General features: G+C 43.4%; 1 protein-coding gene, 2 non-coding genes and 1 pseudogene across 14 annotated transcripts; 3 read left to right on the top strand and 1 right to left on the bottom strand.

Annotated features, from left to right (window-relative positions):
- Positions 1-21,740: 21,740 nt before the first annotated feature.
- On the top strand, positions 21,741-21,822 carry Mir30d (microRNA 30d). The gene has a single exon (NR_029718.1). It is a non-coding gene; the product is annotated as a microRNA 30d (primary transcript).
- A 3,697-nt stretch (positions 21,823-25,519) lies between these two features.
- On the top strand, positions 25,520-25,615 carry Mir30b (microRNA 30b). The gene has a single exon (NR_029534.1). It is a non-coding gene; the product is annotated as a microRNA 30b (primary transcript).
- Positions 52,699-53,247, bottom strand: Gm10240 (predicted gene 10240; annotated as a pseudogene).
- On the top strand, positions 104,108-279,316 carry Zfat (zinc finger and AT hook domain containing). 12 transcript variants are annotated; one of them, XR_001781547.2, is made up of 17 exons: positions 104,108-104,362; positions 138,087-138,263; positions 150,186-150,437; positions 175,794-175,979; positions 178,459-178,609; positions 181,872-183,313; positions 184,087-184,319; positions 192,807-192,894; positions 194,166-194,315; positions 197,104-197,277; positions 216,439-216,527; positions 223,191-223,241; positions 243,956-244,094; positions 252,468-252,553; positions 257,951-258,074; positions 261,429-261,559; positions 278,469-279,264. XR_001781547.2 is itself a non-coding variant. In XM_006521124.4 (16 exons), exons 1-16 carry the CDS (start codon positions 104,188-104,190, stop codon positions 278,706-278,708), a joined length of 3,849 nt encoding a protein of 1,282 aa, XP_006521187.2. In that variant the 5' UTR covers positions 104,108-104,187; the 3' UTR covers positions 278,709-279,316. The 12 variants fall into 12 exon arrangements, 6 of the variants coding, with proteins under 6 accessions (XP_006521187.2, XP_006521188.2, NP_941046.1 ...); XR_001781548.2 differs by lacking the exon at positions 184,087-184,319; XM_006521124.4 differs by lacking the exon at positions 223,191-223,241 and having other exon boundaries at positions 150,186-150,416; positions 252,468-252,586; positions 278,469-279,316.
- Positions 279,317-288,358: the final 9,042 nt, after the last annotated feature.

The following is a 288,358-nucleotide window of genomic DNA, read 5'->3' as shown; positions in this document are numbered from 1 at the left end:
CCCCCTCCCCGGCCGCGACGGGCGCGCGACGGGCGCGAGGCGCGCGCGGGCGGGCGGGCGGGAGGTGGACTCAGCCGGGCGGGCGGGCGGGCGGGCGACGGGCGGCGGCCTCTCGTCGCGCGTCTCCGGCCTCGCGCGGTCGGTCGGCGAGAGCGGCCAGGTGAGTGCGACGGGCGCTGGGCGCGTGCGGTGCGGGGCGAGGCGCGGCCTGGGAGGCGCGGCTGACAGGCGCTCGGCCGGCGGGGGGCGGCGCCGCCCCTCGGGCTCGGCAGCGGCTCGGCCCCGCGGCCCTGGGGCAGGTGGGCCCCCGGGCGGCCGCAGCCGGGAGTCGCCGAGGCCACGGGAAGGGCTCGGGACACTTCGGAAACTCCGGCCCGCGGCGAGCTGCCCTCCCGTCCGGGCCGGCGAAGTGCATTTCCCCGCCAAAGTCGCGCGGAGCCAGGACCGGCGCTGGGGGGCTGAGGGCTGAGGGGCCGCAGCTCGGGGCCGGACCGGGTCGCAGACCCACGGACCCCGCCTTTGGGGGACCTGGCACGCCCGCTGGTCGTTGCCATGCCAGTGCCCAGTGTTTGTTGCTTGTGGTTATTTCAGGACGAATGGTTACCAAAAAGTTACTTGGAAGAGAGGGAACTGCTTGAATTGTCATGAGTTCTTTTCCTGTGTGTGCAGGAAATAGGTTAATCTCTCCCTCTCGCACGCCGGCCGACAACTGATTCTTGCCGGTTGCACTTTAAAAAATAAATGCAAACGCTCCGAAATGCGGTAGCGTCTGGGTGAAGTTTCAGGTGTCAGGCTCCACGTTTCACGGGAAGAAACGAGAAGACACCGGAGTACTTGATAGGCTCCGGCACCCCCAGCTTTGGGGCTGGTCCGAGCAGAGTTTAGTTTTGGCTGGCAAGGTTAAGTAATCACGTTGACCCAGTGCCACCCATCAGTGCACAGCTTCCCTCAGAGGAACTCGGGACTCTTCCAACCCAGGTCTTTTCGGACTGTCAGTCGCTAATCCGGACCTTCCTTTCTTCATGGATACATGTTTTGTTTTGTTTTGTTTTTTCTTTCTTTTTAGTTTTAGCAGGATCATAATGCGCGCATGGATCCTGCCTCCTTCTCAGACATTAAAGTGATTTTCCTACATGAACGGCTCTCCAGGAGATGACTTTGAGAATACCAGGCACGCACTCGGACCTGGTGTGCCTTTATTTGGGAGTTTGGAAATTTCCAGTGTAGTGTGTTCAGATTGATAAGAGATGCCTCACCCCCCCCCCCCCAGTAAAAACCAGTCTAAACAGGTGCCAGGTGTATATTAAACTTTAGAAGACTCCCCGGTTTGTGAAAGGTGTAGTGGGTTATAGTGAAGGAACAGCCAGAAGGACACCCTTCTGTAAATTTGATGTAAGTTAGAAGGCTTAGTAAATTCAAGTTTTGATTCTCACCCTGAGCATTTCTGATATATGAGTGCTTTTCCTTTTAATTCTGAATATATGATTGTCACTTTCAAAAAGTTCTCTCAGTGGAGAACCCTCACTCTGAAATTGAGTCCCTGTGGTGTGGCATGAAGCCCAGCCCTGGAGGTTCTCGGAGAAGGAAGGGAAGGTTAGTAGGCCATCTTGTTACTTGTTCCTCAGCAGTCAGTGTTGTACCTCCTCCTAATCTTGCTTCCACTGGCCCTTACAGACAAGGATCTGCATACTATCCTGTAGTTGGGTGATTAGTTGTCACAACCTCCAAACAGTTCCTGTAACATATAAGGAATTTTGTTTGTTTGGTTTTCCTGACTCTTCATAAAGGGAACTAAAGATAGAGGCAGTGGCCCTTATTCAACATAACCCCCTGGTATAGGCTCATTGACCTTGCTGACTTCACAGAAGTCACGTGTTTATGGAACTCAACAGTTCTTGGACCTTTTACTCCAGGTGATGAGGACCCATGGGGAAGAAACTTGAGATAATAATGTCTCCATTTTCCAAAGTCATTTTATTTGAGTGTTTATTGTGAACAATGCCAAAAATAAAGTGACTTTTTTATGAAGTACATTTCTGCTTATACTTTAAAACCACTTAATTATGTTTCAAATTTGCTGGTGTTGCTTGCATATTCTACTATATAAGAACAGTTGGTTAGGGGCTAACAGTTTTCCGAGCTTGCTTGAGGGGAAATAGGAAAACAGTAATGCTGCAGTGAGGTAGAGGGGGAGAGGAAAGCAGCTGTCCTCCACTTTAAGAAATTGGATATTTTAAAGTTTAAGGTTACAAAACAAGTTAAGTAGTTGTTAGTTCAATGAGAATTTTACAGAGCAGGGTACCTTCAAGTCTGCTTAAATAGTACTTAGTAAATGTTGTTTGACTTATGAAATTTGTTTGTTGGACAATTTAGTAAGAGAATTCTGGCATCTCCATGGCTTATGAATGTTTCCTTGAATATGGCTATCACACATTACCTGGGGACAGAGTTGAATTCATTGTCCATATTTTCATGCATCAATTAATGAGTGGAAAGTTTGTCATCTGATTTAAGCTGTACCATTTAAGGAGTCACATTGAAACGTAGTTCAAATTGTTTCACTATTCAGTCAAGTTTTACCATAGATTTGACAAGAATCCCACTCTAGGTAGTTAGTGGTGTCTCAAAATCACCTTGTGGCAAGATTCTCACTAGGAGGTAGTCCTGCAGCAGAGGCCAACAATCGGTTATACCCAGACATGAGTAAAGTCAAAATAGATTTGGTCTAGGTCCACACACAGTAAAAATGTAACCTTGAAATTTCCCCTGGGTGCACTCTCTTCAGAACTAGAAGCTAGATTTTCCTAAGTAATTTTTAAATTTTGAAGAGAACATTTTTCCTTCTTTCTTTCTTTTTTTCATCAGATTGGTGCCTTAAATTGGTTACTAGAATGGCAAAAGTCTGGTGCAATAGCATGGCGACTTTAATTCTGATACTGTTTTGCTTGTTTATGTAAAAAAAAATTAAAACTAATCTGACAAGAATTTGACTTACAAGCCGGGCAATGGTGGCCCACGCCTTTGATCCTAGCACTTGGGAGGCAGAGGCAGGCGGATTTCTGACTTTAAGGCCAGCCTGGTCTACAGAGTGAGTTCTAGGACAGCCAGGGCTACACGGAGAAACCCTGTCTCGAAGGAAAAAAATAAAAGAATTTGACCTACAGATACAGATCAGCTTAGCCTTTATATTGGGAAAAGAAGCAAGAGGAGGAAATAGCCATAAATGTCCCGGGAGAAAACTAATGCAGATCCATTCTTTACACTGCATGCTTGCCCTGGGTGTGATACCTCATCACCCTGCAATCTCAAGAACCCTTAATAGAAGGGAACTGAAGGGGAAACTAAGCATAGGCACGTGCTAAAAATAAAAATGCCCTAAGAGCACTTAGCATTTTATTTCTGTAAGTGCATCAGGAAGTGAATTATTTTAATACAACTTCAGGATACTGGGCACAGCTTTATTCCTTTTAGCAGATTTGAATATTATAAAGATTAACGAAACAGCTTGTATGATATAGAATTGATTTATGTATGTACACAGATTGTTAATTTCTCAGTTAAAAAATTGACTAAAATGAAGATTGAAAAATAGGTGGTATTAAAAGAAATGTTTTTCTTTTTTTAATCTCAAGGGACTATCTTAAAGGATTATTAATTTCAGAACATGAGGTAAAATATTACATTAGATTTATGATTAGTGAGAACATTTCTTTTTAGATAAAGTCAATAAAGTAGGAATATTACTTCATTTAAAAAATGTTTATGCCAGGATGTGTGAGAATAGCAGTAATAATTAGAAATTTTAATTGGAAATTAAGACTGATTTATCATCTCAATTGAATCATTTAATTCAGTGTCACTTTTTAAATGTCACATAATTTTTCAGTTTCCCAGTGTTGTTTTCTGGAAAATGTAATCAAAGGTTCAAAACAGTGCATGTAAATTCAAGTTGAATAACACTTGCTAAGCATAAAATGTTTCATTCAAACCTGTGGGGCCAAACTACTCTATGGACCTTTTCAGTTTATTTATAACCTGCAGAAATCTAACAGTTAAGAGGTGTTGCTATAAGTATTGTGGAAATTGTGTTTTCTTTCTTCTAAAAGTTTTCTTTCACTATTAAATATTTATGTTTCCAAACTCCATTCATCAAGTGATCATCCTGTCTGTAAGAACAGTAGAATGTTCATTTGAAAAGAGCAACTGTCGTTTTTATTTTCTCCCAGCCATTCCTTCTGGAAAATGGTTTCAAATTTAATTAATATAGTTTATTCAGATGATACTCTAAATTGAATGGTTACTGTGGTTCTATAAACTAGGGGAAAATACATATTTATATTCATATAAATTTTGTCTATGGACTTTTCAAAGGACCCCTAAAATCTTGAGCTTAAGGAGATAGAGGTTGTTCTCTGAAACCTAATTGAATATTTAGATTAGTATGTGAAGCTGGGACCACTTTGTTTTGACTTTACATGTGAGGGATGGTTGTATTTTGGTTCTATGATACTATTTTCAAAATATGTTTTTAGTTTGATTCATAAACAGAAACTTTTCTAAAAGAACACATTATTTTCTTCTTAATGGTTATGTTGATCCTCAGACTTTTATATTTAAAAAGAAGTAGAAAGAGTAATGTATTAAACCTAAGCCTAAATGGCTAATTCATTGGAACATGTGAAATGAATTGTTTTTGTTATAATATAGTTCTCTTTTTCAAATAAATTTTGTTTTGTTTTGGTTTTTGGTTTTGTTTTGGTTTTTCGAGACATGGTTTCTCTGTATAGCCTTGGATGTCCTGGAACTCACTTTGTAGACCAGGTTGGCCTTGAACTCAGAAATCTGCCTGCCTCTGCCTCCCAAGTGCTGGAATTAAAGGCGTGCGCCACCACGCCTGGCTTTCAAATAAATTTATAATGAAATTATTATAATGTAATACTATAATGAAAAATTTTAAAATACTTTTGATAATGTTTTTGATTAAGGTGTGTGTATGCAAACTCAGAAATTTGAGTAATACTTGTTAGACTTCCTAATTATAAAATGTCTAATAAAACCTGTAAGCCAATCTAATATATAGAATTTTGTAGATTCTTTATAATCACAGAAAAGGAACAGTTTACAGATTATATTGTGGTGCAATATAATAATATTGTAAGTATTACTCAAATGATGTACTGAAGGATTTAATTTATGCCTTGTGTATCTCTGTCTCCTTTCAGTAGCTGTGATAGAAGCCATTGGTCACATACACTGAAATAATTTTTCTATAAATATTTTATCTAGAGGAAAAAATTCTGCCTGTAGGTTTGTTTTGTAATTCTTAGTATATGTTAAATGGTGCTTTTTAATGTTTGGTTTTAGCCTATTGTTTTCTTACCCTGTACTCTATAGTACATTCTCCAGTCTTAATGACTGCATTCCTATTTCGATTAGTGTTTTTTTTTTAAGATTAATTTATTTATTTTATATGAGTACACTGTAGCTGTCTTCAGACACTCCAGAAGAGGACATCAGATCCCATTGCACCTGGTTGTCAGCCATCATGTGGTTGCTGGGATTTGAACTCAGGACCTTCAGAAGAGCAGTCGGTGCTCTTAAGAGCCATCTTACCAGCCCTTGATTAGTTTTTAGTATGGAAGTTTGCATGAGGTTTCATTTGAAAGTTGGATTGTGCTTTCTAGAAATGATAACCACTGTAGTTCTGAAGTTTGATCTTACCACTCTACTGTTAACGCATCATGATAATGTGGCTTTATTTATTGTTGTTGCTTGCACTGCTAATAAGACTTTTCTTTATCCAGCTCCTGATTCATTTTTCATCTCTTAATTACTTTCATTACCTTTCCATGTAAACTCTGAATTCTAGTCCTGTATAAATTGTTTTCTGCTCTCTGACTGGAAAAAGGTACTTCTGCCTTTGCACATCAAATCACCACCATCCAGTTAGCCAGACTATTTGATCCTTTAGAACTTTGGTGATATCTCCAGAAAAATACTTGATACATTATTTTATAACTATGACCTGGGAAGAGCAGAAACCATCCAGTTTACCTTGTTTCTATATTGCATGGTGTTCATTCAGTATTCATATAGCTACTGAGTGATTGTATTCAGAATTTGAGAGATAGCAGAACTGCTTTAATGTATACTCGTGTGAATAAAACATCCATTCTGTGGAAAGGAACTAGCAAGTGTCAGGCATTATGCTAAACATAAAAAATGGTACTTAGGAGTACTTACAAAGAATAATAAAGCTTAGAGATTCATTGTTGGGAAACAATAGATTAGATACTAGAGGTTTCTGAGATGTCCTAGAGTTAGTCATCTTATCCTAAAATTTGATTGTGAAAGCACTTTAATAATTCTATACCATTTTGGCTGCCTGTGAAATAGTTTTTCATAAGTGATTAAAGTTAACAGACTCAAAAGGGAATTCAAGTGTCAAAGTATATAATATCCACACTCATAAAGGTTAAAAATGGGCCTGAAGCTATCCATCTAAATTCGTTTCCCCCTGCCTGTTATTAGCTATGTGATATGGCAAACTATTTGATCATTCTCTGCTTCCCTTTCCTCACTTGTAAAATGAAGATGAGTATTACTTGTGAAGAATATGTATGAATTAATACATGTTAAGCACTTAGAAGAATATGTGATATCATGAATACTCCATACAAGATATCATTTTAAAGAAGTACCCAGTCTCAGATTTTACTTTCCTCAGTCGGTTTTTCACAATCAGTTGCAGTCTGAAAATATTAAACTGATAATTTCAGAAATAGTGCATAGGTTTTCATGCCATTCTGTAGCATGATAAAATCTTACACTGTCCCAAGAAGGTGTGACTCATTCTTTTATCCAGGCAATGTATCTGTGCTGTATCTGCTACCTACTACAGTGCAGGCTGTCTCATCACCTATCTAGTATTGCAGTGTGTTTAGCCAGGCACTATTACTTTCTCCATATTGTGTAGTCATTGTGTGATTTCCTATCACATGCTAAGAAAAGTACAGTACAAGAAGATTTATGTGAGACTACCTTAACAAATATTTTATTACAGAATGTCACTATAAGTATCTTACTAGTTTTTATCCTTAATCTTTGCTGTCCCTAATCTGTAAATTAAACATTATCGCTGGGCGTGGTGGCGCACACCTTTAATCCCAGCACTTGGGAGGCAGAGGCAGGTGGATTTCTGAGTTCGAGGCCAGCCTGGTCTACAAAGTGAGTTCCAGGACAGCCAGGGCTACAGAGAAACCCTGTCTCGAAAAACAAAAACAAAAACAAAAACAAAAAACATTATCATCAGTATGTATGCATAGAGGATAGCATAGTATATGTAAGATTCAGTATTTTTTAATGCAGGTATCCATCCACTCAGAGTCTTGGGACATACTCTCTGAAAATAAGTTATATGTGTGAAGGCTCGTTACCCTGTCTTTAAACAGACCCTTGTTTTGGCATATCCACAGCATAGCTCTTTACTGACTCATTTCTCTTCTCTTTAGTGGACTAGAGACTATTCCTGTTAGATGGATTGGCGTGGGAGATTTGAAACTATGTTGTCTTCTCTATCCTGACCTATATGATTCTTCATTGAACCCACAGAGAAGGTGGGAAAAAGGAGTGAGCCTAGGAATATGGTGACAAGTTATTTTGTTAATTAATGTTTTTCTTATATTTTGATCATATTTCCTCCTGTTTCCCCATTCCTCTCAGATCTTACCACCTCCCTACCTACCTAAGTTCATGTTCTTTTTCTTATTGTCAAAGCAAAAGAAAAAAAATTAAAACAGATAAGCTGGAAGAAAGTTAATAATAAAGAATAACAAAATAAAAGTGCACACAAAACAAAACCATGGAGTCATTTTGCTTTGGTCAACTACTGCTGGACAGTCTATCACTTGAATGTGATTGACATACACAGTGATACTCCTTGGGGAAAACTGATTTTCTCTTTCCCGACAGGTGCCAATTACATTGTGTTCACTTCCCCTTCTCAGTTCTGGGATTTTGCACTGACAAGTTCTTTAACAAGCCTGAGTGTGTACAACCTAAGTCCTAAACTTAGTACTTAATAGAGGGTAAGTAGATAGGTATTAAGCTTTTCAAATTTTCCTTTGTTTGTCTTGGCTTGGAGTTGTATTTGTTTCAGAAGCACATTCAGTTTTATAAATGAGTAAAATGGGTTTTGGAACAACAAAACTTTTTAAAGTATTTATACCTGCAGAGGAAAAAAAAAGACAGATAGGGCTTTAATAATTTATCAGGACTGCATTCCATGATATCCTGATAAATATTCACATTTTGGATACAAACTAAAAACAGTGTTTAGCATTTTTTTTGTGATAGCTGAATGTGTTGAAAACGGGCTGGGATGTAAAAGTACCCCTAGGTACTTTACATTGCATTGTTCATGACCTACCAGGGATTCTAGTATATAGAACATATATAGGAGTTTGCACACTGAGACTGGGACTAGAAAGTGCTGGAATTTGAATAGTATAAAAACACAAAAATATCAGTGAGTGACAACTTTTTAATGACAGTGACATTCTATGTAATAGTTTATCACAAAAAATTTAATGCTTATGCAAATTGGTCACTACATTAATATTGTCTTGTAATATATATATATATATGTATATGTATATGCATGCTGTAGCTGTCTTCAGACACACACTAGAAGAGGGCATCAGATCCCATCATAGATGGTTGAGAGCCACCATGTGGTTGCTGGGATTTGAACTCAGGACCTCTGGAAGAGCAGTCAGTGCTCTTAACCACTGAGCCATCTCTCCAGCCCCTTGAACATATTTTTAATGTTAGCATTTTTTTCTCAGTGGCCACTTTGAACCTGTTCTTTCAGTCATTAGATCGTATTAAGGGAAAAAACACTTGTAGAATGAATGCAGTTTTGACTAAGCCCATTTCCTCTGTAAAATCCAAGACACTGAGTTTGTGTTTAGTGTTATATATCCTTAAAATTTCATGCCACTTCTATAGTATGCCTGTGCATGTTTATAAGGCCAGACAGCTCTGTGGTTACTTTGTAAGCCCAGTTCTTATTCCTCACTGCTGCTGTTCTTGTTTGTGTTTAATTGGGAAACACCCATACCATTGAAAAATTTTGCAGTGCCTCAAATGGTTGGTTACATAGGAAAGTGCCTTAGGTTTATAAGACCCAACCAGGGTTTAGACTCTTTAGTAGCAGTTCTATGCCTTCATCTACCTTCCTTTTAGGGTTTCTCAGTGTTAATCTTTGCATCTCGTTGAGAATTGATTCCCTTCTAAGTTTCACTTACTCATCTTTAACAAACTGGAACTATGTGCTTGAAACTTACTCTTCTATACAGTAAATCTTAGAGAGTATTTGAAGATGAATATGTCCTACTTGAGTCTTTTTTTTCCAAACTAAGTTGGAGATATCCACAATTTTCAAGCCACATGGTTTACAGACATCCACATTTCTGAACTCATAACAAAGTCTTTTTGTTACTGAACCTCTTAAAATATAGAGGTCAAAACTGAACTGACTACTTTAGATGTGGTCTGACTTATCACAGAATACAATGAAGCTATTATCTGGCTCTTGTACTTGTGTGAATGCAGCTTGAAATTTGCATTACATTTTTGGCAGCAGTATTACCCTTTGATCATATTGAGCTTATGGTCAACTAAAGCGTTGCCTCTTTGTCATGTGAGCTACTTTAATGTTTCTCTATTTTACTTGCCAGGTAATCCTTTGAAAGTGTAGGATATTTTATAGATCATTATTATAAACATCTACCCATATTTATCAAGCTTCCTCAGATTTGACTGTAAAGACATCAACTGTCTTTGTAAAAATTAGCACATTGTCTATGGTGGTTTTCACATGCTGGTATTGCTTTTGTAATCTTAATAAATCAGAAGAGAAAAATTACTTTCTATCAGGTCAGCCTTTGGTAGTTACAGTATATTATCATAGTCTGTTTGATTTTGGGTCTCAGTCTCCTCTCATCACTGATCACTCATGCAGTATAAATTTAGTTCAGCCATAAAATGGGAAAGGGACTGGAAAATCTGGTGTACTGGTAGACAACACAAATTGCCCTTATTTTGGTGTCTGTGGCCACATTCAAGCACATGTTTTCTAACTTGTGTTTCTGCCAGTGGCCCTTGCCCACTTTGTCATGGAACCATAATGCTTTATCTAAGATTTAAACATTGAATGTTGCAATAGAGCGAAAAACCAGTCCTTACCAGACAAAAGTTATTAGAGAAATTAATATTTGTGTTCAAAGGTACCATGATTTTGGAGTCATTTATTGCTGTAGTATGATTAGAGCCTGAATAGTGTGGTAATAATATCATTTAAGATGCAAGAGGACCATAAGTAAGACTTAGGGTCTAAAACCAGTAAGCAGTTTTTGGAAGATGTCTTCAGTTTTCATGGGTTGTTGGGAATTAAGGAAAAGGAGTACATATTATGAAAAGGTCTTTAAATTAGAGGACCTTTCTTGACTGCAGCCTTGCTTCAGGTATGAATAACTTAAGTATGTTTTGAAGCCTGGGTCTTCAGTGAGTCAACAACTCACTGTCAAAACCTCTTACTACCTAAAAATCATTAAATATGTTTATTATTCAAAACAACTTTTAAAAGCAAATTTGCTTTTTAATGTTTTAAATTTTATTTTTTTGCAATGTGTGTGTTTGCCTACCTGCGTGCATGTGTATGTGTGTGTATCACATGCATGTAGTTCCTGTAGAGGCCAGAGATGCCATGGGGTACCCTGGGATTAGAGTTACAGACAGTTGTGAAATACAGTGTGGGTGCTAAGAATCAAACCGTGGTCCTCTGGGAGAGCAGCAAAGGACTCTTAACTGCTGAGCCATCTCTCTAGCCCTTCAGAACAAGTATTTAACAGGGTGTATTAATACAAATAGTTATTAAAAGCCTCCATCACAAACCTGATGGTCAGAATTCACTAAATAAAGTAGGAATCTATCCAGTTGAACTATTTGTACAATATGTCTATAAAATGTGAAGTCCTATTCTATCCATTATACTCTTGATATTCAAGTTTTCCATTGTGTTTGTTCATACTTTATTTTACATTTGATCTTTCAAGGACAAACTAGGTTGGAATTCTGTAAAGAATCTGTTTCCTTACCCTGAGAAGTAAGGAAGAAAATAGTTGGCTAGAGTTCAGAAGAGGTTGTTTTTTGTTTAGGTTTTGTGGGAGGCGGGGTGATTTTGTTTATTTCTTTTGGTGGGATGGGTGAGACAAAGTCTCCAGGTCTCACTATGTAGTCTTGGCTGGCCTGGAACTTGCTATTTAGACTAGGCTGACCTTGAACTAATAGAGATTTACCTGTCTCTGTCCCCTGAGTACTGATATTCTGAGATTAAAGATGTATGCCACTACTACAATGCCTGTTTTTTTTTTTTTTTAGGAGAGTTTTTAAAAAGTCTTTGAAACAATGACATGAAATTTTATGTTACTATACATTGTACTGGCCTCTAACATTCACCACATTATCAAAAGGAATCATAACCCCCTGGGAGGCTACCATTCCTGTCAAAGAGTGAGCCTAAAACCACACAAAAGGGCATGGAAAGCTTGTGTGTTTAAGGACAGTCAGGAATGAAAAGAAACTAGGAAGCCTAAGACCAGGGAAAATATAATACCAAGAAGAGCAAGTTCCTTGTTAGGCATTTTGTTGTGTTTTATTTTAATCTGGAAATTCTCAGCACTTCTTTATTAATTCTTAGAAATGATCATATCTACACATGTCATTAGTGTCATAAAATTTTTTTTCTTGATCTTCATGGAGTGTGAATGAGATGTCCCTAATATGTTCAAGCAGACCCTTGGTCCACAGTTGGTGGTGATGTTAGGGAGGCTTATATGTGGCCTTGAGGAAGGAATTATGCCACTGGGGACAGACTTTAAGGATTAAAAGCCTCCTGCTGCTAAGGTTTAAGTGTATCAAGATTCCTTCTACCACTTCTGGTGCTTGCTGCCACTCTTGCCATCTTTGATGGTAATGGACTCTTAACCCTCTGGAACTTTAAGCCCAAAATAAGCCCTATCTTCTAAGAGATGCTTTGGTTGTGGTGTTTTTTGATAGTACAAAAAGTAATAATTCATAACTATGATCTAAAAAAAATCCATTTTTATAATCTTTCTATCTTGGGCTTTAATTTTGTTTGCTTTTTTCTTAATTTTTCTACTTTATCCCTTCGTATTTATCTTTCTACATTTAAGACTCTTTTTTGTGTTTAAAAAGACTGACTCAAGAGTGAGGAACAGTTCTGTAAGTCATCTGCTAATAAACATGGCCAAAGGAGCTGATAAGTAATTTGATTTTCTTAATACTTGTGGCAAGTTTGGGTTGTTTTGTTTTGTCTTTCTTTTTGTCCTATTGTTTGTTGGTTTTATTTTAAGATAGGGTCTCATTCCATATCCCAAGCTGTTTTGGAACTCATTCTATACCCTAGACTGACGTCAAATTCACAGCAGTCTATTCATTTAGCTTCCTAAATGCTAAGATTACCCACAGGACACACCACATACATCTTCTGGTCTGTTTTTCTTTAAACAAATTTATTAGCATTTAAACATTATAAAATAAGCTGCAAGAATTGAAAAGTGTAACATTTGATACACTTTGACATGTTTATACCCATGAAACCACCGGCAGAATCAAGGTCCTGAACATATCCCGCCCCCACAGGCCTCATTTAAATCCTTGCCTATTTCCCAGGCAACCATTTTTTGTTTTCTTTCACTTTGCATTTATTTGTATGTCTTAGCATAAGGTACACACACTTCTCTTGCACTAAATTCTTTATGCACCATAACTATTTTGAGATTTATTCATGCTGTATTTCTTCATGTATCAATGGTTGCTCTTTTATTGCTAAGTAGTGTTTTGTTGTGGATATAGTAATAGTTTGTGTATTCAGTCACCTGCTGAGACTTGTGGGTTTTCTAATTGTTGACTTTCAAAAGTAGGCTTATGTGAGCATCCATGAATGTGTTTTTATATGAACATTTGCTTTGGAGTAAAATGGCTAACTCATTTGATAAATATAAGTTTAACTCATGAATATTTAGTGTCTTTTCATATTTATTTTTATATATTTTATGATGCATCTGTTTAAATTATTTATCTATGTTTTTAAATTTGGATTGTTCCCTTAAGTTTTAAAGATTCTTCATATGTTCTAATTAATCGTTCATTAGATTTCACACTTACAGATATTTTTGTTAGTCTGCCCTTTATCGCTTCATACTCATTCTGCTCACCTCCTTCTCTGTGTGTATAATAACTTTGTGCACACATACACATACACACAGAGGAGATACATACATTGGTCAATGCATATGCCAGAAGTGAGCATCAATCATCTGGAGCTACAGGTATAACTTTTAAGCTGTCCAAGGAAGTTGCTGGGAACTGAACTCCAGTGATCTGAAAGAGTAGTACTTGCTTTTAACCACAGAACCATATCTCTGTTCTCTTATTTCTTGGCAGATACTGTCTCTAGTAGAGTTCATAAATCTAGTTATCAATTTACGATTCGGTGGATTATGTTTTTAGTGTTAAATCCACATTTTTTTTTTTTTTGCCCTAGTACAAGATAACATGTTTTAGGCTTGTATGTCGGCTAGTGATACATTTTGGGGGTAAATTTTGTATATAAAAAATGGCATAAAGGTATTGTTATAGTACCATTTATCATTTGTTGGAAATCATTCTTGTTTACATGAAATTGCCTTTACGTATTTGTCAACAATCCATTGTCTATGTATACTATGTATAGTATATATTTAGTTCTGTTTTCAAATTCTGTTCTGTCCCGTTAAGTGTTTGCTATACTGCATGGTTGTGCAGTATTAGTATTAAATGTAAATATAATGAGTGTTAGCATCATACAATGTTAGCTCTTTAGTACTTTTTCCAAACTGTTCTTGCTAGTCTGTATTCTTTACATTTGATGAATTTTAGAATGAGTTGTCAGGTTTTTGTTTTGTTTTTGTTTTTCTTATTGGAGAGTGAGACATGGAGACTCATGCCTATAATCCTACTACTGAGGAGGCTTAAGATAGAGGAACAAGTAGTTGGAAGCTAGCCTGGGCTACATAGCAAATTCTAGACAAGACTGAAGTGAAACTCTGTTCCAATGGGAAAATAAAAAGCCTATTGAGATTTTGAGTAGGACTCCACCAGCTCTATAGATGAGTGTGAAAGGAATCACACCTTAAACATAGTGAGTCTTCTGACTCGTGAACTCCGTATAACACTCTGTTTTTGACTATCTTAAGTTTTCTTAGCTCCTTTTAATATTCTCTTTTCATCCTATGAGGATTATACTCATTGTTTTTAACATATATTCTTTAAAAAAATAAAAGGCTTCTTTTAAAAAAGAACCAGATGCTATTTAACCTTTTTCCTCGCTTATTGGGCCTGTCTGACAGAAATGACAAGTTTATTGTTTTAAGAATCGAGGCTTGTTTGAGTTATCGTTCCTGTTATTTTTTTCAATGTAAGATTATGATAATATTTAAATAGTCTACAAATTTACAAGATAGGTATTTTGGAACTTAAAGCCTAGCAGATACTTGGCTGAATTGATTATGCTATTACCTAAAAGGGAAATGAAAAATGTTGAAAAAAGTGTCTAAGTTCATACTTTAAGTATTACCTTTATTCCATCCTTTTACGTCAATTAAGTCACGTAACTATTTTTGAGTGCCAGTTTCTTGTAGGTAAAGTAAAATAATGCCCATTTATGAAGTCACAGTAAAGCAGATTGTGACGTAATTTTACAAGGGGCGTAGAATAGTTATATAGATCCAGTTCCTATTTTATTTGTTGTTTCAGTCAACAATGCTTTACACTGTGTACCTATTACTTTCCCAGATTATGAGATGATAGGAGTCAAAAACATCAGGCAAGCATCCTACTTTCATCAAGCTTTTATGCTAGCATGCATGAGAGAGGCATAAGAAAACTTGGGATGATGTAGACTGCGTCATTTTTGAATCGGAGAGGGAGTTGTGGGAAAGAATGATTAAGATCTGCCATGCAGCTGTGGGGACACGAAGGCGGAATCTGGAACATGTTTAGACTTTTTTTTTAATTTTTCATTTTTCTCTCCCTTATATGTTTCTACCATAGGTTTCTCCATATAGAGTCCATAGGTTATAATTTCTTTTTTTTTAAATTTCATTTTCCATTTCTTATATGTTTCTGCCATATACTACCATACAGTACCTTTAGATCTTGGTGCATGTGACAGGGGTGTGTCTCCCCTGGGAAATCCTCGATCCCAATAGGATCGCAGCTAAAAATTAAATCGGAAATGAAACTGAAAATCAAAATTTGGCCAAAAATAAAATGAAAAATAATCTTTTTGTCAAAAATAAAATTGTAAATCAAAATCTGGTGTAAAAAAAAGTTATCAGGGTAGGAGTCCACTTGATTGTGCATCATTAGGGCTGAGAGTAGGTAAAATGTAAGTAGAAACCTCAATATTTAAAGGAGTCCTTCCTGCATGGCAGCTGGTGTGTAATGCTCACTTCTATAGTAGGGAAACTAAGCAAACTGAAAGAATTGAGAAAAAAAGCCTAAAGATACTTATAAAGTTTCTTAGAGGCATCACTTAAGCTACAGTGAGAGGAAAAGATTGCATTCTTAATGCTGAGGAAATGGAAATGTCATGGTCAATAGATGTTGCAGTGTACTGCCAGGGACTTTTGGAAATGGGAACCTAGCAGTGAGATATCAGCAAGCTCATAGAATTCAGTAGAGTGAAATACTAGTGGTCCAGGAAGCATTAGAGCAGTGGTTCTGACCTTTGGATTTGAACGACCCTCTCACAAAGGCCGCACATCAGCTATCCTGAATATCAGATATTTATTTACATTATGATTCGTACCAGTAGCAAAATTACAGTTAATAAAGTAGCAATGAAGATAATTTTATGGTTGGGGCTCACCACAGCTGAGGAACTGTATTAAAAGGTCACAGCATTAGGAATATTGAGAACCACTACATTACAGCATAAGACTAATTTTCCCTGATCCAAAAAGCCCAGCAAGACTCTAAAAAGTCCAAGTCTTGGCTATCTAAAGATAAGACATCATTTCTTAAATTTACAATGGCTTGTTGCATACTTGTGTTTTCTGAAGCAGATTTGTAGCTTTTCTTAGGAAGTTCAACTAGCTAAATAATTAAGAGTATAGTTTTGGTTTTATATGTCACAGTTACTAACCATGTAAAGATCCATTATTAGTAATGATTCCATTATAGAATCTTGAAATCACTGAGCAGAATGGCCCTTAAAAATTAGTCTTTCTCTTACAGAAAATTATAATCCAAAGAAAATGAATGGTACACATTACATAAATATTGACAAAAACACAGACTTGGTTTTGAGTATCTTAGCTATCAGGTGAAGATATTCTTGAGGAAAATATGAAAGTGGGCACATCAATTTGCTGTGTCTGCTGCATTCTTCAGTGTCGGTCATCTGTTTCTCACCTATACTGTTTATGCTTATCTTTGGACTAAAAATAGTAGATTAAGTCAGCCGCTTAAGTAATGTCAAAACAGACAAGTAAATGACTGCAATGCACATTAAATAATGTGACAAAGGCAAGCTTAGATTGTTGTAGTTGGATGTGGTAAGCATTTCTGTTCAGTAGCTTTAAGTTTAAGGTCTGTTCCCATATAGACCTGGGTGGGCTTAGACCATTTCTTCAGTGATATAGTACATTGCCTTGGCTATTTATACTTTACTGTCTAGCCTCCCTGCCATACCCCATGGCTAAACACTGTAGTTTGAAGCCCATGTGTCAAGCCTGGTGGGCTAATCTGTATCTAAACAATGATACTTGTCTGAACAGCCACCGTAATGGCAGCATTTATTATTTTACATAAAAACCCAGTTAGAAGATAGCAGATGTAGCTCATAACTCATAGCACCCAAAAAGCTATGTGTTTCAACCTCAACACACACACACAGGGCAAGGGTGAGATGACATGGGGCAGGATTGGCTCTACTATTAAATTATACCCCGTCGTCTTTATTCTTTTAAACAGGGTCTCATGAAGTTGCCCAGCCTGGCTTTGAACTCCTCTTGCCCCATCCTCCCAAGTACCTAGGATTACAGGCCCATGCCAAAAGACCAAGCTAATTCTTGGTTTTTTAAATAATTTCAAAAGGTAACATAGGGACAGTGATCTTTTTGCTTGTTAATTTGTGCATTTTAACTTTATGGCATGCCTAACCCTGAAAAAAACTAGCACATGAAATGAAGTTCATTGTTGGTTTCTAGTCAGAATCTTAAAGACAGCAGAAATTCAGAAAACAACATAAGGGAGTGCTGCTGCAATTAGGGAGGGACCATAGCCTCCTTCTAAGCCTGTGTCTTTCAAGAGCTTAGAATTTTCTATAAAACTTAAACATTAGCTCTTGACCTGGTGTGTTTTATTTTAGCTCTTAAGTCTGTTTTGTAAAGTTTTAATCAAAAGGAAAGATACTTCCTGTCTTCCATACAAAGAATGTTCACATTTGTATTTTTTAGAGCCCATTTCCGTACTCCAGAGTCTGCCTTTTTTGAAATAATATCTTTTATCTACAAAAGACTTTCTGAATTTAAGTATCCATAAGACCAAAATCTGTAAATATGGCATACATTGTTGAGAATATTAGTTGATTCCTGACAACTATATTACATCTGCACAAAATATTAATGACAGCCATTTTTGACAGTCTAATATGGCAGGTGATCTGACATTATCCTTCCCTGGGGTCATGTGAGGATAAAGCTGTTATTCATCTTTCTCTTTCTCTTTCTCTTTTAGGAAGAAGAGAGCTAGAGTTTTAGAATTTTAACTGAGAAAATTAGACTCAAGTTACTAGTCTAAAATATGATGAACACAAATTATATGACTGTCACTCCCTTATTTCATGTGGAAAAGGTGTGGAACGGTGGATGTACTTTCTACAAAGGGTAAATAAGGTAGACAAAGGGAAGACTTGATGTTTAAGGCACCTCCTTCCATACTACACTTGAAAGTGCCAGGTTGTAGAAGAGCTCTGTGCAATAACTAATCATCCTTCTCAGTTAACAGTACAGGTGGCACAGCGGTGGTACAGGAACAGACTCTGGAACCAGGCTCTGTGGGCGGGCTCTGCACAGGTGCCTTTTATTTACAAAAATAGGATGATGCAATTCCTGTCATAGTGTTGGGGATTGAGCAAGTTAATGTATATGAACCAGTAAGTATACAAAGAGTACAGATTATTACTCTTTTTTTTTAATGGATACATGTCTGTTATTTTTCAAGTTGCTGGTTGTAGTGATGTTTTTGTAAACAATTTGACATTTGAACTAGATCTTGAAAGACTTTTAAAAAGTGAAATACAAACAATTCAAAATTATAAGAGCCACATGAATAAAGTAAAGGATGATTTTTATTTCCATTTATTTTATACTGGCCATTTACCTGCCATTGAGCTTTACATTATGTTAGTCATTTCTGGCAATAACTCAGTAAGATAGGTACCTTAAGGGATTTTACAAATGGTAAAAGAGTCACAGAAAAATAGTCATTTTCCCAAAGTCCCAAAGTTAAATGTTCGGCCTAGTTCTGTCAAATTGTAAAGCTCGGGTGGATTCTTAATTACTATCTATAGAGCACTGCCTTCTGAGAACAGACTTTCAGAAGATCGCCCCGAGAGTCTCTGGTTGTGGCTTTGGTAGTCATTTTAGGAAGCCAAGAGAGACATACAACACAGGCCTGTCTTTTCTGAGAACATTGTTGTTCTGCAATTCTGTCAGCTAAGAGTGCTTGTGTATGAACTGGAGTAAGCGTGCTTTGGTTATTGAAGCTTGTACTATTTTCCTTGCTAGAAATGATACAAATTTCCCATTGATATACTGATTGACACCATAGACTTCCCAGTTACCCCTTGTATTGCTGGAAATGGTTCTCTGTGAGTGCCCTTTGCAGCTCCTACATCAAAGAGATGTCTACAGTTGTAGTCCCAGTCTTCAAGCATCATGCTATCATTTAGTGAAGTTTGTTTAAAATGTACTTAGGATAGTCTTCATTTTGCTGCTATTTATTCCTTACTTGTCACGTCTTCTTGTTTTGAAACTACTGGTGAATTGATGATCACTTAGATTTTTTTTTTTTCCCCATCCAAACACCATCCTGGCCTTAACAGAACTTAAAAAAAAAAAAAAAAAAAAAAAAAAAAGCCCCTTCTCCTCTCCTCTTCTAGTAAGTACAGTTATTTCTCTTCCATCCAGTGCCTTACAGCCCTTTCTTTAATGTCATTATTTCTCATAATTCTGAAGTTGAGAAGTTGTGACTCAAAGACCAGTATCTGGTAAAACTTCACAGTGTATCCTCTGATGGCAGAGTAAAGAACAGAGGTGCAGAGAGGTAGTGGGCAGCATATAGTGGGGAGATGGGATGGATTTATACTGTATCAAGGATCCTTCTCCACATAATTCACCCATTTCCTATGTGTTAGCATTACTCTGTTCATTAAGGAAAGACCCTGTAGTTATTTGTCACCCCTTATAGACCTCACCATTATTACCTCTAGCGGTTTTCAAACACATTAACTTTGAGAGGCATATAGAAACCATAACAGTTTCTTATAACAATTGTTTTGGGCTGGAGAGATGGCTCAGCAGTTAAAAGCACTGACTGCTCTTCCAGAGTCTTGAGTTCAAATCCCAGCAACCACATGGTGTCTCACAACCATCTGTAATGAGATCTGATGCCCTCTTCTGGGGTGTCTGAAGACAGCTACAGTGTACTTACATATAATAAATAAATAAATCTTTAAAAAACAAACATAAAACAATGGTGTTGAAAATATCTTCATTATGGATTGTTACATGTTAGTTCTATTAAGGTATCTAAATTATTTTCTACATTGTACAAGAGAAGTTGTGGCAAATGTGGTATAGTATATATCTATGTGAGCATTTTGACAAATTGACTTTATGAAAACCTACAGTTTGATGCACAGCAATACTGTTCCACTAAACATTTTTGTTTGGACATGCATGCCTGTATGTTTTTCTATTTTTGCAAAGTATTGGTAAATGGAAAAGTAACGTGCTACTACTTCTGACATTAAGAAGAGTAATGCACTGTTAGTCAGAGGAGCCCAAGGCCCCCAAGCAATACACCCAGTCACCACTGCTGTTGGTTACCTGCCAGAAATGCTGAAGATACCACATGCCTTGGTCATAGGACTTAGAGAAAATAGTTTGGAACTTGGCTGGAAACTTATTGCTGGCTAGCCTCCATAGTGCTGGGAGGTACTACACAGGCTGATGGGAGAAGCTTATCAACATTCATACTCAGCTATGAATCCTGTGTACAACAGTAGCAGCTAACTAGGGAAAATGAGCCTACTTATGTAATAGTGGCAAATCTGTTATGGGAGTAATCAATTGCTTTCTGATTGGATTTGGTTGATGCCTATTGTATAGGAGGCAATTCACATACAGTTCTGTAAACCTGGTCAAAAGATTTTTGTTGGAAGGTCCTACTGGGACAGTTACTGCTGTTGTGCTAAATGAACATGAGATGCAGCAAAATGTCTTCTAAATAACTGTTTATTTACATAAAATGGTGCTACTATAATAAGCTTTGGTCAGATAAACTTCTTTCAGCATTTTATAAAGATGGCATTGCGACAAAAATCCCTTCATAACTCTAAAGAAAAGATTATCTGGCAAACTCTTCTTAATTGTTTATAAAATATAAACTAAAGACAAAGGGAAAAGTTGTTTAAAGAAAGTTGTAATAATGTACTTGGGTACACCAGTACACCAATGTTACAGGGCATTTTCAGTGGTTAGAATCTTTTACTTTGTAGTATGTATTTAGGAAGTTTGTAATGTTTTAGATTTGCATTAGCTTGTTGAATGTTTATTCTTGTGTGGTGTAGATGCTTGTGTATGACTGTATTTCTTAGAAATCACTGGCTTTTTGTAAACTTAATTGCTTCAATAGACTTTAATTTTTTAAGTTAATTTATATGTCTCAGATTAAAGTTAATCTATAAAGTACAAATTTACTATTATCACTTAATCTTTCTTTTCTCTTTCAGGAAACTAATAGAAGAAACAAAAGCAAAATGTTTCGGTGTTGTTTTGTAAGCAAAGCCAAGGCGGGTATTGTTCCTCTTCTTACCCACTTAGTTCATTTCCATGGCCCACATTCCTAACCTAGTTCAGCTAAGGATAGGGAGGAAGATATTAGAATCTTTCTCAGCATAGAGTTACTGCCAGCAAAACTTGTGTCTAAATTAAGACAGTTTGGTTAATGAGAAACTTCAATTCTAATAGTACTATCACTTAGGACTGTCTGGGAAAACTGAGATGTATGGTCAATCTACTTTTTAGATTGTTATTTATTATTAATTTTGAAATTCTGGATTTGTGGAGAAGAAAGAAAACATATACATCTGGTAGAAAAATGTGTCCATGTGGAGTAACATAGAAAAGTTTGTATTGAATCTTTTCTAATTAGATAATTCAAGAGACATTACTATCTTCCCTTATTAACTAGTATTGTTTACTTTATTGTTTGTCTTTTCCCCCCAAGATGTCACAGTTGTCATTCAGCTCCGCAGTTGTGAAAGTCGGTAGCGGAAGCAATGACTGACCATTTGCTCTGTTCCTTTGTAGCTTGCTGTCAGAAAGTCTGTGTCTGTAAACATCCCCGACTGGAAGCTGTAAGCCACAGCCAAGCTTTCAGTCAGATGTTTGCTGCTACTGGCTCTTCGAATGCATCTTTTGGACAATCTGGCCTAAGGATTGGAGCTGAGGATGCTGAGAAATGCCTGGGATGCATCAGAAATCTTGAGGAGCATTCATTTACTGCTTGCTTCTGCTGGCAGCTTCTAATGTTGGGAGCTGACTAAACATGCTTCTTCTGGCCTTAGAGGATCTGTCTAAAACAAGTTTTAATACTGTTTTTGCCGTGTCAGTACAAGTTTATCCTTTATACCTTTTTCAAATAGGCTAGAGTTTAACTTCCTAACAATCCTGAAAACCAACTTTCTTCCCTATAAACTCTGTAGGTTATTCATGTCTACCACCCACCCAGCAGTCTACAACCTAGGAATTTCAGGTTTCCCTGTACTTAATTTGTATGTAAATGTTTGCTTCCTCCTCCTGTGATGAAACTAATCTTAATCAGAGCGTTCTTCTCAGTCTGGAAATCCCAAACCACTAGACCTCTTCACAACATCTGCTAATGGTTCTGTATGCCCTTGTGGATTAAACTAAGCTACCTGATAGCTTTAGGTTATTGCTTGGCTCCCAGCTGCCTTGGGAGTAGTTGTATTGTTTTCCATTTTTATTTCTCTCCACAATACTAAATAATCTAGGCTTTCTATCATAGACAAAAATTATTGTGAACCAGTGTAATTTCATAACTTACTGAGGTTTTTGATTGATTGGGTTTGGTTTTTGGTTTTGGTTGTTTTTTTTTTTTTTTTTAACTTTTACAATGTTTTCTCACTTACATTTTTCTTTGGGTTACTATTAGCTTTATTTCTTAAGACGTTTGTTTGCTTGTTTGTTTGTTTATTTGTTTGTTTGAGAGAGGGTTTCACTGTGTAGCTCTAGTTGGCCTGTAACTCCTAGAGATCCACCAGCTTTCTAGAGATCCACCAGCTTTCTGCCCGCTTAATGCTGGCATTAAAGGTACACACCACTATACCCAGCAGACATTATTTTCGTTACTATTAAGCTGAGTTAGGTTCAGTTTAGACTTAAAACAGAAGATACAGTTCCTGCCAATCTGATTTCTTATATGCTTCTCCTGGATTAGATTGTAGCCTTTCTGGAGACATGGATATTATGTCTTTATAATTCTGCGTTTTATACCATATGTATAAAATGTGTATATTGATATACAGTACTCTAATAATGATTTTATTCTAATAGTATATTTCCATTTACTTGTTTATTGGTGCTGGAGTTTGAACCTAGTGTTCTTGAACATGCTAAGCAAGCGACCTACTGCTGAGTTGCATTTCCAGTTTTTATTATGGATCCATTTAAGTACTACTTTGTTAGAAAGGTAGTGTGCAAGACTAATTTAAGAGAAGAGCTTGGTTGATCATTTTTGGACAGAGATATTGCTAGGAGCCCATAAAGTTCTCTGTGCCAAGGTAGAGTGTGATGTGTCTTCTGTTAATAGAATTATTTTGTTTGGCCAGGTGGCATTGGTTATTTTCCATAAAACCTTGATGTGTAAGTTAAAATTCAATGGCATGGATAAAAACTACATGGTTTACTTATTTAAAAATTATTTGAAGTGTTTTTTTAAATGGTAAGTCAAATCTAAGCTAAAAGAGGAGGAGTCATTATGCACAAAGCTACCATCCTCTGCTTACCTAGTCTAGTTATCCCTGGATGCTTCAGGGTTAATGCTAGTCTAGTGTGAAACATTTGTTGTGTATTATTCTGCCCTAATGAAAGAAAATCAGAGACCATGTCCGCTTGCGTCCTCAATGTTCTTGGTTCTATGTATTTAAGTACAGCCTTTTCGTCATCTGCAGATGACTTATTTATGTTTTAACTTAAAAACACCACAAACTTCATGTTGGCCTGCACCATTGACAGTTGAATGTTGAGCCATGAAAATTGGGTTGTCTTTCTTTTCCAATAAACTTAAAACAGATTGTTTTCTTGGCCTTTAACTTAGGTTTTCAGGAGAAAATGTGTAAATTTTGGTACAGTTTTAAAAATCTCAGAAATTTATTTACTATTGTATGTTTGTTTATTTTGGTCCAACGAATACTAAATGTCGAGGTAGTTCTCAGCCATTGTACAAATGATATTATTCCTCAGTGTATGATTTAGGAGTTAATTTTTAAGCAGACAACTATAAGTATATAAAGTCTGAGTTAATACATTCTACAAATCTATTTCAGAAATATTCATAGAAAAAAGATACATTTTGGTTGAGTCCTCATTGTCTCCATGGTCTCAAGTCTCTCTCTGCACAACAATAGTCTTGGTGTAGTTGAGAAAGGACCATAAACCTCTAACCCAGAACATATTCACTGTTGCATTAGCAGGGTCCAACTTGGATTTTGTTACAACTGCATTCATTGGATTACTGTTCTGATATTTATTGTGCATGCTAAGTTTTTGAAAAACAGGTTTAGTTTTATTTCCTGAGTTTATGCACCTTTTAAACTTATTCTGTCTTAGATTGTTTGCCTAGGCTGGTTGGCGAGGGTGAACTGTAAGGTACAGGTTTTGAGCTTGTCAACTTTTGTCAGTAGTACATTATGCACACCCTGATTATTGGACAGTCACTGCTGCCAGTGCTTTAGCTTCCCAATGTACTTAGGAAAAACAGCTTTCAAATACTACTGTGCATCACAATTACAGTGAGCTTACTAAAACACAGACTGCAGGACCCCAAAAAGAGTTCCATCCCTAGTAAGTCTGGGATAGAGCTTAGGAATCTGCTTTATTTCCTAAGTTTCTATTGTTGCTCTAGAACTAAAATCCAGAGCACTCAAATTATAGGTGTGTGTCACCATGCCAAACCCTAAAGTTTGATTGCAAAAAAGGACTGGCCCACCCCAAAGAATTAAATGTGTCTACAAAAAACAGCAGGAAATCAGACAAGCAAACTGTAATTGTAGTGAAAACAGGAAAAAGCAACATGTTTAAAGGGGAGAAAGGAGTTGGAGGTGGGGATAGATTAGTTTTGAGAATGCTGCTCCAGGAAAACAGGAGATTCCTGAGGTGATGGCGTATCTTTGAAATGCCAGGAAGTTTTAGTTTGCTGACAGTGTTATATGTAATTTTATTTCCTAATTTAAGGACTTCTTCCCTGATGAAAGTATTCCAAGAGTAACTTTTAATGTTTAGTAAAGGAATTTGGTGATTTTTTTTTTTAATTAAATCAGGAACACAGAAAGGGGTAGATGTCCTTGTGCTACCCCTTGCTACCATGTTTTAAATAATGGCCCATGGTAGAGATATGGGAAAGCCATGCCTGTGGTGCAAGGACCTGGGTGTTAAGGAAGAATAGGGGATTGGTACACCGTATTGCCCATCAAATGGGCTCCTATAAATGGAGGTGCAGTTGTTTAGAGAGAGGGAAAGGGTGGAGAAAGTTGAATGCTGTCAGAACAGTAAGTTGCCTTTAGGTGGGAAAAGCTATAGAATTCCTGTGTTCTTGCCATACGTGTGTGTGTGTGTGTGTGTGTGTGTGTGAGAGAGAGAGAGAGAGAGAGAGAGAGAGAGAGAGAGAGCATGAAAGAGAGAACGATAAATGTTTGCTGTTTCTGTGGATTCTATACTTACTCTGAAGATATCTTTCAAGTTGATTTTGTCCTCATGTAGATCACTGTGCCTAATTTTTTTTTCAACAGATTCTGCAAAATTGTCTGAGCCTCAAGTAAAAAACCAAGTATAAACATAGTAAAGAGTTCTCAAGTCTCTCTCTAAGCCAAGTTTCAGTTCATGTAAACATCCTACACTCAGCTGTCATACATGCGTTGGCTGGGATGTGGATGTTTACGTCAGCTGTCTTGGAGTATCCACCAGTTAACATATTGATACATGACTTAAGTGGCATTACAGGAGTATATCACCATGCCCAGCTAAAGGGCACTTATTATAAATACTGTTTATATTTAGGTTTTCAGTAAATACTTGCTGTACTATTTAAAATAGATACTTGTTTATCTTAATATAGATGATACCAATATTTTGATTCAGAAGTAGTGTAAATCTTACATATCACTGTAATTTGTTGCTAAATAGCCTTAAGCCTAGCTTCAGGTTCTATAATAATTAAGGAAAGTATTAATTTTCCTGGTCTCCACTTCTTTGTCAGCTGAATTGCATTGTCATAGTACCTGACAGGATTGTTGATGAAGTGAGTCGATGTCAGTTGAATGTTCTTGACATACGGTAGTTATCATTATTGTTACTATTTTAAGATTTTTTAATCCATTACCCTTTTCACAGACCTGATTGGTCTAACTGCTACTTTTATATTTGTACCAGGCAGACAGGTTGATCAATGTAATAGAATTGAAGACTCAGAAATAAAACCACACACTTATGGACACTTGATATTTGAAAAAGAAGCCAAAAAATATACAGTGGAAAAAAGAAAGCATCTTCAATAAATGGTACTGGTCTAACTGGCAGTTAGTATGTAGAAAAATGAAAATAGATCCATATTTGTCACCTGGCACAAAGCTCAAGTCCAAGTGGATCAAGGACCTCAACATAAAACCAGATTCACTGACTCTAATAGAAAAGAAAGTGGGAAAGAGCCTCAAGCTCATTGGCACTGGGCTGGGGAGGTGGGGGTGGGTATTTCCTAAATAGAACTCCAATGGCTCAGACTCTAAGATCAAGAATTAATAAATGGAACGTCATGAAACTTCTCAGCTTCTGTAAGGCAAAGGATGTAGTCAGTTAATCAAATTGGCAACCTATAGATTGAGGAAAAAAATCTTCACTAACACCACATCCCATAGAGGCCTAATATCCAAAATATAGAAAGAACTCAAGAAGCAAAAACCCAAACAACCGAATCAAAAAATGGGGTATAGAGAGAGCTAAACAGAGAATTCACAACAGAAAAATCTCGAATGGCCAAGAAGTACTTTTAAAAATGTTCAAAGTCCTTAGTCATCAGGGAAATGCAAATCAAATGACCCTGAGATTATTTACACTAATCATAATGGCTAAGACCAAAAACTCAGGTGACAGCTCATGTTGGCAAGGATGTGGAGAAAGAGGAACAATCCTCCATTGCTGGTGGAATTGCAAACTGGTACAACCATTTTGAATATCAATCTGGAGGTTTCTCAGAAAATTGGAAATAGATCTTTCTGAATACCCAGCTATACCACTCTTGGGCTTATACCCAAAAGGTGCCCCACTATACCACATGGGCACTTGCTCCACTATGTTCATAGCAACCTTATCTGTGATAGCTAGAAGCTGGAAACAACCCAGATGCACCACAACTGAAGAATGGATACAGAAAATGTGGGTCATTTACACAATTGAATATTATTTAGCTATTAGCAAGGACATCATGAGTTTTGCAGGTAAATGTATAGAACTAGAAAATACTCTGACTGAGAGAACCTAGACCCCAAAGGACATGCATGATATGTACTCACTAATAAGTGGATATTAGCCAAAAAAAAGTACAGAATACCCAGAATACAATCCATAGAGAAGGTTAACAAGCAGAAGGGCCCATGAGGACACTCACTTGGGAGGGAGAAGAAAGCCATCAAGGGAAGCAAAGGGAGGGAGGAGGGATCTGGGGAGGGGAGGGGAAAGGGGGAACATGATCAGATATAGGGGTGGTAGAAACAGGAGAGAAGCCCTGAGGGCCAGCAGAATAAATGGAGATATGCAACCTTGAGGGGGGGAGTGGGGGGGGGAACCCTCTAGAAAGTAGCAGAGACCTGGGAGGTGAGATACTCTCAGAACTTAAAAGGAGGGACCTTAGATGAAATGTCCAACAGTGGGGAGAGGGAACTTGTAGAGTCTACCTCTAGTAGAAAGACAGGGCATCAAGTGAAGGGATGGGGTTGCCATCTCACAGTCAAAAACTCTGACCCAGAATTCTTCCTGTCTAAAAGAACTGCAGGGACAAAAATGGAGAAGAGACTGAGTGAAAGGTGGTCCAGTGACCAGCCCAACTTGGGCTCCACCTCAAGGCGAGGTTCCAAGACCTGACACTATTACTGATGCTATGGTGTGCTCACAGACAAGAGCCTAGCATGGCTGTCCTCTGAGGCCCAAGAAGCAGCTGATTGAGACAGAAGCAAATACTTACCCAACCAATGGACTGTGATTGAATTAGGGAAAGGCTGGAAGAAGCTGAGGAGGGCGACTCCATAGGAAGACAGCAGTCTCAATTAACCCAGACCCCTGAGATCTCTCAGACACTGAGCCACCAATAAGGCAGCATACAGTAGCTGGTCTGAGGCCCCCCCAACCCATAAAGCAGTCGGGCCTCAGTGGGAGAAGACTGGCCTAACCTGGAGAGACTTGAGGCTCCAAGAAGTGGGGAAGCCTAATAGGGAGTGGGGTGGGGGTGTGGAGGAGTTGAGGGGAGGGACATCCTCTTGGAGTTGGGAGAGGAGTAGGATGAGGAACTGTGGCAGGGTAGACCTGGAGGTGGGTAGCACCTGGACTGTAAAGAAGTAAAAGTAACCTTGCAAATTCAGTATTTAGCAAATTAATAAAGAAAAAACCTCAAGTGTCTCGTTTATTTGAACTTTGTCAGATGCTTACATTGTTTTAAAATTTATGTGTACTTTAACAAATTATAAAGGATCCCAAAGAGATGCAACCTCTGAGTAGCTTTATAAAGTATCAAATTAAGTGTATGTAGGAATTGACCATTCAATTCACCTTTTAACTTTAATGGAACTTCTTTCATATATCAGAGATGAAAAAATCGCACACCTGTGGTTTATACTACCAAATGACACTATATGGTGTAGTCTTCACCCTGTTGTTTTCTTCTTTATTCTCTTGCTTAATGATCATATAGTTATGGCTTAACATCATATACTTACTTATATTTATGCATATGTGTGTGTGTGTGTGTGTGTGTGTATATATATATATATATATATATATATATATATATATATATATATATATATATATTCTTGATGTGGACTACCAGCTTGGCCTCATGTTAAAAGGCCATGCATTCAAGGATACTTGTATCCAAATTAAAAGTTTACTCTTGTTTGAATGCAGTGAAATATTCTGGATATACTAAGCTGATACCCACATTCTTACAAACAAGTACAATATTCTTTTTTGTTTTGTTTTTTTCGAGACGGTTTCTCTGTGTAGCCCTGGCTGTCCTAGAACTCACGTTGTAGACCAGGCTGGCCTCGAACTCAGAAATCCACCTGCCTCTGCCTCCCAAGTGCTGGGATTAATGTTGTGCCCGGCCCAACATTCTATCAAAGCATAAAAAATTTTTTTTCTAATGAAAATGTTTATCAATCCTGTGTTAGAAAATTTGAATAAATGTTAAAATACTTCCATTTCTTCATTGTTTACTATATTGCAGTTGTAGAGAACATAATGCAAAATTGAATTCCACCAATAATTTTAAGATGTGCTGTGCAGTTCAGTTTGAAGATTTGGTATCTCATGATTATTTGCTGAATATTTTGACAAACGTGTACAGTTTCTTCCCTTTGTGTTTTGTCTTTCCCATTCAGTTCTATGGTAGTAATTTCTCCTGTAGATTTCAGTAAGGTAATCTGTGATATGTAAAAATAACCTTTTAGTTGTATTTCTAGTGTTTTAAAATGGTCTTTTTTTCACTGATAAATCTGAAATCATTTACATAGTAAAATAGTATGCAAAAGTATAAGAGCAACTGTGCGACCTTTTCATTGCTAAAAACTTCATGTTGAAAGCTTTGTTTTGAATAAAAATTATTTTAAAGTCTCACACTAAAATGAAAAAAGTTTAATAGTTTTTAATTCTTCATAAAGCTGCTATTCATGATGAATCCAAAAGCAGTTTCATATTTAAGATTTTTCTATGTGTATAAATTAGCTTATTTTCATGTGGCCCATAATATTTCTTAATATCATGTTAAAGAACTATTCTCAACAGTATTTGTATAATCTAATACAAATTACATGTGAAGCTGTTTATAACTCTGCTGAGAATCAGCTTCTTAGCTGGAGAACCTGTTTGGTTGCTTGCCTATTCTGGAGATTGTCCATGTACAGTCATAACTGCCTGCAAAGTTCTTTCTTGAGTTCTTATTTCAGAATGGTCGTTTGAAGACTCTTCAGCATTTGTCCTTCCTACCTGAAAGTATTTGGGCTGCTTTGCTTTTTAAAGTAGCTTGAGAAAGTTCTATTATTACTTCATCTCTATACAGATCATAAGAACTTATAATTCCTCTGGGTGAAGATAAATTAGTACTTTTGTAAGGAAACTTTTGTTCTTTTTGTTTGGGGAGTGTTTTTTTCCTTCGGAAAGTGAAATTCATAAACATCTACAATTGCCTTTATTTAACCCACTCACTTGGTGATTGTGAGAAGCTTTCCTCCTCAGAGGTCCTCAACCTGTGAGTCTCTGCTCTTTTGGGTGGATATATTCGACCCTTTCACAGGGGTAGCATATCAGAAATCTTGCATATCATATATTTACATAATGATGCTTAACAGTAGCAAAATTATAGCTATCAGGTAATGAAAATTTTATGGTTGGGGGTTACCACAACATCAGAAATTGTATTAGGGTCACAGCATTAGGAAGATTGAGAACCACTACACTAGAGGATCTGAAAATTTTTGTTTTAGGAGTCTCAATTTATATTTAATAAGTACTGATTTACAATTACCTTCTGTGTGGTCAATAATACTCAGATGTATAAATATTTGTAGTTCATACCATAGTATTGGCCAAAATACTGAGTTACTGGCAGTTACAAATATGATTTGATGAATGAGTTCTAAATACCATCATCTTCAGATACCTTTCTCCAAATTAGACATTTTACAGCTAATAAGTGACCACTCTGTGTTGCCAAATCTGGTATAGTGTCATGATTACATGATCAGAAGTCCTTAAAAGGCTAATAAGCAGAGAACATAGAAAATAGTATTAGAGCAACCTAAAACATAAAGAGAAATATACTTGTACACATACATATTTATTGAGATAAGGACAATCTTTGTGCATCATAATAATGATACCTAAAGTAGAAACAGTTGTTAAGAATGATTGTTTCCTGTTCATTTGTATTCCCAAACTGATTTATAAATGTTTTCTCAGAATGCTTTTCTCTCTTTCATCCCATTTGCATCACAAATAAATGAACTGATAGATGTTAAAAGTAAAGGTCCTGTTGAGCAAGATGTTGAGTGAAATGAAAGGAATATTATTAGCCACCTAGGAAAAGGCGATACTTCCATGCAACACCTCATTACCACATGTGTGTGGTAGTTTCTGCCAGCAGTCAAATTCTTACCAGAAGATTTTGCAGTGGATACTAGCTAGGTATTTTCCCAGTATCACTCAACTTTACTGTCTACCTAATGATAGCTTTAGATCCTATAGACTGTAGGTTAAGGACCACTAAACTGTCCCCACATCAGATGGTGATTGTAAGCATTTATATGACCTGTACTTCTGATAAAACAGTTGTAAACTAGGGATGAGCATTCTCACAAACTATCCTCATCTGATTAATATGCCAAATGGTTTTGCAGGACTCAGAGTAAAGTTTTACATTTGTTCATCATTTATAACAAACTTGTAAAAGCTGTAGCAGATGAAGAGCCCAGCTTGAAGAATATGAATGTTGGGTATGTTGTAAAGGACAGAGAACTACCAGTTTTGCTACCCTCCAGGAGCCTTGACATGTGGAGCCATGGGGAGCTCATCCAAACCCTGTGCTACCGAGTTTCTAGAGACTTCCTTACCCAGGACTTCATTGACCGCATCATTGGCCACTGATCTTGTAAGTGGTCTTGTAAGTTGCTGAATAGGCTGAAAATTTATAATCATATCTTAGACCTTCTGGTGGCCGTGCCCATCCTAAGGCTATCTAGACGCTCTCTGGGCACCAGTTATCTTTTTAGCATCAGTACAGAGAGATCCCAAGGGTTTTAGAAGCTTTGTCAGGAAAAAGGTATGATGACCAAATACTTCAATGTTAAAAACATACACTTGGTAATTAGACCTGGTAAAATCCCAGTCCTAATGTGGTCTAACCTGGGTTCCATAGCTTGATATCTGGGTGATCTTGAACAAATTGTTCAACCTCTCTATTTCAGTTTTTAAAAAAAAGAAACCAGAGAAGCTATCAAATTGTTATGAAGTCTAAATATTAGATAAGAGAACTAAGTGAAGAAACCACACAGTATTGGCAACGTAGGTACTCAGTAAATACCATTTTTATTAGGTATTTTATTCATTTACATTTCAGATGCTATCCCGAAAGTCCCCTATACCCTCCCCGCTCCCCAATCCACCCACTCCTGCTTCCTGGCCCTGGCATTCCCCTGTACTGGGGCATATAATCTATGCAAGGGCTTCTCCCAATGATGACCAACTAGGCCATCTTCTGCTACGTATGCAGCTAGAGACACAAGCTCTGAGAGTACTAGTTAGTTCATATTGTTGTTCCTCCTATAGGGTTGCAGACCCCTTCAGCTCCTTGGGTACTTTCTCTAGCTCTTCTATTTGGGGGCCCTGTGTTCCATCTTATAGATGACTGTGAGCATCTACTTCTGTATTTGCCAGGTACTGGCATAGCCTCACAAGAGACAGCTATATCAGGGTCCTGTCAGCAAAATCTTGCTGGCATGTGCAATAGTATCTAAATTTGGTGGCTGTTTATGGGATGGATCCCCGGGTGGGACAGTCTCTGGATGGTCCTTCTTTCTGACTCTGCTCCAAACTTTGTAACTCCTTCCATGGGTATTTTGTTCCCCATTCTAAGGAGGAACGAAGTATCCACACTTTGGTCTTCTTGAGTTTCATGTGTTTTGCAAATTTTATCTCGGGTATTCTAAGTTTTTGGGCTAATATCCACTTATCAGTGAGTGCATATCATGTGAGTTCTTTTGTGGTTGGGTTACCTCACTCAGGATGATATCCTCCAGATCCATCCATTTGCCTAGGAATTTCATAAATTCATTGTTTTTACTAGCTGAGTAGTACTCCATTGTGTAGATGTACCACATTTTCTGTAGCCATTCCTCCGTTGAGGGACATCTGGGTTCTTTCCAGCTTCTGCCTATTATAAATAAGGCTGCTATGAACATAGTGGAGCATATGTCCTTATTACAAGTTGGAACATCTTCTGGGTATATGCCCAGGAAAGGTATTGCTGGATCTACCAGTAGTACTATGTCCAGTTTTCTGAGGAACCGCCAAACTGATTTCCAGAGTGGTTGTACAAGCTTGCAATCTCTCCAGCAATGGAGGAGTGTTCTTCTTTCACAACATCCTCACCAGTATCTGCTGTCACCTGAATTTTTGATCTTAGCCATTGTGACTGGTGTGAGGTGGAATCTCAGTGTTGTTTTGATTTGCATTTCCCTGATGATTAAAGATGTTGACCATTTTTTCAGGTGCTTCTCAGCCATTCGGTATTCCTCAGTTGAGAATTCTTTGTTTAGCTCTGTACCCCAATCTTTAATGGGGTTATTTGATTTTCTGGAGTCCACCTTCTTGAGTTCTTTGTATATATTAGATATTAGTCCACCATCAGATTTAGGATTGGTAAAGATCCTTTCCCAATCTGTTGGTGGCTTTTTTGTCTTATTGACAGTGTCTTTTGCCTTACAGAAGCTTTGCAGTTTTATAAGGTCCCATTTGTCAATTCTCGATCTTACAGCACAAGCCTTTGCTATTCTGTTCAGGAATTTTTCCCCTGTGCCCATATCTTTGAGGGTTTTCCCCACTTTCTCCTCTATAAGTTTCATTGTCACTGGTTTTATGTTGAGTCCTTTGATCCACTTAGACTTGAGCTTTGTACAAGGAGATAAGAATGGATCAATTCGCATTCTTCTACATAGTAACCACCAGTTGTGCCAGCACCATTTGTTGAAAATGCTATCTTTTTTTCCACTGGATGGTTTTAGCTCCCTTGTCAAAGATCAAGTGACCATAGGTGTGTGGATTTATTTCTGGGTCTTCAGTTCTATTCCATTGATCTACTTGTCTGTCACCGTACCAGTATCATGCAGTTTTTATCACAATTGCTCTGTAGTACAGCTTAATGTCAGGCATAGTGATTCCACCAGAGGTTCTTTTATTGTTGTGAATAGTTTTTGCTATCCTAGGTTTTTTATTTTTCCAGATGAATTTGCTGATTGCCCTTTCTAACTCGGTGAAGAATTGAGTTGAAATTTTGATGGGGATTGCATTGAATCTGTAGATTGCTTTTGGCAAGATAGCCATTTTTACTATATTAATGCCTGTGGCGTGGAGAGTTCTCTGGGGACTGTAGGACCGTCCGCCGAGTTCGTGCTGAAGGTGGCACAGGCCTGGTGCCTATTGAAACGAACCCCAGCCACTGGTCAGGCGTGTTTCCTGTGTCCCTGTTCCTGCTGTCCCAAGCCCCTCTGGGTTGTTTTGGAATAGATGTTACATTCCACTCCCCAGTGATTCCCAAGATCCTGGGTGTGCTAGGGCACCTGCTATGTGGAGAGACCTCTGGGGACCTTGGGACCATCCACCAAGTTTGTGCTCAAGGTCAGTAAATACCATTTTTGTCTCCAGTGGACTTTCTCACTATCTGTCTCCAAACTGAATGTATTTTAAACAGTCCAAAAAGTGCTAACTGAATCTTTAAAGTTTGTTTTTTAAATTGCTTTTAATTGGTGATCCTTAGAATTTCAAAAAAAATATAGGTAACTATAATACTGTTAGTTTCAAACTGAGCAAAAAATATCAGTGGTATGTTTAGTTGTGTGTAAAATATGATTATGAGCATATCAGGTAGCTCAGAGCAGTTCCAAAGACTGACATCCAATTTACCAGAGTGCCCAGATACCACAATGTGGACCAGGCCATATTGGGATTTTGGAACAGGAAATAGGAAAGTTAGATATACTGTGGAGAGACCGAAGCTGGTTATGTTAGAGAAATCTTTGTTAAGTCATGTTGGGTGTCCTGGGATTTGAATTAATCCCTTGTGTTTATTTCCATGTATAACAGGTTGCATTTAAGGAACAGTATTTATAGAAGTTGGCCTACCTGTTTTACTAGTTAAATTGTTCCAGAACACTGTCTATAAACCATGTTTATAGTAAATATCATATTTTAAATATTAGCTAATTATGTTAAATTGTGTATCTCTGTACTGCATTGTTCAATGACTAAACCAGTATGTGATTCAAAATAGCTTTTAGTGTTAGTACTAGTGGATTTGACAGACTTAGAGACACAAACAAGAAGAGAGTAACAGTTTTGGGACCAGGCAGTCATTCAACAGAGAGGATTTGGGTACACTAAATTAAATCTCTTGTCTGCACTGTGTGACCTTTACAAAACTGTAAACGTATCTGACCTTGTGTTCCATGTATGTAAATGAAAGTATTGTTTTTCCTCTCCCCCTCCCCCCTCCCCGTGGCTCTATTCAGTTACTCTATGTGTGTTTATGAGTGTCAGTAAGCATATTATTCAGCAGGGCAAGTTTGTGGTTAAATCTTGGAAGAGTTACTTGTCTCTTTAAATGTAATGATCATTAGATTATATAAACCAGGTAAATCATTAAACACTCAGGAAAGGCCCCATTAAGAATTCAGCTTATATCTTGAGTCTTTGATTTAGACTCCCTAGGTAAAGTTAGTCTTTTCGTTGTACCATGAGTATGTCTATATTCATTAATGCTAATTTGCTGTTAATATGTCTATCTACACACTAATGGCCAACATTGAGGTACTCTCCCTCCCTCTCTCCCTTCTTTCCTTTCTTCCTTTCTATATGTATTAGTATTTTGCCTGCATATATGTCTGTACCATACTACTGTCTGGTGCTCAGGAAGGCCTGAAAAGAGGGTACCCCCTGGAACTGTTACAAGTTTTCAAGTTACAGATGGTTGTTAGTCACATGGAGTTCAGGGAATTGGGTCCTAGTCCTCTGGAAGAGCACCCAGTACTCTTAAGCACTGAGCCATTTCTCCAGCTCCCTGTTCCCTTTCCTGATAAAAGATAATACAGAAAAAAAGGTGATGAGTAATTTTCTTTAAAAAAGAAAAAGAATGTTCTTGATCAATTTATGACCACTGCCCTCCATCATACTATTTTCAGTGTTACAAAAAAAAGTGCTAATGAAGAAAACTGTCTACTACATATGAATTAAAGTGCTCTTATCTGAAACTGTATGAAGGCAGCATAATGAGACCATAAAAATGTCAATATTGGGATTAAAAGCTATTTTAAAAGGGTATGAGTTCATAGTATGGCCTGCTGTTTTGTGACCATGTGATAGTCAAACCATGTTACCTCTTTGATCTACAAAGTAGATCATTTGATAGGAATGATTCACACGAGATAATACTCATATAATATTAACTCTGTGCCTGAAGAATAGAAGATGTTCGAATATTTCTTGTATGGACTTTGTTTCATTTAATGTATTAAACTGAGAAAAATGTGTTTTATCACATACACCACTTTGCTTACTATCACAAGTAGTTATTAAATTATTTGGTATTCGTGTGTATATGTTGAAAACACCTAAAATACAAGCTGATAATTAACTAAGTCATTTTTCTTCCATTATGTTGTTGGTGCAAGGAAAAGAACAGCTGTTGATTGTACACAAATGGTATATCTGAAAATTAAGTTTAGGTAATCACATAAGACAGAAGTGCTCGCTCGGTGCCTCTGCATCACCAAAAACTTGAGAAATGCTCAGAAAACCTTGGAAGCCATCAGAGTCTTCTCTGATTTCTTTTTCTTTATGAGATGTGGAGAAACAATGACTCCTGACACAAAATCAACCACTAGATGCCTTTTAATTCGTTGTTGTGAAATATACACATTTATTATAGGCATTTTGTTCAAAGGGCCTCTTAGTTACTATTTTCAAGCAACTTTTTTTTTCTTTTTCTTTTTTTTCTTTCTTTTTTTTTTTTTTCTTTTTTTTTTTTGAGACAGGGTTTCTCTGTGCAGCACTGGCTGTCCTGGAAATCACTTTGTAGACCAGGCTGGCCTAGAACTCAGAAATCTGCCTGCCTCTGCCTCCCGAGTACTGGGATTAAAGGCATGCGCCACCATGCCCGGCTTTTCAAGCAACTTTTTAAAATCCTCTATACATGTGATTCCTACACACTTCACACCCTTTTACTAAATAGACATTTTCTTCCAACCTTGTTTTGTATTTTCATTCTGACTTGTTTTCCCAATTATCAGCTATTGATTAGGCTACCAAATCCCCAAATATTAGCTTAAACAGGGCATATTTATTCTTTAAACTCTGACATAGAGTTACTAAGCTAGTTTTGTGGCTCTTATATTTTTATTAAAGAGAGATCATGATAGTAATGACCAAAGCACTAGCACTTTGTAGCCAGTGTTCAGGAATGGTCAACGAAATGAACAGATTGTCCTTCCAGTGCAATTTCCTAGCTCCAGATCCAGATGTTAGACAAGTAGGTACACAACCATTTACAAAGAAAGGGAAATCCCTTCTTCCAGAGGTTAAAACACACCCACATTTCCCCCCCCCCCCCACACACACACACAAACAGTACTGACTCTGGAGCATGATGATATGCAGCTATGACCCTTGCCAATGGTCTCTGGGAGTTTAAGCACAAGAGCTGGGGTGTGGTATGATCCAAGAAAAATGGATTGACCAAGCTAAAGCCATGGAAGATATAGCCTCATAAAGAGAATGAATAGAGTTCTACAGTCCAGGAGAACTTTAAAACTTAGGAAACATCAAGTCACTTTCTGATTAACAGGGCTCTATAATATGCCACATATATGGGATGTTTAATTATATTCATGATACTTAATTGAAAAAATGTTATATACTGTATCTTGTCTTTCCTGGGTACCTTGTAGTCCCCTTTTCTAGTTTAAGGTACCTTTCTGTAGTAATAAACTATACTGGCAGTGTAACCATATATCCAATTTCTATGAGCCACTGACCTGGACAGTGATCTTGAGAGAACTAATAGAACTATATAAACTACTTAACTATTTGAGGAGCAATAGAGATCATATGTGACCTGCAGGGCTTAAAATATCTGCTATCTGGTTTTTGTAGGAGTTTGAACACTTGGCTTCTAGTTGGTGATTTGTTTGGGAAGGTTATAAAATCTTTAGGAGAAGATAGAGCTATGTTGGAAGAAGTGGGTCACTAGGAGTGGTCTAAAGATGTTATAGCCCTTCCCACTTCCTGCTCACTCTCAGCTTCCTGACTTGATGCAGTGTAACTTGCTGCTGTCTCAGGCTCCTGCCACCTTGACTTCCCTACCATGATGTACCCTCTAGCTTTGAGCTAAATAAAACCTTAAATTGTTTTGTTTAGGTAGTTTTTCACAACAACAAGAAAACAAAGTTTTCTTTTTCTCTAAATCAGGAAGTATCAGGGCTGGCCTGATAGCTTAATGGGTTAAACCTGTTTATTGACTCTAAGGACATGGGTCTTGTAGTTCAAACACTCAGAAAGATGGAAGAGAGGACCAACACCATGACTTAATGGGTTAGACTGTTCGTTTTACCATGCTGAAGACCTGAGTTCTAACCTTCAACCTTCAAACAAACATTAAGGTGGAAGGAGAGAACCAATGGCACAGAGATGTCTTCTAATCCCAGTGGTCCACGTCATTTACATATGCACACAAACACACAGAGTTGAAAATACATCCGAAGATGAAAGAAGTGAGAACACCTTGAAACAAAAAGGTTAGTATTTAAATGTAGATAAGTCATCTTCGATTAGAAGTTATAAGGATTGTGCTAAAACCCTCAGCTTCTGAAACTAGTTTTAAGGCTAAAAACAGGTCTTGGTTAGTGACTTGCCCAAGGTCATGTGTAATTCTTATCTTCATTGAAGACACCTTCCTACCAGAAGTACTTTAGTACTGATAGCTTAGTTACTTGACTGCAGAAACATCGAAGTTGATCTTTGGAATGGAAAAAAAAAATGAGTACAGCATAGAACCACAGAGGGTAAATATAGAATAAGGGACTAGAGGCTACAGATCTCATTAGGAAAGGGAAGTAGAACAGGTAATTATGGGTGGATGGGGGTCTAGAATAGAGGAGAGGGAGAGGAGAAGGTTGAAAAAGAATCTGGGTGAGGGTTATTATGGAAACAACACAGAAGCTTCCTAAAATATATGCATGCATGAAGGTGATCTAAATAAAATAGCCAAATAATGACCAATTAATTATCTCTTCTCACCAAATGAAGTTCCCAGTACCAGGATTGGGTTACATCTAGTTGAGTTGCTAACTAAAGGGATCCCATTGGACTCCCTAAACAATCTGGGCTATTGCCAGGACAACAGGTTGTTTTCTGCAAACTGATAGCAAGGCCCCATTACTGAAGATAACACTTATATAATTCATTGAACATAGAGACAGCAAGCTGAAGTTTACACTGAGCATTCACCCCTAAGTCTAGTATCTTTGGTACCGGATGGTACTGTGCATACTACCAAAAGAGAAACAGAAATACCACATAACAAACGCTTTAGTCTACAATAGTGTACTGCTTGCACTATGCAAGGGCAGTTTTGACAAAAAGCTTGTGGGAATTCCCAAGTATCTGATTTGATTTTCAGCCCACTCCACAGGATGAACTATACTTGATAGTGCTGGGTGACCAAGAACCAGAGATTTAATAGCCCAGGGACCTAGAGTAAAACCAAATACTATTAAAAACAAAAATAGTGATAAAATGACTCCTAATGACATTCTTCGATATCCAAAGGTAAGTGTCTTGCTTAACCATCATCAGAGAAGCCTCCTCCTGCAGCAGATGGAAACAAACACAGTCCTACAGCCAAAGACTGCAGAGAATGAAAAACTTTGGAAAACTAGCACTAAATGGCATGTCTGTCAAAAACCTCTCCCTCAGAGCTCAGGGGGTCCCTGCAGAAGAGGTGGGAAGAGTTTAAGAACCAGAGTGGATGGAGGATACCAAGAAAACAAGGCCCTCTAAATCAACCTAGCAATCCTCATGGTAATTCTCAGAGACTGGAGCAGAATACACAGGGCTTGCATGGGTCTAGACCAGTCGTCTTGAGTATATATTATGAATTCCAGTTTAGTGTTTTTATGGGCTTCCTCAGTATGCAAACAAGTGGGTCTCAGTCTTGTGCCTTCTCTTGGGCTGTTTTCTGTTTGCCTTGTCCAACTCCAATGTGATAGTTTTTATTTTGTCTCACTTTATTTCTTTATATTAACTCTTAAAATCCATCTTTGTAGTGAGATAGGAGTTCATCTAAATAGGGGATGGGAAGAAAGGAGGAACTGGGAATCTATTTTCAATAAAAGGTAAATTAAGGATAGATTAAGCTATACATTCAAGAGATGTGAAGACACTACCTAAATAGGGGAAAAGGAAATTTACTTTCTAGGAATACTACAGTTTTTCTACTAGTAGTAAAGAACTTAATTCCCTTTATTTTGGCAGCAAGCCATTACATTCACCCCAAATTTACAAGAAAAAAATCCTGATTTGTATTTGTGTGTGTGTGTGTGTGTGTGTGTGTGTGTGTGTGTGTGTGTTAACAGATAAACCCAAGTTTAGTGTCCACTTGTAATTGAAAAACTTTTAAGGGCACTAAATTTTTATTATAAGTGTCTTTTTTTGTTTGTTTGTTTTGTTTTTTTAGGTTTTTTGGTTTGGTTTGGTTTGGTTTGGTTGTGGTTTGTTGTTGTTGTTGTTGTTGTTGTTATTTATTTATTTATTTATTTATTTATTTATTTGAGACAGGGTTTCTCTGTATAGCCCTAGCCGTCCTAGAACTCACTTTGTAGACCAGGCTGGCCTCAAACTCAGAAACCCGCCTGCGAGTGCTGAGATTAAAGGCGTGCACCACCACGCCCAGCTTTATTATAAGTGTCTTAAGTAATCAAGAAAATGCTTTGTAAATTATAATTAGCTCAGCTTTCTAGAATACAAAGCTTAATAATTCTGGGAGTTAGTAAGGAAACCAAATGGGAGGCAGCATCCCAATACTAACAACATCTCACCTTTATAAATGTGCTGACCCTGGCAACATTTGATCCCAGGGCTAGAAATAGGAGTTGTTGATTGGAGAAATTACTGACACAAATTACAAGAGTGAAGATACATGGAAATGACTGACGATTATTCCAGAGCCTACTTGAAGGTTGGCATAATGTTCATTACATAATATCCTTAATTTTATAAATATGCCACACAGGAAAATGGCACATTCTATAGATAGCAACTGATACTTTTAAAGCCTTTTTATTCTATTAGGTAGCATGAGGTAGCAGGAAGCTGGGGTTTGAAACACTGGGATGGAATTCAGAGGACTTGGACTTTGTTCCTCTTAATCTGATTCCAGATTGTATAATTTAATGTGAGTGTTACATCCAGTGCCCACACTATTTTAGGTTTTAGCATAGACTGAAATGCTTTCAGGAACTCACAGTTGTACAGGACAGGTTTTATTTTCAAGTAACCTGTGAAATGTTCTCACAGAAGGTTTTGTTTGCTTGTTTGTTGATCCTCTGATGTGGCCTTAAAAACTTTTTTCTAATTATTTATATTTGTAAATTTCTTCTTTGGGTGGTGATCTCCAAAGAAAAATAAATCACACCTTTGTCTAAATTTCCCAAATAAGAAGAAGCAGATTCAGTGACAGAAGACTCATTTATGAACTAAGACTTGTTGTACTGGGAGTGAGGCCACAGGCCTCTCATCCCAGCTCTCTGGAGGTGGAGGCAAGTGGATCTCTCTGAGTTTCTGACCAGCCAAGGTTCCATATTGTGACCCTATCTCAAAAATAAACTAAAAAATAAGGCATTTGTAACTTTGATTTTCTTGTCTTTAATAATACCTTTATAAAAGTTATGCATAATTACTATCCACCATGTGTGTAGCCTCCTATAATTATCAGAGTCAGCAAGAGGTCTAAATCCACATAAATGTGCAGTCCATACTGCCATTACCTGCTTGGCCGTTTTGCAGCATTTTAAACTCAGATTTGAGCATTTCCACAGCTATCCCCACTACTCCTGCAGAGACTCCATCCCGTGGTAAACGAATCAAGACTTTTTCACACAGTCTGTTGAGTGTTCATTTCGGGAGTAGGTTCAGAGTCCTCAGTGTAGTTCACACAATTATCTGGCCAATAGTTTCCAAATATCTTTGTAATGGCTTCTGTTCTTTAAAGTTTTCAGTACTGGGATTATAACATATTGATGTAGTGTGTGATTACAATGCATTCATGAAACCCTCAGATTCCTTTAGCCATACCATGAAATTTAAATTTAACAATTTATAAAAGCACCACTTTGCCAAAGCCCAATAAATACAGCACATAAATATAAATACATCAACTAACTGTTTCCCTTAGTCTCCCTTGCAGCATCTGAAGAACACTAGATAACCACGGCAGGAACCCACCTTCTGGTATCTATCTCTGAAACAAACTCATCATACTCAAACCTTCCAAAGCATCCTGCTTGTAACCCTCTGTCTCCAAGTTTACTATTTTTCCGTAGTGAATTCCCTACTTTCTTATTAGTCTTGACAGCTTGCATGGTTATCCACTCTCAGCTCCAAGTGTGACCTACTCAATCTTGAATCCTTTCACTCAGTTCAAGACAGAAATCATGAAGAGGCAATAGCAGCCCAAATGAGGCTTTATTGGGGGTATATGCGGGAACACGATGGAGCCAATACCCAGGTAAGGTTTTCCAGGTACTGGTTCCTGGTAGCCTTGAGGAGAAAGGTCATGGAACCAATAGGCAGGCTCCCACTTTCTCATGACCTTAGAGTGTCTGCAGGTCTTGTCCTGTGTTCCTCACACTAAGAGTTGCATGCAGTATGGTAATATGAGTATTCATGTTGAGTTTGGCTACACGCTCACCAGTGAGGTCATGATCCTGTCAAGTTCAGACATTGGATATGTCTGGGGTTAGGAAGGGTTATAGAAAAATCTGAGGGAGAGTAAAACATGTGCTCCTGAACCTGGTCGTTACAGAAGACATTTTTTTATTAGATATTTTCTTTATATACATTTCAAATGCTATCCCGAAAGTTCCCCATACCCTCCCCTTGCCTTGCTCCCACTTCTTGGCCCTGGCATTCCCCTGTATTGGGGCATATAAAGTTTGCAATACCAAGGGGCCTCTCTTCCCAGTGATGGCTGACTAGGCCATCTTCTGCTACATATGCAGCTAGAGATACGAACTCTGGGGGTACTGGTTAGTTCATATTGTTGTTCCACCTCTAGGGTTGCAGACCCCTTCAGCTCCTTGGGTGCTTTCTCTAGCTTCTCCATTGGGGGCCCTGTGTTCCATCTTATAGATGACTGTGAGCATCCACTTCACAAGACAGCTATAAGAGGGTCCCTTCATCAAAATCTTTCTGGCATATGCAATCATATCTGGGTTTGGTGGCCGATTATGGGATGGATCCTCGGATGGGGTATTCTCTGGAGAAGACATTTTTTAATGGCATTTGCCTTAGGTAGGAAAGGATGAGGAATCAGGGCTATCCTTACTGTTACTGATTGGATGGCATTTAATTGTTCCTGCTAAAAATCCTCTTCTAAAAATCTACTCTGATGCTTTTGCCTGAGTTCCTGTGCATTCATTCCTCTATGTTCACTAAACTGTGTGTGTCACAGTAACTCTGTAACACTAATTGTGTTATGTTTGGAATACATTTTAATTGATGTTTTACTTCTAAGATCAAGCATGTGGTTTGTAATAGGGAAGGGTGGATAGGTGGGTGGGTGGTGGGTGGATGGATAGAAGGATGGATGGATGGATGGATGGATGGATGGATGGATGGATGGATGGATGGATTTCTTGGCCAAGTGAATGGCACAGTACATTGATCTAACCAAATAGGGACTGACAAGAGTCAGTTCCTGACAAGAAAGTCCTTTTCATCTGGGCAGTGGTGTGCACACCTTTAATCCCAGCACTTGGGAGGCAGAGTCAGGCAGATTTCTATGTTCAAGGCAAGCCTGTTCTACAGAGTGAGTTCTAGGACAGCCAGGACTACACAGAGAAACCCTGTCTTCAAAAAACAAAAAACAAAACACACACAAAAAAGTCCTTTTTATATTGCCAGCTTATTTTGATTTTGCCTATGTGTGAAGAATAGATCCAGCACACTTCCCAGAATACAGTCATAACAGAGCTGCCCTTAAGGAGTGGTCTAGTATGAGTCATAGCCTTCTTCCCATATCTGGAGCCATATATTTATAGATAATGCAGTGGGGTTTTTTATTTGTTAAACTGCAAAAAATAAATGGTTTTATGAAGGCCAAACAAAAGACTAATGGAGAAGGCTTTAATAATTAATTTTAAAGAGACTTACAGAAGACAGCTCAGCTATGAAGTTTTAGAAACATTTTTTTTTCCAGACAGGGTTTCTCAGTATAGCCCTGGCTGTCCTGGAACTCACTCTGTAGACCAGGTTGGCTTTGAACTCAGAAATCCACCTGCCTCTGCCTCCCAAGTGCTGGGATTAAAGGTGTGTACCACCACTGCCCAGCTGGAAACATTTATGTTATGAGTAGAAGATGTAGCCTGTTGGGTTGTTTGGGGATCCACTGAGGATGGTGTAAGGGCAACCTCACTACTCTTGTCCACTGTTGCTCTTTTAAATAGATCACCATATGTTTGAAAAGAGAGTGCTATTCATTTGAGAGCTACAAGATATGAGAGTCAACTAAGAGGTTACCATGTTATTTATTGCATAACACACTTTTCGAAATCACTCTTAAACAATGTTTAGTTTCTGTTTCCCCTCATTAGCACATTATTGTTCCCAAATACTGATTACAGACCAATGTCAAAAATGCTGCTGGGTCTGTACATTTTCCTTTCTTTAGGTAATTCTATTGATGGGTCTTAGTGAATCCCCACAAAAAAAGTAGGGACACAAAATTTAAAACCCTAACAATTCCTCTACAAAAGAGAAAACAGAACTTGTATTTATTGAATACCTACTATATCCAAAACACCATTATTCGCTTTTTTCATAAAGTGGCTTAGGAAATCTTCATAATTACCATTTTATAGAGGAAGTCTTGAGAGGTTAAGCAGTCTTCCCACCCACACAACATGTGGCACTGCTAAGGATCATTCCAGGTACATGTGACTTTAAGCCTCCGTTCTTTCAATAATATTACTAAGTTTCAAAGACCATATTGTGAGAAATCTTGCTGACAAAGCTAAGTCTATCACAAGATGCAAAGAGAAGCACTCTAAGATGTTAATTTCCTCTCTAGCTTCCTTGTTCATTCTCCCTTGGAGGCAATAAGGAAAATTCTATCCCCTGCTGACCCCTCCATTGTTGTATTCAATGCCCAGAATTATGTCAATTAAATAAGATCATTTGCATTGGTATAGGAATTTCAGACTTCACAAAGAATTTGCAACATTGTGTTTCTTCTCCATTTGATTAAAATTAAAATCCATTTAGGTTAGTGACTTACCCAAAGTCACATAGCTAATTAATAGGAAAGGACTTTCAACTAAATCTAGAATCTGCTGACCACACATACCCAGTGTATCGACAAGTGAGAATGTGGGCTTTGTTTGCTAAGGATGGGAAAGGATTTCATCCTTTCATATGCTGCTGCTTTTCTTCTCATGAGTAAAGCTCATCTCTCCAAGGCATAAAATGTATAAGGTGTTCACAGTCATCTCCATATCCTCTGGTAATTATCTGAATGTGAAGATGTCAATCTTCACCTTGAACTATTCCACAAATGAGCACTGGGGTGGGGGGGGGAGTATAAGAAAGTGGTTAGAGCACCATTATTCATTCTCAATTATATGAAGGCTGGCCTCAGCACAGTATAGGAAGGCAGATTAGAAATCCAGCCGAGATGGGGGTGGAGGTTCATCAGCTACCTAGGCTCAGCTGTTTTCTAGAAGATTCCAGAGTAGGAAGGAAAAAATGTAGCAGTATATAAGTATTTTTTTCTTATTTTACTCTACAAACTTTGAGCAGAAAGAAGGGTGACTTTCAGATGATTTGCCCATACTCAACCAGATGAAATGGGAAAGCAGGAAGAACATCTGATTTGGTTGCACAAGCTGCAATCAGACTGTCTACATGTTTGAGTTTCATTTTTCATCTAAATCTGTCACTGTAGAACCACAGCACCCTGTTCAGTGATTTAAAACAGGATAGGAGGGCAGAGGAACTTGATTCTGAGTAAGAACATGGGAAACATGAAGTATCAGCAGCAAAGAGAGAAGGCTTGCTGAAACATTTGACATTACCACTCATGAAAATACATTTAAGCATATGGCTTTCAGTGTTGGAGCTTTTGCTATTTCAAGTAGTGCTGAAAATGGCAGAGACAGTTGAATCTTAAAACCTAGCATCCATCATCTTTCTTCCAGATTATTGATTCTTTCCTGTCTGTATGTTGCCTTTAATATGAACATGTGTTCTTGGTGTACAGGACTTTTCTGAATGTAAAGAGTCATTCCATAATCTAATTATTTTTCCACATTTATAAGCATTGGAGAAAATAGTCACAGGTTGTTTTTTTTTTTTTTTCCTCTTGAGTACTCAAATACTTCGTCATTTGGATCAATCTTCCCATTTAGAAAGAAAAAAAATGGATGGGAAATATTCTGTGGTATCTAATGAAAGGTGGAAATTGAGGACGGTAGTAAGCTCAGCAATTGCTGGTGCCTCTTCTGTCTTGGTAGTATTTGCAAAGCTAAAGATAACTGTCACTTCTTTTTTTTAAATTTAATTTAATTTTTAAAATTGTTTTATTTATTTACAATCCTAACCCTAACTTTTTCGTAGGAGTCCCCAACCTCAGTGCAATGGTTGGCTGTGAGTATCTGCATCTGTCTCAGCCAAGTGCTGGTAGAGCTTCTCAGAGGACAGTCATGCTAGGTTCCTGTCTGCAGGCCAAACATGGCATAAGTAATACTATCAAGATTTGCCTGCCCATTGGACTGTTCCCAAGTTGGATTGGTCACTGGATGGCCTTTCCTTTCATCTCTGCTCCATTTTTGTCCCTGCATTTCTTTTAGACAGGATCTATTCTGGGTCAAAAATTTTAAAGGTAGGTTGGTGACCCCATCCCTCCACTGGGGCCCTGTCTGTCTACTGGAAGTGGTCTCTTCTGGTTCCATCTCCCCACTGTTGGGCATTTCGGCTAAGGTCATCCCCATTAACTTCTTGGAGCCTCTGCCATTCCAGGTCTCTGGGACTTTCTAGAGATACACACACACACTTCCTACAGCTGCATGTTCCTATTTATTCTCCTGGACCTCTGATCTTCTTCCTGTCTCCACCCATATCTGATCCTGCACCCTATTCTCCCCTCCCCTCTCCCACCAAGGTCCCTCTTCCCTTTTCCCTCCCTCCTGATTATTTTGTTCCTGCTTGTAAGTGGGATTGAAGCATCCTCACTTGGGCCTACCTTCTTGTTAAACTTCTTACTGTCTGTGGGTTATATCATGGGTATACTCTACTTTTTGGCTAATATCTACTTATCAGTGAGTACATACCATGCATGTTGTTTTGGGTCTGGGTTGCCTCACACATGATCATATCTTCTAGTTCCATCCATTTTCCTGAAAAGTTCATGATGTCCTTGTTTTTAATAGCTGGATAGTATTCTATTGTATAAACAGAATACTAATTTTTGTATCCATTCTTGGGTTGAGAGACATCTGGGTTGTTTTCAGCTTCTGACTATCACAGATAAAGCCACTATGAGCATAGTGGAACATGTTCCTCTATGGTATGGTCGGGCATCTTTTGGGTATATACGCAATAGTGGTATCTTCAGGATAGAGTCTTCAGGCAGATCTATTTCCAACTTTCTGAGGAACCTCCAGATTGATTTCCAGAGTGGTTGTACCAGTTTGCAATCCCACTACTAATGGAGGAGTATTCCTTTTCCTCCACATCTTTGACAACATGTGCTGTCACCTGAGCTTTTGATCTTAGCCATTATGATTGGTGTAAGGTGGAATCTCAGGGTTATTTTGATTTACATTTCCCTGATGACTAAGGATGTTGAACCTTTCTTTAAGTGCTTCTTGGCCATTCAAGATTCCTCTGTTGAGAATTCTCCAATTCGTTCTGTTTAGATACGTGCATTGAATCCCTGACCTTTCCAAGACTTTTAACATCAAAGGGTGTTGGATTTTGTCAAAGATCTTTTCAGCATCTGAGATGATCGTGTGTTTTTTGTCTTCAGTTTGTTTATCTAGTGGATTACATCAATGGATTTTTGTATATTGGACCATCCCTGCATCTCTAGGATGAAGCCTACTTGATCATGGTATGTTTTGATGTGTTCTTGGATTTGGTTTACCAGATTTTCATTAAGCATTTTTTTTTGTGTGTGTGTCAATGTTCATTAGCAAAGTTGGTCTGAAATTCTCTTTCATTCTTGAGTATTTGTGTGGTTTAGGTATCAGGGTGACTGTGGCCTCACAGAATGAGTTTGGTGATATTCCTTTTGTGTCTATTTTGTGGAATTATTTGTGGAGTATTGGTATTAGCTCTTCTTTGAAAGTCTAGTAGAAATCTGAACTAAAACTATTGAGCCCTGGGCTTTTTTTTTTTTTTTTTTTTTTTTTTTTTTTTTTTTTTTTTTTTTTGGTTGGGAGACTTTTAATGATTGATTCTATTTCCTTAGGGGTTATGGGGCTATTTAAATAGTTTACCTGATCTTGATACCTGATATGGTAAGTGGTATCTGTCTAGAAAATTATCTATTTTGTTAGCATTTTCCAGTTTTGTGGAGTACAGGCTTTTGAGGTAAGACCAAATGATGTTTTGAATTTCCTCAGTTTCTGTTGTCATGTCTCCCTTTTCTCTTCTGATTTTGCTAATTTGGATATTTATTGTATCTGTGCCTTTCAGTTAGGCTAAGGGTTTGTCTATCTTGTTGATTTTCTCAAAGAACCAGTTCTTGGTTGTGTTGATTCTTTGTGTTCCCTTTGTTTCTAATTGATTGATTTTAGCCCTGAGTTTGACTATTTTCATCAGTCTACTTCTCTTGGGTGTGGTTGCTTCTTTGTGATTTAGAGCTTTCAGGTGTGCTATTAAGTTGCTAGTATGAGAATTCTCCAATTTCATTATGAAGTCACTTACTAATATGAATTTTCCACTTAGTAATGCTTTCATTGTGTCTCTTAAATTTGTGTATGTTGTGCCTTCATTTTCATTGAATTCTAGAAAGTCTTTAATTTCTTTATCTCTTCCCTGCCCAAGTAATCATTAAGAGTTGTTCATTTTCCATAAGTATGTGGCTTTCTGCAAATCATGGTAGTCTGATGACATGCAAGTGGTTATTTCAATCTTCCTGTATCTATTGAGACTTCCTTTGTACCCTATTATATGGCCAGTTTTAGAGACCATTCTGTGAAGTACAGAGAAGAAGGTATTCTTTGTTTGGGGGTGAAAGGCTCTGTAGATATGTTATATCCATTTGGTTGATTACATCTGTTAGTTTCATTGTTTCTCTGTTTAGTTTCTGTTTTGATGACCTGTCCATTGGTGAGAGTGGGGTTTTGAAGTCCCCCACTATTATTGTGCACGGTTAAATGTGTGATTTGAGTTTTAGTAGTTTCTTTTTTGTTGTTTTTGTTTGGTTGGTTTGGTTTGGTTTTACATATGTGGGGGCCTTTGCATTTGGGGGATAGATGTTCAGAATTGAGGTGTCATCTTAGTGAGTTTTTCCTTTGATGAGTATGAAGTGTCCTTTCCCATCTCTTTTGATTACTTTTCATTAAAAGTGTATTTTATTGGATATTAGAATGGCTACTCCAGCTTGTTTCTTGGGTCCATTTACTTGGAAAACCTTTTTCTAGCCATTTATTCTGACAATGTTTTTATCACTGAGGTATGTTTCTTGTATGCAACAGAATAATGGCTCCTATTTACATATCCAGTCTGCTAACATGTGTCATTTTCTTGGTGAATTGAGAAATGTTAATGACCAATGATTATAGTTCTTCTTATTTTGATGGTGGTGGTGGTATTATGTATATGTTATTCTCTTCTTTTGTTTTTTCTGTAAGATGATTAATTTATGTTTTTGTAGGTGAAATTACCCTCCTTGTGTTGAAGTTTTCCTTCTAGTAGCCTCTCTAGGGCTGAATTACTAGTAAGATATCATTTAAATTTGGTTTTGTCGAGGAGTAGCTTGATTTCTCCATCTCGTTGATTGGATGTTTTGCTGGGTATAGTACTCTGGGTTGGTACCTGTGGATCTTAGGGTCTTTAAGACATCTGTCTTGGATCTTCTGACTTTTAGAGTCTCTGTTGAGAAGTCAGGTATAATTCTGATAGGTCTGCCTTTATATGTTACTAGGTTGTCCCCCCCCCCCTTTGGAAGCTTTTAATATTTTTCCTTTGTTCTGTACATTTAGTGGTTTGATTATAATGTAGTAGAAGGATTTTCATTTCTAGTCCAATCTATTTGGTGTTCTGTAAGCTTCTTGTACATTGCTAGACATCTCTTTCTTTAGGTTAACGAAGTTTTATTCTATGTTATTTTTGTTGATATTTTCTGGCCACATTGAACTGTGAATCTTTGTACTCTTTTATTCTTATTATTCTTAGGTTTGGCCTTTCCATAGTGTCCCAAATTTATTGAATGTTTTGCATTAGAAACTTTTTAGATTTGGCTTTTTTCCCCCATGTATTGATTTCTTGTATGGTATCTTCTACACCTGAGATTCTCTCTTCCATCTCTAGTATTCTGTTGATGATACTTGAGTATATAGTTCCTGTTTTGTTTTGTTTTTTCCCCCTAGGTTTTCCCTCTGTGGGACTGACTGCATTTGTGTGTGTGTGTGTGTGTGTGTGTGTGTGTGTGTGTGTGTGTGTGTGTGTGTGTGTGTTTATTGCTTCTATTTCCATTTTTAGGTCTTGGACTATTTTATTCATTTCTTTCACCTGTTCGATTCTGTTTTTCTGTATTTTTTAAGAGATTTATTTATATTCTCCTTAAAGGTCTCTATAATCTTCATGAGATGAGATTTAGGGACATTGTCTTGCTCTTCAAGTATGTTAGGATATCCAGGGCTTGTTGTAGTAGGGGAGCTGGATTCTGATGCTGCCATATTGCACTGGTTTCTGTTAATTATGTTCTTATACTTGCCTTTTGTCTTCTGGTTGTCCCTTGTGATGGCTGGCCTGGTAGTCCAGGGAAGTATAAAACCTCTGGGAGTAGTTGTCCTGGATAGCTGAAGGTCTCTTAAAGGCAGATGAGCTGTGGACTGGGGTATAGGGTGTAGATCCTTGATTGCAGGTGAAGGTATGGACCTGAAGGAATGGAGCTCTGATAGGGAGGAGTAGAGCTCCAGGCTGTTAGACTTGCTGGGGTCCCAGAAGGCAGGAGTATTGGGGCAGGAGTGTTTCACCTGGGTGCCCCAGGTTGGACCAGACCTCTTGGCAGGCAGGCAGGTAGGCAGAACTGTGGGGTGCAGAATGGTAGGCTGATCCTCAATTGCATGTGCCAGCCTATGCAGGCAAGTATATAGGGTAATGAGAACACTCCTTTATTGCTGGTAGGAGTGCAAACTTATATAACTAAATGGACTTGGAGGAGCTGGCAAGAAGTCTCAGCAGGTAAGAGCACTGACTGCTCTTCCGAAGGTCCTGTGTTCAAATCCAAGCAACCACATGGTGGCTCACAACCACCCGTAATGAGATCCGACATCCTCTCCTAGTGTGTCAGAAGACAGCTACAGTGTACTTTATGTATAATAATAAATAGATCTTAAAAGAGAAAACCAAAACCTAAATGGACTTAGAAATCAATTGACAGTTTCTCAGAAAATTGGGAATAGCTGTACCTCACTTCTGGACATACACTCAAAAGGTGCTCTACCTCCCCACAAGAGCACTTACTCAACTATGTTCATGGTAGCTTTATTTGTAATAGCCAGGAACTAGGAAAAACCTAGATGTCTGTCAACTGATGAATGTATAGAGAAAATGTGGTTCATTTACATAATGGAATACTACTTGACTATTAAAAACAAGGACATAATGAATTTTGCAAGCAAATGGATGAAACTAGAAAATTTGACCCTGAGTGAGGTAACCCGACCCAAAAGGACATGCACAGTATGTATTTACTTATAAGTGGATAGTAGCCGCAAAGTACAGAATAATCATAATCCACAGACTCAAAGAGGCTGAAGAACAAGACACTCCAAGGGAGGATGCTTGAGCCTCACTGAGAAGGGGGAAAGTGAGTGTGATTGACTGACATGTCATTTCACCCAGTATTCCACAAAGATGCCTTTGCTTGGGGAAGGAATGTTTTTATGTAATTTGTTTTTTCTGTCCCAGAGAAAGGAAGATCCAAATCTTCAACAAAGAAACTCCGGGTCATGAGTCAACAAGTTGAGGTATTATTGTCACTTATGTCCTGAGCTGCCCAGGAAATAGGACCTTTTTTATGTTTTAGTTTTTTCTTCTGTCAATACAGTTAACAGTACCTGTCTGACTGACAGTGTTAGCGTTAACAAGGGAACTAAAATGTATGGTAACATTATGGTCTTGTTTAGATATACTTTAAAAAAAATATATTAGATTTATTTATTTTTACTTTATCTCTTTTAAAATGTATTTTTTTCATTGAGAAAATTCATACAATATTTTATCATCACACTTTTCCCCTTCTTCAACTCTTCCCAGATCTCCCTACCCACCCCACTCCAAGCCCTTTCTTTCTCTCCTTTTAGAAAACAGGTCAGCAAAACAACATAAAATAAACAATAAGAAATTCTCTCTCGCATATATTCAGTAGAAAATAGGAAACAAAACTAAAAAATAAAATCCACAAAATCAAAAAGGATAACATATAAGCAAAAGACCAATAAGACAAAAAAGCCCAAACAAAGCAATTATGAAAATAGATAATTTTTTTTTTTTTTTTTTTTTTTGGTGCTGGTATTTTATTTCTTTGTGTACATTAGGCCATGAATTCGTATGGAATGGGCTCCAACAGCTCAGGCTCTTTTCCGTTAGTCCTCACAAAGTGTGCTTCTCTGGGTGGCGCAGGCTGGCGCTTCAGCTGCACCCAGGTGCCCTTCTCTTTGGCTTCCTTTTTCTTCTGGTCGTTCTCCTTCACCCGCTTCAGGAAGCTGTCTCTGCTCTTTGAGTGCTTGATGTGCTCAATCCGCACATTGATCCTCTTGGCCAGAATTTTGCCCTTAACCTGCTTGTTGACAATGATGCCCACGGCATGCTGGGTGACATTGTAGACTCTTCCGGTTTTGCCGTGGTAGCACTTATGGGGCATTCCTTTTTGAACAGTGCCCATTCCCTTGATGTCTACAATATCACCCTTCTTGTAGATTCGCATGTATGTGGCCAAAGGAACAACGCCATGTTTCCTAAAAGGCCTAGAGAACATGTACCGGGTGCCTCTCCTCTTTCCCTTTGTGTTCGTCATTTTGGCGAGTTACTGGAAGATGGCTGCGGCGGTCGAGATAATTTTTTAAATATACTATCTTAATGATATGCTATAGGAGGAACTCAGTTCCCAGACATGTGAAAACTTCACTAGGAATTGTTGAAATAAGAAGAGGAGGGTAGTCCAACATTACAATGTATGTACATAGCAGGGTATGTCTCTGGAATGAAATTCTATGGTATTTAGGAGCGTGAGACCAACTCAGGAGTCAGTCAAGGAAAGCCTCTATTTTCTGATCTAGAATATAAGGCAGGAGGAGTTGAAATGTAAAAACCTAGGAAATAATCCAGTTTTTGATGGAATACATTGGCTCCTGGGTACCTTTTGTGGGTAAGGACATGGCACCTGAAACCAGCCTTTTTGAGTTCAAATCCCAGCTGTGGCGAAATCTCCATATTTTAGTTCTTTCCTCTATAGACTAATAGTGATCTACATCATGGGATCTTTGGAAGATGAAATGGTTTAATTAATAAAATGAGTTATTACAAGTAGCATCAAACATTCATATAACACCTGAATGTTTGCTTGCTTTTGGAGACTAAAGGAGATGCCCAGAACTGGGTTTAGTATATAAAAAGCTAAACAAATGGAATTCTCTGGGAATAGGTATGGACCTGTGGTGAATCATGACAAGCCATGGGGTGATGACAGGAGGAACTTGGTTATCCTTAGAACCCTTTCAAACTTCTCATTTTAGAAATCACTCCCCCCCACCCACCCACCCACCCCCGAGACAGGGTTTCTCTGTATAGCCCTGGTTGTCCTGGAACTCACTTTGTAGACCAGGCTGGCCTCGAACTCAGAAATCACTTTTTAAAAAATGTTGGCCTAGAAGATCCAATACATTCATACCTGTCTACTTTCATGTAGTCTATCCTTATATTTGATCACTTTAGGGGATGCTAAGAACTGATAAGAATACAAAATTATGTTTGACTAATAGTCCTATAGTTGAAATTATTTGATTCTAAAATATTTGAACCAAGTCACATAAGAACTAATTTTATCAAAATCACTGATCTTTGTGTCTAAATTACGAAGTAACTTCTTTATAAACCAGTAGGGCTCATCCTCTGAATTATGACCTGTTTGGGGGGTAAAGGTCAAATGACTGTTTCACAGGGGTCACCTAAGACCATAGGAAAACACAGATATTTACATTACAATTCATAACAGTAGTAAAGTTACAGTTTTGAAGTGTCAATGAAATAATTTATGTGAGGAACTGTTTTAAAGGGTCACAGCATTAGCAAGGTTGAGAAACAATGTGCTAAACAAACCCCAGAGTTGTGACACAGACAGACATAGTCAGGGCCTCTAGTCTGCAAGTAGATGCATACATTAAGAGATCTTTCTGAGTTAAACAATACCTAAAATACCTTGACTGCCATGCGCAGTGGTTATTTTATGTAACTTCTTAATGCTTATCTAAGAGCTGTGCTTACTTTTTTCATTCATACTGTTAGCAACAAGCACCCACCTTTCAGAACAAAACACACCCATGAGGAATTATGAAGTCCAGTATGTTATGAGAAGTTTCTCAAAACTGACCTTTCTTGTTTTCACACTGGACTTGAGTGCTAGCAACCAACAGTTTGTGTGTGTGTGTGTGTATGTGTGTGTGTTTTGTTTGTTTGTTTGTTTGTTTGTTTGTTTTTAAGTAAAACAATTCGAATACAGTCAATGGTGGTGATAAGGACTGGAGAATTCTATAGTTTTAACATTCTAACTCATTTTCATTTAAGTAAAGCATACAGTCTGAAGTAGCTCTGGGGCTGAATCCAATTTCTTCTAGTTTCAAATTGTCTGACTTTGAGCAGGTGGCTAAGCTGCTGGAGCTCTGTTTTTCCATTCGCAAAGCAGAGTTACTGCTGGTGTCTGGTGAACTGGGAAATGTTTAACAATGAGTTGTCAGTGAACAAGAAAACACACATTTAGAGGGTTTGCTGATTTCTACAGTATAATCCCCATTGTGGCATCTCTCAAGCTACCAATGGGATGTCCCTGAACACAGAGCTGTGAAGCAGTGAGTGACAGGAGCATAACACTTCTACCCTTGAGATGCACTGAGCCTTAGTCAGCTCAGGAGACAAGATAATAGTCTAGGAAGCAGTGCATAATGATTACCACATCTGTTCTCCATATGCATTGATATGGTTTGCATGTAAAATGGCCCATTAAAAGCTCACCCATTGAAGACTTCATTCTCACCAGAATAGTGTTGAGAGGGTTGACTGGATCATGAGCACTCTGACCTCATCAGTGGATTAACTGATTGATCAATTCATAGATTGATGAGCTATTGAGAGGTGGTAGAAATTCTGGAGGTGGGGCCTAGATGAAGTAGGTTACTCTGGGCAGCTCCTTGAAGAATCTATTTATTTTCCATGCCAAGAAACAACAGAGCCAAGTGACCATGGGCTGAAACCTCTGATACAGTGAGCTACATCAATGATTTCCTCTTTGCAAATTGTTTATTTCATTTTGTCATAGTGGTGTGAGGCTAGTAGAGTTATTTAGGTTTATTTAATTTTAGTTTTTTTTTTTTAATGGAAGTATATATAATCCTGCTCAAGAAATTCATGCAAATTTAGGTTGGGTCCCTAGAGCTTTGTAACTAGTTCTCACATACTGCTGCCTTTCTCTAGGCCTTGGATTTCCTAAATACTATAGGATACAAACACCACAGAATACAAGATGGGAATATGATCACATGTGCTTTCTGATTCTTCTCCAGGATGACCTTGCCAGTCTGCCTTCCAATTGGTAGTGAGTAGGGAGTCCCACTTCTTCCCTGCTAAACTCAGTGATGGACCAGTAAGGACAAGAGAGGTTAGGCACTGCCATGCATGCACCATTTGAAACAGCAAATGGCATGGAACCCGGACCAAGGACTGGTGGGCAAAGTGAAGAGCAAGGCGAAAGCAGAGCCAGACTTAGAGTACAGTGTTATTTACTCCAGTTCATATGAAACAATATACTTTATTTTAAAAGGAGTATTTAGATAGGAAGATGTTCACCAGTTATAGCTCACTGGTTTCCTGTGGAGGGTGGGGCTGCACTGAGTGAGTAAGCCACTCTCAAACCAAAAAAAAAGTATATCTATTACCAAAAATGTATCTATTATCTTATAGATGTAATATTTATCTTTTTTTTTTTCAGGAAAAATCCAGCCTTTAATCCCAGCACTTGGGAGGCAGAGGCAGGCGGATTTCCGAGTTCAAGGCCAGCCTGGTCTACAAAGTGAGTTCCAGGAGAGCCAGTGCTACACAGAAAAACCCTGTCTCAGGGAAAAACAAACAAACAAAAAACAAACAAACAAACAAAAAAAAAACCAACAACCAAACACCTCCTCCCCCCAAAAATCCAACAGGGCGCCCATATTTGGTGTCCATAATAGTGTGGTGCTTCTAATAATAGGTAATAACATATATTGACTAGCTGACCATTGACAGACTCCTTGATTATAGGCCTCCCACCATGTCTCTTAAGACTACTGAATTGGAAACTTAAGGGTTCATTTGAAAGTTGGTTGGATGATGTTTTGATGGGGCAAACACATGAAGGAATATTTAGCTGAAGTGGACACAGGTGAAAGACGAAGGCAGACTCATGAAGGAACATTTTACTGAAGCAAACATAGGAGAGAAGATGTTCTGCAAAAGCAAGCATGTGAAAGGATATGTGATGAAAGATTCTTTGCTAATGACACCCATGTATTGGTCCACCTTACATTGTGTAGTTTAGCTGCATTTTTCAGGACTCCTTAGAGAGAAACACACTAAAAAACTTCTGGTGGTGTGCTGCAGTTTCTTGCTGCTTCTTTGGACTCCAGCTTATTGGCAGCGTAATGTCAGCTGAGACAGACAGACAGACAGACAGACACACACACACACACACACACACACACACACACACACAATGAAGCAAGATCTGTGGAGGACATGTGATGCTTTGCCAGGACCATCCTCAGTCGGCCCCCCTCAATCCTTGGGAGAAATCAGGGATCCAGTTACAAGTGGACAGGGAGTCGGCGAGAAGGGTGATAAACAGACACGGACACAAGGGAGTGTGCTATCTGAATGTAATTTCTCAATTGGAGCATCAGATTTTTAATACAGAAGAAAATAGGAAGTTAGGTGACACATCAGCAAGGTACAATGAGGTTACCGGATGTTTAATGACTCTTACACAAAACAGAGGAATGCAAACATAAATACTGGCAGGAACTGGGCAATAAAACAACTGAGACAAAATCAGCTCTATCTAAGGTCAGCTATATTCTTAGAAGCCAGGTGTGATGTCTTTACACTCCTGGGGTAAGGGCTTTCACACCCAAGCCATAGTTCTAATTAGGGAGTTCCGTTCTAGGTAACAATCTTATGAATAATGCAATACTCTAAAACCACAGCCCGATCTACTTCCTAAACCATTGTAAATTCCTGTATATGGGAGCAACTTGGCTTTCATTCTAAGTGATAATGTGGGGGGACTTTCTACTACTAAGTAATGTATTCTGCCATACATAACTATAATAAGCATTCTAAACTTACTTTGCTAACCTTGCCCTGAGATTTCTAACTCTATGTAGTAGATAGCAATGCCTGATTTCTTTCACTATCTCTCTTACAATACTAGAGGCAATTCTGAATGCTACTGAATAGGTAACATTCTTACTGAATTCCAAGCCCAGGGTCAGCTCAGGGACTAACTAGGGCATTGGTGAAGGCCAGAAAGCAAGGTTCAATTTTTGCTTAGGTATTTGGCAAGTCATTGCTTGGAGACACCTATAATAAAACAATACTGAAAGAAAGCACACAGATCCATTTGAAAGGACAAGTTTGGAGTATTCGTTATATGGGGTGCGACAGTTCCAGGAGACTAAGTTTCCGTGAACTTTTAGCCTCGGGACTGCGTCCAAGTTTTTAAGCCTGTCACTCGAATCACTACTGGAGTGGATGTAGCAATGCTTGATGTTTAGAGAGAGTATAAAGAGGAATCGATGGACAGTGATGGAGGCTGAACTTGGCTTGCTGATAGAGCTAGCTGTGCAATGCTTGTTGGTCTTGTCTTTGCTGATCTTCTATTCACTGAGAGAGGCACAGGGAGAACTTCTCCTGGCATCCCTCCAGGTCCCTCCTGCTGACTTGTGCTGAGGCTGAGGCCTGACTGTCTCTACTAAGGAGTGCCACTGTGGCTGATTCATGTTTGCTATCCCGACTCTATGGAACTGGACTGCTGGTTTATCCATGAAGTGTTTGTGAGTGGATAGAACTGCCACTGCCTGCTAACCTGTGAACTGAACTGCCTATTTCCAGACAACACAGATGGGAGTTGCTCCAAAGAACCTTTCTAAACAGGTCTACTCACCGCCACCACCCCTAGCTCCCCACCCCAACCCTGCCACACACCCTGTATTCTTTCTTTTCCAGTACCTCTGGTGGGTGGTGGGCTACAAAGGAAGTTGAAGCATTTAAGAACCATCATTAAAAATAAGTTTTGAAAAACGTAAAGTTATAGAGCTCAGCAATCCATTCTTTCTCTCCCATGACTCTAGCCCTGCTCTCAGCCTACCTGTGTGGACCAGAATCGAGGCTCAGCTCCAGCCTTCCTCCCCGAAGCAAGTCCCATGTCCTGGAATGTAGTTTGAGAGTTAGAGGGACATAGTTCTCTGAGACTGGTGTTAGGAGGGAAGGTAAAGACACCAACACTGAGCAGCAATAAGCACAAGCAAATCTTCAGATGCCTACCACACATGTTAGAAGTGAGATTGCTGGCACAGAGCAAGACTAAGAGATTTGTTAAGAACACAAACTCTGTGTACAACCAAGGTGCAATTTTGTCTGACACTGGGTCTCTATGACTCTCAAGGCTGCTCCTTCATTATACCAAGTAGTGAGTGCATGTGCTTGGCCTGGAAACTGCTACCTTCTAACCTTTGTTGCCTCTTCTCTCTCTGAACCTTCAACAAACTTACTACTAAACAAGATCTATCAGAGCAGATTACAACATCATCAAAACTGTGATCAAAACTGTGATCAGCATCTGGTTTTCCTGTTTTTCTTCATCTGATGCAACTAGAAAGAGCTGGCCATGAATGATGTCCTCTCCCAGCTGAGGGTCCCTTCTGATTGGTCCTTCATGCTGCCTCTCCTGCTCTAATGAGTACTCTTTGGCTGGAGCTTTTAGATCATTTAATAGCTCAAGTCCACTTCCTCCTTCCCCTGCTTCTCCCAGTCCTCACTGTTCCCTGCTTCATTATGAAACAAAGACTTCTTTCCACTATATTGACCCAAATATTTTTGTCAGTTTACTTGTGTCACTGAAAACCAGTGTTTATTCAGGCCAACAACAGACAAAGGCTGTGTTGTGGAGCTGTGGCTGTAGCTAGATCACCTTTTATTGGCGTGGATTTTTTTTTAAATGCCAATGTGTTTCAAATATAATACACGATGGCATATCATTTCATTACCCTGACAAATAGACTTATACCTTTAATCCTACTTGCCTCTGTTACTGTGTAACAGTAACTATGTAACTTGGCATTATCTTTATATAGTTGTAAGGCTATAGCTTTACGTTTTGTTTATTCAAAGATTTTGCTGTTCTCTCTGCCATGCACATTTTAGGTTATTCTTTCTTATATTTTTAATTATTTGTACCTATGTGTTGGGGGTATACACACCTAAGTACGGGAACCCATGGAGATCAGAAAAGGGGAACAAAGCCCATAGAGCTGGAGATACATGATACTGCTCAACATGGGCACTGGGAACTGACCTTGGATCTTCTGCCAGCCAGGTACACACTCTTAGCTATTGAGCCATCACTTCAGCCCTTTCCTTACTGTCTACTTGCTTTATAAATGATAAAATGTGTACTGGTCCATCTAACAAACCTTATTTAACAATAATTTGACTAGTCCTCTATGAATTACTTCCAGGCATGGTAAAAATACATTTATATTAAATAACATGCTAAATATAATAATATATAGATACTATGATTATCATAATATAGACAATATCTGTATACACACATCTCTCCTGACTATTAGGATCATTTTCTTAACATGAATTCTCTCAAATAAGATCACTAAAATGAACATCTTAGTAGCTCCCTGTGGCTATCAGTAATCTTGTTTCCACACCATCTTTATCATTTGTGAGATAACATTCATGTTTTCATTGGCAAATATAGGGCCACCCCATGAATAAGCTTTTGACTGTCTCTCCTTTCTAGCTTCTCACTACTTCTCAATTTCCCACTTTTTCAATAATCACTCTCTTTCAATATAGTCATTGGTTTTCAAATGTAGAGTGCCTTTCTTGAACATGAAATTGCTATCCTGAACTGATCTGCTTCCATCTTGGGTTTGGAAGCAATCTTATAGTAAAGACAAACCGTATTCTTTCCTGCTTATGATTAAATCTCTGTTTCTCAAAGATTGGGCTGTGCCCCACCTATAGCCTTAACTACAAATGGTTCTGTACTGTCTGTTTCAGGAAACAGTAATCATGTCTTTGTTTCAAAAAGTTGTTATGATCAACTTGCAACCGTGCCTTTGTTTCAGGAGGTTGTTACCACCATCTTGCAACCATACCTTTGTTTTGAAAGGTTATTATGACCACCCATTGCTATGACTACCTTGATATATTGTGCTTCTGTAATCCCATCTATTTGCCTTCCAACCTCCCATTTGGAAACTCTGTACCCTTCAGGTATAAAAACCTTATCTTCCCCATTCCAAAGCTGACCTCTTGAACCTTGCCTTAGCACAGAGCCAGCCTGTGTACACAAGAATAAAATACTTGCTTTAATTAATTGCTTCCTTTAATTAATTTGGCCATCATCATTTGGGATCTTTCTCCTTGCATCTTTTGGATTAACAGAGGTAGTTAGGGTCAGGCAAGGTCATGGTGGCATATGAAAAAGACACCAGAAAGGTTGTCCTTGCTCATTTGTATGCTCTTTCTCCCTTTTACTGTCCCTGCTCAGTCACCAAGTCTGCTGCACTTCATCATGGTCCTTGTGAAAAAACAAACAAACAAACATGCTATTGTTTATGCTACTCAATCTATGGCATAGTTAGGGCAACTCGGGGTAATTATACAAGCAAGATCCAGCCATCCTAATATTTGTAACATGAATAGATAATTGAATAGCTAATAGATTGATTTACAATTGATTGTGTTTCTGAATTTTTAACTTTCCTTACTTTTCATGATAGCCTTATAAATATGCCCATTATCTAAAATAATAAATGTCTACTGGGACATTTGGAGAACTCAGAATGGTTCAAAAGTGATGGTGAAGTGCGAAGGAAGTCACTGGATAGATGAGCAGACTCTAGAGGCTACAGTGGGAAGGACCTTCTATGCCAAGTTCATGGGCTTGGCCTTTAGCCTACTGAGGCTCCTGTTTGGAAAGTTTCAAGGGTGGGGGAGGAATGCAATCTGACTCACATTCTAGAGATAACTCTGACAGGAATGTGATGGTTGGAAGCAGGACTCCCAGTTAGGAGACTAGCAAACTTGAGGGTCAAGAGAAGGCAGGAATGCAAGGCACAGGCAGGAAGAATGGCAAAGCTAAAAGAGGCCTGAGAGGTTAAGAAAATGGGCAGAGAGAAGAAAAAAACGTCCATAGCCCTTCAACTCATTCAACAATGTACTCCCTGTGAACTGAGCACACTGCAGAGCAGCAGGAATAGATTTGCTCATGTGTAAGAAACTTGTTCTTCTTCACAGTCTATTAAGTAAGATGGATATTTTCAAATTAACTACTGCCATTTCCCACCTCCCATCCCCCAGTGCTGTAGAGGAGATGATGCTCAGAGCTCACTGAGGTCCAAGTGCTGCTAACAGGCAGACCAAGGCTTAGGCACAGGGCTTCTATCCATCTGCCAGGCCTTCCTCAGCTCTCTGGATTCATGGGCATAGCAGGGGTTATCTGGTTACTGTTTGCCAATTTGTTTATCAGAGCAGAGACTCCCATGGAGCAGGCCTACCATCTGTAACTCTGTGTATACAATCTGATAGCTTAATTGCTGTTATATGAATATATCAACAGTAATACTCTTCTTATTTAAATACTTGTTCACAGTCTATAACAATAAACAATAATTTCTCTTATAAGATACCACCATAGGCCGAGGGTATAGCTCAGTGGTAGGTCCATTGTGTAGCACACAAGGCCCTGCATTGCATCCCCAGCTCCATACAAAGTAAACCAACCAACACTATAACTAGCTTAATTAATTTTGTAAGTATGGAAACAAACAGACAGAAAACCAAAGTCTTCAATATACATCTTGGTAGGGATAAATGCTGGATTGTATGTCCTGATTGGTGCCTAGACAGATTGGTTCCTCAATTATTTTTCTTGTTTTTAGACAAGGTCTTGCCATGTAACCCAGGGCAGCTTTGGATTTACAATGTTCCTGTTGAGGGGGGGGATTAGAGTCACATACCATGCTGCCTGGCTGCTTCAACTATCACACCACACAACACCCACATACCTCCTCTAGTCAAGATTTCTACAAAGAACTCAGAGAAGAGAGAATATCCTGCAGGAATTGGACAAAACCATCTCCAACTACACCATCACATTAGTCTTTACCAAAGTGACAGGGTGCTTAAATTCTGGAGAAGCCTGCAGTACTGTGTATTAGAAGTTAGAATTACAGTTTGGATTTGAGAACCTAATTCTGAATTAATCTGTATTCGTTGAGTGCCTCTTGTTTGCATAGGATTCTATGATGTAGCAAATGATACTCCAAAGGAGGAACTAATTTACAACAGAGACCATGGGTCTAACCATCTTTTTGCATTTCACTCTTAGTTTTGATGGAGTATGACAGGGACAGTTTAATATATTTCCACATCTTCTCTACAAATCCTCATCAAATGCTTCAGTGGAAGGAAGAGAAGGAAAGGAGTCTTCAATAGAGCTTCATTTTCCCTATCTATCTATCTATCTATCTATCTATCTATCTATCTATCTATCTATCTATCTATCTATCTATCTACCTACCTACCTACCTACCTATCTATCTATCTATCTATCTATCTATCTATCTATCTATCTATCTATCTAATCTAATCTATCTATTCACTTTACATCCCATTGCAGGCCCCTGCCCAGTCTCCCCCTCACACAGCCACTCTATCACCATCCCTTCTGCTCTGAAAAGAGGGAGCACACACACCCACACCAACCCACACTGCATCAAGTCACTATAGGACTGAGCACATCTTTTCCCACTGAGGCTAGACAAGACAGCCCAGTTAGGGAATAGGATCCACAGGCAAGCAACAGTGTCAGCCCCTACTCAATGGAGCTCCTTTGAATAGAAGTTGACTCAAGCTTTAGAGCATAATAACTGACACTGAACATGAGAGTGTCACTAGTAGTAAGGCTTCATAAAGGGAGGCAGGATGTCACTGAAGAAAAAGAGGTATTGTAAGGATTCAGCTATGTCGCACCTATAGAGTTACACACTCAATGTGTTTTTAAAGCTATGTACTTAATGTATAGGATGAAGTTATGTAAGTAAGAGGAGGTGAGAAGCAAGATGATGAATAATTGGATATGTGATAAAACTAGCCATCTCCATACTTCTGCATGCCTCTCTGGGGGTCATGATATTCTCTAGCCCTGAACTTTGAATAAATGCAGCCTTTTCTGGAAGGAGTTGGTTACTCTCAGAGAACCAAGCTCAGTCTCACCATCTCTGAGCTTTAGACAATGCCCAAGTCTCTTCTAGAGACTCAAGTTTTCAGCTCCTATTGTCTTCCATATCTGGCTCTATTATACCATTTTGATGGCTCTTGCAAATACAGCCCTGTTTCCACGCACAATACTAATTCTTATCTGATCTAAGAGAGACTTACCCTAGCTGAAATGTGACAGATGTATTGTCACATTTGACAGTACCTATGTTCTTGCAGCTAAAGAGTCAAAGTCCAGAGTACCAGCCATGAGTTTCTGATGCTGTCTCTTCATTGGTGTGGGTTTCTGTCTTCATTAATTTTCTTCCATTTTCCCCCAAATACACAACAGTGGCATCTTAATTCTGAACTCCTAAGTGCTCTGGTCCAGCTAAGAACTTCTGCCCTCTGTGTTACTAGCTTCAAGAATCTTCAGAACTTTGCCATTGACTACTTCTGCCCCTGTGGGCAGATTTTTCCATGCCACTTGACCCCAACTGCAGGCTCCTGTTAACATGTGCAACTAAACTAAGTTACAAAATCCTGTCTGGACTCCTGACTAGGACTGTCATTACTCAGCCCTTCTTGCTACTGCTAACCTTTAAGTCTAAAACAGGAAAATATTGAGAAAAGGGTTTTATAAAATGTCAAGAAAAACAATATTTTAAGACCAATTGATGTGATTAGAACAATAATATATTAAAGAAGAAAAAATAACAGCATCTTGGTAATTTTAAAGTGTTAGATGAAACTGGGCATCTAAATCAATTTGTGGCTAGAGAGAAAAGAAAAATCCTTAACTTTATAAAACATATCAACCAAAACACTATAGCAAACCTCTTTTTTTTTTTTACTAAAGAACAATTTCTTTATTGCATATGTTACTTAGCTGCATATTTCAAAGCAACATGTTGCACACAATATATCCTTACAGTTGTTATTCCTCAATTAAAACAGGTATTTTTAAATAATATTTGTTAGTTCTTGAAATTAGAATATAATTACATCATTTCCCTTCTTACCTTTTCTCTCTCTAATTCTTCCCGTGCACACCCTTCCTCAAATTCATGGCCTCTCCTAACGGTACACACACACACACACACACACACACACACACACACACACACAAAACCTGCTCAGGGGTGAGGCCTTGTGAACATTCCTCTTTCCATCTTAGCGGATATGTTGATGTACTTGTTGTTCTAGTCTTGTTTAAGCAGCCATGTTGATGAGATTTCATGGGTATAGTTTCTCTGAGATTTCTAGGAGATGAAATCTCAGCAAAATTCCAGCACCTCTGGCTTTTACAATTTTTCTATCTCCTTTTCTGCAGTGATCTCTGAGCCTTAAGTACAGGAATTATGTTATAGGGGCATCAGGTGGACTGGGCACAACATAATCACTTGTTCTTTGTATTTTGATAAGTTGTGGTTCTCCGTAGTGGTCTCAATATGTTGCAAAGAGAATTTTTTTTTTTTTGCTGGGGTATAATAACTATACTTATCCGTGTATACAACAACAAATATTTAGAATGTGGCTAAGGATTCTGCCTGTTTTATGAATCAGTAGTTTCAGGTTCTTCTCCAAAAGCCATGACTTCAATGGCCTCTGGTAGTTGGCTAGGTATTCATTATCAGGTATGATTTCCCTTTTGGTGGGTGGGCCTTAAGTCCAATTAGAGATCTGTTGGTTACTGGCAAGATATGAGTGATGGCTATTGTTGGTTTTCATCTTGATTGTATCTGGATTAACTAAAACCCCCAAATGGAGAGGTACACCCGTGAGGGATTTTTGCTTAAAGTGGGAAGATTTACCTCTAGTCTGGATCTCTGAAGTAGGAAGACACACCTTTAATCTAGACTCTTGGAGTTGGAAAACCCCACCTCTAATCTGAGCCATGCTTCTTCCAAAAGCCTGTATATGAACATAGAAGAAGAAAGTGCTTGCTCTTTGCTTCTCTGCTCTCACGTCCCTAGCAAATCCATTCCTGCACTGGCATTAGAGCCTGCTTCTCTGGAATTCCAGTGTATATTGAAGACCAGGTGAGACATCCAACCTCACAGACTAAGCAATTAGTGGGTTCTCAGATCTTCTGTTCTTGGGCAGCCATTGTTGAATTAGCTGGTACATAGCCGGTAAATCATTCCAATAAATCCCCTTTCTAAATTTATAGAGAAAAATTCACTTGATAAATTTGTTACTCTAGAGAACCTTGACTAATACAGTATGTGTGCCGTTACTGAACATGTAGTAAAACAAGTATCTTTTAAAAAGAAGTTTTGCTGTGAGCAGGAAAATGAAGAAGCTCTGCCCTTCTGGTCAGGGTGTTGCTGCTCTCCAGGGCAAGCTGACAGAAGACACATGGATTAGAAGGTAGAAGTCCATGGTTCCCAAATGCTACCGTGTATATGTGAAAAACTCTAGAAGAATTTATGATCAAAATATTACTGATAATGTCAATAGCAATGCACCACAAAATCCTAAAATATCTTATTTCAACAAGAAATAATAGTTAACCATATAACTTACAATAATAACATACAAAGTATATTTTTGAAATTATTAGTTACTTAGGAATACATCCATACAAAGACTGACAAGGCTTCTAAAGGTTAAAAAAAAGGTTCAGAATAATTTGACAGACTATCTAAATGAACAGCAATTATACTGTTTTTATGCTTAGAAAAGACAGTATTATAAAAATGTCACCATCTCCTAAATAGTTTCATGTATCTAGCATAATCTCAATCAAAATCTTGATAAATTTTATATTATAGATTGTGATAAACCTGATTTTTAAATAAAAATATGAAGATTAATTTTATCAGATATTAAGACATAATATTAAATTTGTCAAGATGGTGCATCTAAGCAAATTCTCAGCAGAGGTATCAATGATGGAAATTTACCTAATTTATGATGAGGGTGAGGAAGTAAAAGACACCGTTTTCAGTAAGTTACTTATAGCAGACATTTTGGCTCATTCTTCCCTGGGCCCATGTATAAAATAGAGTCTGGGTATATTAAAGACCACTGGGTTATCTTCACACATTCTCACAGTTGTTCTGTGACAAAACTTGATCGGAGAAGCATCGTACATGTCTATTCATCACAGATAGGGAACCCAAGACTGACCAACATACAGCTGACATGTGTTTAACTTGGTGAACTATCAGTTTTACTGGGTTTGCTAAAAGAAATATGGGTGAGGGGCCACTTACAGGAGCAGAAATGACTCAGAGACAGCTTCATCACCAAAGCCCATTCCAGCATGGGTGACAGCTCACAAAAGCTGGGAACCTGGAGCTCACTGCACAGCCTGCAGGCAGCTCAGTCAGTTGGAGCATCTCTTTTCCAGATGCCCTAGTTGGTCTAAACCTCCCCCTCGGCTTATTTTAGGCATCTGTTCTTGTCTCGGAGTCTTCTTTGCAGCTCAAATGGAGACTTCCCAGCTTAACTCCTCTGAGATTTTCTTTGAACTTGGCTTCATTCCTGTCTGAGAGGGACTCTCAGCTTTTATTGTTTATTCTGGCAGAGAGGGGCCTAGTGAATCTGATCAGTTTCAGGGAGTTCCTGAAGCTATTTTGAGGGTGTTGTTGTTGTTGTTGTTGTTGTTGTTGTTGTTTTGATTTTTTTTTATCTTCCAGCTTAAGGAGCTTCTCTGAAGGATGAAATATTTCAGTCTTGGAGGAAACTGTTACAGAACCCAGTGTGACATTTTTAGGGGTGAAAACATTTGGGGCCCTCCCAAAGAGATGTGACTGAGCTCCCTTGCCCCTTCTTCCACATGGCCATATAGGGGCCCTGTCCACAGGAAACAGGTTCCCACCAAACACCAACACTGCTGGCTCCTGGATCCGGATCCTTCAAAGATTTAAACAATACATTTCTGTTACTTATAAATCCCCAGCTCTGAGGTAGTTTATTATAGCAGGTAAGGAAACCAAGACAAAGACTTAATAATTCTAACCTTTTAGAAAGTCATATGAGAGAATTTCTTAGTATTTTTAAATTATTTGTGTGAAAAATACAGTATAAAGGAAAAATGGTAAAGTAGGAAGTATGAAAACTCACCTACGGATCAAAATATAATGCAAAGAGTTTAAGTATAAGACATAAAATAGAAAAACATAATTGTAATGTTTATAATTTTTAAAAGGACCAGTATGCAAAATATATAAAGAATGTTAAAAAAAACAAATGAAAAAATACCAATAAAGCATGATAGAGAAAGGAAAGGTCAAAGGTGAATGCTCCTCACAGAAAGTGATGTCTACAGGGCTCATGGACATATGAAAAGCACTCAGTCTCTTAGTCACTTAGACAATTTAAGTCAGAATCAGATGCAACCATATTCTCAAAGGTTTGGCAAAAAAATCCCAAAGTCCAGCAATATAAAATGTGGGCCAGGCTATAAGTGATTTAGAAATTATGTGGTAATTGATGGTAAGAATGTGAGGCAAGAAAGTCTTTGCTGTGATATCACTGAATACAGGTGGATATTCCATGGACCCTGGAGATAGACTTGTTTATATAGATTAAGAAAAGGGACAAGAATATTGGGAACAACATTTTTAGTAATTACCAAAATCCAGAAATAAGTGAAAGGCTTGGTGTATGGAATATTGGTATGCATCTCTATAAAGTAAGGAGATAAATATTCAGTTCTCTGCAGCAATGTGATGAATTTTACAGTGCTGAGAGGAAGTACATCATAAACACTGTGAAGCACAATGCCATTTCAATAATTCAGGAGCAGATAAAACTGATATGTGTTGCTTAGGAATTCATCCACAGACAATAAGTGTACAAGGAAATTATTACCATAAAAGACACTGGTCACTTCTGGGGGCAGAGAGTGGGGGATAAGAGGGAACTTCACTAGATAGCATGCACATTAATTTAATAACCACAATGTCAAGCTGGACAGATACATTTTATGCATTTATCTGCATAACCCAGTTTAAAATTTAAAGCATTTCTAAAATCTGCCAGAACGCCAGACATTTCTGAGACACAGTGGATATATTGATGATGAAAGAGATAGATCATGTTGATCAGACTTTGGCCATTTATAATAAGAAATCAACTTTGGCTCTCATTATTCATATGTCATTAGCTTTGGACTTCATCAGCACCAAATCCCAGGTGACCATCAGCCAGCATCTTAGAACAGTGTCAATTCATATCTCCTGTGGTCCATGTAGACTTCAATACAATGATAATACCTGCATTATAAATAAGAATAAATCCAAAACAAAATTATGTCATCTCAGAAAATGTGAGGAAAACTTAAGAAAACCAGGTGGTCTAAATTCCATCCTAGACAGTTGGCAGTTCAGGGCCTACTCGAATTTGTTCTTTACAATCTTAGCCTTCACTGATGTCTTTCAAAGCTTGGTGTATCTGGGTATACTTTGAAAATACATGTTCAAGGGCTGAAGAGATGGCTTAGCAGTTTAAAGCACTTGCTGTTCTCTTTAGTTCTGAGCACACACATGGTAGCCCAGCACTATCTGTAATTTCAGTCCAAAGAGGATCTGATGCCTTCTTCTAACCTTCAAGAACACCAGACATGCATATGTTCTACATATCTACATGCAGGTACAATACTCCCACAGTGAAAACAAATCTGAAAGTGTGTGTACTGGCTAGCATTTCATCAACTTGACATAAGCGTGGGAGAAAGGAACCTCAATGGAGAAAATATATACACCAGATTGCTCTGTGGGCAAGCCTGTAATGCATTTGCTTGATTATTGATGGGGGAGGACCCAACCCATTATGGGTGGTGCCACCCCTAGGCAGGTCCTGAACTTCTTAATAAAGAAGGCTGAGCAGGCTACCTAGAAATGCAGTGAGCAGCAGTCCTCCATGACTTCTGCTTCAGTTCCTGCTTTCAGATTCCTGCCTTGATTTCCTACCCTGATGTCCTTCAATGGTGGTTTGTGATATGGAACTGTAAGCTAAAATAAACCCTTTCTGTCCCCAAGTTGCTTTTGCTTGTGGTCTTTTATCACAGCAAGCAAAATCCTAAGACTCAAATTGGTACCAGGAGTAGAGTGTATAAGAAAGCAAGCTGACACCCGTGTACCCCTTACCACCTGCAGTATGTGGGCAAGCTGGCCCAGCCCCCTTGCCTGGACAGTGTTGGAGAGCTGGCCCTGATAGTGTAAGCGTATGAGAGCCAGTCCCACCTTTTTCCATCTCCCTCAAACAAGAGAGCTACCCATGTCCCTTGCCTGGGCAAAGATTTGAGAGCTGGCCTTGGAAGCATGGGCACAGGAAAACTGGCAATCTGAATAATACAGCTGTCACCCAGGCCCAGCTCCAGGGCTTTGAGTGAGCCACCTCAACATTTACTCCATCTATGAACTGCTGGACCACATGAAGAGACCGCTCCCACAGTATCAAAGCCTCACACAGATAACAAGATATCTGAGAGGAATTCTCATGAGGATCCAGTATTGATAGTGTGGCAAAAGCCAAAGGCTTCAAACCAGACCGATGGCTCATTGCAGTGAACATTTGTAAGTAAAGCTGTTTGAGCAAAAGAGTGTACTATGTGACACACTGTGACACACCACAGCTTTCAAAGTAAGATGTTTATTTTTAATTTTTTATGTTATTTCTATATCTTTTAGGGGGAAGGAGGATTCAGGGGCAGAGGGCAAATGTGCAAAGATGGGGAGAAGAGTGGAGTTGGGTTGCATGATATGAAATTCACAAAGAATCAAAAAGAGTTCTAAAAAAAGATTAAAGTGATACTAAATTAAATCTTAAAAAGAATAAAATAAAATAAAAGCAGTAAGCTAAGCCATAAAATTGAGCCATAAAAGCAAGCCAATAAGCAGCACTTCTCCATGACCTCAACTTAAGAGTCTGCCCCCTGATTTCTGCCTTGCTCTGCCCTAGTTTCCCTCAGTGACGGGGAATAATCTGAGAGTTAGAACTGGAAATAAACCCTTTCATCCTAAGTTTGCCACTCCTAGGGTCATGGTATATTATCACAGCAACAGAAACACTAAGCCAGTATGTAAGTTACAATTAATAGTAGTTCAATACTGGTTAGGGTCTGGTTGATTTGGTGTTTTGAACGAATAGAATAGTCTCATGCTTTTAAATCAATTAAAATATGAATATATAACAACACACATAGGATGTTTAAACTCATGTCTTTATTTTATTATACTCTGTATTCATGCACATGTCATGTGTGCATTTGTGTGTGCATGCCTGTGGTGTTTAGAGGACCACTTGCTTTGTAAGCCCTCTCCTTCCATCACATGGGTCCTAGGGATTGAACTCAGGTGGTCAGTCTTGATAGCAAGCACCCTCACCCACTGAGTCATCTCATCATCCCTAAGTCTGGTACTGAAACAAAATACTGAAGTAGCATACAAAGAGAAAGGGTGTCTTATGATTCACAATTTGGGATAACAAACTATAGCTAGTTGGATAGGTAGTAGAGAAAGAAACAAGAAAAAAGCCTGCAATTTCTGTTAGTCCCACTGTGGGTTTTACCATTCCTAGGCTAGCGATCCAGGGTATGCATGAGAGCAGGCTGAGGAAACCTTAAGAAGCAAGCCAGTAAGCAACAGTCCTCCATAGCCTTCCAGACCCTACCTCCAGGTTGCTGCTTGACTTCCTTCTGTCCACTATAAACCTTGAAATACGTGTGGATAAAGAAAGGGACAGCTGGACAAACAGCTGATATATTGTATCACAGACTCTGGCTTAAAAGGATTTAAGTACATTCTAAGATAGGACTGAAACAAAATGAAAAACCATCACAGTAAAAGAAGTTAAAGAAAATTGTAAGACTCACTCTGGCATTAGTGTAGTTGTAAAACACACACAATTTAGCTATTTCCAACAGGAATATGAATCGGCAGTGTGATATGGCCCTTTAAAAGCTAATAGGATTTTAGGTTGCTTACCAAAAGCCTAATGTTCATATCAAGAAAGTGTTGGTTTTGCAGCATTCTGTACCTGTTAAAGATGGTAGGACCCTTCTCAATTTGGGGTATGTCATTAATAAAGGAGTTAGAGACTAAAATCAAGGGTGCTCTGGAGACCATCCTACAAATAGTGCAGGCTGTTGTCATAGATATATATATATATTTTTTATAACTGGAGATCTGTTGCTGAAGATAGCACACACTTTGGACAGAGGACACAGAGAAACAAAGTCGGTTCTGAACAGGAAGGTTCTTTTCTGCAAACTACCTTTCACAGTGCTGACTGGGAGGGTCATCAGTTGTCTTCTCCACCTGTGAACTACAATACCAGCCACAGTGGTGAAATGTGTCCACGGGTGCAACGGTGGCATGAGTGTTAAGGGGGAACCAACCATTTCCTGGTGGGACTTAAGGCTCACAGAAGGAAATGTTTGCCTACTACTGCAGATCTGGTCAAGAACTCAGCTGGAGAGCTCACGTGTCCCTGAGGTGAACCTACTCTAATTTTTCTGCCAAATGGACATAGTTTCAAACTGCCCTCTAAATCTGTGTCTCTATATCCACAGCCTAGAACAACTCTCAGATACCATCAGAGAAGTTTCTTTATGTAATAAGTAGCAGTTAACACAGAAACAACTGATCAAAAGTAACGAGAAAAGGGGCCTTTGGTGTGCTCAGCCACAAACATCTATATCACCTTGCCTCACCCGCCTAGGCTCTGAGACTATCAGGTAAGAAAGGCTAGAAAGATTATAAGGGCCGGTGACCACGGAGGACAAGGAAGTATCTTCTGGACACGACTGGACTATTGGACAAAAGACCTCACAGCAGCTGTGGCCTTCACAAGACCTGAATAATATCAAGCCAGTCAATATTCTAGCATAGAAGGGCCAGGGGCTTTTGAGCATCTCAACTGTTTGAGGAACCATCAGCAAGTGATGGATTTGGGATAAGAGAAAAATCAGTTTTTTTAAGAGTGTGGTGGCAGGTAGGTCCAGTGGGTGGTCCCACACTCATAAGTATATGGACAGGACAAATTAGACTTGGTGGGCAATATTTTTTTAAAGAAACTAGATAAAAGGACACCACATTGAAAGGTGGTAGATAAGTGGCAAGTGAATACAGGAGGCAGGACATTAAGGCGAAGAGGCAAAGACTATGAATATGATCAAAATACTATTCTCATGAAATTTTCAATAAAATACATCATTTAAATAAAAACCACGCTGCAAGTCCAATGGACTGATTTGGAGAACTGGGATGTTGCAAGTCCAGAACTAAATTATTTTGGATTATTTTGCCCTCATAAATATCTATTTAATGTGACCCAACATCCCTCTGATTAGATAAATCCTTTTGGAGGGATTAGGAGCATGTGATTGCGCAGTGTGTTTGTACATGACAAGAAAGGGACTTGAGTGCTGAGGTCGTTAGGCAATCATCCCAGGAGGCACTGGTGATGGAGTAGCAGAGGGAAAGATCAATGAGCAGAGCTTAGTCAAGGAGTGTGACTGAGCACCTAGTCATGTGGGCAACTGGAAGGTACACAAGAAGGATTCTAAGAAATAAGGTGAGCACTCGTCTCAGAGTTCCCCAACCAACTCATAAAGAATCTAAGTCTTGATGCATCCCTGCCACCTGTGGCTGACAACAGCCTTGGAGGGCACACATACTTCTTTTCCAGCCCTCAAGGCATAGTTGTTTCCACTGATACAGCAAACTGCAGGCAAGGACCTGAGTTGTATACAGTTGGATGAACTGAGAGTCTAGAGGTAGAGCTTCTCTGCTAGTTTGCCTTCATCTGTAATGTAGTCCCATCAGACCTTGTATTTCCTTATTATCTCATGCTTGGTGTAGCTGGAGTGTGTTCTTCAAGGATTTATGTGTCTTAGTCAATTTTCCATTACTGTGATAAAATACTTGAGAATACAAGAGAAGGGGGTTTTACTTGGATTCATATCTCAGTCTGATGTTGACTGGCTCATTCCTGTGTATCTGAAGCAAAGCTAGGCTATCATAGTTGGGAGCATGTGGTAGAGTAAAGCTGCTTACCTTACATAACCCAGAAGCACAGAGGCAGAGAGAAAGGACTAAGGATCTTTCAAAAGCACTCCTGTATTGACCTTCGTCCTCTCTACTTAGTCTACATTACCTCACAAAAACATCCCCCAACACACACACACACACACACACACACACACACACATGTATGTATGTATGTATGTATGTATGTATCTGTTGATCAGGTCAAAGTTCATGATCTCACAAGTTCTCCTAAGCCCCATTTCTGAAAGTCTTCAAACCCACAATGCTTTTGGAAGATCTTCCATGTACAACTCAAAATATGCATGGAAATTATGTACTCATTGCATATATTAAGAGAGGGGTGTCACATAGCTGTTTCTTTCAGGTGAGACTACTTGTTTTCTTGAAAGAGAGCAGATCTGTACGGGATGGGATGGAGTAGAATTCCTTTGTGAATGTATGAGGATTCATGGGACTATAATGCCTTAAGAAAGCGTCATGAGATTATCTTCTCCCCTACATTACAATTCCTTTTACATAATCATTTTCTACAGTTGGGAACTGCTGGACCTCAGTCTCTCCTCCTCAGCCTCATGCTAAGGTTTTGTGGGATTCTAGTTTCTAAGACTGGTGACTGGCTCCTGATTTTGCCTGGTGGCCTCCTTAGAATGACCTTCTGAAATAGTCATAACGTGTGTTTGTCAGCGAGTGACTTACATGTAGCCTATTCAATGATTTAGGCATTTTAGATCCTGCTCTGTGCTTTATTTGGCATGATCATGCATTCTGTGAAAAACATGCTCTCCCCTCTTGAGATTGCAGGGTTAGCTTTACTTTGATAGCAATGGCACAATATGCATCTAACCTCCACCAGAGGCACTGTGAGTGATTTATTGATTTCACTTTATAACAACTCCTCTGGTTACCCTAGTTTCTCAGTATTTCATTTCCAGACTCAACGATTAGAGGAAATCCACTGGTAAATAAAAGGGGTAATAAAATCAGAGCAGAGAGAGAGAGAGAGAGAGAGAGAGAGAAAGAGAGAGAGAGAGAGAAAGATTGATTGAGAGGAATACTTGAGAAAAGCCAATCAAATCTCTTATAATAGCTAAAGAATCCACTCTATCGAGGATCAAATCTTTGTTACAGCTTACATAGTAGTTCCGGTAGGTTTTGTTTGTAGTTTGTGAGTGAGTCTTGGTCTGCTAACACAGTTTGACATGCTGCCCACTGCACGGTACTCTTGGCAAATGATACCATGACCCTTTGTGGGAGAGAGTTGTCTGGCAATTGTTCTAATTTAAAGGATTACACATACTTTAGGGCTCAGGGAAAAGCTTGGGAGTCTTTTCCTCAAAAAGCAACACGATTTTTGTACATGATTTTTGATATCCTCACCTATTCCTCAAGCCTTGGTTCAAAATAAAACAGAAATAAACAAAACCCCAAAGCATGCTCTAAAATCTTTGCAATCCTGCCACTAACTCTGAATGATCATAAAGAACCCAATCGTCACATAGGGTATATAAGGCTCAAACGCCAGACAGGCCAGCCTAATCAAACATCAGTAGGAGCAGGTGACAAGCAGACACTCCCCCCCCCCCCCCCACCTCACCCCGTGTGATCTCATGTCTGCCAGGGTGAGCTGAGCACAGAACAAATGGCAGGTGTGTTTCACAGGACCTGGCTGCTGAAGTGCCACTGATTGGGGGACAGAGCAGAGAAGAGGAGGCAGCTCAAAGCTGGCTGATCTGATAAGAGGATTGGGTTACTGGGCTGCCCTCCCCCCTTTCCCGGTGCCTTCCACTGAGCAGCTGCACGCGTTTGTCCTTTCTCAGTTAGAAAATGTCTCTCTGTCCAGGGCAGAGCTGCATGCCAGCACCCTTAAGCTAGCGCTCTTCGGCTGAACACACAGTGTTCTGTCATACTCTGACTATGCCATGCTGTGCCCTCCATGGGGAACATGCCCCTCCCATCAAGGAGGCGGTTGATATGCAAGACTGGGGTCAAGTTAGAGCTCCTTTGAACTGTCAACCTAATTCTGGGGTAGCTTTTGCTGCTCCCTCCTGTGTGGCCTGGCACCATGCCTGCCTGTCTTAGCAGTTTTTTTCCAACCAAGATGAAGGCCAGCTCCCTGCGGTTTTTGGGTACGATTGATTATAAACCTTTGTGGGATGCCAAGAGCTTTGTGACACATAGTTCAGCTTAAAGGAGAACCAAACTACCATAATCCATAATCCCTAACTGCATATTATATACATACTCTTATACCCTCCCCCAACCCCCAGAGAAGTATAGGCCTAACCCATGATCTAGAAACCATTATAGAAAGCTACACCTTGTCAAAATACAGAGAATGGACTGTGCAGTACCCAGCTCCATCTGATCCATCTGTAACATAACCCCTAATACCCAAGGTTCAGGGAGTAGGGCAGAAGAAAGAACAACAACAACAAAAAAATAAGTACGAGTCAGATGATCTGGACAGAAGCTCTAAGGATATCTCCTAAAGAGATGGCCTTGCCACTTGTTTGCCCTGTAGTGTCGTGGGTAAGGGAGAGATACCCACCCAAACACACACACACACACACACACACTTTGCCCCTCATGAACTGGCCATGAGGTCTTAAGAGTGGGAGAGTTGTTTCATCCTGCAGCACTCAGGAGAGTGGGCCCTGCACCCGAGGGGGTCTAAAAACCTTGGGAATGAATTTTTTTCAGTTTCCCAGGAAAATGAACTAGGTTCCTTTGGGGGAAATCCATAAACAATGGGCCATTAGTCAGTGATGACCCTGAACTAGGGAGAATAGCTCCAGAGCTGAGACAGTTCTCAGAACACCTGGCCTGAGGAGATAATGCTGAACTAGTCTTCGATTTTTTCTCAAGGTCCCACCAAATATAATGGAACTAGTATAAACAAAAACCTACTGATGTTGCTGCTACACATCTAGCCAATGGTGTTAGAGGTTACCTAACCCTTCTGGAAAATTCCCCTAGCCCTGCCAGCTCTTTTGGTGGTTGCTATTTTGATGAACGCAACCCCTGCATGTTGGTAATTTCTCAGAATAAACTCTCTTTGCCTTTGCATACTATTTGAATCTGGTATCTATCTTCTGGTATCTTTATGGGCAGCACCATAAAGCTGGCTCTGCTGGAGTGGGTTTAAGTGAGCCAGCTCTGAGGGCATTAGAGTAGGAGCTGGTTCTGCCCCTTGCCCAGTTGCAGCCCTGGAGAGCTCATCCTGGTGGGATGGGTATGGGAGAGTTGGCAAGCTGACCAGCTCAGCTACCACCCAGGCCCAGATCCATGGTTGTGAGTTGGCCCACTCCAACATCTAACCCATCTATTTTGGAGCATTTTTGGAGCACATGAAGGGCCTGAACTACAGATTCAGAACTGCAGGATCTGCATAACCCAGGGCATCAACAAGATATCTGCACGAAATCTCAGAGAGGATCCAGTATTGATAATGTAACAGAAGCCAGAGGCCTCAAACCAGATCAATGACTCATTGCAATGAACATTTCCAAGTATAAAAGTGTGGACAAAGGAGATTTTGTGGGATATACTACAGCTTCCACAAGGAGATTTATTTATTTATTTGTTTGTTTGTTTGTTTGTTTTCTTTTGGTGGGGTGGTGGTAAGGGTGGAGGGTGGGTACAAAGGGGTGAGGAAATGAGTGGTGTTGGGGTGCATGATGTGAAATTCACAAAGAATCAATTAAAAGTTAAATATTAAAAAAAAAAAGAACAGCTTCTAGACGTATCAGGGAAGCTGCATCCATGAAACCTCAATCGTACAGTTACCTAAGCCACATATGAATCATACCTCAATCATACCTAAGCCACATATGAAAAATGACATCAGTTGACATTTCAATGTGGTTGGGAGAAGTTTCCTGATGTCCAACTCTTAAATGAAGAACTATAGGTTCTTAATGGTTGTTGAGAGAAAGAGAGGGGGGGAGGGGGAGAGGGAGAGGGAGAGAGAGAGAGAGAAAGCAAGAGAGAGAGAACCAGTCTTCTCTAGGGGTAAGCTTCCTGATAAGATATTAAACCTCATTCAGTCAGCTCCAAATACATACATACATACATACATACATATACATACATACATACATACATACATACATTCATGAGTCCATGAATTGAGAAGTTAAATAGGGAACATGAGTGGAGTTGGAAGAAGAAGAGGAGGAGGAAGAGGAGGAAAAGAGAAGTTGGAAGAGGAAGAGGAGGAAAAATGATGTAAATTTAGTAATCATTCATAAAGTTCTCAAAAATAAAAAGTTAACCTAAATTTAAAAGGGGCAGAGATGACAGAAGACACTCCAGAGAAGCACCAAAAGTCATGAAAACTTCTTTCCTGCATAAACTCCTTCTGCTCTTCTTCTGCAATTAGGCCAGCAGTTCTCAGTCAAGGCCACAAGTGTTAATGAAAAGGAAAAACAACTGTGAGGCATGACTAAGGGTATTTCTTGAGGGTGTGGCTTATGGTTTAATTTTATATTATTGATATAAGACTCCATGTTTGCATTTAAAGCCCATGGAAGCAGTGTAGGAATTGGGTCAAATCAGATGGACCCGGTCTTAAATGGTAGTATTGTTTCTGCTGACTAGTGATCCTGGCTAAGTTCACAACTTCTTGGCCTCCACTTCTCATCCAAAAGAAGTGGGTATAAATTCCTTCTCGAGCTAGAGAAAGTACCCAAGGAGCTGAAGGGATTTGCAGCCCCATAGGAGGAATAACAATATGAACTAACCATTACCCCCAGAGCTCCCAGGGACTAAACCACAAACCAAAGAGCACACATGGTGGGACTCATGGCCCCGGCTGCATATGTAGCAGAGGACAGCCTAGTCGGCCATCAATGGGAGGAGAGGCCTTTGGTCCTGTGAAGGCTCTATGCCTCAGTGTGGGGGAATGCCAGGGCCAGGAAGTTGAAGTGGGTGGGTTGATGAGCAGGGGGAGTGGGGAGGGGATAGGGGGTTCTCGGAGGGGAAACCAGGAAAGAGGATAACATTTGAAATGTAAATAAAGAAAATATCTAATTAAGAAAAAGGAAATAAAGAGCCTTAACATAAAAAAAATTAAAAAACAAAACAAAACAAAACTTTCTTTTAATTTTCATGAGGAGTGGGTGTTGTGAGTTCCTTGGACCCTGAAGACGCTCATTAGTTATGAATTTTATTACTACAAGAGGCTAAGTTCCATTTGGGTGTTATCTTTGATTTGAGACTAGTCAGTAAACCATTATAAATTCTCAGGCCAGTTCTTTGTCATTGTGTATTTAAAAACTTGTTATTAAACTTGTTTGGTATCTTTTCTTTTCTTTTTTAAAATTAATTTATTTTTTACACTCCATATTTCATTCCCTGCATCTCCATCCACCCTCCCACTGCTCCACATTCCACACCTCCTTCCCACACGTCTCCACGTGGATGCCCCATCCCCCCACCCCACCTGACCTCTAAACTTCCTGGGGCCTCCAGTCTCTTGAGGGTTAGGTGCATCATCTATGAATGAACACAGACCCGGAAGTCCTCTACTGTATGTGTGTTGGGGGCCTCATATCAGCTGGTGTATGCTGTCTGTTTGGCGGTCCAGTGTTTGAGAGATCTCGGGGGTCCAGATTAATTGGGACTGCTGGTCCTCCTACAGGATCGCCCTTCTCCTCAGCTTCTTTCAGCCTTCCCTAATTCAACAACAGGGGTCAGCTGCTTCTGTCCATTGGTTGGGTGACTCTTTCAACTGCTTGTTGGGTCTTTTAGAGGGCAGTCATGATAGGTCCCTTTTTGTGAGTGCTCCATAGCCTCAGTGATAGTGTCAGGTCTTGGGACCTCCCTTTGAGCTGGATCCCACTTTGGGCCTGTCACGGGACCTCCATTTCCATCCCTGCAATTCTTTCAGACATGAACAATTATGAGTCAGAGATGTGACTGTGGGATGGCAACCCTATTCTTCACTTCCCATGCCCTGTCTTCATGCTGGAGGCGGGCTCTGTGAGTTCTATCTCCCTACTGTCAGTCATTTCATCTAAGGTCTGTTCCTTTGATTCCTGAGAGTCTCTTACCTCCCAGGTCTCTAGTGCATTCTGGGGGGTCCCCCCAACTTCCTATTTCCTGAGGTTGCCTATTTTCATTCTTTGTGCTGGCCCTCAGGGCTTCAGTTCTTTTTCCTCACCCAATACCAGATAAGTTTCCCTTCCCTCCCCACACCCTTCCCCCTGCCCCATCCACTTTCCCTCCCAGGTCCCTCCTTCCCTCCCAACTTGTGATTGCTTTCTTCTCTCTCTCAAGTGGGACTGAGGCATCCTTACTTGGGCACTTCAGCTTGTTGAACTTTTTGAGTTCTGTGAACTATATCTTGGGTATTCTGTACTTTTTAATTTTTTTTGGCTAATATCCACTTATTAGTTACTACATACCATGCATGTCCTTTAGGTTCTGAGTTACCCCACTCAGGATAATATTTTCTAGTTCTAACCATTTGCCTGCAAAACTCAGGATGTCCTCATTCTTAATAGCTGAGTAGTATTCCATTGTGTAAATGAACCACATTTTCTGTATCCATTCATCTGTTGTGGGACATCTAGGTTGTTTCCAGCTTCTGGCTATCACAAATAAGGTCACTATGAACATGGTGGAACAGGTGCCCCTGTGGCATGGTGAGACATCTTTTGGTTATATTCCCAAGGGTGGTATTGCTAGGTCTTCAGGTAGATCTATTTCCAATTTTCTGAGGAACCTCCAGATTGATTTCCAGAGTGGTTGTACCAGTTTGCAATCCTATCAGCAATGGAGAAGTGTTCCTCTTTCTCCACATCCTCTCCAACATGAGTTGTCACCTGAGGTTTTGATCTTAGCCATTCTGATTTGTGTATGGTGGAATCTCAGGGTCATTTTGATTTGCATTTCTCTGATCAGTAAGGATGTTGAACATTTCTTTAGGTCCTTTTCAGCCATTGGAGATTCTTCAGTTGTGAATTCTTGGCTTAGTTCTATACCCCATTTTTTGATTGGGTTGTTTGGGTTTTTTGGTGATTAACCTTTTGAGTTCTTTATATATTTTGGATATTAGCCCTCTATCGGATATGGGGATTAGTGAGGATTTTTTCCCCCAATTTGTCTTACTGACTATGTCCTTTGCCTTACAGAAGCTTTCAAGTTTTAAGAGGTCCCATTTATCAATTCTTAATCTTAGAGCATGAGCCATTGACGTTCTCTTTAGGAAATTTCCCCGTGTCAGTGAGTTTAAGGCTCTTTCCCACTCTCTCTTCTATTAGAGTCAGTGTATCTGGTTATAGGTTGAGGTCCTTGATCCACGTGAACTTGAGCTTTATGCAAGGTGACAAATATGGGTCTCTTTTTATTCTTCTACATACAGGCAGCCAGTTAGGCCAGCACAATTTATTGAAGATGCGTTCTTTTTTTTTTTCCCCATTGCATATTTTTGGTGTCTTTGTCAAAGATCAAGTGACCATAAATATGTGGTTTTATTTCTGGGTCTTCAATTCTATCCCATTGATCAACATGTCTGTCTATGTACTGATACCATGCAGTTTTTATCACTATTGCTCTGTAGTAAAGGATGCTGATTCCCCCAGCTGTTCTTTTATTGTTAAGAATTGTTTTTGCTATTGTGGATTTTTCTGCCTTTCCAGATGAATTTGAGAATTGCTCTTTCCACGTCTTTGAAGAAGTGTGTTGGGATTTTGATGGGGATTGCATTGAATGTATAGATTGCCTTTGTTAGGATGGACATGTTTACTATGTTAACTTTGCCAATCCACGAGCATGGGAGGTCTCTCAATTTTCTGACATCTTCTTTGATTTCTTTCTTGAGAGACTTGAAGTTATTGCCATTCAGGTCTTTCACTTGTTTGGTTAGAGTTACCCCAAGATAGTTTATATTATTTGTGGCTATTGTGAAGGGAGTTGTTTCCCCAATTTCTTTCTCAGCCTGTTTATCCTTTGTACAAAGGAAGGCTACTGATTTATTTGAGTTAATTTTATATCCAGCCACTTTGCTGGAGTTGTTTATCAGCTGGAGAACTTCTCTGGTAGAATTTTTGGGGTTGATTATGTATGCTATCCTATCATCTGCAAATAATGATATTTTTATTTCTTCTTTATGGATTTGTATCCCCTTGATCTCTTTTTGTTGTCTTATTGTCCTAGCTAACACTTTGAGTACTATATTGAATAGGTACGGGGAGACTGGGCATCTTTGTCTTGTCCCCGATTTAAGTGGGATTGCTTCAAGTATGTCTCCATTTAATTTGACATTGGCTGTTGGTTTGCAGTAAATTGCTTTTGTTATGTTTAAGTATGGGCCTTGAATTCTTGATCTCTCCAATATTTTTAACATGAAGGGGTGTTTTATTTTGTCAAACGCTTTTTCTGCATCTAAGGAAATGATCATGTGAGTTTTTTCTTTGAGTTTGTTTATATAGTGGATTATGTTAATGGATTTTTGTATATTAAACCAACCTTGCATCCCTGGGATTAGGCCTGCTTGATTGTGATGAATGATGGTTTTAATGTGTTCTTAGATTTGAGTTGCAAGAATTTTATTCAGTATTTTTGTATTGATATTCATAATTGAGATTGGTCTGAAGTTCTTTTTGTGGTTGGGTGCTTGTGTGGTTTAGGTATCAGAGTAATTGTGGCTTCATAGAATGAGTTAGGTAGTGTTCCTTCTGTTTCTATTTTATAGAATAGTTTGAGAAAAATTGGTATCAGGCCTTCTTTAAAGGTCTGGTAGAATTCTGCACTAAATCCATCTGGCTCTGGGCTTTTTTTGGTTGGGAGGTTTTGGGGTCTTTTCTTTTCTCTTCTCTTCTTTTCTTTTCTTTTTTTATTATTAGTAGATATTTTCTTCATTTACACTTCAAATCCTATCCCCAAAACCCCCTGTACCCTCCCCCCATCCTACTCCCCAACCCACCCACTCCCCCTTCCTGGCCCTGGCATTCCCCTGTACTAGGGCATATAATCTTTGCAAGACCAATGACCTCTCATCCCATTGATGGCCAACTAGGCCATCTTCTGCTACATATGCATCTAGAGACACAATCTCGGGGGGGGGGGTGTTACTGGTTAGTTCATATTGTTGTTCCTCCTATAGGGTTGTAGACCCCTTTAGCTCCTTGGGTACTTTCTCTAGCTCCTTCATTGGGGGCCCTGTGTTCCATCCAATTGATGACTATGAGCATCCACTTCTGTATTTGCCAGGCACTGGCATAGCCTCACAAGAGACAGCTATATCAGGGTCCTGTCAGCAAAATCTTGCTGGCATATGCAATAGTGTCTGGGTTTGGGGGTTGTTTATGGGATGGATCCCCGGGTGGGGCAGTCTCTGGATGGTCCTTCCTTCTGTCTCAGCTCCAAACTTTGTCTCTGTAACTCCTTCCATGGGTATTTTGTTCCCCATTCTAAGAAGGAACAAAGTATCCACACTTTGTTCTTCCATCATCTTGAGTTTCATGTGTTTTGCAAATTGTATCTTGGGTATTCTAAATTTCTGGGCTAATATCCACTTATGGAGAAGGTACCATGAGGTGCTGAGAAAAAGGTATATCCTTTTGTTTTAGGATAAAATGTTCTGTAGATATCTGTTAAATCCATTTGTTTCATAACGTCTGTTAGTTTCAATGTGTCTCTGTGTAGTTTCTGTTTCCAGGATCTGTCCATTGATGAGATTGGGGTGTTGAAGTCTCCCACTATTATTGTGTGAGGTGCAATGAGTGCTTTGAGCTTTACTAAAGTTTCTTTAATGAATGTGGATGCCCTTGTATTTGGAGCATAGATACTCAGAATTGAGGGTTCATCTTGGAAGGTTTTTACCTTTGATGAGTATGAAGTGCCCCTCCTTGTCTCTTTTGATAACTTTGGGTTGGAGGTAGATTTTATTTGATATTAGAATGGCTACTCCAACTTGTTTCTTTGGACCATTTGCTTGGAAAATTGTTTTCCAACCTTTTACTCTGAGGTAGTGTCTGACTTTGTTCCTGAGGTGGGTTTCCTGTATGCAGCAAAATGTTTGGTCCTGTTTATGTAGCCAGTCTGTTGTTCTGTCTTTTTATTGGGAAATTGAGTCCATTGATATTAAGAGATATTAAGGAAAAGTAGTTATTGCTTCCTGTTATTTTTGTTGTTAGAGTTGAGATTCTGTTCTTGCAGGTATCTTCTTTTAGGTTTGATTACTTTCTTGCTTTTTCTAGGGCGTAGTTCCCCTCCTTGTGTTGGAGTTTTCCCTTTATTATCCTTTGAAAGGCTGGATTCATGGAAAGATATTGTGTGAATTTAGTTTTGTCATGGAATACTTTGGTTTCTCCATCTATGGTAATTGAGAGTTTTGCTTGGTATAGTAGCCAGGGCTGGCATTTGTGTTCTGTTAGAGTCTGCATGACCTCTGACCAGTCTCTTCTGGCTTTTATAGTCTCTGTTGAGAAGTCTTGTGTAATTCTGATATGTCTATCTTTTTATGTCATTTGGACTTTTTCCTTTGCAGCTTTTAATATTCTTTCTTTGCTCTGTGCATTTAGTGTTTTGATAATTATGTGATGAAAAGATTTTCTTTTCTGATACCTTTTTTTTTTTTTTTTTTTTTTTGGTGTTCTATAGGCTTCTTGTACCTTTATGTTCATCTCTTTCTTTTGGTTGAGAAAGTTTTCTTCTATGATGTTGTTGAAGACATTTTTAGGCCCTTTGAGCTGGGAATCTTAATTCTCCTCTATTTTGATTATTCTTAGATTTGGTTTTTTCATTGTATCCTGAATTTCCTGGATGCTTTGGATTAGAAGTTTTTTTTATGTTTTGAACGTTCTTTGACAGTTGTGTCAATCTCTTTTACCATATCTTCTACACCTAAGATTCTCTCTTCTATCTCTTGCATTCTGTTGGTAATACATCTGTAATTCCCGACATCTTTCCCAGGTTTTACATTTTCAGGTTTGCCTCCATTTGTGTTTTCTTTATTGTTCCTACTTCAACTTTTAGGTCTTGGATTGCTTTATTCAATCCCTTTACCTGTTTACCTGTGTTTTCCTGTATTTCAGTCAGTGAGTTATTGATATCCTTCTTAAAGGACTCAATTATCTTCATGAGATAGGATTTTAGGACAGATTCCTGATTTTCAGGTGTGTTGGTGTATTCAGGGCTTGCTGTGGTGGGAGAACTGGGTTCTGATGATGCCCATGTATTTTGGCTTCTGTTGCTTATGGTCTTGTGCTTACCTTTTGCCCTATGGATATCCCTGGTGTTTGTTGATTTGGGTGACTGTATGGATTCTGCCTCTTTTGTCCCTGGGTTGCTTCAGGTCTCCTGATAGGCCTGAGGCCCTGGCTGTATCCAACCACTTGGGGGGCCTTCCTACTGGGGGCTCTTCACAGGGTCAGAGAAGCTGCTGATCTGTTGCCCTGGTTGCAGTAGGTCTCCTGGGAGGCCTTCAGACAACTCCTCTTAGTGCAGCAGGTCCTCAACTGCTGTGAGTGCAGCAGGTCCTCTAGGATGGGTTAGGATATCGAGTCTTCTTAGGAGCAGACCAACTAGGGGTCTGCCCCAGCAGCAAGAACCAGGTGGAAGGGGTGGAAGGGACAGAAGGGGAGTGGTATTCAGGGTGGCTGGGGTTTTGGTGGGTGGCGGGTCTTGAGTCCACCAGGCTCCCAGCAGCAGCTCTGGGAGTGGGAGGTGGAGGGGGTTTCTTACCAACTGCTCTGAGTGCAGCAGGTCCTCTAGGTCAGGATATAGAGTCTTCAAGGGAGCAGACCAACTAGCAGCATGTTTTATTTTCATGAAGCATGGCTTGCCCTACAGCTTAGACCAGCTATAGACTACACTAGCTTGGAACTCGGTATGTAGCCTGAGCTGGCCTCAAACTCAATCTTTCTACCTAAGCTTCTTAAAGGCTGGGTCTGCAGGTTTACATCACCATGCTCTGCTTTAAAGATCTATTTTAAAGAACTGTAAATCTTTTCATATATACATGAATTGTAATTGTGTACCTTAATGAATATTCACAAAAAGGAACACATTATATATGCCGTCTGCTTTGTAAAGTTTTTCTGCAATAGCTCTGCTCATATATTTCTATATATGTCTGTCTGTAGCTGCTCATGCCCTAAACTGACAGAACTGGGCAGCTGAAATGGAGACGTATGGTATGTGAGGCTCAGAATGCTATGTGGTCCTCACATAGAAAAACCTTGAGTCCTGAGCAGTATTCCATTGTGTGGATATACTTGGTTTTGTTTATCTATTCTACTCTTGGGCAGTCTGTCTCTCCTTTGGGATGCTAGGAGTAGTCAGCTGGAACAACTCATGTATATTCTTGATGAGGCATGCATATGCAATTCTGTGTCTGTTCCTAGGGATGAAATGGGTAGAGCCCAGGGAAGATGAAAGCTAACCTCACTGTAACTTCCTATCTTCATGCTGGCACTACTGTCGTTCCTGGCAGGGGTCAGGGACATTTCCAGTTGCTCCTGTCCTTTCAATACTTGCCATTTTCAGTCTATTATTTTTGTCATTTCCTCTGCTTTCATGTTTATGCTTCCTTTCTTTCCACATGGCTTCTGTTTGTGATTAGACACCTCCAGAAACAGCACTCAAAGCTTCTAGGGGAAACCATTTCTTCTCGGACACGTCTAATCCCTTAGAAAGCTTCTCCCACCCCATACACTAACCTTTCAGATATTTAAAACTCAGTGCTTAATTTCACACTGAATGCCTCAAGATCTGGGAAAAGAACCCCAAGTATTTCTGGCTTCTTCAACATTGCTCAGTTACATACATTCACGCTTCTTTGTCATCCCGGCAGCTGAATAAACTGAGCATTTCTGGGCTTCAGGTCCCTCTCTACAAAGTGAAGGATTTCAGGGCTAAGAACATTAGGGTCATTTAAATTCCATCATTCAGTGTAAATGTTAGCATTAGGGACTCTCGAAGACATGCCCCATCCATCACTAAACAGGAGAACACTGCATCCCTGAAGCATTCCTGGCAGCTCTCTTTGCTGTCCACTGACAATGGAGAATGGAGTCCTTCATTTATAGCTCCTGAGTGACAAGGATATTTCTGCAGCATCCTTTAGCTCAAGATTATCAGCCTGATACAGGTCTCTCTTGTGAGGAGCACTGTTCTGGCAGGAAGTGGGAGGGGAAATGGATTGTGTGCCTGGGGGATGCTGTGGCATCATGGGAGGCTGTAACTGTGCCAAATGCATCTTAAAAAGGCAAGAGTCATGGGAAATGTCGAGGTCAATGAACATCACAGGAGGCCGAAGGCTAAGTGGCCAACTCTGGGAAGAGAGGAGGGGACTTAGCATTTGTCCTGTCTTTGGCCTGGTACATTGCTCCCTTTGGTGATAAGATAGTGCCAGCATCACCCCGAACATTTTCAGGACACACTGCGTCTATATAATATAATTCACACTTTCCTCTGGCACAAGAGTGAGCAGCATGTAAAGACCAGGACACAGGTCTCCAAGTCCAGGTGACAGATGGTCCTCTGATATCTGAATTGGGCAAAAACAGGTCTTATTTAACTGATGCCAATTGTGTCAAAATGCAAACATAGAGTGGATAAAGAAAAATTAATGATTTGAAAAAGGCCTGTAAGCTGTCAAATACCACAATGGGAAAAAAAAGAATAGCTTCAAAGAAAACTCAGCTCCTAAGTGTTGCTCCATGTAAGCCTTAGCGTTGCTCCATGCAGTGGACACTATCATCACATTCTACTGCTAGGAAGTTCAGGGTTCTCTCCAGGCACTCCTGAAAGAATGAGGCCAGTATTCATGCCCAGGCATCCAAACTCCAGAGTCTTTGCCTGGCAACATGGATACCACTGTAGGAGAGATATCAGAAAGCTTCATGTTTCAAGGAGACCAGCACTTGCAGGTCAGAGTCAGGCAGTGGCCAGTTGTCTGTCTCTGTGTTAGAATAGTGAGCTGTGTGAAATCCAGTGGGAACAAATCTAGCCTCCCTCTTTTTCCTGATTTTAGAGACTAGGGAAGGGGTGGGGGTGGGGGGGTCTCAAGGCCATAGGACTTACTGGCAGTGCCACTAACAGAGATACAAATAATCATTCCAGGAGGGAAGGGAGGTTCCTTTAAAGCACTTTGCTGTCATCAGGAGGAGCAAAGGAACTCTAGGCAGGCTGAGCAAGCCTTGAGTCTCCCAAGGTCACACTGCCAAATCAGGGAGGGGAAGTCAAACGTAGTCTTACTACGTAAGTCTGTCTTACCATAGAACACGTGGTTCACTGGACTCTCTTCTTTCTGTTAAACCTTGTGCAGGAAGGGTCTCTCTTGTCTTTCTAGGCACATAGGATCCAAGTAGCTGAGAAGAAGACAATCAATGGTAAAGACAAGACAAGGCGCTGATGACCCCACACTTCAACCATCCTGTAGGGATGTCCATACCGCTGCACTCTCTATTTTCTTGCCCAAAGTAGAACACACAGATTTCCCAGCCACTTAATTCTGGGAGTAGCAAATGAGCATGCTTTGGACAGTGTGTTAGGAGGGGAGTATACTGGGGATTCCCATCTGCTTTCTTTTCTGCCCATCCCTAAAAGAAGGACACACCAAGTCTAACTCACCCTCCGCACAAGCAGAAAGGTAGAAGCTGGAGGGAGCAGAGTTGCCACAGCTAACATGTCCCAGCCTAGCACAGCCAGTAACAGAGTCTCCATTCAACCTGCACTAGAGAGCAAGTTTGGCTGAACTCAACACAGATCATCTGACTCACAGCCAACCGGGAACAACTATGATAACCAGAGAGTTGTTGAAAAACAAGTGTTGGCAGTTCATAGGCAACAACGTTAGTTTTCTGTCTCTTGTGCTGAGAACTTCTAGAACATGTCCAGTTAAATAAATTAGTATTCCGATCTTGGCCATTTCTAAGTTGTCTCACTTTGAGCTGACCAACACAGCTCTTTCACTCAGACTGTTAAGATGTACATTGCATGACCATCTAAATAAGCATTTAAAATTCTCATTACATGTTGATATTTTGGAAGTGTATGTGGGGCACATGTGCACTCTGTGTGGAGGGCAGAGAGCCACTTACAGGAATCAGCTCCCTCTTTTAAGCATGCAGGCCCCAGGGATCGAACTCAGACCATCAGCCTTTGCAGCAAGCACCTTCACCTGCTCAACTGTCTTGTGGTTCATAACCAAATTTTGAAACCAGAAGTTTTTATTTTTAATTTTCCACATGCCCTACATTTGGGTGAGAGCCAAACCTTTCATGCTTGAAAGCTTTTACCACGAGGTCAGGGCATCTCCTGGGTTTGGTTTGGACATGTCTGTGTTTCAGATTGCCACCCTTCACACAGGATTTGTTTGATGGATCTACTTGGGGGGGGGGGATAGTGGTATTTGCTTTTCTTACAGTACAATTCTAAGAACAGTTAAGGATTGTCTTAGACTTTGGCATACAATAATTCTTTTTAATATATTGACAAATTTTCCATATAAAAATATAGTCACAAATTTTACTTCTTCAACTTAAGAAATCCAGAACAAGTATCTGGAAAAAAAGGGGGGGAGGAAGATCAATTATATGAGAGGTGCACTGTACTTTGTATAATTTAAAACATCTCCCCATACACACACTACACACTCTGAGATTATATATATATATATATATCACGCACACACATGTGCAGTGGTCATGCAGGCCAGAAGAGGGTACCAGATCCCTTGGACCTGGAGTTACAGATACTTGTGAGCTACCAAGTTTTCCAAATAGAGCTGGATCCTCTGGAAGGACAGCCAGTGCTTTTAACTGCTCCAGTGCTTTTAACCTCTCCATCAGCTCCCTAGGTGCTTACTGATCCAATAAGCTGATATTCAAGTTTGACCATCACAGGAATTAAAAGAAAGATCTTGAGACTTTCAGGAAAAGGCTATATTCATAGCCTTATACAGTTTTATTGGAAACAGCCACAATCTAGTCATTCACACGTCACCTTTAGTTGCTTCTCCATGGAAGCCTGGAGGATTTTCAGCAGGTACCCTATAGCCTCCAAAATGGAAAATATTTATACTTTCTGGCTTTTCACAGAAAGGAAGATACCTGAGCTTTGAGATCATGAGATAGGTTTAGTTTGCAGCTATAAAGTTAGCTCGTGTTTTTAAAAATAACAATAAGAACAACTTGTTGTAAGGTGGGAGGGTTTGTTGATTTATGGAGTTTTTTTATTTGTTTGTTTGTTTGTGTTTTTGGTTGTTTTGTTTTTAGTTTTGTGGAATTTTAGGTTTATATTTCAAGGTGTGCAAAGTCCAAACGAGGGTATTTTCATAACAGGAGAGGAGCATAGGTCGTCTGACACAGAGGAGAGGAGAAAAAGGCAGCAGGGCCCTTCACTTCAGCCTGCCTCTCACAGAGCCTCTCTACATTCTTCCATTCTGGGCCGGAGAAGCTTTTCTCTGGCCTCAGAGCTCTGCACCAGCCATTTTCTCTGTCTGGGCTAATTTCCACCTAGCTGGCTTTTCCCCATCACTCTGGCTTCAGCTTGAATGCCACCTCCATGGAGAGATGTTTCCAAATCACTCATTCCAAAGAGTCACTTCCTTTTATCCTCCACATATACACTAGTATATATACACATATACACTGCATCCCTGTCAGGATGCAGCTTTTTAGATGAAATTCTCTGTGCCTGTTTAGTGTCGTCCCAGACACCATGAGAGAAGGGCCCTTGTTCATCTCATTGTTCATGGTATCCTCGATGCCTGGCCTGGTCCAGACCCACCATGGGTCTCAAAGGAAAAGATGGTATTAATGGATGAATTGGCTAAGGAATCAATGAAATTAGTGAATTTGGTAATTCCATTAATTAAGTAAAGGAATGAATGAATGGATAATTAACAGCCACTTATTACCGAGTTTTAAGCTTCAAGTCTCTCAGCGCTAGGCCCTGTCTCACAGTGGCACGCTAAAGGTAGAGCTTTCCTGTTCACACAGGATGTAGGGACAAACATCAAACCGGCAGCCATACAAAGCTTTCTTAGCACAAAAGAAGGGCCAAGATGAACTTTAGCTTCTGTCTAGTCATTTGATTAACTTAAAAATTGGTAGAATGTCCATTGTTTGTCAGCCACTGGAACTTGTGTCCTGAGGAAGTTTATAATTCTGGGGGAAAAAAATCACTAAGCAGGTGATGACAATATTTAGGATAATCAGCAATGCATGCCCAGGAAAGAAGGAACAGTACTGAGGAAATGATTAACACACTTGGTTTAGAGCTCGCTCCATCTTGATGCCTCTCAAGGCGTTAGCATCGTGGCTGCCATCACTTTCTAGGGCTAGGCTGGCAGCTTAAGCCCGTGAACATACAAACGTTATTTCACTCACTTGCTGAAGCTCGTGTATTGTGGGTGGAGGCATGAGCTTAATGTATACCAACTTGCAGAGGATTCTTTACCAATCAAGATACACCAGAAGCAATTCCACGACTCCCAGGAAGGGAAGGGAAGAAAGTCAAGTAACAAATAGCTTAAGTCAATTTGGACATCTGGATAGTATGGTGAAAAGACAAAGCAGTCCCTTCTTTTATGTCAAGTTGTTTGTAAACTGTTGGTAGTTAATGAGATTTCTGTAAAAACGTCTCTCTCAAGGTTCCTCACATACGTTCTTTTAGCTGTTACAGCACTTACCTCTGAGCTGGAGCCAGTAGGACACGAATGCATAGGTGCTTCTGATAAGAGGCTTTGACTGTCTACTTCTGTCCCAGGTTCAAATATGCTTTTGTTGGAACTGTCCCTTATGTGTGAAGCATATGAGGTAGTTGATCCCAAAGAGTAACCCCATGGCCCATGGTCCTCCCTGTGCAATTCTGGACAGCCAAGACTTATATATAGATCTGCCTCATCTCAGAGGGAGGCTTTAGAAAGAGGCCAGGGATCTGGAAGACTCACTATCTGAGCATTTGTTCCCTAGTCTGCTTAGCTAAGCATAAGGGCTGCTGGCATGTTGCTTCGAAGCTCTGTGTCTTAGGATGTATTTCTTTCCCTGCAGGCCTAGAGTGAGGGGATATCACAGATGTACTGCACTATCTCCTCTCTGCTTCCTTAAACCCCTAATACATCTTTGCCCAGTCTCTGTATTAACTTCTGCCTAGTTTGCTTGTTTGAGGTGCTACCTGTTGCCTCCTAGAGGTTGAACTGCCAAGGAACTGTGCCAATTAACAACATGGTACAAGGTATATTCAAGGTGCTCTTTGGGGGGAATGGAGTTGAAATGTTGATCCATGGAAGGTTTACCAGTTAGCTATTCAGAATCCACATTATTCTACATTCTAACAAGTAAGATTCATGTCTGTCTTCCAGAGCTTACCTATCAGTTGGCTAGGGGTAAACATAGTTAATATAAGAATGGCTGCCCTAACTAGCAGGCCTGCATTAATCCATAGTTTGAGAGGAAGTCCTAGTCTAGAAGTCAAATACCAGGGAGTCTGTGGGGTTGGTTTTACTCCAAGGCTTCATTTTAGATTGTACTGGCCACCTCATTTCTTGTATTTCCCCCAAGCCTTTTTTTAATGTCTGTGCCCTAAACTTCCTAGAAAGACAAGTCATTCTGAATTAGGCTTCATTTGTTGTAGGCATGGATTCTGGGGATGACACCAAAGAGCCACTGAAATGGTATTGGCCAAGGAAAGTAGCCTTTGAATGTAACTGGGTGATACTTGTATTTCTGCCTCTCTTGAAGACTGCACAAACCTGAGCCCAGTTTTCTCTCTTCTGCTTCTGGATCTTGGACCAGGGTGTTCTATCACTGTAGTACCACTGGGTCCCTTGAGTTAGCTTCCAGCTATCTTCTTAACTCTTCAAGACAGCTGTGCCTTTCTTGATTTTCTCGCTTATGCATAGTTCATTGGCCCACACTCTTCTTTTTAGACTTGTACTGGCTATTTTTGTGTGTCAAAACAGACTGAAATTTTAATGTGTTTAAATTTGTAAAGACTGTGGGACTTTTAAAGTTATTTATGAAATTAATGTGAGATCTTTGGGATGAATAAGAAAGAGGAGGGTTGAGGCTTAATAGTGGTTCAGTGTTTGTGTATCTAGTGAGCCAGGGGTCAGCTTCTTTTGTGTGTAACTTGACCCAAGTTAGAGTCATAAGAGAGAAAGGAAATTCAGTTAAGGAAGTACCTCCATGAGATCCAGCTGTAAGGCATTTTCTCAATTGGTGATTAATGTGAGAAGGCACAGGCCATTGTGGGTGATGCCATCCTTGGGATGGTAGTCCTGAGTTCTATAAGAAAGTAGGCTGAGCAAGCCATGAGAAAGCAAGCCAGTAAGCAGCACACTCCTCCATGGTCTCAGCTACTGCCTCCAGGTTCCAGCCTTGTTTGAGTTCCTGTCCCAACTTCCTCTATTGTTGTACTATGATCTCAAAGTGTAGGTGCTTTCTCCTCAACTTGTTCTTTGGTTATAGTGTTTCATCACAGCAATACAACCCCTTAGACAAGGTTCCATTCTCTTTTGAGCTCTAAGGCTAGTGAAAAACAAAACAAAACAAAGCCAGTTCCCTGTGGCCTGTATTCTTTGAATAGTTTTGACACATGGTAGGCCTTTCACAGATGCTGAAGAAATATATGAACAAGCTAGCTCCCTTTTCATAATGAACTGTTCATCAAAGTTATTCAGTTATCAGGACAATGCATGTTTTTCTTTCTTACACGAAGGTAGCTAACTACTTGTCACTAACTAAGGTACACTATCAACTTCCTGAACCTTCTTGCACTGTGAAGATTCAGATTATCTGGTGAATGGTCACAATGAATGAGCTGGTTCTGTTGTTGGTCGACAGAAGCCACTTGTTAATCAGGAAGACAGGTATGTGAACAGGTACAGATGTAAAAAGTCATGAAAAGGGCCATGAGAGTCACTAAACTGCTCAGAAGTCACAGAACAGGGGACACTTGCTCTGGGGTGATGGTCAGGAGTCCACTGAACAGAAAAGCACTGTGGAAACCTTAAGGGTCTAGCATCTGAGAGGTGTCATGTGAATACAACTTGTCTGGTTTGAGATGAAACCTGTGTGTTCCCTATAAACAACGGAATGGAATGGAACATTCATTTCCTCTAACCTTTGTCTCCCTCTTCTACTCTACTCTGTGAGCTCCTTGGCTAGTCAGGGATTCATGAGAACCATTATGATAGACTGTCTTTCTCCCTCACCCCTTACCTCTGTGGAGGCTGGACAGCATGGTCACTTGCCATGTGTCCAGAGACTGTCCACTCTTCACCAAGCTTTCTTTGAGGTCATTCTCCAAATAGTTAGGTGATACAGGGGGGTGAGAGTATGCCAGAGATTATTGTCCTGAGCCTTGTGTTCTGATAGAGATGAATTTACTGTCACTTGTGACCACCATGTCAACTCTTTGGTCTGTGTGTCACTACCCCACAGTAGTATGCAGGCTGTCAGAGACCAACAATACAGAAAACCCTAGGAATTTGGCCTACATGACCATGATTGATCATTCTATCACATGTCATTTCTCCCTACTTTGGCAGTGGTCCCCTCATACAGCAGCAGCCCCCAGGGCTCCATGTGCTCTATGTGGTCTGAACATTGCACAAATGAATGAAGTGGAACAGTGTTTAACTCTCAGTCTTCTAGAGGACCAGTGCTGCAACTAGAATGTCCAAAGATTCCTTGTGCACCTAGAACCTACATGCATGGGCTTTCTGTAAGCACAGTTAAGTAAGGAGCATTTTTAAGACTTACTTGCACCCTGATTTTCCATTCACCCATGTAGCCTGGAACATACTCACATCTGGTAAGAGCTTGCTGGTTGGCATTCTTCACTGAAATAGAAACGGAGGTAAGAAGCCCATGTGCAGAATTTGATTCCCTACAGTCTTTTGCAGCAGTAGGCAGGTGTGAGCAGCTCTAGAAGGTAGTCTCTTATGCTAAGTGTACAAGTATTAGAGCTCTTGTATAGGCCTAGGAAGCTAGGACTTCTCAGCCCTTGACATCAGGCAGTGTTCAACCTATTATATAGGCCCAAGAAGCCAGGAATCCTCAACCCTCGCCAGGTTTATAGCTCTTTGGACAGGGCTAGTGAGACCGTTGGTTCTGAAGACCGGACAGCTCTCTGTTACTCTTTGGTGACTATCCCCTATATCTCTCTCCTCTGGCTTGTCACATCTTCTTGTCCTGCTTTGGTCTCAGTTCCCTACCTTCTTTAACTGCACTTCTCCCTGCCGTGGTCACTTGGCCTGTTCAGCTGCTTCTCTAGCTGCCAATGTATCAGATGGCTTGCCGTGTTCTCAGCTTGGCCTGCTTACTGCTCAGCTGTTGCTCTTATTATCACACCGCTGCCTTTATTGTTACCAGCATGGCTATACTCCTGAAAACTGGTAGGAAAATGACCACCCGAGAGATGATGGCTTTTATTGCAACACCAGGGAAGGCAGCACTTCTAGCAGTGGACTGCTCAAAAGAGCTTGGACAACTTGCTTGTCCCAGTCCTTGCTCCTAGCACCAGTCGCAGTAGGCCTTTGAGTAAGCAGCCAGGTAGAAATGGGTGTAGGATAATTGGAGCTCACTGAAGTCTCAGACAGGTAAATGCTGCAGTGCACACTATTTCAACCACCCTGGCTGAGCCCATATTCTCAGGAGGCAGACCAATCTTCCTGTAGCTTCCTCAGAGATTCCCAGAAATTCAAGGTGACTGGTGTGGGCCTATGGGTAGACTTGGCTGGGCATATGACTGACAGTCCTTTTGTTTAAAGCAGCTAGACTAGTGCAGGGAAGACAAACAAGTGCCAATCAGGTGGTCAGATTGTTCTGTTTCTTGTCACTTTTGCTTATTTACATAAAGATGAATGGCCATGAGCAGTGCTTAGAATAAGAATTTAAAGAGCTTACCATTCACTTTGACATCGATTTTTAACAGTGCTTAACCCCGCCTGTGCCCGAGAGATGTAGATGGGTGACCTGTCTCCAAGTGGGTCTTTGAAATCTTTCCAGTAGCTGCATGGCTATTTCCATACGGGGCTGATTGTTCATTTAACTTGCTTATATTCCACACAATAATTGCCCTCCAATCTGTTCTCTATTGAGACACCCAAAACAGTGCTGAGTACACACTACAAAATAAATGTCTTATAGTTTTGCTTTCTCCCCTTTCCTTATCTTCAGGCTTCTCTCCTGAAATAAATCTTACCCATCCCTTTCTTCAGCAAGTGTTTACTGGGGCCTTGCTAAGGGCCTGGCATCCCTCCAGGCTCTGGGAGGTCTCCTGTTTTCTTCCTTGTTGCTGGGATCCAGGACCATCCTGTCCCACTTTTCTTTCCATGGCCCACTTACTCCTAAAATTTTTTTAACAATCTTAATTGTTGTTACATTCCCCTAATTAAAACCCAACTGATGAGAGCAAACTGAAAACCTTATAAATCAGAATGTCTTAAACATAGACAGTCGAAGATCCTATTCTAATTAAGTCTAATGCATCTACTCCTACACATGCTTTGGGTATGTTAAGAACACACGTTTTTCCTGTGTTCATATCTAAGCCTATGGGAAGCATTGCCATTGATAGATCCATTCTTTTTTTAATCTCTGAAAAAAAACTCATTTTTGTCCTTTTCCAGAAGTGTACTTATTAGACCCCAAAGAGGATTATCTTCTTCCCAGGTGAATCAAATTCACAGCCTCTGACTGATGGATTCTTAGAACAGAGTCCTCCTAGGTGAAACCTGCTCTGAACTGTGTGTTGGATCCAGGACCTTGTTCTAGTACTGAACTATAGTCCCAGCTACCTTCCCATCCCCCTTTTTCCTTCTGAGACAACTCTTCTGCTACATTGTCCAGGCTAACTGTAAACTTTTGATACATCCCCTCAGCTCCAACTTGACCCAAATGGAAGCTGACATTTGCAGATTGGTTCTACTTCTGACCAAGTTCAACCACTACATTAACAAGATTTAGGTACAAGTTCTCCCAAAGCTCTTGAGGCAGGGGTTGCTCTCTATAGGTAGTAAGGAAAAAGGGCCCATTGTGATAACTCCAAGTTGCTCACACATGTTGCAGTGAGAAGAGAGGAAAGGTAGATTAAGGATTAAAGTAACAGTTTAGAGCACTGAAGAAGGATTGTAGCTGGATAAGAGACAACCAAGCTAAAAAAAGAGGAAGAACAGGGCTCTAGGCCAGTGACAGCAGGATACCCCAAACCCTTAGGAAACACATGCAAGGTGCATCTTAGTGTTTCATTGCTGTGAAGAGAGACCATGACCAAGGCAACCCATATCAAGGTAAACACTGATTTGTGGCTAGCTCATAGTTTCAGAGGTTCAATCCATTATCATCATGGTGGGAAACATGGCAGCATCCAGGCAGATATGGTACTAGATGAGCCAAGAGTTCTACATCTTGATCTGAAGACAGCCAGGAGAAGACTACCTTCTGTAGGCAGCCAGGAAGAGGCGGCTTTCTTTTACAGTGGGTGGACTGTAACTTTAAGTTTTTCAAATCCTATTTTTAATGATGGTTCTCAAATGCTTTAATCTCTCATGTAGCCCACCACCCACCAGAGGTAGTGGAAAAGAAAGGATACGGGGGCAGGGGGGAAGTGGACCTGTGTAGAAAGGTTCTTTGGAGCAACTCCCATCTGTGTTGTCTAGAAATCATCAGTTTAGTTTACAGGTTAGCAGGCAGTAGCAGCTCAATCCACTTGCAAACACTTCACAGATACACCAGCAGTCCAGTTCGGTAGAGTCAGGTTAGCAACAGCGTAACATGACCTAGAAAAGACAGCCAGGCTTCAGCCTTGGCTTGAGTGAGTAGGAAGAACCTGGAGGGACACCAGGAGAAGTTCTCAGCTGTGTCTCTTGGGGAAGCTAAGATCAGCAAAGACTCGAGATCCAGAAGGGTTGCACAGCTAGCTGTAACAGAAAGCCAAGCTCTTTTTCTGCCACTCTGTGGAGTATTATCTCTGTATGTATAATCTCCAAACATCACATGTCCTCCATGTGCTTTGCTTCAGTACAGGTCCTGCATGTACATTCAATCAGTCCAAGTCTGAGGAAGTAGCAAGAAACTGCAACACACCACCAGGAGTTTTTTAGTGCATTTCTCTCTATGGAGTCCCGACAGATACAGCTTAACTATGCATTGTAAGGCAGATCAATACATGTGTGCTGTTAGTAAAGAATCCTTTATCACATGTCCTTTCATATGCTTACTTTAGTTGAACATCCTCTCTCCTGTGTCTGCTTCAGTGAAGCACTCCTTCATGAGTCTGTCTTAGTCTTTTACCTGTGTCCACTTCAGGAAAACACTCCTTCATGTGTTTGCCCTAGTAAAACACCATCCAACACAACTGACTTTCTAAAGAACCCTTAAGTTTCCACTTCTGTGGAGCTTAAGCCTAGGACCTTACAGCCCACACCCACAGTGAAGCACTTCCTCCAACAAGGCCACACCTCCTAACAGTGCCACTCCGCATGGGCCAAGCATATTCAAACCACCACAAGTACTACTGCTTTTTCCCTATATCCTTGTTTTAGTACAGTTAATTGTATCAGACTGAGATATAAGGATGGCTTCTAGCAAGCATGTAGCCACTTCAGAAGAGCTGCAGATCATGCTATATACAAGGAGCTAAATATAAGGTAGACAAGGAAGATGGAACATGCATCTGGTAGCTGGGATAGAGTTAACTCCCTGCCATAAAAAAGCTACAAGGTGACTGCTTAAATGCAAGAAAAGAGAGCTCACTATAATAGTACTTGAGACACCTGCAAAGTTGGCAGAAAGTAACACTGGCTGGTGACTAACAGTTAGCAGACAGGCAAGGTCAAAGATGGAGACAGATATGAACCAAGAAGGGCTCCAACCATTTCTAACTGGTGGGTATGATCAACTGCTTGGCTGGGCCAGAGCAAAAAACACATAAAGAGCACGTGGGCTCTCCACTGATTTAGTCCTTTACAGTTGAAGAGAACTAATAACCACTCAGGAATGACCTCAGTCTCTGTCCAGTGTTTGTTATTGTTCTGTAAAACTTCTAGGCAAGACTGTCAGGGCATCTCAGTGGGAAAGGTGCTTGCTGCTGAATCCAATGGCCTGAGTTTTGAGTTTCTGAATCCACATGGGAGAAGGAGAGAACTTCGGCAAGTGGTCTCCTGCTTTCCACATAACAGGCTTGATGCAGCCCTCCTCCAATGAAATAAATGTAAAATGGAAACAGCCACAGACAAAGTAAATCCAACAGCCTTTTCCCAGACTTGGAAACCCCTCCCACGCTTACAGTTTTTCTCACCTTTCTTAACTGCTCATTTTTTCTTTACATACTTCTACAAGAGCCATTGTCACTAATCTTTGGCAACAACTAATGTGGAGTCACTGTCCAGGGTCAATCTTTGATGACCATCAGTGACCAGGATCTCAGACCCTTGGGACATGCACAGGAAGGCTGAGAAAGGAACTGTAACACTTAAATTACCTGCATCCCCCCCCCACGTCTATGCATGTTATGTCTTGGGTATGTGATGCACTGCTTATGTTTATGTTGTTTATGATAGGCTATGTAGGCTTCAGCAGCAGCAGCACAAAGTAATTAGTAGTGTCACATATTTGATCTCTCAGCTATTCTTGTAACCCATTGACTTGTAACACAAATTGCCTCACTCTCCCCACTGGATTATTTATGGCCCCAACCTGCATCCCCATTTTTTACAGTTCCCAGTTTTTCTGGAAATCCCTTAACAATAATCATAATTACCTAACTACCTGCCTGGATGTATATACATATATGCTTTTGTAGAGAGATACACAGAACTTCAAGAACTAAATTCACACATACCGAACTTACCTATTTGCTAAAACACTTAATTTCTATCTTTTACGTTTGAAATAGCTTAATAATCAAAGTAGCACACACAGTTTTGTCTACAGGACTCTCTCTCTCTCTCTCTCTCTCTCTCTCTCTCTCTCTCTCTCTTTGTGTGTGTGTGTGTACATGTGTGCTGGGGACCAAGTCTAAGACATTATGCATACTAAGCATGTAATCTAACCAGGCACTTACACTGTCAGTTGTAGTTATGCCCTAGTTCTTCTTCCCAGCCCGATGCTCCCAGAAATAAGATTCAGACTCAAAAATACATTTACAAACATCTTGAGCATATAGCTAGACTCTACTCTTGACTAGATCATAACTAAAATAGCCCATTTATTCTAGCCTACATTCTGCCACATGGCTACCTGTGCTCAGGTACCATGTGTCCTTTCTGCACATGCTTACCTGTGCTCAGGTACCATGTGTCCATCATCTCCCTGGCAAATCTCCCCACCTCCTCCTCTCCTGGAATTCTTTCTCCTCCCATGTCCTATCTTCTATTTCCTGCCTAAGCCATAGGCCACAGGCTTTTTAGTTGACAGGTGATGCATCCATACAACCAATACACAAGCTGTTCTCTTTACAGTCAGTCCTAACGTCAAGATGGCTCAGTGAGTAACCAACCTGCTATGCAAGCTGGAGAACCTGAGTTTGGATGCCCCAGCCCTAATGTAAGAAAGTTAGGCTCAACAGTATGTGTGAGAAGTCAGCCCCGAGGGGGTGGAACAAGGCAGATGACAGGATTCTGCTTCAAAAACCAAAACAAAACACCAAGCCAGCCTGATTTTACTTCTGTCCTTGGGGTGGGACTTAAGGAATGAAACCTTGGTCAGTGGTAAGTGCAGTGTGTATGGGGGTAGGACAGAACAAGACAACTTTCTCTGAGATGGTTTTCTGTGAAACAGCTTTTTTATTGAGGGTAACAAGAGCTATATAAACCTTGGGGTTTGGGTAGGTGTTTTCAGGGTGAGTGTGCATTATTGGCTGGTAATGAGGGTCTGGGAATGCTTCATTTGCATGAAGAGAAATGCTGGACATGCCCTTATAGGGAGCTGTGATTTGGTCACCAGGCTACATGTACTATGTCAAGGGAGGCAGAGGTAGGAGTTGCAAAGCTGTAAGGGCCAGAGCAAAAGGAAGACAATCCTATGCCTGGTAGCCTCAAGATGAGATATTCGGGGTTTGGACACAGCTTTCCAGCCCCTGGAAGAGTGAAAGAGGAAGGCACTGCACATTAACCTCTAGCCTTCATATGCAGTGTACAGACATAGGCTCAGGAACCCGCATGCACAATATTCAGGAACTCATGGCTTTCCAGACACCTGGTACTAAAAGATCAACAACTACCAATTATAGTCATGCATTCAGTTTGCAAATCAGCACACACAGAGAAACCTATGTCTTTCTCACTGGCTCCTTTGCCTTTCCTACAGGTCAGGAATTTTTATTGCATCCTGTTTTTGAAGGATGACATAGCTTCCAGCCACCCTGAGTTTCCCTCAGTGCTAAGGCTGGAAACAGGTTCTTTGACATTGGTTATGGCCAATGAAAAACTCAGTACTAACACCTACATACTGGGCACACACAGGTGAATGAAACATGGAGATCTATGAGGAAGTGACTCTGGCTCTTACTGCTACCTAAGGTCACAATCATGTTGATATCAATAGCTTATGCTGTCCTTTTGGACAACATCCCTATTTAGGTTTTTAACATGTTGACTAAAATTGCTTCTTTCTCTCCTTGTCTTTTAATAGTTTTGTGGCTCAAAATCCATGCTAAGGTTATATGTATCCTTTTCTAAGACTGATTTCAATCAGTACTATATAAAATTATGTACATAAACTGTTTTCATATAAATGCATTTACTATTGATATAATTATTTAATATTGCTACAAATATATTTAATTATGCAAGGCCACTAAATTTCTCATATAACTAAATAGCATGTCATGTCCATAGATTTGGACACGGATTCCTCCCTGAGCCCTCTTGATAGGTGGACTACCACTAGTGGGCAAGCTGGGACCGAGCTCCTCTAGGAACCAATAAAGCATGAGAATATTCATTATGAACTTCTCAGTGATTTCCATTTCATTCCATTAGTTCTTCTCTCTTAACTGAAGGCATCTAGAAATGTAAAGATTAAAAATGTCAGTCAGGGCTAAGGAGATGGCTCAGGGGTAAAGCTCTTTTGCCCAAACATGAGGGCCTAAGTTTGGATTCTAGGCACCTTCTAAAAAACGCTAGGTGTGGTGGGCTTGTGATCTTAGTGCTGAGCGAGACAGGAGGATCCTAGGGGTTCATTGGCCAGCCAGGCTAGTCAGACAATGAGTTTCAGGTTCAGCAAGAGGCCCTATCTCAAAACATGAGGTACACAACAATAGAGAAGACTGAAAGCTAGCCTCTGCCTTCTAAGTGCACACTCATGTCCCCATCTGAAAGTGTGAGCCACACAAGAAGGTGAGGAAGCAACTGTGGTGTCTCCATTCACAAAACTGCCTTCCGTCCCTTTCCTTACTAATTTCCTCCTTCTTGGGACCAGCCTGGGAAAAGATATGCAATAAGTCTTTTTTGAAAAAATGAGTAGATTTAAGGAAGGAATAGTGGAGAAAAATCACAGCCACCCCTCACCCCCTCAAGACCACATCTACAGTCAGTTTTTTTTTTTTTCTTCTTCTTCTTCTTAAAAAAAATTTGGCTTTACTGTTTGGGAGCCATTGAGTTTTGAGATATATGTTAACTAGCTTCATTTCCAAAACTGATTTTGGCTACAACATTCAAGAGCAATCGACCCACCTGCTAATCAATCAATAGTATTTCAGTGCTGCTTTTTAAGAAAGGCAGCCCAGCACAAAACCAGTATTGTCAGCAACCAGCACAACTCACATGTCCTGACAGAAAATTAGTGTAAATATTTGGAGTTCTAAAAAGGAAATCACATCAATGCAGCATTCTGGTTAGTTCATTTTCAAATGAAAGATGTTACTGTTCCCCTGCCACGCAGCCCTCCCTGAGGCAGAAGTTAGTGGAGGTGAAGCAACAACTTCCTGATTCTCCTCACATTGTGTCTACCGGCATCTGGTGGGTTGTGGAAAGGTGGGGCCACACACTTCATGGACTGTCTATGTGATCTCAAAAAAGCTACACAACCTTCCTGAACACCTGTCCTTTGCTCACCTGCCCACTGAAATAAAGATGTTTTTAAATATGTACTAAACAGAAGAATGAAGAATTAGACCAGTCATCTTAAGGTTCACTGCCCAAAGGCACGTCAACGTTTCTGGTTTTTGTTTTTAAAAAAGTGAACAAAATGAATGAGCTCATTCAGTCGTTCAGTAGCATTACTATGAAATCTGTGATGGGTAGGCAAAGACTAAAAGACCCAGGGGCCTTTGTGACAGGACCCTCTCTCCGCTCGGCAAACTCAGTCCATGGCAGAAAGGGGTAGCAAACAGTTATGCGCAACTGAATGTGAAGAAGTAATAAACACATGACCTCGACCTGTGGGGGTAAGAGAGAGGAACCTAGAGCTGTCTGAGGAGCACTCCAAGCTAAACACTACAGAAGGACTATACTCAGCATTTCACCAGCACTGTAAAAACAAACCAGGGCTGCCCAGACGCCGGTCATTTCCGTCCTGCTTCTTTTAACATTTTTCTCTTGTTTCTGTATGTGTGGAGTACTTTTTTACAATGGCTAATTTAAAAACCTTTCTAAAAGATAGCTTTACCAGCACAAGTACGACTGTTATTATTATATATATACTTAATTGGCCAACTCTAAAACTCATTCCCAGTTTCGAATGCTAAAAAGCTGACCAAGATAGGTAGGGATAAGGGACTTCGATGTCGGTAGAAATATATTCTATCAAAGTTACGTGGAACAGACGCTTCCTGCAGCGTGCGGAGGGGGCTCTAAGCTCCTAACATAAAAAACGGAAAGGTGGTCACTGAGCTTCCAAAAAAAAAAAAAAAAAAAAAAAAAAAAAAGATGTGCGAGGCACTGTCACTTCCAACCCGGCTCGTCCCGGACCCTGGGAGAGCCTGCCTGGGCCAACTACACCTAGTCAACCCGACCGGCAACTTGGGAAACTGAGCCCCGGAAAAGCTAGTATGCAAAGGGGCGCACTAGCCTGCCCACTCGCAGCCGTCCCCGCACGGAAGAGGATTCAGGACATTCCGGGTCCTGACTCCCACGTCCCAGGATCACAGCGTCCCGCCCCGGGCGTGGCCCAAAACAGCGCGCAGAACGCCGGGACGAGAGGCCGGCACCTAGGGTAGCCGCGAGCATGCGCACTGTGCCTTGCGTGCCGAGGGCGGTTCCCCGCGACCGACGTCGCTACGTAGGCGTCGGATCCCCGGGGAGAGGAGGGCGAAGACTCCATCCGCCATGTTGGATGCCGCAGATTCGCCATAACCTCTCCGGCTCTTTCCCTAAAAAAATCAAAATAAAGAGCGAAGTTTCCTCAGGGTGTCCGACTTTCTCGCTCAGCCCGGGAGGGAGCCGGGAAGAGCCCGAGGCTTTTTTTTTCCTCCGCCGTGGGGGCGTTGCCATGGAGACGCGGACGGCAGGTGAGCGGGGATGGGGGTTGGGGCGCGGCGGGGTGGGGGTGGGGCGCGGCGCCGCGCGGGAAACCGCTCGTGGTGTGCAGTGGGGAGGCCGCGCGCAGACTCGGGCCGGCGGAGGGATCCACGGGCGGGCGGAGCGCCGACGTCGCAGCGTTCTGCGGCCCACGTTTGGAAGCTGGCTTGATCCTGCCGCAGGAAAGAAAAAAAAGGGAGGCGGTGGAGAGCAAGCGAGGGGAGCGCCCTGCGCGCCTGGGGAGCAGTTTCCAGGGCTGTGGGCGGTGCCAGGGCGCCCGCCAGCGGCCATCCGCGGGCGTCTGGCTGCATAGGTGTTCGAGTCCCGTTGCCTGCCGCTGTTTGTGTGAGCTTTGAGTTGGCTTCTTGCTTAGTCAACAGTTTCGTAAAGTAGATGACTTCCCCTTCCCAGTGATCAACCCCGTGTTCTTAGCCAGGACGTGCTTCAAGTCCAGCCTTCTCTAGTGACCTTCAGAGGGAGCGGCCAATGAGAGAGATGGGCTTTATCACGGGTGACCCTGTCCCATGCAAGTAGTCATTTGCCTTCTGTCTTTGGCCCAGTGCTGTAGGGCATTGTCCTCGTGCGCTTGAACGAAGTGGCTCCAGGCCACTTCCTCCAGGCAGCCCTCAGACTGTCTAGCCAGAAGCTGCTTTAGCTGGTCTCATTGGAAGGGTAGACTTTTCACTTAACCCCTGGTGACTCCCCTTAACCTTAAGCTTGTGACCTCTAGCCTGTGATTGACACCAATTTAGACTCTTGGACCCTGACTTCCGAGGGTCGCTGCCAGTGTCTCCTGGTTGTTCTTAGTTGGTCATTCACTGAAGAAGAGAAAAGTTGAGAGCCCAGATTCCTGACAGTGGAGCTTTAAAGAGATCGGACTTCTGGCTTGGAAAACAATGTGAACCATATGTTTGCTTGGCCTTTGTCACTGTCCCCTGGAATTCAGACAGGCTCTTAGTAGGGGTGACCTTCTATTGAATGACTGAGTGAAGGAGCTGCTGATCATTTGTACACGTCACTGTGGTTTCCTGCTGGAGCCTGGGTCCATCCATACAGGGGACAGAAAACTCACGTTCCTGGGGCTTACCTCCACTACTCTCCACCTTTAGCTTTGGAACCTATCACTTGATCTGTGAAATTAGTGTTGGTGCTACAGAGTGGCTATAGGTCAAAGGGACACACAACAAGCCCCAAACAGGTTATCTTTCTGTTTTCCAGCCATGACAAGTGAAGAAGGCTCATAGTTTGAACAAAATGTATTTCTGTCAGCTCGTTTCTGGGAAATTTCCCGTTTTGGTGTTGGAAAGGCGGCTTTGGGTGGTAAACAGGCTGGGTGGTCATTGCCCCAGTTCCAGCTCTGTTCTGTGTGTGTTCCAGCTCTGTTCTGTGTTGGTCTCTTTTTCATGGTATCTTTTGCTTTGGGTGCAAAGGTTTCTGCTTCTTTCTTTTCCCACCTTGTAGTGTACACAACAGCTTCTCAGCTATCGCTGTCTTGAAGGAGAATCTAGTGGCTGCTCAGAGCAGGCCTAGTCAGAGTTGGGTGATTACACTGTTTCTCCTCCTCTCATTTTCTTTTATAGATGTCTCATGCATGCTGCCCCTGAAAACCTCTCTATCAAGATGGGTCAGTTTAATAGAGGGGGATTTAGCCTAATGGTTTGTCCCTTGTCACCTGTTGGGGTTGTTAAGCTTTCAGCGTGTCAAACTTTCCAGGGGCAGGTACTCCCTTCAGAGGCAGTCTCTCACTGTTCACAGCTTTGCTGGAGAGAGCCGCTCCTGAGAGACTCTGAGAGCTCCTGAGAGCTCCTGAGGCAGGGGCTGTGACCCTTGTGCTTGAGGCCCATGTGTTGTGCCTCTACCTTGCTCACACTGGTGGCACTCCAGATGGTTTTCATAACAACACACTGTCACCATGCATTTGCTTTGGGAAGTGTGTGTGGATGGAAAGGTGGGGTGAAGTTTGGTTATAATTTTTTTTTTTTCCGAGACAGAATTTTCCAAGAAGCATCCCACATGATTATGATTTTTTTTTTTTTTTTTGTTCTGAAGGGGAAAAAAGTAACTTTGGAGTGGGGAATAGTGAACATTTTAAAACATATATTGTAGATTCAAAGTTGGCTTAAAAAACATAAAATATACATGGTGGCTTACAACCATCTATAATGGGATCCAGTGCCCTCTTCTGGTGTGTCTGAAGACAGCTACAGTGTACTCATGTAAATAAATAAACAATTAAAAAAACATAAAATATAAAAACAAATGAATTTGCTTCTGAAAAGACAATGCTTGGCACACCGATGTCAAACAGGGCCTTGAAGTTGAGTAGCAGAATTGTCTTTGTTCTTTTTAAAGTTTTGAAAATCGTAAGTTGATAGTTATACCTGTGCTTGTGGCACTCACAGCCCTGCAATTTATGAGCACAATGGGGAATAATTAGGTTAATCCAGTCTGGCACCTTTTTTTGTCATCATTTCTTGAGGTGAGAACATTTGAAATGTACTCTTTTAGTGGGTTTTTGAAGTGAAAAATACATTATTTATTCTGTTCACTATGCCATGCAGAATATCATACAGAACGTGAAAACATAGTTTTGCTAATAGAGGCTTGCCTCGTGCCCTGCCTCCCTTTCTCTCAGACCCCATTCTGTTCTCTCCATCTGTGAGGTCTGTTGCTTCAGCTCCACCTGCCTATCTACAAAGGCAGAGCCATTCTCTGTGCTCACATTGCACGCTCTCTTCATCCGCTCATGGACACTTAGGGTGCTTCTTCACCTGGGCTCTTATTACTTTTTTGATGAACATGGAAGTTCAGATGCCCCTCTGCCAACTGGTTTAGAATATTCTCCTTCCTTTAACTCTAGGTCAACTGGCATTGCAACGTATTGACCTCTGGAATCTGGTGCCTTTGTGTTCCAGCCTGTCTGGATAGAAACCAGATGAGTAGGTGGGGACCTTGCCTCAGAGGATAGTGGACAAAGCTGCAGGCCCTCTGGATAGGAAGGTGACATTGTCTCACCATAAGGAGAGGAACCTGGAGCCAAAGAGCATAGGGAGTGTGGGGCATTGGGCGATGCACAGACAGGCTGGTCTCCAGTTGAGCTGAGGTCTGAACCCCAGAAATGGTGATAATTCACCTACAAAACACTGTAGGTGTTCCTTTATGCTCCTGGAACTCTGGCCCCTGCCTAAGTTACTCCCCCCCCCCATCCCCCACAAGAGAAGCATGGTTAGAAGTCACATAGGCAATGACCCAAGCTTCTGACCTTCAGGCTAAACTCCTCCCCAGTTACCTAGCAACAGTGAAGACCATAAAAAGGGCTGTTCAGCCCCTGCTTGCTCTCTTACTTTTTACTCTCTTATTTGTCTCTCTTACCTCTCTTAACCCTCACTCTCACCCCCTCTTTCCTCTCTCTTTGTCTTCTCCTCTCTTCTCTCTCCCTCTTACTCTCTTTCTCTCTAGCCTTCTCTCCCCCCCCCCCACCCCCTTTCTACCTTCTCCCTTTCCCCCTGCCTTTCTATAATACAGCTCTAAAACCATAGAATGTCTCTGGTCATCAAGGCCCATTGCGCTTAGAGGATGGGACAGGCTTTCTCCTAATGAGAAATCTAATCTCCTGTTAGAAGGCCTTCCTGTGCTCCAGTCAAGATCCACTGCACTCACTCTCGCTGCACTCACTCTCACAGGTGTTGGGAACCTCTTCCCTCATCCCTCTCTCCCATAACCCTGGTGGCTTTAGCAAAGTAGCTCCGGGAATCCCCCAGGTAGGGCTGCCCCTTGGCTACCCCCTGAAGAGTGGGTCAGAGGCTTGAATGCCCACCTAGGGATGAGTGGAAGGTAGCTAGCAGCCCTCCCACCCCTGAAAGACCAGAGAATAGGTAAAACTCTGGTGGGGTATGGGCTTCCCCTCCCCTTCTTCTCCGGGCCCTCTTTTTAGTTCCCAACAAGGGAGCTTGGGGTATGTGGCACCAAAATGAGGTGAGGGACCTGGAGCCAAGGAGCATAGAGAGCTTGTGGTATCTGGCACTGCTCTGTCACCAGTCTCTAGCTAGCCAGATTTTTGGTGTCCATATTGCTCCATTGTTGCCAATGGGCCTTCATGAACTGCCGTTTCTCATACCTTTAGGTCTGTTCTTAGTCTTTAGTGGCAGGTCCCTATCTTTCAGATACTGGCCAAACTATGAAACTGTCTCTTCCTTCTTGAGGGTGTCACATAGATCTAGAAGAGCAAAAACAAAAACAAAACAAAAACAAAAAACCAATTCCTGTAGGAAAAGGGCATCAGGAACCTTCATGTGAGTTCTGAATATTGAAGATATCAATGGGCTCCAGGTAGGGATTCTGGGAAGACTTCTTGAAGCATGAGGTAGTGGAATTGGATCTTGCAGAGTGAATAGATACCCAACAAAAATGGAAGGGTGGGTGCTAAGACATATGTCGCACGAAAACCCCAGCTCACATCTTTAAGGGAATAAGGCATTGTTGATTCTGGAATCATTTTGAGTGACCTTGGCCCAGAAGCAGAGATTTAGGTCACTCCAAATTCCATGTTCCATTGTAGAAGCAGTTTCACAAAGTTCCTATAGTTTTACGGAATTGGGAAAGTCATAAATCAAGGCAAGGTTAAAGTACGTTGGTGGGTACATCAAGGGGGGAGGTGCATCAGGATGGGGACGGCTTCCTGTCGCTCAGATTCTGATTGCATGCCAAGCTTTTGGACTGGTAAAAGCTACTTACCTGCTAAGTCAATAGATTCTAAAAGGTTTTTATCTGTTGCCAACAGATGTTAGTTCCGCCACACGTGTGTGTGTGTGTGTGTGTGTGTATGTGTGTCTGTCTGTCTGTCTGTCTGTCTGTCTGTCTGTCTGTGTGTGTCTGTGTGTGTGTATGCATATGTGTGTAGGGAACCCAGGAATGGTTATTCTGGAGAGGATGGCCAGAACTTATCCCATGAGAAGGGAATTAGTTTCTGGACCTTCAGCATTCCAATCTCTTCACAGTGCTGAAATTCTAAGCGGCCGATTGGTCATAGCCAGCTGCGGCTTCTTTTCAGGAGTTTTCCTTCTCATGTACCTGCAGGTGTGTACTGAGCATTGAGACCAGGGGGCCTTCGACAGGGAGTCTGAGGGCTGGGAAGCTGTTGGGAATTTAGCTTGAAAGCCAGGAGAACAGTGCCTGCTGACTTGCCTTTAGGAGAGAGCTCTCTGGTGCCTGCCAGGAGGCAGTTTTGTAGTTGTGATTTAATACACAGAAGCACTTGGATCTTTTTTATAGACAGTACTCAGGTAAGCCACATCCCTAATGATACATAGGCTTTTTTTTTTTTTAAATTTTAAATTACCCAAGAAAATCTTCTCCTGCCCCTCCACACCCAATCCTTATCCCTTAGGCCAAACAACCTCCAGTCTTGCTGCCCTCATTTATGTTTGCCTTTTGAGGACTTCACATAATTATTTTGTGTCTAGCCTTGTCTTACTCACGGTTTCTATTCCTAACAAACATCATGACCAAGAAGCAAGTTGGGGAGGAAAGGGTTTATTCAGCTTACACTTCCACATTGCTGTTTATCACCAAAGGAAGTCAGGACTGGAACTCAGGCAGGCCAGAAAGCAGGAGCTGATGCAGAGGCCATGGAGGGATGTTCTTTACTGGCTTGCTTCCCCTGGCTTGCTCAGCCTGCTCTCTTATAGAACCTAAGACTACCAGCCCAGAGATGGTCCCACCCACAAGGGGCCTTTCCCCCTTGATCACTAATTGAGAAAATGCCTTAGAGTTGGATCTCATGGAGGCATTTCCCCAACTTAAGCTCCTTTCTCTGTGATAACCCCAGGCTGTGTCAGGTTGACACATAAAACCAGACAATACAAGCCCTCTTTTTTTTTTTTTTATTAATTTTTTTTCTCAACATGACGTTTCAGAAATCCACTTTTTTTTTTTTTTTTTTTTAATTGCTTAATGCTATTCTACTGCCTGGAAATTTCCACCGTTTGCCTGAGTGTTTCTTTCTTAGTAAGCACCAGGGCTGTTCTCATGTTTCCAGTTTTGGGTTCTTTTGTTTGCTTGTTTTTGTTTTTAAACTTTGAACTGATTCCTTGTGAGTTTCATGTCCTACACCCCAGTCCCATTCATCTCCCTGTCTCCTTGTATCTGCCCTCTGCCCCTGCAACCTTCCCCCAAAAATAAAAAACAAACAAACAAATAAAACAAACCCAAGTATCTAATACATCTTGTAGTGGAAGCTTTAGTGTGTCACAGTGTCTCCCACAGAATACCCCTTCATCCATACATCTTCTCTTTCGAATGTTCTTGCAGTGAGCCATTGGTCTGGTTTGAGATCTCTGGCTTCTGTGATACCATCAATATTGGCTCCTCACCAGGACTTCTCCTAGTTGCCCTGTCGTTGCCCCATGTCATGGGGATCCTGAAGCTTTGGATCAGTAGGACTGTCCCTTTCATATGCTCCAACAGTTCATAGATGATGTAGAGTTTGGGGTGGGCCAATTTAAAGCCTGGGATCTGCCTGGGGGAAGCCCTCTTGCTTGCCCTTATCCTCTCCAGCACTGCTCTGGCTAGGCAACCCAGTGATACCATGGGCAGTGGCTCTCTTGCTCTCATGCCCTCAGGGCAGGCTCACTTGCACCGGTTCCTCCAGAACCAGCTCTACTGTGCTACCCAGTCAAGGAGTGGAGGCCTCCTCTTCCAAGTGTTGCAGCCTGTTAGCTGCCGTGCCAGCTCTTTCATTGTTAAGCCATCTCTACCGTGTTCCTCAGGAGACACTCAGGAACTGTTCAACTGCTATTGGGGGACAGGGCCAGCTCTCCTGGCTACTGCATGCGGCTAGGAGTGAGGTAGGGAGGACATCACCCCCATGCCCACTCTACTTCTACCAGACGAGGGATGGAGCCAGTTCTCCTGCTCCTCCTCTACCAGAGCTAGCTCTATTGTGTTGCCCACTCAAGGTGCAGGACCTGCTCTCCCATGTGCTGTAGCTGGTGGGGGCAGGGCCATATCTCTCTGTCCAGTCTCTAGAGGTAATATGAGACACAGACCCTTGCCACTGGATAGCCATACACATAGACATCCACTACACATTTGTACATTGTAGTGTCTCCCGCTCCAGTGACCTCTTTGGTCCATGCTACAAGGTGTGGTGGCAAGCAGGCTTCTAGGTGTCTACAGCCAGTCTGTGTGGCATGGAGGCTGGGGTTCTGTGGGCATCTTCCCCGTCCAGCACCATGTGTGTGGCAACAGGAGGTGCTCTGAATGTCTATGACCCGCCCATGCTGCTGTGCAGGGGAGGGCAGGTCTGTGGGTGACTTTCATATGCCATGGTGGTCAGCAGGTCTTTAGTTTTAACCGCCACTGCCCTTGCATTTGTTTTCTAAGAAGGGTCTCATAAGGCAGGTCTAGCAGGCCTGGAACTTGCTATGTAGACCAGGCTAGCATTGAACTCATAGGCATCTCTCTGCTTCTGCCCTCTAAGTGCTGGGATTAAAGCATATAGCCAGGTGCTTGTTTCTATTTATTTTTTATTACTGTGAACAAAACTGTACTAAGTATTCTTACAAGCCTTTTGTGGGGATATATTTCCATTTCTCCTGGGTAAATAATTGCCTGGTGATAATCGAGTTGCTAGTTTGTTGACTACAGGCATGTTTAGTTTTTACAGACACTTAACAGATTTCTTGCCTGTGGTCCTGCCAGTTATATTACCATATCAAAGGGGTGTCTCAGGCTGCTTTGGGAGCCTGAGGTAGCCAGTCACACTGCTCCCATGATCAGGATGCATAGTTAGAGCAAACAGATGTGTGGCTCACTTTCTCTCCAGTGAGACCCCAGCCCATGGGAAGGAGCCACCATATTTAGGGCAGGCCTTCCACCTCAACTTAATTTAGAAATTCTCTTGAAGTCATGCAAAGAAGTTTGTCTCCTAGCCAATGGTTGGTCCTGTTGAGGTGACAATATCTACAACAATAAAAGACAGGCTCCCCAAGTCACTAGGACAAACAAAAGACTGGGAGAGACTTCTGCCTCGAGATAGTACATAGAGACACATGTTCAGCATTGCTGCTGATGAGTGAGGTTTGGGTTAGATGGGGCAGCACTGCAAACGCTCTTGGTTTAAGATGACAATGTAGAATGTGTTTGGGGACATGGAGTGAATAAGACTCTTACACCAGAACCTGTGTCCAGTTTTGATTACTGTGAATAAAACTGCATTGAGTATTACACTATGGGCCAGAATGTCATGTTCAATGATTGAGCCTGTGGCTCCTTGCATAAGAACATGCAGGGACTCAGTCCTGACCTGGAGTGAGCCTTGTGAACCAGGCTCAGGTAACGCAGGGAGCAAGGGAAAGGTCAGGGGAGAAGAGTTGGTGGTGTCAATGGGGAGTCTTGCTGAGCTCTGGGACTGTGGTTTAGTGGCTTTGGTGGTGTCGGTTGCTGCGACTGAGGGACAAGAGCAACTCAGGGAAGGATTTATTTTAGTTCTTAGTTTCTGGCATGGAGGCTTGGCAGCTGGGCTTCTGTTCATGACTGCACTGAGAACTTGCAGTGTTACCTGTTATATATCAGTGGATCAGGAAGCAGACACACATTGCCTGACCTGAGAGCCTCCACTGTAAACCATAATAAACCCCAGCCTGTGGGCCTTATAACTGTCAGCTGGTCTTCTCTGAACAGTGCCACCAGCTGGGGACCAGCTGTTCAAACACATGAGCTTATGGGACATTTCATATGAAAGCCCTGTCACAATCTTACATGAGAAAGGTCCCCGAAAGGCACTGGGCCATGTGGCATAAAGCCTCCTTGGGAAAGACTCAGACACTCAGTCTGGTCCCTAGTGCACTTTCTTCTCTGCTATCTTCGGGCTTTCACTTTCCCTCCTCCTCTCTCCCCACCTTGTGAATTTCGATAGCATCCTTGGAAATTTGATGCATAATAAAAGTGGTTTGAAATTAGAAATCACAGTGCATGTGCAGTGTGGCCTGGCTTAAATCATGCAGTTGTGGCAAATAAAATGGGACCTAGTGATCCCACAGTTCTGTATACCTGCTCAGCCGGGTGTTTCACATCTTTTCACAAAAGCTCAGCACAGTGGGTTCATTGTCTCTGCTCTGCACTTGAGTAGAAGCTGGGGCTGGAGCCGATAGCCCATCTCTAGGGAGGGTTTCCAAACAGGGTGCTGATCAGGGGGAGATTCATGTCAAGCCCCTGACTCCCTTGAGAGGCTCAACCTGGATTTTCTCCTGAAATCTTGTCAAGTTCCAGAATCTGCTCCTGGGCCAGTGCGGATCAGGCTTGGCTTCAGTTCTCGTGCCCTGGAGAGACCTGAGCAGGGAGGCATGGAATATTCCTTTCCTGAAGGCTGCCCGGTCTATTAAAGGCTATCAGTGGAGCCTGCCAAATTATCTAGTGCCCAATGTAAGTGGATCAAGGCCTGGGCTTCTGATAATCCATGGCTTTACCTCCATAGTACTCTTTGGGGTTAATTCTCCCTGAAGCTATGTGTGTGTGTAGTGTGTGGCCAAGTGGCCTGTGTTCAAGGAGCTTATAACATAGACACCAGAGAAAAACATTTTCTAAATGGGCAGAAGGTTTTGAAAACAAAGTTGTCCCTTGGTAGCCATGAACAAGATTGGTTCCCAGACCCCCCAGTGATGGATGCTCAAGTCCCAGATATAAAATAGTGTAGTATTTGCATGTGTTGTACAAACGTTGTTTTACAAGCTTTACATTGTATGTAGATTACTTATAATAAGTTATACATTACTTATAATAAGTTAATTTAATGCAATTAAGTAGCGTACTGGTTTGTCTTTGTCCATTTGATAGAAACTAGATTCACTTAGAGGGAACCTTAACTGAGGAATTGCCTCTGGGAATTGCCCAGCTTGGCTTCTGGGAATGTCTGTGGGGCCTTTTTTTTTTTTTTTTTTTTGTTAATGAGTGATGTAGGAGAACCCTGGGCAGGGCATCCTGGGTTGTATAAGAACAATAGATGAGTAAGCCATGGGAGAAAGCCAGTGAGCAGCATTCTTCCATGATCTTTGTTTTATAGGTTCCAGGTTCCGGCTTGGCTTCTCCTGATGATGGATAGACTGTAACCTTAGGCCAAATAAACTCTTTCCTACCACCAAATTGCTTTGTTCAGTGCTTTATTACTGCAACACTGAAGCAGACTGGATAAACTCTTTGATGTTTCTTAAGGGACTAATAATGAGAAAAAGGTCCATGCATGTGTAGTACAGATACATTTTCGCCCAAAGACTTCTCATTAGTGGATGGCTAGTGGTAGTTGTTAGGAGTGGGAGGAAGGCGCATAAGGAATTGCTGTCTGATGGAAACAGGTTCTGTGTGGGAAGATGAAATGTTTCTGGATGTGTCTGGATACACCAGGGTGAATGTTTACAGTGTCCTGAACTGGACATTTAAAAGTGTTTGAAAAGTTCTGTCTATCTTACCATGGTTTGTTCTGCTAAGATTTACTCGCTGAAGATGGCAGAACTGGAAAGATGGAGCCTTTGGAGCCTAGAAGATCATGAATGACTTCAAGATGTTAGACAGTGGCAGGAGCTGGCAGGGAGAGGGGACTGGTTAGGGTAATAAAAGTGTTCAGTGTCTTGACTTGTCCACGGGTCGTGGTAGGGGCACATAGGGTATGGTGGGGGGACACAGAAGGTGGTTACTGCCTCCTGGCTTGGAGAAGGGCTCTGGAAAACCTCTAGGGCAGTGGTTCTCACCCTTCCCAATGCTGTGACCCATTAGTACAGTTCCTCATGTTGTGCTGACCCCCAATCCTAAAATCGTTTTCATTGCTACTTCTTAAAAGTAATTTTGCTACTGTTGTGAGTTGTAATGTAAATATCTGTATTTTCTGGTGGACTTAGGTGACACCTGTGAAAGGGTCATTTGACCCCCCCCCCCAAAGGGGCACAACACATAGGTTGAGAACAGCTACTCAACCTGTGATGTTTGAGCTGAGAAACCATACCAGAAGGACCCAGTAGGGGAAGGGCATGTGGTAGCCTCTGCAAGCCCAGCTGCTTGGCCAGTACTTCTCTGGTATGAAACAGTGACAGCTCAGAGTTGCAGACTTAGCTTGTTGTCTTTGTACCACCTCTGAGTCCTGGTAGAGAAGTTTGCTCTGCCTCTATCTGCCAGCCCTTGGCAGAACTACTGGGCACCTTTGGCCTGTCAAGATGGCCTTAGTTCTGGACATCCACCCATGTTCTATTTGTAGTCTTTGCCCTTAACTGCTCAGGCAGCCTCTGGCTGTCTCTCTGGTTTGCTTCTTGCTAGGTTGCATATTGAGGGATCGAAGACCTCAGGAGCCTTACAGGATGGGACACCTAGCTTTGTGATCCAGTCTCTCTGTGTGACGTTTCTTGGGACTCTTTTGAGCCCCACTTTGCACTGCTGTAAATTTGGAGCTGAGTGCCGCTTTCTCTGAGAACTCTGTTCTCTGAGGAATGCAATCAGGTGAAGTGCCCACTGGTACCTAGTGGCTAATGCTCATGGAAAGATTCTGCAGTGGCCTTGAGAGTTCTTGTGCTTGGCACTTCAGATAACCTGTGGTGCTTCATCTGTTGCAGAATGTCACTCCCTGAGCATGGATGTGTCCTGGAATGTCACTCCCAGGACCCACTGCTGTGTTTGCTCTAGTGCATTCAGCCACGAGGGTCCAGCACAGCCCATAGACTGCTCAGCTCTCACAGTTGGGAACAGCTTTCCCAGGTCTTGCTCCTGCTGGCCTCTACAAACTTTCCAGCATGAACCTTCCAGCATGCATGTTCTTCAACAACAAAGAGGTTATTATTATTGCTATTATTACTATTTCACATTTAAAAATTCTGTGTGTGTGTCTGAGAAACTCCTGCAGCCAATGCTTTCCCCACATAATCCTAATAATAGGATATGGACCTTGATTTATAGTCTGAAGGGCAGAGACTTTAGGTCACAGGCTGGTACCAGTACCAGTGAATAAAGCAGGAGTTGCATATTATTTGTCTGACCCCAAACCACATCTTTGGATATATTTAGATTACAGAGTAAAGCCTCCGTGCTTCAGTAGCAGTACCAGGGAAATAAAGATGGAGGGGCAGTATCTTTCTTGTGCGTGGTGGGAAGGGTGGCACCCACCACATTTCTCTTCTGTTCTCCATAGAAGAGTTTGGCGTATGGGCTTAGGCCTTTCTCCCCACAACTCCTCTTTACAAGTGCCTTTTAGGAAGTGGTTTCCCTGCATACTTGTTGGTTTTCCACTTTGTCTCCCTGGTGCTTGCTGGTTTCATAGATGCTGCCCGGGCATCTGCATTAACCTTCCTACTGCAGGAGGGCGTTCTTGCCAACTCTAGGGACAACCCTGTCATTTGTCATCCTGGGAGTCTGCGGGAGCAGGAACTGCTTAAAGAGTGTTTCCTTCATTTCTTGGGAGCAATCTAGGAGTCTTGGCAGCCACTTAGACAAACCAGTTGAGGACGTTCTTGGCTGTCAGAGACCATGCCAGTTGGGACAGGATGCAGTAAGAACCAGGTATCCTCAGTGACCAGCATGCCAGTGGGAGGCTTCCTACAGACATACTGGGAGCAGATAAGTGGTGCCTCATCCCCCTGTGACCCACCTTATGGACTGCAAGCCTCGAGAATGCCTCCCTTGCCTGCTAGCCTTGGGGAACTTCTAGAAAGATGCTTTGGGCTATGTCCAGTCTCCTCAGGCTTCCCACCCAGGTTCCTCCTCCTCTCCTGATACCTGAGGGGTTAGTTAGTAACCTCTCTGTCTGTGGTGTTTCCAGTAGGGAGCTGTTGGTGGCGCAGTCTTCCTTTTTGCAGGTGACTTTGTTCTGTTTTAAATACTAAACAGAGTTTCCTGAGAATGAATTTTCAAACTATTTGAAACCTGAACTATATCATATAGAAACATTTATACAAATTTCAGGACAGGAATAATTATAGTAATAGACTTTTTCTTTATCTTGTTTGATGTCATCTGATGCTTTTGTTCTTTACCAACTTGATGTGAGAATTCAAGTGCTTGAGCATTACCTAGCTGTGAGAGCCTGTGAAAGATAATCCCATGGCTTGAGGGAGGCTGGGCAGAGTAATGGAAAGAGAGAGGGGAAGAGCCTGGGAGAGGCCAGGGGACACTGTTCTACACTGAGAGAAACCAGGGGATGGTGTTCTGCACTGAGAGAGGCCAAGGGACGGTGTTCTGCACTGAGAGAGACCAGGGGACAGTGTTCTGCACTGAGAGAGGCCAGGGGACAGTGCTCTGCACTGAGAGAGGCCAGGGGACAGTGTTCTACACTGAGTGAGGCCAGGGGACAGTGTTGGTGTTCTGCACTGAGAGAGGCCAAGGGACGGTGTTCTGCACTGAGAGAGGCCAGGGGACAGTGTTCTGCACTGAGAGAGGCCAGGGGACAGTGTTCTGTACTGAGAGAGGCCAGGGGACAGTGTTCTACACTGAGAGAGGTCAGGGGACAGTGTTCTGCACTGAGAGAGGCCAGGGGACAGTGTTCTGCACTGAGAGAGGCCAGGGGACAGTGTTTTGCACTGAGAGTGGCCAGGGGACAGTGTTCTGCACTGAGAGAGGCCAGGGGACAGTGTTCTACACTGAGTGAGGCCAGGGGACAGTGTTTTGCACTGAGAGTGGCCATGGGACAGTGTTCTGCACTGAGAGAGACCAGGGGACAGGGTTCTATACTGAGAGAGACCAGGGGACAGTGTTCTGCACTGAGAGTGGCCAGGGGACGGTGTTCTGCACTGAGAGAGACCAGGGGACAGTGTTCTATACTGAGAGAGACCAGGGGACAGTATTCTGCACTGAGAGTGGCCAGGGGATGGTGTTCTGCACTGAGAGAGGCCAGGGGCAGTGTTCTGCACTGAGAGAGGCCAGGGGACAGTGTTCTACACTGAGAGAGGCCAGGGGCAGTGTTCTGCACTGAGAGAGGCCAGGGGACAGTGTTCTGCACTGAGAGAGGCCAGGGGACAGTGTTTTGCACTGAGAGTGGCCAGGGGACAGTGTTCTGCACTGAGAGAGACCAGGGGACAGTGTTCTGCACTGAGAGAGACCAGGGGACAGTGTTCTGCACTGAGAGAGACCAGGGGACAGTGTTCTGCACTGAGAGAGGCCAGGGGCAGTGTTCTGCACTGAGAGAGGCCAGGGGACAGTGTTCTGCACTGAGAGAGACCAGGGGACAGTGTTCTACACTGAGTGAGGCCAGGGGACAGTGTTCTGCACTGAGAGAGGCCAGGGGCAGTGTTCTACACTGAGAGAGGCCAGGGGACAGTGTTCTGCACTGAGAGAGGCCAGGGGACAGTGTTTTGCATTGAGAGTGGCCAGGGGACAGTGCTCTGCACTGAGAGAGGCCAGGGGGCAGTGTTCTACACTGAGTGAGGCCAGGGGACAGTGTTCTACACTGAGAGAGGCCAGGGGCAGTGTTCTGCACTGAGAGAGGCCAGGGGACAGTGTTCTGCACTGAGGGAGGCCAGGGGACAGTGTTTTGCACTGAGAGTGGCCAGGGGACAGTGTTCTGCACTGAGAGAGGCCAGGGGACAGTGTTCTACACTGAGTGAGGCCAGGGGACAGTGTTTTGCACTGAGAGTGGCCAGGGGACAGTGTTCTGCACTGAGAGAGACCAGGGGACAATGTTCTATACTGAGAGAGGCCAGGGGACAGTGTTCTGCACTGAGAGTGGCCAGGGGACGGTGTTCTGCACTGAGAGTGGCCAGGGGACGGTGTTCTGCACTGAGAGAGGCCAGGGGACAGTGTTCTGCACTGAGAGAGACCAGGGGACAGTGTTCTATACTGAGAGAGACCAGGGGACAGTGTTCTGCACTGAGAGTGGCCAGGGGACGGTGTTCTGCACTGAGAGAGGCCAGGGGATGGTGTTCTACACTGACCCCAGGAGATGCTCAGAGGGAAACATTGGGCCTAAAGAATACATTCCATCTCGGCCTTTTATTTTTGCATAAGTGTTCTCTAGGAAAGCAATTGTGAGCATCACGACCTCCCATATACCCTCTTTAAAATGAACAGTTCACTTGTGTCTGAACAATTTCACTTTAGGGTCCCTGTACTTATTTGTTTTATTTATTTGTATTGAATGTATGAATTTGGGGGCAGTATATATATATTTTTTTATTTCAAAAAGAGGGCAGGATTTTCTTTTTCTTATTTCCTCATCTATTTGCAGCTGCCCTGCAAAGTGAGGTGTGTGGGGCCAGGCAGGGCTGTCTGACCCTGCAAGACTCTAGCCTGTAGCTGAGGTGGGCACTTCTCTGTCCCCCCAGTGGCAGGAGTCCTCAAAGCCAGGCCCCAGACGACACAGACGTTTGTGTTTCTGGAGGGAGGCCTGGATCCTTCTCATTTCTAATTGTGCCTGGCAGAGAATGTGACACATATTGGGCACTCATTAAATACTAAATTATGAGGCCACTGCATATACATTAACCACAGAGGCTAGTTATTCAGAGAATAGATCTAAGACTTATTGAATATTTTGTCTTCAGGAAAAGGAGCTGAGGGTGGGTGAGCGATTTGGAAACTTCTTTCCTTACCTGCTGCTTTCTCCTAAATTTAAAGTTCTCCTCTGGAGTTGCAAAAGGCATTAGCCATGTTTGAATATTAGAGGGCGGTTCCTACTCCTGGAATTGATTTTGAAGCCCTGGACACTTAATAAGTAAGGCCAGTCTCAGGCTTTTATAATAAATAAAGCAGACATGTACAATTTGGATTAGAATTAGCATGTTTCCCATATCCGCCTCTAGCTTCCGTCCGGGCTGTTAGCTCTTTTGACTGTGACCCTTGGAGCCCCAAGCACACAGCTGGCATTCAAACCTGCAACAGTAATAAATGGACATGTCTCTCCGTCACCTGCCTTCCCCTGAAGACTGTGACCGCACTATGGAAATTCCGTAGCCTGTATTTCCACCCACTCTCTGGTTCCACTTTCTAGCTGAGTTCCAAAGGTTTTGGGGTGGTAGAAGCTCTGTCCTAGCTTCCTGGGGGTCAGGGAGGTGAGTAGTGACAACCTTCCTGGTGTTCTCGGAACAGCGCAAGTGGGTTCTGGGTTTGTATCTACACCAAACCAGGATGTGCTGTGAGTGGGAAAGACTTTTGAGTTGGAATATAGGATGGAGTCCTTCATAGAACTTTCAGAAATGAGAAATGGGTTACAGGGTGAATACTGTTGTGGGTATATTCAGTTAAATAAAGTGTGCTGCTAAACGTCATCTTAGGTGCTGTGTTTTATCTTAATATGGGTTCTAGACAACTAAAATCCCATCTCTGGCTACCTCACATTTCATTTGGTGTAGTGTGTGTCTGGGCTGGAGTGGATGGATGTAGTTCCTCACGTATCTGTGGTGTTTCCCTCTGCCTCCATCCAGACAGGACCACCTTCAGAGACACTGCCCATGCACCAGAGGAAGGAAGGATCTGTGGAGTTCACCCTGCCTGGCAGGGGCACTTACAGGTCTGAGTTTACTCAGTGGATTGTCTTAACTTGCAAGCTGGGCAGCAAGTCCTACCCAGCTTTCCCACAATGCATGCTCAGCCCAGGTCTGTGGATTGTAAATGTTAACTATGTACAAGTGGGCTGAGTCAGGCCAGAATTTTCCAGGGTTTGGCTTTTCTTGCTTGGACCCCTCTTGCCAGAAGCATTCTGCCCACAGATGGCATACATGGGGAGGGCACAAGAGCAGCCACAGAACCTGTGTCCCATGGGAGCAAGCTTCTCCCATCTTAATGTTAAGGCAAATGAGGAAACAACAGCTAACAGGCCAGGTGAGGCTGTGTGGCCTGGCTGCCTTCCTTCAGTATCCTTCCTGCCTTTCTTCCATGCCCTGTCAGCTTTTATGACACTTTGTCCTTGTCTGCTGGGCTGAGGGTGCAGGGGGTAGATTATGTGAACAGAACTTGGGCCCATAGGGAGAGGCTGGGAATGCCTTCCAGAGCTGGGTCCGAGTTTCTTCCTCCACTTCCATCCTGGTTCCTGATAAGCCGTTTTAGTATCTGTCGTCTCTTCTTGCTTCTGTTCATCTCCTGACTTTTTCTCTCTCTCCTTTCCACTTCTTCTCAGCTCCTTGAAAGTCATAGCCTCCATTTCTACCTGGTGATCCCTGATGCTGTTTTGTTCTAGTAGTTTCTGAATTGCATATGCCTTTTGTTTCCCCCCAGTGTGTGTGCATATGTATGTATGCATATGTGTCTCATTTGCCCATATATCTATGCATGCATTTTTGCTGTGTGTGTGAGTGTATGGATATGTATTTGCACAAACATTTACGCTTTACATGTGTGTATCTCAGGGGACTGAGCATGCAAGTGAGGAAGCAGGCAGTAGTGTTAGCTAGCCAGCTAGACTTAAGGGTCTAACTGCTGCCTGCTGTCTTCAGCATCAGGACTTTGCTAACCTGCAGTGTCTCCATCTCCTACTTGATTGCTCCCTCAGTAACCTCCCTAACATCCTTGTAGGGTCCGTGGTGGCAGGTGTAGTTATTACATCCAAGGTGAGTCTCTGTGTATTCAGAGAGGGGAATGTGGCTCAGTACACCTCAGTGCCTGTAGCCCAGAAACTACCCTACAGCAGAACGGACGTCACTCAGACAGAAACGAGAGACTCTTACCATCTCTTCAGTGGCAGATAAAATGTAAGTCTCTAAATCTCTTCAGGTCTAATTTCTCATCTGAACGATGACTAGCTCAAGCTGTTGGTTGGACATGCTTGGAAGTAGAAGCTGGTCTTTGGTTAGCCATATCCAAAGCCTGTGAAAACCATGCCAAAGCAAGGCGAGCTTTGACAGACAAGACACCAGCCTCCCCTGCCCACAGATAACCCCCGAGGTACCATGCCAGCCCAGTCCTGTTGATGCCTCAACAAATGCACACCTTTAATGTGTGGGATTACCAGGCATCTCAGAAAACGCTGATGCACACACCAACCTCTACAGCTCACAAAGTTAACGGCTTTATTAAATGCCAGGGAGAAATCCCAGAGGCGTTTCTCTGCTGAATTTGAATTAACAAAATAAAATGAGGAATGTACAATATCAGCTATAATTATGGCTGGGCCAACAGTGGCATTATAATTTTATGCATACACATTTCTTCCATGGTAAAATTTGACATGAAAATTTTAAAGTTATTTTTAAGCACTCTCAAAGTGAGAGCCCTGTGCAATGAAGTAAATTTACACGGAATAGGGTAATCACTGAAAAAAGAAAATGTGGCCCTTTCCATGGGAAACACGACAAACACTAACAGAGACAGGAATGGTCCCTGAACCCAGCAGACCTGTGGGAACATGGCATCATGAGGCTTCGATGCAGAAATCAATAGTGCAGTCCATCAGAAAATGGTGGAGACCACGACCCATAACTCACCTGATGCCCCTGAGCAGCAAGTTTCTGCCACGATTCCCACGCTGAAAGTAGAAGCAGCAGAAGTTTCATTGCCTGTTTGAGAGGGCAAGGGTACTGCCCCAGATGGCAGCAGAGTGCTCCCAAGTGCCCAAGTGGCTTTCTGGCTTTGCTCATCTTCCTTCTGAAGTAATCACTGTTCCATTGCTGGGAAGATACCATGACTAAGGCAACTCTTATGAAAGAAAGCATTTAGCTGGTTCTTGCTTACAATTTTGTTACAATAGGTTTAGTCTATTATCATTATGGTGGCATGTAGGCAGGCCCTGGAGCAGTAGATGAGAGCTACATCCAGAAGGAAGAGAGAGAACTTGGCCTGGCATGTTCTTTTGAAACCCCAAAGCCCAGCCCAAGTGACAAACTCCCTTCAACAAGGCCACACCTCTTAATCCTTCTCAATCTTTCAAATAGTGCCATCCTGCTGCCTAAGCACTCAAATATCTGAGCCTGTGGGCACCATTCTTATTCAAACCCCCACACTATCCCTCACATCAGTGCACATGGGCGCCAGTGCTGAACTTCCTGCTTAGCATTATTGCTGCTCTGCAGAATGGTGCTTTATAGCCTTCAGGCCGATTAAGAATAGGCCAGGCAGTGACTGGTTATGAGGAAAGTCTGTTCAGAGTTGACTCTGGCCTGACTCACCTGCCAGGGTTGACCAGGTGCCCCTGCGCTGCCCTGCCAGGACAAGTCCATCTGGCTGTGGATTTGATTGTGCCTTTGGATTGAGTTCCTACTGTGTGCCCACCTGCTGAGTGACCCAGTAATACCTTCCATGGCCTAGTCTTCTCATTGTCAGGTGGACACAAATGCCTCTCTTTGATGAGGTAAATGTGAAGGCTAATAAGTAGGGTCATAGGTCGAACAGTATCTGGCAAAGTCAGTGTGGTAGCTTTGTTTCAAATTTTGTTGTATTGCCACAGATGACCACCAGAGGGTGATGTTAGCACATATATTTGCGAAAAGTTATCCACCTGGAATGGTGGTTCACTGTTGCCTGGTTTTGAGCTGTCCCTAAGCTGTGTGGTGGGCGGAGATTAGTAAGTATATATGATTAGGGTAAATCCGCATCAAGTTATTTCCTGTTAGCAAGTAGTACTACACAGGGAACACAGCTCCTGTCTACTGTCTCTCCTAAGTTCTAATTATTCCTTTGATTATAATGCTGGTTAGGTTGGGGACAGCAAGACTCACATTTCCTCTCAGCACCCACTATGAGAAGAGCACGCTGACACCACAGGTCGGCTGATGTGGCAGGCAACTTGGAAGGCTTTGTTGAAGCTTTGGTGGTGTTATTATTTCGATGGGAGATCCTTGGCAGCTGGTTAACACCTCTCAGCCCCAGGCTTCTCTTCTGTAAGTGGGGATGGTGATGGTGGCGATGATTATGGTGATAGTGGGGATGATGGTGATATTGCTGCTGCAGCTGCTAGTATTGATTGTCATGAGGGTGATAATGATGGTGATGATGGTGGTGGTGGTGATAGCACCACCAATTTGGCTACTTCCCAGGACATCAGTGATGATGAAGTTAGTCACCGATGTGAAGCAGTATGTGGATATTATTTACTGTTGGAGGTAGCATAGATCTTATTCTGCAGCCAGGCTGGCAGGGAAGGTTGGGATGGCACTCGGGCTGTGGAATCTTGATGCATTGTTCTTGTGGAAGGTACATGGACAGTTGTAAAACACTGAACTCTGGGTAGGTAGGTCTTCTACCTACCCAAGTCCTCTACTTCCCCAGGTCTTCTAGTCATCTGGCTGTCTATTCACCTGAGTCCTCTACTCACTTAGGTCAACACTGACCTGGCCTACACATTGCAGCACTGGAATCTGCCGCCTGGAGGCTAGGCAGTCTGCACTTACCATGCCCAGAGTGTCTACTTGTGATACACATACGTTGTATGTCTGAAGTATATTTTCTCATTTAATCCAAAGCTGAGTTGACTTTGCAACTGGGAAATCAGTCTCCTCCTTTTTCCATTTGGGTCCTCTTATCAGTCTTGCCTGTCCCTGTGAGAGAAAGACAGGAAAAGACCCTTATGGAGCTCCACCTAGCTCTCTTCCACCAGGGCAACGTTTACATCCTTTGATTTGTCACTGCGTTCAGAACTGAACTTGGTCTAAACGCCTTTGTCAGTCTGGTGCCCAGCACTTCTAGGAATGCAGAGCTGTTAGGGACGTTGACGTCCACCTCAGGAAACACACTGTTGTTTTGTTTCATTGTCCATCTCCTCAGACACCAACTCAAGTGTGTATGTATGTGTATGTATGCATGCGTTTCTGTATGTGTACATGGATGTGTATATGTGTATAGATGTGTGTTTGCGTGTATATGTATTTCTTTGTATGTATGTATATTTCTGTATGTGTGCTTGCATGTGATTTGCACATTTGTGTATGTATGGATATATGTATGTATGTATGTGTTTGTATATGTGTGTATATTTGTGTTGTATATGTGTGTATGTGCACATGTGTGTCTGGATGTGCCTGTATGTATGTACATATGTATGCGTATCTGTGTTCACATATGTTTGTGCTTGTACACTTGCCTGTGCAAGTGCATAGGGAAGTTAGAAGTTGCCATCAGTATGCAGAGGTTCTTTTTTTTTTCTCAGAATTATTTATATTTGTATGTGAGTACACTGTAGCTGTCTTTAGATACACCAGTAGAGGGCATCAGATCCCAGAACAGGTATTTGTGAGCTGTCATATGGTTAATGGGAATTGAACTCAGGTCCTCTGGAAGAACAGGCAGTGCTCTTACCTGCTGAGCCATCTCTCCAGCCCATCCAGAAGTTCTTGACTGCTGCTCTACCTTTTATTTTGAGACAGGGTCTCTTACTGAATTTGGAGCTTGCCATGTTTGGTAAGCTGGCTGACTACTGAACTTCCAATGTCCATCTGTCTCTATCGCCCAGGTGACAGGTTTGCCATATCACCTGGCTTTTTTTTTTTTTTCCATTTTTTATTAGGTATTTAACTCATTTACATTTCCAATGCTATACCAAAAGTCCCCCATATCCACCCACCCCCACTCCCCTGCCCACCCACTCCCCCTTTTTGGCCCTGGTATTCCCCTGTACTGGGGCATATAAAGTTTGCAAGTCCAATGGGCCTCTCTTTCCAGTGATGGCCGACTAGGCCATCTTTTGATATATTCACCTGGCTTTTTATATGGGTGCTAGATATCTAACTCAGACCATGCTTGTGGAACACTGAGCTGGCCTCAAGGAAGACTCTAATATACAAAATACCCTCATTCATACCCTGTCTTTCCAGGGCCTCTCCCTGGAACTGGTTGTTGGGATCTGGGCAGAGTCTGAATTTTCACTTCTTTCTCTCACTCTTACGGCAGGCTCCATTTCTGTGTCTGTCTCCTCACGCCGCTTTCTCTGGCTGCCTTCCTATAAGGTAGCAGCTATCTCTCAGATGTCACCTAGGTGTGAAAGCTTTTATGAAAAACTACTGACTAGCATCCCTGGGACTGTGTTGACTTCTATGGTCTGCCAAATAGAATTAGGAGCTATCTGGAAGATTCCTAACCCAGATCCTGCATTTGGGCCCCTGCTGCCTGAACATAGGACACAGATGATGGCAGGTTTCCTATACGTGCCTGCTACCTCCAGGCCTCCTGGACAACCCCATTCCTAGCCCTTCCTGGCTGATCATGGTAGTCTATGAGGAGCTGGTTGCCTGCAGAGGTACCAGCTTTGGTCAGGGTCTCAGTTCTGTCTCTTTGCTGCTGCTGCCCTCCAATATCCTGAGAGTTGTGTTTCTATCTCCTGGATCCTGGACAGGCCAGTTCCTTATCTGTGGGAGCTCACAGCTTCTCCAGACACAGTTGCTCTATGTAGATGTTTGTATGGAGATAACCCACTTTCTACATCCTGATTTTTTTTTTTTTGCCTACAGTTTTAAACTTTTACTATTATTAATCACGTTTTTAATGTACATATCATAAAATGAATATGCAGTTTACAACAGAACAAACACAAGTAGCCTATAATTGTTTGTTTTTTTTAATGTCATTATCTTTAATCATCAGGGAAATAGAAATGAAAACTACTTTGAGATACCACAACACCCCAGACAGAATGGTTGTCATCAAAAGTCTGACAGCAACTATTGAAGATACATCCTGATTTTTAAATTCATCTTTAGAGCTGAGCGCATCACTTCAGAACTCCACAGGGCATTCTCTTAGGCTAGTTGCATTTGCTCACCTGTACCATGGGATCATGTCTCTGTGGATGGCTTGGTTGCCCTGCTCCTCTGTGTAGGTGGCCAGATTGTACATGGTGTGATGGCATCATGGTTAAGGAAGATAGCTCACTTCACATAGTAGGTTCATCTCATTTTGTATCATGGAAGTCTCACACATGCTAGAAATGTGACCTATTACAATAATCTCCATGCACTGTGATTTTCTGATGGGTTCTAGGGTCTTAAGGAATTGTAGGGGGTACCCTTTAGGCTGGCAGCATGGTGGCCAGGTGTGTGATAGGAGTCTGACAATACCTGCTACTGTTTTATTCAGATTCTTGGATAAAATCTGGGTTCTTGTCCTCAAAGAGTAGCTTGCAGCCAGTGTGTGGGTGCAGACTGGGAAGAGATGTCCTACAGGGGGAAGAAGGAGCAGGAGTCGGATTTCCCTGAGTTCATAGCCAGCCTGTCTAGTACTTAGTGTGTGCCTGACCTGCGTAGCCTCCATTGGATCATGAAAACTTTATGAAAGGCCATTGATTGAAGCAGCTCTGGCACCAATTGGTGTGACCTGAAGCATGCATATCGTAGTCTACTCACCTTTGTTTTTGCCTTTTAGTGTCATGTAAATTGTTAGTACTTCTTAGAATAGATGTTGTCCTCCAGTGGAGAACTATAGAGGCTTGACTGGGATTCTAATATAGGTAATGTGAGCCTGTGTGGTACTGGTTGAAGGTGAGATCTTGATGACTGTAAGCCTCCTCTTTGCCTGCTTTATCCTTTTTAAATTTTAATTCCAGTAGGCTTTAATAAGTGATGGTGATGATGGCGGTGATGGTAATGCTGATGGTGGTGGTAGTGAAAGTGGTGAAGGTGGTATTGATGACCGTGCTAATAACAGCAGAGGTGATGCTAGTAACCATGGTGATGATGGTGCTGCTCCTGGCAGTGGTGGTTATAATGCCAATAGCGGTCATGGTCATGGTGATGATGTTTGTGATGATAGTGACATTAGTGATGATGACAATGATGGTGGTGGTGATGGTGATAATGGTGATGATGGTGATGGTGATAACATGGAATATATATACAGGTAGTTAAAGATTCTTCAGAATAAATGGAATGGAGGAAAACATACTAACCTGATTTTTCTTCCCTTAAAGATAAAGGAAGGGTGGGGACTGGAGCTACAGTTCAGAGGTTTAGAGCACTTGCTGCTCTTTCAGAGGACCTGTGTTCCACTCCCAGGACCCACATACTGCCTCAAAAATAATCTGTAACTCCATTTTCGGGGGATCTGATGCCCTTTTCTGACCTTCAGGGACACTAGGGCAGGTAGCGTATAATATATATATATTATATATATATAACATATGTATATAGCATATATATATTATATATATATTATATATATATATATAAAACAAAGGAAAAGAAAACAAAGGAAGGAAGGATTTTATGGGACTGATGTACTGCCTGCTGCATCAGGGAGGCATGTGGAAGGGAGTGTCATATTGTACAAAGCTGCACAATATATCAGACTTTAGTCATTATGTTAGATGTGACAACAATCTGGCTTCATGTTAAAATATTTCCAGTCCTATTTTGGAAGCTGCTAGCATCTATGAATTGAATAACTTAAGGTCAAGCGAAAAGCAGAAAAACAAAAATATAAGGATGTTCTTGCCATATCTTCTCACAAGACAGACAGTTCAGTAGGGACTTGGCTTTAGCTGTTGAACTCTTGCAGTTAATTCACCCAAATAAAAATTAGTTGGAGAGCAGAGACGGCGATTTATGCAAATCGAGGTGCAGAAGTAAGAGATTTTTAAAGTACAGTCTTTATATGGAGTAATTTAATAGCGTAGCAAGGTGGCGTTCTGTCTACTTGTGGTTGCTGATAAATGCTTATGCATTTTGCAACCATTAATTCATGTAACTGATTTGGATTCTTAATGGAGCTCCATAGGCATTATTACTGAGAGGAAGAGCCAGTGAGGCAATGGCTCCTGAGTGGAGGGTCATGAAAGGTACAGGAGGTGTGGGCTATGCAGTTAGGAATGGAGGGCCAGAGCTGCTCCAGCTCATACGCTTGGACTGCACCGTGCGGTGCCTCTGTGAGCCGTGCTCCTCCCTCCCACCACGTCTCAGGTCCCAGTAGGGCTTGAAATTCAGTGCATTGTGGTGCTTCCTTCTGGCCTCCGCTGTCTAGGGGAGAAATCTGCTGGCTCCTGGATTGTTTTCTTTTCTCCCTTGCTGTTCTCATATATTTCTCTGTTTTTCAGTTCTCAAAAGTTTGACTATATTTCTTGGAATAGGTTTATTTGATTATGTTCTTTGGGATTTGCTCAGCTTCTTAAATCCATTGGTTTATTTTTATTTACTTATTTATTTTTTAATTTACAAGTTTTCAGTTGTCATTTCTTAACACGTTTCCCCAGTTTCAGCATCCTTTCCTCATCCCTGGTCTCTGATGAGTTTTAGCTCTTCTGCCGTGACTCCTGGGTCCCTACACTCTCTTCATTACCCTTTCCAGGCCATAGGTGCCTGCTCTTCTGTGCTCAGCATCACTGTCTCCCCTGCTCTTGTCATGGGGGTTTGAGCCTAGCATTGGAGGCTTTGGTCTGGTACTGTTTTGGTGGTAGCCACTTTAATTCTCTGTTCTAAACTTTCCAGTAGGTACTCCCTTGCCTTGCCTCTCTCTTGGATGAGGATCTCCAGTTCTCACGGCATGTGTTACTTAGATTTGCTTTTGAAGACATTTTTGTGGTGGTTGCTTTAGTCCCTAACAGATCATTAAGGTTTAGAGCACTTGCCCATTTGTTCTGTTCCCAGGACTCACGTGGTGGCTCAACAACATCTGTAACATCCTCCTGTCTGTGTCATCTTGATGATGCCTGTTAATGGCCTTCTATCCTTCCCCATGCTATTCTCCTGTTTCTTGAAGAGTCACAGGGAATGAATGGTTATGAGTAATGGCTGTTTGGGCTGTGAAATCCTGGATCATATTTAGCTCTTCTGCCTAGGCTGGCACTCTTGACTCTGTTGTGGCAGAGGGTCGGTGGGCCTGCATTCATCTTCGCTGTTTCTGAACTTCTTTTGACACCACTGGTTTGAATGTTGGAATCCAGGCTTCCCACTAGGCTGGGTGATCAAGTCTAGGCTCCAGTGGGCTGGGTGGCAGAGTCCAGGGTTCCAATGGGCTTAGTGATGGAGGCCAGACTCTCAACAGGCAGGGTGGTGGAGGCCAGACTCTCACTGGGCTAGATGATGGACTCTTGGCTCTATTCTACCCGTATTGACTCTGGGATAAATTGGTGAAACCCAGGCCCACACCGACTCTGCCAACATTGGGTTGGACAGTGAGGTGTAGTACCTCTGTTGCTCTGTTAAGGTTGCCCAGAGCCAGGAGGTCTGATGGGTCTCAGTGCTTCTCCCGTGTGGCCTTCTGTAGCACTTTAGTCAAGAGCTGGCATGAGCATTATGGCTGGACACTTGTGAGAGTCCTGATTCCCTCTTAACTTTTGAATGTAGGATGGAGCCAGGGCCAATGTTTACTGAAGTGTTTGGTCGTGGTGGGGCGTAGAGTGCCTCTTTTGCTTGGTAGTTCCTGCTTGTCTTTTGGTTTTTGCTGGAGTTTCCAGATCTGTGGCCTCTTGGGTTTCTGACAGGAGGCAGGATGAAACCCAAAGCATACACTGCCGTGCTGTTTTCTAGGTCTCATGGTTGTAAACTGGCCTGTCTCAAGTTTGAGTTTCCCTGTGTTTGTCTGATCTGTAAGCTCGGAGCTTTCAGCTGGCGTTAGTGAGAAGAATGGATTCATGTACTCCGTTTTTCTGGGTCCTTTTGCCACAGGGTTTGGAATGGCAGCTGTGCATTGGTCTGCCTTTGGCTGAGGGTGTATGTCTGTGCAGGATACCTTGGCCTGGCTGCTGCCCATATTCTGACACCAGCCTCTGTATCTCCTCACTGGGCTATGGGCCACTCACCTGCCATGTCTTGTCTGGCCTCTAGCTAGCCTTAAGTCTTTTTCATTTCAGTCAATTTCATGTGGATGGAATCAATTTCAGGAGAGTTAGTTCGGAGTCTGGAGTGTTGAAAAGTTCGCCAGCAGTGGTCTCCCTCTCGCCATGGTCTGCGTTCTCAGAGTCTGGCCTCCTTAGGCCGACAGGCTGTAGATGACGGGCATGTCAGTCTTGCACCATCCTCAGGAGAGGGTAAGATGTAGGAATTAGTCGTGTGCTGTGTGTTGCCCCAGGCACATGTGTCTGTCTGCCTCTTTCCTGAGAGTCCTGACAGCCAGAGGGAGTCCCGGAATCCTGACAGCCAGGCCTGAGGAGCTTCACAAGATAGTGTAGACAGGCACATGTCCCTAAGGATATTCCTGTAAGAAAGAATATTATAAGAGTTCACCCAGGGCTCCTGACCACACCACTCATGTCGGTGACACCCCTTGTCTCTTCTTCTCTTCCCCATACTGTGTCTGGATTTGGAAAGAGCATGGGAGCCCCTGAAAGGATGGAAAAGGCCCTTAAGGACACGAGAAGGATCCTCCTTGCTTCTCTGTCTTCCTCTGACTTGATGTGCAGCAGGTCTGAAGATGCGCTGCAGTGTTCAGTGATTCTGTTGCCTCTGATTCCATTTGTCACTGTTTCACAATGGGCATGAACTCACTGTTAGTTCTGTAGTCAATGGCCTCTTCAAGCTAGGCACTGGCGGCGTAAGGGCTGAGATCACAGAGGCCAGAGGCCTGTTTTAATCTAGTTATGCCAAATGGACTTACCAGGAACAACAGCAGAGGGTGTTAGTGTGTCAGGTGCCAGAATATTCTTCATAGGGACTAAATTATCCTTTGAAACCCCAGACTCACAGTCCAGTTCATGGTCACCTTCTGGGAGGGCTGGGGCAGAGCCCTTGTTCATCTTAGCATTCCTAGGGCAGTTTAGGCCAGAGGTCCACGGAGGACCTGGCTGCTCCTTAGCTCAGAATGTAGAATGAGGACTTGCATATACCAGCATCGGAAGGGTTTCCTCTGGAACAGTGCAGAGATAATTCAGGGGAATTGCATGCTCATGCACAGACTGCTTGCAGTGGGTCTCCTTGTGCTGAGCATGTCATTTTTCCTCTGAGGTCTTTTGTTAAGGAGGAGAGCATAGTAATTGGACCCCAAAATGCATCCAAATTATCACATCCTCATCAGAGCTGGCTGACAACATAATTAGGACTATATTTCAGGATATAAGATACACTTTTCATATCTGGCCACTGTAGAAATAGAAGTGGTTCTTCTGTTGTTACTTTAGTGTATTAATAATCCTTAACATTTGGGGGTGTACAGCATAATACAATGCCTCTTTTCAATGCTTTGGCATTTTGCTGTTCATGCATGGCTCTAAAAACATCTTCAAGAAGTGCTCTCTCACCTATGTTGGAGGCCTGTGCTCAAGAGGGTATGCCCGGCGCTTTGTCCTGGGTGTCTAGGGCAGGCAGTTATTGAAGACATAATTTCGTTGTTAGTAACGGAGCAGAGGCCCTCACCTGCCTACCCTCTGCTGCCCACTTCCGATCACAAGCAATGTTCTGCCTGGTGTGTTTCTTCTCTCAGCCCTGCGTATCCCACTTTCATGCCCATCTCTGTTCTTGGCAGACCCCTTTAGTGACCTCTTATATCATGCCAGTTCTCCCCCAACCCCATTGTTTTCTGATTCCTCATGCAGCTCAGGTTCTTGCTGTTTTCTGCTGCAGTAGGTAAACAAATCCCTCCATTTGCAGAGGACTGGTGCGGGGGGTGGGGTGGGGGGTGGGGGGGGTTCTCAGCAAGGCAGGACTTGAGAGAGTTGGGTAGCACATGAGTGAGGGACTGGGGCCTAGCTCTGAGAGTGAAGACATCACTGCTGGAGCTTTCAGCCATACTAATTCCTGTTCTGCTCTGCTCTTTTATTTTTCACTTTTTATTCTTTAAGCTTTTTTACAGTTCAGACTTTATCTCCCTCCGGGTCCGCCCTCCGACTGTTCTATATTCCCCCCCACCCCCCACCCCATCCTCCTCACTTCCGTCTCCAAGAGGATGTCTTCATCCCCCCCACCCCCCCAGACCTCCCCACACCCTGGGGCTCCAAGTCTCTGCTCTTTTAACACCCCAATTTCTGGGAGTTACCATCCCATGTGATGTTTTCTAGGACCTGTCTCTTGGTCTCATTCCCTGCTGAGAAATTTCTGTCCCAGTGGCCTTTTCTGGTCCAGGGTTTTTCATTGAGCCCTGTTTCATGCTTGATCGAACCCACGTTTCTGGGCATGGCTCTGGGTCTCAGGGCTTGTGTTTGTCCTCACTCGGAACTGCAGGCATAGTCTACCGCCCAACAGCTGACCACGCAGTGGGTATAGGGGAAGCTCATGCTAATTCATAGCAGATGGCCGAGTTGGGTGTCACCCTGGGGTACCCAGGCCCTCTCTGGAGCTGTCTTCCAAAGAGTCATCATATTTGTTTAATCTCCACATGATGTTTACTGTGCCTTTGAACTGAGAGAGGTCTTATAACTCTGTGGTCCCCAGACATTCTTCACTGCTAAATGTCACAAGGTTCTCAGACTTCTGAGAACGTCTGGGAAATGATGTTGGAACATTAGACTAGTAGAGGCTGGCTGGGAAGTTACACCATGGCAAACTGTAAGAAACAGTGGCTCTGTGTTGTCTGTGTCATGGTGGATTGAGGGTTCACCTCTCTGCAGGCCTGGGACTAGAGTCATCCTTGTATCCACAGATTGGGTCAGGGCTTGTCAATAGCCTGTTAGTCAGTCATTATATGTTTAAGTATGTGTCAGACATGGCTGGCTTTAGTCCTGTAGATGTCCTGAGTATTTTAGCTGTAACTTGGTAGAGCTCAGCTCGTGGTTTCTAGCCTCACATATCCATGTCAAAACCAGTTATCAAGGTATAATGGTTAATACTGTCCATTGTAAAGGACCTAGGGTCACCTATATCATATCTCTGAAGGATAATCCAGAGTCTGCTAATCTGAGTGGGAAGACCCATTCTAACAATGGGAGACCCCGTTCCATGTGCTAGGGTCCAGACTGAAGAAAAAGGAGAAAGTGAACTAAACAGTTGTCTCTGCTTGCTGACTGGCAGTGTGACCAGCTGAGGACAAATAAAGTCGTTCTTCACTAAATTGCTTTTGTTGGGTGTTTTAACACACCATAGGAGTAACCAATACATAAGGCATCGGGCTTCCGGTCCTACTGCTACTCTAGCCTGTTTTCTCTCTTGTGGGCTGGGGATTATAGCCAGTTTCTGCCTAAACCATGTTGATATGTGCATGATCAGCAAGAATCACGTTGAGAAAACATAGAAAGCATTCTTTCTATGCAGAAAGAAAAGCGTTATTAAAAGGCAACACCTTGCCTGGAAAACATTTCTCGTTCTCTAAGAATTAAACCTTGCTTGGAAAAGATGAAGTATCGGCTGATAGTACTCAGGAGAATGTTTTATTGACAAAGCAGTGTTCTGCTAGGTTAGATTTCTGTTTCACATATTTGGTAGGAACTGATCTCTGAGGCACTTAAGTCCCTTGGTAGTTTGTGGTGAGATCTTTCCTGTGAGTCCAGGGAGGGTCTCCTTCCTGTGACTTCCTGTACCTGGCTGGCTTTGGTCTTTATGCCAGCAGTGCTGTGTGGCTGCTCACCCTGGTGCTCATATTTTCTTTCTTGCTTCAAAGAGAAGTAGAAAAATGGAGCAGGAGGGTGGGGATCAGAGAGGTTTTTATTTTCAGATAAAAGAGACAGGGACATGTTTGCAGGCCCGCGGGAGAGCTCCAGTAGGAAGGAAGGAATGGATGAGCTTCAGAACGAAGCAACAGTGACTGAGCAGTGGTGCTCAGTGGGTGAGAGGGGCGGGCCTGCGTGCTCTAGCCGTTGCATGATGTGGCCAGTGGCCTGCTTTCCTGGATAAAGGCAACAAGGGATGCACTGTCTCTCTAAAGGTAAAATGACACAGTTCATGGCATCTGCACTGTCCCATGTCCTAGAGCCCACAATCCTGCAGCTGCCTGTGAGGCTAACCAGAGTGAGGCTAACCAGAGCGCCAGGGTTGTGCTGATTCTGACATGAACATCAGCCAGAGTGCCCTGGCATAGGTGAGGGAAGAAGCAGGCCGGGCATGGGTCTGTGGGGAAGGAGCTGCTCTGGCTGGATCTAGTGAAATAGCAGAAAGGTAAACTGAGAGAGACGTGTAGTTCCTACTTAACAGGACAGTGCAAGGGCCTAGAGGTCTGGGGTATTGGTGGGTGTGAGCCCAGCTCTGAGAGCTGACATGTAAGTCCCATGGGGCACTAGGCAGTGTGTGGTTTCCAGCTATCTGGCAAGGCAGAAGGCAGCTGAAACATAGCCTTGGAGCATGGTGGGATCTCCTGGTATTTGCTACCCAGGAAGGTATTGACTGACCTTCTCTGCCCTGACATCAGCTGCCGAGAGAGTACCTGAACTTCTCCAAGGTGCTTCATCCATTTAGGGATGGGAGTCTGGTTGAAAAGCCATGGTCTTTTGTATGGTACCAGTTACTCCATTTCAGTAGATATGTGAAAATGTCAACCAAAAGCCTTGTAATGGCTTTTGAGTCCTAAATATAATGATTTTATTTGTATCTATAATTCTTTTATCAGATTGAAATGTGAATTCTTTCTCCTCTTTATGTCTTCTTACCTAATATTGTGTTAGGAATAATTAGTTTTGTTATGAACAGTGACAATGTTTAGATAGGAATTAAGTGGCAGAGAGCAACATATTCTACCCGCTGCTGGATGAGGCCTCTCAGAGGACAGTTATGCTAGGCTCCTGTCTGCAAGCAAAGCAGAGTATCATTCATAGTCAGGGGTTAACTCTCTCTCATGGAGCGAGTCTCACGTTTGGCTAGCATTGGCCGGCCATTCCCTCAGTCTCTGCTCTGTCTTTATCCCTGGCAGGTCAAGTTTTGTGTTGAAGGTTTTGTGGATGGATTGGTGTCCCCCTCCCTTCATGTATCAAAAGATGGCCTAGTCGGCCATCACTGGAAAGAGAGGCCCATTGGACACGCAAACTTTATATGCCCCAGTACAGGGGAATGCCAGGGCTAAAAAATGGGAATGGGTGGGTAAGGATGTGGGGTGGGGGAGGGTATGGGGGACTTTTGGGATAGCATTCTAAATGTAATTGAGGAAAATATGCAATAATAAAAAATATTAAAAAAAAAAAGGCCTGCCTGGCTATGCAGGAGGTAGCCACCGCAGGCTCCATATCCCCCACTGCTAAGAGTCTCAGCTAGGGTCACCTCTATACCTTCTTAGGGGCCTCCCCTATCCCACACCAATTTCCCTTTTCTCTCACAGCGCCCCCCCCCTCCGCTTTCCCCATACCTAATCATCACTCCAGTTCCCCTCCCCCTCCCCACTCTGAGCCAGTTTCCTCTGTCTACTCCCAATGTCTGTTTGGTTTCCCCTTCTGAGTAACAGTCAAGCATCCTCCCTTTCGTCCTTCTTGTTACTTAGCTTGTTTGGGTCAGTGGAGTATAGCATGGGTATCCTGTACTTTATGGCTAATATCCACTTATAAGTGAGTAAATACCATGTGTGTCTTTCTGGATATGGGTTACCTCTCTCAGGATAATATTTTCTAGTTCTATCCATTTGCCTGCAAAATTTCATGATGTCTTTGTTTTTAATAGCTGAATAGTATTCCATTGTGAAAATGTACCACATTTTATTTATTCATTTTTTCAGTTGAGGGACATCTAGGTTGTTTCCAGTTTCTGGCTATTATGAATAAAGCTGAATAAATCCATGATAGTTTTATTATGAATAAAACTATGAACATCGTTGAGCAAGTGTCCTTGTGGGGTAGTGAAGCGTTTTTTGGGTACATGCCCAGGAGTGTTACAGCTGGATCTTGAGGTAGAACTATTCCCAGTTTTCTGAGAAACTACCAAATTGATTTCCAGGGTGTATGTACTAGTTTGTAATCCCCCCAGCCATGGAGGAGTGTTCTCCTTTCTTCACATCCTCACCAGCATGTACTGTCCCTTGAGTTTTTGATCTTAGCCATTATTACTGGTGTGAGGTGGAATCTCAGGGTTGTTTTGATTTGTATTTCCTTAATGACTGAGGGAAACAGATGCAGAGACTCACATCAAACATTAGGCTGAGCTCAGGGAGTTATGGACAAGATTGGGAAAGATAGAGGGAGATGGAGGGGTCAAAGACACCACAAGAGGACCTACAGAGCCACTAACCAAAGAACATGCACGGACTGGACACATATGTAGCAGATGTGCAGCTTGGTTTTCATGTGGGTCCCCTACCAGTTGGAGTAGGGGCTGTCCTTGACTCAGATGCTTGCCTGCCTTTGGATCCCTCTCCTCCTGCTGGGCTGCCTTGTCTGACCTCAGTGGAAGAGGATGCATTTAATGTGCCAGGGTAGATTGGTACCTAGGGAGGGAGCAATTGGGGAAGAGGGGTGGGAAGGTGAGACTAGGAGGAGAGGAAGAAGAGGGCTGTGATCAGGATATAAAGTTAATAAAAAAATAAATAAATGAATAAATGAATAAATGAATAAATAAATAAATAAATAAATAAATAAATAAATAAAAGCAGTGCATTCCTAGCTTTTGTGCCCCATTGGGTGCAGGAGCCAGCCATTCAGTTCAGTTGTTGTAAGGGTCTTAGTTTTCGGGAAGCATTGCCTTGGCCGAGCTTCCTTGCACCTGGTCTGAGAGAGTTTGGCTAGAATTCCATGTGACCCGCAGTGTGCCTCTCCCTTCATCTGAGAGCAGGATTTGGCTTGAGGTTAACTTCCATGTTAAACCACAGTTATGTTTCCATTGACTGTGCTTTTCTGGAGTTTGGCCTGCTGGGTGGGTCTCTGCAGCAGAAAGTTTTGAAATACGGAAAAAAGAATATTGTCATTATGCCCACCTGAGGTATCTGCAAAGGGAACAGTCTGCAGGAAGTGGACAATAAAATAGCCCCCGCCCCCCATCTCTCTCTTTCTCTGTTCTTTGTAGTAATCATTGTTTATGTGTCAGAGAAGTAACAATACTCCCTGTAATTTTTTTCTTACAGAAAACACAGCCATCTTCATGTGTAAATGCTGTAATCTTTTCTCACCAAATCAGTCAGAACTCGTGACCCACGTTTCTGAGAAGCATGGGGAAGAAGGGGTCAATGTGGATGACGTCATCATTCCCCTCCGGCCTCTGAACACTCCAGAAAACCCCAACCCAAGCAAGGGTGGAGATGGTAAGGACCACAGGCATGCTGGGCAGGGACTTATGATATAGGAACACTCTAAATTACTGTGAGGCCAGCTACCTGGCTCATGGACACAGCAGAAACTTAGAAAATCCACCTCAGAGCCAAATACTTGTCTGAATGTAGATCTTGTGGAAGTTCAGCTCTTTGAATTTCCTACCCAGTAGCTTCTGTAGGTGTTCCTCTAATACCTGGTCAGTGATATGTGTGTGTGTATGTGTGTATGTTTGTGTGTATATGTGTATGTATATATAGGCATGTGTATATGTATATTTGTCTATATGTATGTATGTGTATATATGTGTGTGTATTTATATGTGTTTATATATGTGTGTATGTTTGTATATATGTGTTTGTACATATGTATGTGTGTATGTATGTACGTATGTATGTTTGAAGCAGGTTCCAGTAGCATAAAGCAGGAGTCTGACCTTAGACAAGTGTGGAGTGGTTCAGCTTTAGCATCTATCAGCTGAGTTATTTAAAGCAAATGAAATTTATTTTCTAATCCTCACTTTACTTATCTGAGAAATGACGACAAATATTCAGATTAAGTCAGAGAGTGTGGCTTCCCTACCTCTGGTCCTGCACAGATGAGGATGAAGGTAGGTCTTGTACGCTATCAATAAATTACTCTCTGTAAGTTGGGAAACAGTGTCTCCAAACCCATATTTTAAACCTAAAGGAAGGTTGAGACTGTGACTCTTTCAGGTTCACAGTCAGTGGGCAAAGGGAGATACATCTGTCTGCAGCTGCTGTACCTCTGTTCCTGAATGATATCAGCTACAGCAGGCACCATGGATTAGAGAAGCCATCTAGGCACAGTAATTAGGTCCCCACAGACGAGAAGGAAAACATGTAGTGCAAAAGGGACAGCTGCAAGAGGGACAGCTGCAAACAAGACTTAGACAAATGCCCCCACAAACCCCTTTATGCATGATGAGGGGCAGCACCAGTCTGCCGAGCAGAAGCCCAGGCTGGGTGGCAAATGTCCCATTGAGGGGTTCATTAGCCACTCTCACCATACAGTTGCTCTTTCCTGGGAACGTTCAGAGTGGCATTCAAAACAGTCTGGCTTATTGATCATCTGTCGGACACTGTTAACAAGGAGAGATTCCAGACGGAAAAATGTTTGGTTAATAAGTCCCTCTGGCCGAGGCCTGGGGTGCTGGAGAAATATGTCTGACAGATGATTAAGTTGTTGAGGAGCAAGAAGTATTGCTGTTCATGTTGCATGATGAGAAACTAAGAAACATAAGCCCCTGAAATGGGCGTAGGGGGAGGAGGGATTCCCTTGGGTCAGCATCCACATTGCCCAGTGCCTATGCTGCATCTACCCTCAGAGGCTTGGGACAGATCGTCCCCTCTCCCACAGAAAAGCGACTCAGTGGAAAGTTCTCCACAGTTACTTCTCAACCTGTAGGGACTGGTACTCAGATTTGAATAAAAAGGGGAGGAAAGCTTGCATAGACTGGAAGAGAAACTGCTTCTCCCAAGCCCTGGAAGTCTCAGTTCCCACCCTTTCCCTGCCTGACCCCATCGAGGAGCTACTAGGATGCAGACCATTCACAGAAGTGCTTTCCTGCTTAGAGAGGCATCCCAGCAGGACAGGTTCCAGTTAAGAAACACCTTGCCGGTTTGGGTTGAATAGGCATCAACTCAGGGAAGAGGGTTGTTTGTTCATCGAACTCACCCAGCAGATAGGAGTCAGTGGATTACCATGGCCAGCATGCGAGAGAAGCTTTTGCAAAGGTTTTAGTTCCTTTTCATCAGTGTTGCTTAAGATCTTCTTACTACAGTGAAACGGAGCATGAATCAAACAGAAAACAATTTTATAGTTTCGTTTCTTTTATAAGCAAGAACGGGAAAAATTATGCACTTACAGGGAGGACTGTGTGGGTGTGCTTGTGAGATGTATATTCTGAATTCTGCCATTTCCCTTCTTACCTAACGATGCCATTATACACACAAGACCAGGTCTCCTTCCTCATAGTATGATCTGTCTTTGGCTGTGGCCCTCCACAACTGGTCTCTGATTCCCAACTCCCCCCTTGCTCACCTGAGATCTAGCTGCTACAGAAGCAGCAGTTAGCAGAAGGCAGACGTCAGCCTTCTGCCTGGGATGCTCACTCCTGAAAGATAGCTTTGTCCAGTTCACTCCTGCACATTTCTTGGCCTTCGTCAGTTTGGGTTGACCCAGGAGGACTTGGCATTAGCCATGTGTGGGTTTAAGGCCCCTTCCTCTGGGCTCTAAAACTCCACTCTGAGTCTCAGAGCAATGTCCCCGGCCGGCCATGTGTTAACTATGCCCGGGCTACTCTCTTTCCCTTCTCCCAAAGATGCCTTTGGGCCATTCCCCAGCACAGGGTCTGGTACACAGTGAATCCTCTTACTCAAGTGCCATTGAATGTGTTGGCATTTGAAGTTGTCATCTTTTGTTTTCTTGATGTTGGCTTTGCTGCCTCACCTTTCTCTTACAGGATCTGTTCCATCCCACCTATCAGTACCCAGGAAGCATCATTAGTGACCAACAGAATATAAATTAAAATTATACATAGTTTTAATTTTTTATTATCAAATTAGAGAAAACTTTTAAAGATATACTGGTATTCTTCATTGTTTTAAGTATGGAAAAATAGAAGCTTCTAGATCCTGGTATAATGTTAATGGGCAGTCTATCTCACAGAGCATTCTGATAGACCTGTTAAAATTCTAAATGAGTACACTCTCTCTTTGCCAGAGCAGAGCCTGCATAAATACACAATATATAGTGTTCATGGTGCATTGTTTAAAAGTTGGAGAGAAGAGATATGCTGTCAAGAAAAGTTAAGTGAATTATGTATTTTCTATAGAAAAATACCACAGACATAAAAAAAAAAAAACAGAAAAATGCTACTTATCCATTAGTACATGCCTGAAGCTTGCTAAGCTGAGCATGTGTGAGGCTTTCTCTGTCTTTATAGTCACTGTAGTGTTTCCTATGGTTTTGTCTCTTTTATGCATTTTAAGTTTTCTATGACTTATTTTTTAGATGGCTAATTCTATTTTAACTTACTTTTTTTTTTTTTTTTTTGAGATAACACTGACATCAAATTTTACCATGTCAACAGCCTTGGAGCATACATTTCCATGACTTTAACCACGGTCAAAATATGTATGTTTTTACAATTACCCAGTTCTAAAACATTCTCATCACTGTAAAGCCAAATCAAACTAACACTTGCACCCCTAAGCAGCCAGTTTTCCCTTTCCTTTGATGTCCTGGCACTCACTGACTGATGGATGTGTCCTGGTGAATGTCTACACTCTGTATGCTTCATATGAACAGGAGTCATAAGGCGTGGCCTTCTGTGTCTGGCTCCATTCACTTAGTGTCCTGGTTTCAGGATTTACCTATGTGCTAGCATGTGACAGGTCATTCCTTTTCATGAATGAATGACATTTCAGTGCACGGACATACTATACTTTTATCCATTGGTTCATCATTAATGACAATTTAGCTTCTTTGAGCTTCTTGGCTATAGTGAATAATGCTTCTATGAACATTGATGCACAGATTTCACATGCATATGTGGTTTCATTTATGTATGTACCTAGGAATGGAATGGCTGCGTTACATAATTCTATGTTTAATGTTTTTGAATGGGTGCGTGTTTGTGTGTGTGTGTGTGTGTGTGTGTGTGTGTGTGTGTGTGTGTGGTATTTGTCTCTGTGTGTCTACCAGGATGTTATGTATTCCTCTGTCACTCTCTGTTATATTGTTCTGGGACAGGTCTCTCATTTATTGTGAGCTCAGCATTTTGATTGACTAGATGGTCAGCAAACTCTCAGGACCCACCTGTCTCCGCCTTCCATACATATGCAGCATAGTGAGAGGTTAGCAACAATAACATTATACAGAACAATTAAGATGATAGTCTACAATAAAATTGTCAGCATGGCTAATCTTGCACTTTCCGGCCATTAGTAAGTAGAATAAAGATTGCTTGAGCATAAGTGCTGTGATCCTTGGGTAGTTACTCTCATGACCAAGGTCACCATGGAAGGACTAGCAGGCAGGTAGCACATGCAGTGTACCTATGGTGAATGAAGAGCGGATACCTCGAGATTTCATCATGCTCTGGACTCACTTAGCTCTGGTATTTGGATTAAAGTTGGTCCTGGATAGTGGTGACCCTGAAAAGAGCAACCTTGTTATTATGCTGAGGAGGGCCAGCAGCACAGGACGGCAGAGAGTCACCACCTCGCTGGTTTCCCTGTCACTTCCCTCTTTGATGCAATTGACTTTTGACTAAATTCTTCTCTAGTACATTTTGTCCTTTTGTGTTTAATAGATTGCTTGTATAGTTTAATTTTAAAAGGTATTCCTTAAAACTTTAATTAAAACCCCCTTCTTACAATGAGAAAATTTCTTCCAGTCTTTTATTAGGACCCCCACGTCCTTCTGTTTCTCTGTGAACGTCTGAAGCTTGTCCAGGCTTAGCTTCTCTCTAAGGCTGGCACCCAGGTTTAACCTTCACAATTCATTTTAACTTGAGAGATACTTGAAATGGTTTAATTAAAATTTTAGCTGAGTAGTAATTGATTTATTGCTTTTCTCTCCCTTTATAACATGAAGGCTCCTAAGCCCTCTGCTTTATTTGATAGCCCTGTAATCTTTCCTGTTCACCAAGGATGTGGTCTGCAAAATGACCTTTCACTCCCTCCCTCTTGCAAATTAAGTCTCTGGCAGTGCTCCAAGCTGTGATCCAGAAGACAAAATAGCCAAATGGATCAAACATCAAGCTCGTTCTCCTTGGTGTGTGTGTATATGTGTGTGTGTGTGTGTGTGTGTGTGTGTGTGTGTGTGTGTGTGAGACTGTGATATGCAGTGCTTGGCTGTGTTGGTCCTATATGCATGGAGAGCTGGGTCATTGTTTACTGAAGAAGTTATGGGTCTTCCAAGAGCAGCATTTCATCTCCTAGCCCTTTGCAGACCCCTCAAGGGGAATGTATTCTTTTCCTTTTCATCTTTCCCTTCCTTTCCACTTCTGTGTTCACCACCCATTGACCCTGGGGCTGCTTTGTGCTTGGCTGCTATGCTAGATGCTGAGGGGTCCCAAGTGCTCTGCCTGTGAGCTGTTCCTCTCTGGTGGATGACAGGTACGTAAGAGGTACTGTGAATACAGTGGCTGCGTGCTTTGGAGGTGCTAAGTCTGGCCTGGAGATTATATGCTCTGGCTTGAGGGTAAAAGGAGGCTTCCTAGGGAAATTGATGTCAAAAATGTTAGACCTGTTATTGAATTAGAAAAGAAAAAAAACTTAAAAAAAAAGGGAAGGAAAGAAGATGACTGGTCCTGAGTTTGGCGCAAGGTAAATGTAAAAAAAAGAAAGAAAGAAAGAAAGGAAGAAAGGAAGAAAGAAAGGAAGGAAGGAAGGAAGGAAGGAAGGAAGGAAGGAAGGAAGGAAGGAAGGAAGGAAGGAAGGAAGGACATGACTGGTCCCAGGTTTCAGCAACAAATAAGTGAAAACAATAAATAAAAAGGGAAGGACATGACTGCTGCTAGGTGTGGTGGAGGAGGTTTATTATAGATAAAAGGGATACAACAGCCAGAGGCAGACTGTCTGGGAGAGTCCAGAGTGGTCATGACCCCGAGCCTTGTGAGGAGAAGGGGGAGGGAGAGAGGGGAACCAGGTACAAAAGCCAGGAGACCCAAAAGTACAAAGAGAGCAGGTAACCAAAATGGTTGGATTGTATAGGGAATAACATTCTAGCCCCTGGCCTGAAAAAGTTTAGGGTAGGTGGTAGGGTATATCAGCCAGGAGAACCCTGCAAAAAAAATAAGCTAGGGTCTGAGGGATGCAGGGGGAATCTGATGGCCAGTGCCTGCTTTGATATGTTAATTAAACACCTTAGCCATTTGTCCCAGCTTTGAAACCTGTTTAATGTTTTCTCTTCTGGATATTTGTTACAGATAAAGCCATTATCAATGATGTATGAGCATATTGCTCTGACATTGTTATGAAGTTCACTGACTAAGTCATTTCTGTTCAAACCCTACCTCTGCTGCTGCCTAGCCCTGTGACTTTGGGTCATGCTAACTAATCTTTGCAAGCCTCAATGTGGTTTTTTTGTTTGTTTTGTTTTTTAACCTATAAATATATTTATTTTGCTTTATATGTGTGTATGTGTCTGTGTTTATGTGTGTGTATGTGTGTATGTGTGCCTGCATGTATATCTGTGCATCACATGTGTGCTGGTACCAACAGACACCAGAAAAGGACATCACATTCCATAGAACTAGAGTCACAAGTTGTTGTGAGCCACCCGATGTGGGTGCCAGGAAACACACTTGCGTTCTCTGTAAGAGTTGCAAATATTCTTAACGACCGACCGAGCCATCTGTCTATCATGTTTCTGTTTTCTTGACTGTGTAGTTGGGATAGTGCTGCCGAGGTCCCATCCCTGGGGAGTAAATGAAGGAGAGCCTGTGCAGGGCTCAGCACGGTGTCTGTGGTGTATGCACAGCAGCATGAGTCACCATGGCTGTCCTTTCCACAGTACGTCTGATGAAGCTGCAGGGCGGAAACAGCTTTGGCCTTTGCCTTCTGATGCCTTAGCTGTGAGGTAGAACAGGACGCAGTCTCTTCCCACAGAGGAGTATGGCATTGTGCAGAAACCTGAAAGGCTCCTTCTCTCCAGGTTCTGATAAATAATTCATTGTCTCCCCTATTGCTTCCTAGGCTTTGGAAATAAATGTCAGGGAGATTGACTGTCAGGGCTCCCGCAATGCTAGTCTTTCCAGATTTTCCAGTATCTGGAGCTATACTGACTAGAGACCAAGCTGCCATCTAAGAGCACTGGGTGGCCATGATAAAGTCAGTGTGACCTTAATTCCACTTTGCTTTCTTGGGGTGTGAGCTATTTTAAAAGACGAAATCAAGGAAGTACATCCATTGAGTCAGAGTGAACAGGGATGCAGGCACATCTAAGAGCTACGTTATTTAATGATAGCCTGGTTGGAAAGGTAGTTCATTGTTTTTTGTTAATTTGAGATAGGATTTCCTTGTGTAGTCTTGGCTCTCCTAGAACTAGCTCTACAGACCAGCTTGGCCTCAGACCCACAGAGATCTACGTGCTAACTGCTGAGGTTAAAGGCAGTGCCACCTCCACCTGTAGTACTTTCTTAACTAGGATACTGCCACTCAGAATGCTATGGCTATAGGGAAATAGCATACAGTTGCCATCCTGTCAGCCATTTTTGAGTACACTGCCTACTGTTACAGTGGCCACATCTATAACAGGGGCTCTGTATAGTGGAAACTGATCTGTGTGCTGAGGAACTTGAGGTGGAAGGCTTGTATCCAGGACTGCTCAACTCAAAGGAATTTTCTCTGTACTATACACTGGGTCCATCCAGATGTTTACAGCTGACTATCATTAGTCAGCCCTGAGGGGCTTCAGCAGTAAGGTCTTTGGTAGAGAATAAAGACACCCACTTTCCAGCGCTACATGTCCAGCAAATGGTTCTGGAAAAAGTGCCCGAGCATCTCTGGGTCTTTGGTTTGTTTCCTACTGAGTGAATTATGTTTGGTGTACACATCTCACGAAGTTTTTTTGTTTTTGTTTTTTAAACAATAAAATGAGAGACTAGCGGAGAGTCTCATAAACTTGAGTGATGTACAAAGAAAAGGCCTATATTATTATTTTTTTTTATTTTGTTGGGCTGTTTTGTTTTGAAAACTTCCCCTTGATTATTTGTTTCTTTGCCAGGACTTTTGGCCTTGGATTTACAACGGTGATTTTTTTTTTTTTTTTTTTTTTTTTTTTGATAAAGAACGTTGAACTCACGGGCTCAGATACACAATGACTCTGGCCCCTTCTTTTGTTGGAGACTTAAAACACAAGGCACAGCTCCTTCTCCAAAAGCCTCACTGGCTATTGTCACCTGGTGATCCTTTGCTTCTTACCTGCTGACACCTCTCCACTTCTGTTTTAAGAACCAGCAAGACCAGGAATTAAAAGGCAGCTCAAGCTTCAGGGTTTGTAGAAGGAGGAGGAGAGGAAAAGGACATAGGGAACTGTAGTTGAGACCACATTCAATGTACTAGTGGGTGTGACAGTCTAGTGAGTTCATGGCTGGTCCTGCCTCACTAGCTGTTGGCAGCATCCAAGAGAAGGAGTTAAGATTTGGATGGGGCCACCTTCTAGGATGTGCATTAGGGTCTGATCTGCAGGGAAAGAAATGGACTTGGTGCAGGGGCCGGATGGGAAGACAGGGATATATATGCATGTTCATCAAACTCTGAGCAACTGCACTGGACACTGTAAGGGGAAGCAGAGGACAGAGTGGGTGCCCCCCCCCCCCCCAACCCTGTGTGTGCATGCATGGATGCAGGCATGTGTGTTTGTGTGTATGTGCATGCACACCTGTGTGTGTGTGTGTGTGTGTGTGTTTTGTGCGAAAGGGGAGAAAGCCCAGCATTGAGCTACCTTTTCTAGAGAGACATGACCAATATCTGTGTACCCAGAATAGAATAATGACATACCAGAGACATCCTTTCATCCAGGTCTATCTTGGTGAACCAGTGAGTTTCCTGGGCTCACTTGTAGGAGCACAGAGGAGGGGTTACTTACAGGGGCAAGCATGACCTAAAAACAGCTGCTTTACCAACTTGTCACACTTTGCATGGGTGACAGCCTTCCTATAATTGCATAGATTGAGCCTACCCTTCCTTTAGTCTGTTGCCTTCCATGTACCCTAGCACCTCCTGAGATCTGTGTAGGGTGGAGTGGGCCAGAATCTTAAGAGAGGGTTAATAGCCCTGTCCAGCCTCCCTTCTTTTAGGGATGGTGACAGCCTCAATCTTAGGAGGGTCTGGACAGTGTAACTATTCAAAGCTGCTCCACGTCTGAGAAGACAAAGGGATACATCATGCCTGGTGAACAGTGTTCCCCAGTACCTTGTCTGAGGATGGTGGGGCAGATTTGTTCAGAACAATGGACTGTTCCAGAGCTAGGAGATGATATGGAGACAAAGGACAGGGGCAGGAAGAACCTGGAGCAGAAGGCTAGAACAGAAATGAGTGGACAGAGTCACTGAGGACAGATGACCAGAGCTCAGTGGCAGACCGCGGCAAGGGATTCAGGGAGGAGCAGAGGAGGAACCCAGCCAGGTCTGTTCTGGTTTGACTTGAGGCTGCGTGCTTTTCTTCCCCGCTCCAGCATTCACAGCTCTTCATGAAAATGTGGGTAGTTGACAGCAGCAACTTGTTTTCAGAACTTAAATTATTCCAAGCTCATTTATGAATATTTCATTTTTAGCTAACTAATTGGTTTCGAGGATCTGAATTATGGATGTAGAGGACGGAAGATTAGTTTTGTCGCTGTTGTGTGTGGGAAGCTTTCAGGGCTGATTTTATTTCTTCCTTAAGCACCAGATCCCACACTGCTCATTAGTTCAGTTCATGTGGCTTTGTGGGGTCAGGACACTGGCTGAGGTGCTAAGGGACGTAAGGCATCATCAGGAGGAGGACTCTGCCTGCACAGAGCACCCAGTGTACTGGCAAAGAGACTCACAGACAGTTGGCCCTATTTCTCCTTGTGCTGTGCTCCCACTGTGTGTCACCAGCACATGCCAGCCCAGCGCAGAAGTGCCTGGAAATCCCTGGTCAAAGCATGGGGTTTACACTGAGTCTACCAGTCCTGCAGGTGAGGGCACAGCTCTCCACAAGACACCAGCCCCAGTTGAGCCTTTGAATGGCTAGCTGCAGTTTGGTGGACTGTTGTGACCTTCCTCATGTTTTACTTGCTAGAGAAACTTACAGAACACAGTAAGAGCCTCCATGTGGGACTGTGGAGGAGACTAGGATGGCTCACAGTGGAGCCTTGGGTTTCTCACCCAGGGCCAGGTTCATCACCTCCTCCTGTCCTTGGTGCCCGATGAGGTCAAGACTCACTCGGGAAGTCACTCTAGCTTTCAGTGCACCCAGCCTCTACTTCAGTCTGGAAGACAATACTGCTCTTGTGTGACCTCTACCCTCCTGAGATTTCCAAGCCCTTTCCCTCCCGTCCATCTGGAGGTCAGAGCTTCTGGGTCATATTTCAAAGTCCCCTTCACATAGCACCTAAGTCAAAGCTTTCAGGCAGTCATAGACATACCTATCAGGAAGGACGTAAGACCTTTAGGTCACCCAGGGCAAAGGCCATACCTCTCCATGGGTGAAATTTGCCTTGACTACATAGTTGCATGCTCAGAGCATTCAGAGAGCAGCTTCTGTCTGCGCAATAGGGCTTTGCTAGCCATGGGGTTAGGGCTGGGCCACAGACTTCAGTGTCACGTGCAGCTGGTGGGTGTGAGGTGGGTCTTTTATAGATTCTGCTAATGCTGCTTCTTGGATGTTAATTGCTGTTCCTTCAGGTTGCACAGGCTGCTGTAAAGAATAATAATAAGAAGTTTGCAAGACATTGACATAAAGGCTTTGTTCTTATTCCATTACTGGATTCCTTCCTTGAACCTTCAGTTGCCTGGTCCTTCTCAAACACAGTCTCTGTCCTTGGTGGGAATTAGGGCTGGCAAGGGGACCAAAGGGCTTTGGGATGTTGGCTGCTTTCTTTGTCCTGTCTCTTAGTTTGTCTTCATGTCTGTATTCACTGTGTCTTCCCATTTCAACCCACCCCACATGCCTTACGTGAGATGGATTGAAGTCTGAAATGGTCCAGACTACCTAGGCTGTAGCCTGGATCCTCAGGCAGTGCTGACCTGCGGTTGGCATTGTATCTCTGCAGAGGCTCTGCCCTACAGGGTGCTCCCTTCCCAGGAAGTTTCCTGTCCCATTCCAGTGTGCAGTGTCCCTGAATGCTTGAGGTCTGTTGCATTGGCTAGAGTGCCACAGTCATGCAGCTCTGCCCTGCAGATTGCTCCCATCTCCCTCCCTGCTTCGTGGGCTTGGGTGACTCCCTTAATTAAAGGGTTCCACAAGTTGAATAAAGTGGCTGGTGTTTCCTTTTGCAAGCCTCATCTTTATTGAGAGCAGGAAGAGTCCTCATTCCACAACCAAGCCTTCACGTAAGATGGTGCCAAACCCTAGACCCCTCAACCCTGAAGGGTTGTCCAGTGACAGCTCTAGCATTGGGGGTGTCATTAGTCTGAGGCCACACCCCTTCTTGGACTATCTCAGAGTCTTTCCCCAGCATATTGCATCCATAGAACTGTATGAGTCCCAGTTCACATGATTGCATGTGCAGTTCTACCCACTCCCTGCTTCATTCCATCGTCAGTCTGTAGATGAGTGTCTTCATGATGCGCACTAGTGGACAAGACTGCTTTGTAACATGGCTTGGAACTCACTCTGAAGCAGTTCTGATCATGCTATTTAAAAATCGCCAGGTCACTAGGCAACTTGAAAAATATTTTATTATCTTTCGCCCTATAATTTGTGGCTTTACATTATAATATTTTTTCCTCCTCTTTGCCAGGACAATTTGAGTCTTTGACATAATCAGAATAGTTGTGTAACTCATTAGGAGTGTGTTCCTCTCAGCAGTCCCTGAAACCCTTCTGCAAAGGAAGCTTGAAGCACGTTCTGAGCTCTGGGTTCACGTGGAAGCAGGGATTAATAAGGGACAGGATTTGTGTACTTCCAGCCACAATATGAACTTGTACCCCTTCCAGCTTTATTGAAGGAGTACATGCAAAGGTTTTGTCCAGTTGATAGTCTTGAAGCAGGATATTGCAAAATCAATTACCATTAGTAGATAGATACATTGACATTAACATTAAAGATGCTTGCAGCTGGTAATTTGGGGAACTGCTTCAGACCTCTTATTTTAATAAAACACATGACCATTCCTACACAAAGAAGCTAAGTGTAACTGTCCTGCTTTGTCCCCGCATGTGACTGCCTCCTGCCCTGTTGTTTCTTTTACAGAGTTTTTGGTTATGAAGAGAAAGAGAGGGAGGCCTAAGGGTTCCACAAAGAAGCCCAGCACTGAAGAGGAGGTGGTAGAAAACCTCGTGAGCCCCAGTGAGGACGGTCCCCTGGCTACAGAGGAAGGGAGCAGACTGGCCCCCAGCAGCTTGGAGTGTAGCAAGTGCTGCCGGAAGTTCTCCAACACACGCCAGCTGCGCAAGCACATCTGCATCATTGTGCTGAATCTGGGTGAGGAGGATGGAGATGCAGGTTAGTGGGTGAGGAGGATGGAGGTGCAGGTTAGTGGGTGAGGAGGATGGAGATGCAGGTTAGTGGGTGAGGAGGATGGAGATGCAGGTTAGTGGGTGAGGAGGAGGGAGATGCAGGTTAGTGGGTGAGGAGGAGGGAGATGCAGGTTAGTGGGTGAGGAGGATGGAGATGCAGGTTAGTGGGTGAGGAGGATGGAGATGCAGGTTAGTGGGTGAGGAGGATGGAGATGCAGGTTAGTGGGTGAGGAGGATGGAGATGCAGGTTAGTGGGTGAGGAGGAGGGAGATGCAGGTTAGTGGGTGAGGAGGATGGAGATGCAGGTTAGTGGGTGAGGAGGATGGAGATGCAGGTTAGTGGGTGAGGAAGAGGGAGATGCAGGTTAGTGGGTGAGGAGGAGGGAGATGCAGGTTAGTGGGTGAGGAGGAGGGAGATGCAGGTTAGTGGGTGAGGAGGAGGGAGATGCAGGTTAGCGCTGCATGCCAGGTTTTTATCACGAGCGGTGACAGCTAATACCTGCTTTCAGGCTTGTTGCTTGGGAGTGAGTGCTGTGTGCTTGATCGGGTCTCTCCTTCTGGTTCACTGGCTTCTTACTGAGCTTAGAGTAGTCCTTGAGGTGAAGATGTTATGCAGTAGGTCAGACCCATGGCATGCTGGTGAGGGAGGAGATGTGGGGATTATAGCAGTGGTAAAACTCTTGTCTCTACCTTGGTGAGTTCATGTGTTGGGAGACTGGGGAGCTTGAAGCAAAGTGTGGGCGGGCAGAAGGGCGGTCATCAAGAACATTCATTCTAATGTGAGCACAGTGGACCTGGACAATCCTGAGTGTGAGGAAAGGTGATATCTCAGTGGAAAGACAGAGCATAGAGAAGCACGCTGATTGGTCATTGATGACTGAAGACTAGACTGCTAGACGGTACCGGCTGTTCTTGGAGATAAAACAGCATGGGCTTCCTTTGGCTATGTTCCTGGCTAGACTTCAACTCTGAAGCAAATAAAGTGAGGCTGAGAGTGGCCCCAAGCATGACACGGAGTGGGTATTCCATGGCACATTTGCAGAGGGCCTTTTGGAAGGAGTTGCAGAGCTACACCAAGGGCACCTGCTGTGGGCCTGGGGTTGTTTGATGCTCGGGCTCTTTTCTGTCTTCAAGGTGGGCTGTGCTGTGCTGTGCAAAGTGTGCTATGGGGAGGCCCAGCATGTGTCACGTCTGACTCTGCCCCAGCTTTGCTATCCTGCTGCAGCTTCAGTTCCGTCATCGATAACTCAGGAATAAAAACTGTTCTTTCGTGTGAGTGCTTTGAGTATTAAGCGAGACAGGAGTTCTGTGGAGCTTAGCATAGCAATCGCCGTGTCAGAAGACCCAGTGTACATTAGTGCTGTTAGCTGTTCTTTCCATCTCGTTCTAGCACGTTTGTCCTTCTGTGTTCTGAGGACAGCACACTTCGACACTGAAGAGCAAAGAAATCTGCTTTTGTCTGTTAGGTAACAAGAGGACCTGGCCTTTGACCCCAGGCCACTCTCTTGAATTGCTGTTTTGAAATGTTTTGTACTGTAAATGTCTCCCACTGATGTAGTAAGATGCTTGGCACGCAAAATCTCAGCACAGATAGGATGGATTATTAAATAATTCATCAATTTATACTAACAGGTGTTCAGGTGGGTGGCCGAGGCTCATTGCCTGCACCTGTGGCAGCTGATTAAAACATCTTTCCAATTCCCTGAAGAGCTCCCGAGATGATCCTGTGGCTCTTGCCACTTTGTGTGCTTAACAGAACCCTGACACAGCAGTGGACTGGCTGCTGTCCCTCAGTGTGAGATGTCAGTGTTTAGGCGGGAGGGAGGCGTCTGTATCTTGACTTGGAACCTAAATTCATTTGGAAGGTTTTAGGGAGAAGTTGCTTAGGGTAAGGTCATACCACCTCTGAAGCTGAAACTTAGACAGCCCTGGCTCTGTAATTCACTGATGTGGGTTACGGGCATTGCTGTTCTCTCTCTGTGTTTCTTCTCCATCTCCCCGGTGTCTTGTCTTTTTTACATACTATGTGCAGACACATACATATGCACAAACACCTACAGCTCCTCTCTTCTTTTCTGCACCCTACCTAATGCTTGTTACGCCTTCAGCAGCTCTGGCCAAGGCAGCCTTTCTGGTTTCTGCTGGTCCTTCGAGAACTAGTTCTCTGCCGTGAGTGCCGGTGGCCGTGGCTCCACATCTTTGTCCTGCCATGCCCCCAACTTTTCTGAAGATGCTTGGGATCAGGGCTTTCAGTCTTTTGCCATACTGAGTTCTCCTTTCTGCCTCCCAGACCTAGGTCTGATTTTGGGGCACAGTAATAAGTCCTTATATAGCTGGCCTAGAACCTATCTCTATTTTGACACCTTGTTATGTGGTACTGTGGCATCTTCAGTCCCCATATTCCAGTGTTGAGAAGCCAGGGCACAGTCAGTGACAACTTGTGTTACTATTTTTCTTGTGGATTATAAACAACTTAGTACAATGTCTTTATGTATGTGTCTGTGCATGTGTTTAAATTCTTGACGGTAGGTCTGCCTAGTCAAAAATTCGTTAGTACATTTCTCCATAGAAAACTCATACCAACTTATGGCCAGTAAAGGTCTAGGAACAGCATTGGATGTTTTAACTTTTGGGGTGTGTGTGTGTGTGTGTGTGTGTGTTTGTGTGTTCATGTGTATACAGATAGGCATGGGAAGGTGAAGAGATCCTCAGTTATTGACCTTCAGTGTCTGTCAACTAGCCAGGATCTCTCAGTGGCTTTGAGCTCTGTATTAGCCAAGCTACTCTAGAATCACAGACTGTATGGAATGATTTTACAGTGGCTACCCGTGAACAGAAAGTCCAAGAATCTGGTAGTTGCTCAGTCCCACTAGGCTGGGTGTTTCAGCTGGTCTGCTGTATACACTGGAATCCTGAAGTAGATGCCAGTGCCAGTGAAGAAATGAATGTGCTAGCCAGGTGAGGGAAGGCAGGCAAAGAGCAACAACTTCCTTCTTCCATGCCCTTATATAGGCTTCCAGCCGAGGGTGTGGTCCAGATTAAAGGCATGTCTTCCCACTTCAAGATCCAGGTCAAAGGCTTATGTCTTCCTACCTCAAAGATCAGGGATAGAAGTAGATTTATCCACTTCAGACCAAGTAGAAAATCTCTCACAGGCCTGCCCTCCATTTCTGAATTATAGTTTATTCAAGATATAGTCAAGTTGGCAACCAAGAGTAGGCATCACAAGCTCACTTTGTCAGCTGGCTATGCTGCCTGGCCAGAGAAGCCCAGGGCTCTGCCTGTCTTTGCCGTCCATTACTGACATTCTAAGAGTGCTGCCTTGCTTGTGTTTTGAAAAAGCTTCTTACTGTGGAGTCTGGGGTGAACGCTGATCCTCGTTCCTGCAAGGTAAGCACGATACTGACTGTGCTGGCTCCCTCGTCCTGTGGTTTCCTTTTTACAACACAGGAAATCCCGAGAAGGCAAATATAACTGACTCTATGAGTACAGGTAATATGCCTGTGACACTGCCCAGGAGGAAAGACCTTACTCCACCCTTGGCCCAATACATCTTGTCAGGACTCTTCTGAGATCTCCTTGCAGTTTACAGTCTAGCAGATACACTTTTAGAGTTTTAAAAATTTTATTCCTGTTTATATGTGACTGTGTACCTGGTGTGTGTGTGTGTGTGTGTGTGTGTGTATCCCTGTGTCTGTGAATACTTGCCACATGTATGTGGGTGCCCATTGGAGACAGAAGAGGTCATGGGATCTTCTGCAGCTGGGGTGACAGGTAGTTGTGAGCTGTCGCACATGGGCACTGGGAACTGATGTCGTGTTCTGGAAGAAGTGTATGCTTGTAACCGCTGAGCCATATCTTTACAACTTTTTATTGTTTTGAGAATTTCATACATGAGTATATGATATTTGCATCATTTTTACACTTCCTTCTCTCTTTTTCAACTCTTCCCTCACCTCTGTCTTGGGGCTCATGCCCTCATCTTGTATAATTATTATTGTTATATACATGTACACGTGGTATTTGTGTTTGTGTGTGTGTGTGTGTGTGTGTGTGTATGTATATATATGTGTGTGTGTGTGTATATATATATATATATATATACATATATATATATACCCATATATACATATATATAGGTTTGGGGCTGACCACTTGAGACTGGATAAGCTATTTGGAGGTCTCTGGAGAAAGTTGATTTTCCCCCTCTAAATGTTTCCTAACTGCCTATAGCTCTTCACTTAGGAGTGAGGCTTGGAACATTTCCACCATCCTCTTGGCTCGTCACCTGGTATGGTAATTATGAATGTTGTTTTAGGCAACCGTAGTTTTGAGATTTCACAGGTGCGGCATGTCTATCATGTCTAAAAGATACTGCTTGCAGCAGGCATCCTGGTCCTTTGCCTCTTCCCATCCCTTATTTCGTCCCCATCTTCTATAGTTGTACTGTAGATATGTAACTGAGGGTGAGCACCTCAAGGTCACTTGTTCTTTGCATTTTTGATCAGTTGTACATCTCAATAGCAGCCTCCAACTGCTGCAAAATGAAGCTTCTTTGATGAGGGGTGAGAGCTACACTTTCCCATGGATATAAAAACAAGTGTATAGAATATAGCAAGAAGATATATTGATTTAGGGACATGGTCGTAGTGGTTTCTCCTTTAGGGTCTGTAAGCTCTCAAGCAAGGGATAAGTAGCCAGGTGTACAGTATCAGGCATTCCCTCTTATCGAATGGCCTTAAGTCTAATCCATTTGCCTACAAAATTAATGATGGTTGTTTTTTAATAGCTGAATACTATTCCATTGTGCAGATGTATCATATTTTTAAAATGTATTCTTCAGTTGAGGGGTATCTTAGATTGTCTCCACTTTCTGGATATTACGAATAAGGCTGCTATGAACATACTGGAGCACATATCCTTGTGGGATGGTGAGACATCTTTTGGGTATATGTTCAGGAATGGTATAGCTGGGTTTTGAGGTAGAACTATTTCCAGTTTTCTGAGAAACTGCCAAATTGGTTTCGAATGTGGTTGTACAAGTTTGTACTCCCACCAGCAATGGAGGAGTGTTCCCCTTGTTCCACATCCTCTACACCATATGCTATTACATGAGTTTTTGGTCTTAGCCATTCCGACAGGTGTAAGATGGAATCTCAGAGTTGTTTTGGTTTGTATTTCCCTGATGACTAAATACTTTGAACATTTATTTAAGTGTTTCTCAGCCACCTGAGATTTTCCTCTGTTGACAATTCTCTGTTTAGCTTTGTACCCCATTTTTAAATTGAGTTATTTTGGTTGTTGTTGTCTCAAGTTCTTTATAAATTTTGGATATTAGCTCTCTGTCAGATGTAGGGTTTGTGAAAATCCTTTCCCAATCTGTAGGCTGCCATTTTGTTCTATTGACAGTGTTCTGTCCTGTGTGTGCGTGTGTGTATAAGTATGTTAAGTAAGCTTATAAAACAGTATGTTTCCAGGTATACATTTTAAAACTGTATTTTTTTCACTATCAAACAATCTGTTTCCCAGTACCTCTTCTATTGCCAGGGTGATTCTCAGTGTTCCGTGAGTGTCTCATTTAGTTGTCAACCTCAAGAGAAAGACATAGTAGGTGGTATGCCTTAGGAGAGAAGATTGCTCAATGTGATGATAGTTCTGACTGGCCTGGAGATAGCTATGTAGACCAGGGTAGCCTTGAATTCAAAGAGATCTGTTTTTTTTTTTCCATTTTTTATTGGGTATTTAGCTCATTTACATTTCCTATGTGATACCAAAAGTCCCCCATAGCCACCCACCCCCACTCCCCTACCCACCCACTCCCCCTTTTTGGCCTTGGCGTTCCCCTGTACTGGGGCATATAAAGTTTGCATGTCCAATGGGCCTCTCTTTCCAGTGATGGCCGACTAGGCCATCTTTTGATACATATGCAGCTAGAGTCAAGAGCTCCAGGGTACTGGTTAGTTCATATTGTTGTTCGAGATCTGTTTTTTGTAAGCCTCTGTACTGCTGGAATTAAAGGAATGTATCACTACTACTTCCATTTTGAAAAATATTGACAGCCTGTATATGATACTTGTGACTGTTTTGCTAGGTGTCACAACCCCAAACAATTAGCAAATGTCAACTGTTGTCATTTTTAAAAGCCATATGACATTTTTGCATAGTTCTATAGTCCCGGGGCATTAGTACTGTTTTTTGTTTGTTTGTTTTTGTTTCTTTGCTTGTTTTTGAGACAGGGTTTCTCTGTATAGCCTTGCCTGTCCTGGAACTCACTTTGTAGAACCAGGCTGGCCTCGAACTCAGAAATCTGCCTGCCTCTGCCTCCCAAGTGCTGGGATTAAAGGCGTGTGCCACCACCACCAGGCTAGTACTGTTTTAATGTAGTATTTAACATGCAGTTTTATCATTAGTCTTTGCATGTTATTTTGACTTCGGTACAGGCCTCATCACATGGTTTGGGGGTGAAGAAGGACCGCTTTACATTTCAGCACATGTGGCTGTTGTCAGAATGACCTGCCACCTCAGGTCTCCCTGCTCCCTTCCAGCTGAGACTGTGTCCACCTTGCCTTTGTCCTCTTGGCCTCCACTGAGTCAGTAGTTATCCTGCTGTTCTCATGCAAAGCAGGCTTTAAAACTTTCAATCTGTGGCCACTCATGAGGAATGGATTCTCTATGTACATGGCTAGGTTATTGGCTATTTGTGTTCGTAGATGGCTGGGGTAGTCCTCATTCATATGATTAACTCACTCTGCATCTGGACTGTCCTATGTACTTAAATTATTTCCCACAGTTTATCATTTACTCTCTAATGTCTTTTGCATTTCTTTTCTACTCTTTTTTATACTAGCGTAGACAACTGTCATCATGTCCTCCAATGATGAAAATATACTTCTGTATATTTTTGTTTCTGGTGTGCTTTCATTCAGTCTACATATTTTAAAGTTATAATTTGGAAATTGTATTTCTCCATAACTTGAGAAGTAAGGACACACACACACACACACACAAAACCAATACATTAATGTAAAGAAATTCTTAATAAATATTATTTAGTTAATGAATTATTTAAAAATATAAGGTCTACAGAGAAGATAGGGTCTTGCAATTCAAAGTCTAAAAACCCCTTAAAATTAAACATTGTGCTTTGGAGTTGCAAAGACAGTGCAAAACGGCCCCATGTCCCCACCCCTCACACAGAGCCAAGGAGTATCAAGATTCCCAGTGTGCCCTGTGGTTCAGTCACTTGTTGCCTGTATAGATTTGTCAGCCATATTGCCAGCAGGTGGCAGAGTTGCCCTGTTCCCTCAAAGCTCACCTGTTGCTGCTCTTTTACCCACATTGGTCTCCCAACACTTGCCCACTGATCTAGTCTCCAAATCTGTGATTTTGTCATTCTGAGAATGCTGTGTAAACTGAACAACACAGTATGTGTTTCTGTAAGATTGGTTAAAAAAGAACTGGGCATTTAAGCTCCTTTTCTAATTTAGTCCCTGAGGAATTTAAGTCTAGCCAAGGTGTTTATCCAGTGTCCCCGTTGGGGGGAGGTAAGGAGCAAGATCTGCTCTTTCAGGCTGTGTCCTGAGCTACCACATTCCTGCCTTAGAAATCCCTGTTATCTCTGCCTTAGGGGGACAGAGCACACTCTTTCCCCAGGCCTCTGGCAGGGAGGGTTTCCTGTACCTTAGTAAGAAATCAAAGTTCCTCTGCAAGCTTCGTACTGTTGGCAGTACATTCTGTGATAATTAGGCAGTGACTGTAGCAAGGCAGGCAGGCACCGTCCTCCTCACAGGATTATCAGTATACATAGTAATAAGCCCCGTGGAAAACATCCTCATCCGTCACTGATCCCCGTGGCCTAAAAGGTCTTCAATTTCACAGATACCTAACGGGAAGGTAGAGCCTCGTTGTTTTCCCCACCTCTGGTCTGGGTGGACGCCTCTCAAGTCTGTAGAAGTGCCCTTATGCCCAGCTGCCTCGGGCTGAGCTCAACATACTGCACGGTGCTCCCTAGGCTACCAAGCACAACATTACAATCGGAAAATAGTCACATAATTCTTCCAGCACATGCACTGTAAAGAGCACTTCAGTGACATTTCAGAAATTGACCTTGACTCCAGAGCTTGTTAAAACAATTAGATGAAAGCAAAATAAGTGTTTTCTCTCTCTCCTCTGAACCCTGGCAAGTTAAAATAACATTTAGAATATGTATCCAACATTTATTTATTTTATTCTGCATTTCAATAGTAAGAGGAACTGGGAAAAGAGTTTTTTCCCCTGTTGTGATGAGGAACAGCTGGTGTTTTTGAAAAACATTTTTCAGCCTGCAGAAATCAATATGTGAAGCTTGTGAAAGTGGCTTCTGAGCCCCCAAAGTTTCCTATTACTGGGGTCATTCCCTGAAAAGAGAACTGTGAAACTCCCCACTGCTCTTGTTAAACATTCCTATGGAAGAACACACAGTAGTTTCCAGGTCTTCTTGAAGACACACTGTGTTCTCCTGGAGTTTTCGACTGTACTTCCTTCAGCTCTGTGCCTTATGACACAGTTGCTTGTGACAGTTGCTGGACACTTGATGAGGATAGTTCTGAGTTGCATTTGAGAGTCTGCAGGTGGCCTTCTGACCAGCACACATTTCTCCTTGGGAAAGTGAGTGATGGCTCTGTTTCTTTTTGCTGCCTTTTCGTTGCTTTTTTTTTCCCCCTCCTAACAACTCAGGGAACATTAGGAAAAGATAGCAGACTAGGACACCCCAAGACTGTCCTCAGCACAAAGGAGATCTGTTTGCCCAGAGGAACAAAGGACAGAGAATAAGAGACAAAGGCAGGAGATGGAAGAAGAGGGAGAAGGGGACAAGACCAGGGGAGAGAAGGAAGGAGTATTTGTCTTAGAGGACAAAGGACTGCCTCTGGATAGAGGATACTGATGTGGCCCATAGGCAAACGGCAGTTTATAAACGTAAAAGGGAGCCCCTGAGTTAGGATGAGGTGTTTAATTTTAACTGGGCATGCTAATTAGGTGAGCCAAAGGGGCTTTTGATTACTTCAGTACTCTGAGAGCTGGACCTTGGTAGTTAGCCTCAGGAGGAAGAAGGGGCCAAAGAAGGGAACAGGCTTTGGGAATCCAATCTAATAGTTTTTAGCAAGGCAAAGAGAATGAGGGAGAAGGGCAAAGCCTGCCAGAGCCCTGTTTGTCATGCTTGGACTGCCTAGAGTTCCTCCGGGAAGAGACACCAGTAGGCATCCGACTGAGCTCAGCCTTGGGCACCATGTAGTAAGGATGTGTGTTGTATGTCAGACTTTTTCCTATACAGACACAACACACACACACCAACTCACCCTAGATAGGGAGACCAAAGTTTGGATACCAACAAAGTCCAACTTGGTGAACCAGTAAGTTTTATTCCGGTTACTTATAGGAGCAGAAATGACTCAAAGCCAGAGCTGCACCACCAAAGCCCACCTCATAAAAGTAGAAAACCTGGAGCACACTGTACAGCCTGCAGGCCGCTCAGCGGGTTGGAGAGTCCTTTCCAGGTGGCTCAGGTGGTCTAGACCTCTTCCAGGCAGCTGGCTGGTTTCTGCTGCAGCATGTGGGCTTGACTAAGACTCTTCTGGGTGAACCCTTGTCTTGGCTTGTCTGAGAGTGACTCTCAGCAGGCTGGAAGGGTGGGTGTGGGCTCTTGAATCTGGATAATTGTAGGGACTTCCTGAAGCAGTTTGAGATGTTTCTTTCTGTCTTAGGGAGCTTCTCTGATGGATGAAATATTTTGATCCGAGAGCTCGCTGCTACATAGTGCTGTGGCCCTGCATGGTTCTTTCCCCTGGGATTCAGTTGCTGCAGCCCTCCTGCCTTCCCGCTCTACCTGCCTAGTCTTCTCTAATGCCCTTCTCTTCTGCTCATCACAGAACTGTGCCAGATTCTGCCCATAGGCATAGGGCATGGCTCAGGCCACTCCACCTGAGTGGAGCTCTGCTGACCTGTCCTTTAGCAACTTCTGGATTTTTGACCTATGACTGCCCCTGGACCCCTGGTCTTTTGTCATGTCCATGTAGAGGTTATGTTGGCTTTACACCAGTCACTGTCTGATTCTGCTTCTGGACCTAAGAACCTGTCCAGAGTGTGCAGAGCATAGAGTGCTCTGTGCTTCTTGCTCAAGTGTCTCCCATGTCCAACCATCCCCACCACTGATGTGCCTGGCCTGTCTTACCATGGTCTGGGACTGGACTATTTGTCACAGTCCACTTCCTCTTTGCATTTCTTGCTAGAAAGTGTTCCCTAGATTATTTCAGTGTTTGCCTCCTGCAAAGTCTTCTTGGCCCCCTTAGCCAGCTATTTTGTACTTTTCTGACTGTGAGTACAGTGCCTACAGCAGAGGCAGTGCCGGGGAGGGAGAGGGTCTGTGGATGCACAGGCTTCTGATTCTTTATACAGCCTTCCCATTCATTCTTGGTGTTGCCTGGAGAAGGAGGGAATTGAACACCTAGAGCTGTGAACCTGTGGGAAGCTATAGGGTATTTAGGGAAGCTTCCATGGGCCTGGAAGATTAGACAGGGAAGGTTTCCATTTGCCTACTTCCAGAGGTGATGGAGGCCTGAACTTCTCACTCTTAGTGCAATTCCACAAATGTAGGTGGAGGGATTAGAAAGCCTGGCACTGCTGTCTTCTCGTGCCCAACTGAGCAAGCCACTAGGCAAGGCACTATATGTCTGCCTCCTTCTACCACTGGATGCTGGGGCAAGTGTCTTCTCCTCCCTTGGGTTAAGAAATGGAGGGTCTTCTAGACTTGAGAAATGTCTTAAGTCTGGGTGGAGAGTGCATGTGGAAGTGAAGAGTTGGGTCTCGATCTCTGAAACTCCCAGGATCCAGCTCTTGCTATAAGGGTCACAGTCTTTAGGAGGCAGTGTCCTGCACTGTGGATCTTGACTCTTTTGCCTGCCTTTGGAACAAAGGATGCTTAGGCACCTTTTCAAGGATCTAGGATACCCACTAAATCCTGCCCCAGAAGATTTTGAACCACTACTTTAGGAAGGAAGGCTCTGCCCATATCTTGGAGGCAACTGGAAGCTGCATGCTCTTAGGACTATGCAGTAGAGGCCTGCTGGAACATGACAGAGGCAGTGGCAGCAAATAGATGGTCGTGTTGCTGCCTGGTTTCAGGGGGCTGCTTGCTCTATTCCAGTGTGAGAGGCCAGGGCTGGGGTGCCTGTAGTGCTGCTCTTGCCACTGGGCTTTACTGAGCTGAGATGCAAGTGTATATAAACTGAGGCTTTCAGCACCAGATTTATAAATGGAGAACGTAGCCAACCACTCCAGAGTGTGCTTGAGGGGAAGGTTTTTATTGTAGCCAAGGAGAGGCAAAGGGAGGGCTGAGGGGGAGGAAGGAGGAGGAGGAGGGAGAGGAGGAGGAGGAAGGGAGGGAGGGCACTCATGGCAGAATAGCAGAGTTATATGGGAATGAGAATCTGAGAGAGAACAGCAGTGAGCTGGAGAATTTTAGGGTAGGGGACAGGGGGAGCCACAGGTACTCGTGATACTGAGTGAGCCTGAAGGCCAGCATGCACTTTGGTATATTAATGGGACCAAAGACAACCTTTGGTCCCTTCTGACAGTGTTGAGGAAATGGCTCCTTTGGGAGAAGGGAATGGGGCCCCGGAATGAGGGCCAGGACAATTTCCTTTGGACCCGACACAAGCAACGGTTACTTATTGTAAGCCTTGTCCAGAGGACTGCTCTGTGTCCCTGTGGAAGTCTCTCTGACCTGCGAGGAATAGATGATCCAGGGTTGGCAGCCCTTCACCAAATTACCTAGGCTTCCAAGATGTTGAGGAAGTCTGCTGTAGCTCAGTGCTAAGTGAGCCTTGGCAGCACACACTTTCTTTGCTCTGTTATGAGCTTATGGTAGATTTTGGGGATCATCCTTGAGTTAGACACATCCAATCCTTTGGGCAGCTGAGTGTCTGGGGAGCAGGACAGAGATGCAGATACATGAAATACAATGGAGGAGTGAAGCATATGTGGAGGGCAGAGCCATACTGCCAATGGGGCATCTTAGGGGTTTCCTGCAGGAGTAGTTTGTGGGGTGTGAGTTTCTGCCATCTCTAGCATGCTGTGGGGGTACGGGGGGAGTGTAAAAGGTCTGTAGGCATTTGCTGCTCGATGGTGTGTGCCAAACCTGGAGGTGAAGCAGGAACATCAGTGAGTATACAGTGTTGGGAGGGGCAGGCTACATGGATGCTTCTGCCAGTCCTGGTCTCTTCTTCCTTGAAATCTTTTCATGGGAGCTGTTAGAAGTTAGGCTCACCTGTCTTTCCCTCAGCACAAGAGCGACAGGGAGCTGTGAGAAGGCCGGAGGGAAGAGGGAAGGGATGATGCACACTCAGCAGGTTAGAGAGTTGTTGTGGAGCTGGGAGGTTTCCTAAACTGCTGTACTAGCACAGAGGAACAAATCGGTGGCGGAGGCCCAGAGTATAATCCCTTATCAGTCTGCTACTGTTCTAGGCCTTCCATCAATGTGGCTGATAATGTTTGACTCTCTTGAGCATTCTGAGATTTAATTAGTTCTGGGGCAATTTAGAATAGGTGCTTTAGAACGTTAGTGCAGTACTAATATTTCAGCAATGCACAGAAACTAATGTCTACAAACTCCGGTGCACCGGTCGGGAAGACATGCTCATGCAGAACATTCTGTGACTTTCTGTGGGGCGTGAAGGAAAATGGGGGTTCACATCCCACTCAGTGTGTGTGCAGAACTGGGGACAAGGAGCCCAGTGGCAGAGGAGGGGTGGTAAGCAAAGAGCTGGAAGACCTCAGCACAAAGGGAACACACTGAGGAGGTGCCGCAGCTCAGCACTCTTCCGTATCAGTTACCACAGCGCTGTGACAGAGCTCCTGATGGAGCTGAAGGTAGGAAGGGCTTTGCTTTCAGTCTGAAAGGTTCAGTCTGTTATGGCATCATGGTGAACTGCTGGCTCACATCTGGGTGGATCAGGATGCCGAGTGATCAGAGCTGCTGCTCAGCCTTCTTCAATGCAGAATAACTACTACAGTTTCTTTTGTGTGGGTATATGCATGCTTATAGTTAAAGGGGTAAGCAGAACGGGAGCTTTTGAACCCCAGCTATGACCTAGAATCATCAAGGGCCTGCTGTCTGTATCTCTGGTACTTGATGACTAAATGCTGTTCACAAAGCAGAGGTCCTTGCTATAAAGTTCTCAGAGTATTGGACACTCGGGGAAGTCTGCAACACTTCCGGCACGTGCTAGTGATAGTGGGTAGGACATGCTGGAGGTCTGCAAGGGTGGTGTGGAGCTGCCCTGTGGCTGAAGATCTGGTTCTGAAGTGTGGAGATGGAAGTGATACTTGAAGGCTTGAGAAGGTGTGAGAAGCATGGGAGAGGGACATAGGGTTAGTTCAGTTACAGAGGAACCAGCAACCACACAGTAGGTACAAGGATCCCGTGTCTGAACTATATGATTCAGTGGTTAAGATTGATAGAAGGGAACCCACTTTAAAGATGCTGATGGAGGAAGACGGGAGAGTGACTATGTTGTTGTTAGCTTGGGAGCTTGAGCTGACAGGGGCAAAGCTGCCGATCTCAGATAACTGGGGTGATAAATAGGTTTGGTTGAAAAAATAAGTTAATTTTGGTAGAGGATGGAGTTTGGTCAACTGAACATGTGCAAGAGAATGTCACCTTTCAGTGTTCAGCCAGCATACAGGGCTTCAACATCAATATCCTTAGTTGCTTGGGGTAAAAAGATGGCCCAGGGGAGGGAAGGAAGCCAAAGAACTGGACAACTAGGGCAGCTTCTTGAGGACCTGGGATCACCAGAGGTGTATAGCAATAATGCTTGCCTTTATGGAGAGGTAGTTGGGTAAACAGTGCAGAATGTAGCTGGAGGCTCAGAGAAATGAGGCTGGTGTAGAGGAGATACTGGGGTCATGTTACCCTAATAGGTAAAGGGCTAGGGTTGGGAGATCTTAGAGCTCCATGGGTTGTGTTGTGGAGTATCCACCAGAGGAGAATACCTGGACATGAGGGTTTAAACCAATAGAATGCATTATTATCCTGGCCAGTGACTATGCTGAGTCTTCTAGACCCCAGTATAGCACTGCACCTTTCTTAGGGTGAGCATATAACACATGTTCTGGACTACATACTTCAGCTAAGAGGAACAGTTAGCCAGAAGCAGAGCTATCGCAGACAAGGTTTGTGCATTTAGAGACTTTTCCAGAATTGTGGGTGTTGATGGATAAGGTTTTCATTTTCATTTTGGCAGGTGATGCTATTTACATGCTGAGTTTTATGGCTTCAGTGGTACTTACATCATGAAGTCAGTTGTGCTAAGGCCTGGAACCGTTACAGGTGGGGGCTGAGATGAAGTTACTCAGTGGTCAGTTGGTAGCAAGGAACTCTGGGAATAAAGGTTCACCCTACTCTCTTTTTGCTTTCACCTCTTGCTGGTACCTCCAGTGGCCAGACACAGTTCGAAGCCAGAGGGCTCTGGGGTCATTGTGTGACCCCAATGGGTGAACCATTGGGGATGGGAATTGGGTAAAGAAAAACAGAGGGTGGTCCAGAGGGACCAGTGGGACTGCTAGAGAATCCCAGGGTCCATGGGTCCTTTTCTCCTTATCTACCCTTAAAATGAGAGGCCAGACTTTGCCTCTTACAATGGCTGCCTCTAGCATTCTGTCAGAACACATTACTGCATGCGAGGGTGTTAGGGCCGTGGTGCAGGGGAAGGGTGGGAACATAGTGTGCCAGCATCCAGTAACATCTGCTTCCCTCTCTAAGGTTTGCTTTCTCCTATGCAGTGTCATCACTTTTTAAAATGCTTTCATTTCCAAAGGAAACGGAATATAGAGAATTATGTTAATTTGCCAGGGTTGAAGAGCGACTTTGCACAGATGTCAAGAACTTAAATGTTATAGTTGTCAGAAACTTGGGAGAATGCAAGGCCAGGTAGCAGGGTGAGGCAGGTACACACAGCCCATTTCTACCCGTTTCCTACTCTCAGAGCTGGCCCATAGGGTCATAGCTTTCACTAATACAAAGCAAATTAAAGCCCGATGTGATTCCAACGGGGATTCGTTCCAAGATCCTCACTCGATGCCCCAGACCTTCCTTGCCACTGAGTCCTGCCCATGCTGTAGTTCTGTACTTGTGTTTTATAAACTGGCGGTGTGATGCAGAGGGAAGAAGTACCTTGGTGGGCTGGCAAAGGTGTTCCCCTGAGTGATAGGCTATCCACTGGCCTAATATAAAGGAGATTTATTGGTGGGAAGGGAAGGGGACCTGGGGAAGGGGTGGAGGCAGAGAAAACGGGACAGAGAAGGACAGAAAGAGAGAGAAGAGAGGAACAAAGAGAGAAAGAGAAGAAGCTGGCCTGGCAAGGAGTGTTCTTATAAGCCTGGCTCCTGGCTTGTACCTGGTGGCCAGAGACAGAAGCTGTGGCTCGGTAACTGTTGGGCGGAGCCTATAGGAATTGCTAACAGTACTGATCACAGTTATAATGATGTGTTTTCCTGAATATATATGCCTATAAGTGTTGATCTGAAATCTGGCACAGGAAGATTAGTAATGACCACTACTAATAAACAGATCATGATCATGATAAGATTGCAATAAAAGTGGCCTAAAATTCTTAATTGTTTACTTCTAGAATTTTCAGACTTTGTTTGACCATGCATAATTGAAACCAATTGAGGTTGGGGTGGCTGAGTTCCAGCCCAGACCTGAGCTGGACTTGCAATGCAGCAGACATGTCTGTCCTGAGAACTTCACATGTGTGCTTGCTTCAGCCTGTGACAAGGCACTGTGCGTGTTCTGTCATGCATCTCCCAGTGACTCATTCTGCAGATGCTGCTCTTAGATGCAGTGAGTTCTGAATGGCTGCAGTGGAAAGGCAGAATAGGCTCTCAGCTATGATGTCCTTGGCACAGTACCTGCTGATCTCTGCCATGTCTTCTCAAAGCTGACTTTCATATCTAGTGACCTTTGGCCAGCTACATGGTACATCCCAATCCAGCAGTTTGACACTGTTACCAGAGTCCTTCAAAAGTGCTCAGAGGAAATAGCTGCAGAGACCAAGGACAGGTGTGCGAGACGTGAGAGGGTGGTGGTGGAACCAACCCCTTCTTTCCACCTTACTTGGCATGTCTGAATTGATTGATGACACTGAAATTGCCTGAACAGGTCACTTTAAAAATTGTTTGAAAGTCATCATCCCAGTGTCTTGACAAACAAAGCTGGAGTCACACAGTACTGAGGTATGATACAGTATTTGATGGACAAGGGGACTTTGGCTAAGGACCTTGTTCTTTGAAAGCACAGATTTTTAAAAGCCTTAGAGGAGGAAAAGGATGTAGGAAATGCTTGGCTAGAAAGGCACAAGCATGTGTGTAGGAAAAGATAGGAGTTCTGCTCACAGCTCTCGACAGGGCTTTGCCTGCAGGGACCAAGGCGTTGCTACAGCAATGTGGTCTCTCTCTCTCTCTCTCCTGTGATACTGACTGCAGGAAGCACAGGTGCCAGAGACCATTGCTAGGTGTTTCTAGGTGTTTCGTGTGAACCTCACAGCTGCTCATGGGGTTGATATTGCCTCCCGTACCTTCCTGATGACACAACTCCTCAGTTGGGACCAAGAAAAGGTTGTAGGGGTTTGACATGTCCTAAATCTTAAGTGTCTCAGATACATTTCAGCTACTACTTTCCTAAAACTTACGTCCTGTTATCTTTTGAATGGGAATCATTTCTAGAACTTGTTAAACAGTAATGCTACCTTAGGAGGCGCTAATATGTTTTTACTAGGTCATTATGATAAAATACTTGTGATAACTGACTTCTAAAGAAGAAGGGTTTCAGAAGTTTTCATGTATGGTCATTTGAATCTGCTGTTCTTAGGTGAGACTACATGGTGGGAAGAACATCTGCTAGAGTAAAGCTACTGAAATCGTAGAGCCAGAAGGGGAGACTCGGGATAGCCTGGGGCTCATCCGCCGATCTGAGTTCTCACTAGACCTTTCTCTTCTTAGAGCTGACTCTACCTCCACTGTGCCCCAGGTTAGAGACTAACTTTTTAGCACAGTGACCTTTAGAAGCACCTCAGCTTCACCCAGCGTTGTGTAACTACACATGCATCTGCTGAAGAGCATCCCACAACCCAGGTGCCTTTGCTATCTTTATTTTTGGAACTTTGGATGTGTTTCTTTAAAGGCATTCTTTTGGGGCTGGAGTGGCGGCTCAGTGGTTGAGAGCAGTAGCTGCTCTTCCAGAGGACCCAGGTCCTCTTCTCCACGCCCACTTGGGAAATCACAACCATCTGTAACTCTCATACTGGGACATCCAATGCCTTTTGACTTCTGTGGGCACTGCATGCGCATGGTTCACATACATGCTTGCAGGTATGTGAACATTCATAAGCATAAAAACAGACAGACAGACAGACAGACAGACAGAGAGGCAGACAGTCATCAGCTTGTCAGCCCTTCAGCCATTCCTCATTAGGCACCAACTCTCTATACTGAGGGATAAGGAAGTCAATAAGGGATTCTCTTGAATAAGAGTAATTGTCCCAAATGTCTTGTTGCCAGTAACTGGGGACTCTGGATTTCACCTGGTGAGTCCCTTACTCTGCCCTATGCCCAGCCATCTCAGGAAGGGGGTGACTTTAGGATTCTGTCTTCTTCCGTGTTAGGAAATAAACACTTGTCTGCTGAACAGAGACTTGCCTCTTCAGAACAAGAACCTTGCCTGCCCAGCCAGAAGAATTGGGAATACCCTAGACAGCCTTAATGGTATCGAGAGGGCCTGGCCCTGCCACTGCATCTGTTGCTCTAGGAGCCAGCTGTGCATCTGAGTGCACGGCAGGCTTGTGCTCAGGCTGGGCTCGAGTGGGGCTGCTCATCTGCATAAAGTGATTAGGAGCAAATAGCCTCTTGCTGTTTGTGGAAACTCAGCTGAAGGCACAGAGAGCAAATGCCAGTATTTCTTCTGGCCAAATTAGCCTTAAGCACAGATGGCCTGGGCCTGTCTGAGTGAGCTGGCCTTGAGAGGGAGCTGCTTAGCAGCTGCAGTATCTGAGCTGCCTGTAAGCCGGCCAGCTTTCGAGAGACAGCAGGAATAGTTGTGGCGATCATGATCTAGTGCTGCGGTTCTCAACGTGTGAGTCATGATGGTCTTGGGGTCACATATCAAGTCTTTACATTATGATTGATAACGGTAGCAAAATTACACTTGTGAAGTAGTGACAAAATAATGTTTGTGTTTGGTTGTCACCGCAACATGAGGAACTGTATGAAATGAAAGGGTCACAGCATTAGGACAGTTGAGACCCACTGTTCCAGCTTATCAGCTTAGGCCCTGTGTTGTGTCTGGGACATATTCTGTTAGATCTCTATTATGTAGGCTTTGCGATTTGACCACATTCTTGTGTCATCTTGGCAATCCTCATGCAGCTGACTCTTTTCCGTGTACTTTGTCCGACTGTCAGCTTTGCACAGTTTCAGCGGTGAGGGAGACAGTGGGGCATGCTTGCCTTGCAGTTACATAGACTTACACATGATGCTGGTCTGTCAGTTCAGCGAGAGTCTCCCCTATGTCATCCCTCCCTCTCCATGAAACTTGGTTTTTCGTAATGTGTCTAAGGAATTGGGAGAAGTCTTCCAGGGCATAGAGGACAGGCAATGGCAGGTCCAGTGAGTTGCATGACTGGGGTCTAGTCATTGTTACTCATGGCTTCTTCTGAGCTGCCAGAGGATGGGTGACAGGCCTGGCCATTTTCCAGGCCTCTAGTACCCCATGTAGGGCCAAATACGTGGGACCCTTCCTTGTTAACTGCTTAAGGAATAAATGACTTTGCTCATCTGAGATTTGTAGCCCTTCCTATGTCTCTCCACTTTGTTTCCCATCTCTTTCTACTTCGTTTCATATTGAGCACCTTGGAAGTTGCTCAGTGGGATGAGCTGAACCCTGCTAACCTCATAGGGCTTCTGTTTTACTTGGGAGACACATGAGACAGGATTTGACCAATGATTGGCCTAGTCTCAGTAGCTTTTCTGACCAGTAGTAGGAATGTTGGTGTGAGATGTGTTTGCTACATCAGAACTCAGAGCACAGCCTACACTTAGAAAATGCCAACTTGCACTGCCTGCCAAGTCCTGACTTTACTGGCTCAGGTGGATTATGACTTCCACTGGGTCACTGACCTATTTCTTGTGTTCACATCCAATGTGAGTTTATCCCTGCCATGGAAGATCCTGACTGGAGTCACACAGTGGTATTTGCCTACTGACTTTCCTCTGCTATTAGCAGGCTGTTGGATATGTATGTTGGCCCATTGGCAGTGTACACACAGTGGGTATGTATGTTGGCCCATTGGTAGTGTGTACACAGTGGATATATATGTTGGCCCATTGGCAGTGTGCACACAGTGGATATGTATGTTGGCCATTGGCAGTATACACACAGTGGATATATGTGTTGTCCCATTGGCAGTGTGCACACAATGGATATGTATGTTGGCCCATTGGCAATGTGCACACAGTAGGACTACATCCAACATGGTTTCCCAAAAAGCAGATGCATTGCAGAGCTATTGAGTTTTCCAAAGAAAAGGAAGCTACAGAGAATATAGGCATCAGCAGGGGTGGGGGAGAAAGTAGAAAAGCTCACAAAGTCAGAGGAACAAGAAACTGTTTAAAACACCCCAAAGAAAGGACTTGAAGCATGCTAGCTGTAAATGCCATGCCCTTAAAGAAGCACCCACCATCATGACTGTCAGCCTAAGTCTGGAAGGTATTTCAGTGGGAGAAAGGCAACTGTGTTTGAAAAACAGAGAGAGAGGTCATGAGCAACTGGGAGATGTATTGGTTGTTTTTCCCATTGCTATGACTAAACACCTGACAGAAGCAGCTTGCAGGAAGAGAGGTTCATTTTGGCTCAGTGTTTTTGACAGTAGAATAAATACATCACGGCAGGAAAGGCATGGTGGTTCTGTGTGCTGTGCTGGGCCCTTGAGGATCAAGAGGCAGAGAACACAGGCAGGAGTGCCTCGGAGCATGCCCACAAAGATCTACTTTTAGACAGGTCAGTGTCTGCAGTTTGCATAGCCTCTCCAGACAGCGCCACCTTCTGGACACCAATTGTTCAGATTCATCTTAAACCCATCCATAACAAATGGAAAACATTGTCTCAAATGGAGAGAGCAGAAACCAGCCTCCCTCTCTCTCAAATAAAACTGGACCCTTACCTGAGATTCCAGCCTCTTTTGCCTGTCCTTCCTGGTCACTTGCACATAATTCTGCCGTAGTTGCACGTGGGCTCAGAGGTCCTAGAGTCCATAGCATGTGGAGCGTTGACGGAGGGGGAACTCCCTCTGTGCAGTTGTCATCCATGCAGAAGTAAGTGTGAGTTCTTAGTGGTATGACTGCTTTGGTTGGTGATACCCACAAATTAGTTAACAGCTCCTGAGTGACCCCTCACAAATGAATTGCTTCTGGAAGTTTGTTTTTGGTAGACCTGTGCTTTTATTTGTTGTTGGTACCCTCCGTGTAACGACAGGGTAGATGCTTGTTATGTCTCCCTAGGGAAAGGTTTGTCATGGACACTGCCATAGGTGTGGGCGTTGGACTCTTGGGATGCAGCCACACGACTCTAGCAGTAGCAGCCTGTGACAGGGTTCAGAGTGACTCTGTGCTGGCTCCACCTCAGTGACCGCTTAAGTAGGGTATAGGCCATTTGTATGTGGCCAGGGACTCAGGAGTGTCTCTGCTGGAGGATATGTCAGAGTGGTGATCACGCCTGAGCGCTGAGAGGTGTAAGATTCTCTTTTGCTCTGACTTTTAGGTTTTCTTCCAATTAAATTTGTGGGTCACCATATAAGCTTGTAGATTTCACTGTGGCATTTCATACATGCACGCACACACATACACACACACAGAGTCTGTAGCTTGGTCATATTTATTTCCCCACTTCTCTCTGTTCCCTTCCTTTCCTCAAATAGCCTGCCTTCCACTTTCATGTCATATGCATGTATATCTATCTATATTTACGTTCTCCACCTATGAGAGAGAAAACATGAAATAAAATATCTCTATCATCCTCTCTCCCATTCTCTTATTTCCCCTCTGTCCTTCCTTCCCCCATGGCCTCTTTCTACTTCCATGTCCCCCTCTATACTCACACACACATACACACACACATAAATGCACATACAAATATAAACATGTCTACACACACACACACACACACACACACACACGAGAAAATTTGTACTATTCATTGTTCTGAGTCTGGTTTATCTCTTAGCACAGTGGCCTCCGGTCCCCCCCCCCACACACACACGAGAGAGAGAGAGAGAGAGAGAGAGAGAGAGAGAGAATGAATATGTACTATTTATCGTTCTGCGTCTGGTTTATCTCTTAGCACAGCGGCCTCCGATTCCATCCATTTTTCTACAGGTAGCCTCGTTTCCTTCTTCCTATGGCAGCCCTTATTTTTTGACTCTGATCTCTGCTTTAGTTTCCCGTCTTCTCAACACCATCCCACCAGGGACTAAGATTTCAGTGCGTGAGTTTTGAGGAACAGCCACCTGCAGAGTGCAGTCCCCCTTTGAATCACGGAAGATGTGTAGGTCCAGGGAAGAAATGCAGCGTGATTGAGTCAGTTTGTGGCCCATGTACTTGGAACCCTGAGTGGGAGAAGATATGCATATGAGGGTGTCCCTTGGAAGTCAAGACTCTGGCCTCAGTGGGTGGTGTGACAGATGGTTTGTGGGAGTTTTGCAGACTTTCATACTAATTCTTAATGGAGACAGCAGGGTAGGCATTAAAGGGTCCACACATGAGAGTAACTTGATTAGATTTGGATTGTAGATTGGTTCATTCTGGAGCTAAGGTAGAGGGTAGTGTAAAGATCTTACCAGAGGCACCAGTTAAAAACAAGTTTAGATAAGAGCAGAACTCTCCACAGAACAAGCTGTCTGGGGTTGGTAGTCCAGGCTGTCTGAGTGACAATGCTGTGGGACTGTCTTTTTCTTTATGAGCATTATGAACAAGCTTTTCCTTGGGGTCTCTTAGTGGCTAGTGCTTCAGTTCAACAAGTGGACCTCGTTAAGATTGTGAGCAATATTTTGCTTATTAAGAAAGAAAAGTGCTTTCAGAAACTCCTGACAGCCTTCTCTCAGCCCTGAGTGGCCAAGCCTGGATCTTCAGGTGCTGCAATGTATTCTCAGTTCCTACAAAGAGTGGTGGCATTCCTTCAGAGGGTAGAATTGGGGCAGTGTAGCTGTGGGACTCTTTGAGTGGAGGCATGGCTAGCAGAGGAGACACTGGTTGATGGTGACCTTTGATGGTTACAACTTCTGGTCAGAACTCTTTGTTTCCTGACTGTCACAGTCATATGACCAGACATCTTACACTCCCATTGCCATTTACTGGAGCTAACTCTGTCACCACCTGCTATGGTGGGCTGCTCCCTCTGAACAATTAGCTAACGCAATCTTCGTACCACTTAAGCTGCTTTGTCAGGCATTTTGCCACAATGATGGGGAAAGTAACGAAGCCAGGTGCATACCAGCAGCCTATCACACTGCAGCCAGGAGGGAATCGGAGTAGCTGCAGTAGTCAGGGGTGTTTTCATAGTCTCTACTGGGGCCAACACAGGTCCCTCCAGTGTTTCTTAATAGGAGGTGGCTTCCAAGCCTTCACCCTCTGCTAGCCACCAACTGTTCACACTCATTTCTCCAGTGTGTACACCTAGTGCCTATAGCAGAGCTTGCTACCATTCATCCCCTATGCTGGGTGGGACCTCTTCTTCATTTCTTCTTACCCTGGCTGATAGTGTGCACCCTTGTTTGCTTGTTGTGGATTTATATTGTTCACCAGGCTAAGCTTATGGTAAACTCAGACTCTCAGGTCCTTTTTTTTTTTTTACGTCAACATAGCTATCCTTGGCATATCTCCCACATATTGAATCATATCCCATGGTGAATTCTGTTATAGAGTGAGACATCATTTTACAAGCAAAAAAAAAAAAATCCATTAAATGTTGTTCTACCTTTTTATAGCATCCAAAATATCCTACTGTAGTATTTATGTGCACACATCACCCGATATCCAGGCGACGAAAAGACTTCTGTGACTCAGACAAATGGGAGGCTTTTGGAAATGTTTTTGTAATAGCCACTAAAAAAATCAGGCAAGGCAACAATTGCTCTGAGGCATGTTGCATAGCAAGCTTCCCAACACGGAGCGTCTGCCAGCAACCTTGGAGACCAGGTGCTGTGCCCATCCTGTCGCTCACTCTCAGGCTCTGAATGTGTTAATATAGCGTTGCTCCTTGACCTTGGGCCTTGGAGAGCAGCATGCCATGCTGATTCATGATGCCTCCCATCACCTCTCTCTTTTGTTTGACATTGATATATTTAATACTAATACTCTTCTGTTAAAGACTAACCCAGACTGTCTCCTGCAAGCCGGGGATGATCCAGGAACCTGGCAAGTACTGTTGGTTTATGGGGCACAATGTGAATGCCTGGTTTGACTGTTCTATTTCCTTAGCTTCACCTCAGCCAGCATGGCTGCTCCATTATCTGTTATACATGGACTGATTCACTGTGTCGGGCTGGCTGGAGCTGACTTGAGATGTAGGAAGATCGGTTTCTGGCTGTCTCCCTTTGCCCATTTCCCTACCCCACTCCACAGTCTCTATCTTGTTGTTCCTTGGTTTCAATCTCACTTCCCTGATAACCACATATATTCCTGCACGTTCCAACCCCGCCTTCCCTGCTGCCTGTCCGCTGCACACATGTCTCATACAGAGGCGTGTGGAATGACTCTCAGTGTTCTCTTTTGATATTCTGAAGATCTGGTCCTCAGGTGGGTCATTTCAGGCCTGATGATTCTAGTAAAGCCCTCTGTCCCCTCCTTCCCTCTGCTTTATCGCATTTGGGACTGTCCAGGTGTTTCCATTCTAGAGTGCTCCTTTGTCCTTCACTGACAGATGAAGGCTAGTCTTACTCTTTAGGCTAATACCATCGCTGAACCTGTCATGGCTGCTGTCGTATGTCTGTAACTGATGCATTTGTTCTACAGTGCATTTGAATGGTTTGCCAGTCCATGTACTGCATTCTCTACAACATGGCATACATGTAAAACTCTAAGCCAGCTCAGCTATTCCTTGGATTAGGTGGCATCAGTCGCTCACCATTACCTTCAAGAGATGCATATGTGAACCAAGAAGTCCCATGATGCCCTAAATATGTTTTGCTTGGCTTCCCAATTGTCTTAAGAAAGGTAAGGTAGCAACTAGCCTTGAAAAAACAGCAGCTCCTGTAAAAACCTGGACGTATTGTCATTTTTTGGAGCCATCAAAAGACATGACAATCACTCCACATCCCAGGAGTCCCCAGCAGGGCCAGGCCAGACACAGTCTATCTTCTGTTGTGCAGGTTGACTGGGCTTAGTGTCTCACCCGTGGGAGATTGATGCTCTTCTCAGCATTCATGGCCTTCCTGTATTTACCTCTTAGTCTTGACATCTTTTTAGGTCACTTTCTCCTTTCTCCTGCAGGTGTGGCCACCAGGATGCTCAGCCAAGTATTTATCCATTGTCTCAGTCTTCTTTTGTTAGACTGGAGCATTGCTGTTTATTATCACACACCTTCCCAAGACCGCACACATAGCTTTGTCCTCATCACTGGTTCCCATCTTCCCCATCCAGTGCTTCATTAACCCTCGCTTTTTCAGTCAGCCATAGCTAACTGCTCCATAAAGCCTTTCTGACCTATCAGGTAACCTCTACCATCCTGTCCCTTATTCTTGTTTCATACAACACAGAACAGAGACTACTCTTGATCACATTTGTTATCTCTTTGTCTTCTCTGGAGTGGAGGGCCCTTGAGGGCTTGGTATGTTCTTACCGTATGTCCACCATGCCTGGCACAGGGAACATGCCTGGGAAGCATAAGATGATTAGGAGAAGGGCGTTCTTGGACTGTGACTCTCTAATCATTTTCTCTACAGTGCTGATATTAATGATGGTTCATGAAAATGAGCCAAGGGTCTATGCTGCTTTGCCCAGCAGTGCATTCCCAGTACCCAGCTGTGACCTGGAAACAGTGAACATGTTTTGCATTGAGTTTGTGAAGATCCAGCAATGGTGGATGAGCCAGCAGAATGCTCTGCAAGTACTGTAGGCCAGGAAGAGAAAGAAAGAATGGGGTTGGGTCTGAGGATAGAGGGACGGAGGCATCTCCTTTGCTATCACCTCTGGTAAGAGGCATATTTCCTTTCCAGCTGGTATGAATGGAAAGCTTATACATTTTGGCATTTGCTTCCTAGGTAACGAGTCAGACCTTGATCTAGAAAAGACATACAAAGAAGATGATCGAGAAAAGGCTTCAAAAAGACCCCGGGCTCAGAAAACAGAGAAAGTCCAGAAGATCTCAGGAAAGGAGGCAGGGCAGCTTTCTGGAGCGAAGAAACCCATCATCAGCGTGGTCTTAACTGCTCATGAAGCAATTCCAGGTGACCGAGGACAGGCTGGGAATGATATGATGAGAGTGTGTAGCACAGCTGCCCTTGGGGTAGCCTGAGGAAGGAGGCCCAGGTCAGAGTGTACGTGTTAGGTATTTTAGTGGAGTTTCATTTAGTCACCTGAGTAAGACCACAGACCTCTTTATCCTCTGGAGCTGTCCTCTATCTCCTCGACCTACTCTGTTGTCACCCAGGTATGCAAGAACAGTCCCTTCTGTGCCTCTCCCCATCTTCTCAACTGGTAGTGCCCCATCAGCTACAGTGACTGCCTCCTTGGTGGGTGCTGCCCACTCAGCAAATGTAAGAGAAGCAGCTGTTCTCCAGGCCCAGGCAGACACTGCCTGGCTTCTTCACATTTTAGTGGTATTCATTAAAATATTTTCTTAGTACTATAAGTTTCTATCTATTTTTCCTTTTCCTTGTAGATCTGTTATATTTTCTTTTATAAAAGGTCTCTTGTAGGAAAGACTATTTTAGGAAAACGAACAAACAAACAGTGCCTTAAGAGTTTCTATTGCTGTGCTAAAGTGTAGACATAAGTAACTTGAGGAAGAAAGGGTCTATTTCAGCTTGTCACTCTCAGGTCATAGGCCATCACAGAGGGAACTCAGAGCAGGTACTGTAGGCAGGAACCCAGAGTCAGGGACTGAAGTGGAAGCCAGGGAGGGATGCTGCTTACTGGTTTCCTCACTCCTGGTCTGCTTTCTTTTTGTTTTTTGTTTTTCAAGACAGGGTTTTTCTGTGTAACCCTGGCTGTCCTGGAACTCACTCTGTAGACCAGGCTGGCCTCGAACTCAGAAATCTGCCTGCCTCTGCCTCCCAAGTGCTGGGATTAAAGGCGTGCGCCACCACTGCCCAGCCCATGGCCTGCTTTGTTACACAAACATGCCTAGTGTTGACACTGTCCACAGTGACCTGGGCCCTGCCACATCAACTACTAGTCAAGAAAGTTCTCTAAAGCTTGCTCATAGGCCATGATGGAGGCATTTACTCAGTTGAGTTCCCCTTTTTGCAGGAGACCCTAGTTTGTGTCAAGTTGACATAAAAACTAGCCAGCACCATTTGTGATGTATTTCAAACTATCATAAAAGTTGATATAGAAACTAGGCAGCACAAACGGTTTGTGATAGATTCCAAGATATCATAATATTGTTTTTCTCTTTGTGTGCTTTGGGAATATTAGCTGTCTAATAAAATGGGGACATTGTCAGGGTTTTCAGAACAGTGACACACTTTAAGCATCTCCTTTAGTACTAATAGTAGACATTGAAATTCAAAACTCTGAATACAGTTTCTCTTTATACTTGACTTACAAAGTAGGGTGCTCAGGAGAGAAAAGACCATAGAAAATTAGGCTGCTTGAATTTTCTGGAAAGTCTCTTCATCTGCCCTACTCTGCTTCAGAGAAATATTATTGTGGATAAGGAAAATCCCATAGGACAGTTTCCTGTTCTAAGTGGTATTAGATAAAATTTCCACTTCGTTTTTTTTCTCAAAAATCTGTAGTAATATTTGCAGATTCCCATGAGGGTAAAAGCATAATCAATTCCCTCTGGTGTTTTCGAGCCAAATGGTAGTGGGAATCTCTAACCCTATCTCTTTCCCACTCCCACTCCACTCACAGACTCACACAATCTAAGCTCACGCGTGCATACACCCACATTCACACTCTTACATTCACAATTGTACACATACTCACACGCATGCTAATACACACTTCCACGTACTCCCTCAAACTCTCATACCTATTTATACTCATGCCCATTCAATACACCCACACAGACTCAGGCGCCAAGGCACACTCACACATATTCTCACTTGCGTGCGTGCGCACATGTACTCACACACACACTCACATCCATACACATACTTATCCCCAGTGTCACACACCTACACACATGTACACGTATCCACACCCACAGTCTCTTTCTGCTCTCAGAGGTCTTGGGTTGGTTTATGATGTAGAGTTGCAGAAGCAAAGGTGACCTGGGAGTTTTCTCTTTGCACCTCCCATTTCTGTTCATGGGAAGAGAATCAGTAACATTACAGTGCTCACATTCCTAATTTGTTGACTGCTCTGCCACCACATGCTGCCTTAATGCGGCTTTATGGTTGCTTCAAGTTTAACAGCTTTGGCTGTGTAGAAAGTCTTGCAAGAGACATATGTATATTTGACTGTTTCATAATCAGATCGAGTGAAAATGTACTTCAAGAAGACATTTGGGCATATTACTAGTGTATTTTCATATAAATACACACACACACACAGAAAAACTGTATTTTCATATAAATACACACACATACACACACACACACACATTCTTAAATCTGGTTATATGAATAAGAAAACAAATGTGTTGCATGGAAGTCCTACAGTAAAATGCCCCACAGGACCTGCTGACTCTGCTGGACAGGTTCAGGGCTACAGCTAGCACCTCTCAGTAAGGAATGCACTGTGTATCAATCTCAGGTGCTACCAAGATTATCCCAGTGGAGGCTGGGCCTCCCGAAACAGGAGCACCCCCTCCAGAGACCACTGCAGCAGACCTGGTGCCGCGGAGAGGGTACCAAGAATACGCCATCCAGCAGACCCCATATGAGCAGCCCATGAAGTCAAGCAGGTGAGTTGTCCCATGGGCTCTAGTTAAAGGTGGGCTGCAAATACCATGCACACAGAGCAGGGGAGATCTGGACATCTGCTGGCCTGGGTTCTATTCATGACCTTATCTATACAGTCTTGACCCATTAGCTTAGCTGAAGATTCTAACCCTGCCCATCATGCCCTCTTAGAGCTCTTCTTCAGAGATCAAAGCAGAACAGTCCACCCTAAGAACTGAGCACACAATGTCTTCACATGTTACCCAGTCAGATGTATCCTCCAACTAGGAAAAGGTACAAATGGCCTTGTTTGCACATACTGAGAGTATCTACCTTCATATATTTGGTGGTTTTTTTCATGATATACCATGATATACTAGTATAAACATATTTTATTTTTTCAATATAAAATACTAAATATGCTAGTTTTTTCCTTTAAAAAATTTACTGAACCTTGAAAAAAACTTTCATTTTAGTACATATTAAAAATATTTATAGCTGGGCAGTGGTGTTGCCTGCCTTTTAATTCTAGCACTTGGGAGCAGAGGCAGGTGGATCAACGCCAGCCTGGTTTACAAAGCAAGTTTTAAGATAGCCAGGAATTTTGACATCCCCACTCCCAAATTGTCTTCTTCTTATGTGTGTCTATTAGAATTTAAATGGCTTAAAAATTTAAAAAAAGTTATGTAGCCTAGGCTGTTCTTAAACTCATCGTTTCCATGCCTCAGCTTCCTATGTATATAGAGACAAGTGTCACAGTGTTATAGCCATGTGCCACAATGCCCAGGTCAGTCAGTCATGCTTTGCTGTGATAGACACCTTTCCAAGCTTCTTCAAGATTTCCTTAAGTATGCATTGCTTCAAGTGAAACCGTTACATCCAGGAATGTATACTTAAAAGTTAAATGGACCGAAAACTGCCCCTCAACCTGGGACTTGTGCTTATTGCTTTCTAGATAAGTCTTCCCTGGATATGGCCCCATTGAAGACAGTGGACAAATAGATAAGCAGGCTCTGAACACAAAGTATGTGTCTATGTGAGAGCCTTCAAGGCTATTTCTGTCCTTAACTACTGTGAAATGGGTGTGAAGGTGTTCCTATCTTCAACTGATTCTCCAATTGTTCCTCAGATTCCTAGAGGTAGAGTCACTGTGGTAGCGTGTGTGACCTTTTGATAGTCTTCAGTGGTACCTCTCTCACCAAATAGGAAACACTTGCAGTAAGGAAACTCAGAAAACATTCTGTCCCTGTCACAGCAATGTCAACTGATACTCAGTCATTACTTAGGGCTCCAGCATAAAACTGAATGGAGCCAGCCTAGCATCGTCACGAGCTGTAGCACCTTCCATCAAAGTAGGCCTCTCAGGGCTCTGTTTTTTGTCTAATAATATTAAAAACAAAGAGCAAAAGAGTCTCATAAGGCCATTTAAGTCTCTCAACAGAGGAAGAGATGCTGAGGTTTGCTTATCTAATTAATATGATGAGTCTAGGGCTTTTTCTCCAGTGTTCTTTACAAAATGTCTCACCTTCTAGATGTCTTTATCATTTGGGAAACATCCAAATTACTTTCCTCAAAGAAGCTTTAGGCATAGCATACAGGCGAACTAGTAACTTCCAGATTTGAATATTGTAATTTCATCATGTGAATTGTACTCTTTAGTATTTATGGACTGCAGTCCACTCAAGTGCTTTAACTGTAAAGAGACAGTTGTCTGAATCCCCTCATCAATACAGACCTTATATCTGTGGTAGACATAGTTTAATGGGGCTAATTAATAGCACTGCATGGTTATTAGTGTGTCATAAATTTTTCCTGGCTAGCCTAGATAGACCTTCCAGAGGAAGCAGCAGTTGCCAGAGGTGCATTCTCTTTTGCTTCCTTGATCTCCCTCAGTGTTCTTGTTTCTGGGGCGTGGTCACATACTTCAGTGCTCGCAGTTTTGGTGGCAGGCGTAGCCCCTCTGAAAGAGCCTGTTCCATGTGTACAGTCACACTGTAAAGGGGTCGCTGTGCAGAGATTTCATGCCATAAGTGTGATAAGGAAGGGTGAGCATGCTCTAGAGGCCATGGGATGCTTAGGGTCAAGGCACGAAGCATTGTTTGGTGTTAGACAGATGCTTAGTTTCCTTCTGTGTAAAATGGGTCTGATGAAAGTGGGGATTAAATAGTCAGCACGGGGCTGGTTGTAAGCACTCACTGATTATTAGTAGAACCTCTGTATTTCATCCAGTACATTCCTTTCCATGTTGAAAGAGATAGGCTCCCTGAGGCAGGTCATGCTTTTATTCACCACCATATATGTGAAATCTAACACATGTCCACAGCATGCTGTCTTGTGTAATCAGTAGAAACTGTTTATTTAATGGCATGTGAAGTTGATAAAGGCAGTGCTGTTTTCCCCCATCTGAGCTCTAACCCAGCAGTGGTGGAAGAGGACAGTTGGGAGTGAGTCCGTCAGCTGTGTATGAGAGCTTCAAGAGAGAGGAGTGTGGCTCCTATCAGTGGTGAGCTTGCCCAGCAACCTGGCTCTCCTACCTATGACCTGGACTCCCACTGGCTGAGCACAGGTGCCTCTCTCGACAACTCTTGCTCACCACAGGCAGGTACATCCCTGCCGTCTTACCAAACCATAGATCTTCTGCCAAATGCATTACCATCCATCTGTTTTCCCCCTTTCTGGGTAGAAGGGAGGGCAAGGAGAAAGGCCAAGGATCTTTCTCTCAACAGTGTCTTCCCCTGTGCAAGCTTTCGACGAGAACGAGATCCACCCAGACAGTTAATGGAATGAATAGGCAGGTATGGGTTATCAAATTTGCCGAATAAGTCATCGTGTCTAGTTTCATGGGGACTGAATTTGCTCCTGTTCATGTTTCCCAGAAGGAACTCAGCTTTGAAGCATACCCAGTGTCCAAGCTTGTCTGAGTCACACCCCATTTCTGTTGCCTTCTCTTGCCACCGCCTTTGCTGTTTGGATGTTACCTTAGCAGGCGTTCCCAGTGGCCTTTGTTCCCTTCTAGGTGTCAGACTCCTTTCAGTGACTACCGTGCTGTTGTGGGACACTGCTGGACTCCCTTCTCTCCCACTCTAGTTTGTGCTCCCTAAGGACCAGCACCCTCTGTCCTCATTGTCTGTGCCTATCCTGTTCCGACCCACAAGTCTTAGTTGCTGAATGAGTAAGTGTCGCACCTTTGCCCTGCACCTGTAGCTGACTACACAGGCTTGGTAGTTGGTTCACTGGAAAGCTTCGTGGTCTCCAGAAGTTAATGGTGCCATCTTCCATCCCTAGGTTAGGTCCCACCCAGCTGAAGATCTTCACTTGTGAGTACTGCAACAAGGTGTTCAAGTTCAAGCACTCTCTGCAGGCCCACCTGAGGATCCACACGAACGAGAAGCCATACAAGTGCTCCCAGTGCAGCTATGCCAGCGCCATCAAGGCCAACCTCAACGTTCACCTGCGCAAGCACACCGGAGAGAAATTCGCCTGCGACTACTGCTCCTTCACCTGCCTCAGCAAGGGCCACCTCAAGGTGCACATCGAGCGGGTACACAAGAAGATCAAACAGCATTGCCGCTTCTGCAAGAAGAAATACTCAGATGTCAAGAACCTCATCAAGCACATCCGGGACATGCATGACCCGCAGGACAAGAAGGTCAAGGAGGCCTTAGACGAGCTCCGCCTCATGACAAGGGAGGGCAAGCGGCAGCTGCTCTACGACTGCCACATCTGCGAGCGCAAGTTCAAGAATGAGCTAGACCGAGACCGCCACATGCTGGTTCATGGTGACAAGTGGCCCTTTGCCTGCGAGCTCTGTGGCCATGGGGCCACTAAGTACCAGGCCCTGGAACTGCATGTCCGAAAGCACCCCTTTGTGTATGTCTGTGCTCTATGTCTCAAGAAGTTCGTCAGCTCCATCAGGCTGCGCTCCCATATCCGAGAGGTGCATGGGGCGGCCCAGGAGACCTTGGTGTTTACCAGCTCCATCAACCAGAGTTTCTGCCTCCTGGAGCCGGGCGGGGACATCCAGCAGGAAGCCTTGGGGGACCAGCTACAGCTGGCAGCTGAGGAATTTGTGTGTCCAGAAATTGATGTACGCAAGGAGGAGGCTTGTCCTGGGGAAGCTCAGCCTGAGGTGGGGTTGAGGGAGTTGGTGGTCCCTGGAGATGCACATGCCCCTCCACCTGGGCCCTTGGCCACCCCCCAGAGTGAAAGTAGTTCCCTGTCCCCCTGCAAACTAGAAACCACTGTGGTCTCCTCCGACCTCAACTCTCTTGGAGTGGTTTCAGATGATTTTTTACTGAAAAGCGATACCTCCTCTGCTGAGCCTCCCGCTGCTGCCGAGGCAACCTCGGATACACAGCATCGAGACTCAGCCCAGACTCAGGGTGAAGAAGTCACACTGCTGCTGGCCAAGGCCAAAAGTGCTGGACCAGACCCAGAGAGCTCTCCGGGTGGAAGGCAGAAGGTGGGTGCTCTGCCAGCCAGTGAATCTGACTCTAGCACATGTCTCAGGGCAAACCCAACAGAAGCCTCAGACCTCCTTCCTACAGTGACTGATGGAGGGGACCTTGGTGTGTGCCAGCCTGACTCCTGCACACCATCCTCTGAGCACCACCCTGGCAGCACAGCATTCATGAAGGTCCTGGACAGTCTCCAGAAGAAGCAGATGAACACCAGTCTTTGTGAGCGGATCCGGAAGGTTTACGGAGACCTGGAGTGTGAATACTGCGGTAAGGAAAGGCGGTGCTGGTCAGGTGTGCCTTTGAGCGCAGCTCTCCTTCCCAGCAGCCCTGGCCATTCCTTTCTTGCTATCCTCGCCGGGATTCCATTTGAGCTCATGTTGCTTTGCAGAGAACACCTCCTCCCTGAGGCGCCCTCCTCTGTGATAGATAGGAGAAATGAGCCCGTGTCAGAAGTCACAGTCGGAGCCTTCCAGGAGTCGGCTGGGATGATGCACCGCTGACTGTGTTGGGGGCCATGTTGGGGGCTGCCCACAACTCCTCCCACCTTCTGACCAAGAAGAATCATTCTTCTGGCCTTCAGTTGTGGCTCCATCACCTGGGTAGAGAGGGTAGGAGACTGTCTGCAGCTCTGCATAGGGAGGCCCAAGAAGCTCGCTTCTAACTGGGAGTGGAAGCTCACTATGCGAGCTCCCAGACAGTAGGAGTATAGGATGTGGGCAGCCTAGAGTGTAGCCCATAGCCTAGGGTGTCAAGAGGACTAGGAGGCTCTTGGCTTTGTACATTTGCAGGGTAGTGCTTGACAGAATTGGCTCTCCTTTCTCTTTTCCTGGCCCTAACACCATGTGGAAGCTGGTGATACCTTAATACTTGAATACTGCCAGTTCTGAAAAGTAATTTCCTGACAGAAATGTGGTGGAGAGTGTGAAGGGCATACAAGATAAAGGAGATAAATATGGTAGTTTAAGGATGATAATTTTAAAAAAAAATCAAATTTAGTAGAAAAGAAACTTCCTTGTTCTCATGTGCAAATATTTTTTTAGGCAAACTTTTTTGGTACCAGGTGCATTTTGACATGCATGTCCGCACCCACACCCGGGAACATCTGTATTATTGCTCCCAGTGTCACTATTCTTCCATCACCAAAAACTGCCTTAAACGCCATGTAATTCAGAAACACAGTAACATCTTGCTGAAGTGCCCCACTGACGGCTGTGACTACTCGACTCCAGATAAATATAAGCTGCAGGCCCATCTTAAAGTTCACACAGAGCTGGTAAGTAGCAAGCCCGAACAGCAGCCCCCACCCGCCTCCCCCTGGGTGCCCATTACTCTCTCACATTTCTGCATATGGACCTATCTCTGCTGCAGGGGTGTGCACACCCTGCCCCTCCAGACACAGAGGGCCCTGCTCCGGCCTCTTGATGCCTCACAGAGCTTCTCTCTACCCCAGCTCCTTTCCTAGTGAGCCTCTGACTAGACTGAATTTCATTCTCTGTGCATACTTTTAGCATCTGAGTCTACAGAAGAGCGAAGCCCAGAGTGGAAATGAAGCAAAGGCTTCATAAATGGCATTTTTAAGTCTTATTAACAACAGGAATAATAATAGCTGCCTGTGAGTGTTTTTGGGGGATTAAACTGGATGATTCGATAGGATTAGGTGATTATACCAGGAACACTGTTGTCATATTAGTGTGGCATTCATTATAAACATCAACAGAATCTAGAAAGCTTTGATTTAAGAAGTGACATGTTTATCCAAGGTGCTGTTAACGGCACAATGGTCATGTCTGGTTCAGTAGTGGTTGATCTCATAATGATGCAATGAGTGAATGGCTTTTTTTTCTTTGCAAGGTCTAGTCTGATGAGAAGAGGCTGACAGTCCTGAGACTGATTTAAGACTTCTTACTGTAATAGACACCACACCTGGGGCCCATGTGGCTCTGTTTTATGTAGCCAGCACAAAAGGAAGCTTCAGAAATCAGAAGAGTTGCTTTGACTTTCTGGTATAAGAATCACTAACAGCCAGGAGGTTTGTCATCAAGGTGCATTTGGGGTGTTTGGAGGTATGAGGAGATCAAAGCATGTTGGGATAGACTCCAATACCATCTGCCACATCGCCACAGGCTCTATGGCCTCAGACAGTTCACTTGTCATGTCTGACAGCTGCCACCTTTTATATAAAATATACACTTAAAAGTCTGTCTTGTTCTGTTGCTGTGACGACACACCCCAATCAAGGCATCACTTAAAAGGCAAAACATTTAGTTGGGGTGCTCTTTACACTTTACAGGTTTAGTCCATTATTATCATGGCAGGAAGCATGGGGGCATACAGGTAGACCCTGGAACAGAAGTTGAGAACTACAGTCTGATCTATAGGCAGAGAGAGAGAGAGACTCTGGGCTTTAAAATCACACAGCCCACTCCCAGTGATATACCTCCTCCAGTCTTTTTGTGGGTCACATCCCCTAATCCTTTCAAATAGTTCTGGGGACCAAGCATTCAAATCTGTGAGCCTATGGGAGGCCATTCTCATTCAAACCATCACAAAGTCCATTATGTCAGTACCCATTCATGCACACTCATGTATGCACACATATATACATAGACATGCCTGCATATATGTACACATCTATGTATATTTGTGTATTCCTATTTTGTTATTGCAGTGTTGAGATATAATTGCTGTCCTCCTTCTCCGGTAGGGCATGTGGTTTATTAACTTTTCTGTCATTGCTGTTAGGTTGGCCCTGAGCCTGAGGAGGAGTGAGTCCAGTGGTAGAATATGTTCTTGTTAGGAGAAGCCTTCGAGTGAGGTGTTGGAAGCTAGGAAGGTAGAAGGATGGATTGAATCCTCACTCCTCCACTGCTTACCTGGTGTTTGGTATGAGTAATGCAAATAATCTGTGCCACAGTGTACCTGAGCGGTGAGGGTGAGGTGAAGGAGGACATTAAGTGCTTGGTATAGACTATTGTTTTGCAGCTCACTGCTCTGGACTTAGAGCTTCTGAACTCAGGTAAAATGGGCGACAGGAGCTAAGCCATTGTTCACTGAAAATCTGACTGTGCAGCCTAGGCTGCCTCTTGTTCCACATGCAGAATTTGCCTGTTAGTTGTGAATGGCCTGGAGTTGCTCGTCTAGCCTGGTTGTTTTCTTCCTTAGATGCTGATGCTCAGTCTCTTGTGTACATCCCACAGCGCTAGGGTCATGAGGGAGCATCAGGAGTATGCAGCTGATGTCTTTCGTCTTGCCTTTGTGTGCTTTGCTTCTTACTTATAAACAGCTGTTGTAGACGCTATCCTCTGAGGGTAGCAACACATTCATCAGAACAGCTGTGCTAAGTGCAGTGGCCCTTGGAGATCAGTGACATTGAACAGCTGTGCTAAGTGCAGTGGCCCTTGGAGATCAGTGACATTGAACAGCTGTGCTAAGTGCAGTGGCCCTTGGAGATCAGTGACATTGAACAGCTGTGCTAAGTGCAGTGGCCCTTGGAGATCAGTGACATTGAATGTTGATGTTCTCTTACAGAAACGGGCACAGAGAGGGTCGTTGGACCCTCACCTGGTCACAGTTACTGTCTCCTGTACTCTGCAGCTAGCTGTGTATAACTCAGCCCTAACTACACATATCTTTGAGATCTTTGGGGATGCTAGAGTGTGTAGATTGTGTGTGTGTATGTGTGTACGGGGTGTTGACCAAAATGCTTGGAACTCCATCTGTTTAGCTAGTTGTCATTGGTTCTGAGGTGAGACTTTTCTCCTTTGGGGTAACCCCTCTCTCACCTGTGTTAGATAAAGAAGTCCAATAGACTCATTGGTTCTCCAGGTTAGTCTCTGACTGACATGCACTTTGCTCTGTCATTGGACCCCTGTAAGGAATGGGTAAGCATTTGTCTGCGTCTCCCCAGGGAATGTCACACAGCACTTTTCTACTTTCATGGTGAGGAATGTGATTGCACCTTCTTTCCGAGCACTGATCTCACTTCTAGCAATGTGGAAGAAGCTCTGGGGAGACCAACCTTGGGGCAGAAAGCTGCTGGCTTGATCTTGTAGTCACTTCCTTGTGTTTTTACTTAATTCCCAAGTCCCCTCTAGTTGTTAGGAATCACTTCCTCTACTGTGTAGAGTCTCGTGTCTAAGTCTCTGTTGTGCAATACTTTGTCTGTGGCTATGGCATGAGTGAGGGTTGGCAGATTGCATCCCATGGCCTTATCACAGCCCATTGCTCTTCACTGGCTGCTGGCGGGTCAGCAGTGTTAGTGATGAAGCTCTTGGACACTTGTACATCTTCTGAAGGAGTGTGGCAGAGGTGGACTATGGCCCAGGTAGGGACAGGAGACAGTACTTCTGTATTACTGTGGCAGCCATTCTGAAAGCTGCATGAGTTAATAATATCTGCACATTGCTCCTAGAGAAGTATAACATCCTGATGCAAGGAGTGTGGCTTAGTAAACGTCACAAGAGATATACTGTCTTGCTTCTCATTAGTTCTCACATTTTCTTAGAAGATCTTAGGGTCTCATTTCTACTTTTGCCCTTGTTGGTATTTGTAATTCTTTCCATTGAGATAAGTTGTTTTTGAAAACAGGTCCTCACTCTGTAGCCCAGGTTGGCCTAAATTCATAGTACTCCTCTGGCCTCGGCATCCTAAAATCTGGGACTGTAGGTTGAAGCCACCTTGCCCAGTTCAATTGAAGAACTCTCTTTGTTTGTTTGTTTGTTTGTTTGGTTGGTTTTTAACTTTTCTTCTTCTCTCATACATTACATCCAGATATCAATTTTCCCTGCCTCCACCCTTCCTCCCCACTATCCCCACCCCCGCCCAGCCTACCCTCTCTATAGATCAACTGCTCTTTTGTTTCCCTTAAAAATATTGGGCCTCCCAGGGATAACCGCCCATGTGGCCTAACAAGATACAGTAAGTCTGGGGACTAATAACCGAGGTACTCTTAAAGGTACGTAACTTGTTGCTGCTTCTGAAGTGGGAGGCTTTGGCCTGTGCATGCTAGCAAGGGGACTTCAGATACAAGGAAGACTGTCCCTTGCTGCAAGGAGCACTCTGCTTTCTGTGGATGAACAGATCACCAGTAGGAGGAGAAGGCTAGCGGGTCAACACCCTGCCCTCCCCAGCCAGCGTGAGCCGCTGTGGAGTGTGACTGTGAGGTTGAGGATGTTCGGGACAAGAAAGGGGGAGGGGGAAATGACCATTCAAACTGCGAATACTTTGATTTCATGCCTGAGCACTTGTTCCTGAAGTGGGCGACTGTATTGCCTCTGCAGTGAAGAGGACTTCTTTGAAAACCTCCAGCTTTTGAGATTGTGTGATATTTGTCTTTTGAGCCTGATGTAATTTATTTCTGTCCTGTGGCTGAGGATACCACACAGGGACAAATCTTCTGTTCATGTAGACACTGTTGACCTGATAATGAAGGTGTTAGCTCTAAAATACTTCACATCTGCAGGGAAGGTTGTTTTTAAGCTGTTCTATTGATTTGTGATGTGCATAAGGTATAATTTATTCTTTTACAACGTGAAGTTTAGTAGAATTTAGTCTACACACGATTATGTAGCCATCAGCAACTTTAGAAAAAGCATCTGTTGTCCCATAGGAAGGCTTTCTTGTCTGCTGTCACCACTCCCTTCTCTGTCCCTAGACACTTCCTATGTCCACGAACATTTTACATAAAAGGGTCACAAACTGTGTGCGACTAGTGTCCTTCTTTATTTATGTGATAGCAGGCTTCATGTTCTGCTCCGTTTTATGGTTGGGCAGTGCTCCCTTGTGTGGAGTTTCCCTCACTCTCTGAGTTGCTGAGCATTTGAAGTGCAGTTTTAGTGGTGAGCACAGCAGGATCGAGCCTTCAGTGCTGCTGGTTGCATTCATAGCACTTGAGCTAACTCTTGGTGAAATCTGTACAGGCATCTTAACTTTCGGAAATTAAGTGTTAATCATCCCTTTAAAAGATTTTCAAGATTTCGAAGCATCTAAGGAGAAGCTGCTCATATTCTCCACTGCCAAGCCTTCCATCCCTGCCTTTACCATTGCTGACACATTCACATCATCACTGCCAAGGAAGAGATAACACTGGGGATTTGGAGCTAGGACAGAGTCCCAGCACTGAGACCTCCTGCTGACTGTAAATCACTCAGAGAGTTCCAGGGAGACTGGGTGAACTTGCTGGTGATGTAGAAACATCTTACATTACTGTGGTCCAACTGGACTTGAGTCCCATCGGCATCTACCGGGACAGGGAATGATATTGCTCTTACTAGGAAACCATGGAAACTTTCTCCTGGGGCTTGATTTTCTTATATGTACTCTTGAAGAGAACATCAGATGTGTTAAAATGTTGGCCAAGGTCTCACTTTTGTTTTAGTATTCTGCTTTGAACACAGATTCCTATGAAGAACAGAAATTAAAATACCGTCCTCTACCTCCAGATGAGCCTACATATACTGACATACTCTGGTTGTATTAGCATGCAGAGATAATCTAGCAAATTGCTAGTTTCTGTGACCTTCATAGTATTTCACAGCTAAGAACACATCTAGCAATCAAGAAGAGTGGGAAGGATGTACCTTCCTCTCACTGCCACTTCCTTCTCGTTCCTAAGGACATGGCGCCAGGTTGTAGTGAGGGAGTGCAGTCATCCCTCCATGGGAACTGGCCCAGGTCATAGGACATTTTGAGGATGCTTGGTATCCTCATATAAAATGGTATACATCTCGGGGCCCTTCTTGTTACTGTGATAAAACACTAACAAAAACAACTGTAAAATTATTAAAACTTTGTGAAAAGGCGACTTGGGGAAACACGATTTTAGTCGACCGCAAGGGAGCTCTGGGTTCTGGTGCTCATTCCACTTCCACGCTGGTCTTGATGATTTCTGTGCAAATCACATAGGCTCTTTGAGCCTCAGTTCTCTCCCTTGTAAATTGGAGACAGAATACTTCCCTCATCTCTTAAGGCTAAGGGGATTTAATTAGGTTAGTGAAGGACAAGATCCCCAGATCATGATTCATTAGAGGGTAGTACAAACATTTGACTCAGTCATGCCTGGATCACAAAAGGGGGATCCAGTAGACTAAGGTAGAGTTCACTCCCACACAGGGCAAGGGTCACTTCCAGAGGTTTTTTTTGTTTGTTTTGGTGTTAAGTGTTTGAATGTCAGTGAGTATTAGTGTTGTTGGGTGCAGTGGAGAGTTGAGGGAGCAGAAGCTGTTAAGCGGCTGGGTTTCTGGGTCCCTATTAAATAAGTGTGTAAGCTCTTGACCTAAGTGATTTCACTGGAGACCTCCCTGAACCTTAGTGCCACTGTTGCCTTCGTTAGGAGTAAGACTCCTGGCCTCCCGCTGTGGGCTTTGGGAATCTGTCACTCAAAGAAGGCCCCCTGATTCGCCTTTGTATTCTTCTCCAGAGGCCTCAGAGGGGCCTATTGGGAAGTTGTACCCCAAGCCTGAGTGTTGGTTTTAATGTTTTGAAGGGACATACCCTTGACCTTCAACCTCTCAAAGTCCATGTCATGGAATGGGGCATCCAAGATTGCCCTGGGAACAGAGCATGGTAATGTTGGTGAGGACTCATCATGGTCTCACACATTACCAGGGATGCCCTGGTAACTGCTATCTTTACCACTAACCCATCCTCCTAGTCCCTTTAGTGAGGATACTAGCAGTGAGAGCATTGCATTGCTCCGAGGTTCCTGTGTGGAGGGCATCTTTCTTGGGCTCTGGAAAAACAGAAATGTCTTTGGCAGATGGCAAGCTTTTTCTCTGCAACCCTAAGTCCAGCACATTCTGGTATTGTCTTCCAACTGATGTAACGCAAGTGTCCCCTTCCTACTTCTTGCTGCTGTTTTTGCATCCCTGCATGGATGAGTGGGCTCTCTGTGTTATCTTCAGATAACTTACAGGTCACAGATCAGCTTCCTTTGTTTCCAGCACAGGTTCTGGCATATAACCAGGACTGTGGTTGTGACCCATTCCTGAAAAATTGGTCAGAGTGAGTGCCAACTTTTAGGAGTTGATGTCTGTTTTATAGTGGGATACAAGAATATGTCTCTCACATAGTAGGAAAATTCATTTTGATCTTTTCTAGCCTGTGTGGGCCTCAGAACTTTCCCCTTCTTTGGAGGCCAGTATTATCTCCCAGTGATACACAGGTCAGATGAGGTCACCTTCCTGATAAGCTAGGCTCCTAGCCTCAGCCAAGGGCCTCTCCTGCATCTCTTGCCATGGCTGCAGTCTCATGCTGACACCCAGTACTTTCTAGGACACAAATGGCTTTGAAGGCATCTCTGTTGGAGCAAACAGACTCCAAAGGCTGGGCTCTTAGCCTCCCTGTGGCTAGCTTTCTTGTGTTCCCTGCCTTTGCCAGGGGCTCTTTTAGCTATAGTCCTTTTTAAGTTTGCTGAGTGTGTTATTGGTGTTTGGGTTTCATCTGCAGCAAGACATTGAGGTTTTGAAAAAGAAGTAAATGAATCCTAAGAGTCTACCCTTCTCCCACCCTCCTCCTCCACTCTCTGTTTCCTGACAATCTTCAAAGACATCAAGAAATGGGGCCCCTGATAAGCTCTAAGATAAATTGCTTTCAGACTATCAGGGATTAAAAGAAGAAAAATCAAACAGCAAGGACTCAGGGGAGATCAGTGTAAACTCCTTCAAAGCCCTTCTGAATGCTTCCATCAGCTCTGATGACAAGGGCGGCTAGGACAGAGGTGGGAGGGCGCAGCCAGAGTACCAGAGTGATCTCATGAATTTCTGTAATATGGCAATGTGAACCCAGTGTCAAGGACAGTGGAGGGGTAACAGGAGCACATTGAGAAACCCCAAGGCCATGTTGTCATGAGAAGTCAGTGACACTGGCTGGCCATACATACAGCTCATAGCAATATCTTACGTGTGTGTGTTTCATAGTAGAAAACTTTATCTTTTATTATATATTTTGATCTTACTCACCTCAGATTCTTGTCTCCCTAACCCCTCCCATATTTCCTCACCGCCTCCTAATGAAGCCATCAACTTTAAATAGCCCATCAATTAGGGTCAGGGCCTCCTGCATTCATTCCCCCCCCCCCCCCCCCCCGCCTCTTAGAATGTTGACTGGCTTGGTCTTGTGTTCATTTCTCTAGGCCTCTTTCTCTGAATCTATAATTAAATGTGAACTACATTTTTTTTTTTTAAATGGGTACGTGAGTGAATCTAAGCTCAGGGCCAGTTGTGTTTTGATTGGTGAGGAAATCATATCCTGCTGGGTCATCGAGCAGCCCTGGAATGTGTGGTAGAGCTTCTTGGCTGTCCTGTCTATCTTCTTAGAGTTCTCTCATCAAAATCTCCCACAGGCTGTGTAGGGCTAGGTGGCTGTCTATCGTGTGCTGGGAAGGATGTGGGGGATGTTGGGTTTTGATGAAGCTTTTGCTTCTGGTTGTTGAGGGGCAATAGGATTGATGATGATTGCGATAATGTCCATGATGCTGGTTGTATCGACAGTGTTAATAGTGGAGGAAACTGTGTTGATGATGGTCATGGTGGTGGTGCTTGTGATGATGGTGGTGGTTTTGGTGATGGTATTTGATAACGGTGATGATGGTGGTAGTGGTGGTGGTGGGGTTTGATGATAGTGGTAATGGTGTGTGTTGGTAGTGGTGGGGATGATGATTGTGTTTGGCAATGACGACAGTGATGATAAAAGTTATTTTTCTATAGAACCTAGACTTAAGATTGTTAATTGTCCTTTCTTTTTCTTTTTTTTTTCTCTTAAGGACAAAAGGAGTTATTCTTGTCCTGTATGTGAAAAATCATTTTCAGAAGACCGATTGATAAAGTCACATATCAAGACTAATCATCCAGGTAAGGTTATGAATTTAAACGGAAGATTAATTTTTAAATAGTTATGTCTATTTTAAAACATAATACTGTAGTAAGCAGTACCAGCTTAGAATGAAGAGGGAGGCTTGAATTAATTCATTATTTGAAATGTTCTTGCCTTCAGAAGCCCTTTGTTGGCCTTGCTCCACCCAGTACTATGGTAGGTATGCTGGCCACAAACCCGCCAGGAAATGTCAGTTTTACTATCATGTGATCTTTGAGGTAGATCTTAGTGTCAGACTCCATTGTCATATTAAGTAGAGCAGGCAGAGCGGACCTGGGTTCTCTGTGTTACTTAAATAATTAGCAAGCAAAATATACCTCCTTCTCAATCCCTGTCTCTTCTTATTGACAAATTAGTGTGTGCCCTTGATAGAGGAGAATGGCCTAGTCTGTGAAGAGCAAAGGGCTCTCACAGTTTTAGCTGGGGACAAGGTGAGCCTTGAACCTTTGTCAGTATGGGAGCTCATGGCTTAGGTTGTTTGTTCTATGTCACTCTAGTGTGAGCTGACTATATCCTTTAAGAGCACTGACCTTTGATCATGAATACAGAATTACACAAGGAACCCCGCGTGTCCAATCTCAGCTTCCACGTGCTTCTAATACATTTCCAAGCCCTTTGTATGTATCCACCCAGGGACTTTTTCTTCTAGAGTATTTTAAAGTTTAGCTCACTTAAGTTTTCTATGAAAGACTATACAGGTTATCTCAATAAATAATGGTTTTGCTTAGCATGACCTCTGTGTGACCTATAAAAAGCAGCGCTAACCATGATTCTTACTGCATCCTAAGATATTTATTATGTATGGTCATTTAAAGTATCCTGGGTTGATATGAGATTTTTTTTTTGTATAGTTTGTTTGAATCAAGCTGCAGTATTTTAGTATTTAGTACTTTATATTATTTATGTTCCTTGTAGTCTGTAGAGTCCCCAGTCTGCAGTCTGTTTTCCACACTAGTGACTTCTGGGAGAAACTGAGTTACTTTTCCTATGAAAAGCCTGTGTTGATTTGTCTGGTCATTGCCTTGCAGTGTTTTCTCTGTTCTTCATACTAAAGGTTAACAGAGTCTTAGATCACGGCTTGATCAGATCCAAGTTTAGCTTTTTCAGTAAAAACACTGTCTCATGACACCAAGGAGGCACTTGATGGACATTTCTTAGGTATGCAGGTGCTCCACTGAAGTTTATTTACCTCACACCTGAAGAGCAAAGTGCCGCATCCCCTCTGATTACCACCCTGCTTTTCTGACAGAGGTCTCCATGAATACCATTTCTGAGGTTCTTGGGAGAAGAGTCCAGCTCAAAGGGCTAATTGGAAAGCGAGCCATGAAGTGTCCATATTGTGATTTCTATTTCATGAAGAATGGCTCAGACCTTCAGCGGCACATCTGGGCTCATGAGGGTGAGTTGTCTTTCCATCTGGAACATCTATTTAATTTTATTCTGTGTACATTATTTTGGGATTACATAAAGAGGAAGTTTGCCTTTGCATACCCTGCTGTTGTGATTTCTTTAGCATGTAGATATATGACTCTAGCCAATAGAGATCAGAGATTAAGACCATGACTTTAATTGCAGTTGCAGTTGTGGTTAATAGAGGTGTTTCCCATCTTCTAGCTCTGGATATAACTGTAGTGAATTAGACCACTGTCCTTTGCTTACGGGTTAACTAGTGTCCTGAGAACAGGAAAGCCCATATGTTCTCTGGGCAGTTGCAGTGCCCACTACTCTGCTCTGTATGTAACTAGCATTGAAGAACAATGGAACTATGAAGGATTGGCAGTAAAACGGGCTGCTGGAGGCTTGACATTTTGGCAGTGTGGAGCGTCACTGTTTATACTGTAGAGAGAGGATTGGAAAGTGGAAGGGTTGAGTAGAAAGGTCGCAGTCCAGAGAAGCATAGGGGCTGCTGTGCTCTGGGGGCTTGGCCAGGACTGGAAGTGTTGGACAGCTACTTGCAAAGATTCTGACAAGCTAGGAGTCAAGGGTCTTCTGTCATCGACCTCATTCCTTGCCGCTAGAGGAGAATGTTGCCCTCCTCAGAATGAGGAAGGTGCAAGTGGCAAAGTGCCCTGCTAGTCCTGCGTAATAGTTCCTTCCTGCTTGTCGGGAGCTTGACCACTATAGGCAGGACTGTAGGGTCAGAGGAAGATGGATGGCCAAGTATTTTGCATAACATACTATCAGTGGCAGGGCTCAGGGGAGGAGCTGATGGGCAGAGAGTCAGTGAAGAGAGGAGGCAGTGGACCTGAGGTGCAGTGCTGGAACTGAAAGGTGCTTTCTTGTGTGCCAGCACTTAGTAAGCACTGTGGGCCCAGTGTGTACTTTCGGCTTGCTCATGGTACGCTAGTTAGTGCATTCAGGGACTAGCAAGCCAGGTTAGTTTTACCAGTGAGGAACACGAGGCACAGAACGCTATGAAATGCTCGTGTTGTACAGCCAAAAAGTAGTGGGAACTGGGATTTGGACCCATGCTACATGATTCTAAAGCCCTGTTCTTTACATCTTTACTGACTCGCACTAAGAGAAAGCGATACCTCCCATGTGGAGGCAAGAAAGGAGGAGTTGACAGTGGTGACGAGATGAATACCTATATGTCATTTTCTGAGGGCACTGAAGGAAGTCATTGCTAGGAGTTTTCTCAGTAGAGAAGGAGGCAGAAGCCTTTGTGTGGAGATTGGTTTAGGATGGTGCTCAGGGGAGTCGTCTGGGAGTGGTCAGAGACAGACCACGAACCTGACGCTGATGCAAATCCAGGGAGATGGCAGCCTGAGGATTATAAATCTGTTCCCCTGGGGGATAATGCTTGCATGGCAGACAGAGGTCTGGAGTGGGAGAGCGTGGTTCAGTCTTTCCTTTCTTTGTATGTGACGCAGGATGGGACAAATATTCCATCTTCTGGTCACTTTTCCATGAAACACAATTATAAACTGCCTTGAGATTTGCTGCAGGCATCAGTGAGATGGTCTCCTACATTCCTCAGAAGAAGACCCTGTGTATGTCCAGGCTTAATGTATAGCCAACACTATGCATTCAAGGACACGGGGTGTCAGTATTCCATACCAGGCTTAATGTATAGCCAACACTATGCATTCACAGGACACGGGTGTCAGTATTCCACATTGAACTTCTGGAAGAAATCTCTCAATTTGAAAACCTTCTGAATTCTGAGAAAGGTTTAGGAAACGAAAGGCTGCAGTTTTAGGATGGAGTGTTCATGGCCTGCTCTTTTTCACTTGTCTATGAATTTCTTTATAATGATGGAACTGTAAAGGATAAAGAAAAGCCTACTTACCCACATTACATTATTCGCGAGTCTTTGGAGCTAATCACTGCAATTGCACTGTAAGTATTCTTTCTCCCAGCTCACTCCCAAAATAAAACATGGAAAAAGAGCAGCAGTAGGCAAATGCAAAAGATAAGCATGAAGACTAACAAGAAGGGGCAACATAAGATAAGTCTGGGGACTCTCCATAGTCATAGGTGTTGATCACACGTGAGGAACTTCATTCACACGGTGGGCAGGTGCTCAGAGAGTCTAACAGTTCAAAGAGGTCAAGAAATGCATTTGAGATGAACCACGACAGCAGTTCTCACACTGGCTGGGTGGGGGAAAGCAATACAAGTGGAGTAGGCACAATAGCTTGGGAATAGTTACATGTGAGTCATGCAGAATGTCCAGTGTTTTGTGCTTCTGTTTATGTTATGAATGGGAATATTCTTCCAGACTTGACCTGAGTGCCTGATCCTATTGATTTTTGCAAAGAATGACGTGGCCTATAATTTTATTTAGTTTAACTCAGTTGAGTTGGATTTAATGACTGCTTTGTAAGTTGGGCAGGGTGTCTGTCTTCAGGGAGTTACCAGACTGTAGGGAGAGCAGAGGTGATCAAATCACTGTGGTATGCAAGAGCATTTTGGCAGGAGGGAGCTGTAGGATTACAGAATGCTGATAGGCAGCTAGAACTGTCCTGAAGCCGAGGCTTGGGAACCCTGACTTCTGCGGTATTTCTGTAAGGCGGAACAAGATGAGGTCGGCCAGACATGAGGTGTGCGGACACGTTGGGAGTAAGCAAGTATACTGCTCTGTTCAGTTGGATGTTTTATATGGTGTGAACTGTTCTTTGGGATCCCCACCCATGTTTGCACAGACACGTGTAAATGTACAGCTATCCATTTCTCGTTGGTAGGTGTGAAGCCCTTCAAGTGTTCTCTGTGTGAATATGCAACTCGTAGCAAGAGCAACCTCAAAGCTCATATGAATCGTCACAGCACTGAGAAGACCCACCTCTGTGACATGTGTGGCAAGAAATTCAAATCCAAAGGGACACTGAAAAGTCATAAGCTCCTTCACACGTCTGATGGTGAGTTCCCAAGCTCCAGTGGCCTGTAAGTGCAAGGCTGGAAGCTGGCATGCCAAGGCCAGCAGAGACTGTCCGATCCCGGGTAACAGGAAAACACTAGACTTCACAGGATGTACAATCTGAAAGTGCACGTGGTCCTAGCCTGTCTTTCTTCTCACCAGGGCTAAGCACTGTCTCCCTTCAACATGCTCTGCATAAACCCCTGTGGGATACGTGAGCATGTGTCATAAGCAGGGAGAGGTAGACTGCTGGAGGAAGTAAGATGTTAATGTTTGGTTCTGGAAGTTTCTGTCCTCTTTAGCCTTCCATCTCACCTTGAGCCTGATTGTAAGGATAGCTGTGCTGGCACCTGGCCTGATGTTTTTAACATCAAAGCTACCTCAGGGTTTTTACTGATAGGGCTTAGCCTGAAATGTAATCAGTATGAATTCCTGTGGTTGTGAGCTGTGAAGGTGGGTTCTGGGCGCAACAAGGCCATAAGGATCAGTTCCTGTTTCTAGGTGGGATAACAAAGAGCAGGTATGTATTTGAAGGTAAGTGTCTGATTATGGAGAGCTCAGAAGCCTAAGGGTCAAGGCTCAGGCACAGAGCGTTCATAACACTTTCTGATATGGGCTTCACAGAGGAAAGACATTGAGAAACACAGGTAGCCAAACCATACTAGAAAAAGTTTTGATTTAATTAGAAACCTCAGTTGGTGGGAGGTACTTGTGACTGCTCCATGTTACAAGGTTAATAAAATTTCTTAATATATGGTTCTTGCAGCGTAATTAGACATAAGAATTAGGGCTTAGTGAACAGATTAATGTAAGTTCCATGCTGATTCCAATTCTGGAGCTTAGGAGATGATGTGTCTATCATATCTGGCCTCTGTTGGGTATCTGTCCTGGGAGTCAGCCCTGCTGGGTGTGTGCTAGCTGCTTCCTTGGCAAGAGTCAGACTGAGCTTGCGGCCCTTAGTGGGAAAGGCTGAATTCTTGGTTATGATTCCTCGGAACTACAGTCAGGGACTTGGGGGGTGTTGAACCAAGGCCACAGCCATGGCTATTGATCAGTACTTTCTTTAAAAAGAAAAACGCCATAATCAAGATGAAACCCATGCAGGGTTGGGTGTGCTCAGTGGTAGAGTACTTGCCTTGCCTGGATGAGACTTTAGGTTCAATCACTAAGCAGACAAAGAGATAAACTAAGTAATATAGGCCATCACCTAGGGATAACGAAAGCTTTTGTGTCGTGTAACTAGTTAGGACGGCTTCACTTTCTCAGACAGTGGCCTTGCTGATCTTGCATTCCCTGAGTCTTTTTGCAGGAGCTGTGTTCCTGCATGTATGTGGTAGCCTGTTTCTCCCTAAAGTCTGTACTCGTGAATGCCATCAAGCCCCAAAGCCACGGTCGTCTCAGTGTCTCCTGAGTTGTGGTAACATCATTCAAGGAGACTTTGAAAGGGTACAGTGATCTGAAGTTTGACTCTGAAGTCTGGGTCAAGGCCATGGAAAGCCATCTACTCAGACAGACCCTGGATAGCACCTTTGCACATGGAGGGACGGGATCATTAAGAGTGGTGTGGTTAAAAAGAGGAATATGGCCTTCCTGCAAGGGAATAGCCTGGCAAATATGGTGGAGTCTTTCCCAGCAAAGCTATTGAAATTCGTAGTTTCTCTTTATTTATTTTTCCCAGCATTTTGGGAAACATTGTTATTCTGAAAACTGTAGAGACAAGGCCTTAACATTTTCCTGGTCTCTTAGATGTGGTGCACAGTGATTCTCAGCAACTTCGAGGAGGATCAGCTGTGTGTGGAATGTGATGTGCCTGAGGCTTGGTTCTGTGCCCTCAGGCCTCTGTGCCTGTCTCCTGTGTTTCCCTTTGACCCGTGCCTTGCACCCCTGTTTTTGAGGGCTGGCTGCTAAGCAGGTGCTCTCAGCTTGCCCAGCGAACCTAGCTCCAGTGACTATCTGCTGCAGCTCTCGTCAGCCCCATGCTCTTAAATCCCTTTTTATTTTATTTAAAGAGCTTTGAATTTCTCCCCCGGATGCCATATATAAGATACAGACTTTGAAAAGATTTTATTTCCCTCACTGATTTTTGCAATGCTCCTGTTGTATCTCATTGGTTTCATAGAGCTCTGTGGACCTCAGTGCATTGCAGGGTTCTATAAATATCCCCCCAGGTTATCATTTGCTTTTATACCTTATGGTCTCTCTTTATAGACAGAAGTTAAAGAGCTTTGCTCATTTACATTTATCAATATTTTCCTTTATGTGTTTACCCCCTCTGAGTTCTCTGTGGGAAAAAGAAACCTCTCTTGTTTCAGAACGAACTCTTTTGCCATAAGTTTTATTTATAGTTTTGTAACATTTATGAAATTTCAGGTTCCTATGATTTGCTTTAGTGTCTGCAGCATGGTAGGAATCTTCATTTTCACACAGCTGTCTACTGACTCGGCGTATTTATGGAGAAATCATCCTTTCCTTCTACGCTTGCTGGGCCAGAATTCCCCACAATGCTGGCGTTCATTCTGAGATTTTGGGTTGTCCTGATGGCTTTTGTTTTAGGTCACTGCTTTAAAAGATACTGTCTTCTTGTTTTGTTTTGTTTTGTTTTGTTTTGTTTTGTTGAGACAGGGTTTCTCTGTATAGCCCTGGCTGTCCTAGAACTCACTTTGTAGACCAGGCTGGCCTCGAACTCAGAAATCCGCCTGTCTCTGCCTCCCGAGTGCTGGGATCAAAGGCGTGCATCACCACACCCGGCTAAAAGATACTGTTTTAATTAATGTAATTTTATCATGTATTGCTCCATTCTATTTTGATTTTGTAGTGAGACTTCTGAAGTGTCACTGGATTGTTATCGCTTTGGTCCCAGAATGTTAGTCTTGAAAGCATCCTTGCTTCCATCCCTGGCTCCTCTTCAGGAGCCTTGTGACCAGCCTGTCGTGAGGTGTGACCTGGCTAGCACATGTCCTCCTTACTCATTCCCTGGGTACCCTAACGAACTCTCAGTCTTTAGTCATAGAGGGACTTCATATCTCGCAGTAAACACTGCTTGAAAGTCTACAGTGGCTGTTTGGTCGTCAGCAGACTATCTTATGAGGAAGAGCTGAGTTCTTTGCTTGTGAAGCTACACAGAAATGGTAGAGCTGAGAGTCTGGGTTGAATGTTGTCTGCCCGTTCACTGCAGGGTTACCAGGACAGGTGACTTCTCTTTTTCCATGTCATTGAACTGGGACTAGATACCCTGTGTTGTGCTCTCACGAGGCCACCGAGCTCCATGTTTTCTGAGCTTCTTCCTGCGAGCTTCAGTGTTGTTTCTGTGGAGGCTTTCCATGCAGGAACGCCCCACTCTGCTACCCAGGCCCCAGGCCCGCCCAACTGCCCATTGCATGTGTGCTTGCGGCAGTCTAGATGATGGACTCCTTCAGATGCTCCCACATTCCACTGCTCAATGGCAGCTCCTGTTCTTCCTCCACACGCCCTCTTTTCTGTGAGCCGTGGAGATAGCCAGATGTTGTAACGAGATAGTAAATATTTTAAGTTTTGGGTTCCGTTTAGTTTCTGCCACAGTTTCAGCTTCTGTTCTTGTTCTTCCAAACCCAATTGAAAATGTAGAAAAACAACCGTTCTTATCAAAGCAGGAAGCAGTGTGGAGTTGGTATGGGCCTTACACTGCTGGCCCCTGCTGCACCCAACTGTAGTGAATGGCTACCCATTTTCAGCTGCTCCTGTGAGAAACCAGGTCAGCCTTATTCCCACTCAGAAAAGATCCATTAGCAAGCTGTCATGCTTTCTTTCACGTGAGCTAGAATCCACCCTCTACTTCAGAGCTCACAGTGCCCTTTTTTATCTATAACACTGTCCTGTCTTACCTGTGTTCATTTTTTTTTTAAATACAGCATATTTGTTTCATCAAGCATATGTATAAAGAAAAATAGGGAACAAATTTGATGATTTTCCTAAACTGTGCTCCTGTGTGACCCAGCTCCTCTGCTTGAGTCTGACAGGGAGATAGCATCTCGGGCTTTTCACCCAGCTTGCTACCCATACCTGCAGGTGCTCTGAGGATGACAACTCCATCTCTAGACACCCCCCCCCCCCCCCAGGCTGTCACCTCTACTCTGCTAGCTTAATCTCTGGTGCTCTCTGGGCCCCTGGAAAAGTGTCTGTTGTCCTCATCACCTGGAAATTCTGATATTCTTTCTGAGGGCTTTGAGAATTCCACTCTCAGCTGGAGCCATTCAGGTCTTGGTGGTTCTTGCTTTTGTTCACAGGCCACTGGCCTGAGGTGACTCAGCTCTGTCTGCTGTCCTGGTATTCATCCCTATGTAGGTTGCTACTTTACAGGAGGATGCAGCGTCAGGGTCCTCCCTCCGAGGGGAAAGTGTACTTTGGTCATATTCATGTTCTATAGTTCTGTCTTTGATCATGGTGGGCACCATAACAAAGCAGACTTTTATTTAAAATAGTTTTGGTGACTCTTCTTTAGATCAACCATAAAAAACCCAAGCTTTGTTTGAAAATACCCTACTAAATCGCAATACCGTGTGTGATAATTGAAACAGAAGGGTTTTGGCAGTGCTGGGGAATGAATACACACTTGGCTGTTGAACATCAACCCCACCCCCTCAGGCAGAACGGTTTTGAAGGCATTTGGAAAGCTAATCAAACTTCACGCACATACCAAAAACGCACGTTCTGTAACTGCAATGACATGAGAGGTAGGACAGAGTTTCTACCCGAGTACACCCCATGCTCTGTCACCAGTAAGAAATGCTGCTGGACAGCATTCTGGCTCTTAGACACATTTCAGTTTCACAGATAAGATGCCAAAAGTATGTATCTCAGAAATGATGAAAGAACATAGTGTAGATGTGAGCATGAGCCCAGGGGAGAGAAATTGTCCTTGCCATCCCCGTTTTCTGGGGAATGCAGTGGCCTCCTTGCTGCTGATCCACTTCTGCCCTTTACCCTGGGATCTGTTCTTCTGCCATCAGCCAGTAAACCTATTGCAGCAGAGGCTAGATCTGTCATTTTGGGTCCATAGCCCTATCTCCAATATAGTGATGCACATTCTTTGTCTCGTTTCGTCTCGTCCCGTCTCGTCCCGTCCCGTCCCGTCCTGTCCCTTTCCTTTCCTTTCTGTTAGTTTTCTGAAACAGGGTTTCTCTGTGTAGCCCTTGATGTCCTGAGACTCACTCTGTAGACCAGGCTGGCCTTAAACTCAGAGATCCTCTGCCTCTGCCTCCTGGCCAGTTTTCAGGTTCTTTGTGGGATCTGTGTGCTCACTCACCTCCTCTCTGCCCTCATCTCTTCTAACCCTCCGTGGTCTTATCTGCTGGACACATTGGTAGGTCTCCTTATCCCCATTCTGAAATACTCTCTCTTCCCAACAGAGACTTTGGTCTTTCCTGAAGAACATTTCTGAGTGTGTCTTTCTTGGGTCCCATGTTTCTGCAGTCTCCCCAGATTTCCAGACTTGTCTGCTTCTCACGCTCCTGTCCCTGGCTGTCTTGTCAGGTGTCCCGTCTAGTTGGGCGTTGCTTCTTCTCTGGAGGAGCTCCCCTGGAAGCAACCTCATGCCCTTTGCTCCTGTGAGTTCTGTTTCTCTCTAGCCCTGTCTCTCTCTGGTGCCCTATAGTGTTCCCTTGTTTTCTGTGTCTTCCTCTAGGTCGTTAGCCCAGCAAGCAGGCGTGGTACATGGTGTATTTGTCTTGTGTATGCAGCCCCAGAACAGCATCTGTGTTTAGTAAATTTTTATAGGGTGCAGAAATGAAAAGCAAAATCTAATACCCCTCATATAGAGAGGTTGTGCTATAGCACCACTTAAAAAATGTCAGGTATTCCCTTATCATTTCATCTCAGATATTGTGTTAAATCAAGTGCTTGTGAACTAGGGATTTTAAAACACAGCTGAGGAGCTCACTAGTCAATGACTCTTCTTGGACATCTTCTAATGAAGTAAAAAGATAGTGACTCATTGCCCTCTCTTCTACCTGCTTGTGAATCCAATTTTTCAGACTTATTGGCTTATTTAAAGTGATATATCCCTGTGTGTTGCATTTCTCTTTCCCACAGGAGCTCATTACAGTAAGTTAGAAAGGATAGGCTGAACAGAGTGAGGACTTTACTTACAAAGGTTTCCCTGTCAGTATCAAATTGATCTGTTAGGGGCCTGATCAGTCGATGGTATACAAAAACTTAGGGGGAAACCAGAGACCACACACTTCAGCCTTTTACAGTGATATTCATGTTGTAGAAACTAGAGGTTTCCACTTGATTCGGTGTATCTATGGCTGATGAGGACGAATGGATCCCATGGTACTTTCCTATTACATAATCAAGTGTGAATCCTTTCATCATGAAACACATGGTTGTTTTTGAGGTTCTGTGCTGATTCCTTGGATCTTTACTTCTCTTAGTTTAACCTTGTTGTATCTATTCAGGAAGAACTTTGCTGGTAAGATTTATTAAGAGGTGTTTTTCAGACTTCAAGCCCTTGTGTAATAATTTGACAAGCTGACTTGGATTTGGAAATCAGCTGAGTTCAGAAAGTAACTTCTCTCCCTTCACTTCATAATAAGAGCTCTTGTAACTGCTCCTTAGTTGGAATATTCCAGGTAATGCCAAGATGGTTTCCCCTCCCTTTCCTTGGTTTTCTATCCACTAAGAGAAAGTACGATTGCTGTGGGTTAAAGTGCATCCATGGCTTTAACTTCTCAGAGCTGTCATATGCAGGAAGGGCAGAAGAAGAGCATGCACCCGCATAAGCAGTCTGCATCTAGGGTGCTGTCCTGATCTCATCCTTCCTTCCTGTCCTGCCCTAGAAGGAAGGCTAGGAGCAAAGGTGGGCACGGGCAGGCGACACATGCCGCAGGCTCCTGTGTGTCTTCCTGGGCTGCTGCCTTAATGGTGTAGGGAGAAAGTGAGCTGATGCCAAGGGCCAAGAGGACGACTTTGGATGTGCACTCTGTTAGGTCCCTATGAAGCTCTTTTTCTCTCGGACTTATGTGAACCACACGATCTGTGAAAAATAATCGAGTCTATTGCACAACATGTGCCTGACAGCTTACACGACCGTTAGCCTGATGTGCAGACTGAGGTCTCAAATTAAGTGATGTAGGGTTTTCATGCAGATGGATGCCTGCCATGGTGTCTGCCACTTCAGTAGAGGCCTAGTGCCCTACTCCTTCCTCTCCTTTTCTTTGGTTCTGCAATATTGTCCAATGCTGGTCCCTTCCTCTTTGTATAAAAACTGATGTGCTAATTACAGAGTCATCACCAGGCTCAGTCTGCACTTGCTTGAAATTCAGCTTTTTTCTTTTTCTTTTTTTTTTCTTTTCTTTCTTTTTTTTTTTTTTTTTTTTGTTTTTTCAAGACTACAGAGACGTCTTATGCCATATTTTTGTTGCTGCAGCTATTTCTGTTCTGGTTTGCCGTTGCACTGCACAAATTACTGCTGATGCTCAAATTATGAGCTGCGGCTCTGCAAAACTCTGGCAGCAAAGAGCTGGCGATGCTCCCTGCAGGATGCTCTCCTTGCTGTAGGTGGCGACCTTTGAGTGGCTGGCCTGCTAGAAGCACGAAGGCAGAGCAGGTAGAAGGTCATGTAGAACTCTATCCTCTGGCATGACACAGCTATTGGTGTTTTGAAACAGTAGCCATGATTACATATAGGAAACCCTTACAAGACTAGTCCCATTCACATTCTGTGGTAAAAGGGCAGAGAACATATGAGTGTTATAAAGTATATTAAGCCGTGCCCATCCCTGAGGATGTTCAGGAGTGTCTTCCATTGTGTGGCTGTCCCTAATTGCCCAAGTTCATGTAAGTAACTACCTAAAGACCATGTGTGTGTGTGTGTGTGTGTGTGTGTGTGTGCATGTGTGTGTCTTTAGCCTTTGTCTTAGGAAGAATAGAAATGAACACCTTGGGCAAGTTTACCAATACTTCATGCTATACAGCCTCTTTAGCAGATTTATAAGTGGGGCTTATTTTCTCTGTTGCTGTAACAATTTGGCAAAGGTGTAGTGGCTTAGAGCAGTGGTGGGCTCATGACATCATGCCTCTGGAGGCCCACAGTCTACGATCATGGTGTCAGCACAACTGCACTCCTTTGTGAAACTATTGGGCAGAGTGCTGTTCTATCCTGTGTAGTGCACAGATGGTGAGCTCTTTGATTTGGAAGCTCCTTCCTACATTTTGTGAGCTACCAGTGCAGTGTTCTTCAGTCTGTCCCTGCTTCCTCACATCTGTTTTCAGTCTCTGATCCTCATGCCTCTTTCTCCAGATGCCATTAGACCTTCTACATATTCCAGGATAGGCTCCAACCTCAGACACTTTACTTGGTCATATCTGCAGACTTCTTTTCTCTCTGTGTGAAGTAATGTGTTGGTTTCAGGTTTGGGAACGTTCTTCCTTTGTGGCAGGTATGTAGCATTATTGGCCTGCTACCCTGGGTATTGGGCTCACACCAAGTACGTGGACCTTGTACCTGTTTCTCTACATGCCAGGGTTCTCTAAGGCACAGTACTTGACAATGGTGGGAAATCGTAGCTGAATCACCACGGGAAAGCCAAATCCACCTTCTCTTGGGCATTCTGTCCTTAGGGCACAGAGCCATAGAGAGTATCAGTGTAGGAAAATGCCAAACACTACTTTTCTGAAAAAAAAAAAAAAAAAGTAACTTTTCCAAAAATTTCTAAAAATTTACTTATGCAAAAATCACCTTTTTCAGTAAGTCTGGATAAACAGTCATGAGACATTTCTACTTTATTCCTGTAGATATTTTTACTAATAACAGTTTAGGCTTATGGAAATTGGTTCTCTAAGAACTTCGGGATCCCTTCAAGTCTAAGGTACGTGTAGTTTGATTTGGCAGTGCTGTTTACTTAGCAGACATTGCAGGCAAGTTGCCTTCCATCTGCAGGCATCTTTCATTGCTGTGGCTTTGTGTTCAAATGTAGTCCAAATGCCGGAACCTGAGTGCAATGGTTTCAGGTGCTTTGATCACTGTATTACTTTTATATAAAACTGTAACCAGCCCCAGAGAACCTGATGAAGCCGGCACAGGTGTGGTAAAGGCAAAGATAACAGCTATTCTTCACAGTGACCTTGTATATGTGTTAGAGCAGGCTTAGGGCTCTGAGTTCCCCTCCCTCATGGGCAACCGCATGTTTCTGTGCTTCAGATCTGCTTCTGTATGGCTTCCTGCTACAGCCTGGGGGTGATGCTCTGCTGGCTCCCATAACCACTTGTGTACTTTCTCTTCTTCCATAGCAGGCAGTCCATGGGCAGCAACTCCTAGAGGTCTGCTGGACCTTTTATCTAAGCTGGGGCAAGGCATTGGGTGGCCACAGCCCATGTTCCCCTCCTGCAAATCTCTCCCTGTCCCATCAGCATAGAGTAGGTCAGGTAACTGGCCCCAGCGAGGGCCTAAGCAAGGTGAACCATGTCTTGTGGAACCATCTCCTTAAGTTTAGACAGTCTGTTACTTCTTTTCTACCCTTCAGTTACTGTAGCCTTTGTGTCAGGGGGCTGTCTTTGACATGCATACCTTTCCTTAATCGGACCCCTCCTTAGGACACTTCCTACCTCAGGACCTTTGCTTTGTTCTTGCGCATTCACCACTGTTTTACTCTTCAAGTACTTTTACCAGAGATTTGAAAGTATGATATCTTAATGTGTTCATTTTTAGCACTCTGTGTTATGAAAAATGATTAGCAATAGGTATCCAGTCTTCTGGGTTATAATTGGTATTTATTTGATAACTCATAAAGTCGAGCAAGTACTGTACAGATTAAATGCCTGTGCTTCAGGAAGCTTATGTAACATATGGTCTAGGGTTTTGTGTGCTTGCTTTTGTAAGAGTTTATGTTGGTGGGCTAGAGCTGATTTTACTTTCTCTGGAGGAGGTGTGCAGTCATACATTCTCTTACTGGGTTAGCAGCTACCTGTGCTGGAGCTCTTGGCCAGTTGACAGACCCTTTTTGAGGACCCAAAACAGACAGTGGTTTATCATGAAAGTCCTTTGGGCTCTACAGAGATAGTGGTTATTTCTCTCCCCAAAGCTGGCTCTGTCTACCTAGCCACTCTCTTTTTACCGTCTATTTCAACTTAACATCACAACCCCACTGGGGCCTTCGCAATAAAGCAGCCTCAGGACCATGCCCTTCTCGCCCACCCCCTTCATACTCAGCACTCTATACCAGTAATGGTTCTTGGTCACATTTTATAATAATTTATTTGTATTCTTGCATTTAGTTGATGAGCCCCAAAGGGACCAGCTCCATAGTCTTGCTCATTCCTGTCTCCTGTAGTCAGGCATGGCTCTGGCATGTAACTACTGTTTCATGTAGCCAGGCATGGCTCTGGCATGTAACTACTGTCTCCTGTAGTCAGGCATGGCTCTGGCATGTAACTACTGTCTCATGTAGCCAGGCATGGCTCTGGCATGTAACTACTGTCTCATGTAGCCAGTCATGGCTCTGGCATGTAACTACTGTCTCATGTAGTCAGGCATGGCTCTGGCATGTAACTACTGTTTCATGTAGCCAGGCATGGCTCTGGCATGTAACTACTGTTTCATGTAGCCAGGCATGGCTCTGGCATGTAACTACTGTTTCATGTAGTCAGGCATGGCTCTGGCATGTAACTACTGTTTCATGTAGTCAGGCATGGCTCTGGCATGTAACTACTGTTTCATGAGTGTTGATGAATGACTGAGCACAGCTGCCAGACTGCGTCTCTGCATCTGCACTTTGTGCTGTCCACCTTGCCTCTCTCTGCTTCCTTCATTCTCATGCTCTCTCTCTCTCTCTCTCTCTCTCTCTCTCTCTCTCTCTCTCTCTCTCCCCCCTTCCTCTCATTGTCTCCTTTAGCCACTGTCCACCCATCCCCATGCATACTGATTGGTTACTTTTAAATAGTTCATTTCCTGGATCAGCTCAGGTCACTTGTTTTCTGGTGGCTTAGTCCTCTGTTGTTAGAACTGGAGATGGGACACAGGCCATGTCCCATCTCCAGTCATACCTACAGCTTGACTGTGGAGAGGGAAAGAGAGTGTGTTGCAGGGTATATGATCACACTTTGAACCCCAAGATTGTATTATTTACTGAAACAAACAAACAAACAAACAAACAAACGAACAGTTTCTAGTTGTGGTGTGGCTCAGCCCTTAGAACACACCTTTAATCCCTCTTACTAGAATACAGACATGACCTTAATTCCCTAACAATGAAGGTAAAATCATTTGTAGCAAGAAGCACCCCTGTTTGAAAGTGATGTCTAATTGAGTGGCAGACCAAGTGATGAATTTGACAGAATAGGATATGCCAACTCTCACAAGAAGAGAAGGAAACTTGAAGGACAGTGCGGGGGGTGGGGGTGGGGTGGGGTCAGCTTTATTGGTACAGTTGTACAGAGACAGGTTGCAGAAAGTGAAAAAGCTAGACACAGGTGAAGACAGAATAAGCCAGAGAATGAGAAGGAGCCAGTAGATTAGATCAGATTTCCAGTTAGTTTGAGGCCAAACAGAGAATTAAGGAGAGTCTGAGGGAGGGGGGAGGACAGTTGAATCAGTCAGCTTAGAGAGGAGTTTGAGCCAGAACAGCAGAGTTGAACCAGCCAGCTAGAGATCAGAAAGATCTAGAGTATAAGTCTCAGAGGCTGAAAATATTCTAGGCCTAGATTAGATTGTCCAGAGGGGAGAAGTTTCCAGGACTAGGCCTAGGTTAGCAGACAGAATCAGGAAGCCTCCAGATGACAATCACATCTGGTGAATAAAAGATACTTGTACAAGGGTGTTTGCGCAGCCCCAGTGAGTGCTGCTCTAAGTTCTCACTGGGCTCATCTTCACTGCTCTCAATTCTCAGCACCTAGCTTGTAGAATGAAAGGCTTACAGTTCTGGCCCCAGAATGCCCACAGCTGGGAAGGAGCTCATAGCTCAGCAGAGTTGTATTAGTTAACCGCTAGCCATTTTGTAAAGTAAGTCTTCTATTTGACAACCCTGATGACAGCAACAGAAAGTATAAACTTCCACTGTCAGGAGCCTGAAAGTCCAGTGAGTGAGACAGATGATAAGCATGGTAAAAATCAATAAAGACATGCTGTGTTACAATGGAAATCTTGAACCATTTCAAGAACTGAGAAAACTTGGGAATGAAAGTAAAAATATAAGTAAACAATGATTCAGGTTCTATACAAACGTCATGAGCTTCCTAGTACTTAATCAGCAAAGTAGGCTGTGGGGACTGTTGGTCTATACTGGGTGGCTGTGGAGTGACCTAGGAGAAGCGACACTTGAATGCAGGTGTCTGAGCCAACAGAATGTGGATGATCTGAGAATCGTCCCAACAACTGGGAAGAACAGGCTCTGGATGTGTGGAGTGCAGAGAGGAGAGATGGAGTCATGTGACTGAAGGTCCATGCAGATGTTGCAGGCTTTGAGATGTGTTGTGTGTAGAGAGGCCAAGAGCTTGTAGGAGACTGGAGCTAACAGTCTTTTATAAACACATTGATTCCACACTGCATGCACTTGATTGCAGTTATTACATTTTTTCTCTTCTATCCTTAGTCTGTGTAGACAGCCTTACTTAGAAGTTAAGCTTGGATTCCCTTAGAGAATGCCAGGGAAATGAATAGCAAGAGGAAAGGAGGGTCTCTACTAAGTAGTTGGGGTCCCCTGTGGAAACGAGGCTCCCTCTGGTCCCCTGCATGTATCCCATCTCATCTCTCAGGGGCTAATTTTTAGGTGCTCACCAGTCCTGTGCTTTAGTTATCCTTACAGTAGAGAAGAGTTTGTGTATCATGTTTTCTCCCGTAGCCCCTGATTAGCAGGGAGGAATGATCCCAGGACCACGCAGGGTGAACCAGTCACTTCTCCTGCTACTCTTTTCTTTGGTGTCTTTTTCTAATGCACAGCTGCTCTGTGAAACAGGCTGAGTTTATGTGAGAGGTACTGACCACCATGGACGGTGGCAGTTATTTCAGCCCTCATTAGATGAAACGATTCTCTAAGCTAGGAGGTAGAATGTACCTGGGTCAGAGTCGGGGCTTTCTTACTCCCGTTTATGACCTAGAAAACTGCTTAGCTCTGGTTTGCCATCCAGAAACGGATGATACTTCCTGCATCCCTGGTTTCAGTGCCCAATGGGAAGACATACACCCAGCTCTAGGGCTGCTAAAAGGTGCCTAGGTGGCAGTTTTGAAAATCAACCTCCTCTTTTGCTTTGTCGTTGTTTTCTTTCTTGGGTGCTGTGTGGTTTGTATCTGCATAGAGCTGTGTGATGTTCCTCAGCCAGTGTTGCGAGGTCATTTTAATCCAGGGAAGAAGTAGCTTGCCCTCCACATTACACACAATTCCCAGGTATCTCTTGCTCTGGGAACAACCAGAAGTCTGAAAATGGCCTCATGATAACTAGTTGTAAATCTGCATTCCATTGTTTTGATTAGGCAACAAGGATCATGTTAAGTATTCTTTGGGGCCTGCTAGTTGGGGCTCTATCTATTCCCTGGCTGGGTTGCCCAGGGCGGGGATGGCCTTTTGGAGACACCCACTTTCCTGTGTGTACAGAGCCTTGGATACTAGGACATTCCATTTCTTTCTTTTTTGTCCTTTTTAATTTTTCTCACTTTTCTTCCTGTGCCCCAAACCCCCACTTCCTCTTGAAATCATGGCTCCATTTTTTTATTTGTTATTGTTGCACTCCTCAAACATGTGCCCCTAAGTATATAACTGCCACTTGCTCAGTTTGTTTAGTGTTACTTGCATGTATATAATTTCAGGGATGGCTACTTGGTGTTGGGTAACCAATTAGGGGGCTCATCTCTAGGAAAGGCAAACTCTCCCTTTTTCAGCCATCCTCAGGTCTGTAGTTCTTTGTCTGTGGGAGCCCATTAAAGAGTTTCCTTTTCAATGTTAGCATGTCTAGTGAAATTGTATTTATTCAGACCTTGTGTAGGCAGCCATATTGTTGAGGTATCATGGGTAAAACCTCTCTGTCATTTTTAAGAGACACAATTTCACTGCAGCTTTTCTGGTCCTCTGCTCTTTCACTCTTCCCACCTGATTTCCATCAGTGTTCCCCAATCCTTAAGTGCAAGGAATCTGCCGTAGATGTGTCAGTTGGGGTTAGACATCTCACAGTCACTTATGTGACTGTGTTTTTTATTTTTAATTTTAGCCTGTTGTGGTCTCCTGTAATCATTTCTGTTGCAAAGAGAAGCTTCTTTAATGAGCAATGCGAGCTACACTGTATCTGTCAGTATAATAATAAATATTTAAAGTACAGTTAAGATTCATGATCGTTTAATAAAGTCTAGGTAGAAACTCTCCTCTAAGATCCATAACCTCACTAGTGGGTAGTTGGCTGGATTTTCAGTGTCAGACAGGATTTCCTTATGCTGAGGGAACCATAACTCTAAATAGAGAGTTCCTTGTTACCTCCAAGATATAAGTGCCACTACTCATGTTACTCTGCTATGATGACTGTCCTTGTTGCTCATAATTACTTGGAAGTACTCATTGTTTCCTTCTCTTGGAAATCACACCTTCCAATATTAAGAAAGCTTGTCCTCAGAGTGCAGCCTTTCAAGTCAGATACAGCCAGGGTCCTCCAGTTCTTTTTCCAAAGTATATTATGTCTTCAGCCATAAGGACATACCTTCAACCTCTGTGTAGTGGTTTGGATGAAAATGGCCCTCATTAGTCTCATATATTTGAAATAGTTGGTCCCCAGTTGGTGGAACTGTTTGGGAAGGACTGAGGTGTGACCTTCTTGGAAGTGGTGTGTCACTGAGGGTAGGGTTTGAAGTTTCAAAAAAATTCATGCAATTCTTAGTGTTCTCTCTCTGTCTTCTTTGTGGATCAATATATAAGCTCTCAGGTATTCCTTTATTCTACCATCATGGACTATGACCCTGTGAAACCATAAGCCAAATAAATGTTTTCAATCATGGTGTTCTATCACATGGGATATGGGAAAGATACTAAGACACTCTGAGCTGCAAGTAAGAGCAACAATAAAGCCTAAAGTTGAACAAAATACACAGAAGACTATAGTGTAAGTAAAGTTATCCCACTTGAGCCAACCCTTCTTCCCCCACAGGCCATAGGCTATCGAACAAAAGCCCAATACTTGAATCTTTCACATTTTAGTCAGGGCACTCCAAGAAACAACCCCCACCTGCCTGCCAAGGATTTACTTTTTAAAGATTTATTTTACTCTGTGTATGTATGTGAGGGAGGATGTGGATACTCCAGGTCCACCTATATATCCAATTATTGGTGGTTGTGAGCCATTTGACATGTGTTCTGAAACCAAACTCTAGTCCTCTGCAAGAGCAATGTGTATTCTAAACTGCTGAGTCAGCTTCCTGGTACTTCAAGAGTTCTTTTTAGTACTTAATGTTTTAGTGTATGATTTTGTTTTTTGATACGGAGAAGAGTTCTATCCACTTTCCTTCCCCTTTATAATAGTAAAGAAATCAAGCATTTTCTTGGGCTGCTAGAGCCACGCCGATGTTGTCTCCTAAACCATAGGTCAGTGGAAAGGTGTGCACGGCTGAAGTTATACTGGAGATATGTAGAACTACGTGGCCTGTGTCTGTGGAAATGTTGATAATGTATTTAAGAAAACATATTAATTGCTCTCTAACTATAACTTGCATACTTTACAAGTTAGAATAATTCTACAGTTTGGACTTGAAGATTTAGTAAAATTTAGGTGGAGAGATAACTTACTATTAACTTACTAGTCTAAAGCACTTGCTGCTCTTCCAAATGAAGAGTTTGGTTTTCAGCAACCACATTGATTGGTTCATGACTGCCTATAACTCCAACTCCAGCTCCAGGCGATTGCCTTCCTTCTTCCATCCTCTATGGGCACCCAAATATACATGACATAGATACATACATACCCATGTACATACATACATGTGCAAGTATATGTGTGCATTTATGTATCACACAAACACAGATACAAGTAAAATCTAGAGTCTGGAATTCATACACTTAAGATGATAAGTACAACTCTAGTATTAATATTTTTGAACCATTTGTTTTTTGGTTGTTGTTTTTGCTGGCCGTATGAAAACTGTTATGTGTATAAGATGTAACTGTTTTCTTGCTTGTTTTTTGCCCATTTCAACTTAATAAAATGTATGAAATATAGTCATATATGTCTACACCTAGACATTAGGTTTCTGAGATGAAAAATGCATGGCAGCCCATCCTGTGGGCAGGTAGTTACTGTGTGTGGGGTGGGAAGCACACTGTGGTAAAATGGTTCATAGGGCATGGTTAAGAAAAGCCTAATGCTAAATGGAATAGAGAGAGTGATGACATCAGGGCAAGACCCTACCCAGCCTAGCTTCCAACATGTAGACAGAAATTAAAGAAAAGTTTAAGCAGTGAAGGAAACCATTAATATCGGGGAGCTGACAGAAATACATTTGAGTGACAGAGCCAAGTTCTAGCCTCAGCAAGTAGCATTGACCATGTGGTTCTAGCTTTAGACTCAAGACTAAAAACAGGGCTTGTGGAATTTCCCACTGTGGTTAAGGAAAGCCGAGGGCAGATGTATGTCAGGTGTGTATACGTGGCCTGCATGGAAGTGCAGAGAGGCCATTTCATGAAGTTGTGAAGGTGAAGCCTGGATTGTGTTGGAGATCCCAAGATGTTAGAGATGCCAGAATCATGGGGTGCCTGCCAAAGAGAGCTACAAAGAGGGAGTGGAACCAGTCCATGACAGAGAGGTGTGCTGTAGCCAGCAACGCTGAAAGCAGTTGGCGATCTGGAGTGTTTTGACATCAGATTTGGGGATGCAGAATTTGGAGATTGCCCTGCTGGCTTTCATTCCTGCTTTGATTCAGTATTTTCTCACTGTGCCTTCTTTACTCCCTTTTGGAATGGTGATGTTTATCCTGCGCCATTATATATTGGAAGTATGTGATCTGGTTTTTTATTTTGATTTTATAGGAGGTTACATTTAAGAGATTGCCATGAGTTGCAGAAGAGACTTTGTGGGCTTTGAAGACTGTGTAAGACTATGAGAACTTTTGAAGTTGGACTGAATGCATTTTTTCTTTCGTTATGATATGGCTGCAAGCCTGTTGTTGTCAGGGAGTGGGATGTACTAGTTTGAATAAGCATTCATATATTTGAACCAGGGAATGGCATTACTTGAAATGGATTAGGAGTTGTGACCTAGTTGGAATGTCTCACCTAGGGGTAGGCCTTCAGGTTTCAAAAGCCAAGGCCAGGTTCAGTATTTCTTCCTGCTGCCTGCTGATCTAGATATAGAACTCTTAGCTTCTTCAGCACCATGTCTGCCTTTGTACCCTCATGCTCCCCACCATGATGATAATGGACTAATCCTCTGAAACTGCAAGGAAGCCCCAATTAAATTCTTTGTTTTATGAATTACCTTGGTCTTGGTGTCTCTTCAATAGAGCAATGACCAAGGCAATGACTAATGGGTGGTGTCTCAAATGTTGGGTTGAGGGAAGAGATCTGAGTAGAAGGTGTAGGTTTGGGCATCAAGTGTGTGTCCAGACTGTAGGGAACAGTCATGTGCAATGATACTCAGAATGACAAGAGTGTGGGCTATCAGTTTATAGAGAATGATTGATATGGATACTGTCACCAAGATACTCAGTGACTAGTCTGACACACATAGCTGCTGGTGGTGTAGTACCAAAGAATAAGGCTTTTTGGTCAGATTGTCAGCAGAGACTCAGGTAGTAGAGTCATCTACTAACACCAGGAGTGACATCTACCATTGGTTTGACCTAGTGGTTACTTTGGTAGGAACAGGTATCAATACCAGTTGTGCCTTTGCTCAGTTTGCTTTGACTTCAGGGGTTCAAAATAGGGGAGAATAGGAAATGGAACTATGGAGAAGTCTTGTTAGTCTGGTCTATTGGAGATGTGTGGAGTTCCCCAGAGGAGCAAGAATTTCTTAGAATCCTGAGAAATCCTCAACTACTGCTGAGGCAGTAGTTGTATTTGTGTAATGCTGGCACCAGTAGGACCATTTTCTACTGAAGGAAGTAGGCCATACTTCTGTTTGATTACTTATTTGTATGATTGCAAATGGAGAGTTTGGTTACTTTCATCGGGAGCAGGGTGGTGTGTTCCACATATCCATCTCTTTGTTTTAACATGTTCACCCACTCACCTGATTGTTGACTATTGCTAAAACAGTGATCTTCTCTGACGTTGTCTTTGGCACTTTTGAAGTTATGCTTTTGGCTCTCCTACCAGCATGGGAGCTGTGTACAGTGACCTTTCTCCATGTAGAAAGTCATTCTACAGATTCCTCTGCTGCTCAGGATCTCCTCCTCATTGAGATGCCCCAGATCCTCGATGTTTTGCTTTCATCTTCTCCAGATCAACATGTGATTTACTGTAGACTGCACACTTCCGTTCCAGGAGGAACATGGGGCTGGTGTTTCTGACCATCGTGTAGCCTTTCCTGCTGCTCTTGTGTTCTCTCTCTCTCTCCCTCTCTCTCCCCCTCCCTCCCCCTCTCTCCCCACCCCTCTCCCTCCCTCCCTCCCTCCCTCCCTCCCTCCCTCCCTTCTTCTCCCTCCCTTCCTCCTTCTCCCTTCCTCCCTCTCCCTCCCTCCCTCCCTGCCCCCTCTCTTTTCCTTCCTCCCTCCCTCCCTGCCCCCTCTCTTTTCCTTCCTCCCTCCCTCCCTCCCTCCCTCCCTCCCTCCCTCCCTCCCTCCCTCCCTCTCTTCATCTGTCCCTCCCTCCCTCTCTCTCTGTCTTCCTCTCATCTCTTCTGTCCCTCCTTCTCTCTTTTCCTTTCTTCAATCTCCCCCTTTTCTTCCTCTTTCTCTCTATCTCTCATGAACACTTCTCTTTTTTCAGTGTCCTCTGGAGGTGGCTGGGCATTCATTTTTCTCCCTTTAGGAGTCTGCTGTAACGTTACTGTTCAGAATCTTCCTAGACAAAGCTGGCCACTGTCTTCCTTCAGTGGGTGAGCTCCTTCTTGCTCCTCCTTGCTAACAACTGACCATGCTGCCTTGTGTCTGTACACTGCCTTCTTGATCCCCTCTGAGAATCTGCTTTCCTACCTGGCAAGGGACACCTGTGTGTACACAGTCCCTTTACATGCAGGAGCTACCAGCCTGGCAATGATCACTTTGTCCTCCGCTTCATTCCAGGGAAGCAATTCAAGTGCACGGTGTGTGACTACACAGCAGCCCAGAAACCCCAGCTGCTGCGACACATGGAGCAGCATGCCTCCTTCAAGGTAAGAGGTATGCGAGGCGGAAGTGGGAAGGACGCAAGTGGACACACAGCACTTGTGGCATTGACTTTGCTTTCCAGCCCTTTAATTGTCATATGCGGAGTTTACTCTGTGCTCCCTCGTTCCATAAGCATAGAGTTTCTCTGTGTTTTGGAAACCAAGACAAGAAACAGTGTTCAAGAGGGTACAGACAGAAGACAAGGCATGTCCTTCCCGCTTGAAACTGGAGTCAGTTTTGAGGAGTGTGAAGTATAGACATTGGGAGGCGGATCTGTGCCTTCAGGTCTTAGATTCCTGCAGGTAAATTGCCTGGTAAACAGTTAAAGCCCACCTGGCAGGCTTCTATATGAGTGGAGAGCATTCTGGTATACCCACTGTAGGCCCTAGCACAGTGCTTCTCAGCCTTCCTAATGCTGCCATCCTTAAATATAGTTCCTCATGCTATTGTGATTACCAACCACAAACTTATTTTACTGCTACTTCATAATGGTGATTTTGTTACTGTTCTGAATTGTAATGTAAAAATCTGATTTGCGATTCCTGTGAAAGGGTTGTTTGACACCGCTCCCCCAAGGGTTCATAACCTACAAGTTGAGAACCACTAGCCTATCATGTGCAGGGGTTGGAGGATGGAGTCCTTCTAGTTTTCCTAATGCTTGTAAGTAATGTTTTTTCAGCAGGTTTGGTAGCATCTACTTAGCCAGTCTCTCGTGGAATTTTGCAGAGGAAGAAAGATGACCCACTGTGTTTCTCAATAAAAACTCTGCATATCACTTAAGTCATCTTGACCCTTGACATTGTTACATCTGCTGATATGTGCTCAGAGAAATTGAATTTTTAAGGTTTGTGACCATTATGCTTTAAAATGCTTTTTGAAATGCCTTTTATAGAATCTCATAGAATTGTCTAATCTGGAAGGAATGTTGGTCGCCACATTTCGGGCTTTCTCTCATTGAACTTCTCAAGCTCTGGCTTTGTGTAAGGAGATTCCTAACTGTCACCTTAGGGCTCCCAATGGTACAAACTGCTGCCCTTGCTTATCAGATGAGAAACCCGAGCCTCAGAATTGAGCTGACCAGCTGTAGTCTTTTCTGCCACAGACTCTGATTTCAGCTGGTGTTGTCATGTTGACCTTGTCTGTCATTTGTGAGGTGAGAAGGACCTTCTGCAGCAGCAAGCTCATCCTGTGTTCAGAACAGCTTGTGCGGCCTCTTAGGACGTCTCCTCATACAATTGAAGGACTTAAAGCACTCTGAGTGTGCAGGCATACGCTTTTAGCATCCAGAAAACAAAGGAGGCAGAACTTAAACTACATCCTCCCACTGTTCAGTGTTCTTCCTGCTGTATCTTCTCAGTGAATTTGGGCAGGAGGGGAGAACTGGAAAGGCTATAATCATGAAGACAGTTTTCAGGTGAACATGACTTGCTACGGTGGAACCCACATATCACCAGGAGTAGTACCATATGACTGAATCTGTTAAGTCTTCAGTTTTTATCCCCATTTTTCTATGTAATTAAAGCAAAGGGCTTAATTTCATGTCTTACGGGACACAAACGTGTTTCGCCGGGAGATGATACTCCAAGAGTAGTGTATTTACCATGCTAGAGAGCAGAGGACCAAAGCAGCCTTCTGTCTTTGTAAATGAGGAATTAGGTCAGCTGCAGGTAATTCTTCTATCTGTTTCTGTCTCAGTGGCCTTTGCAGTCATTCTTGGTTTACACTGGTCCTGATGAGAATAGATGAAACAGTCTTTAGCCCTGAGCAAAATTCTCATTTTCTAAGGTTTTTGCCTGTGGCTTATGTGCTCGTGAGAGGAGTGTGGGATTTATTCTGTTAAGCATCTACACAAACAGTTACCATATATTTCCTCCACTGTATCTTTGGCATCCAGTGCAGAACCTGTTGTTGCTGCATTTAGCTGGGTCCTGGGCCATGGCTGGTCTCCCCCAGACTCCCAGTGTATTCAGGATCCTCTTTATCAAGTATCCATAGCTTAGAATGAAACTCACACATGTTGTGCAACACCACAGGCAGCCTTGGTCTCTCGTTCTGTAGCTCTTCTGTGTCAGTTTGTCTAAGTGGAATTTCTCAGTTCACAGAACAGCATGAAGTTGTTCCACACCATCCTCTATCATCCAGACAGTAGTAATCACTCTTCTGTATTCTCCCCTCTCATCTCAGGTTCATTTCCTCTTGCTAAAATGGATTATCACCACATTGTGTTGAAAGAACATACACATTTTATGATTCTGTAACTCAAAAGTCTAGCATGCTGCTCCCTCTGCCCCCAAGATCAACTGTCAATGTTGGCAGGGCCAGCTCTCAGACCCATACCCTTGTCTTTCCTCACTGCTAGAGTCACCTGCAAGTGGCTTATAGCCACTTTCTCTATTTCAAAGCCAGTAACATGGCATGTCCCCTCACGTCTTCTGCTCTAAATTTCCTCTCTGACTTTTAAAGATCCATTTTGGGCTGCTGGTGGGTGATGTTGGAGAGATGGCTGTTGGGGAAGTACTGTGTAGAACGAGCATGAGGTCCTTATTTTACTCCCCGGCACTCACATGAAGAGCTGGCTACAGTGGTGCACGACTGTAATCCTGGCACTGGGGAGACAGAGACAGGCAGATCCCTGGATCATGATCCGCATACAGTGAGCTCTGGGTTCACTGAGGAAACTCTCAGAACATAAGGTGAAAACTGATTACAGATGATTAGCAACCTGACGTTTACCTCTGGCCTCTGTGTGCCCTCAGGCTCACATGCACATGGGTATATAAACACACGGCATGTGCACACACACAGGGGGTGGGGGGTGGGGGGAGGGGAGAGACAAAGACAGAGAACTTTGTGCTTGCTGGAACTTTGTGGCTCAGGTGGTAGAGTGCTTGCCTATCGTATACTCCATTTCAGTTTCCACCAAGTAAATCAGAAATGACAGCATATTTGTAATCCCAGCACTCAGAAATTGGACACAAGAGGCCCAGTATTCAACTTTGACTATGTAGCAAGCTCAAGACCAGCTTGGGATTCAGGACACCATGTCCCAAATAATTAAATATTTAAAGGCCCCTGTGATGACACAAACACAGCCCAAGTAAAGTCCTTACGCTTTGGTTAGGTGTCTAGTGACCTTAGTTTCTGATTCCTGTCCTTTAGTTGTTACTGGGTTTTCTTCAGTGACAGGGATGAACCCAGGTCTTGTACACTCATAGAAAGCACTCTTAACTGAGCTAATACCCCCACCTAAACCCTGTAGTCTTCATTCCTTTTAAACAGTTTCATGGATGAGGACATGAGTGTCTTGAGAGGGGCACTGTTCTGCCAATCTTCCCCCCCACCCCCCCACACACAGTTTTTCCCTTCACGTCTGTCTGTGGAGGAGCTTTTCTATGGAGGTCAGAAAAAAACATTTCATCTGGTAGCGAATGCTGCTAAACACCCAAGATTCTCTTTTTCTCTACTATTCAGTGTGGGCAGGGCTCCTCAGGCAGATACTACTGAACTTTTGCAGTTGGTTTGCAAAATGAAAACAATTTGCTTTTCCTGAGGTGGATTTAATAATTTATAGTGTATGGCTTGTGACAGGAAACACTGGGGTAAGGCAGATTCCTAGATTGTTTTTTAAAAATGGCATATTTCTGTTTATGTATTTATTTAGTATTCATTAAATAGGACTTGAAAATGCTTATAAATTTCTTCCTTTATATAATCTAGAGTGCTTTTGAAGCATTTTTAAAAAGATGAGTTTGCAGTCCAACAGTAAATGAGATTTTTTTTTTTTTGATGGAAATGACTGCATCAGCGTTACCACTGATAAAGCTTTGCTGGGCTCTGTGGCATAGCTGAGTGTCTTGGTGGTTTGCTAAACATACTGCACTTCTGAGTCAGAGCTGATGGCAGAGTAGAGGACCCTCCCAGCTGAAGGCAGGGTAGAGGACCCTCTGTGCACTTAGAAGCATTGCGTTCCATTGAGTACCTCCAGTCATTTTTACACTTCATGAAGGAGATTTACAAGCTCCTTGTCACTGCTGCAGAAGTATTGGGTTCTACGCTTTATTTAATCTTGCCCCTCACAATTGAGTCATTCGGTTGCTCCCAGCTTGGGCTGTTATAAATTACTGAACAGTGGGCATCTTCATGCAGGAAGCATTCTCATGTCTCCTAAAATCTAATGGGTGATAAAGTTGAGAGCCAAGCTCATTACACCACTGAGAAATCACAGATATTGCCTGCAATCAAAATGCATCCTCAGAGGCCCAGTCTGCCTTGACCTTGCATGGCTTAGGGACTGACCTAACTGTGACAACAGGCATTGAAGAACAACAGGCACACATAGAGAAAAACTGGGTTTTTATGGTGACACACCAGCAGCTCAGAAATTCAGTCTGTCTGCTTTATAAATGTGAGTCATGGAGGTGGGTTTATTATATATAGGTGAAGTGAAAAAGGAAGCAAGGTTGGCTCATCTCCATAGGTGGGTCTCTGAATCGGAGCAGTCTCAAACTAGAAATATCAAGGAAGAAGAAGTTACAGTTCATATTATCTGCATAGACTGTCACCATCCACATAGGAACCAGGGGAAGGCTTTGCCAATTCCCTGAGCCTAAGCCCAGGAAGCCTTTGCCTTGGGTCTGAGGCACTGGGATCCTTGTCATAGTTGTGCTCAAGTCAATGATACAGCTGCCCTCAGGACTTACCCACTTCTTACATATTCTCTCAGGGTTCCTCCGCTCCTCACAACAGTCAACATGCTTGACGTTAGAGGAGTGCTGGAGGAGGTACCTGGTTGTGATGCTCAACCCCCAAGCTGGAGGGTTTAAACAGTGGCCTGGGCACCATGTTTAGATGTATGATGTCTGGATTAAATGCATCCAGGAAGAGTTGGTTAGTTCCATGATGTTCATGCCACTGTGAGACCAGTGAGCACGCATCTCCAGGTGAGTTGTTATTGTAGCTCAAACAAACTGTTTTTAAATGAAGTCTTGCTTTTTTTTTTTCATTTTTTTATTAGATATTTTCTTTATTTACATTTCAAATGCTATCCCGAAAGTTCCCTATACCCTCCACCCCACCCTGCTCCCCTACCCACCCACTCCCACTTCTTGGCCCTGGTGTTCCCCTGTACTGGGGTATATAAGGTTTACAAGACCAAGGGGTCTCTCTTCTCAATGATGGAAGGAGTTACAGAGACAGAGTTTGGAGCTAAGACGAAAGGATGGACCATCCAGAGACTATCCCACCCGGGGGTCCATCCCATAATTAGCCACCAAACGCAGACACAATTGCACATGCCAGCAAGATTTTGCTGAAATGACCCTGATATAGCTGTCTCGTGTGAGGCTACGCCAGTGCCTGGCAAATACAGAAGTCTTGCTTTTTATCTAAAGAGGATGTTTCCTTTTGTAGGTGTTGCATCTATCACTCCATACAAAGTTTGAGATTTAGATTCTTAATTCTTTTGAGTGGTACATCCTTTGATCTAAATACCAGTTCTGAAAATGTAGTCCTGCTGTACTTTTTCCTGAGGTGAGAGATGTGGTGGGTGTGGAGGGTGCTGTTGCTGGAGGTTGTGCAGGGGAGAGAGAGAGGAGGAGCGGGAGAGAGAAGTGAGGGGATCAGGAAAAGAAGTGGCTAGACGAATATCACAGAAAGTCAAGTCCGCCATGGATCATAGCCTCACATATAAATGGTTGTTTAGACCAGTCTTACTGAGTTGAGCCATTCTGTCCTTCCTTGGACTATTTCCTAGCTTGATTGATTAGCTCATTCATTCAAGGAAACTGAGATTTCTCTTAACATACTTTGAGATATCAAAGTCTCAGAATGACTAAGATGACTTTAAAATTCAAGGGAAGTGCTGAGCAGCTCAAATTATTTTCATATGATGATTTTAATTTATCTTTTATTCTGTTTTTGTTTTTGTTTTTGTTTTTGTTTTTGTTTTTCGAGACAGGGTTTCTCTGTATAGCCCTGGCTGTCCTGGAACTTACTTTGTAGACCAGGCTGACCTCGAACTCAGAAATCTGCCTGCTTCTGCCTCCCGAGTGTTGGGATTAAAGGCGTGCGCCACTATGCCCAGCTTTATCTTTTATTCTTATGAAGAGTTTTCTCATAGGCAAGTATGGAACAAGAATTGGTCACAAGCAAGGGAATAACTTGGGTACATGATAAAATGTTCAACTTCATTGATTGAAAAAAATCAGCAAAACCATGCAATGATTATTTTTCACTTGTATCAATAAATATCAAAGTTCAAGTACACACTCCCTTGAAAGCCATGAGGGAATAGCGCTGTTCATATACCATTGTTGGGAGTAAAATTGGCTTGTTCCCAAAGGAGATGCGTGAAGCAGAAACTGCTCCAACTGCAAGTGTGTCACAGAGTATGTAAAATGGTCACTTGTAAGAACTCATCTACTCCATAGATCTTGGCTGGTATATGAACCAACTGTGTAGGGTCATTTATCAGAAATAGGTAATATATCCATCAATAGGGTACTGGTTAAGTAAAAAAACCCAGCAAAATACAACAGAATGATTTGTAGCTTTAAAAGAGTCTAAAAATCGTTCTGCTCACTTTTATAGAGAGACATTTAATCTGTATAAGAAACTGTAAAAGGAAGATTAAAAATGATAAAACCATATTTCTTATATTTACTTTCAAGGCTCTGTGAAAACAAATGCAAAATAAACAGACACAGCATCAATTGAGGAGGGTAAGGATATGAACTGAGCATATTGGAAGACAGGGAAATAGTGATGTGTGGTGAGTGTACACATGCATGTTTATATGTGTGGGGCACATGTGTGGAGGTTCACATATATGTGTGTATGCTCATATATACAATGCACCTATAGCTTGCTGTTTTGGCAGCCCATCTTGCCCTAGGAATCCCTGGTCTCTGCCTCCTGTATACTTGGATTACAGATTATCAGTCACGCCCACATAGCTTCTGCATGGGTCCTGGGAATATGCGCTCTGGACCTCACTCTCCCAGGGAGCTCTTAGCCCACTGAGCCATTTCCCCCAACCAATGCTTGATTTTTAAACTGTGTGAACTGAATGGGTCACCTCTTTGATATATAGGTAAAAATCATAACATTGTAAGAAGAAGAAAAAAAAAGATATCTTAGAAACTAAAGTCAAAGCAGGTTATGAGCTGAGTGTGAGCATGTTCCTAGTCTTTGGTGTCAACCCCAGAGTAGTGAGGTGCCTTAGAAACTGCAGGATTTACAGTTGAGTTAGTTCCTTGCTACACCACCTGTAGGCTGTGTCATTTCACTCCTTTCTGTAAATCTTATCACCTGTAAAATGCTGATGTGGTCTCCGTTTCCCGGTGTTAGAGATACTAAAAGCAATATCATTTTTATGAGCAGTGGGTCTGGTACATGGTACCTGGTGGGTGATCAAAGGATGCTGGCTCCATTTTCTTTTCTCCTGTATCTCTTGAAAATGACTCTAATTTCCCAAAAGTACGAAGGCAAGGGGTGTAAAGCAGCCTGACTGTGCCCATATTCTTTTTGTTTGAGTCAAACTGTGCCTGTAAAGCACCTACTCTAATATTCTCATAGATGTTTTGCACTTTATTCATTTCTAGAAACTAGTGATCTTTTTGTTGTTGTGTGACTTGTTCATCAGCAAGTAAGTATATTAGGGCCATACCATGGGGCTGTTACTTATCGACGAGGAGACCTTTGTGGGGCTCCTTTACTAACCTGAGCCACAGTTTGCCTTGTTGAAAACTATCAGTAATCTAATTCTTTCCAAGGCTGCTTTTAGGAGGGCTGCTGTGAAGAGACTGGACAGTGGCTCTGTATAGCTACTGACTCTGGCCATATTCATGAGGACAGCTGGGAAGGGTACCAGCTCTCGCTCTCTTTCTCCAAGGCCTGTTGCCATCTTCCATGCCAATTTGGCTTCTCTGTAGTCAGTATTGTAATCATTATTGGATCTTGGAAATATGTAGTGAGTGAATTTCTAACCCTAGGGACTGTTCTCAGTGAGCCAGAGCCATTCTTCTTGACTGAGACGACACTTTCCTACATGGTGATGGTGCCAAAGCTTGCAAGGCTCCAAAGCCACTGCAGTTTCTGCAGTTAACAGCCAGCGTGGGATACGGCAGTTCGTTGCTACTGACACTTCACCATTGACACATTATTAACCGCATCTTATGCTTCACATTCTTTCCTTTTTATCTGATGTCCCTTTCTTGCTTTAGGATCTCAGGAGGAAACAATATTTTACTAAGTATCTTATATTTTATAGCTCTGTTTAGATTTGACAGTTTCTCAGACTTCTTGGTTTTGATGGCATTGGAAGAGAATATTCTCCCATTTAGGACTTGTTGACCTTCTGTGCCTCCCCCCCACCTCTGTGTGTGTGTGTCTCTGTGTGTGTCTGTATGTCTATGCATCTGTGTTTAAGTAGTTGCTGTGGATGCTATTTTTTAAAAAACTGCATATGGTTTCAAATAATAATTATTTTGTGAACATAAAAATAAAATCCACAAAAACTATATTTCTCCATTGACAAACTTATACTTTAGTATCATTTATATTATGTTTAATTAAGTTGTTAACTCTTCAATACAGTGCTGCTTTTGTTTCAAATAACCAGCAATATTTAGGGAAAATTCAAATGTACATTTGAAAATATAATTCTTAACATTTTAAAGTTAAAACATTAAATTGAAAATATATTAAGAGGTGTAAATGTCAAATTTACCTATATACTTAACCCCTTTCCCTTGCAGGTCTGAACTTTGGTCAGATACACTATTTTCTGGCCTGGAACATTTCCTTGAGCATACTCATGATACTCATGTGCTAGACAGACTTGGGTTTTCTGTTTTTCTTTGATACCGCCTTCATTTGTACAGAGTATCTTGAAGGCAGAGGCAGGAGGAGCAGACACCATCAGGTGAGGGCTAGCCTGCTCTATACACTCATCTACATACTGATCTATGTGGCAGAGGCAGGAGGAGCAGACACCATCAGGTGAGGGCTAGCCTGCTCTATACACTCATCTACATACTGATCTATGTGGCAGAGGCAGGAGGAGCAGACACCATCAGGTGAGGGCTAGCCTGCTCTATACACTCATCTACATACTGATCTATGTGGCAGAGGCAGGAGGAGCAGACACCATCAGGTGAGGGCTAGCCTGCTCTATACACTCATCTACATACTGATCTATGTGGCAGAGGCAGGAGGAGCAGACACCATCAGGTGAGGGCTAGCCTGCTTGCTCTATACACTCATCTACATACTGATCTATGTGGCAGAGGCAGGAGGAGCAGACACCATCAGGTGAGGGCTAGCCTGCTCTATACACTCATCTACATACTGATCTATGTGGCAGAGGCAGGAGGAGCAGACACCATCAGGTGAGGGCTAGCCTGCTTGCTCTATACACTCATCTACATACTGATCTATGTGGCAGAGGCAGGAGGAGCAGACACCATCAGGTGAGGGCTAGCCTGCTCTATACACTCATCTACATACTGATCTATGTGGCAGAGGCAGGAGGAGCAGACACCATCAGGTGAGGGCTAGCCTGCTCTATACACTCATCTACATACTGATCTATGTGGCAGAGGCAGGAGGAGCAGACACCATCAGGTGAGGGCTAGCCTGCTCTATACACTCATCTACATACTGATCTATGTGGCAGAGGCAGGAGGAGCAGACACCATCAGGTGAGGGCTAGCCTGCTCTATACACTCATCTACATACTGATCTATGTGGCAGAGGCAGGAGGAGCAGACACCATCAGGTGAGGGCTAGCCTGCTCTATACACTCATCTACATACTGATCTATGTGGCAGAGGCAGGAGGAGCAGACACCATCAGGTGAGGGCTAGCCTGCTTGCTCTATACACTCATCTACATACTGATCTATGTGGCAGAGGCAGGAGGAGCAGACACCATCAGGTGAGGGCTAGCCTGCTCTATACACTCATCTACATACTGATCTACGTGCAGGCTGAGCCACAGACTGAGTATCTGGGGAACATCACAACGAGATACTTTTCTTTTGCTCTCTATCCATCACTGGTTTGAACTTCTCTGTCACGGGTCTTTTTCTTCAGGCTGACTCATGTTTTTTCTGCCCTATTTTGTTTTGCTCATAAGAACACTAGGAATCAAGGTACCCTTTGTGTGTACCGGACTTGCAGTTGGTGAATCTTTGGGTATGCAGGTGGTGTCTTTCATCAGCTGGACACTTCTCATCCATTGTCTCCTTAAACACTTCTCTCTGTTCATTTGTTCCCTGTCCCTCTCTTAGGGCAGTAACGCCCATGTCTTAGATTCCATTACTCAGAAGATCTCTCACCTCCTTTCCCTTTCTGTCCATCTCCTTCTGTGTCTTTGTGTCTCAGTTATTTTTCTTGGCCTTTCTTCAAGATCATTATTCTCTGTCTTTATGTTGTATATGCCGTTTGTAAGACTTTCAAATAAAGGGTTTTAGTATTTAAAAATTCCTAGCATTTTCATTTGGTTCTTTCAAATTGGCTCTAGTTTTCTTAGCTTTTTTCATCTGTCCCTACAAGTTCTCTCTTTCTTTCCAGAGCCTTTCATACACTTATTTTCATAGTTTATTCTAATAATGTCAACATATGGAATCTATATATCAATCCCATCCCCATTTTGAGGTTACATTGCCTTGCTCCTCTCTCTACATATATCAGAATATTTAATAGATCAAATATTATGTTTCAATAAATAATTAAGTCCCACTTAAATACTAGTTGATATAAAAAATGTAAGTGATTTTAATGTGCAGTATTGTGCAGAAGAGGCAATGAAGCAAACCCAGCTGCTCTTATGAGAGGTTAGCTTAATGGTTGGACTTCACAAATTCCTGACACTCGGGCTGAAAAGAACTTATTCTGCCTTCATTGTGCAAAAGATGTGGTTTATATTGGAGACCTGTCTTCCTTCCTGGAGCAAGTCCTGTAACCTTCCGAAGTTACCTGTTGCTTAGCAATAGAAGCAGTATATGATCTACCTCTATACACATGAACACTAGTAAGAAACTTAGTAATAAGGACTTTCCATGTGATTCTCAGATGCTCATATCTGTCCTTTCTCTGCCTTCTTCCTGGTCACAGGAACTCACCTTGACGGCACATACTCTGTCCGTCATGGTCCCATTACTCAACATTCTTGCTATCTGAGGCAGGTGCCAGCTGTTCTTAGAGTCATAGTCACATGTCCCACTGGTTTGACAAGTCCCTTAATGGTGCGCTCTAACACATAAATGTGCCACTGTTGTGAGAACTTTTCACCAGGTGTATTATCTGTATAGAGTGCTTGTGAACATCTAGGCATTTGCTCCTCATCAGCCCCACCCCTTCCCACTGGACCTACTGCCCATGCTTTCCAGTTCTGCTTCCTGGCAAAGATCAGGCTCTATATTTCCCCACTGTCCTCTCCCCATCATTGCTGCCCACCAGTGCTTTCATCACACTGAGACATATTGCAAGGGCTCAGTACCCAAGAGACTTTGCACATTAGCTCTATCCTCTGTAGAGTTCCAAGGTCACCAAGAATCTCCTGGCCTCTAGAGAATAAGTTTAAAGAAAAAATGATGTGTGAGTTGTGCAAGTCTGCAAAGAAAAATTCACTCTGAAGTCAGCAATATGTACCTTTTGGAAACTGTTCAGGGTGGCTGAATGCTGACCCATCTTTATTTAGCTTCCTCTGTTTCTGACACTGTGTGACCTTCTTGGCCATTGGCCCTTTCCTTTTTGTGGTCAGAAAGCCCTTAGATATAGCTGAGGTCAGGAGTTGACCCTTCACCTTGACAACACACTGTCGAATTTATATTTGATATGTGTTTGAATGCGGTTGAATCCTTGACAGTCAGTGCCACAAAAGCCCAAGGAATCTATTGCTTTATTGCAGTTGAAAATTTGCCTAGCCACAGCATTGTCGCAAAACTGATAAGAGGTTAAGGTGACCTTAGTCTCTAATCTCGTTATCACTGATAAACGTCTAACTCTTCCCTCTGGAGTACACTGTACCACTGCTCAGCAGTCACAATGTTCAGGGGCAAAGTAAGGACGACTAAGGGATTCAATTTTTACTGGATCTTTTGATGCAATGTAAGTGAGATGATCTGGGAACCAGACCCGTCTCTGTCAGGCAGTGCCAGGTGAACAGGCTTCTGGGCTGAGCTCAAGCCTCTGTCTGCCAGGTTTGTAGGCCTCTGCAGAGCCAAAAGTGCATCAAAAATAATAGCTGTTGCATGGAGTGTTAGGGGAAAGTTATGTCTCCCAGGAGCTGTGGAAACTCAGAAGACCAGCACAACCATCATTCTCATTTTTCAATTCTTCTTTCAGCCAAGTTAAGATTATATTATCCTATTGCTTAAAACCCCTATTTTTGGAACTGCAGCAAAAAGATTCTCCACTGATTGATAACCACAAGTCAAAGGGAATTCAAGCAGCACTTAGAGAAGGAACAGATGAAAGGGTTCAGTGTGCACAAGTCCATCAGCAGTGTACTGACATGTAGTGTGGGTTTATATGTGGGGAGAATTGAGAATTGAGGTGTATATTTGCATAACTGAGCACACCTGCTAGAGATGTGATCCCTCTGAGCCTTGTCTCTGCATGTTCTGGATGTGTCTGTCGTACAAGGTGGTCAAAGATGTCCTTATTGCCTGAGAGGCCAGGGTGCCTGTAAGAGGGTTGCTCTGCTCCGTGCTGTGACCTCATCCTCATGGAGAGCCACTATAAAGTTTTTCTTGCCTAGGAATCTAAGTTTATTCAAGAAGAAAGTCTCAGAATAATGACTTCCTTGTCCATCCAAAATGATGGAGACAGACAGGAACAAAGTCAGAAATGCCTGGCTTTCATCCTGCGTTTATAAACAGTTGCTTCAGAGGTCCAAGTTGCAGAGCCAATGCTCTTTAACAAAAGCAGTTTTGAAGTGCCTGCATTTTGATCATGAAGTAAGTGCCAAAGGCCTTTGTGATGTGACAACAGCAAGCTGCAGTGAGCTATGTATATAGAAGGCCAGGGCCATCTGAACACATGAGGACACATACGCAATGTTGGACAGAGAGAGTCTGCAGGATGACGTCAGCCAAGGGGATTCCTGTTGAAATAAGTTACTCCGGGTTTTCCTTCTAACCCTTGTAAGGAAGAAATAAAGGGATAACCGTGAGTAAATAGAAGACAAACACTTGTAAGCTGTTCAAGTTTCTAGTATCTGGAGTGATCTCACTCAGTTGTCTGACATTGCTGTGGAAAGTGTTTTATATGCACACTTTAACTTGCCCGGAAAATCCCTTAAGGCAAGTATTAATATCTCCATTTTATAGATCATAAGGTTAAGGCCCAGAACCCAATGAAGGGGCATGCGTTAGGAGTCCTGGAGCTTTCCAGAGATGATGCTGCGGTTTTGATGTCTTTGGGTCTTGTGTGAAGTCATTTGGACATAATGACTTCATCAGTCTATGCATTTAAAGGACAGTAACTTTTTACGCCTTTGTCCTTTCCCTTACCTGATGATACTTATCCACAGGTATATGTTTAGCTATCAAATAACAAGCTGACTAAGTTAATAGCTGGAACACTTACCAGCTTCCGTGGAAACCACAGTTCAGGGGCAGCAGGTGAAGACTACGTGTGGGGTTTCTGTGGCGGTATCTGACCTTGAAGGGCAGTAAGGTCTCTGATACTGCACTCACTTTTCTGTTTCCTATGAGTGTGGAGATGTGTGTGGGAGGAAGAAAGGGCATGTGCACCTGGGTGGCACCTTGGCCCTTTGTTAACCTTGTTAACTGGATTCCAACTACAGAGCTTGTGCTAAAGACCTTTTGTGTCATGTTCAATTCTGTTGTACCTTAGATTTTTTTTTACAGCATCTGTGGAAAAAAATGGAAACTGGATAGGTTCATGTTAAACTAAAGTCCTATCCATCTATGAGTATATTCTCTGAAAACACTGCATTTTTTCACATCACAAGTGATTACAATATTAATAATAATAACAACAAGAAAATAGAATCGATAACCAGCTAACACTAAAGAGTCTTCTAAGCTCCTCCACCAAATGCAATTAGTGTGGATTGATTTACTGTTACATATTGTGATGAGTTAATTGCCTCAAGGCAAGCTGGCTTTGAACTTGTGGTACCCCACAGCTTTATAATATTTATTCTTCTAAATTGTTTAATTTGTCTCTGGCCTTATTTGAAAACTGAGCTAGCTTTGTGCTTATTAACTGATAATGATGATCTGACTCCTGCTCTTTGGATACTGACCCTGGCATTGGTTTTGTTCCTGCCACATTTGACCCAGTGTAGAGCTGAGCACCAGCTTTGGATGATGGGGATTCTTAAAAGAGACAAAAGTATGAGCAAACTTTTAACCCTTGGCTTGCTAAACTTGTCTTTGAGACTCCCAACACAACACAAAGCTTCCACCATGAAAAGCCCGCCCGTGTTGCAGGGAGTGAATGGTATTTTCATTGACACCCATATCCTGTAAGCCTCAGACGTCCTTGTATATCTTGGTACAAAGGCTAGTCGCTAGGAACAAGAGTCCAGGAAAGCCTCCATCATTCCCTGTGCTTCTCTTTGTAAGTCCCATGTCTGTCTATATCCAATTGCTCCTGTCCTTCTGTTGCTCTTTTCCTGTCTGTCTCTTCCAAAACTCCATACATATCAGTATGTGGTCAGCAGAGTCACCTGTCTTTTGGCAGTACTCACAAGGAAAGCGTGGATCCCACCCATGACTGAAAATCCTGCCACCCCCTTACCCTCAGCCTCCACTCCTCTAGGCAGACCCAATATGGCCATGTCACCTGGTCCCCTGCTCCATGCTCAGCTTATACCTGCTCCACACTTTTGCTCTGCTCTGCTTCTAGATGGCCACAGTGGTCTCCTCTCCTTTAGTTTCAAGCCTCCTGCTTTGTTTCTGTAGGTTAAATGATATCTCCTTTGAAGCTTTGGTTTAACTTTTTGTTCTACTAACGACTCTGGGGCAGCACTTTCTAGGTTGCGCATGCGTACACACTCTGCAGATCTTTTATATTTCTTTTTACACAGGGACTCACTTAGCCCTTGCTGACCTCAAACTTGTTATGTAGATGAGGATGACCTTGAACTCCTTCTCCTGCTTCCATCATCTTCGTCCGGGGGTTACAGGTGATGGGCACCTTGCCTAGTTTATGTGATGCTAGGGATGGAACCCAAGGATCTGTGCACGATAGGCAAGCACTGTGCCAGACGAGCTGAATTCCTGAGCTAGTCTGCTGGTCTGTATGGTGATAAGCTGACTTCAAGGGTGAGTGTGGGATTCTGAGCTGCTCCAAGACCGCAGAACCACAAAGGTTCAGGATACCACACACCTTTTATTATGGGCCATTACTGGGCTCATTCTCATTTCATATGTAGCCTTGAGACCTAAGTTCTTCCTTCTCACAGTAGTGAGAACTTTGAGATTCTAATGGAATGAAGCATATGGGAGTGCTTTGGAAGTGAGATGCTCTGTAATTGCCTTGCTCTGAGCTTCAGTGAGTCAGGTCCTAGTTAGTGCTAAGCCTCAGAGCAGTTATGCAGCCAGTGTGCAAGGGTTTGTCTGTTTTTCAGCAGAGAGGAAGTTAAATATCTGTAAGTGTATTGTTTTCTTTGTTGGGCCCTGTAAACCTTGTTTCACCAATGTTAAGGAATATCAACCCCAAGATTCCAGTGAAAGGCGCATGTTCGATGCATTCTAGTGTATCATCTGGAAATAAGGAAAATGTAGTTAATGTGGATCTTCAGTTTTGTGGTAGTGTTAATCCTGTCTGGCCTGCAGTTTCCAGTCAGCAGGAGCACACTGGTGCGTAACCAGCATTCCAGGCAGGGGCTACACAAAGTCAGGTCACCACGGTGCGGCTAGGGAGAAAAGGGAAAAGAAGCGGCTGATGGTGTCACTGCCAGTTTTCTAGGTGTTAGAAGTACCATTAGCAAAATGACACTGCCACGTAGATGCTGTAATTTGAGACCCAGCATCATGTGTAAAATGAAAAGCTCAGTCTAGTAGGGAGGTTGCACCAGTCACCCAGCTGATGCAGCAGCAGGAGAGACTAGCTGAAGTCACACTCATTTGCAGTGGCCTGGATTGATCTGTGACCAGCTCCCCAGGAGGATGCTACCTTTGGAGACCTTTGGAGTCTGGCTCAAAGCCTGGTTTGGTAGTACTATCTGGGCACCCTCTCCAGCAGCCCCTACCTCCCAGGTCTCATCTGCAAAATGTCCTTGATTTTTTCACCCTAGATGAGAAGCAGGCAGGACAGGCTTAGTGGCCACTTCGTTGCTTTTCTCTCTGTCCCCATTAGCAGATTGGAGTCCCCTCATCTTCTGTTCTTCTGTCACTGCAAACATAAACAGGAAGGACCTCACGCTTCAAGTGCAGGGTTTCAGATGAAAGGAATGCTCTGTGTTCTGTTGCTTTACATGAGGCCTTTTGCATCCACAATGCCCATCTGAGCCATTGGTGAGAGTTATTTCATAAAGTGTCTGTGTAGGCTTCTGTGTTTATATCACCACTAATCCATCCAACAAAATGGGCAAACTTGCCTAAAGTTGTACAGCTCTTAAGAGGCAGAACCCAGATTGAGTTTAAGTATCTCTGATACCAGGAACTGCTGACAGTCAAAGATGGTGAGAAATATCCCGGGCCACAGACCTCTTCTGGACAGATTGTTGGGAACACATTCTAGCAGCATCAGTCCTGGACCATGCTCAAGAAAGGCAATCCAGGGGCACCCCGCACCTGAAAAGGCTGTCAGCTCACCCCCATCTTTCCTAGAATCTGATTGGATAGAATTATCTTATATGAAGTAGTAACTGAATTAGGTCTGGGAGAGAGATGAAGGCTGAATTCAAAGTTCTCAGGAATGTGGGAGCTGCCTCCTCCAGCCTAGCTGCATCTTCTCAGGCTACCTTAATGCAAACTTGCGTTTTAGGAGATGGATGGCTACATTTGATATTAATGGGACAGACACCATCTTCTCCAAGTACTGATGTAAATCTTACATGTGTCTCATTTGACTCCGAAGCCCTGGGGAGTGCTTGCGTAATCCAAGGCTGCTGGAGCGTGAGTGAGGCTGAGGGTGGGCAGTGCAGATCCATAGTTAGTGTCCGCTCCAGGCATGTGCTCCTGCTGAAGGCTCCCCTTTGTACCTTAGGGCGTAGTGATGGTGAAGCACATGTAACAATAACAAGGCAATTTTTGTGGTACAAATTAAAGAAAGGACATCTAGAAGTTTCCTTTCATGGCCAAACAGAGGCCATGTTAATAGTAATAGAGGCAGCCACTCATGTTCTCTGTATTCTGAGGGTTTCCCACCAAACCTTGCACAGGGGAATTATGTCACTGAGTTCGCCATTAGTCACCCAATTCTTTTCTCTATTCTTCCCTCAACTCTTTCTGAAGTTGAGTGTATATCCAGAATATCAAATACTATATGAACTATGTAATAAGCAGATCATTTCCTCATCAGATGCCCTCTGGGGACCTTCCTGAGCTTTTGCAGTCTCTAGCCCAAGATTGCTGCTTGGTTGTTTTTTTTTTTTTTTCACTCTGTAGTTTTACTGTCTAATTTCTCTGCACGTATGTCCAGAGAAATTAATCTGGTCATGAACATCTTAATTATATGTATGCATACACACACACACACACACACACACACACACACGGCTATGCGTTATTTATTTTTCAAGATTTTCATACATTGTACACAGAGTCGGTTTCCTCCACATCATCTCCCTCCCATTACTTTCCTCCATTACCCTAGATGCTTTCAGTTCAACCCTCATGTTGCATATATATCCAGGACATTTGGAATGCTTGTGTTGAGCTTTGCTTCAGCCACACATTGATGAGACAGGACAGGGATCTTTCTTGTTCCTGGTTCTAATCCACTCATTCTTTGCAGTAGCCAAGTTTACTGGCTCCTAAGTCCAGCCCTGGCCACTAGGAAAGCACAGGTGATTATTGTCTGATGTGGACTCCATAGAGGAGCTGCCGGCCACGGGGGCAGGTGGACATGCTGATGGCAGAGTTCCCCGTGGGAAGGAACTCATTCTTCTGAGAAAACTTGGCGTGATTCTTGACATGCACGTGGGTGTACAGTGAGCTCATGAGCATGTGTGATGTGTGTCCACTCTCAGGCACAAGGTAGCACATGTGGTGAGTTAACATACTCGAGCAGTTATGAACATGTTTGACGAGCATGTCCACTACCAGGCGCATGTACTGTTAGTAACTTGTGGATGAAAAGATGTTGTGAGAATCTTCAGTTTTGGTTCAAATCTGTGAAGTGTGACTCACAGCATAAGTGAAGTCCTTCACCCCAACAGGGATCGTCTTCAGTAGGCATGGGAAATGTTTTCTGAGGATGTGGTTCTGTGAATCATGCTTTGTGGATGCGGTATGATGCCTCTGCCTGGAGTCAGTGGGTCAGCACTGAACTCATTTTGAACTTCTTTATTCATAGGGTATATTGTCTTCCATTTTGCTTCTATGCCTCCAAGAATCCTGGGTGACTGACTTATCATGAGAGTGCAGATGTAGCCAGGAAGGAATGCTCCTGGGTCACAGGTGCAGCCAGCATTGTTCCTGTGTTCCTTGGGTGCTGTCCAAGGTACTGTCATGTCAGTACACTGTAGTCAAAGGGGACTCTGCTCCTAGGAGTACATGTTCTCTTGGGAGTGTCAGATACAAGCAGAATACAAGGCTAATTGTGTGTCATAGTCCAAGACAGTGAACGTCACAAAATAGTCATTGAGTGAACCAGTTTCAAGATGTAAGGGGATAATCTCTGAGCTCATGGAGCAAAACTGAAAAAGAAGTGTGTGTAGACACCTGGGGGACCAAGGAGGACATCCGAGTTGCTGTGAAAATCACTTGCTATCATAACTCGGGATGCAAGTCTTGTGATGGTGGTACAAACCTTTAATCCCAGCAGTTGGGAGGCAAAGGCAGGTGGATCTCTGAGGTTGAGGCCAACCTAGTCTGCAAATCAAGTTCCAGGACAGTCAGAGAAACTCAGTTTCAAAAAACAAAACAAAACAGACAACAACCAGCCAAACAAAAGCCCCCAACAACAATAACAACAGAACAGGATGGAAGAAGAGCATAGAGAGTCATGGATTCTGGCAGTGGTGATGTAACAGGGTACTTGAGCATTTAGCATTACTGTCAGGGAAATGGTCTCCCTGGCCCCTTACAACAACTGTTCTGACAGTCATTTTAACCCCCATACTTCAGAGGAAGAAACTAACACATCAGGGCGTGGAGGAAAATGCTTAAGGCCCATGACTTATAGGTGACGATGGCAACCTTTTACCTGACTTATTGTACTAACAGGGCATAGGGACGCAGAAGGTCAGGTATGTCACAGTCCTGCCATCAGATCTTGTATGCCATTAGTGCTCACTTAGTGCTGGGCAGGGTCTTGTTGGATCTTTAGCCAGGATTTTGGAATTCTTGATCAGGATGCTCTGTCCCCATTCTAGCTTCCTCCCTATTGAAAAATTGTCTGCAGCCAATTTGTTTCTCCTGCGCTGTACCTACTGCCTTCTCTGCTCCCATCACTATTTCTGCAGGGCTTCTTTCTCATCAGCCTTGGGCTTGACATTTCTGATTGGATGCAAGCAGTTGAAGAAACCAGTAGGACTTTATGGATTGTTCTGTTCTAAATCTTGCTAGGACAGGTAAAAATGTGGTTATCTTCTTGACAGCTCGGGTTTTCCTGATGCAACAAACATGTGGTTCTGTTCTATCTATGAGAAAGCTGTGAAAACCATTTTCCTGTTGCTGTTGTTAATTTTCCATTTATTTCCTGACATTTTCTTCTATAGCTTGTTGACTTTGAAAATAACAATGGTGGTGACAGCTAACATATAAACTAACACTTATCATGTGTCATGTGCTATGTTTATAGCATCTTACTCCATCCTTACAGGATCTGACCTTATGTACATTTGCAGAAGAGAAAAGTGAGGCACAAAAAAGGTGAAGAGGTTTGCCCAGGCACTTGTGATCAGATGCTACAGCTAGACTTGCGCCTGCTTTGACTTGAGAGGATTTTGTTAGGCATCACACAGATTGTGTGTGTGTGTATGTTTGTGTGTGTGTGTGTGTGTGTGTGTGTGTATGTGTGTATGTTTGTGTGTGTGTGTATGTACATGCATGCTCGAGTGTGTGTATTATTTTGTTTTAGAGACAGTCTTGCTATGTAACGCAGGTTTGCCTCAGCTTCTTGTTTGCTGCTATTGAAGCTGTATCCCATCAGGCCTGGCTTTAGATATCTTTTGTTCTTAATATCTTTTAAACTGATGCATTAATCTATCCCAATTCCTTTTTTTAATATTTGATTTGATTTTATTTTTTGTCTGTGAGTAGTTTTAGTTGTGTAGGGCAATATATACTCTGAATTATGAGTTGAATTCATGTACATAAACTTGGTCAAAGGTTTTGGAGTCAATGAATATCTACATCAGCATTTGCTCTTCTAGATGTTTCCCCTTTTTACTCACGTAAAATGCAGCACCATGAAAGTATCTAGAGCAGCTTGTGGTGTACCTCTACAGTTCAACCCCAGCACCAAGAAAGACAGTAAACCCCAAACTCTTTTGCTACTGTTTACAGGAGTGTGTCATAGGCAGGAGTCATAATCAGCGTGTACACAGATGTTGTGATGCGGTTGCGGTGATGTGGGCGGAACACTATGGAGCCTTTGTTGATGTGTGAAGACCATGGTTCTTGGTGAGGGGACAAGCCTCACTCAGCATGCCTCGGGATGAAGGCAGGCCTCTCTCAGAATGTCCAGCTATAGTAAGAGGAGGCCTTCTCTAGAGTGGAAAGGAAAGGAAAGGAAAGGAAAGGAATGCTCTCTTCATGGAGAGTTGGTAGGGCTATCTACCAGGAGGGTTTTCAAGTCTCAGGTGACCACGTTAGCAAATGTAGGCAAAGTTCACCCTCCGCATCTGAGTAGCTTGCTTTCACAACTCCTCACAGACACCACCATTTGCATGTGCTCAAATCCTTTTCATAAGATGCCTAGGATATGCGTGTGACTGAGGTACGTCACAAATACTTGGTCTCCAGAGTAACTTGCCATACGTAAAGCAATATGTTACAGTTTAAACAGTTGTTATAGAGACCTGCCCAGAACAGACACATTTTACAAAAAGAACTTAGGATCCTTAGTTGAATCCGTAGAAATAGGATGTGTGGATATAAAGGGCTGACAATATCACATAACCGATTAAGGACAAATGTCAGAAGGCCTGTTGTGCCTTGTACTTCTGACATTACAGTCCTATTCTGTTTTTTGTGATCTCTTTGGAGCCTTGGTAGGTGAGCAGAGGCTTCTGCTCCCATTTAATACGGGATCAAAAGTGGTAGGGAAGAGGGGAAAGCCAGACAGGATGTGGAGATGTGGGTTTGGAACCCCAGAACTGGGGAGGTGGAGATGTGTGTATCCTTCCTCACCAGCCAGCCTAGCAAAAGTGGTGACCTCCTAGATGGTAAGAGCCAAAACAAGATGGTTGCTCCTGAGGTTGACTTCTGACCGCCCCCCATATACCAAATAAACCCACATATGAATTAATATGCATACAACTGAGAAAGGGCACATGCATCCCTGGCCCCCAAAACAATTGGAGTTTTTATAGCTAACCTAGTGATGGATCTGATATCTGAGTTCAGCTCTTGCCTCCTGGTTTACTCTATATATCCACTCTTGCTTTATGTAACAATGATAATGTCACTGTGAATGGCCACGGTAGTGTGAAGGTGTTTAAGAATGCTGTTTCTAATAACAAATCTTGTACTAACTAGTCTACTTTGTACAGGCTGCTACAATTACCTTGTGTTTTCCCACATTTACTAGAATGCCAATCAAAGAAGTGCTTAATCTTCTGTGTTAATTTCTTAGGCCTGTCTCATCCAAGATGTCAGACTTAGGCCATTTATGTTCTCTGTCCTCAGGTTTGACACACTAAAGTCATCTGATACTGTTGCCCTCTGCATAGAGGGCTCCATCTCAAAGGAACAAGGTCAGACCTTGTTCTCTGAGCCTCTTAGAACACACCCACAAATGGAATACAAAACTTGTTTGCTTAGATTAGATTTTCCTGATATAAATCCACGAACTTAAAAATTACAGCCTTACAAAGTCAATTGTACATTTATTCAACCTACACTGAGGGTCATGAATAGATGATATCTTCTGAGCATTGGCCCATGACCCAGAACTCATTCCTGCCCCATGTCCCCTCAGCAACTTGTGGAATTCAGCGTTTGTTTTTGCCTTGCTAGTGAATCTCCTCAGCGAGCTCACCAGAGCTGACCTTTTCTTTTCCAGCCTGTGAACACTGCCAAGGCCTTTTCTTATTGGGCTTCTCAATGTACTTGACTCTACTGTCTCTCCCACTGTGAGGACAGCAGCCTTGGACCCCCAACTCCAGAAGCCTCTCATTCTTCGGGTTGCCCTCCCTTTCTGCTGCCCCCTTTCCTGCCCATTATTCGGGGCCATTACTCTAATACATGGCTGCCAATTCTCTTGCCACAGGCACTTTAATCACAGAGCATCTGCCAGGTGCTCTATTCTAGATATGCATCTATACCACAATTTCTTGTGTGTTTTATATTTATGGCTCTATCTCTTCTCTGGACCAGGAATCTAGACTTCCTAGTTTTACCCCTGTAAGACTGTCACCATCTCTTCTGTTATCTGAACTAGACATATTGATGATCCCCTTTCTCAAGCCTTTCCTCCTGTACATCATCTTAACCATTGGGTCCATCTCACTTCCCGCCTCCTTCTCTCTGACTCGTGGCTTCCTTGCAGGGTGTTTGTTCCTTGCTTTAGGCTGGCCCTCAGTGACTCTGGCCTATAGCATTGCAGCAAAGGACGATTGGTTCCTGCTCCACTCTAGTTTCTTTCAGTCCATCCTCTATTTAGTTTCCAGAGCAATAATTTGAAATTCGAGCAAAATGTCTACAATTCCAATACTTCGGAGCATTGTGAAGTTAAAAGCCGCATCATGTACTAGCACTTTCCTCTCTAAATAAGCAAATATGCTGAAGTTATTATTTCTAGAGTGCTAGTATTTACACAGACGTCAAGAAAAGAAAAGACACTGAAGTTGTTTACTGGCCACATGGTGCTCACTCTCCTGCCTGATACCTAGAGCCTAATGTTATTTTTCCCATAGATCACACATTAATAGCTGGTGTGTGTGTGTGCATACGAGTGTGCATATGCACAACCATAGTGGTGCAGTGGCCTTAGTCTTTCCCACTCCACCATAGCTCTTTGTTTATTGTTAACTCAGGGCTGACTCACATCTGGTATCTATAAGCCTGAATCCTTCCCAGAAGACCTGTGAGGAAGACCAATGCTCTCGAAATTGTGGCTACTGAAAAACTAAATCATTTCTGTGTAATGAACTCTGTCTGGGTCTGAAACCATGCAGATTAGGGGACCATGAGGCTTTGCGCAAGATCTTGCATCACTTTGTGCCTCAGTTGCCTTGTTGGTAATATGCGACCAATAATTGTACCCGTGCCAAATCGTGAGACATAGAAGAATAAGTCCATGAAAAGCAAAGCTCCCGGCATATGGTAGCTCAGGAACTGTTGGATGAAACAGCTTGATTATGATGGTAGATCTCAGAAAGCTGATTAAGTAACTCCAGTGTGACCAAACAGAAGCTGTGACTGACAGCTCCCTGTCTTTTTTTCTGATTTCTTTTGAGCTACAGTAAGAACTTTAGATCTTGTTCCAAGTGAACTATGTGGATGCCTCAAGTTTATGCGTCTCCTGACTCTTGGCTACATTCTACTCTGAAGCTCAGAATAAATAACGTCTCTTTGGAGGTCCAGTGTCATTTGCTATTTGCGAGTATCTGGCTTAGGAACCAAGTTTTATGATTTAGTTTGCCTACGTAGCATTTAATCTTTAAAAACTCATATATATTCAGAGAACCACAAGCCTGCCTCATTTATCATGGAATCCCCAGGTCAGGGAACAGTGTCTAACTCACAGTAGGAGGTCAGTAAATAGATGCTTCAGATATGAAATCTTCAGGCCTGAAGCATTGGAGATGCAGCCAGACTTCATGTGCAGCAGGGCCTTAGCAGTGGTTTGTGTGCCTTCTTGGTACCACAGCCCCTGGAGTGTTCCCAGACTGGCACTATCATGCCTTCTCAACCTTGAATTGGATTTGCTAGGAAGGTCCAAGTGTGGTTCAGTGAATGTAGTTTAGGATGGAGTACCCCAGCAAGGGATTTCATGATGTGATGGAAAGGGTTTAAGGAGCAGAAGTAAGCCGGGGGAAGGCAATCGTTATCTTTCTAGCCCCAGAACTGCTCACCTGGGAGCCATCTGCTCAGCCCAGTGCTGAGCTCACTCTGTCACAGCAACCTGATGCCCTCCCCCAAGCCTTCCAATGTCAAGAATTGAGATTTTGATAAAACTCTGTAGCTTGGGGATTGCTCTCTCATTTGACCTCCTCTGTACACCCCTTGTTCCCTGGCATACCTGTTTGCCATTTTTTCTTATTAGAACTTCTTCCAAGGACACTGCATGGGAACTAAAGGGCATTGGAATTCTCATGCGGCAATTTATCTGCTTTGCCACATGAAGGATGGACTTGGTTCTCAGTGTGGATTTGGTTTGTAGACCATTTCTTACTTTGATTGGCCCCTCTCTTTCGTAGCTGTTGCCCACGGACTGTCCCATGTGGGCAGTATAGAATTCTCAGTTTCTTTTCTTGATGTCTGTATAAGTGTTAATATTCCAAAAATAATAAATTCATAATTTTTTTATTTAGAAAGGAAAGCACTATAACATAGGGCGGCTTTTTAACTTTGTCACAGTCTGTTATTGGACCTTTGGTTCCCTGTACAGTTGATAGGTGAGAAGCCCCTACAAATGTTGTTGTTTCAGGATCTTGAGGTCCTTCTGCTAAATGCAGAAATGTAGCCTTACATAGAATAACCCTAAATATCCGGTGCCCAGGTTGCTTTTGATATAGGATGTTCTCTGAGATGTTTTGAAGCTCCTGTTTGTCTTTCTTTTGAGAATGGCCTTTCTGGGGCACGACAACTTTCTCTTAGGAGAATTTGGGCTTGAGATGTTCAGTGACAGAGCGCTTACCTAACCATGAGAGTCCTTGGGTTGCAATCTCTGGTGCCCAAACCAATACAGTTGTAATGGCCTCCGTCTCTGGACTGCAGTAGCAGCAGCGAGGGGCAGGGATAGGTCCTAGGGCCTAGGTAACAGAAATGGTTGAGCTGGAAAAGTGGCCATGGTGAGTGCCAGCCTTTTGTGTCTGAATGATCAGCAGACTATATAGGAAGATATGAATCTGAAATTGCTTTGAGTTATGCCTGTAGCATATCCCTGTGGTGAAAACTAGAATGTAGTTAGATATTCCTACCTGGGGAAAGAGAGAGGAAGGATCACACTGAACATTTACAGCCAGCCATCAAGGTTGTAAAAATAATCATGGAAACCAGAGCAGAAAGACAGAGCAGGCCCCAGGCAGTGCCTTAGCGAGTCGGCCCTGAGTATCAGGGATGAAATGCTGATCCTGTCAGTTAATTCAGAGGCCATCAACAGAAGCTGCCAATAGCAGTGCTGCTGTGTCCTCTTATCCTGGGAGGTGACACCATCTGATGGATATGCAACATGGGGTCTGACAAGACAGTGCTGGCTAAACCATTGGCAACGTTTTCCCCAGGAGACCGTAGAGCCCTAGGTGGGAAGGGGAGGAGTAGAAGGCACGGGCAGAAACTGGTTTGAAGGAGTGGATGGGTATGCAGTGTGGAGAAAGAAGACAGGCAGAGGACCTCCTTTGTGTTTACCCATCCATCCTTCCTCTGCCACCCTGTGGGAGACTTGGACACATTTGTATACCCGAGAGGAAGAAGCCACTGTTAGAGGCTGTGGAAGCTTCCGGTCAGGGAACCCCCACTTCCGGCTGGCAGGTGTTCTCCACATTCAGTTATTGTGCCTCTGCATAATAATGGTGAAAGGATGAATTTGTCAGAATCAAGATAATCTTACTAGATATAGTGATGTGTCAGCTTCTGTGTGTGCAAGAGAGTTGGAAACTTGCTCATGGAAACAACTGGGAGCATCTTAGCTGCTGGTATGTGTTCCACCCTTTCATCCAGAGCATCGACTAAGAAGGTAGTTATTATTCTCAGGTTTCCTGATGAGGAAATGGCTCTGTGTTGGTTTGCTCCTTGTCTGAGGTTCCCCTGCAGGTGAGTTCCCACTGTGAGGCCAAGCATGCTTGCTCTGAGCACCTCCCTGCACCATCCAGAGTACTGAGGCCGTCTTACTGGCTCATGCACCTCTTCTTTTACTGCTGGGCCAGAAAACTAGTGCTGCCAGATGGGCCCAAATGCCATTCAGGGATTCTTGTCACTCTGTCTGAGCTACACAGCACCATGACACAGGAGGGCACTTTGGTATGAGAAAGAGCCTAGCATATGACAGTGGTCCAGGTACATAGCTATTTCCAGGCTTATGCTGATGTCTTCCTAAGGGACCTATGGGCACCCCTTCCATACCTCTCACTGAGTCTTCAGATGTGAAATGGAGGAGGCCAGACAAGGCTGTGGACCCATTTGTAACCCGTTCTGTAAGTGCCCCCTCCAGCCCAGGTCAGGCTACAAGCAGCTTTTGCCAGATACATGTCCCCACATCCTGGCACTGCATGATAACGACAGGGAGATGTCACCAAGGAAGTTGTTTAGATGAAAGAACAAGACTATAGAGGACTCTGTTGTAATGGGACCTGCTTTTAATGATATCTGCTTAAAATCATGATTGATTCATGTATTGCTTTTTATTTAACGCCTTCAGTGACAGTGGTAGAGAAAAAGAGGAATCATGAAATAAGGACAGCAAACTTATTTAGCTGAGCCCCCGAGTCCTACCTTGCCCTGGCCACTTGGTGTAGCACAGAGGAAGGATATCTTGGTTAGTTTTTATATCAGCTTGACACAAGTTAGCATCATCTGGGAAGAGGGAATCTCTACTGAGAAAGTGTCCCTACCAGATCTGGCCTGTGGACAAGCCTGTTGAGCATTTGATTAATAACCAAAATTGGCGCACTCATCTCACAGAGGGCAGTGTCACCCCTGGGTAGGTAATCCTGAATTGTTTTTAAAAAGCAGGCTGAGAAAGCTATATGTTCTTTTCTCCCTGAGTTGCTTTTGGTCATAATGTTTTATCACAGCAATAGGAATTTTAACTAGGACTAGCAATTTCCCAGTGGCAGGGTCTATTGGGCCTGCACATTGCAGGCATTCTGGTGGCAGATACTTTCCAGGAGGCACACTGTGGAAGTGGCATTCTTGTTTGCAAAGGCTCACCTTTCCTGTTCCTTGTCCCTCCAGCCTTTCCGCTGTGCTCACTGTCATTACTCTTGTAACATCTCTGGATCTCTGAAAAGACACTACAACAGGAAGCACCCCAATGAGGAGTACACCAACGTGGGCAGCGGGGAGCTCGCAGCTGAAGCCCTCATCCAGCAAGGTGAGTGAGGAGCCCAGGCCTTCTGAGAAGCACCGATGTCTGCTAGCCTCTAAGAGCTCAGTTGCATCTGTGGACTTGGCATGGTGTTAGTCTGTCCTCTTTGTTGGCCATGTCATCCCCATCCCATCATTCACCAAGAAGCATGAGGCAATATTGCAGCTGTCATGTGATGAGCTAAAGGGATGGTGGTCAGAAGTTACCTACAGTCTTTGATACAACTGCCAATGCTCTCGTCTACTCTTTGTATGTGTTTGCAGAGTTCTAGAAATTTTAGGCTTTTTTCTTCACTCAGTGTCATTAACAGGAACATTTTGTTGTCCTTTTGTTCAGTCTTAGTCTTAATTATAACCCCCAAGGGCTTTTGGTAATACAGAATTACATATAGGGGCTTAAAGTTCTGTTATAGAGTTTCTAAGTATTTTTCCTCTTTTAAATTATTATTATAATATATACATATAAAAGTATAAGCATAAATACAACCTTTAGAGTCATTCTGTGTCATGAAAGCATGTATATGTATACATTTCTAGGGTTGACCACCTGGTATTAGATAACCAATCATAGGGGTCAATTCCATGGAAGATTAATTCTCCCTCTCTCGGTGATGTTGGTTTAGCTCCTCATCCATGGGTGGGGCCCTGTGAAATTTCTCCCCTCTTTCTTGAGATGTCAACTGGTGTTGGACTTATACAGATCTCATATAGGCAGCCATGTTGTTGAGTATTCATGGGTAGCTTCCCTGTCATAAGTAGCAGAATGACCTCATAGAATACTTCCTGGCTCTTTGGCTTTTGCAGTCTTTCTGCCCCCTCTTCACTCATCTTAAAAAGGACCTTAAAGGAGAACCCAATACTCCTAGATACGGGCCATCAAGAAAGAGGCAAAAAGAGGGGGAATGATTCTACTGTAATTAAATGTAAAAGTAAAGTTGCAACTAAAGTTACTATAAATATACTTAGTAGTTGAACTTAGGGCTATAGAAAAATACATTTTGAGTACAACCGTACCTTAGCCATCCTAAAAAACATTTTAAACATTTATTTGGCTGGGCAGTGGTGGCACATGCCTTTAATCCCAGCACTTGGGAGGCAGAGGCAGGTGGAATTCTAACTTTGAGGCCAGCCTGGTCTACAGAATGAGTTCCAGGACAGCCAGGCCTGCACAGAAAAACCCTGTCTTTAAAAAAATAGTAAAATAAAACAAAACAAAACAACCCATTTATTTGAGAATTAATGAAAACCTGTTAGTCATGTAAAGTTTCAGAGTGTCTGTCTGTCTGTCTGTCTGTCTCTCCCTCCCTCATTCCCCTCTCCTCCCCTCTCTTCCTCCCTCCCTCCCTCCCCTCCCTCCGTGTGTGTGTGTGTGTGTGTGTGTGTGTGTGTGTGTGTGTGTGTGTTTTGTTGGTGTTGTTTTGTCTAGACAGAGTTTCTCTGTAATAGCCCCGGCTGTCCTGGAACTCATGCTATATACCAGACAGGCCTCAGAATCACAGAGATCCACCTGTTTGTGCCTCCTGACTGCTGGGATTAAGAGGATGCCACCACTGTTTGACTTTTCTTCATAATTTTTATTGAAAATAAATAACCGCACAATTACCACTGAAGAGGGCATAATACATATGCTCTTACCACATAAGAAAGTATAGCCATGTTTATGTCTCCATTCCAATAATTCAGCTAAGACTGACTGCAGTGTGTAGCTTCAGTCATTACTCCGTATTAGCTGGCTACTATGTGGAACAGAGAGAGGTTTTAGAAACCTGTCCGGTTACCAGCTGGAGGACTGTGAGCTGTGTTACAGCCAGGGATGCTTATTTCTCTGATTCAGTATGAGGCATCACTTACTGAGTTGCCTAGAGATGAATCTCTGTGTAACACCAATGGATTGTCTATTCCTGGCGGCATCCAGTGAAAGAGCAGAACAGGAATAGATGAGCAGTTAAGACTCTCAGGATCATTTTAGAGCTGTCCATCAGAAAGGTATTGTGGGCCTTTCGTTCTCTTCAGCAGGAGATTTATGGAGCTAGGAGCACAGGATGGTGCAGCAAAAAGGAAGGATGTTGTCCCAAATCTGTTTTCTCTTCTTGAACTGTGCTGTCGTAGGCAAGTCACTTAGCCTGTCCTTGCTAGGTCCCTCGCTGGCAGAGCAGAGTCAGCCACGCTGGTGGAGAGGATGCAGTACAGAGCATCCGGCACACGAGACTGATTGATTCCTAGATTTACTTTGCTCTTCTGAAAGTAACTAACACTTGCAGAATAATTGCTAGGTCTTCCTTTTGTGTGCTGGGGATGGAACTCAAGGCCTTGCTCATGCTAGGTCGTTGTCTTACCATGAGCTGTACCACTCACCCCCATGGCATTACATTTTAATGACAGTCAGCTCCAGGAATCACTGGGGAGAATAGATTGACTTAGAGTCACCATAAATGATGAGCGGGAGGCTGGGGCTTGGTTTTCGCATCCTTCACACTCTTGGGTTTGATTGGCATCAAACAGACATTCAGTGTGGCTGGTGGGACAGGCTCCTGGATCTGATTGATGAAGCTATCACTGCTTTCAGACCTTCAACACTGCCTTGCCAACTTGAACTGATTTCTGCCCCAAGTTTTCTGTTAACTTTTTAAGGCTCTCTAATCAATTGGTATCTCTCCAATCAACTGGCATTTACTGATAGGACATGGGTTTCATATTTCAGCTTTGAAGATCAGTCCTTTATCATTTTCTTTCAGGTGCCCCCACCTCCCTGCCCCCTGCTTCTCCCTGTACCATTTTAGGTACTTGTTGAAACAGATACCTAAATCTGTCCTCATTATTCTGGTACTGTTTGGACATTAGACTTCTCAGCCTTACACATGAAGCTGAAATCTTTGTTGTTTTGAACTACTGAATTAGAAGAATGTAAATCTGTGTCCACGGGAACCCTGTTTGCAAATGCATATCATATTATTCATGCTAATCTCAGGAAATAGCTTAGCAGAGCAAAAATCCTGTAACTTGTAAGTAGTGCAAAACTCATCAGTTTAATGTTTGGACATGTTTAAAATGTCTAAATCCCAGACTCAATGAGTTATTGGTAGGTGCTTCTAGTGGTGTGATGTTATGCCTTTTATTGACTATTACTATTTTATGGGTTAACTTTTCCTCTGCAATTGTCCTGTGAGCTTGGTGTGCTCATTCAGCTGTTTTAAAATGAGAGGCTGAGGGAGCGCAGTAAGGAGGTGGCCAGGCTAATCCACCCTCCTGCTTTAGGATTTGGTGATGCTGAAGAAGGGGATGAAGGTGAGGACAGCACATGGTCTCACTGGCACAGTGATTAGGTTGTACCTGCAAGGTCTCACAGGAGGTGGTGAGGACAGGCCATGGTCTGACTGGAACAGTGATTAGGTTGTACCTGCAAGCTGCTCCTTTTATCCTCTTATCCTTATTCCTAAGGCTAGTCACTAATTTGGCCCAAGGTTACCTATGGGACCTATCTATCTCTTTTGCTCAGTCCTTCCCAATGGTCTCAGGTCCCAGAGAGAAGCAAAGAAGACCTTATTTGAGCTCTGTGTACCAGGGACAATTCATTAAAGTTCAGGATATTAGCTTGGATATGATAAAATTATGCTTGTTTTTCTCTGCTGTGGTTTCCCTATACTGCTTTTCTCAAGGATCCTATGGGAAGCATTTGACACAGGATTTAAATAACCTTGAGTTATATGGCCTGGTGTGATCTCATAGCACTTCAAGTCACTAAGAATAACACTTTGTCATTTAGTAGGACATGAGAATGTCTGCAGGAAGTCCTAATCCACATTTCGCTTCCTCACCTTGTAAACACAAGGTTAGGAGCCACACAGACTGAGACTGGGGTCTCTGCACAGTGTGGCCTACTCGCTATCCAAGTTCCTTAATGAAACTGTTTCTGCTCTGATCCCTGACTGCCCGTTTTTGTTTCCTAAAGCCACTATAGCAAATGACTTAAAACTACACAGATTTGTTATCTTACAAAGGTCAGATATGCACATAGAGGCTCACTAAGCCAAAACAGAGATGTTGCCAAGTCTGCAGATACTAGGCGTTGTCTGTTTTCTGACTTTGTCTAGCTTCTAGAGGCTACCCCATGCTTTGGCTTGTGGACCCTTCTTGCACCCCCAAAGTCAAGAATGGTCAGTGGAATCTTTTTCGTATCTCATTATGATGATCCCCTTTTGTCCGTGTAAGGATCCTTTTGATTATATTAGATCCACTCCGTGATGCAGAATGATCTTCACCACAGAGTTCTTAGCTGAATCACATGTACAAAGTACCTTTCTCATGCAAGGCACTGTGCTGGCATGTTCCAAGCAGAAGTATATCCATACATTTGGGGCCTCTAGTCTGTCTACAATGCTGTAGCTTCCATGACGCTATGAGAATTTATATATTAACCTTAGTAGAAGAGAAAACTCAGACTTAAGTGTAAGGAAGTCGATTAGGCTCATTTCCTGCCTGCCTCATATTCCGTGCCATTCCTGGACGGATATTATTGAATATGAAATGGAACCATCCACAATATTAGGGACCATAATGAAGGACAAATCTTTTAATACCTGGAAATCCAATTCCAGATTCTTTAAAGAGCAAGGTTGCCATGGTGAGCTTTTTAAAGTTGCACCTGGATGTCCTACCTTTCTTTTGGTTAATCAGTCCAGGTGAGAAAATTGTGCCTTGGCCATTTTTGCAACTTTGCTGAGCACTTAATGCCAGGGCTGTGAGTAGCTCACTAAGTCTTCTGTTGACCTTTACTATGCATGCTAAGAAATTAATTAATTGAAGTAGAAATTATTTCTCCCTGATTTGATGCCAATTAACTAGCATAGTTATACATTCAGGTGAGATTACATATTTCTGTTTGTTGTGCTTTAATTAAAGTTGCTATGGCAAAGGTTGAAGTTTTAATTAATATTGGGCATTATCATATTAAGCTCAATTTAAACATAATACGAGGATGTTTTTCTCCCTGAATTAGTTTCCTTAAAATACTATTCCAGCTTCATTGTGAAGCTTCCATTTGACCTCAGAAAGTTTATTGTTGATTGCTGCTGTGTTTAACTCTTTCAAGGAAAAGCAGTGTTGGAATTACTATGAGCAAAGGTGGACAGCCTCATTGGAAAGGTTATGGCCTCTCCCAGTCTTCAAAGATGGTCTTCAGAGAGGGTCATGGGGAAAGAGAGCAGGATAGGTGACTAGTACATAGTAACAGGGAGTGTGTATAAGTTACCTTCTTGCTGCTGTGATAAAACACCATGACTAAGAGCAACTTATAGAAGAAAGAGTTTATTTTGGCTTATGTTTTAGAGGGAGAGTCCATAATGGTACGGGAGGCATAGCATCAGGTGACTGGAGCAGGAAACTGAGAAATCTCACCTTCAAATACAGGCAGGAAACAGAAGTGGGAGTTGACTGAGGCTTTTTATTTGCAAAGCCTACCCTCAGTGATGTATGTCCTCCAGCAAGGCTGCATATCCTAAAAGTTATGTAACCTCCCCAAGAACACCATGAACTGGGGACAAAGTATTCAAATACCCAAGTCTTTTGGGTCATTTCTCATTCAAACCACCATGGACGGTTAAAAAGAAGTTGACTTATGCTCTTGGCTAAGAACAATTCATTTGATCTTATCTATAAAAACAATACAATATCTTTGAGATTCTTAACATAAGCATTCACTTAAGAAGTTGCCTTTTTTGTAGAATGTTTTGTAACTTGAGAATCGGGTGTTCATATTGGACTTTCTGATGATGACTAGTGTCATCTGGCTTTGTCTCTCCTCTATTTTGTTTTTCTGCATGCTCTTGAACATGCCCGGATGAGAAGACTGAAGAGCAGTGAGCTGACTTAGGAAGGGAAGTGCTATCATCCTCCATGTCTGCAGTAGACAAGAAACTCCAATCTAGACAATGCTGTGTGCAGATTCCACTGACATGGAGTTGGTTCAGAAGGCATATACTGTAGCTGCAAGTGAAAGAAGATACAATTGAATGATTCGTGCCCCTGAGATTACCTGGCCCATAATAAATTTGTCTAGGCAAACTCAAAATCAAGACAGACTTCCTCAGAATGAGTAATAAATAAATGGATATGACAGCCTGAAACAGGTTTATCAGCTCAACCCTGGGCTGCCTAAATCTAAGCATCTCTGTGATTCACTTAGCTTAGCTCACAAAGGCATGAGAGAATTGGTCACCTTGGACATCACTTGATGTGCATGTCAGGGATGTAGAAAGAATTTTTTGTGAGGCTTTGTGATTGAGAATAAAGGGAAGGAACTGGTGCAGGTGTCTGAGTCAGGGACGTGTTGAGAGGAGAGTGGCATGTCATACTGTCCAAGGAGAATTTGATATTGTTTACTTTTCAGAACTCTTAAGTTGGTTACAGCCTTGGCTTAAAGCTAATACTACTTCATTGTCCCAAGCCTCTGTTTAAAATGAAGTAATCATTGTTGAAACATGAACATAGCTTATTGTCCAGCAAGTAGATAGATATGCATTATTGTTACTTCTGTATTAGCCAGGGTTCTCTAGAGACTCATGACTTAGGGAATGTCTCTCTATATTAAGGGAATTTATTCAAATAACTTAGAGTCTGCAGTTTGACTAAACCAACAATGGCTAGCTGTGAATGAGAAGTCCAAGAAGCTAGTAGTTCCTAAGTCTCAAGAGTTGTGTTTCAGCTAGTCCTTTGTCTAAGCTGCAATCCTGAAGTAGTCGGTTCCAACAGATGTGCTGGCAAGTACGTGCAAGCAGGTGAAGAAGAATGAACCTTTCATTTGTCTATTGTCCTTGTGTAGGTCTCCAGCAGAAGGTATGGTCCAGATTAAATGTGCGTACCACCATGCCTGGACCTAAGCTTTTCTTTATTTGGAACTTGTTCTGTCCAGTCTGGCCTTGAACTCAGAGATCTGCTTGCCTCTGTCTCTTAGGATTAAGGGCATGTACCATCTTTCCTAGGACTAAACTTTTCATGAAAGCTATGCCTCAAGATCCAGATCAAAAGCATGTATCATCCCATGCCAAGATCTGGGTCAAAAGCCTGTGTCTTTCAACCTCAAGATCTGGATCACAGGTGTGCCCTGCATTTCTGGATTGTAGTTCATTCCAGATATAGTCAAGTTGACATCCAAATAGCCATCACCCCGTCGCTGCTATCATTATAGGAATATAATATACAATGCCCATTGGCTTACTGACTGATCTGGACATGTGCTATGGCAGCCGTGGGGACTGAGTATGGGAGAAGCTTGCCGTGGCAGGAGGCAGGATTAAGAGCAAGCAAGATAGTATTGACACTGTGAATTTCCAAGACAAACAGAATGCAGGGCGAGCGAGTTAAAGAGGAAGCGGGGAGCAAGCCCTCCTTGTGAAGTCAAGGTAGACTTCCATTGTTCTCATGATATTGTACAAGGATGAGATTAGGGAGGAAAGGCTATCTGTAGGAACACACGGGCATGGGAAGGCGAGACCTGAAATCTCACCTTTGGATCATGAGCTGCTGGAACTGCATAGGCAGCAGGCTGCAAAGTCTCAGGCAGGGGATCAATGGTGAGGGTATCCACTGTCTGCTTCCAGCCCCTGTGGAGGCCCAACTCTAGCCTAGAGAGCTGCTCACCTCACACCTCAGCGGCAATTGTCTTTCTCTGGCTAGAGCTTGCTTGCATCTCCTGCTACAAGATTAGTGTTCAGTACTGCTTCTGATATAATTTTAGAAAGACAGTCTCTTCTGTGACCTTAGGATTGGTTTTTCTTGTTGTTGTTGTTGATCTTTTTTTTTTTTTACCTTGAGTTTTACTTTCTTCCAATTAAAGCATCTAAATTCTTCCTGGAACATGTGCAAAATTTAATTGGTTCAATAAACAGTAACACTTCAGGATGTGACCAGAGTTTTAATTTATTATTTACTGGGAATCTCACAGGAGAATTTATCCTTGTGACTTAGCAAGGGGTTTAAGAATTGAGCATCTGATTTTAAAGCATTTGGGAGCAAAGGAAGTAGACAAATCAGCCACTGCTCTTTAGTGACTTTAAAAATGTTATCTACAGATAACAACATGAAAGATTGATTTTAGCCTCAATCCAGTTGGTCAAGAGGATTATGTTGCTCATTTCTCTCTGGCATTTAAAATATCAAGCAGGTATTAGGCTCTCTGCAAAGGCCTATTCAGTAAATAAGAAAAGTGTATTAAGTTCTAGCTGAAGTGTGGCTGCTGTTGTATTCCAATACTAAGGTAAGTGTGAGTGACTGTGGATGCCGGAGAAAAAACAATGTACTTTACCGATCCCACACATTTGGACAGGAGACACAGCAGTGTGCTTATTGCTATAAACACTTCTTTTTTGCCTCTCTGTGCTTGCAGGTGGTCTGAAGTGTCCTGTTTGCAGCTTTGTGTATGGAACCAAATGGGAGTTCAACAGACACTTGAAGAACAAACATGGCTTGAAGGTAGTGGAGATTGATGGAGACCCCAAATGGGAGGTAACACTTTAAGTGTGGTATGAGCTTGACATGTGGAAACACAGGTGACAAGTCAGGTGAGCCCAGGTGCTGGGCACAGTCAGCCCTCAAGATCATTACATGTGTTTCTTGGAAATCCTCGGCAGCCATTTCAGATCATGGCTCCCGGTCCCTCTGAGTGACATCTGAGCCACCAATGTGAATTTATTCCGGGTTGAACTTAGACATTTCTGTGAATGTTGTCTTGGCTTCTCCAGCCCACAAACCCTGTCTTAGATGTTAGTTACACCCAGCAGAGTTAAAGGCAAGTGGTCTGTTGCTATCCTCACAGAGAGAATTGGAAGGAGCCCTATTTCCTGGTTCCAGGTCCTTCCCACTAGCTGTTTCCCCTAGGAACTTGAATCTGTCGCCATTATGAGTACCAGCAGCCACCCATCTTCAAGTACCAGATGCCACTACAATGGGCAGATTGCAGTCATTCTAGGCGGGGCTTCTTAGACTCAGTACTATTGGTGGGTTTTTTTGTTTGTTTGCTTTTTTAAAGTTTTTTTTATTAGATATTTTCTTTATTTACATTTCAACTGTTATCCTCCCCTTTCCTGAATCCCCTTTGAAGGCCCCCTATTCTCTTCCCCCTCCCCGACTCCCAATTCCCTGTTCTCGAATTCCCCTACACTGGGGCATTGAGCCTTCACAGGACCAAGGGCTTCTCCTCCCATTGATGTCTGACAAGGCCAACCTCTGTAGCAGATATGTGGCTGGAGCGTGAGTCCCTCCATGGCTCTTTCGTTGGTGGTTTAGTCTCTGATAGCTCTGGGGGTACTGGTTGTTTCGTGTTTTGATCTGCATGATTCTTTGTTGTGAGAGGACTATTCTGGACTTTATAGGAAGCTTAGCTACATATCTAGCCTTTTCCTACCAGGTACGTCTAGCATCACCCTGCCTCTCTGGACCTCACTGAGACAATTACAGTTGTTTCCAGACACTGCCAAGGTTCACCACTCTCTGGCAATCACAGACACCTCCAGCTGATAGTGGATTTAGAGAGTACCTGGCTATAACCAGTCAGGAGTAAGGTCTTTGAAACAATTCATAGCACACAAAAATAATGAAACACCATGACTGTGCGGAGCTTACTTTGCGGTGTTCGGAAAGCATGTCTCTATGGAAGAACTGTATATGTTGATATAGCTCACCATGAACCGGGGGGAGAAATGGAACAGTCATCTTCATAGATGCCAAAAGGCTGGTGACAGACAGCGTCGTTCACCTATTACACACTTTCAGTAGACTGTAGTGGGTGCTCCTTAAGAGGACGAAAGTGTGTGTTTTGGCCATAAGCCAGTGTCTTGCTTCATTTGGAAGCACTAGAGGGTTTTCACTAAAGTCAGAAGCAAGTAACTATGGAAACAGTGTGTTGCTGGATACTCTAGGGCCAAAGTCAGAGAGCCGATGAGTGCTGCAGTCTACCCAGAGTGTCTGCTACAGTACTATGCTTAATCTCTGAAACTCTTTATTGTGTATTTTATAATTGAGCGAAGTTCTCATGAGAATGCTCTGTATATAAACGGAACTGTGTTTTCACCATTTGAAGATTTTACAATAAGCAGAGGCCAAAGCTACATGGAGCCTTAGTGCCAACTTGGAATCAAAGAACTCGGAACTCATGTGGTTTACTGTTATTATTTGCCATCGTCTACATGTTGCAAATCCCTAATTAAAACAAAACAAAACAAAACAAAACAAAATTCAGAATCCACAATGCTGTAAACTCCAAAAGCTTTTGAATATCAATGTCACCTCACTAGTGGAAAATTCCACATCTCCCCTCACTTGAAATACTTGTGGAAGAAACAATGAATCTGATTTACTTCAGAGCTATCAGGGGTGGAGACACAGCAAGACAGCACAATGTGTGATTCATTCCCTGTGCCTGCCTGGTGGCCTGGGCTTGACCCCTGGGAACCCATATACTATGGAGGTAAAGAACCAACTCCATATAGTTGTCCTCTGACCTCAAACTGTGGGTGTGGCATGCGCCCAGGCACTCCCTCACACATCCAAGAGCCTGTCACGGAGGATGTGGGACCATGGGCGAGACCACTGATTGGGACTTGATAATTGTGTCCATCAGGTGATGTGTGACCAGTATGTGGAAGTTTGTCATTCCTCTCTCTTTACTTCTATATGTATTTTATAAATTAAGACTAACAGGTTAGGTTAGGGGTGACAGACTTTAAACTTGTCTGTGTTATCTATAAGCTGTTTGACCTTGAGCCCTTGGTGACTCAGTTTACCCTTAGTGTTGTCAACCGTGTAGTGGGCTGGTAGATTGGAAAGCTGACAGGGAGAATCCTGTAACATGCTGGAGTTCCTGTGTGACAGACAAGCCCTCTGTACTGTCGGTGTTGATCGCAGGCTCAGTGTCACATTACCATAAACGGTGCCACAATCATTTCGCAGAACTCTTAAGTTCATGCTACAGAATTTGTTGTCTGTTAAAGAAACAGACATAGGGATACTAATTCATGATGGAAAGCTTGCTAAGTCAGGCCCCTCCAGCCGATTCTAGAACTATTAGTAGGGCTTTAACCCTCACAAAACAGTACACACAAAAATAAGCACTTGCCTCTCGAAGTGAGGCAGCTAAACATCAAGGAAGCTGGACACAGTGGGATGACACACTGGCTGCCTGGCACTTTGGATTGTCACTTATCTCCTAAGAATGCCTTACAGAGAGCACCACTCTTACTGAATGTTATCATTACCTGAGTCCCCCAAAAGGAGAGCAGCTCTTTCATAAGCTAAGGCACTGGCATCCAGAATTGGATAGTATATTACTTGTCTTAGTCAGGGTTTCTATAGCTGCAACAAAACACCACGGATAAAAAGCAAGTTGTGGAGGAAAGGGTTTATTCTGCTTATACCTCCATATTGCTGTTCATCACCAAAAGATGTCAGGACAGGAACTTGAACTGGGCAGGAACCTAGAGAAGGTGTAAAGAATGGAGAGGTGCTACTTCCTGGCCTTCTTCACATGGCTTGCTCACCATCTTAGGGATATCACCATGATCTCACATTAAAAACATAAATAACTAAAAGTCCTACATTCTTTACAAAGCTGGATACATTAAAATGCCAGTTCCTTTAAAATAGCCAACCTCTTTTAAAATACACAGTCTTTTAAAATTCCGTCTCTCGGCTGTGGGTTCCAGCAAGATGCTTTATTATTTCAAGAGGGAAGAGTCAGCGTCGTCACAATCAAGTCAAAGCATAAGCAAGTTCCAACCAGCCAATGTCTGGGATCCACTCATGATCTCCTGGACTCCTCCAAAGGGCTTGGATCACTTCTCAAGCTCTGCCCTCTGCAACACACACACAGCCTGTCTTTTAGGCTCCATCTGGCTCCACTCCACTGCTGCTGCTGTTCTTAGTGGTCATCCCATGGTACTGGCATCTCCAAAACTATTGGCACCTGGGCAGCACCGTCACCAATAACCTCAATAGGCTCTCTTCATGGTGCCTAGCCTCACTTCACTTTATGGCCCCTTCACTCCTGGGCCTTCAACTGCTATTGAGGTTGCACCTTCACTAGTGGCCCCTCCTGGCCTCTCACCGTGCCAAGCCTCAGTTGCTCTTCATAGTCCCTCAAACCAGTACCTTCAGAACCAGTGCCATGTGATGACTCTTACTCTGTCAAGTTTGGTTGCCAACTCAAGGTCCAACCACTTAGTTGCCTCTGGATCACAGCTTGTGTGTGTTGACTCTCAGGAAACATTTTCCAGAAGATTTCACCTCAGTGATGCTGGCCTCATCTTAATTACTGCGAAATTCACAGCTCCGGCCAACCAGCCTTGAGTATCCCAGTAAAGCAAAGTTTTGTTTTAGAAGTTCTGGTGTCGTGTTAGTCCCACCTGATTCTTTAGTCCCAGCTAAACCATACTGACAGAGTTCTAGCTCAAAGTTTCAAAGCTCAAAGTTTCAAAGTTCTTCCACAGTTCTTCCAAAACCATGGTGAGGTCTGGTACAGCAACATCATACAATCTTGGCACCAACTTGTCTTAATTAGGGTTTCTATTGCTGTAACGAAACACCATGATCAAAAAGCAAGTTGGAGAGGAAAGGATTTATTTAGCTTACACATTTACATTGCTGTTCATTATTTAAGAAAGTCAGGACAGGAGCTCAAACATGGCAGGATCCTGTAGTCAGGAGCTGATGCGGAAGTCATGGGTGCTGCTTACTGAATTGCTTCACATGGCTTGCTCATCCTACATTTTTATAGAACTCAGGACCACCACCAAGCAATGGCACCACCCACAATGGGCTAGGCTCTTCCCCCCTCCCCTCCATCGATCACTGAGAAAATGCCTTACAGCTGGATCTCATGGAGACATTTCCTCAACTAAGGCTCCTTTCTCTCTGATGACAATAATTTGTATCAAGTTGACATACAACAAGCCAGTACGTTGCTTAATGCTATTCTAAAGAGAAATGATCTTTCTAATAGTTTCTGCATTCATTTGATATTTATTGGGTGATTTCTTTATGTCAAGCAAGTATAGCTGAACTGGCTGACTGACCAAAAGGACAGTTACATGCTACTCTGGAACTCTGGTCAGTTACTCACAGGCATCAATAGAGCATAATGTTGGCTCCTATACACTTTGTCCAAAGTGCTGCCTTTTGTTTTTTATTGGTGAGATTCATAGCCCTCACCTTACAGGATTGGTTGTGTTTCTTCTCAGAAAGAGATCTATTAATATTGTTCCTGTGACTATCTACTTTCCTTGCTTCTCTCCTTGTGGTATAAGATATCTTTGAGTGACACTTGGGCCCCTCCTGCCATCACACATCCTGACATTGCAGAATATGTCCTTCCATATCCTTTGTATAGCAATTTGATGCATGTCAGTAGCTAAGGTTCAGTAAGACCTCACTGTATGGTAGGGCCTGTGCTTTAGTGCTAAGTAACAATGCATTCTTCCTTTCCCATTTTCCTCCATGACTGTTCCTTTCCTTTGTTAGCTTTGTGGCTGGAGGCCTCAGTGTAAGAGGCACATTACAAACAGTGTTGGTAGCAGTGGGAGGAGAGAGAAGCCTGTAGAAAAACATACTCAAGTGTGTTCATTGAGAGCAGCATGCTTCACTTTTTACCATGAGCATGGGGAGCAACAAGCTTCTCCACACAGTGGCCATAAGGTCTTGACCCTCAAGAGGAAATGTTATCTTTGGGCAATGCATCTGTTAGAGCAGATAGCTCTTGGGGGAGCTATGCCAGTGAAGTGTTAAATGCCACTCTCCTGTATGGGATTCTCTCATCCTGGAATTTTCGGTTGCTGTTAATCTCTTGGAAGGATGCTGAGACATGATGTTTTTATTTAGCCAGCAGCAGAGACTCCCGAGGAGCCCTCCACCCAGTATCTCTACATCACTGAAGCTGAAGATGTTCAGGGGACACAAGCAGCTGTGGCTGCACTTCAGGACCTGAGATATACCTCCGAGAGTGGTGAGGACATACCTGGTTTTATTTCTCACTTCTGTGTTTCTCTCTCTCTCTCTCTCTCTCTCTCTCTCTCTCTCTCTCTCTCTTTTATTAGGTATTTTCTTTATTTACATTTCAAATGTTATCCCCTTTCCTAGTTTCCCATCTGAAAATCCCCTAATCTCTCCCCCTGCTCCCCAACCCACCCACTCACATTCCTGGCCCTGGCATTCCCATATCCTGGGGCATAGAACCTTCAAAGGACCTAGGACCTCTCCTCCGATTGATGACTGACTAGGCCTTCCTCTGCTACATATACAGCTAGAGCCACAAGTCCCACCATATGTTTTCTTTGATTGGTGGTTTAGTTCCAAGGAGCTCTCGGGGGGGGGGGGGCGGGGGAGGGTACTGGTTAGTTCATATTGATGTTCCTCCTATGGGACTGCAAACCCCTTCAGCTCCTTGAGTACTTTCTCTAGCTCCTTCATTGGGGACCCTGTGCTCCGACCAATGGATGATTGTGAGCATCCACTTCTGTATTTGCCAGACACTGGCAGAGCCTCTCAGGAGACAGCTATATCAGGGTCCTGTCAGCTAGCTCTTGTTGGCATCTGCCATAGTGTCTGGGTTTAGTGGTTGTTTATGGGATGGATCCCCAAGTGGAGCAGTCTCTGGATGGTCATTCCTCAGTCTCTGCTCTGAACTTTGTCTCTGTAACTCCTTCCATTGGGTATTTTGTTCCCCCTTCTAAGAAGTATTCTGAGCTTCTGGGCTAATAACCACTTATCAGTGAGTGCATATCATATGTGTTCTTTTGTGATTGGGTTACCTCACTTAGGGTGATATCCTCCTCTGTGTTTTTCTTTATGTAATAAATAAACCAGCATGTCTTGCTTCAGAATGACCCTAGCCAGAGTGGGGCCTACGTAGCTCAGTCTTATTTCCAGTGCAGCCTTAGGTGTGGGCAGTCTTACCATTCTTACTTATTTGCAGTACTATGAACTATGTTCACTGAACATAGTTGGTTAAGAGTCCTCTAGGTCACAGAATTGGAGTCTGGTTCTCCTGACTTACCTCAAGGCAGCCCTACCTATGACCTCATGCAGAGTCAGTCCAGAGTGTCCAGGCAGGTGATAACAGTGGGTGGCATAGGATGTAATGTACCAATGGATCACCCCAGGCATACAAATATACACCTGTGTGCTCAGGACCACTCATCTGTCTCCATTTTCCCCAAAAAGCCAGATCATATTTTTAAATCAAATGTGATGACTTTGAATTTATTTTATCTGTTTCTAAACTGGACACTGTACTTAGAAACAGTTTTCCCAAAGCTCTAGGAGTGCCAGAGCACATGCATATTGGGGGCTGAGTCAAGCAAGCAAGATTAATGGGAAAGCATTAGGTAAGAACAAATGGTAATGGAAAATAAGTTCTCAATCCCGGGTCCTTAAGAAAGCTCCATCCAAACACCTATGGGCATCTGTTTCTGAGCAATTAACTGCTGCTGCCTACCAGGCTAGAGCAAACTGGGGCACAGCACCTTCATTTCTACCATAGTCAAGGCTAAGCTGTTAAGCAAGACTCTCATCACTGAATCCTTGATTGAATTTGTGTTTCTGTCTCAGTGGTTAGTGATGTCTGCATCTCCCATGATCACATACCTATTTTCCCATTAGTGTCTTCCCATAGAGTGTCTACTAGCCCAAAAATGTCTTTCTATAGAGCTTCTATGTACACATGTCCATTTGCCCACCCATGTCTTTTCTTAGAGAATCCATGACTGTGTGCAATTTTCAACCAGTGTGTTTTCTTGGAGAGTCCATGAGCATATGGCCATTTTCCCAATAGTGTTTTTTCTTGGAGAGGTGATGTGCACATGCCCACATGCCCACCAGTGTCTGCCCAGGGTGCCTCAGATGCTGTCTCCTCTTTGTCGCTCAGCAGGCCAAGCCTCCTCCTTCAACTCCTGGCTGCCTGCTTGTCTTGCTTCTTGCCTCTAGGCTGTGTTGTGCAGAACAAACTCTGCAGTTATTCGTGTAGGTTGCATTTTTTTATATGTATATGCGCTATTTTGTGGTCCCCTCATGGCACTTTTCTGCCTAGCTTACCCTCATCTTCAGCACTTAGCTTGCATGTCACCTGCTGGGATCCCACTAGACTTTTCTATACTGTCCCCTAACTGTCCTCCAATACCATGTGTTGGGCTGATTTGCTTACACATGGGTCTCTGGAGCCTGGCAGCCCGGGAAGGATTAAGGGAGGGATTATGCCTTATCTGTTTTCTTTATCTGTATTCCCAGTGGGAACCACAGCTCCTGGCTCACCTAAAGCTTGGGCTGGGTAATGATCAGTGGGGAGGGCAGGGTAGGAAGAATTAAAATCCAACCTCATTGACTCACCAAAGTAAACATTTTTGTATGTGGAATTTAAAGTGTTTAGCCACAGGGCACTTCTGAATCATCCCCCAGGTCTAGGCAGGTGTGCTGCAGAAGGGGTTGGGGTGGGGGGAGTACTATGTGGTGTGGTGTGAGCATATGCAGCTCACCTCCTCCATCTTAGGCCAGTTCTACCTACTGCACTGATCATGTCAGAATTCTCTCTCTCCAGTCTCTTACTGGTTGATCTGTGTTGGCTCAAGGCCCGCAGAAAGCCGTGCATGGGGGTGTAAACATTGGCAATCATTTCATGGCATTATGAAGCACAGAGACCAAGCAGCAATTTCCATTTGAGTAAATTAATGATCTGGGTGAGGGTGTGCTCAGGAGGATTACAGATGGGCAGCAGATGGTGGGAGAGCGCAGGGAGGGTGTGCCAAGTTGCTGCCCTGGTGATGTGGGCCCCTGCCTTTTGACAAGATTAAAACAACAGCAAGCTAAAATTGTTTTATAGTTCAGAAACCCTGGCTGAATGAGGAAGACATTCTTGGGTGTCCTGCCTATCACTCGGCATGCTTCCACTGCCCATCTATGATGCCCTTAGGGAAAACCAGCTCTGCATCTGAGCATGTCAGCTGGTAATCCTTGGTTGTGACAACAAAGGGCGGTTTGTGTAACCACATCAAGATCTAGTTCATCTGGGCTCCAGTTCCATGTTTGTGGTGCCATCGCCCCCAATGACCTGGGGCATATTTCTGCTTTTTGTGATCAAGTGATCATGCCATCATGCCATCCCCTTATGGTTTCAGTCAGGGCTTGAGCAGTTCTTGTAAGAAATATATAGTAAGCTGTAAAGTATTCTCTGAATAAGTGATTTCTGAGAATCCATGAACACTCTGGAATAGTTATACCCCCATTGTCTTCACGTCTAGGGGCCAGTTGGCCCTTGGATGCCACTCAGTGCAGAGAGCTTAATGGTTCTGTTGCTTCTTTCCCATAGGTGATCGACTTGACCCCACCGCTGTGAATATCCTGCAGCAGATCATTGAACTAGGTTCGGAGACCCACGATGCTGCTGCTGTGGCCTCTGTGGTTGCCATGGCGCCCGGCACAGTGACTGTTGTAAAGCAGGTGAGGTCCCTCTGCTCAGTATTTGTCTGCTCAAGCCACTACCCATGTTTCTCCTTTCTTTTTCCTCGTAACTTCAGCTTGTGTAGAGTAGAACTTAACCTGAAATTGGTCTTCTTCTTGAATTATTAGGGATTGTGTCTTGAGTGGCTGTGTGTGCAGATGTGTTAGAGAAAGCACCCAGGTGTTTTAGAAGCACCGAGGAGACTCTTCATTTCCTTTCAGAGAATCATAGAATGCAAATGAGCATAATGAGAACCTACCAAGAAGTAAACTAGTAGGAAGCGTGGGGACAGCCAGGGATGCCCAGGAATATTTGCCCATGGACTGTCCTTTTAAACAAGAAGCATTATCACTTTATGTTTGCACAGGAGAGGAAGAAAATGATGGGTTGGAAAGAAGGGTTTTTCTATCACATTGTCCCAGAGCTCCTCATATCCACTCCTTCTCTCCTGTGTCTCCTCAGAAGAGAAGCCACCAGTCTGTCAGAATACAGCGCACGGGGTAATCAGCGTCCTCCGATTGCTCATACCTGCCTCTTTACTACATTCTCAGTTGTTAAGAGTAGTTTACACAGCTACTTTAAAGGTATAAAACAAAACCAGTAAGCACATCAGAACCAGGAAACCATATACTTAAAATGCATAAAGTACGTTTCTCTATACTTTTTAGATTTTTGCCTAGCTGTGTGTGTGTGTTTTTTTTTTTTTATGAGTCACTGCGTATTTATTGAGTACTTGCTGTTGTCAGTCAGAGCTGTGGTGCTGGAGTTCCAGGAAGGAACCAACGCCTGGCATCAGGGTGGCTACTCCCTGTGGAAAGGGATAGAGTAGGAATAAAGTAGTGCGCCATGAAAAATGTAAACTGCTGAACCAATGCAGAGCCAGTGCACATATCACGGCTGGAGGGGGACGAGCACGTGTGGGCTGAAGGCTGTGTGACAAACGGTTGTTGGGCAAGATGTCTCTGAAGTTTGAGGTGTGAGCTACTAGAGCTATCCGATCTTTAATGTGAAATTAGTGTAGGATTTTTTTCTGACTGAAAATAAGAAGGAAACGTGAAACGTTTAACTTAAAGGGTATGTGTGTGTGTGTGAGTGTGTGTGTGTGTGTGTGTGTGTGTGTGTGTGTGTGTGTGTGTGTACACGCTTTTTCTTGGCACTAACAAAGACACTTCTCACAGTGGGTCTAATATATGCTCTTCTGGGTCATGTGTCCTGGCTAACACTAACTGCCTTTGGGATTAAGAGTGGCTATCTCACTGTTGTCTCTATGACTATACTCAGTACATGGTGCAACACATGAAGTCCATGCCATACAATCCTCTGGGGCATAGGAACTTCTGGTTTAACACTGGATTTCTTGATCCAGAGACAAGACGTCCTGTAGAGGAGTATTTGAATTGGGTGTCCTGGAACCCTTATTCCAGAATGAAGTTTCTCTCCAGGTCTTGGATAGAAGTCAGACACCAGAAAGATAAATGCTTAACTCTGCAGTATCTTGATGAAAAATACACATTCTAGCCTTTTTGTTTTTTTCCTGGCATTTGCTACATTTCAGGCTTCAGATTGTCTTCTGCATATCTTCTGGAACTCCTCACGTATATCCTGGTATGTGGAATCTTAAAGTCGATCTGGTTTCACTAGAGAAGTATTGGGAGTACTTTGCTTGGTTTGTACACGTGAATGCTAAGACTTCAGAAGGTGCAGCTTATTGTCATCTGTGTCTTCTTTCTGTTAAAAATATTTATTGACTGCTGCTCAGGGCTGTGAATTAGTGAGTGTCACGGGCAGTGCTGCCATCCATGAGGTTGCAGATTTAGAGTCCTGCTTAAATAGGACTCTATCCATTGGAATGTCAGCCCAACAGAGGAGAAGGCAGATACGCATCAATACAGCTCATGTCAACAAGTCCAAATTTGCACAGTAGGAAAGGACAGTGGGGCCCCAGAAGGATCTTCTTTCTTACTTCAACCTAGAGCTGCAAGTGGAACTGGGAACTCACTCATGCGGGGCAACATATGGAAATATTCCCAAGGATGTGTGTATCATCATCACTATCTCCTGTACCTGACCGAGCCTCCCTTTCACATGTGGCTCATAATGCATAGAAATAGAGGGAGAGAGGGAGGGGGGAGGGAGGGAGGGAGGGGTGGATGGCCAGAGAGACAGATGTTAACCTGCCCACACCTGTAGCAGAGGGACTGAGAATATCTCAAACTTCGGTAGGTGAAGGAATGTCTGTCCTCTGATTAAATTATCCCATCATTTACGTTTACTTTGGCTGCGTTTATTGGGTTGATTGATCCTTTTTCTTTTAATTAAGCACTGACTTAGGATATTTTCAGTCAGGAAATCACGTGTGCTAATGAGACTGCTGACTCCCTGATGGAGTCCTGCCCCCCTGCTGGATTGCCCAGTGCTGCCTCTCATCAAGAGCAGAGCACCGGGCAGCAGTAGTAAGACTTCCTCTTGCTACAACCCAAGTCAGGACACAGAGCAATTGACCAACAAAGACTGACTAGTTTTGCTTGTGCTGTTGGCTTCATGTGTTGATTTTCCAATCACCTCCTGTTAATACTGAAGAGAAAAAAAGCTTCCTTGTCATAAAAGCACATGAGGACATATAACAACAATGTTTGAAATTCCTGTTGCATGCCATGATTTTATATCTTTTAAAGCAGAATTGTCTGTTTCCTGTACTTATTTTACAGGGTCCAGATAGATTCCAGGTTTTGTATGGATTTACTTTTTTATATGTGTGTGTGGTATATGCATGTACATGTATGAGAATTTAGTGGATGGGTGTGCCCACTCGTGTACCTGTGGAGGCCAGAGGTAGATACTGTGTATCCTCCTCCGTCTCTCTCCACCTCTTCTGAGCCTGAATCTCTCATTGAACCTGGGATTCTGATTGTCTTTACTGGTTGACCAGAAAGTCCCTGGGATCTTCTTGTGTCTACTTTCCAGCCCTGGGATTACAAGCATGCACTACCACGCCCTGCTCTATATGTGGTGCTTATGAGGTGATAGCTATATCTATTGAGGCTCGTGAGGCCAAAAATATATAGTGAAGCAAAGCCCCCCCACCTTATGGCACTGGAACCACAATGTGAGAGTGGGAATGGCTGGAAATCTAAGTATTCCATTCTAGGAGCTGTCCCCGTAATCTCACTTTCTTCTGCAAGGCCCTACTTCCGAAAGCTCCTGCCTTCTCCCACCAGTATTACCCCTGTGGACCAGCTCTTTAAGGAATGCATCTTTGGGGACATTCCAAAAATAATTAGCAATAATTAAATAATATTAATATAATCAGCAATAATTAAAAGTGATTTGTCCCCAATTTTTAAGCTTTCCAAGTTCACTGTCACCATCTTAGCACACATCTGGACTATGTGCTAAGAGAAGCTGCTATACAGAGGAACCTCCAAGTACAGCCCCTGGCCTAAAAGCCTGTGTGCCCTGCAAGGAGAGCCCAGCATGGCCTCTTGCCTTAGCTCATAAAGCTGAGCATGACTTGAGACTATAGCCAGACTATGGGCTGAGCCATATGGGAAAGGATTTAGATGAAGTGGCTCCAGAGTCTATTCCCATGACCATTTGAAAGAAACCATTCTCTTTGATTTTATTTTAATCACACGCCAAGCAGTCTGGTCCAAGACCGCTACATAGTGTAGAGGCTATCTGGCAGCTGAAGGGCCTTACGGTGGCTCAAGGTGAGGCTTCTCCTCTGTCCTTGGCCTCAGGAAGGTTAGCTTTCTTTTTCTTTGTTGCCCCTTTAATGCAAATGACATGAAATAATGGAATTTGAAAGTTTTGTTTGTGTGGGGGCTGGAATCAGTTTCTCCTGAGGTTCAAGACAACCAGGGGCTAGAGATGAAAGTAGGCCTCAACAGGCCTGGCCCCTTCTCTACTTTTGTTTCCCATCCCTAGGCTGGTGGGACTTCATGTTGGTCTGGTATGTGTAACACATACCACAGGTAACAGCTACTTAGTAGTCTTATACCATTAACAAAATGCTAGCTTGTGTTGTACCCTCTCAGGTGCATTTAAGAGAGTCTTTATAAAAGATTAAGGAATATGCATGTGTGCGTGTGCGTGCGTGTGTGTGTGTGTGTGTGTGTGTGTGTGTGTGTGTGTGTGTGTATGTATGTATGTATGTATTTGCGGATACTCAGACCAGTGCATGTCACACAGACAGAAAGTAAGCACTTGCTGGGGTCTGGGAATCTAATGCTTCAGGATTCCAGCAGATGCCTCCAAGCCAGGTTTTACTCTTATTGTCTAATTCCCAGCTCTTCTGTTTGTATGTTTGATTTAGTTTGGTTTGTTCTTTGGGACAGGGTCTCACTAGCTAGGAACTTGTTCTGATCCTTCTGCCTCCTGCTCTTTTGAGTGCTTGTATTTGCCACTCTTTGGGTCCTTTGTGAAAATGACTGTTCTTCCTGCTGCCCCATCACAGTGCTCTCTGTGAAAGACTTCTCACCTCATGGTTTGTTTTTGGTTGGTCAATCCTTTTTGGCTCCTGCCTCAGGAGCTTTGCCATAAAATTGACTTGATCACAAGTCCCTGCCATCTTTAATTCTATCATGATCCTAACATTCGCGTAGGCACCCTCCTAGGGCACGCTCACACTGCGCCTTCTTTACAGAGCATTTGTTCCATTGTTGCTGAACTGGCATTCGGTATGGAGACGCTGGGACAGAAGGGCAGCTGACCTTCTCTTGTTACTTAGTGCCACCTTTGTCCTCTGTAGGCCCTCGTTAGCACTCCCCAGCTTTTCAAACCTCTTCTCTTTCTTCTTCCTAAATGGCATTCCTTTTCAGAGAGTTCTGCCCCTGGCATAATGTCTGATGGCTGACATGCCAAATGGCTGCCTCTCAAAGCTCTTTTATTACTTGCTGAGCCCTCCCATGCGTTGGTAGTTGCTGCAAAGTCCATTTCTTTGTGAAATCTTAGAAGTAAGCATAAGCCCCATGATATAACTCTGGACATATGAGAAATGGTCTGCAGAAACTGAATAAAGGCGTCTGTCTGTCTCATTATGGTGCCCTTCCATGTATCCCTCCTTTAGAGCTGAGGATGCCAGTCTCACCCATACATCCCACTGTCAGAGCTGAGGATGCCAGTGTCCCCTGTACATCCCACTGTCAGAGCTGAGGATGCCAGTGTCCCCTGTACATCCCACTGTCAGAGCTGAGGATGCCAGTGTCCCCTGTACATCCCACTGTCAGAGCTGAGGATGCCAGTGTCCCCTGTACATCCCACTGTCAGAGCTGAGGCTACCCGTGCTGAGCATTGCTTCTCTCTACCTTTCTCTGGGCTCCACTTTTCCTACTGTGGTTCCCTACAAGCTGCAGAATCCCAGCTTGAGGGATTGAGTTTTGATACAGTCATTCATTACAGTTTGCTTGGTAACTTATCAGCAGGCTACCCCTGCTGATAAATTTTCTCTAGTCCCATCCCTTCTCTCTGCAACTGTACTCTGGGAAAGTATGTGGATAGTTAAACTCACTGAGTCTATTTAAAGTGTGGAGATAAGGCAAGGGCAGTTCTCCCCTGAGAGGAGGAAATAGGAGATATGATGTGAAGTGACCTTTCTTAGATTTGTCCCTACACAGTACACCTCTGGCTTAGCCCTTGCTGTGAGCTCCCACTGAGCCAGTAGCCTCCATCCTGACCACAGGAATTCCCCTCAGTGCAAACTATCCAATTCTTACCCCTTCCTCCTCTTTGTTTTCCCTAACCAATCCAAACATGCCACATAGGCATTGATTTTGGAACCTTGCTCCTCTTGCCTTCTGTATGTCACCTGCCTACCAGCATGTTCTTCAAGTCTCACCTGTACAAGATGCCTTAAAACTCCCTTTGTCTATGGCTGCTGCTCTTATCTAGGTTTTTCACTCATCAAAATGTGTTCTCCAGTGCTAGTAGTGCTGACGTTGGGAAGTTTTTTAAATATATAATCACTGGTCTTGCCACACACACCCTGAGTTAGACTATGCACCTCTCCATCTCTTATAACTCTTCTGATAACCTAGGACGTGCCCATTAACTTAGATTAGAACCTCCTCACTGTGGTCCCACTAACTCCAAGGCCCTTTTGCTTCCAGCCTGCATCCCTTGCTTAGCATGCACCAGCCTATGGCTGCCTTTTCTTCCTGTCCTATAGCACTGATTCCCACCTTGCGACTTTGCATCAGATGTAGATGTGCCAGTAGCCTCCATCCTGGCCACAGGAATTCCCCTCAGTACAAACTATCCACTTCTTACCCCTTCCTTCTCTTCTCTGTTTCCCTAACCAATCCAAATGTAGGCGTGGCCCAGGATGAGAGCTGCCAGTTTGTATGACATGGCTTCTTCTTGGTGGTGAGCTTTCAGTAAGCTCTTAGTGGACCTTTTAAGCCACAGGGAACAGTCCTTTAGAGCCTATGAAAATAAGTGACCCTGCTTCTTTGTGGTTAGGTGACATTGTAGATTCTAAAGGAGGAAGCTTGGTTACTGAAGCCTAATAAGATCTATGGTCTGTAAAATAGAGAGCATCTCCAGTTAGTGATAGCCACCTGTACAACTTGGGTCAGGGGAGTTAGGGTTGTTATAAGCTACTGCCTTTCAGTTAATTTCTTAGGCTAGATAATGGGTATAGCCACTGAATAGTCAAATGAGACCCAAATACTCTATGTTAACATTAGACCTGTATGCAGTAACCTGCCATTATATGGCCCTGGTCAGAGAATAGTCTGCAGACATATATTGTCTTCCTGCTTGCCCAGAAAGGGCTTCATCTGGAAGAACACTCCGTTTGCTCTCTGTCCCTATCCCCCATCTCTAAGTAGAGAGAAGTTGAGTGGCAGTGACTACTCCCTGCAAGAAGCTCTCCTCCCTTTCTGAGCAGCAATGAAATGTGGAATGGCAGCAGGACCCTCTTCTTCATCCAGTTCTTAGAGACTTTGTTCAAACCATAACCTAGTATGAGTCTATCTATGGTTAGTGCTTATCACACTGAAGGTCTGTAACGGTAGGTGGAGGGTTAGTTAGTCTAGGTGTCCCTCGGCTCTCAAGCACCTGACTCAGGGCCTGGCCCATTTCCCAGGCATCATGTGTGTTTGTAATAATGACTGAGCTCAGAACCAAGGATGCCTTGCTGACTGGGCTGCAGTGCATTTACTGAGCAGTCTCATCATCTCCAGGCAGGCTATAGGTGCCTTGCTGTGTGGAAATCACAAAGGCATGCCTTCTACAAAGTCTGTGACATGGGTGTCAATCTAGGGTGTGTTGAAGTGGCTGGGTCTCCCTGGGCACAACCGTGAATATTGAGCTTGTTCAAATACCAGAATGGGAGGTAAAGAATGCCTGGTTTGAACCCCAGATCTATCTCTTTATAGCTCGTGACCTTGGAAAAGCACTTCTCAATGAACTTCAGTTTCATTCTCTGTAATATTTTAAAATAATAAAATCTCCCCAGTGGGGCTATTGAATAGATTATGTAAATGAAGCAGTTGGCCCTGGGCTTGGTACATGTTAAGACTGCAGTATCTTAGCTCTTGGCACTCCAGACACAGCATAACTCCTTAACTCCTTACTATATGTGTAGAATTCAATTATGAATGTTTTTCTTTTGATGATTCTGTTCAGCAGGCAGCAAGCATTTATCTAGGCTCCATACTGGGAGTCTCAGCAAGGTAAAATGACCCTTTTTTTCCTTTTTATCTTTTGTGATGCTAGGTACTGAACTCAGAACTTTGCCCAGGCTAGGCCAGTACACTCTTATAGAGCTACCTCTCTAGACCCACCTGTTTCTTAGGAGAGTCTGCTGTGCGGCTCATCCTAGAGTAAAAACAATGACATTAACCTAAGTTAACACATGCCTGTGGGCCCCAGTGTACACAACCTCATGTTGAGTCAATTTGAGTTATTTTCACAACGGCAGTCCTCCCTGGGAGAGGCCATTATGGAATGATGTCTGTATCTCCAAATGCATACGTTACAAGTTAACCCCAAATGCAATATTAGCATTAGAAAGTAGGGCTTTGGGGAGAGAGTAGGCCATAGAGATGGAACACTCATGAATGGGACTAATTCCATTAAATTAGGCCTCAAAACTCCTTCACACTCCTTAAACCATAAGATTACAAGAAGTCATAAAGCCGACATATGCTGTGGTAAACACGGTCCTTTCTAGACCCCAGCCACATTGGGACTGTGGTACCAGGCTTTCCTTTTCTATTCTTTCTGAGTGAGAAAAATACAAAAATACACTCCTCCTGTTCATAAGCCACTTGGTCTAAGGTGCTCTGCTACAGCTGATTTGATGGGACTGATGCTGAGGGACCACAGTGAAAAGGTAGGCGACTGTGAGCAAGAAGGCACACTGATCTGAGAGCTAGGGCTCTCTTCTCTATAAGAAATAGCCGAGATGTGTTGATTTGTTTATGTCTTATAAATCTTATTATATAGAATATTTTGCTCTTTTAAATGTGTAATAATACTTGATAAAACCTTTACTATCTATTATTTCCACTTTGATAAACTGAATGAGATTCTTAGATATCTTTATAATTAAATGTTTGCATTTTTATTAAAAGAAAAAAAGAAAGAAAGAAATAGCCAAGAGAGGGGAGCCCTTGTGTTCCGTGAATGGGAGTCAAAGCAAACTCTTTCTTCTTTTTAAGTTGCTCTTGGTCATGGTGTTTCAACACAACAACAGAAAAGTAACCAGTACATCTGCTAACAGAGAAGCATCCCTAGGATGTCCAACAAAAGGCAGGGACAGTCATGGCGAAGGCCTTGTTCTGCCCTTAGCTACTAGGCTGAGAAAATGGTGGGCAATGAGCACTGGGAGTACAGTGCTGTGCATTGACTGGGTGGGTAGGGTGGGGATCTTTTCTCTTGAGGAATTGTAGAGCTGTATAAAATGGTTATCTGACCAGGAGGCTTGCTACTAGAGGCAAAGCCTCACAGGGACATATGCCTGAAATCTTTAACCTGGAGAGGCCCTGTGGGAAGATCCTGGCAGTGATAAGCACTTGCATGTACTAAGCATAAAATACAGCAAAATAACATCTCCGGTAAGATTGTCTACATATGGAAAGATGTTCAGATAGCAAAATGCCACGTCTCCCTCCACCTCTCACTGTGACCACTCTACTGTCTGTTTCAGTGGGCCTTTAAAATACCTCTCTGCTGCCCACTAAACAAGCACATGTCAATATTTATTGAGCACCCACTGTAAAGCAAGTAGCATGTATACATCCTAGGGAGAAGCTTGTGCCAAGTGTGCAGGGTTGGTTCATGTGTTGGAAGGCCATCTTTTGGGGGTGGAGCCAGGTGTGAGCTCTTGCTCCTGAAGGAACAGCACCTCACAGTAACTGTGAGTACCATTCCTCACTCACTCCTTCTGAGCTACCATGCTGCTCTCCGCATTGCTTATAGTTTACAAGACAAGGATCTACTTCTCCCTACCCCGCAGGCAAGTGAGGGCAGGTTAAATGGGACATAGACTCCTAAGGCATAGAGAACTGTAAGGTGTCCAGTTAATGAGACCCCTGTGCATTGTGCAGCAAGTTGATTTGTCCAATATGGAAACTTTTTGTCCTTCTCCTGTGATTTAGAGGCCAGGAAGAAAGCTACCCACCATTTTCCTCTTCCTTTTACCAAATTCTTTCTCAAAGACAGTTGGTCCTTCCCATTCATATTAGGTCAGGGAGCTCAAGTGGACAAACTTGAGTAAACACATGGGTTCTGCATCAGAGCCTGCCCTACGCTTCATACACATGATACAATTGTGGTTCTATGCCCATCATGAGGCCCAGCATCTCAGATGCCAGAGATTGCTATTGAGACAGGGGACAGATATTAGCAAGCTGCTATGAAATCTTGACTTTGAATTTTATCTGAGCCGTATGTTCCCAGAAAAGAAAAATATCAGCTCTCTGCCTACTACTAAGAGAAAAATAGTGAACAGAGGAGGTAACCCCTGTGAAAGATGGTTGCCTGGTGTGGGGAGAGTCACAGCTTTCCCCCATCCTTTCATTCTGTCCCTTTAAAAGGGCTTTCAATCTTCAGGAATGGCTTCTTCCTGTCTGTGAATATTTTTGTTATTTGTACAAGTTTCTTGGAGATAGCATCACCCCATTTTGGTCTTCTATATAAATATACATATTTCTAAAGTTAGAAACTTATGATGTTTTCCCACAAAGCACATTCATTTATCATTTCTCTTTCCTCAGTAAATTTGGGATTGTGTTTAAAGTGTCTCTGTTTCCAATGCATGGAGCTCTACTCCTAAGCTAGTTTGTGACAGGGGGTGTGCCTGCTGTGACCCCCATGAGACAGATCTGCCTCTCTTCTGGGAGTGCAGGGGAAGACATGGCGTGTTGATCACCCACGCAGCGTGGAGATTCTAACTGCTGGGAGGAGTATGCTCCTCTCCAGAACCAAAAGGTCCAGGGGATAGGCCTTGGAAGCGTGGCTGCTTTCTCGTTTGGTTCTGGCTGAGAAGTAACTCTGACCGTTCTGGGAGTCCGGGCATTTTGGATGAAACCATTCATTACATCCTTTGCTCCTATCTTAAAGAGTGTATGTGGGAACACCTAAGCACAATGACACAGGCCAGGCTGAAGTGAAGTGACAGTAAGATAGTGGCTCTGAGGATATCAGCCCCAGGCTAGCTAGTAAGTAGCAAGGTTAGCTGCTACGAGGGCAGACGGCTGACAGCTCACAGTCACTAGTCCATGAACCCAGAAGTTTCATTGAATAGTAGATACTATGTCACATTGATTTTACTACCCACGATACCCATACACATGACCAAAAGACAAAAACAGTCTAGTGTTCTAAATATGCTAAGGCAAAGTAAATAGACTTGTTTATCGTAAAACTGAGAGTACTCAGCCACAACCACACACAGATTCAGAGGTCAGCAGGAAGATAGTTCCTCTGTAGATACTGAACCTGTGTATTTGTGGCTGCTCCTCCTTGCAAAACAGTGCTAACTTGACTGGACTTAAGATGGCCAGCTGGCTGTCTTATCGTTAATCTGTTTAGGAGAGATAGAGAATGAAGCTAGATCCAAAGAGGTGACATCAGGAGCAAGATACCTTCTTCCCCACTCTGCTAAATCTCAAAGTGGAAGAAGTCTTTAAGCCAAAGAGGCCAGCCAGGTGGCCTTGAGAATCTAAGGAAGTGTTGGTGTGTGGGTGTCAGCTCACTGAGACCAACTTCATACTTCTGAGTCCTGGCACAGAAGGATAGTAGACCCTTTTAAGTTTCTCTCTTGTCATTGGAGCAGAGTCCACCATGGTTACCCCAGCTACCAGCAAGGCTGAGAGAAGGCAGGTTTGGGAGCAGTATACACCATGAGCAGTACACTAATAAGAGGGAGAACAATTGTATTTAGGAAATGAATAGTATAGTGTATATACTATACTATTCTACTCTCATAGCTTGGAAGTGAAGAGTTGACATCTCAGGGCTAGCTCAATCAATGCTGTGACCCACTGGGTGAAAACCTGATCTTACTGCACAAAGCCATATGGAAATATAAGTTCAAGGTGCCTGTGAGACTTCTTAGGGGAGAGAGCACAAATTAGAGCTCCCAAGCTGAAGATAGGATCTTCTTCTCAGAAAGGGTGCGTGAGGCAGGACGAACAGGACAGGTGGATGCTCAGGGACAAGAGTATGTGCATGTACAGGGACTAGAGTTGAGCGTGGAGGCAGAGCAGGGGAGAGTACCAGGACAGAAAGGTTCTTGCCAGTTCTAGAAGGAGCCCAGGCTTTATGATGTGGTTGCAGGAAGCCATGACTGAGAAAGATCATGGCACAGGACACTGGGTGCTTTAAATGATGGATCACCTGTGGCTAGCTGAGGACCTCAGGAACTCAAGCAGTGCAGCAATCTAGAGGCAGGAACTGATGCAGAGGCCATGGAGGAGTGGTGCTTACTGACTTGCTCCTCATGGCTTGTGCAGACTGCTTTATTAAAGAACCCAGGACCACCAGCCCAGGAGCGGCCCTACCCACAATGGGCTAGGCCTTTTGTCATCAATCCCTAATAAATAAAATGCCCTACACTTTTGTCTACTTACAGCTCAATCTTCTGGAGTCATTTTCTTAATTAAACTTCCCTCCTCTCAGAAGACTATAGTCTTTGTCTAGTTGACATAAAACTAGCACAGACAGACACACATATACATAATTCCCTACACATAGACATGTGCAAACCCATCTTTCCATGTTTTCTCAGAGTCTCTCTCTCTCTCTCTCTCTCTCTCTCTCACACACACACACACACACACACACACACGCAAGAGTTTGGCTCTTGGATTCTTTAAGAAGTGGCTTCAGCCATTTGCTGGGCTGCAGCCCCAGATACTTGCTTACCATGGACACTAATGATATCTAGAGAAAGCATTCTCCAAGGCATGACTCAAGTTATTTGAGATGTGAAGGATGCCTAAGTTATGCAGTCTCCTGGCATGGCAGCAACAGTGGCAGAGATGATGGTGGTCTTGACTTTCTGTCTCTTGAAAGGCATAAGGATCCCTATCCTGACAAGACCCTTCAACTAGGATCCGTGGGTTGAATCCACTTGTCTGCTTGCAGTCCTGCAGTGGCCCTCAGGCTTGGTATGAGGGCAGCATGTACTAGAAGGGTACTGCTAGTTGTATTTATTCAGACATATAAATTAAATGATAAAACAATGTCTCCCCACTCTGTCCTTCTGGTTTCTTCTCATTATTGGCCAGCTGAAGTATTTTTCATCTTCCTTTAACCATGTATTTATGTGCCATGCTGGGTCCAACTTTCGCTGTATGAAGCCTGGCAGTTCCAATGCCCCATGGTGACTGAGCTCAAACTTATTTAAGTAGATGGTGCTGATAAGGATGTGGCCATTAGCCCCAGCACAGGTGTTCGGGATCTGGTGCCAAGGAGTTATTTGCACACTGTTTTGAGAGCTCTGGGTGAAGGGATGCCGCAGATGTGTCCTGCTTCTTCTGATCCTTGGTGGCTTTAAAGAGTTCCTATCAATGCCAGCTAGTGAGAATGTTTTCTCCTTTCCTCATTGCTGCTGGGATTCAGCCATGAGTTACAGCTCCTTCTTCCATTAATTATCTTGGTTTGCCATATGTCTGCGTCATTGACCGTGTCTCTGGGCTGTTTTGGTGCCCCAGGAGGTAGTAGTTAGTGTCGTCTCGAACAGAAGAACATGTGCTCAGGTTGAGACTCTGAAGGTGCTGAGGGCTGTGAGCCGAAGGCCAAGAGCTGCCAAGAGGGAAGAAGTACTCACTGCAGGCTTCCAGTGGACCACCCCTTTTCTGTGGTCTTTCTGTAGGACAAGGCAGCTAACTCCTCATAGTTTTCTCTTGGCCAATGTTGGGTGCTGAGGATACAATATAGATTGTGCCCAGTCCAGAGGACTATGCTGTTGGTCCTGCTCTCTGTTGTATGATCGTGAGGGATGACTGAGGGCATGGAGTCTTTCGGTGTACTCTTATTAAAGAGATAATAAAATGAGATCCAGCCCAAGAAACTGATAAGAGACTAGGGGAGAGGCTGTGTGGTGGTCCAACCACCTGCTGCCCTTTTGGCTCAGTTTTGGGTTGGAGTAATTAATTACCTGAAGCTCATGTCCACCAGAAGCACAGGAACCTGGGTGTGGCCTTATCCTCTGCTTGGCCATCCATGGCTGTGTTAAGTGTAGTACCTTGCAGACAGCTTTCCATCTTTCCTGAGCCCCACACTCCCTGAGACTTGGGTGCTAAGATCCTTCAGATGCTGTGGGGAGTGATGGCTAGGGTAAATAAACACTGATGCTTATCTGCACACCAAGTATTGCTGTTCTCCCCAGATGCTATAAGTCTGCTTAGAGAACTTAGAGGTGGACTGTAACACAAAACCAATTTGGGGTCATAAAGGCCTGGGGAGTGACGCAGGCTGCATCTTCCTTGAGGGTCTGTGAGCAAGAGCAATATCTGAGACTTTCTTGAAAGTTGGGAAGGAGAGGATTTAAGCTTGTGGGGATGGATTTTATATAGACAGTGGAGAGGAAGCTGAAGAAGGGTGAGAAGGAAGGAGAGGTGAGGAATATGGAACGAGTGGAGTGATTGGAAGATCCCAGATGACATGACATATCAAAATATCCATCCATGCTGCAGAGCGGACCATGAGATGAAGGTGAAGAAAGAGACAGGGTCTCCACAGGAAGCTGCTCTCCAGCAGCAATAGATCTGCCAAGGATAGGTCACTAGCATCATTCTGGAACATCTGAGGTGAGCAGAAGTACTGAACATAGGACCTGATGTTGTGAATAATTTATGCAGTCCCATGGATTAAGGTTTTCTATTAGACTCTCTGTGCTGCTAATAATTTAGCTGACAGACATGTTAGATGCAGCATTGGGAGACATAGAATATCCATCTCAGGGGGTAATGACACTGTGAAAGCCATATTATTTCTGCGACAGAGAACAATTTTAAGCCTGTGCTAATAGATTAAACTGCTGGAGTGATCATTTTGAACAAAGAGAATGGTTAGAGCTGTACAAGCTAACCTTTGTCTGCCTCGGATGGCTAAAGAGCAATAATTCTACCCTATCAATCTGGGGCATGTGATATCGTTAGTCACTGCCACGCTCGCCAGCTGAGGAAGAACGAGCTCTAGGTTCCACTCATGCACACCGGGTCCAGCGTTTGCTCTTTGTGAGCTGCTTGACCTTAGTTGAGTCACTGGACCCTAGGGGCTTCACGATGCCATTTGTGAAGAGGGAACAGGTAGTATGTATGAGGAACTGGAGTGAGGCTTGAGGGAGTGTTCAGTAACCACAGCAGGAAACAGCTGTTGACTTCTGTGGGAGCAGGGTAGGCAGTGCATGCCTACAGAAATGGCAGAAAAGCAGAATGAGCAGGTCACACTTAGAATGCTTGAGGAGCGCACATATCCCAAAGGCTCATAAGCCCCTCTGTAAAGCAGCTCCTTGCCTCTGGCTCATCCTCACTGTGGAGCTCCTAAGTATGTGGAGAAGGTGGACTTGGGGAGCACCAAGTTAGCTTGACCTGCTTAACCTAACACGTGCTTATGCTAGGACTTCAGTGAAATGCACAGCTAGCATCGTCTGTCACCTTTCCTGATGATCCATTGTGATGTTCCATGCATAAGAATCAATAGACAGACGAATGTAGTACAGGTTTTGGTGACAAGACCAACCTGGGGCTAGATATTAAAGACAAAAAACAAATGGGAAAAGGGTTCTCTTAAATGGACTTCAGCACCTAGAAAAGGTAGCAGACAAAATAGAAATGTTCAGCAGGATGGTAAGAGAGCGAGCGTAGATGGGCGGAGGCCTGGACTTCTCAGAAATGTCTGCCTTGCTTTATGAAATAAAGGCTTGGTCTGTGTGTGAGCTGCTAAGGCACTTAGATCTGAAGAGCTCATTGCAAACATCGCTTTAAACCTCATCTGCCCTTCCCTGCAGCCTTCACCCTGCCATACTGAGTACAGCCGGGTATATCACATGAGCTCATTGTGGCTCTCTCCTTCTGCTCACCACATGGTACCACCACACTTACCTGGCATGCACTGTAGTTTGTGGACATGTTTCCTGAGGACCTCAATGTTTATCACCCACCCTCCTTCCTTCCTCCTCATAGTTTGCTATCAGGTGAGGGAGGAGGTTTGCAGCATCCTATTCTCCCGTTAGGTACTGTCTTTCAACGAAAGAAATTAATATTTACCTCCACAGCCTTGGTTTTGGTGCATTTTTGCAGATAAATGAAATGGAAATAAATAGTAAAAGGAAATAAATGTCTTGGGTTGTCTTGGTTTATACATACAGAAATGGCTAGATAAGTTAGCAGTTTTCTCTCAGAATAGCTTTACAGCTACTGAATTCTCTCTGTCATAATCTTCTTTTAGCATCTAACATCAAGATGCCCAGATTGCACCCACAGCTGTCTCCCCCTCTAATCTCTCCCCCCACAGTCTCTATGAGCTGAACCTTCCCTACTTAGTCTTTCTAAGGTAGGTATGCTGGTCCTTCTTTTACTTTGGGCAAGCCAAAGATTGTAGAGCATCTTGCCCAGGCTTCCTGGAAGTGCTGGAACTGACATTCATACCTGCTCAGTGCATCCCAGAGAATGTCACCCTTGTCACTCAGGCCCTGAAAGGATAGCTACTCCAAATCTCCTAGGGACCAGTGGACTGTCCACCAGCCCCTTATCTGTTTTTCAGCCCATCCCTTTGTTTTACAATCTATGTTCTTAGTTCTTCCTAAATTTGTCTCCTATTCCTCTTCTCTGGTTAAAGATGATTTTATTATTACAAATTGCCAACAGCCCAGAGCTGATTGATAGTCAGGGACATGATACGTTGGCATTGGTAGGAATTTGGACTCTGCAGTCTCCAAGCAATCAAAGTCCTGGCTATTGAAATCAGCTGGTTTTCTCTACTATCAATGTTCCCTGACCTTCCCTGCCCCAGCACTGTGGCAGCATGGATCTATTGGCAGGCCTCCAAAGAATTGCCAGGCATCTGCATTGATGGACAGCCCCTGGGGACTGTAGCATTTGAAGTGCGACTCCCAGAGTAGCAAAAACAAAGAAACCAGGAAGAACCTAGCCACTTTTTCAGTGTCAAATGGACCAGGTATATATCTTTAGGAGTCTCCTAATCTATGCTGCATGCTTCTGCATTTCATAACCCCATGGTACCTTTGTGACTCCACACCTTGGAGGTTCCATTTGCAACATGGGAAAGACCTGACCTTGTCACTCTGTGTCATGGAGTCTCATTCTCCTCTTCCATGAAGAGGGGCGAGACAATATAGCATCGATGAGAGGACTGCATGCGGCTCCCAATGCCCATTTGTAATGTTGACATTATTGTTGGACCTATGTCACCTTTCACTTTCCCTCCTAGGTCACCGATGAGGAGCCCAGTTCCAACCACACAGTCATGATTCAGGAGACTCTCCAGCAGGCCTCCGTGGAGCTGGCCGAGCAGCACCATCTGGTGGTGTCCTCTGACGACGTGGAGGGCATAGAGACAGTGACGGTGTACACACAGGGTGGGGAGGCCTCAGAGTTCATCGTATACGTGCAAGAGGCTGTACAGCCCGTGGAGGAGCAGGTTGGGGAGCAGCCAGCCCCAGAACTCTAGAATCCCTGCCTCCTGTGGCAGCCAGCCTTGGTGGCCCTGGAGACCACCTAACCCACCAGACCCATCTGTGCTCTTCTTGTCTACTGGCCCAGATAGAGTTCTCTGTAGTGTCCTTTGTGTGGTCAAAGCCAGCACACCACCAGCAATACAGAATCCTAGTCCTCAGTACAAATCACATCCTGACCCAGGACCCTCTGTTTCCAGGAGACCTTCCCATCAGTTCTCCTGTCCTACGCCTTCCTTGCTTCAAGATCCGGAGACTCCTCTCCCCATCTGCATCATCTCTGATTATAACCCCAGCCCTTTGCATCCCTACTACCTGGTGCTCACCTTCTGCAGGGGCCCACTGTGCTGTCTGTGAGAGGACGACAGATATCACACAGCAAGTGGCCTTATGTCTTTTGAGTTAACCACTGGGTAGGGTGGGGCAGGGCCTTCCAAGCATTCTCCACAGAGCCCTGCCCTCCTCAGTGCAAGGACACTGGGAACAAATGAGTGACCCATAGTCCTCTATCACAAGGGCCCAGCTTGGAATTCTTTTTGCTTTTGAAATAAATGCATTTTCTCACCCCCCCCCCCATTTAGGGGGGGTGGGTGAAATAAAAGCATCTGTGCCTGTTCCTTGTCCTTCTTTGGGGCAGCTTATACTTCCTCCACCAAAGTCCCCTTCTCCCACTGAAGCTGTCTTCAAGGGTGCAGAGACTGGCACACAGACAATGGTACTTCTTAGCATCGCAGTGACCCCTCACCTTACCCTGAATGACATTCCGGCACTCGTGGGAGAGCACTTCAGCAGGGAGCGAAGCAATGTCTTGGCATGGAGGAGACAGGAGAGTAGGCTGACCTCAGAGGAACTAAAGGCCCTCTGCTTGCATGAGTTAGTTTGCACCAATGACCTTTGGAAGGGCCATGGGCTTTGCTATGTAGGCTATATCCAGTGTATGCTGGACAGTAGACAAGGACAATTTCTGTTTTGCCCCAGAGTGTGGGTGGCTGCAAAGGGAAGGTGGTGAGAAGGATTATCCATAAGCCAACTCCACAAGGGGTGGGTTGTGAAGAGGCTGGGATTATATTTATTCTACAACCCTTGGTTGGTGGTGGCCATTTAATAGACTGAGGTGACAGGGTCAGCCAGCGTTCCAGGAGATCTGTCTCAACAAGTGTCTGTATAGCAGTGTCCAAAGTGTAGGCAGAGAATCTGTCTCCAAGCCGGCTCTGTCTTCATCCAAATTTCCTCAACAAGTTGCTAGAGTCCCCCCCCCCCCTCCAGTCCAGTTGCATCTGAATGAGTATGATTGCCAAGTTCTCTGATTATGAACAGACTCGGGTGTCCGAACCTTGAGAGGCTTTGACCAAGGCCCTTAGCCCATGTGAGAGGCATCCTTGATGTTTGTATTCCTAGGGATAGAAGGAAAGTCACTTCCTACAGCTCTTCCCCGGAAAGGGATTGATGAGGTGTGTGTGTGTGTGTGTGTGTGTACCAGGAGGTGCTCTGGCATTCCGTGCTGTAGGAGGTAGCCCCTTCTCCAGGAAGACTGTTTCACAGCTCTGGCTAGGAAGAAGCACTGAGGCCTTGCTCTTCCTGGCTGTTCATATCCTTGTGGACATTGGAAACGAGGCAGTAAGCGTCATGACTCTCGGCTTCCTTCCTACACTGATTTCCTAAGAGTCCAAGCAATAATAAAATACAGCTTGTCCCTGCTTTACTCTTGGGACCTCCTCAACCACCATGGATGTGTTTGATGGATTTTTTTTTAAGCCTAACTAGTATTTTATGTCAGATAAAGAAATAACTGGGAAAGGCACAATGGGCTCTGCCTTCAGGCTTTCTTTTCCATTAGGCGTTTGCTTGGCCAGATCTTGATGTGTTAAGGCATTCTGTCTGCCCACTACCTGTGTCCCTGTAAAGTCAGAGCACATTATTTTTTCCATGGTGCATGGCTAAGATCAATGCCAGTGACACAGCTGTGCCCCAGTAGATAGGGGCCAGCAGTAGAATTTTAGTGATAGGAAATGCTATCATCAAGAAATTAACTTATTCGGAATCTGGATCTGCTACCTGGATCTGAAAAGGCCCAGTTCCCCTTTTCAGCAGGCATGTGACTTTGGTGAACAAGAGCCAGTGGAAGAAGAGAGGCCCAGCGCCAGTCTGAATTCAGACAAACAAATCAGCCAAGAGTGTCTGTGTACCTGGGACTGGGCTGCAGGCACAGTGTAGTGTTGGGCAGGCCTGGAAGCCCCTAGCTCTCTGACATCATCTGCACTGTCTGTCCCTCTGCAGCCAGGACTTGCTTTCCAGGCTCACATAAGCAGGTGCTCAAGACAGATAGAAATGGCAGAATTCCCCTTTTCAGCAGGCTTGCGACTTTGGTTGGACAAGGCCTTTCACTCCGTCATTGGTGCCTGGGGTGATGAACTAGCACGTGTCCTGAGGCCTACAGCTGGTGCATATCAGCCTACGAGATGATCACTGTGCTAAGGTCAGTCCTCACAAAGGCACTGGGAAGAGTGAGCGAACTTGTGTGGAGTGCAGACAAAGTGGTCCATGAAACAAATGAGAGCATGAGAAGTGGTCTCCAGGGACGAGCTCCCAATTGGTTATCTGATAACAAATGGTCAGCCCCCCAAAAAATATACCTAAAAACACCATTGTTTGTACTGAGCAGGTTACAATTGCATATTTTGGAATACACAGAAGCGTGCACACACACACACACACACACACACACACACACCACCTCCAATCACCAACACAAAGACAGGGGCAGAGATGGAAGAATTTGAAAAAGAGTAAGCGGGGTATACCTGGGAAATGGAGAGAGGAAAGGGAAGGGGGAATATTATGTAATTAGATTTTAATTTCAAAAAACTATTTTAAAAAAACAAGAGCATGGGAAACCCGTTGAGAGATGCTCCATGACCTCACCAAGTGCAGAGCAGAGGGTAACTCTGGCCTCTCAGGGCTGGGCTAAGCTGTGGGTATCATCTTTCACCTGGCTGATGACTGAGCTGTGCTGATCTGTGTTTCATGCCTTTGAGGTGACAGTGACTCGTTTTTTAACCTGTATCTACGAGACTAATTTAGCAAATTAATTTTTCTTGTACTAGCTATTTAAAATTCATTAGCTTTTGTCGCTGATGACTTTCTCCTTGCTCTCTGGATCTGCCTGTCAAGGCAGGAGCAGAAAGACCATGTGGTACTAAGCTCTCCCCCTGCCATGACCCTTTGAAAATTTTCCAGTGAATTGTCCCTGCTGTCCCTGAAAGCACCCTGGGGCTACATCAATCTCTTCCCCGTGGTAATAATTTTAGGTCCTAGAGGGATGTCTTTGAGAATCAATTCAGTGGCTAATATTTTGCTGGAGAAGAAAAAAAAGGGGGGGGGGTTGCTGAGGGGGCTTAACCTACTATGGACCACAAAAATTTCCAGGTAAATTATTTTGAAGTCAACCCAGCCCCTTTCTTAGCTGTGACAGGGACATGTTTGGGTTTGATTTTAAAAAATTCTAATCAGTCACTGTCCCCATTCCTGCCGTAATTTAGAGCTTCGGTGGCTTGTGGTAGATCACCGTTGCTACACTTCCTGCAGGCTAAGAAGGCAATGACAGCTTAGTGTATTAACTACCACAAAGCAGACAAAAAGGAACAGCAAGGTCTAGGGGGACCGAGGAGGCTATGCCAGACCACAGTCCCCTGGGAGAACAGGGTAGAGGACAGTAGTAGTACTTGCCACCCAGATCTTGGTCATGATATTTGCTTCTACACATCACTCCCAAGGATTCTCAGTCAGATCTGTGAGTCACAGGTCCTTAGCTCAAACAGTAGCCCTGCCCCAAGGGGGCTGGCAAGGGGTGGACCACCTGGCAAACCCCCCCCCCCCGGGATAAAACTATACAGTCCATTCCTTGATTTCTGTTTTTCTCCCCGGCCACAACACACACAGTTTTCCTTTGCTCTCTGATTGAAGTGCTTGCTGCCACACTGCAGGCATGGAGCCGTGGGTCAGTTGATTGGATGTTGGAGCCCCAAAGCTGGTAGCCAAGTTCTTATCTCAGGTTACAGTGACAGGAAGCTAACACATTTGATGGCAAGCCCTATGTTCATAGGTAGTGCCTTCAAATTGTATACGTGGTGGGACGATGACTAGGCTCTCTTCATGGCTTTTCTAGAGAACATTGACCCTCCCAGTCCGTGTGGGCATAGACTCAAGGAGCTCATCGCCACCTTCTTTTTTTTCTTTTATTAGATATTTTCTTTATTTACATTTCCAATGCTATCCCGAAAGTCCTCTATACCCTCCCCCCCTGCCCTGCTCCCCTACCCACCCACCCCCACTTCTTGGCCCTGGCGTTCCCCTGAACTGAGGCATATAAAGTTTGCAAGACCAAGGGGTCTCTCTTTCCAATGATGGCCAACTAGGCCATCTTCTGATACATATGCAGCTAGAGTCAAGAGCTCCGGGGTACTAGTTAGTTCATATTGTTGTTCCACCTATAGGGTTGCAGACCCCTTTAGCTCCTTGGGTACTTTCTCTAGCTCCTCCACTGGGGGCCCTGTGTTCCATCCAATAGCTGACTGTGAGCATCCACTTCTGTGTTTGCCAGGCACCGGCCTAGTCTCACAAGAGACAGCTATATCAGGGTTCCTTCAGCAAAATATTGCTGGCATATGCAATAGTGTCTGGGTTTGGTGGCTGATTATTAGATGGATCCACAGGTGGGGCAGTCTCTGGATGGTCCATCCTTTCCTCTTAGCTCCAAATTTTGTCTCTGTAACTCCTTTCATTGGGTATTTTGTTCCCTATTCTAAGGAGGAATGAAGTATCCACACGTTAGATACTTGATTTTCTTGTGTTTTGCAAATTGTATCTTGGGTATTCTAAGTTTCTGGGCTAATATCCACTTATCACTGAGTGTAGATCAAGTGACTTCTTTTGTGACTGGGTTACCTCACTCAGGATGATATCTTCCAGATACATCCATTTGCCCAAGAATTTCATAAATTCATTGTTTTTAGTAGCCGAGTAGTACTCCATTGTGTAAATGTACCACATTTTCTGTATCCATTCCTCTGTAGAGGGACATCTGGGTTCTTTCCAGCTTCTGGCTATTATAAATAAGGCTGCTATGAACATAGTGGCGCATCATCACCCCCTTCTAATACCATCATTTCATCAGCATTTCAAATTCTGGAGTGCTCCCAAACCAGTTGCAGAGATGGGAAACATGCAAAGTTCATCAAGTCACCCCCAACATGCAGACATGCTTGGGCATGCAGGGAGGGGCAGGGGGGGAAAGACAAAGACAGAGAGACAGAGATATGAAAAGCAATGTGAATGAACATACCATATCAAAGTGTGGGATGGTGGAGCAATCTGTGTTATATGTGTGCAAACAGGCTCAGAAAACAGGGGACATATCCCATGATGAGAGCAAGTAGGTGCTTCCATTGAGAGCTATGTACCCGCAATGAGGGTTTGGGTAAGGCTTGTCCCTGCTATGTCATCTTCTTGTTGCCTTCAGTTCTTGCGGCTGCTGACCTTACCACCTACTGTTAGAACAGGACAGGAGGGACTCAGAAGGAGACTTTAGGAAGCCACCCCTGCAGCAAGGACCAGCCCCTTTCACTGTGGTCCTCCGCAGAGACACAACTATTCTGTTAGTGTAAGTTGGGCATCAGGAGCCTCCATGGCCTGCAAAAGGAAAGCATCCATCCATAGTTGAGGACACCGTTGATCTAGATGTCTGTTCTGGTCCTCCATGATGTCATAACTCACCCCAAACTGCCTTTGCAGTGAGCAATAATTTTGTTGGAATATTGGCAAATCTAAGGCCATCCCTTCACCCCTGGGAAGTTTTCATAGGAGCCGACTGTGTGTTGGTCCACAAAGGGCGATCCTCCAAATGAGCTGGCTCTTTCAGTGACTGAATCTACACTCTAGAACTGGACATATTTAGTGAACGTAATTTCAGGTAGGTGAACTTGTATGAGTGGGATGCTGTGAACCAGAAACCCTTAGGTGGGGAATGTGTTAAGTGCCTTATACTTGCACCCAATTAGCACTGACCTTGTCTGTGGGAGGCTGGACAGAAAGATGAGAAGAACCCAGCATGTACTCTCTTGTCTACATTCAGTTCACCTAGACAATGTTTGACCTCTCTGGAGGACAGGATTCTGGTTGAATAGAAGGTTAAGTTTGTTGTACCCAACCCTAGACCTCCCACTCTTATCCCTGGAGGATGTTACAGGCTAATGGGAGAGAAGAATACCCCACTTGTGGAAGCCAGTATGCTGCCAAGAAGTCCCCTCACATATGATTGAGTTCTTTGGGAGTCCTAGTGAAAGGCAAAGACCTACTGATATGTTTGGCAAAACATGATATGATGTGAAAGGAGGGTGGGAGGATGTGAACCCCGAGGTACCAGTCATATGACAGATCTATGAAGTTTATTTTGAGTCATGAGAAAGGGGTTGAGAAGGAGGTAGAGGCAGAGAGAGAGGAAACAGAGGACAGAAGAAGAGAGGGGGAGGGGGAGGGAGAGGGAGAGAGAGATTGAGATTTAAGCTGAGAACCGAGCAATGATGTTCACAGTGGTGTGTCCAGTTCCAGCTCCCCTCCCATACTCTTCTAGCATCTGAAGGTACAACTTGGAGATGGATATGTATGTGGTCCAAGGGGCACAGAAGTGCAAAGGAGGAATGCCATTGTCTGAGACAATGGGCCACCAGTAGGGGGAGCTAGAATTCCCTTGGTTGGTCCAAGCTGACAAACCCCAGGCTGGTGTTTGCAGACTACTAGTATAGAGGACCTCTTGAGTGTCCAGGAGAGTGAGAGGAGGTAGAGCCATTCTCTGCCTCTAGAGCAACTCCATTTCAGCCTGCAGCCTGGTGTATAAGAAAAGGACTTGGGATCCTAGAAGTCCTACATTCCTGCTTGAGCCTTCCTGGCAGTAAGCCTTTTATTGGCTGGGCTTCAGTGTCTTCCTCTGGAAAGTGGAGGCACTCAGGCATTTGTGGTCATTCATTATACAGATGGAGATAAGAGCTCAGATCTTTCTAGGGCCTCCTATGATGCAGAGCACAACCTTAATGAATCCCACTGCGAGGACCAAAGGCCATCCCACTGAGATAGACTGAGAATTCAAGCCAGAAGTCTTGAATCTTTTCCCCAATTATGCTATGGACCATGAGTGACCCTAAAAAGTCTCCTCGGGACTGAGTTTCTCTTCGCAGGTTACAACTTTGTAGCCTGAGATGTATTTCTTTACTACAAAGACCTTCAGTTCGCTTGCTCAGAAATGAGTGTTTTCACTCTGTAGGGCTAAGGCAATGATTAAGTATAACTACTGTAGAGCTTGCCAGCTAGTATGTAGGCTGTAGCTATATATAGTATGTATGCTCACTATTTGACATATATCTACATGGTCTGCTCTAAGATAGTATTTTGGGTCTTGTGGAGCTGGAAGGACTCCTGATAGAGCCTTGGGCCACTGCAGTCCTATAGAGACCAACAAATACTTTCCTATAAAGAGCCAGCCAGACGTTAAATTCTGTAAGCAACACTGTCTCTGCTGCAACCACTCCTCTATGCCACTCTAACATAAAAGCAGCTGTGTCAATGAGTAAGCTCAATTGCATTCCAACACAACTTTATTTATAAATGTTGGAGATGGCCCAACTTTGGCCCACAAATAATAGTTTGTTGACCCTGTCCTAGACACTTGGGTCTACAGGGTCAGATCGTTAAAAGCTGCAGATATATTCATGGTTTTTTTTTGTATTTCCAACAGCCAAGAACTTTCACTGTCAAAAATCTGACACAGTTTTTACCTAGGTACCTTTCAACAAGAACCCCCTGGTGCCATTGGTTGAAGATGCCAGTCCTCCCTGCTTGAAGAATGGGAGAGAAGAGTTGTACTCTGGAGCTGCCCCAGGCCCCTGAGGGTTGCCCTTATGTCTAGGTATCCATTTCCTGCTTGAGGAAGGAAAGTAGAGTATATAGACATCCTGATAATTTGTTTTTATTATTATTATTATTATTATTATTATTATTATTTATTATTATTATGAATGAGTCAGTCATATCTGCTTTAGTGGCTTCTAATTCCTTTAATGGTGCTCTGAGGAAAATAAGACAGTGGTAGAAGGGGAATATCCTGTAACCAAAGTGCTGAAACACTAAAAGGGTTGAATGTGTCCGTGTCTCTAGCTGCATATGTAGCAGAAGATGGCCTAATCAGCCATTATTGGGAGGAGAGTCCCTTGGTCTTGTGAAGATCATATGCCCCAGTACAGGGGAATGCCAGGGCCAGGAAGAAGGAGTGGGTGGGTTGGGTAGTAGGGCGGGGGGGGGAGGTATAAGGGACTTATGGGATAGCATTTGAAATGTAAATGAAGAAAATATCTAATAAAAAAAAAGAAAAAGGGGTTGAATGATTGAAGCAAGGTGAGGCGGAGGTATTGTCTGTGGATCAAGTAGCCCTGTTCTCTGTTCCCCCTGGCCACAGATATGGAGGTCTGTGTCCCTCCTGAGCACCCTTCTATAGTGGATCCTTCTTCCGTACAGCAGCTTCTCCTCACTGGGTTTCCTTTCTCTCACCTTGCTAAGCTTCCCTCCCTCCCGGCTGCATCAGCCCCTGATGGATGGTCCCTTGATGGGCCAATCTTAATTAAGTTGGATGATCTTCCTTGAGCTTGCAAAATGCAATTAATTCTTTCAGCCCCAGCCAGCTATGGGAGCTCTATTTGATTCAGCTGTCCCTCCTGGAAAGTGCAGAGAAATACACAAGTTCTGGGCCCTGTGTTGCCGCCCTGAGCCCAGTTAGGTCATCCCTGGTGCTCACCAATAGATGCTCTAAACCTCTGGGTCCCATTACTGTGGAGTATGAATCATGGCCCATGCTGAAGAATCAATACAAACCTCCAGTGTGTTTCCATAGTTAGGTGTCCTGCCCTGCTACAAAGCCTTTGTCCTGGAAACCTTTCCTGACTCTGGTCTCCTGGGGCTATCTCTTTCCTGTCTCTGGCATCATAAACAAACTCAGCACAAACGACTTTGATCTTGTCCTCTCTTAGCTATGCAGTCCTGGTTTTCCACAGGTAAGGCATTGCCTGCTCCCGGAGTATGTGGGTGATGTATCCCTCTTATCCAGACAAGTACACAATCCCTTGCAGGATTTACCAAGAACCCCTTTCTGTCCTGAATCTTCAGCATGTACAGGAGATACACCTCCATCTAACTCTTATCCTAGCTCCCTGACGTTCAGGACAGATGGATTACTGGGAAGTGAAAAAATCCAAGTGCTACATAAAAGGTATTAGGAAAAATGGGGTGAGAATGAGGAGCACAACTTGTCCTGGAGAGTGAGGTAAAGCCTTCTCAGCATATCAGATAGTCCAGAGAAATCTCCTTGATGTAGTAGTTCAGGATCCAACTGGATGAAGGACGTGGCATGCACAGAGACCTGAGGCTGCCAAGAGTTCATCGCAGGAGAACCATGCCATGCCCAAGTGGAAAAGAACTCAGCAGGACGGAGATGAGAAAAGAGGGAGGGGAGCATGGGAAGATTCCTATGAAAATCTAGGAAATGTGGGACTCAGTATCTCTCCACGTGTCAAGAAGTCCTGGATTGGCTGTGCATGCAGGAAGT

This window comes from Mus musculus, chromosome 15 (genome assembly GCF_000001635.26).
Source record: "Mus musculus strain C57BL/6J chromosome 15, GRCm38.p6 C57BL/6J".
In the NCBI taxonomy this organism is placed as follows: domain Eukaryota; kingdom Metazoa; phylum Chordata; class Mammalia; order Rodentia; family Muridae; genus Mus; species Mus musculus.
The sequence above is the reverse complement of the archived record's forward strand: the minus strand, read 5'-3'. Positions and strand labels throughout refer to the sequence as shown.

What these genes read in the sequence shown, in the direction of transcription:
- Zfat (XM_006521124.4), top strand. Translation starts at nt 104,188, where the DNA reads ATGCCGCAGATTCGCCATAACCTCTCCGGCTCTTTCCCTAAAAAAATC. An exon ending in CAGCCCATGAAGTCAAGCAG is followed by an intron (nt 178,610 to 181,871) that starts GTGAGTTGTCCC and finishes TTCCATCCCTAG; the next exon opens with GTTAGGTCCCACCCAGCTGA. An exon ending in GCTCCTTCACACGTCTGATG is followed by an intron (nt 197,278 to 216,438) that starts GTGAGTTCCCAA and finishes GCTTCATTCCAG; the next exon opens with GGAAGCAATTCAAGTGCACG.